Source organism: Columba livia, chromosome 1 (assembly GCF_036013475.1).
Source record: "Columba livia isolate bColLiv1 breed racing homer chromosome 1, bColLiv1.pat.W.v2, whole genome shotgun sequence".
Classification (NCBI taxonomy): Eukaryota; Metazoa; Chordata; class Aves; order Columbiformes; family Columbidae; genus Columba; species Columba livia.
In genome coordinates, this window is record NC_088602.1 from 92,042,630 (window position 1) to 92,289,160 (window position 246,531).

Consider the following 246,531-nt stretch of genomic DNA (forward strand, 5'->3'; position numbering starts at 1 on the left):
GAAATTGCCTTTTAAAAATATGAAGTATTAACTGCTGTGGTCTCTAGCTCTCCCAAACAAATCATAGTTGTGAAAATTCCCACATTTGGGCAGGTTAAATAAATCAATCTTACTGCTCTAAAGGTGTCTGGAATGGCAGCAGCATTTACTGAACATGCCTTTAGGTGGAAGGAGCAGCAGAGCATGTTGTGTAGTGCTGTGACTTTTATAGGGAAAGTTCATTGGAGCCAAGTGTGTGCCAAGAACAGCACTGAATCCCAGGGCTGCAAGAAACTGGAATATGCTGCTGAAATTACAGGCAACGCTGTGATTTCAACCCCACAGTTTGCAGTGCACAGGAGGAGTGACAGCTTGGGTAATGGTGCGAAGCATGCGATAAAGAATGTGGTGGTAACTATTTGAAATTACACAGTTGTAGACTACAAGAAATGTAGTTGCAATTCGAATTTTTTAAATGACTGCAAGCTATGAATTGGTGTTGGTGTCTCTCTATAACTCTCACATGCTGGACGTGAAAATACAAAGTGGAACTGAAAGTATTAGTAATTATTGTATTTCCTAGAAGCAGGCTCAAGTCCACATACCAGAATGGTTATTGGCTTGATTAAAATTTCGTTCCCGTAGAGGCACGTACAGAATTGCTCTCAGCACCTTGTTCCATGTGCTCACGTGCTGTGTAAGCCGGGCTGTTCCTGGAGCACATGCTCAGGGGGTGCTGTTTCCACACTGGAACTGTGGGTCCTGAGCTCAGGAGCAGCTTTGGGAAGGGCTCACCGGTGTGACGGGAGGGGAAGCTGCGCCCCGTTCGTGCATCAGTGTGCAGTGACTGTGAGAACCGCTGGGAAGGACGTGAAGGTTGGTTTACAGCAGACTGCAAAGCCCTGGGGCAGAGGCTGTGGCTGATGGAGGCACACAGGCCAGAAAAAAGGGCATTGAGTTAACCGCGACTCTTCAAAGTGATGGAAGTGTAGTGAACACACCAGCTGCTTTAGAAACCTAGTCTTCTATTCCCCATGATGCTGTTACTGCATTTTCACTCGTGGTGTCTGATACTAAGGGAAGGGGAAAACTTCCGTAATCTGCTTCTAGAGTAGTCATGGAAAAGTGTAAAGATGTATTAAGGTTGGATTGTACTGCCCTGAACTCCACCAGAAATTGAGTATTTGATATTATCAAAGTATTTAATATTCTAAGGTGCCTTTTTCTATCACAAGAGGGACTCTATCTAGGTTTTCTAGAGGTTGTCTTGTGCAGTCTACCGCTATGATGACAGCGTCATGGTAGTTACTGTGAAGAAACAAATGTAAACAAAGTATTCCTGTGTAATTCTACACATGCTCTATTACTGGGGTAGGTTTCTTGTGGTGGTGTCAGTGTAAAGTAACTGGAAGGCACAGGAAGCCTTTACCGTGCCTCAATCTGCGGAAACTTCTTTATGTGCCCACATTTTTAAGTTGACAGGCTGTTTCCTGAAGTACAACCTGGCTGCAGTCTAATGGTACTGCTTCAGGGTCACAGATCCTGACGTGGGGAGCAGGACCACGCTGTAGTAAGGGTGAGGTTAGCTGACCTTGGGGTGTGAGCACCACTTCATTTTTTGTGTGTAGTTGCAATAGAAATCTTCCCGGAGTGCACAAGCATGACAGTAGTCTACGTATTGCTTCAGTATTCTCTGCTCCAGGAGTCTGATCACCCAAGGGATGTGTAGAAAAGTGACATACATATGCCTCCAAACAACAGCTTTGACTACCTGCAGTCAAACAGCCTGTGTTAAATCTGTTAATAGACCCTGCTATTGCTATGAACATTCAGAGTTGGATCAGCACCCCCTGCTGCCTCTGATTTTTCTGTTCTTGATCGGGGGGTGCAACTTACTGCTCCAACTTGTTCTGGTTCAGGTTATAATTTGTACAAATTGCTTTTTAAAAGTCTAGCTCATTTTAACATAAGTGGGTATGGGAATACGAGACAGCTGGGCTGAGCAGTTCTGAGGAAGTTTAACCTTTTAATCTGAGCTGCAGCCAGAACTCTGTGCTTCTGTCCATCTGACTTGCGTCTGGGTGGAGTTCAGAGCCAACTCTAAACCAAAATGTGCAACATAGCAAGGTGTAGCTACCAAGCTTTTGGCAAGGTGCTGCAAGCAGGCTTGGAAGGGGTTTTGCCAAGAGTTCCACCTGTCCAAAATGGTTATAAGTTGCTGCACAGAAAAACAAAGCAACTTCGTTGCACAGAAGCGATTCAGGCAAATAAAATGCATAATCCTGTTTTATTTAAAAAAAAAAAAAAGCTTTCCAAAACAGAAAAGGAGATGTTGAAGGCCTTTTCCTTAATTGCATTCAGAAGTTCTCTGAAGTGTTTTATGATGGGTGATGTGCAATAGTTATCGTCTGTGATGTTCATCTAGATTGTATCCCTCCTGGTACCGTGTAGGGGTTGCCTGTGCAGACCAGAATGACATACAGTGGCAGCACACCAGAGAGCATTCTTTTCCACCCGATGGAACCAGCATACCTAGGACTTCCAGCTGTAGCCATAATCTTTCAGTTCCAGAAATCGGATGGAAGATTTTCCCAGTGTTGGACACTGAGTCAGTTGATCCAAAGTCTTTGGGTGCAATCCACACGCAGGAAGATCTTTGCATACAGTTTCCTGTGGAAATTCACATGAAGAAGAGAGACGTGGAATAGGTAATTCTGTTTGAAATACCTGTAGTTTTCAGTGTTTACTTGTGTACCTCTGGGGAACCCTAGCAAAGCTAGTTTTCCCAATTATTCAATTTCCGAGGGAATGACAAGCCACAAGAACTGCCCAGTAGTGATCACAAGTCATTGGGTCATATAAGGGGAAAGCTTTGTGTCACTCAGTATTCCGTGTTTTGTAATAAAGATATTATTCCCAACAGGAAAGACTGTCTCTGCTAGTTTCCTTACCTTATTTAAGGCAGGGCTTGTGTCATCAAGGTGAGTGTTAAACACAGCAGTTGGCTCGTGGGTGTATAATACAGCGGAGAACGCTCCCCTCTGCGCAGATTTGAGCAGCATGGTCAGTGAATGCAGAGCATGAGGCATGACAGGGCCTACGATCTCCAGACTGAATATCTCCTCATACGCCAAGTGAACTCGGGCTTTGGCATTTATACTTCGAGCCTGAAGACAAGAGCAGACAGGATTAATGACACACCAAATCAAGCCCTCATTTTCATTTACTTTAAAACTGCAGTGCCACAGTCCTATTGAAAGTTGTCAACTTACTGTTCAATTATGATGGTCTTACTGTCTTTGTAGCAACTCCTAAGGTGTACCAACTATGGTAATGCAGGAATGCTGCACACTGTTAGGAAAGTTAACTACAGAAGAACAGTGTGAGCGACTGGGATGGAAGAGGGCTGGGAGTAGCACATCCTTTTGTATCCACCACCTCCTTACAGTTAGCAGATGGTGAGCCATGGTTCAGAGGTGCCCTCGTTGCAAGCAGCTGTGATACTCTGAGAGCTCACAGTATCTCAGGAGAATCTTTTAAGAACCATTTTAGTATCTGGGAAGTCTGCTTAAGCTCTTCTGTATCAGGATGTGAAGAATGGAAATGCTGGGGTGTCGTTGTAGCAGCACAGATGGCTGCGGATAGAGATGATTTAGGACATGGTCTGTATTGCAGTCACAGTGTTAACCCGGGCTGCAGCAACAAAAATTACTCTGCTGTATCTGAGGAAAACTATACAAAGTCATTTTACGGAATGCAGAAACAACATTCCTTTCTTTGCTGGAAAACAGCGATGGTTGCGTTACTTACTTTGAGCGTTTGCATTGTTCCACCTCGGAAAGCAACAGGGGACAGCAAAGTTGGTGGAAGCCCTGCTTGTGGACCTGCAGCAGCCACCAGGCTCTTACAGTTTATCAAGAAGTTCAGCAAAGTGAACGTGTTTGTTCCTTTCACTAATGCAAGGGATTCAGGTCTGTGATCCACCTGCACCTCTTGCTTCTCCTTACGACTGTATTGACTGGAGTCAAAGGAAAACCATGAGGAAGCGAAAAGCACCGATGCACCAAAGGAAGAATCAGAGCAGTGCAACTCCAGAAGAAATGTTCTGTTCCGCCCCCCCCGCCACCTCTGAACAATCAGGTCATTTAAACAAGCAAAACAAAAAAACCCCACCGATTCAGATTTCATCTTCAAATATTAAGCAGCATCTTAAACCTGACTTCTGATTTAATTATTAAAGTTGTGAGATAAAAAGCATTTTCCAGGCCCAAGTCAAGCTTACTGAGTATCTATGAATTTCACAACTCCTGGTTTTAATATGAATTTTGCTTCAAAGCAAACATAAAACCATAAGCATTCAGAGTTTGGACTAGGAGTCGCGTCCCCCGGCTGTCCCCAGTTCCGGTGTGCTGCTGCAGGGCAGCCTCAGGAAGCCAAAACGAGATTCCTCTGGGGTGAAAGCCAATGGGAGCTGCGCTGGACAGTGCAAATGCAAATGGAACCAGAGGAAGACCTGAGTTAATCAGTCCCTCTGAAACACGTACAGGTGCACAGAATAGCTGTTCTGGTCTACAGCTGTGTCCCTGCTATGCCACACTACTTCCAAGTGTAAACTGAGCCTACCTGAACGCACCCCCTTTTCTTGGAAAAACATTAAATATCTAATGTCTTTCCAGTGAACCTATATGTGAGGTGACACGATCAGTTTGTGACTGAACAGACTGATCTTACAAAGTTACATTAGCAATTCACAATAGCTTTTCCTTCAAAAGAAGCATTGAGAAATACTTAAAAAAACATCAAAAAGACATACAGAGTCTCTTAATACGCAGTAATGTGAGGATTAATATTTGGAAATAAGTCCTCAAAAGCTTTTATAAAACTTAAATCTATACCACAAAAAGATAACATCTGCAGGGCTTTCCAGCATCATGATGTGCAAGGAAAGGATACAGTTTAATAGAAATAGTATCTGGTTTCTTAACCTTGTCTTGGACTCCCATCTCCTCAAGCCAAGAGAAACTTTCATGCTCATCATCACTTGGATCCAGTTCCCTGGGAAACAGAATCAGTGTTAAGAAGGCAACAGTTCCTAAGATTTTCTAAATCGAATGTGCAGGAGTCTGTAGGTACCCTTGAATTCTAGCATTGTAGAAGACTTATTACATACTCTCCATCTTCCCCGCTGCTTTCTACTTCAAGGCTGTTAGCAACCTCAGTTTCCGAATTCACTTCAGAGTTTTTCTGTTTTCTGGTTCTACCTTCTTCTACCAAAGGTAAAGAAAACTCTATGCCTTGAACAGAGGAGGAAAGAAAGCAATGAATGGTTTTGTAACATGGCTAATGGCACTGCATCACTTATTCAAATCCTAGCAGGACTGGTTTCACCTTACCTTCATTTCTCATGGCTTCCCTTAAACCTCGAGTAGTGGGAGAAATTACCGCTGTGATAACATCACTTCCCGCAAAACCAGCTGCACGGAACAGGACAGTAAACTGGTAGGTACATACATAGAAGTAAGGACACAGTTTGGCTTTGAGCAGATTGTAGAGGGAAGTAAAGCTGACAGACCTGCAAAACAGAATAAAACAATTCCGTAATTAACTGAAGTTAATTCTTTGCTTTTGACACATCACACTGGATTTGGCTGGGTGGTAGTGACGTGTACACTGCAGAGGCTTGAGAGCACAGCAAAGGATTACTCCGGTCTTCAGACATGCTCCACGTCTAGGAAGCTGCACTCCTCTGAAACGTGGCCTGTCTGTAGGTGCTGTGCTCTACCAGCATCCTCACTTTCCAGTATGTGATTTTACATGAAGCATCAAAGGTAACTAGCTAACAGGATTTATGGAATTCTACCCAAAACAATAACTAGGGTTGGAAAGAGGCATTTAATGTGAGAATGTAGCCTTAGCCTTAGACTTATTTCCTTAGCCTGGTCTTCAAAATAACAAGCATTCTAGCTGGAAAAAAAACCAGCTTTCTCATAAAAACGAAAAGAACTTGTGCATTAATTAAAATCCCGTTGTCTTAATCATAATAAATACATCAGTTATTTGGTTCCACTTACCAGTCACTCATTAGCACTTGTTGCAAGGCTTCGTCCTGTGACCAAGGACTGGCCTTCCCAGCTATTCTTCTGTCTGCGCCAATCCGAGGGAAGAGCTGCAGCCACGGCACTGAAGGGTGAAGCCAGTAAACGAGGCTTTGCTGAAAGGCACAACGCAGTTCTGTGGACAGTTTTGGTTCCTAGATGTCAAAAAGTATTTTATGAGGACAGTAGTACTTAACTTCAGGCAGCACTGCAAGTGATGGATTAAAAAAATATTACACTAGATACTAAAAAGAACCCTGGGTTTGTGAATAAGCCAGACTGAAGAAAGATGACCAGCAACTGGCAGCTGCTCTGTGGTTGAAGTTAAATGACCACTCACCACTGTTTGCCACTGTGGGTACAAGCCACAGATGGAATTAGATTAGTAGTCTAAATGAGCCTTATTCTTAAGGCAAATAAGATCAAAACAAGACACAATCAAACTTTCACTGCCAGCACGTTTAAGGAAAAATACAAAGACACATTCTCCTTTTGGAAGCTGGAGCTTTGAGCTGCCCTCTGAAGCGTTACCTGGATGCTCTGTGGCAAATTTGTTTCTGTAGCTCTACAATGCTGAGCAAACCCTTGAGCTTCCTCTTGTGCTTTTAAATGCTCTGCCCAGGTAAACGGTTGGGAAGACATAAATAGAAGCCGTGTTTTAATACTCCAGTCTGCAGGAAATTCATGTCTTGGTGAAGAGGGAACTTCGGGTACAGCAACAGGTAAATGGAGGTCCTGAAGAAAACAGAAATAGCACCAGTTAACCCATGGAAAAAGAAAAAACAACAAACCCACAACTATGTAGCTACCTATTTATGTTTTAGCATGGTTAGGTCTCCTCTCATGTTGATGTAATACACCCTTCCTGGCAGGCAGACTAAACACAGGACTAAACAGGACTATGGCTAATATATCAAACGTCTTGAGTTTAGTAGCCTATAAAAAGACAAGATGAACCTGTCCTCTCCTGCAATTTTTTGTCCAATTCAGTGAGTGCAACAGCAAAAATGCTGAGCTCACTTTGATCCTAAGGAAGTACTGACATTAAGTTAAGGGACGTACTTAAACCCTTTGCAGACAGATTTTCTGCATTCCAAGTTACACAGTTTGACTGTTCATTGCTAACCAAAGTTTATAATGAACTGATTATTTTAGTCACTAACAGATTCTAATAAAAATATGGCATTATATTGTCTATAAAAATGCATGAGAGGGTTTTCCTTCTCAGGGGTCTTTCCAATAGTCATAAACTAGGTATAAAAGAATGAATAATTAAAAAAATAAAAGAGAAAACTTAGCCTGAAGTTTATGAAGACAAGAATTTCCATGCTAAAACAGTTATTTCATTTTATCCTCTCTTGGTGATTGTAATGTCAGAAGCTTCCCAGAGGTCATTTTTCTCCTCTGCTAAGTTAGTTTGAGCTTAAGTTTCTGAAACCATAACAACATTAGACATTATCTGCTTGAAATGCTCTTTCAAGGGCTGTTTTTCAGGTATTGTCTCTATCCTATGTGCCTGGTCAAGTTGTTTCTTCCCTTTCTGCAGCTGAATGAATGACTGCAGGAGATACGTCACTTTGAGAAACATCTCAACAAAACACAAAACTAAAAAAAATAAGAATTACAGTTAACATGATAATAAAACTGGAAGAAGACAAAAACCTCTATCAACTAGAACTACAACAGCAGCGAAGGCAGGCAAAAGGCTGGCATTTAAAAGACTGTCACCATAACAGTAAACATCAAGGCAATTTAAGACATTTTCTTGAACGCTGTACATCATTTTATAGAGAAATGGGCCACCAAATATTAAACAGTTTCAGCTTTTTTTGTGAACTGAGAACAGCTAAAAACGTTTCAGGAGCACTATGTGCCGTTCCGTACATCGGTTAAGGCGAGGAGGTCGGTTCTTCCAGAGGGCTCTGCTCTCCTGGCGGGCTTGTCTTCACAAACAGGCTCTAAAAGCTGAAGAGAAAGGGAGCGTAAGATGGGGCACAAAATAAGAACCAGGTTGATAATTAAAAAACCAAGCCAACACAACCTCGCAGTGAAATTCCAGCAGCGGTACTAAGCACCGCACGCTGCAGGCAGGGAAGCGGGACGGCTTGGGTTCGGTGTCAGCAGGATGCCAGGGCCAGCGCCAGGCCCGGTTGCCCCGGGGCAGCGGGCTCCGAGCCGGGGCTGAGGCCGATGGCCGCCAGCGCCGGCACCGCTTCTCTGCCCCGCTTCTCCCCTCGCCTCTCCGGCCCCACTTCGTTGCGGGGAGCCGGGACTCACCCCTACCTGCCAGAAGGGCGCTGCCGAGGGGGACCCGTGGGGCGGTGGCCGCTCCCGCGGCTGGGGGGTGCCGGCGGCCCGCGGCGCGTTGTCCAGGCTGGAGAAGGGGTTGCGGCGGGCGGGAGCGGAGGCGGCCCGCGGGGCCGCGCAGCAGGGCGGGGGAGCGGCGGCAGCGGGTTCGCTCCTCCGCAGCCTTTTTCGCTTCAGCCGCAGCATCGCTGGCGGCTTCTTGAAGCCGGGCGAGTACCCAGGGACGACAGGGGCGGCCATGGCTGCCTGGCGGGAGCCGCTGTCCCCGCTTGGCGCGCAAAGGAGCGAGCTCCGCCCCTGGGCGGTGCTGAGGAACCGCGGCCGCCATTTCCCCCGAGCCTCGGGAGGGCGCGCCGGAGCCCATCGGAGCCCAGAGGACACCCCATGGGTGCGGCTTCGGCTGGTAAACAAAGAAAAGCGTTACTGCTAAAAAAAACTTACTGATTTCTGAATCCATTCTGAAACCAGCCTTTCTCCAGTCACGTGTCAAGGAAATTGCCACATGGCTGCACCAGGACAAAAATCACCTGCGACGATACTAGAACAGGGTTGCAGTTGTGTGAGATGTGGGTCTAAACACACACTGTGCGTATTCAGGTTAGAAAACTAGTTTTGACTGTGATCTGTGGCCCACACTGCAGTATTTTACTTAGGACTGTATTGCAGAAAGACACCCATCCCCTTGCCACCAAAAAGGGGGCAGATGCGTAGACAGATGATCCTTTCCAACATACAGCTCTGAAGGCCATTAAATAAAACAACGGTGGATTATAAAACTAATACAGACACAAAACTGGCTTTGAAGACACACAGCTGCCCTTAACCACAATCTATGCATTATCCATATCTCCCTGGCTGCACAGGGCTCGAGCTCCCTAGAGCAAGAGCATCCTCACACAACCTGGGCAAGAGCTGGAGCTGGTGACAGGAGAGCCTGGCAGCCTTTGTAGGGCTGCCAGGTCAGTGCATGGGGAACAGTGAAGCACATTATACTTCCCCGTTAGAGCTACAAAGGAACAGAGGAGTGCGTGGCAGCCCTTCCCTGTGGAGGTGGGGAGCCTGAGCCTCGCTCCTGCACTCAAAACTTTCTGCTTGCTTCTGTCAGGGGATGTGCAAAAGAGGAGGCAACTCTTCATGAGACTCCAAAGCATTATTAAAGAGCATTTGAAGTTGCAGACACACCTCCATCAACTAAATGTGCCAAAAGGCAGCTTCACACTCTCAGTACAAAGAGATATTTGCTTCATAACCTGATCCAGCAACAGCTGAACTTAGAGTATTGTGCAAGGGGTTCAAAAGGCATTTACATATGTAGTTACGAGCAACACATCTATTGACAAAAGATCTACTAAAATTAAAACTATAATATTAAAATCTGTCTTCTGCAGTTTTGTCAGTGGTTGTTCCTGTTTTATTAAACCCTATTTTAAAACTCTTATTTTGTTTCCTCTGGTCTACTTTATTTTGCAAACATTTAAGCTAAAATGAACAATATCGGGAAAAAAAGCAGCTAGGTACACAGCTTCAGAATAAATGTCTAACAGATTATTTACATGCTTTAGATGTGTGTGTACACACATGTGTGTAAAAGCATTACTTGTTTTCAAGGCTGCATTGCATCACTTTAGTAATAAAATAAGATTTACTCATGCTTCTATGTGCTCCCCTTGCATTGCTTATCAAGAATCCACTACAGGTCTGGTGAATGCTAGAAGACAGATTAATCATGGCTCCAGCTAATGTGTTTTATCTACTTAAATGTTTCAACTTCTTACATGGCTTCAAAAAGCTAATGTCCACTGTTTGAACCATCCACACAGTGAAAAAATGAATAGCACAGCTGAAAAATATTTTTGTGCTGAAATAAGAGCAAGCAGGAAGCCACACACTTTCAAGAACAAAAAACAGAAGCTCTGTCCCTGCTGCTGATTTGCAGAGGGTGCATGGTAATGGAAGATGTTGGATAAACACATTTGAGCTGTGCCAGGCGTAGGACTGAGGTTAAATGAGAGGAAGTGAAAGTTCACAGCATAGGAAGGCCTTACTGGAAAGATATCAAAGATAACCATTACAGTAATGAGATATATAAAGTGCCTCAAACATCTGAATGACATGATTGTATCAGCTTGTGAACTCTAGATTTACTAGGTTTACTGCCCGATTGCCGGAATTAACAAGAACAAAACCAAAAATAAACAAAAAAAAAATCAGCTGTGGGGGGAACTCTTACTGTCAGTTTATCATCCTTCTCCTCTAGCATCCTTGCCAATTCTGATGGGTTTAGCTTTCAATTAAATATCAATTTAAAATGTGGATTAAAGGCTTTAAGTGTACCTCAAAGAGTGCTCAGTCTCAGTTGCTGTCAAAAACAAAAGATAAATATAGAGGTGACTACTGGTAGGGACTGTAGAATGGAGGACTAATAAAAACCACCCTTTTCTTTTTTCTTCTCCCTTTAATTTCTTATGGTTGAAAAACCATGGCAACTGAGTTTGTCTGTAGATGTTACTGACAATTGTGACTGTGGTAGGGCAGGCAAGAGATGTGTGTCAAGGCGGCCTCTTTAGAAGCTGCTGATGGGAACATTCTGCTCTCAACTGAATAAAAAAACCCCTGAAGTCACAGGAGCTTCACAGGCCATTTCTGCTGGAGTACAAAAGATGTTTAAATTCTGGTTACAGCATTATGTGAAAGTGTCCACTAATTTACTTCTCAAATACATTACATTTCTTTATCTTCCACAGACTTTGAAATCAGGAAATTGTGTGTCAGAACTGGATGACTTGTCTTTTTCTTGCTTGATTCTTCTGAACTATTTCCATAGTAACTTTTGCTTCATACAATGGGATTGGTTCATCCAGCTGAGGCCTAAAATGAAAGAATCTGTCAGAAATGTCTGGTGAGCATGCTCAGATCAACAGAACTATTGCAGGACTACTGCTATAGACTTTACTTTCACTATGTAAACTTTGCTCCTTATACAAAATAAAAGTTTATAGCTTTGCTGGGATTCACAGAAGAAGGGAAGAACCCCAAAGCAAACAGGAAAGAGAAGTTAATTAAAAGGTATTTATCTTATGGGGTGGGGAAATGGTGGTGGTAGTAAGGCTTTTGCTCAACAGCAACACTGTTACCCTGCATTAAGAGAAAGAATCTTCCATTCCCACCTCATTACGGGAGTCTTTATAACTAGTGAAGCTGTCACTCTTCTCAGAAGAGTATTAGACAGACCTACTATCTTTTAAAGCCAACATATGGTCCTTCTAGATCAAGAAAAGCACATATTGCCTGTGTTAAATTCTGACATAGTACATGCCACAGCAAAATCAAGGGATTTACCAAGTTCTTGTGTTTAGCCTGCTATAGTACAAACAGAAATCGACCATAAACTGCTCCGTATAAATGATGTGAGGCATCTTTTCCTGAGCATCCCAACATAAATTTGCAGTACAGTGCTGGCAAAAGTTTTCTAGTTCAAATGCTGAATTTAAAAAATAATAATAATTAAAAAAATAAATCACATCTGTCTTACCTGAAAATGTTCCTTGATAATTTCTCCATTATATCTTCTAAGATGGGTATCTAAGAGGACTGTCAAGGTAACGACATACCTACAGATAAACGTTTCCATAATCACGTTTGCTGGCAAGAGCTCTCTATCGATACAAAACCAGCAGGATCAAGGCAAAATGAAAATTAACCTTAATTCCAATCTTTAGGTCAGATCTATGCACTTGTTTATATACCAGAAACCTCCTTTCCTGAAATAGCATGCAGAAATGAAATATGGAAAGCAGAATTCTAAAAAATAAAGCAAAAGGGTTACTACCGAAAAATGCAGCCCACACTAGTACAACATGAATCAATCAGAATGGCAATTGCATTTTTTTGTGCAGAATGACAATGACAGACTTTGGTACCAGTTAGCGGTCACAGAAAATCACAGCTGGAAGAGACCCTCAAGATCATCAGGTCCAAACATAACCTAACTCTGTCACTAAACCATGTCCCTAAGAACCTCATATATCTGTCTTTTAAACACCTCCAGGGATGGTGACTCCACCACTTCCCTGGGCAGCCTGTTCCAGTGCTGGACAACCCTTTCCATGAACAATTTTTTCCTAATATCCAATCTAAACCTCCCCTGGCACAACTTGAGGCCATTTCCTCTTGTCCTGTCACTTGCTACTTGGGAGAAGAGACCAACACCCTCCATGCTACAACCTCCTTTCAGATAGTTGTGGAGAGTGATAAGGTTTTCCCTCAGCCTCCTTTTCTCCAGGCTGAACAGCCCCAGTTCCTTCAGCTGCTCCTCATCAGACTTGTGCTCCAGGCCCCTCACCAGCTTCATCGCCCTCCTCTGCACTCTCTCCAGCACCTCAATGTCTTTCTTATGATGAGGGGCCCAAAAATGAACACAGTAATCAAGGTGAGGCCTCACCAGCACCAAATACAAGCGGACGATCACTGCCCTGGTCCTGCTGGCCACACTACTGCTGAAACAAGCCAGGTTGCTGTTGGCCTTTTTGGCCACCTGGGCACACTGCTGGCACCCCAAGGTCCTTTTCCAGCCACTCTTCCCCGAGCCTGTAGCGCTGCCTGGGATGGTTGTGACCCAAGTGCAGGACCCAGCACTTGGCCTTGTTAAACCTCATACAATTGGCCTCAGCCCAATGATCCAGCTGGTCCAGATCCCTCTGTATGGCCTTCCTGCCCTCCAGGAGATTAACACTCCCACCAAATTTGGTGTTGTCTGCAAACTTACTAAGGGCGCACTCAATCCCCTCATCCAAATAATTCATGAAGAGATTAAACAGAACTGGCCCCAATACTGAGCTCTGGGGAACACCACTCGTGACCAGCTGCCAACTGGATTTGACTCCATTCTCCATAATTGTTTGAGCCTGGCCAGACATCTCAGGTAAAAATAAAGTTGGGGACATAGCAGAGCCTGTAAATTCTTAAAGCACCACTGCACATCCATAAAGGATCTTTCAGTTGATGACTAACATTCATGACAGTGCAACAGATGAGGCTGCATTTAGTCTTCCTAGGAAACTAAAAAAAAAAAAATATTTTTCCTTCATTCATTTTAAGAGCAATCTAGTTAATATTTGAAGCTCAAGACACTTTAAAAAGCAATCACTAGGCAGTTTCTCCAGATGATATTAATTTCATATGGTCAAGAATTGCGCAAGATCTACAGATTAAAAAAAAAAAGCACGTTTTTCCTTTCAACTTCTTAAACCTGTTGTGATAAAACGTTCTGTTGTTATTAAAGATTCCTCAGGAGACAAGAGAAGAAATCTTACTGTTTCGTCACCTTACTTTTTATATGTGGTAACTATTCAGTAAGCATTCAACAAGAATATCAGACTATAAAACGATTCAAGATATCCATCCCATAAATATTTCCTTAGTGTGCCTGACCTTGCCTAATCTACTTTGCAGTTCAGTGGGGGAGGGGAGGACTTCCTTGCAGCGTAGTTAGTTGTTTCACAAATGTAATGACTTAATCCTCACCCACCTCTGCCGTTCTGCTGAACTGCAAAAGTGATTCAGCATATCTCATAATCTGCAGTGCAGTACGGAACAGGGAGGGTCCTTAAAGCCATAAACAGACAAACCTTCCACTACAAACCTTCCAAGCGATCCACTGACAACTGCCATGCTCATAGGAAGCTCAGTGTCCGACTGCTGAAGACCAAATGTACGTAATGCAAATGAAGGAGGCACTCCTCTTCCCACACCCACATCTTTGCTTGATAAAATTTATGTATGTAATGTTGCAAATAAAGAAAAGTTTATGAAGCAAAAATATTTAAACTTTTACATCTAAAATTGCGTTAAGATTTACAGATCATGGATCTACTGCCCAAAAGAACAAAAAAAAAGAATCCAAAATGTCATAGGCATAATATAAAAACTTAGAGAATCAAATCTTCAATTAATAGGTTCAATCCTGAACCAAAAGGTTGCATTTTCTCCAGGTCTGCTTTCTATTTCAGGACTGCTTTTAATGAAGCATATAGAAATATGTATTTAGAAAGAACGCAGAACCTAGTTTAAAACATGAATGTATGTTATATTTTAGTTACCCTGTACACTTAACTGTGCTGACCTTTAAGCCTATGGTTCCATGACTGAGTAGAAGAAAATCTGTTAGTTGGTTTCTCAGTTATATTTCCATCCACTCATATTACCAGGCAGTATTCAAAATGACCATTGAAAGGATATAGAGATACTTCCCTTGCTGTATATTGGACAAGTTCCATATCTCATCATTCAGAAAGGAGACTGTGGCTCCTTTAAGAAACAAGGAATGGCAGTCTGGAGGATCCAGCTTAAACAAAATGAAGAAAAATGTTATTTAGTTTATTTTCCATTAGAAAAAAATATTAAAGTTAAGTGGTTATTTTATATTGATGGTTAAAAGAACCAAACCAAACAAAAAAACACCCCTTGCCCATTTTTAAGACTTAGCACACTTGTAATATTTACAGCTTTAAATTATATTTTTCTGTCTTGTCAGTTTCATACCCTGAGCCAAACAAAATAGGCCCTTTAAAATTTGTCAGTATACACAAGCTATTATTATAACCTACTATCATCTCAGAAAAGACAGCCCCAAAATTGTGCCAAAGGAAAATACAAACATTTATTAACACTGTATGCTTCCCATTTTCTGGATGTAAAAGTTTTCTTAAGTGAAAACTGATGTTATTTAACAGTGGGGAACCATTTGGCCATGACAGAAGCTCACAGATACATCCATATATAAACTCTAGTACAAACTAACTTACTGATACAGTAGCTTTACCTGAAGATTTTTTTCTGTTGTTATCCAGTGTCCCCCAACACCAAGAAGAGTAATGATATCATGCTTATGAGGCAGCAACTGTGATTTTAATGTTGATTCATCTTCAGCTTTAAATTGTTTTACTGGGGGGAAGAACAAATTCATTCAAGCTCAGCAGAAAATTCTGTTGAGAATGAAATGCCCATCTCCTCCTGTACTGAAAACCCTATATCTTGGGATTCTTTACAGTCCTATGTCTTCAGATACAAACGAGTCGCAATATAAGCACATGAATATACACAACGGAAGATGGCTGTCTGGAACAGCACTATGATTACGTTATGCTGTTAGTCACATGAGAATATCTGAGAAAGTAGAAGATTTAGGAAATTCAACATTTTTTAAAAATACATTTTAGTGGAACTCTAAGTTGTTCTTAAATTATTTCAGGTAAAACAGTAATTTCAGAGTTTTCAACTATTATGATTGTTTTAAAATAGAAGTTGACAGTACTGCAATAATGGCGCAATTTTTGTATTAGAATAAGGCAGCATAAACAATGATGACAATGATGCTACAGCTCTACTCTTTGAACATTTTTTTTCAGTTTTAAGTAAGAGGAAAATTTCAGACTAATTTAGCAGATGACTATTAGATGCTTCCACTAGAGGGCGATATGAGCAGATCCTAGAGATCTTGCTTAAAGCACTCTATTGAGTAGATACATAAAATCGCATGGCAACTAGCAACTAAATGCAATTGTTCGAGGTAATACAGCCTCCACCTATATACTTGTTAATAATAATAAAAAGCCCCCACTAATGGTGCTCTGAAGACCAGATTTTCATTAGTTACATACCTCCAGCATCTAGAACAATATCCACTCCCAGGCCACCCGTTTCTTCCAAGCAGCTTTCTGCCACATCTATCTTTCCATTTGACACATCTATCACTCGAGCTAGAAGAGCAAGACATTTGGTCAATTACAATAAAAATGTAGAGTTTAGATTGAGAACAGAATAAAACATTTCTAGTTTCTGCAAGTGTTACAAGCAAGTTTGCAGCTAAGTTTAAAAAAAAAAAAAGCCAATAGTTTTTTCATTTACAATACAGTGCAAGACCAACACCAAAAATATACATTAGCCTAATGTAGAATGAAAACTCACAAGTCTCTTTAGGCCAAAAAGTATAAGGTACACTACTAGAAGAATACGAAATCCTTCTGTATATTAATTCTTTGCTATTTTTCTTTTCCAAAAGCGCCTTCAAAAATACTGAGATCTGGAGTGACCAGTCATGTTATTGAAGCAAAAGAGAGTGGTCAAAGACAAGGAGGCATATTATTTCACATCTCCCAATTTTCAAGTTACCCATCAAATAACTACAGCAGTAATGCTTTGGGAGAGTTTTCCAAGCCTTGCTTTCTCCCCTTCCTCTACATAAAACCCACCACCTCCTGCCAGTCCCTTGCATGGCCCTTCTCTTGCTTTCACATCATAGTGGGAAACAAAACCCTCTTCTCCCTGGCATGGAGCCCTGTCTCCCAGTGCAAGTCAGAAGTAAACACGTAAAAATGCAATAAATTCAGTCACTTACAAGGCACTGACTTGACATTTCTTATGATTCCAGCAAGTCTTTTAATCTTATTATATCCATCTTTTCTTTAAAACAATGCTTACTAATAATAATGCTTAGTAACATCACTCCTTATCTCACAGGATGGATAAACTTGTTAATACCTTACTTTCTGCATGATGTTGTTAACCTCTAAATGGCTTTCTAGGTCACAAAATAAATATTTAGACGGAAGTATTTACATCTTCTCTTGAAATATTTCTGAACTGAAAGTCACTAATACCTTTTCTTCTCATACATCTGTGATACCATATGAATAGATGGTTATAAAGATAAACCACAGCATCAGGAATACTGAAGACAGAGAAGTAGCAGCTAAGGTTTTTAGTTTTGTTTCACAATTATGAGGTAAACTAACATTTAGAAACTAAACAGGCCAAAGACTTCTTAGCAAAATGACAATTGATATAATAGCAAATAAATTCGGAGGCATATTTCCAAAGTGTAATTGATTAAACTTAAATTTGCAATGTGTACTTACCTACCAAAAGCTGCCGCATACCTTCTTCAATTTAATGACGGGGGTGAGAAGGAAGGAGAGAAAAAGTTGCAAGAAACTGGTTACTAAGAAGGCAAATACTCAGTTAAATGCCTTTTCCCACTCCTTCCAATCAAATCTTAAGATGCATTCAAATTCTTATGTCAATCATTCAATTTTTTACTGAAGTCAAATGATATGGCTACAGAGAACACACATGGTCCTAATTTAATAAAAGTGTCACATTAATTTAATCATGATAGTCATATTCCCCATATGCAAATAACACCCCATAATATCCTTTTCTTACAAGTTTCTTCAGTCAAGAAGCTTTTTCTTAACACAGCAGTTTCACATGGTATGAAGCTTCTACAAATCGTTTCACTTTTTGAGAATAGTTCTGGTTCAATAGACCCAAAGCCTGACTATCAAAAAGAAATGCAATAGTTTAGTTAGTTTGACTATTTTCTGATTTCCATTTAGCAAAAATTTCCAGTTTTGCTACTTATAATACAATAGTTCAAACAGTACTCATCAAAATCTTGTTCAATTTTCTTCCTAGCAAAATGCTATAACAATTTCTCTCCACTGTGGAAAAGGCTGAGCAACAAATTACAGTATCATTTTCTATAATCCTTTGTCATTCCACAAAATTTCCTCACAAAACAATTGTAAATCAGTTCAGTTTCTTCTTCTGTGACTTGCCCAGCTTCTAAAGTAACATTACTCTGGCAATAAGGCTTCAGTTTCTCTTTCACTGTTGGTTAGAAGTAGAAATGCCAATACTTCCACAACCTGCTACCAGAGTTTACTCTCACCCAGTAAGTTGAGCTACAGAGTCACACAAAAGATCTGCTACTTGGTCTATTGAACATGCTCAAGAGAGCCATGAAATCACTGGTGAGTTCTTACCAGAAATGTACCCTCTGAAATCTCAAAATTGGTTTTAAGGAAGAAACCCAAACCCAAGCAAACCAAAAACCAAAACACACCACCACCACCACCACATCACACACAGAAAAATGGGGTGACCTATAGAACAGAAAAACGTGTATATATTTTTTTTCTTCCATTCTCTAACACAAAGTCATTCTGTCTCTACTGTGAAACATGGGCATTGAAATGTCAAAATTAATTACAGTCCCCTTCTTCATGATATTACTGTATTTACTCCAAAGATTACTGAAGACATGCAAAAACCCTGTCCTGTTAGTCTAAATATGAATCCTTAAACATTAACAGGAACTTTTACTAAAGGTACTGGAATAAAACCAAACCCACCAGAACAGAGGATTTTTGCTTTCACACTCAAAATCCTTTATCTTTTTAATGCTTTAACCAGGTTCTCTCTCTTTATTTGAAGCAAACTTGCAGTTAAAATCCACCCCCCTAATGTTTACATTCCACAAACATTTATTTGCAAACCTGCTAAACTGAACTCCTGTTGTTGAAATCCTTTTGTTGTAAAACAAGCACATACATGAGTAATATAAGCGATGGCCTTTTCACTGCAAGAAATGGTTATTTCACCCCTTTGATGAAGCAGCTAGTTATGCTACACACTGGTAACATAAATCGCTGCTTGTTGATAAGTGATAGACTTGCTAAAATCTATAGAAAAAAAGCCCTACACAAGCACAAATCTGAAGAAGCCTCCACCCACAGACATTTGAGGTCAGGTTAGATATAGGTAGCTACGCTTGTGTTACTTAAGGCATTTATTTTATATTAACATTCATATAACTTAAATATACCAGTGAAAAGTAAATATGCCAAGCAACCTGAAGTCATATTCATATATGCTGACAGGACTATGATAATAAAATTAATTACCAAGTACCTTCTTAGCTGATAAAGTTCTCATATCATTAGTAAAATATACCCATAAAACATTAGAAACTGAAGTTTCAGGTTTTTTGCATTTACTCTTCTGCCCTGTAACAGGTGGCATAACAAACCTCTGCATATCAACAGCATTCACAAAAATGCTTTACGTTCTGATGTCTGTCACGTCTATTGTTACGTTAAAAAAGACTTCTGAAATAAGAAAAGCAAAAAATAGATTTTTTTTTTTTTTGTGAAGTTTCAAAAAAAACCAGAGACAACATATACATACAGAGACATAAGTATGTGAGGTCTCAGACGAAATTATTACATTCCCAACACAAAATGTTGTTTCCTGTTGAAGGTCAGACAGCAAAAACGTCTTTCTGCCTGCTCTTGTGCAATAACCTCTGCACAGCTGGCCGCTTCCTGCTGCACGCTCAGTGCTCCAAAGCCACTCCAGGCAGAGCTGAAGACTCACTTGGTAGGCTGGAAGTGAATCACTCCCCAAGACTGCAGATGTGTGTGAACGTGCAGCCCCAGAATGCACATGCACAATGTGTTGTCTCTGTGTTTCCACTGGCAGTTCTGTTCTTGGGAGCCAGAAAGGAATTAAAATTGACAAGAACTCCGTTCTCTCTGTGTCTAAAGAGCAGCTCTCTGGCTTATTTCATCTCTCTACTAGCTTACTATTCTTGAGCCAACAGGGAGAACACAAGGACAATACTATATGCACCTGCAAAACAGCAATGACTGTTTTTAGTAAGTCACTAGGAACAAGAAAGTAGATTTGAAAACTGCTCTAATTCTCCATTTGGAAAGCCAAGATTGCTAACGATATTACTATGCAAAACAACAAGGGAGAAAGGAGTCTGAGTCAGGGACAGTTAGCCTTGATGTTATCTTTTAATCAGATCTCATCTTAACCCATATACACTGTGATCGATGCGACTCTAATGTTTGTAGACATGATAACTGACCACACAATGCTTTCCCCACAAAGATATTCTTCCAAGAGACACAGTTACTCTCACTTCTTTGAATGACAACAACAGTTGTACAGTGAAAAATAAACTTGATGATTATACTGGGGCAAATCTTTGCATTTTGAGAAGGAAGTATTAAACATTAGTTTTTCAACCTTTTGGTCACTGTACAGCAAAGTTCACAGATTGCAATCACATTGGACTTTGCACTGCCATTTTCAGACTGTCTGAATAAAGAAATATTCTGCTTTCTTCCATTCTGCAGCATTGAAATAAGAAAAAGTTTGATCAGGAAAGATGCTAGTAGCTTTTATCTGGAGTCTTTTTCTCATGGTCCAAATAGCACTGTTATTTTGAGGGGAAAACTCCCAAAAACTTAAGTATCAAAGAAAAGAAATGGAAGAAGTCATAGATGAATGCAAGTGTTATGTCTAATGCAAAGCTTATTTGGAATATAGGAAAACGCAGAGTCATTGAGAGTCCATCTACAGTTCAGACAGTACTTGAAAGAGAGATGCCACACAGCCTGATAAAATAGCATTAGAAGTAATTTGAATCTGATGAATACTGTATCTCAAGTATATGATTACATCTGAACTCTAGCTCAGGTAACTAGATTACATACTGTGATACTGGTGATTTAGTAATGCCGCCTTCTTGTTCACAAGCAACAATTTTATAAAATGAAAAGACTTCTTGAGTAGTTAGGCCAAAAGCCAGCACTCGAGCGCTATTGTGCAAGATGGAAAATACTGACAGTCATCATAACTTAAATGAAGAATTAAAAATGCCATTAAATATACCTAAAATATAAATTAAATACCTATGGAGTACAGAATAAATTTTCAAAGTATTTAATTAGACTATTTATAAATCTGTATTTCAGTTTTCAGCTACTGAAATAAGTCCCTATACAAAAAAAACCCCAACCCCCCCCCAAAAAAACACAACAAAAAACCAAACCAAAGCCAGCCCACACAAAACCAAAAAAACAAACATAAAAAATTCGAGACATCCTTTAGCATAAACTTTAGCACTGAAGAATATAACTTACCCACAGGAGGTCTAAGCCTCTCCAGGTACTGCTTATCTTCAAGACTGTTTGCAGTAGAGATTACTTTAGCTCCTCTGTGTTGTGCTAACTGAATAGCTATTGTACCAAATGGCTGCAGAAGAAAAAAGGTAGATTTATTTATTTCCAGCAACAATTTGATGCAGTTTAGGGAAGATTATCTTGCAAAGGACATTCAGGAGAATGTATCAAGTATCCAGAAATGAACTTACTCCTTCAGTAAAACACATTTGAACCAAGAATTTGAATATTCACAGATCTGTTTCTGTTCCAAATGAGGCCAAAAAAGTATTTTAGTTGACTGGAGAGCTTGGAACAGACTTTCAGGAGTTAACTAGTTCCCCCCTTCAATAAAACTGCTCAGGTTCTACTATAAGTAACAGAAGTACCATAACTGCACTTGCAGTTTGTACCTTTGGGGTTGCTTGCTTGTTTAAGAAAGAAGTACTACCAAAGAAAAAGAACCAGCCACATTTACATTAATGAATGTTGGCCAAGGCAAGCTCCACATCTTCATTAGCAATAAAGATTGCAGTAATGCAAATGAAATTATTTATATCTAAGAGAAGTTAAAAAGCAGTGGTGGGAAGGAATAAAAAATTAAGGCACTTTCCTCCAGTTATACCTGAGGGCTTAAGGTAAAACTATGTCAATGTAAAAGACCACAAAAGAACTACCTCTCTTCATTACCCACACAACGCATAAAGGACTGTATTCTTGGCTCAGTATCTTATGTGGGAGGGACTTTCCTATTAATCCATTCAGTTAAGGGTACTGCCAGGAGTAAAATACAAGGCTTGATAAAGTCAGTATGTTGTAAGAAATCCAACTGTTCTGGTGATTAGACATTTATAGCAGAGGTAATCCTTCTGTTCTGAAATTGTTACTATTTGACAGTTGTTACCTACACTCGCTCCATCCATTACGAGAACAGTTTTTCCAGCAGAGGCTTGGGAAAGGTAGTGTAAAGCTGTGTATGCTCGGAGACCATCACGAACAGTCCCAGCTGCTTCAGCCCAACAAACTTTTTCTGGTTTATGAACTGATTTTGGAGAAAATAAACAAACAAACAAAACCAGATGGAAAAAAAAAAGCAGCAAGTCCCTAACATTTTATTCAGAATTATTTTTCTGTAACATGAATGAAAATTATGCAAGTCAAATCATCTACAGGTATAATTATGACCTATTTCACAAAGGCAATACTCCTATATTGTGACTCATAGCAGGGTTAGGTCAGCTACATGGAGAAGGTAATTGTTATTCCAAGAATAATCAGTTTGCTTCTGCAGCACTCTCGTGAGCAAGTTCAAAGACAAATACAGTACTTAAATGGGAAAAAAGAAAGAGAGACCCACTTCCGGACAGAAATGATCTGAGGCAGTCTCTTCTCCTTTTCACAAAGATAATTCCGACACAGAAAATACACAATGCAAGCTCCAGTCCATGAGTTCCCAATTTTTTTTCCATATAGATTAAAATATTTTACTTCGTAATCCATTGATATAAACAGTTTCTGGAGGTTATAACGCATTTTAAGAGACATAAAGATCAATATAACATTATTTGTCATCTGTGTTTTCTGTTGTTTCTACCTACAAGACGCTTAAGATTTTTCCCATTCTATCTACATGCTTAAAAGCCTGGGGAAACTCTGTTAACTAGAAATCACAAGTTCAAACACAATTTTTAATGTAAGCCATTTACATGATTTAAGGAAGACCTTGATACTACGCTAGAAAATCATCATAACCCAGCTGAGAGTCTAGCATAGAATTAAGCGCAAGCCTCTTGAAGCATGCTAGAAAGAAAAAAAGACTGCAAAAGTTTAGTCTGCCCCTTTAAACATACAAATTGATAGTTTAGCCTGAATTGGGGAAGCTGTAAAACAACATAAGCAATGTGATCACCTGGGATCATTTACAAGTGTGCTGGAAAAGAATTCTAGGAATCATCAACAGCATCACTTTGTATGCCAGTTAATATTACTTACCACAAAATAAGCTACTGGAGGTAATATAAAGTCAGAAATATCTTCTGCCTGTAGTTAATGTAAATAGTGATAAGGCAATGGCAGACCTCTAGATTTCATTTCTGTTGATTTGTACTTTGAAGTGTTAGAAAGAATAAACCTTATTTTTTCATCTCCATGAGTCCATGACTTATTTTGCAAAAACTGTCATAGCTAGCCAGGAAGATTTCATCTTCAAACAAATCACCATAAATAATACTTGTTTACCTCTCACATATTTTAAAAAACACGGAGAGGATATTTTACCATATCTTATGCAATAAAAGTAGGGACTTAGTTTTGGTATAAACAAATTTAAAGGAGTCACCTCATAACTACACAGGTTGAATTCACGGACAGTCACAGAAACACAATACAAACTAATTTGAGCTAAAGAGTAGCTTGTTCAAAGTTACACAACAAACTGTTAGGAAATTTGGTATTCTACACATGAAAGCACTCCACGCCCAGAAAGGGGAAACTGGGAACTCACAATCATTGAAAAGAATGCTCCAATACTAGGTTTCCCCTAATCCTCATTCCCCGAACATTCCTTTCTCCAGCTTCTAGTTTGCTATTCCATCACTTAGTCTGGTCGCAAGTTATATTCCTGGATTAAGTCAAAGCGAGGAAAAAGGCAAATTTCTCCTCATTTAATTTTGTGGCAGACGCAGTGAGGAAAAAGTAGAAAGACAATGAAGTGACAAAACGGGAAGTCAGAAGGGAAAAAAAAAAAGAAAAAAAACTGAGTCAGCTTGTGTGGTTTAGGCAAAACATTAACTCATTAAATGATAATAGCATAAAAAAAAAAGCCCTTGAGAGTACATACTATTCAAAGCTTCCATGAACAGGTGGAGTAGACAGAATGTCTGAATGTTCCTATACAGAACAAGTTTGCCCAGAGGTCCAAGTTAATTAGCTTCCTACCAGAAAAGCTAAACTGAATTCTAAAGATACAGTAAATGTAAATATTGGCAAAATATATGTACTACGTACCCAAATAATGCTCATGAACTAGAATAACTTCACAAAGACCAGACTCTTCAGAATCAAGAGGCAAAATTCCTGAAAAAAATTGAACATAGACTTTTAATTTCAAACAAGCAAGCGCTATAACCAAACAAGCTCCTAATGAAATTGCTAGTCCCACTTGGTCTGTGGCTCTGTTGCCCTCTTGTCAGGTTTATGACACCTTAAGAAAACTTGGCAAGGTAACAGTCTGTAATTTCTGTGGGCACAGTGCACAAGATGGCTCCAAAGGTGCTCCAAACATTGTCTTGGGTTATGGGAGAGGAAGAATGGGGGCATTAGTGAGTGCTTTTTGCTACTGGCACACTTAATTTTTGTCAGGTCATGTCTCAATTCATTTCATACTGCTCTCCGAGTGCTCCTGTTTCTACTCTGTCTGGGCCATGGCTAACAAAGAAGAAAGTTGAGCTCTCATATTGCAGACAGGCACAGACCAAGCCATACTACAGATACCTCTACTCTTCCATCCTGACGCCTGTACATGTGTTGTTAGGAAAGGCAGCAAAAAAGGGACAGAAAGAAGCTGAGGAATAACAAGCAAGAATGCATGAGTGTAAGTTTTAAAGAGTTGGAATGGAGAAAAAAAACTGAAGGAAAAAAAACCAACCCACCGATTGAAGACAGAGAAAGCAAACACAGAACAGGCAGAAGAGGAAAAAAAAAATCCATGCTGGTCATAACGGTGTTTTTTTCTTCCACTGGCCAAAGAAGGAGATTGATGAACAGTAGGTTCTGGCATCCATTCAGGCTTCTGAATACATGTATCCTCTATGATTGGTAAAACAATATTTTCTCCCCTCTTCCATCCAAACTTATTATCCATTTAGACCGAAGCAAGGGCTTTGGCTTAAAATCCTCAGTAAATTTGGCTGCTATTTCCAGTCTTTTACAATTCCCATTAAAAACTGGTTACCCTACAACGCTTGTATACATCTGTGGATCTCTGAAGGGTTTATCTGCGGAATAATAAGTCTAAAGTAGCTATCTACAGCAGCTATTGTGCAATTATGAAATAATGCAAGAAGGGCAAGAATCTCAGAACAGAACACACTGTCTTACAACATCACTCTAAGTTCTGTCTTACTTTTATAACTTCAGTCATCCTCTAATCCTTTAATTTAGCATACAAAATATAAACACATATGAAAGAATGTCCCTAAGAAATATCACTTCTATCTTAAAGCATCATTCAGATTTTGATGATTGATACATTATCATATTTCAAATGCTAAGAAAAACGTTCTTATAGTACGCTGAAGTAGCCTTGGCCCTTAAACCCATTTGCACTCTAACATCTTACTATAGAAAAAGCAAAGCACAGAATGAATAATACATAAAGACATTCCTTTTCTTGACAGACACAAAAGTTCAGGAATGAGTCACATAATCTCCTAACACTCAAGACAGCCTCTGAGGAGTCATTACACATTGCCATCAACTCACATTGATTTCAGAGTCTCTAAAACCATTCACAAAACCATGACCCTTATACTGGGGGAAAGACATATGGCATCTTAAATAACTGTGCCCCCTAGTATACCTCATAATGCTTACAGAAGCTCCAACATGAAATACAGACCTTTATTTTATGTATGCCATACACGTAAAGTATTTGACACGAGTACAAAATTACATTTTTCATGTTACTTGTCAGAAATACTCCACATAGTGCAGGACTTTCGTGCATTGATTATTTATATATTCAGTAACAGGACATACGGAAGAACTGACACGCAAACTGGCTAACTGCAGGTACGTTTATATTTAGGTTCATGTCTCTGAGTATTTGTGGCCAATTTAACTCTCAGAATAAATTTCCCTGCACTTATTTTAATGAGGAACATGGCATAATTGATTGCTAAAAGATTCTGGGAGCAACAAATAAAATGGAGTTAAATTTTGAAAGGAAATCAAGAACGTATGTCACAATAAAAGATTTTTGGCTGGTCTGAGGTTCTACTACTATATTTTTGTTAACCAAACAAATGATTATGTTTAAGAGAGCACATTATACAGACAAAGAAATTTCTTCTGGAAGATTAAAGAAGGATCAGAAAAACTTCAAAAGTGAGAAATAACTCTTGGTATGATTTTAGAAATAGATTAATGATTTAACACACCAAGTACTTCCAGTGAGCACAGTACTATTCTTACAGTTAAAAATAATAGATTCATAAATAAGGACTGTATTACTGTATTATTACTGTTAAACCCAGTAAGAAGTATATACCAGGACTATACTTTTCAACAGAAGGACAGGCTCTTTTGTAAAATTCAAGTGGAAATAGTCTTCTGGCAATTGTACATTCTGGGACAGTTTGATATTATTAAACACACAGGTAACCGAACCATTTGGCAATAGCCCATTTTCTTTTAAATCACGCCTAACTATGTATAAAGTCACAACAATAGAAAGTAACTGGGAAGTGTGCTTGTTAGGAAAGATTTACCGTAAGAGAAATATTTCACTTCTATATTTTGTATTTATAGCATCGATATTGGATGGATAAGGTTAAACAGCTGTTTGAAAGAGAATGCTGTAAGGTTTCAGCATTTAAAGAAGTGAGTCTTCTTTTAGGGCTAAAAATATTTAATGCTGTTTTCTTCATCTTCCTCTTTCCATATGTGTAATTCTGACTTTTCTCTACCTGCATTCACAAACATTCAGTATTCAAGAATAAAGACACAGACAATAGAAGTCTCTGACAAAACAAACCTGCTTCTTCCATGACCCAAGCACACATTCTATTCCCTTAATGTCAGAATTACTCTGAAGTAGCTCAGCTGATTCAAACTACCCATTCTATATCTGGATTAACAAGAATGGAACAAAGTCCAAATTCACAGAACTGCAACCCTCCTACAGCCATTTAGAACACCACTTAGACCACTCAGGTCCACTGAGATTATTTCAGAGGTTTTTTTTTTTCTGAACTACTTACTGAAACTGTACTCCTTCAACTACAACAGAAGGTGATTGAAACAAAAATAGTATTGTAGAATATTCAACAGTGGTAGCATGTATCAGTGATATATTTAACCAAATGAACAATACTGTTCACAATAATATTATTCATAGTTCAAAGTTATTTCATATACAAGACCAGAAAATGCTTGGCCATAACATACTTTCTCAAACAAAGCAAAGCCACGTCTGTACCCTACAAAATGGAGTATTATTTCCCAACTGTAAGGATTACAGCTTCTGTGGTGAATAAATAATCACACATCTTATTCCATTAGATTTAAGCTAATGATATAAAAGGTCTGCCAAAGTTTTACCAGGAAAAGAAAAGCCCCAAACACTTTCCAAGTGATTTTTGACCTGGAATTCTGTTTTAAATGACAAACAAAAAAAAGTAAAGTGATTACTGCTTGCCTTTCCAATGGGCTACTCTGACAATAATGTCATAGCAAGATCAGAAGGCATGGACTCCCTGTGGCTCAGTAAGGGGGCAAACAAGTCCACTTTCAAGAATATGCAGTAAAAATGAAGATTCTGGAAAACAAGCAGCTTGAATCAGTGTTTCTTTTGAAATGTGGCCTTGTATTCAGCAGAATGTCTGAGTATGTGCACTGCTTTTGGCAACTCAGAAATCCAGGAGAACTGGTGAACCTACTTGCACGTTTAAGTTAAGACCACTCTTGATTTCTTTATTTAAACAGGCATTCACATGACTTAGAAGAAACTGAATAGTCTTCAGTATGCTAGAAGAAGAGATTCATCACTATCAGCTAAAAGTATATTTTATATCATCCTCAAGAAGGCACGAAATATAAGCCTAGACTTTATATCATCCACAGAAATCAAGATGTATTAGGCTCATCTAGATAATGTTATAAATACAAATAATTGACTATGTATTCAGATGGTTGCCTTCAGAACACTCACTCCACATGCCTAACTTGACCCAGGTGTATATTTTTAAAGATTCAGTGAATGCAGTAGGACTATGGCAGATTACATCAGATGGGGACCTGAACTCCCATACTTAAAATCAAAAAACTTCCTTAAGAGAAAACATTCAGAATAGAATTCTCATAAATAAGAGTTCATTCAAAAGACATTAGTTGAATCTTTGAAAATATGTGTCTAATTGTAGCTTTAGCAATTATTATAGAATCAGCCACTCACTATAAAAGATTACTAATTGTGTTAGTTGATAAGACAAACAATCATTAACTTACCCACCACTTCATCATCTGGCTGAAAAAAGGTTACCTTTCTTCCAACTCATGAAGAGCATACAAAAAGGAGGAAAAAAGGTATGAGGATTAATGTTTATAGCTGAAATTGAACATGCATTTGAAAGCACTGTTTAGTTCACAAAACTAAAAATACACCCTAGTAGTGGAAAAAAAAAATAAATCCCATTTAATATGCACAGACCAAACCCAAAGGTTTAATTCACTAAACTTTGGCACCCCATCCACAGTTACATGCAAGTACACACACGTGTATGCATTTGAAAGATCTAGGCTTTAAACTATGTATCAAAGGTGGACATGCCAGTGAAACACTGCCGAAATTCCAGAGTGTTATTTTTTCTTATTATTCCAACAAATGATTTTCACAAATAAAGTAAATATTGTTATAAGCCTGTGCAGGTAATGTCTTAAGATCTCAATGTATTTTATTTATGCCTTTGCATTTTTTTTCTTAAGTCTGTACAGATATGCAGGAATTACAGTTCGGATCCTTTTTTTACCTTCATCTTGGTATCATTACTGACTTAGGGGAAGCCTCATTAAGAAAGCAAATAGTTCCTACTATTAGAGGCGTACCCTGCAAACAGTATTTATTTGTTCTGGACTAGCAGACCTTAATTCTTGCTCCACACACTCACAAGACAATTACACTAACTTACCTTCCAATACGACTCCAGAAATTTCTCGACCAACAGGTAGAAGCTCCTTCTCCAGTTTAATTTCTGACAGAAGCTAAATGAAAATAATGGTTACAACATTCTTGCTAGGGCTAAAAATTTCCATATTTATTATCATGTTACAGTGTTTGATATTCACAGTAAGAAAGTTGAGCATTACCAAAATGCTATCTGTACATACATTCCTCATCTAATATTAAAAACTTTGCACTGGTTTCTGTATTTAAATTTAGAAGCATATTAAAAAAAAAAAAAAACAAACACCAAATAACTGAGTTATTAACAGGCAAACCAAAGTGTGACTTAAAGTCAGTACGCAGAGGATGATAAAAGGGATTTACTGTAAGAGAACTCACAAAAGACAACTGATCTTTCTCCCTAAATTAGGAACCAAATTACAGGTGTTTTTTTATTTAAAGAGATATGCAAGAATACCACATCAATCCCATGCCCTCTTTCTCAGCAGTAAAGCCATATCCTCAGATGCCATAAATGGAATTGTGCCAATTGCCAGCTAAGGCCCAGGCTTAGATCTTCAATGGAAACTGTAAACAACTCTAGCTTTTATAAAAAAAAAAAATAAGCAAATACCTTTGTATCTATCCAGCTCAGTGCACAGGCTCTAACTTGTACTTTCACATCGTTGTCTCTTGTAGGAGGAAGGTTTTCCTAGGACAAATTTGCAGACGTTACATTATACAATGCAACATGAATGTGCCAGTCGGATCTTCTCAAGCTCTTGAAAGCACTTTTCCAGAGTCTCTGTTTTAGATTCTTTTGTAGTCAGAACAAGCACTTTTTTTTTTTCAACGAAAAGGGAACGGATATCACAATGGATTTACAACACCATTTTGAGTACATGTATATTACTATTACAAACTGACCACTAGACCTAAGCAAACCTCAACACACAGTGATTTTTTTTTTCTCTGCAAGGTAAACATCACGTCGTTATCTGCAACAATTTTAGTATGTGATCGCCCACCTAGTGTCTGTCTAACAAACAGAAGGAAGCAGATCTTTTAATATTAAAACTATATTGCAAGAGTGATGGAGACTTTTACATGAATGTCTGACATACTCTACTGACAAACTTACTGAAGCAAACATTCATGTAGTCCAGACAATGCCAAAGAAACAGCACCAATAAGAATTGGTGTTAAGGCCCAGGAATGATGGTTATTCCACATACAAAAGTGTTCTACTAATGAAGCTTCCCCTTACCATTTCAACTTTTGGGATTGGGGCTGATATCTGAAATGATTTTAAGTAGTTGAGTACTGCTACTTTAAAGTATTTAATTAGCCAGGCTGAGCTCTGGACTGCTGATTTCCACCCAGCTGTTGAAAAGCTGCCTCAAGGACTGGAGGCAAAATCATGTATTTCCATGTTATACTGTAGTCTGCAGTGGAGATGTCTGTTAGAACTGAAACACCAGAAAGTCATAATTTCAGAAGTAGAAGCAAAGCTTTTAAGATACATTCTTAAGTGTTTAAGCTTTCTTTGAGGCTTTTTTAGACTCTTCCCAAGACACAGCTGTTGCTTTTCTCCTAGGCTAAGCAACATGAAGAGTAACCTCTGTCCAAAGAATATTGAGCTGAACTTTTTCTCACCCCAGCTGAGTTAAACACATGCTGTTCCTTTAAAATTGCAAGGCGTGTTGCCAGTCAGACTGACCTCCTGCTCTGCAAACAAACCAAAGTGGGGTCTCATTCTTTGTTCCACAAAACTGAAAAGCCATTAAACTGTTTAACTATATGAATACTGCATCTCTAGGTTTTTTTTCTTTTCTCTTCTTTTTTTTTTTTTTTTTCAGAAGTTTGAATCTAAGAGAGGTGTGTAATTTATGTAAGTTTAAGATTATACTGTCTTTTGGAACTACCCTTTTGGTATGCATAGCTCAATGAACCTAAGTATTGCTGCAATGCACGTCATAAAATTGTTTTTCTTTATACAAGAATACAAGTCTTAAGAACAAAAAGAGACAATGAAATGTTTGTGTTGTTAACTAGCTCCTGCCTTCATAATTGAAATATGTCATTATTAGGAACTAACCAAGCACCATATAAGGAAGGTTTGCTATGGAAATTCTTCATCCAAGCTACTGACTTTTCATTATCCACCTTCTGTTCTAGTAAGATGTCCTCAGCCAATTAGCTTTTCTTTTCCTGACATTTTTCAATATTTATTTCCATTTAAGATAAGGATCCCATAGTGCTGGTCATTACACAGACACCTGCAGAATCAGTTCCTGTCTAAAGAGATGTAAATCAGCAAGTAGGCAGACAAAGTCTTTGCACAGGAGTACATTTCAAGATCTGCACCAGAGCTGTCTGGCTTACTTGTTGCCGCCACCTACATATTCCTATCCCCTCCTTTGTGTTAGACTTAGTAATCATGGAGCCATCACAATGATGTAAACTAACTTGTAACAATTTACTAGTTTTCACCTGACAAATAAGCTGATCCATCTTACCTTATAGGTGCATGACTCCTAAACCATGACAAAAAAGAGAACAAAAATGTGCTGCTGAAAGGTGAGCAAACCTTTTCAGCAAAAGCACCACTTCACAATTAGTTTAAGTAGATCTAAGACTGCTCCATGAATATGCATCTTGGCGTTATCAAAATCACCGATCTCATTGCATCCTTCTCGTCAGGCAGTTAATTAGATGTGCTTCACTACTTGGACTTGGCAGCTGCTCAAGCAAGATTCTTACCAGTACTACATTGTTTCATTTTGATTTATGACTCATAGGTATATTTAGGTATCTATATTACACCAGTATACATAGGTATCTATAGTAATTTATTTTGCACCTATAAGAGGTTTAACAACACAGGTTCACATACCCAAAACCACATAAGCATTTTTCTACTGTTCAGATATTCATACTACATTGATATATACTCATTGACATCCTATTTTAGTCTTATGCCACATACTCATATGTACACACTTATTCAATTAATGTTTGCATCAAACTGACAAAAATTCTTCAGCACAACAGTTTCAGCTAAATTTGACAGAAAAAACAGCTGTCTTCTTGTTGTTCCTTTATGTTGTAGGGAAATAGGTAGCTAGACAAAGGAGACTTAGCAATGCCTCTTATAAAAAGGCTGCACTATGATCTCAATCCTCACTGAGAGCAATGAACTCACAGAAGGAAAGAAAATAACAGTAGAACACTTGAAACAGAATACATTTTTCAAGACATTTTTCTACTTTTTCAGTGACCAGCAAATCCAACCAGAGATATGAATCTACGTGAAGCTAGGGTTCATTTGTTATGCCTGCAAAACCTGTTTTTCAGTATGGACCCCAAAACTGCACAGAGAAATCTAGCACTGTTTTTGCCAAGTGCTGCATGATGATGGTAAAGTACACCTCCCCTACTTTCCTTTACCTGGCTCTATTTACAAGGATTACACCAGTTCTTCTCTAAGTCTACAGAAGAGTTAGCTGTTTCAATTCCCTTGTGGCTTTCAGCCACACCCTCTTCTTCCAGTGAATGATTAATAATGCTGTTATAACTGTAACTCACTCTTTCCTGGAAGACAAATGTAATTTCCTCTCCAGGAGAATTCTGCTGACAATACAAGACCTTCATAGTGATCTGAAAAAGAAAACAAAGAAAACAAACTGTAATACGTATAGTATCTATAGAGCAAACAAGTAACTAAAGCTACACATCTCTTTATAAGCAGAATAACAATTGTTTGCAGGCAACATACAGCCTATGAGTCCTTCCAACACATAAGTTCTGAAACAGATCAACAAATAAGACAAGATATGGTGTTACCTGCAACGGGTAACAGTTTCATTGACCACCATATAGCAAATACTAGGGACTGAAGATGTACAGCAAAAGGAAGTGAACGATACACAGGATTTACCAATTGCTGGTCCAATGCAGTAGATGGGTTTTTTTGCCACCCAGGCTAGAAGGCACACAATTTGACTAGCTCAGTCAGCCCAAAGGGCCACAAAAACAGTGCAGGAATGTAAGGAACCTTACGTGACTTCACTAAAAATCACAACTTGGCTTTTTGGTCTCCTCTCCCAACTTGGCATATGTTGGCCTCAACAACCAAGGGCCTTTTAGAAAGAAAAGAAAAATAAATTAAGAAAAGCACGGAGCAGAGAGGCAGAAAACCATGCGGCCATTAGATTGCTTCGGTCAGCCAGCGCTGACACCCCAAGGGACGCCCGAGGCCGAAGGGACCGCCCTGAAGCACCTCTCTCTTCAGAAACGCAGAGCAGCGCGGCGCCCGGCACCCGGCACACCCCCGACCGGCCCAGCAGGGAGCCCCGAGCTCGGCGCCGCCCAGCCGCTTCCCCCAGTCCTGGGCGCGCTGCGGCCCCAGCACCCTCATGTTCCCTGAGGGCAGTTGTCAAGCAGTACCCCACTCCCTTTAGCCATTAGCGACACCGGCCACGCCGTTGCTTTTACTCCAGTACTCTATCGCACCGGAGAGCAGCTCAGCACCCAGGCGTCTTCACTCCCGGGGCCCCCAGCGGGAAGAGCCCCCGCCAGGAGCCGACACAGCGCACCGGCGGCCCCCGGTAAGTACCGTCACCCTGCGACCGGCGGTTGCCATGACAAACCGTTACTTCCGCCGCTCTCCCACCTCGACGCCCGCCGGCAAGCGCGGGCACCGCCCCCACGCCGCACTCCCAGCCCCGACGTCAAGGGAGGTCCCTTGTGAGCTCGTGATTGGCCACGGCGGCCGCCGCTCTGCATAGAAGCAGAGGTGAGATTGGCTAGGGCGGCCGTCGCTCGCTACGGGCGAGGAGGAGGGAGCAAGCGGCTCCCCTCTCTCCCCCAGCGGCACTCGAGGACTACGCGGCCCAGCAGGCTGCGCGGCGCCGCCCGTCGCATTACAGCGTCCGGGGCGCAGCGCAGTGCCCGGCGGCTGCCCTGTGTGACCTCCCGGGAGCAGGGCTGGCAGCCTGCGTGGGAGGAGGGAAGGAGGAGAAACCGGCTTGAATTACCCTTATGTAAAATAAAGGGGCCACCCACCCCCACAGGCGCGTCCCCCTGGAGGTGAGGAGGCATCCCGGCCGCCCCCTCCCCCCAGCTCCGGTCACTGCGCGCTGACCCCCTTGGCGCGAGAGCGGGCTTGGCAGACCCGGGATTGGCCGAGGGAGACCGGGTCCCTGGGGCGCTCCGGGTTTCTGATTGGCGACTCCCGCCTGCCCGTCGCGTCGTGGGGGCGGGAGGAAAGCTGCGGCGCGCGTCAGTACGGCTGTGAGGCCGAGCGCGAGCCAGGGCTCCTCCCCCCCGCCGCCCGCCAGACGGTGGCTGAGGAGGCAGCGGCAGGGGATGGTGCGTCTGGCGGAGGCGGTGGCGGACGCCGCTCCGGCTCCTCCATCCCCCCCGCCTTCGCCATGGGTGTGAGTGGGGCCCCCCGGCCCTCGCAGATATGAGGTACTGCCCAGTGGCGGCGAAAGGGGACGGGAAGGAGGGGGGTGGGGAGGGGACCCTGACTGGGAGGGGCGACGGTTCACCCCAGGCCAACGGCGCCCGGCGGGCACCCGCGCGGGGGCAGCGGCGCCTTTGCCCCGCGTTGCCTGTGCCGCCCCCCACCTCCGCACAGTACCGGCGGCCGGGCGTATCCCGGTGCCCGGACCCGCTGACAGGCGCCGGGTGCCCGGTACGGAGCGATACGCTCCGCTCCTCCTCGTCTCCCTCAGTGCCGTGGTCGTCGCCGGTGTGGGCGGCCGGAGGGGGGGCACGGAGCGGTGAGGTGGGCGCCTGCGGGATGCGCGCTGGAGCGAACGCCGCCGCTTGCCTTCCTCGGCGCTTTTTTTTTTTTTTTTTCACTATTATGATTTTAATTTTTATCGGTACCTCACTGGGGCGGGTTTCGCGGGTGCCGTTTTCGCAGCTGCGGTTTTGTGGGTAGAGGGCGAAGCGGGGCAATGCGGCGGGGGGAGCGCCCCGCTTCGTGCGCGCTGGCTCGGGGAGAGCGCAGCTCCCCCCCTCCCCGTCACAAGACAGCCATCGCTTCTGGGGGGAACCGAGTCCCTGCCACCCGTGTCCCCCGGGGGGCATCTCGGACGTGGAATGCAAAGGGTGGGCTGTGTGCGGGTTTCCCTTTGCCGCGTTAAATAACGATTATTCCTGCTGCCTCCGTCCTCTTTGCTCCCTGCCCCTTCGACACGTACGGTCCGCCCCGGTGCGAAGGGAAGGAAGAATGCCATCCCTTACGACTTGAAAAGGGCACACGACCAATTGAACGAGGGAATGTTGTCAGGGTGTCAGGGAAAAGGAAATGGGTATACGGTCGGCTTTTTGTCCCTTCGTTTCTGTTTGCCTCGGATTAGCAGACAACTTTGTGGATAATATTTCCTGTGGACGTCTTTTGTTCTGATTCAGCTACTTCTTTATTTTGAAAGAAATGTGGGTTTTGCTTTTAGAAAACAATATTTTCTGTGAACTCCACCTTTCTGTGGGGTGTGGATGTCATGATAGGGAGGACACTTCCATAGATCATTAAAGAGAGCATTGTTTAGTAAATAATTCTTGCTGGTAAATGACTAGCATTCCAGATATGATGCTCATTAAAGCAAGAAACACTGTTTTCCTTTACCTCTTCCCACCCCCTAGTGCTAAGGTATGTGTTTTGTTTAGAACTTGTATGGTAATGATATATTTAAGGTAATAGCTATGTACTTCAACAAAATATTTGAAGTCAACTTCCAATGTGTGCATTTTTTCCTAAATCAAAAAGGCAAACACTGTATTTAGTTACTGATGACTCTGGAGAGTGTTAGACTGTGTGCAGTGTTATTGCACACTTAGACGACCTCTCTTTCTTTTGCCTTTTTGTTCTGTCCATCAGTAACTTCCTTTGATGACCAGGTGATGTTTTTATACAGTATGCTTTTTAAAATACCAGTGAATAGATTACAAAATTCTTCTTGTTTTAAAATGTTCACACTGCATCTCCAAACGCTGCTTGAGGGGATGAGGTATGGAAGGAGCCTTGTATGTCAGCTATATTCAGATTTCCAAGTACAGGAGTCGGGGGTGTACTGATTGCATACAGAAGTACAGGTAAATAAAACAGTTGCATTCTCCTTGGTAACTTATAATTTAGGATATGCAGTCATTTATGTTCAGGCGTGCATGTAAGTAAAAGCAGCTTGAGCCATTTTAGCTCACGTGATTAGCACTTGTATGCTCTCACTGATTTTGGCAGCTTTACAGGGGTCATGTTTCGTACAGATGAACTGTTTCTGAACAGTTTCTCCAGTGTATTAGGCTCAAACTTCATTTGAGCTGAGTGAGCTGCTCTTTGCGCTTGCTGCTTTACAAATAGTGCTTAATTCTTTCAGTTCTAGTGTTCCCTCTATAATATCCCACTGTCTTTTGTTCCAGATAAGATCCTTTTCAGAGTAGCTGTGTTTTCCTGATAATTTTCCTTCATGTCCTGGTTCAGTGGAATAACTACTTAGATACAGTAAAATAAGAATTGGTATCTCAAAATAAACCAGTGACCTGCAGTGCCTGTTCTGTCTCGTGCTGCTGTTTGCTGGAAAGTCTGCATGCCCTTTCCTTAATACCTCTAATCATGCAATTAAGATAGATTTGGATTCAGGAAAGCATGGGAATCTAGCATTAAATAATTTGAAATTATGATGTTGAATAGCCTTTTCTGGTTGATCTTGGTACTGTAATTGTGGATTGTAATATTACTTTTTAGTAGGATAGCACTAGAAAAGGTAGGAATATGAGAGTTCTCTTTGTATAGAATAAAAACAAGTTAAGGAAAGTGTAAGCTATGGCTTGAGGAATGTGGAGAACATCATTATGGAGAGTGATGATCAACTATGAACATTTCTTTATGCTGTCCTTCGTAGTGGAGCATAATAAATGACAAGCAGAAATATTTATTTGTAATACATATTTCAGGTGGGGGTGACTGTAGTTAACCTGCATGGAACCAAAGAAATCAGATATTTTTTGGTTGTTTTTTTTAAAGAAAATAAACCAAGGGTTGCTTCTGCTGCTGTTGTCTGCTAGAAACTTTGAAGGCTCATTGCTATAGTATTTAATACAGCTGCTGAACTTGAAATGCCCCCTACACAGTAGCTTGGTTTTGTTTTTACTTGCATAGCATGAAATTGGGTGGTATTGTAGAGTATTAGAAATCTGGTCCAGTCTGAGATCTGATGATAATTCACTTGTGCACATAAAACCTTACTGTGAGGTGCTAAAATTTCTGTATGATATGTAGCAAAAGTAGTTACCTTTTTTTTTTTTAGAGTACACTTTCTAAAATTAAAAAAACAACAACAACAACAACAACAAAAACAAACCACCAAAAAACAAACAAAAACCCAAACAGATTCCACTGATTATTTTGGGGTGGCATTGTTGTTGTATGTCTTGATATTTTGATTGCAGTATTTGTAACTGTATTTGCCAATCCTTCACACAACAAAACAAAAATTGTATAGTTTTAGAATGTGCGTGTAGATGTCCAGTTAATCTGCCTGTCTAGAATGAATCTACATAGCGCTGTGTGTGTGTGTGTAAGGGGTAGAGGTGGTCAAGTTCTTGACAGACCACACACCGTTTGTATAGGAGAGATTAGTTTCTAATTACTGATCCTAAATGCTTTCTACAACTGAAACTGGAAATTGTCTGTCTACTTCAGAGTGTCAGAGGATTAACTTCTTGACCAGAATAAAAAACAAATGGAAATGAAATAATTTGGTGTGGGGAGTGGTGCAGAGGTAGCTTCTATGTTCCCCAGGAAGAAATGGCTTTTTTTCTTTCTATTTCTGATGTGAAAGATACATTTATACAACATTCCCTTCGTTGCAATCAGTCAAAATGCATAAACATTAAATGACATAGTACATACTTGGTTTGGTTTTCTATTATTATAAATGTATTGAAGTTACATATGTTGGATATTATATTTTCCTTTTTCCTGTGTTGTTTCTGAGGTAATTGAATGAATTAGTGCTACTTTCATTTCAGTAGTTGTAAAGTCAACTTTTCATAAGTATTGTGTGCATAAAATCTGTGTCTGGGATTTTGAAATAATGATATTATTAATTGCCTGAAACCTAAATCTCTGCTGTATATTTCTATTTCACCATAGTTCTCAATCTCCCTTCCCTGCTCTGTCTCTTGTGGTTGCGCGTGCCCACAGGATATTTGTGGTGAATGGAGTTTTGACAACTGAAATTTAAATACTGTGGATTTATAATAAAAAGTTTTTGTGTTATGGCAGTCCTTGAAAATCATAGGCTTGATGATATGTTCTAGTGCTATAGATAAATATTAGCAAGCCCTAGTAATACTATTAAAATAATTTCACCGAAGACCTGTTGTCTCTAGAGTTCAGGTTTTCCCTTATGTTTTGATGGGTAGCGCCTCCTGATTTCCATAGGGATTCTCTACCTAAATGTCTTATAAGGATCTGGACATGAGGGTGACTTATCTACGATAAATGACTGGACAGTGGTTTATCTTTGCATCGTTTCAAGATGCAGTTTTACTTGCTTCATATAAATGCAGGATTTGTAGATATTAGTTATTAATATACTTCCAAAATACACAGAAGACCTGTGTTTCAATCTTGGTTTCTGAAAGAGGGTTCATGCAGAGCCACCTGAAATGGTTGGGACTTCTCTGGAGGACTCATAATGGAACTCCTTTGTAGCACATTGCTTTCTTTACTTTCATACATAATTGTAAATATTTACAACAATTAAATATACCCCTGAGTAATTTGTGATCTATATATGAGGAATTATGTACAGTATTCAGAAAATTTCTAACTCAAACCACACAAAGTAGTAGTATCTTTGGACCAGTTTACTAGTTACCTGCTCTACTTGTCTTTTAGCCATACTTTCTAAAGATGTTTTCCAAAAGTAATTCCCAAACTTTACAACTGAGAATAAAGCCATGGAAAGTGAAGTTTTTAATGGAATATATACTTCATAGTAGAAACTTCCAGCTAGAATCACATGTGCTGTGTGCAGGTAGTCTGAGTTTCCAACATCCTTGACAGTTAATGTCATTTTTTATCATGTCATATAACATCATGTTTTGTATCCATGTACTAGTTTATATTAATTTATGTGAATGGTTTGTATGTGTTTTTACTGAACAGTGTGTTAGGCATAACTAAATCACCTTCATTAACTGCCCACAGATGTCTTCAACAGAATTTTTGAGACTTAAAGGGCTAAAATAAACAACTCATTAAAATCAAAGTTGTATGTTTGAGCACTTACTGAAGATACTGAGTGGCAAGTAAGGCAAAACGTAGTTTTATGGTTTCTAAAATCCGACAGCCAGAGTTTCTGTAGTGGTAATGTTGTTAGGGTTTGAAGACCACCACTATAATAGCTTACCAGCAGGCAGCTTTCCTTGACTTTGTCCTTGCTTTGTGATCAGAAACATCTGTAGAACTGTATTAGGATTTTGAGGTAAACCACTAACTCTTAACTGAGACAGTAATTGTTTTAAGCAATCAGTTACAGTTTTGCAACATGTTACAAAGTTATTGGTTTGTTAATGAATTTAACAGATATGCAAATCAAATTGTTGTATTCTTCCTGTGATTCTGCAGGCCTGCTAAGATCCAAAGGTACCCATGTCAGTGTTGCACTGGAGAAACAAGAACTTTTATTCATTTCTGATGGTACTTTTAATCTGTCAGTGTGAGTGCCTAGAAACAGTATATGAGAAAAATGCAAAAATGATGTCTAGTTGTGTATTTTAGAAAGAGCAACCACTGGTTTTGGGGGAGAAAGAAAAAAGTTATCTTTTGTTTTCTGAATAATGCTTATCCTGCAAAGTATACATCAGCTTTTTGTTAGTTGCCCTACCAGTTGAACAGTAAAGGAGAAATCCAGTATTGACTGCTAGGAAGGTAATTCAACTGTGTGTCTCCATAGAATAGAACACTCTTGGGTGCCCATTTAGCTGAAGAAGTGGTGTAAAATCAGCTGCACATCTAACTTTCAAAGGTCAAGGTGAGTTTATGTAAGAACACTGGGATGCTTATCAATTGTGGCTATCTTCGTATTATGTTACAGTTTAATACCTATAGTTGCGTTTTAGGAACTTGGTACTTGTTTATTAAGTGTTCATATGACCGATCTGTACACTGAAGATACTATTGAGCTGATTTTGTGTTTTGAGGTCACCACCTCTTTATTTTAAAAAAAGCCTCTTATTGGTAACGCTTTTCATGTACTCTAGCTTTATATTACAATTTCAAATTTACAAGCACAGGACTATGGACTGCCCTGGAAACTGTGAGGTACAATATTTAGTGCTTTATAAGTAAGTTTTTTAATAGGTCATTGCAGGATTCATTACAATTTCAGTGTTATCTTTTCTGCCAGTCTTATAACCAAAGAAGATAAAAGCTGAACAGATCCTAGTTCCAGTTATATTACACTATGTTTAGACGTTAGCTTCACATTGTTAAGCCCTCATCCTACAGGCTGTTTTGTATTAACACGTGCTTGTACGCACACAAAGCTGACAGCTGAAGAGAATCTTTTACAATGTATAGATACACCTATGAAGAGTTGCCTGCAGGTATGTGGCCTTTAATTGTATGGAGAGTGTATGGATACCTGTTTCTGTTAGACAGAAGCTCAGTTACCCAGTGTAAGATTTTAGTAGCTTCCAGAAATCTTCAGGATATGTCGAGGAAGTAAGATTCTTTCTTTCTTGCAGAGAATCATAAACAAAAGCTGACAGCTTCAGAGTTCTGTTTTGTAATAAAATGCCAGTAATCTGATAAGGTACCAAAAAGGATGGTGTAATAGTTAAATTTCTTGAACAAAAATACTGTTGTTTTTTTTCTCTTTGAATCACATGTGAGTCCCTATTGAATAAACTTTGTTCTCTCTTTTTCTCAGGCAGACAGACTCTTGTGATATTCAGATTTGTTATTTGTTGGTTTTTGCGTGGGCATCCAATGTAATTGGCTTTTCTAGACAGCAATTTTCTGAGCTGGTCCTAAGGTGTATCTCTTGCCTGTGCTGCTGCGATGTTTGCTGTCCTAGCTCCTTACCTTCACCAGTTATCATTCTTATCTGTTATGTTTTTGTCTTTTTTTCTTATATCTGTATTTCTTTATTTTAATGGTCATGTATATTTCAGTGTTATCCAAAGGCTGGCACTTCAACTAACATGGAAATACAAAGTTTATTTTGTTCTGTTGATGTTTGTAAGAGCTAATCCCAACAAGAAAAGACTGTGTGAATTATGTTACTATAAGTAGTTTGTAGAGCTACATGAACTACTTTAAAAATTTTCTCACAAAGGAGCGTTCAATATTAATACCTCTGTTCTTCAGTGTGTGCTGAAATTGCAAACCAGCATAATAACAAAGAGAAGAAGGAAGAATTTTTTCTTAGAATAATGTGGAATTAAGTTGCTGAAGGTATTAGGGCAAATACTGAATTTAAAACCTAGACATGTTACAAAGTTTTTCTCCATTCTTTTACAACTATTCCTTATAGTTGTTTCTTTTTAAACTCTGTTTTGTAAAACTTAAATTCAGTGGAAAAGTTAGGAACATAAAAGTGTTAAAATATGTTTGCACGTGCTAAGGTCACATGTGCTTAAATTCATGGCAGGAGATGTTTAATGACTGATTGTGGTCAGGAGTCAGTGGCTTAGTTGGTATCAATAACTCTGTCTTAGTGTTGAAAATTCCTGTTTGCCAAGAGCCTTGCAGATGACGTTAGTGGTACAAAGAGTAGACTTCTGAAGTAGAGATCTTTAGTTGACATGGAACTAAAATAGTTGGATTGTGCCACTTCGATAGTAGGTTCCTCCTGTTATTATGCTTTTATGATCTCTGAGCCAGGCTTGCTGGTAGAAAGCTGCTAAGGGTGTTTTCTGTGCTCAGAACATGCTCCATTACCACACTTCCAAGAACAAAATAATATGAATGGAGTTGAAGCTTGTGCAGCATTTTCACTTTAACGGTTTTATGCTTTTTTCATTATTTAGTCATCCTTTTTGCACAATCAGAAGTTATGCACAAACCGTAAGTCACGTAGTTCTGCACAGTAAATGGAATCCACTCTTGTGAAACAGAAGTACGAAATAATCCAGATGCAGTGCTGACTTTAATGTGTCAAATGCAGCAATGGATTGATTCCTTAAATGTGTCGCAAATGTACATTTGATGCTGCTATTTAAACTCAACGTCTAAATATGTGAGGGTTGCTTAAAACTTGTGCTGTCAATGATGCAAGCAAACCAATTTTGCTTTGTGTTTTTTTTTTTTTTGGGGGGGGGGAGGAAGGAAAAAGATGCATTCTTTTGAGTCATGTACTTTTAATGTTATTCTGAACTGCTGACAAATTTTCTTGTATCAGCTTATTGTAATTATTGTAATCAGCTTATTTTTATTAAGTAGTTGGGTGAATTTAAGTCAAAGTGTTTCATCTGCTATTATTTTAGAACTTATAAACAAAACCATGAGTACTTATCTAATAACCTAGAAGCATCCCTAAGTAAAGCTGTCATCTAAGTAAAAAAAAAACGAACAAAACAAAAACCAACAAAACAAACACACACACAAAACCAAAAAAACCCAAACCAATCAACAAACAGACCCCACAAAAACACCAAACCCTGCATTAACTTAGCTGATGTGTTCTACAAACTTTTATATAAGACCTTGATGCTTTGTACCCGTTCCTATTCTTCCTCTATCTCTGTGTTATCTAAGACTTTTCAGGTGATGTTATGGTAAATATCCTCATGAAGACTGTGGACTATTTAGTGATAGCATTTGTATGGGTGGTTAAATGGAATTTAAAATCTAAATTTGCATTGAAAGCCTGTTGTCTAGAACCAAGTGGTAGTGTTTAGCATGCTGTGTGAATAAGAAAGAAATAAAGGAATATTCGAGTAACAAAAGCAGCATAGTGGTTTGTGTGTGTGTCTGAGACTAGACATTTTAGTGTCAGATCATCTTAGTGCCCCCAGATTAGAGCTACTGGTATTGTGGGAGAAAAATAGAAAAGTTTGAAAATGTTTGATAAAGCCTTTCTTTAAAAGAAATAAGACCAAAACAAAGCAAGCTGAAGGCAAGCCTTTTCAATGTGAACTTCGTCTGATCCTATGGAGTCTAACTCTCGATTCGAATACAGTATTTGTACAGCAAAGGCTACATTTGATGCCATGTGGTATCTCTGAGTATTTAGGCATCACCATTTTTTTATGCTGTTGCTTGTTCTTTGTCAAACTGCAGCAGAAATTTTTAGGCTTTAATATTAGAATTCAGAATTTCATGGGTAGGTGACAAAGTGGTAGGGTCTGAGCTAGTTTCTCCCTGCTCCTGTCTTGATACAGACTTCGAAGTTCTTACTGACAAGGGAGAACTGTAGGACTAAATAGAGTAGGAATATATAGAATTGTTTTTCTTTTTTCCTTCCTGGTCTCACCACTTGCTTGGAGGCAGGGATAAGAGAAATGGAGCCTTGACCTTTTGGCATCTTGGCTCTTATTAGTTGTTGGCTTGAGGAATTGAATGTATTCCAGGGATGACATGTTAGCTGAAACTTCAGCAGACTGAAAGACTGTAGTCTTTTCAGCTCCTAGTTGTTTCTAGATACTTGGTAGGCTCCATTAATAGCTGAATAATAAACCTTCTGCCTATTGTGTGTTGTAGGCTTTTTTGTGGAGTTTTAAGGACTTTTGTATAAGTAAGGAGGAGGATTCTTTCTTTGATGGTTTTGATACAGTTTCTGTAATTAGAAAATGCATGAAGCTTCAGAAATAATTTTGCATTTTTTTTCCTGCTGTATGTGCTTCCAGTAGGAAAATGTTACACTGTAGCTGCAAGGAAAATGGGATTCCCTGCTGAAGTTGCTTAATTCCTAGAGTTTCGGCAATTTGTTATGGCAATGCTAAGTTCCTGGTTTTCCTGGATTACCTTGATGCAATCCTAAATTAAACTACCTGGGGTTTGTTAGGAAAAGGAAGGGCTAGTTGGCGCAGGGCAACAACTACATTAAAATACCTTTCCTGAATTTATGTACGGAATATAATCATGCTGAATCTCTTAAACAATCATCTTCAAAATCAAAATTAGGCATTCTGCTTGGAAAGTTTAAGACAGCAACAGAAATTTAGTCCTCTTATTTAAAACAAAACAGGTAAACCCTCAAACTTGCAAGCATTGTGAATCAAGAATGCTGACTCACCCAAACTTTGTGCACTGAAATGGAACCTAGGAACCCTGCATATTGAAATTCTCGTGAAATTTCATTTCCTTTTGTGTGGAGGTTTATTGTGTTTTATTATCCTTACTCAGATTCAAAAAGGAAAAAAGGGTGGATGGGAGAAATAAATTTAAAAAAAAAAAAATCTTCCAGAGAGAACAATGCATGCAGTTACTCCCCACTTGAGATACTTTGTAGCTAAGAGAGGTTTAAAAAGACAGTAACCATAAAGGGCAAGAAGAGGACAGAAGGCTAGAAATAGCACAGATAAAGCAGTTCACAGATTTGCAAACTTAATTTGCTCTGACTATTGTTTTTAAGGTGGCAGCAGCAGTTTCTGGTTCTGTACCAGGCCATATTCAAGAGGAAACGCTTGACTTTTCTGACACCCCTCAGGTACTTTTCTGAAGTAGCTTAGATACTTAGAATGAACCATGCTCTACAGCTGTGGAAGAGAGATGGAAAAACACCAGTTTAACAAAACTAGCCAAAAAGGAAAAATAGGAGCCTGTTTCAACTGAGGTATTTTAAACATCTACCTATTGAGTTCAGTTGTTATGCCTGTACTATATTATGGAACCGAATGAATATAGTCAACCAATAAATTCCATCTTGTATTAGCTTAGCTTTGTCTTTCATTAAAGATTAAAGACTTTATTCTGTGAAGATTTAAATAGAAACAAAGTGTTATTGTGATAAAAGGAAACAGACAGAGGTTACCTAGTTAGGTGGCTTCCACCTTTATTTTGATTTGTAGACTTCTAAAATATATCTTCTGAGAACATGTATTTGGGGCAAGGTATGGAAATGTGCTTTAAGTTTGATTCTTCTTAGTTGGTTTTGCAAGTTACCTAGAGGTTTCCTTTGTCTTGCATATCAGCTAAGGAGAACTATGCTTTTGAATTCTCGTGGCCTCTTATTCTTGTTTTACTGAGAAAAATGCTTTAGCTGATATATTTGTAGGCATATAGTAGGGAGTTTGAACATTTTTACAGACACGCACTTCAGGAGACTTATAGCAGGAGTGGTTGCATCTAAACGCAGAGACAAGCAAACTACTGCTTTGTTTTGAGAAACCAAATGACACATATGTGGAGCTACCACTGTGGAGCTGACATGTTCATGTGAGTGTTGGTTTTAAATCTCTGGAAGATTCCCTAAGAGACTATTAGAGGTGACGTGGAAGTATTATTAAAGTTGACCCATTGGTGATGTGGTGATGGGAGTAACGAGTATGGAAAAAAGCCTCATGGAAGTGCTACTTCAGTGGAGAGGCTTCTTGAGTGATATGTCTGTCCTTGTGGAGTAATAGCAACTTGCATACATACAATTTGTGTGTCTGTTTATTTACCTATTCCTGATAATCTAATTTGTTTTAAATTGCTCTGTTTTTGTGATGACCTCAGATTTGCACTGTATCTTGCATCACAGCAGTGAACATACTTTTCTCCTCCCACTAGGAATAGGCTAAATTTGTTGGGAAAGTATTTGGCAGTTGTACTGAGTTCATTATGTTTGAAAAATATCTCAGCAGCTGGTTGCTATAGAATCACTATATCTCTTCCAGATTTTAATGTTTAGTGGATTGGATACAGTGGGGAGGTTATTGGCAAGGTAACGGAAAAAATGTGTCAAGGTCTTTCTCTCTTGGGGTGATGCTGGCTTGGTGCCCCTTTGTGGGACTTCTTTATTACTGTTTTTCAATGGCTTGCATGAGCAGTACTGTTGGTGGATGCTGTGACCTCTGGCACTGTTTATCTGGTTACTCATATTTTTGGCCAGGCTGTAGCATTTTAATGTTATGGCTCATTTTTTCTTTTGCATCTTTGTTTATCTGTTCAGTTGGTATGCCAATCTAGAGATAAGCATTGAAAAAAGTTAGGTTTAGCTGAATTTCTCTTACAGGTCTGCAATGCTTACTTTGCACTAAAACCAATAACAAAATTAGATCTCTCTTGCAACTGTTAGATACCACTTGGAACAACTATGATCCCCTACTCCAGACTTTTTTTTTTTTTTTTTTTTTTTTGTAGTGTATAATTCACAAATGATTTAGGTATATTGTTAGGGATTGATACTCTGAAATTCCTGCTTTCCAAAGCAGACCAATTTTCCTGTCACAGATAGGATCTTTTCCAGGATTCAATTATATTGGCATACGCAGCCCTCTAGGAGGTCATATCTCAAGGATTTGTCTACGTAATCAAAGCTTTTTTATTACTCAGAAATAAATCAACATAGGCTCTGGTCAGGATGGCCCATGCACTTCATCTTGTATCCCTTCAGATTTTTTGAGAATGGCCTCCTCTCAAGCCATTTGTATTGTTCTAATGCCTGTACATTGCTTGCATGTTCAGGCAGGTCTGTGTTTACTTCTGTTTTAATATTCTAAATGCTTTAGATCAGAAGCAGTCTGATAGTTTTCTTTATTGTCAGTAATGAGACTGATTTCCCAGAAACACCTATGGAAGACTACCCAAATTCAAAGTAGGTTAATACAGGGAAACAGGTGAGTAAAACAGAAAACTTACTAAGTTTGTGTAGCCTGATGTTGTCTACCAGCTGTAATTTGTAGCTTTACACCTGACATAGAGATCCCTGTTTTTCTGAGATATTACATTTTCTTGTTGGTCTTCAATGTCTGGACTGTTACCCAGATACTTTGACTCTGTTTCAGCCTGGATCTTCCATTTGGTATCTTCAGTTCTCTGAGGACTTTAACACTGCATGCTTTGACAACATACCGGCTGTTGGCAGTCAGATTTCTTGAGGCTTCCATTAAGACTTCATTTTTGGGCTGTTAAACAAACAGGAACTTTTCAAAAGGCTAAAGTAATGATTGCGGGATTGGAAGAGGTTGATTTTTTCTTCTGGGCCTAATTCAAAATTCTTTCTCTTTTGTTAGTAACTCAAGGGAACTGGAGGTGCTGTTTATTTTTTCTTTCTCCTCAAGCATTCCAATTCTCAGCTATACAAGCAGTGACTAAATGAGCCATAGACAAATGTATATCAGGGATACTTGTGTTATTATCTCAATTGTCATAATGTATTTAGCCTCTAAGAACTGGTAGTCAAAATAATTAGTGAGATTTTTTCAGCAGGTTTTAAGAACATGAACTGTTGCCATATAGTATAGAATTACTGTAGCTTGAAACAGTTGTCATGGATGTTGTTTGTTGAAGAATTAAAAATAAAAAGGAGTAAGAAAAGACGTGTGTGAGTAAATGGCCAGTCATTGTAGAATGTCAGTGCATCTCTTGGCTGTGCTTGCTGACAGGTTCTGTTGAAAATTACTTGCTGCTGCTTTTCTCTCCTCTGAGCATATCAACTGGCATTTTTTTACTGGAATTTTTCTTGCATAATTTGGGGTTTCTTGCTTGAAAGTTGTGCTAAAACAGATGTATGCTTGGAGAAGTACTTTCAGTACTTGGGTTCTGAAACTGCAGCAGTATTTAAGCAGATGAAAATGGAGGCATGTTAGTGTAATTTTATCTCTGTGAGTACCTTATTACTCATTTATGTGAGAAAGTTGATTTGACTTATGAATGAGATTTATGTTAGCATTGCTCTGGAAGCCTTAAAAAGTGATAGAAAATAGTACAGTAGCTTTAGGAAGATCAGTTACTGTCACTAGGTTTTTAGAGGAAATTAATTTAACTATCTCACTGTGTCTCACACATTATAATTTACTGCTTCATGAGACCTGTTATGACTGTTTACAGCTTTGGAACTGAATATATCTAATAGAAAATGCTGTATATTGTACTTGGTATATTTAGTGCCTCCGGTGGTTCTTGATTAGACACATAGTCATTATTCTGTTGTCAAGTGGTGGTTGAGTATTACTACATTTTTCTCCCCAAATGGGGACAAGTTAATTTTGAAGCAAAAGTTCAGATTCTTTCTCCTGCAAGTAGCCAAATTTTAAATAAGTTCATTTTGGCTTTTGCCTTGCATTTCAAACCCCAGTAAATGCCATGTGTATTTTTCAGGAGAGTTGAAAACTAGGCTGTTGAATTTTCGGGAAAGGCTTTTCTGTCTAAAGGTTTGATTGTAAGTGCTTCAGTATAAGGGAATTTTGAATAGCTGAAATATTGACAACTTAATTTTTAACATGAAATACCTTTAGCTTACACTTTTACAGACAAGTGACTACAAGAAAATCTTGCTTATTTTAGAAGGTAACTCATTAGCTGTAATATCAGTGGAGTGGATGCTTCATTATAATGCCAGTTTTCTTTTCGAGGTCTTAAGTCAGAAGGTAAATAATCAGAAATGTATTTTTATAATCCAAAGTTTATTTTTAAAATCTTGTCAGTTGCCAGCTCTTAGAGTATGCTCTGCTGTACTGAAGCCAGCCACTGTGAGTTGAAAAATCAGTGCTGAATGTACTGCCAATTATGCTAGCCTCTGCTCTTTCAAGCTTCCTTCACAGCTGTCCCTAAGCCTCTTCTGATGATGTCTGTGCTGTGGAAAATGGCCCTCAAGCTATCTTCTGTTGAAGTCATAAGACTCAGTTTTCAAGGTAAACTTGCCCCTGTTTTTGACAAGCCAGATTGAGAAATAAAGTAATCCTCATCCTGATTCAAGAGTGAAAGCACCTTAAAAGTTGTGATAGCTTCTCGAGTAGATTGACTGAATAGGAACCATAATAATTTTCTCTGTTGGATTTTAATTCACTACTGCAAGTGTGAGCTATAAATGGTGCAAACATGTATTCCTCATGTGCTATAAATAGTACAAAGTTTTCGTATCTGTCATTCTCTCATGAAGTTATGTTAACATGCTTGTAATGGAAAGCAAATGTAATTTGGAATCTTAAAGTACGAATCTCTGTTCTTTCTTCTACTTGTCTATAAATATATATGCATAAACCTGATTCATGACCTACAGATGTGATGGAGTTAGTGAAGTGAGTTAGTTTCCTGTTCTTCCAATAAAAAGAGGTTCCCCTTTCCCTGAGCAATTTTTGGTTCCTAGCAATGTTATTTTATTGCTGTATTGATACTAAGTGCCTGTTTGAATGACCAAAGAATGGAGGATCTTGAAAAGCTAACGTTACTTTCTTAATACATTTTTTAGAAGAAATCTTACTAGAGTACTGTTTTCAATTTGTGAAAAGTGATAACTGAATTTGGTATGTTGTGTGCCTGCCATGGATACTGTGCTCTCCGGGCTGGAAACTGAGTAATTTTATGAGAACTACTTAGTCAAATCAGATTGGTAGATTACAGTCATCTAAACAGCTAGAAAAAAATTGAGAATCCTTTATGTAAAGTCTATTTTAAGATGAGATCAGAAGCGGTCAACCAGCGAAAAACTACATCACAAAGAGGCAGAAAAATTTATTAAATTCACTTTTAAAAATTTGAGAAAGATTAAAACATCTGCAAGTGAGAAATGTCCTTTGCACCAGAAGAACTATAGTCACTAAAATATCTCCACTATGGTAGCGTACATTTAACATCCCTTCTGTTACATGTAGTCAAATGTTTTTTCAATCTCATTATATATGTGTACACATATATTTTATGTGAGCTGTTTATTTCAGTCATTCTGAGCTGCGGCTGCATGCTTTATCTTGAACTTGATATCAGCATAGAAAGGAAGGAGCTGTCTTCAGGATAAGCCTGAACACCAGACTTTTTTCTTTTTCTGGTTTGGGAGGCATACCAGTATGGTGGTCACTATCAATGTATGTGTTTCATCCTATAACTCTTGAAACCGTAAGAGAAAATAATATGCTAAAGATGTGCAAGTTTAAGCAGCTTTTCAACAGCTTGAGCTGTAATTGTTAACAAAGCATGGGAAATAACACTGTAATTTCTCTTAAGTTGCTAGTGATGGCAAGACTGAAAATGGCAAGAAGGTAGGCAGCTTCATGGCCTTTGTAATGGTGTAACCTAAACATTACAGATTCCTTGTGTTAATGTGATTATTTCCTCTTTCTACAGAATGTGATTTTTAGGCATGGAGGTACCATTTTAGTGAAGATGATGTAAATGTCTTGATTCGGTCTCAGGATTTCACTTGATAACTGGTTACGTTTGTACTAGATATGGCATCTCTGGTTCCCTGCAAATTGTGGCTTTGTCTTGACAGACACTAAATTTCAGCAGACACTAAATTTCAGCAGACACTGAATTTCAGCAAACAAAGTAAAGCTCATGGCAACAAACATATCAAGAGAAAACTTCCTGGGTGAGATGTAGTGCTGATGATTCTGTAGGAATTTACAGTTTGCTCATTTAGCAAAATGGCTGGAGTCTTTCACTTCTTTAACATCTATGTCCTATCGGAACCTTGTTCAGGGCTTGTATTGCAAGGGAAGATGGAAAAGAAGAGGTCTTACAATCCTACTGACTACTTTAAAAAAGAAATACACTATTCTCTAGGCAAGTCAGATCCTAAAATGAAGTTCTGTCTTCAGTTCATTGATTTTTGTCATTACTGAGTGATGACTGTATTTAATGTCTTCCCAGAAATGTGACACTTGGAAAGCTTGATCTTTGTGAAGATTTTACCTGAGTGCTGTAAGAGCTATGGGAATTTGATGGAGAAAGGGCATGAGTTGTATTTGAACTATGAGGTGGATGAACTGCAAAGTCTACTGTAGCATCATGCCCTTCCTGTTCATTTATCAGGCTTGTCTTGCTTCATTCTTTGTTGACCCTCCTCTCCATGACCTTTCTTTACTACTCCCCATATAAATGTTTCATCTCCCCCTTTTTTCTGTCCCTGCCTTTGTTGAGGAAACAAGTTGCTTGAGGACGCAGAGTTCAGGGTGTCTCTTCATAGTAATCAACCTTCTGCCGCCACACAGCTTCAGTGAATAAGGATCGTATTGTTACATACCAGCAGAACTGTATTTATGTGTGTAATTGGGCACTGATTAATAGTTAAGATGTTAAAAACTTGCAAATGTGAGGGTTTTTGAGGAGTTCAGTAGGCTTGTTTTCATAGCTGTCTTTCTGCTTGAATCAAATTTGTAATTTTTTTAGATCTATTGTGTTGGGAAATCAGAGAATTGTATTACAATTTTGCAATTTGATTTTTTTTCCTAGTTGAAGACAGCCACACAACCATAATGTGACTTGTAAGAAATTTTTCTGATTACTAGGTACTGAAAAACAGCTGACTTTTGAAGTACTCACAGGGGAGAAATGTGTAAGCTACAATAAATAAACCTCACCATACTGCAGATTTGTAGCTCACAGTAAATACACCATTAGCACTAACAATAATGCTAATGTTCTTATCCTCTTTAAGGAAAGGAATTTTTATCCTGTAAAGAGGTATTAAAACATTTCAGTACAGGGAAGTGACTCTTTTTAGTTTTATTAGCTGTACAAATGTATTTGGTCATTTACAGAAGGACTATAACAATGTAACTTGCTTTCCAGATCAAGTATGAAAGAATGCCAGTGCATATGGTGCCCTCCCCCCGTAACCTGCATTCTTAAGAGAAACCATGTTATCAACTATTTGTATGCTGACAATGAGCACCTCTTTTCTAACTGCTTGATATGTGTCTCTTAAAAAAAAAAAAATTAGATCTTCCATAGCTAGTTTTTTTTTCTTAGAGTTGGTTTGTTTGTGTGTATGTCCTGGTTCTGTCTTGGCTCGAAATAAATCCCAACCCATGGCAGAAATGCAGTGTTTGTAGCCTGGAACTTGGTGGCACTGTGTGTGAGTGATCCTGTTGCTCCCTCAGCTGCTCAGCAGTTAGAAAATGCTGCTGTGGAATAGTGTTTGCAACATCCAGCTTGTTATGACTAAAGTGGGAATCTGTCATTTCTTCCAATAAACCCCTGCTTCTACCTATCTCTTCGTGTAGTGGGGGAAATCTTAACTTCACTGTATCCGTGGTTTGAAGGAGGCTGTGTTCCAGAAATACTCGCAGTTCAACTCTAGTGAAATATATGGAAAGCCTTCCCCTTTTGTGTGCCTGTTTTTATCATTTATTTGCTGTCTCTGAACTTGTTATTACCACTGGTAATATATTCAGCAGGATTATTCCTGTCCTTGTATCTGAGCTTTTGAAGATTCTTTTACCCCAACCAAGGATTGAAACTTTTCTGATTGTTGTTGAGTTGCAGGAGACTGACTTATGTGGCACACTTGTCATCTGAAAAAAAAACTTGTCGTGTGCCCTCATACTTTTTTTTTTTTTGTATTGTTCAACTTCACTTGCAGTCAGTCCTCTTTAGAAAGAGGATTTATAAGTTGGAATATGCTTTTAAATTTTTTTTGTATATGTATCTACCATTTACTGTTCATCTTTCAAAACATTTTTCTTTCCCTTATCCCATTAAATATATTGGTTGCCTACCCTTGTGGACACACCTGAAATGATTTTGCTCTTTTGTGAAAATTGCTTCTAGGCATTTTGGAGGGGAATTGGTTTCCTGATGGAGAAAGGAACCAGAAAAACCTTACTTTGGGTTATACCCTGCCCTACGCAGTGGAGCCCCTTTACTTCAGTTCATTAGTGTGTTCTTAAGCATTATTTTAAATAGGAGACATTATCTGTATGGATTGAGCTTTAGCATACTTAATTCCTTGTTTAAACTTTATAGAACTTCCTTTATCCTCCATGTGCAGTGTTGTCTCATAAGCAACCTTTCTGGCATAAGGAAATACCTTAATTTTACAAGTGCCCAAGGGTCTGTCCTTAGCACTATGTGAAAAATAGCACAGGAAGTTTTGGAATCTGTTATCCAACATTTGCATTTCTTCCCCAAAAAGCTGCTATTTAAGGTGCTGTTCTGTCTTTTCATTGTTTGCTGGAAGCATATTTGTGTTAAATGGTATACTAATATCCTTAGGTAACATCAGGTATGTGTTTGGAATATTTTTTTTTCCAAAAGTGTCTTTTCCTTTATCAAACTACATGCCATTGCTTTAATTTGGTTGGTTTTAAAAGAAGTATTTCATTTTCTGTAAAGCGGTGGGTCTGCTTGAGCCTCAGAGAGGCTGCCCCTGCAGCCCCCCTGCTGCTGGCATCCGGACAGCTGTGGTCCACATAACTCTTCAAACTCGTTTTTGTAACGAACAGGATTTAACCTTACTGTTTGATGCGAAGTGACATGGCACTCTGTGTAGATACCTACACACAAGGAGCTTGTGCTAGGTATATATTTTATAGCTGTGTACTTTTTATTACATGTAAGTTATATGTGTTGCTTGTGATGAAGTCAAAAGGTCAGGTAACTGGGTTGAGTGCAGTACTTAGGTCACTGCATTGTACACAAATGTATTCAGTCGCTTACAGCACTGGGGCCAGAACTCTGTGTGTTAGTGCCACAGAGCGGAGAATTTCCTGGTGGGTGGGTGCTGCATCAGAAGCTTTATAGATCAAGAAGACATTTTTAGCTCAATATGAGAATCCTTATAATTAAATCTTGAGAATTTTGTTAAATGCTTGCTAAATCTGTATGAATCTGACAACTGGAACTATAATTTTTGCAGAGCATTTGTGTGACCCCTTTCTCTGGGAAGCTCTGTTGTGGAAGAAAAAAGTAATTCCCCAAAAAGTTAAGAAAGTGTCCATATTTTCAGGATTTTTTTTAAAGCCTGTTTTATTCTTGCTGTAAAGAAGAAATTGCAACATGGTGCTCAGTGGTGTTAAGCAATTCACTGATAAGTGATCTCTTTTTGAAATGATTTTGTTTTTTTTTCTATTTGAAAACAAAAGCAATGAGCAAGTCTTTGCCATTCACCTTCATTGCTTTGGGATTTTTTTTGGTGAAGTGCAGGGAGGTTAGGGATGCTACTCATGTTCAGGGCAGGTTCATGGAATGCTTATGTATTTTCTGAGTTGTCCTTCAGAGAGTTTTGCCCCAAGATCAAAATTAGAAGAAAAAAAAGTAGAGGAGCAAGCTGCAGAGAATGACTGCTATCAACCTGTGTCTGAACAACAGGGTAAAGTGTGACCAGAAGGAAGGCAAATAACAGGAACACTTTTCTAAATGACATAATATACCTGTTCTTGGATCTGAAAGAGCTCTTCCTGTCATGCAGAAGGGTTTGGAAGACAAAGCTTTGAAGAGATTCAGAGCAGAAGATACATGGGTGGGAGATGTTGACTACTTCAGTTAATAGTGATGTGGTCTGACACAACTTCTGAGATGCTGATAAGGCTTGGTAGACGCTAAATAATTCCTCCTATTAAAGCACTGTTTTGAAAATCTGCTTTACAAATCTGCTATAGCAAAGTGCTTTTGCCATACCACTGCATTTATGTAACTGATGATCCCATTTTCTCTAAGAGCTCAGAAGAGCAGATGTTTATGGAGGACAAACTGACCTACACTGGAGTAGTTCAAAGGACAGAGCCATCTGCACCTTCTCCTATATCACTATCTTTATCCTGCCTCTGCACTATTAGACCTTTTTATGTTACAGCTTTGCCTAGGAGAGGGGAAGGGGACTGGAGACACAGATCCTGAACTTTCTCAACTTATGCTTTTGCTGACTCTAGACTTTTTCTTCCTCCTTACCCTTCCTTCAGCATAACTGTTGCGTGAAGTGAAAACTTGGAACATCTGCTATTTTATTTCTTTTCCTTTTTTCATGAACCTCATATGAAATGATCAGCTATCAAGTTCAGACAAGAATGGAGATTTGCACAGCAGGGCCACATGGGATTAGGTTAGGCCTATAACTAATGAAATCTTGGGACAGAAGACCATCACTGCTGTCCAAGAAAGACTTGATGGTTCTGACCTATTCCTTTGGCTGTCCTCATTCCTCTAAGAACATCAAGCTGTCCTTTGATTCCAATCTGTTGAATGTTAGAGGCAGTTAGTTGGCCTACTCAGAAAGAGGGAGCACAAATCTAAACCGTGTCCATAATTTCTTTGCTTTTCAGTCCTGTGACTGAAAACATAGCTCATACGTCCACCATCTCCTTTCCTCTATCACTACTGAGCTCATTCAGGGATATGAAAAAAGAATCCTCGCGGTTAGGGTAGCTTTAGCTGCAGTGAAGGTAAGCAGCAATGATTGATTAAAATGATGCACTGAGAGGGCAGAAACACTGGAGTAATGCTGGACCAATATGGTGAAACAGGAGAGTTCATGCAGAGTTGTATAGTGGGAATCTGTAGGAAAGTGGGGAAGAAATTTGTCAACTACCCTCTGGTATATTTACGTGACCTTCTTGGCTTACAAGTAATATCACAGTGTCCACCTCACTATAGGAGGTCACAGAAGCAGTTGTGCTGCGATAGTTGGTGGAGGATTGAGGAAAGAGTTAATCTGAAAAAAAAAAAAGTGTAATCATATTATTCTGTAGTTGGGCTGTTTCTTGCCGAGTCAGAAATAAGGATAATTGTTATATTGGTGGGAGAGATTAGAAATCTGAGAAGGGAAAAGTGCCGAGTGAAACAGAAGTGATCCAGTGCTACACTGGGCTTTCAAAACAACTGTGTTATACTCGAAAAACTAGAGTTAAAAGTTAAGGGTGATCAAGTTGAAGGTGTGACATGACTACCAGCCTCATCTTAGAATAATACGCCGAGGTACAAGTAACATGAAACTAACACTTAGGTATTACAGAGCTCTCAGGCTTTGCTTTCCTTTGGCTGAGGCTGGACTCCAGGCTTTGGCCACTTTTCTCTTTTGTACTCACTGTATCTTCTAAGTGCTACTGCTTAGAGATCCTTGTATCAGTTGAAACAGCCAGGTTAACAGTCCTGAAATAAAGCATGTCTTCATTTTATGTAATGTAAATAGTAGAACCCATCTGCTTTATCAAATTCTATTAGCATTTGGTATAACTATGAACCATTACTTACTGGCAGTTGAGATCACTGCTCAAGTTCATGTTTGCTAAACAAAATAGACTTTGAGGGTCTAAGAAAACACAATGCTTTCTAGCAGTGATATTATGCATTTCCTTGTCCTCCTTACTGAATAATTCTTGAACTTAATGCTGGGGGACTGTAAGGCCATCTTGTAGCTGCAGCATGTATTCCTTATTCCATAATTATTGTTTCAGATTTTAAGTTTTAGAACTTGTTTTGTAAGCGAAGGTGTCAGGACTTGCCAACTGCAAGTGTGTTAATGAAGTTTTTTAACAAAAAAACCCCAAACAAAATACCAACTCAAAAACAAACAAAAAAGAAAGCAGCTTATTACTTCACCTCTATAAGTAAAGACAACTAAAAAGAAAAAATGGAAGTTGTGAGTACTAAGAAACAACTAAAATCTCATTCTAAAAAAAAAAAAGAAAATAATTTATACTTTACAAGCTCTGGTGTTTCAGAATGAAGTCAACAAATATTAAAGTAAAAATAAAACAAGATATTTATTTTATTTCTTAATAAGTGTTTTAGAAACAGATGAGTGATGTAGTGGATTTTCCATCATGTTAAATCTTTAATGAAAGCCAGTCATCTCTTTAAAAAGAGACTGTAATTCAGTAACAGTTCACTCAGTAGTGGAATTACTGGGTGAAATGCTGTCAAGATTAAAACCAGCCCATGTATGTACAAGATTAGAAACAGCCATTCAAATTGTGCTAGTTAGACTATACAAGAAATGATCTTATCACTGCAGCCTTTGCTTGCTTTCCTCCTAATGTTAATTCCATTTGATTAAACTGGGAACTCCTTAAGGGAAAGACTTTTGCTTTGGTTATATAGCCCATACTACCCTGAAGTATTTTAACTGTAGTGCTTGGGAGCTGTTTGAGTACTGCTGATAATAAATATGTAGTCATCAGCAACATTTCTTATGTGGATGAAGATGCAGAATGTAAAGACACTAGAAGATGTCTGGTTCTTCAACTTCTCATTTCCAACCTTATAATTTAGTTTCTCTGCTGCTTATAATACCAATGTGCAAAATATGTTCTTGTGGTTTATGATCAGACTGAATTATGTTTCTGCTCCAAGTTACACTGTTAACTTTTACTATGAATTAGAACACTTTCCTGCCATAGTTTTCCCAGCTTTGAAATTGGATTTGACATTGTAATTTGCTTTGGAAGGGATTATATTAATGCAAATAACCAGTATCTAATTGCTTCTCAGGTATTGGAAGAAGAAAAGGACCAAATATTCAAAGAATTAATCTCTGAACTCTCTCTGAAGAAATAATTTGTATGTTTGTTAAAGACGAATTCTGATCACCTTGCTCAGGTTAAATTTATAATTATTGATATTAATATTTAGTTGTCAGTTAAAGAAATTATAAACACCTTCACCCAAAAGGGTATGAATTAATATAGCAAGAAAACTAGTATTGTTTTAATGAAAGACAACTTGTGAAAAGCGGCAAATCAGCTTTAACCTGTATGGCAAAAAAAAAAGTCTGTTGTCCGGATCTTAAACTAGTCTGAGAATTTTGAGCGATATAGATCTGATTTCACCAAGAATGTTCATCATAGCCATCCTCTTGAACTTTGGCCTGAAGGTCTTGAGGAATTAAAATGTGTTTTGGACAGTGTGTCCTTTAGGCAGTATTTTGGCAAGAACAGACAAAAACCTGGAAGTTCCTATGGGAGTAGCTGTGGAGGGCTTTCCTGCAACAACACTTAAAGCTTATGTAACTGAAGAAGATAAAGTGATATTGCCATGGTAAGAAAATAAACCACGTCTGTAACTGCAAGTTTCTTGTACACAGAAATACCATTTTTGTTGTTAGCCTGGAGTGTCCACCACAGTTGTTGATAAATGTCAACATTACATTGATAAGTGTCTCAATTTTTCCTGTTTTCAGAAAGTGAGGAGTTCTTTATTTGTTAGAAAAGAGCAGTGTGCCTTGCTGCTACACCTGTTGCCTGCTTGGTGGGTTGTGATTTTAATTCTTTTGTGGTCAGGTTATCCTTTCCCCAGAGTAGAAGATAGGTACCAGGAATACAGAAGTGGCCTTCTCAGCAGTTTGTTTATTGGCACAGGTACGGAAAAGCATTTTCAATGATGACTAGCTTTGTTAATCTTATTTGAGTGCTTGGCAGAAAAATATAATAAACAGTAGAACTTAACATTTGTGAAGGTTTTTATAGTTAAAAGTCATACGTGTAAAAAGCAGAGACTCTGAAAAGTTTGTCTGAAAGTGGTAATTATATTAATGACCAGATCTCCAAAAAGCAAGAATCAAACTTACATTAATTTCTCAAACAGTTTTGGTTTTCCAACACCTATATAAAATTACCGAGCTTTGCTGAAAATTATCAGAGTCCTTTTGTTAATACTGGTCTAAATGCTTTCCCATGTAACATGGGAAAACAACAAAACCTGCTGTTAGTCTGTGATACTCTCATATGACATCCTGCTTGGGCGTATTTTGTCATAATTTGGAATACTTGAGAAGGATGTGGGGTTTTTATCTGGTTGGTTTTGTTTGTTTTTGTTTTTTTCTTCCTGTAGGAGGAGGAAGGTGACTGATAAGTTGTCTCAGGAATTACTTCTTGAATGGTATGCCCAAATTATCTTTTGAATGGTTGTTTAGGAATAGAAATGCTGTGCTGCATTTTAAGGAAAACAAAAATATGATGTTATTTAGTGTTAAACTTGTCCATATAAAGACACATAGCACTGAAACAGCTAAATTGCTCTTAATTTTTACCTCCCATGGCTTTATTGCAGTTTTCTATGTAAACACATCCTTAGAAGAGCACAGATAACCTTAAACAGAAACTATAATAACATTTTGAGCCACATTGTTAAAGACCATATGTAATATGCAGTTGAAAGAATTTTCATACATGTCTGACTTGTATGCGTAAGTGCTGTTACTGTAGTTGTTTTCAACCTGATTTTTTTCAAGGTAAACACTCAGATAAGACATCAGTGCTTAAATTTAGATATGATCTGGACTTATGTACATATGAAGTTAGTATCTGTATATGTTTAAATTTTACCTTTATATTAATAACTTTTAGTCTAGAAAGCCCTTCTTTGGAGGAATGGAATGTTAAAAGAGGACTTCTTTTATATATAAAGAGAATACTACTTTGTATATAGATTATTGGTTTATGAGGAGAGAGTTAATTATTTGGAGTGACAGATGGGAAAGAAAATAGTTCTGGGCTCATCTACAGTAGTGTAAGATGAAAGAGGGAACACAAATAGCTGAGGTGGCTGGGCAGCTCAGAGCTGGGGTAAGCACACTCCTCATAAACTAACCTCTGTGTGTTAAACGTATGTTTTAACACTCTCTGTCTGTATAAAAATAATTGTGTAGATTTTGAAAGTTCTAATTGTACAGAATATAAAAGTTATACCTGTCTGAATGCCTTGGTCCTCAGGTTTGTTCTACACTTCATGTCTGTGTGCCAGTATGACATTTCATCATCCCCCTTGCTCAGGAATGAGGGAAGCCTCATTGTGCTCTGAAGGCTACAGGACACCATGGATGGGAGGGCTGTATTTATCCCAGTAGGATTGCCACAGTGGAAGACAATCAGGGCTGAGAACCTACCTCCAAGTATTGTCCATCTCCTTACCTCTGAGAAATAACATTGGTCCTCAGGCTGAAAAATGAAGGCTCATCTGGTCTTATCAGCCCCATTATTGCTGAGAGATAATACTTTCCTCTTTTCTCACTTTCCTGGCTGGAGGACTTCACTCCCAGAATTTATGAGCTTTCCACCTCCCAAGTGACAGAGGGGTAAAACCCTTGAACACAGTAGATGTTGAATGAAACTGGAACAGTGCTCACAACCAGCATCCTTTCTGCCTGCTCATAACAACACAGTGCAATAACCTGAACAGAAAAGAATTGCAGAGAGCAGATGTGTGTAATGGGTCTGGTGTGCATTTGCAAATTATTGATCTCCTGAAACATCATTTGTTCATTACGTTGCTTTCACTGACCTGAGACCACGGACATGTTCTGGTGCTGCACAGACCTTTGTGGGTAGGAGGGTGTGCAGTATGGTTGATGAGGGTATGAGGCTGTGAACTTAGAAGCTGATGTGTATGCTTTTCTGGAGAGTGGGAAAGTACAGATCTTGGGTGTTAATCGTAGTAATGATCATAGTGTTTAGTGGTTTATATGTTGCTTATAGCATAAGTGGTGTATGTTAGAAGGAAGTGTTTAATGTTGGATCTCTTTGTGAAGTCTCAGTGCAATGATGGCTTAAGCTCTTTTGTGAGCAAGTGAAGGTGAGTAGCTCACTGTTCTTTATTCTTTCTAAAAGCAGTATAAAATATTGGTTGCAGATTCTTGAGGAAAATAAAACTACTTGATGAACTGTTATTTAACAATTTGTTACTATAATGATTTTGCTTATGGTGAGAGTTTTGGGATGGCTTTCTAAGGAAACAGTGCATACAATTGACTGACAGTGCAATTGTAGTTCCTCTTATTGTCTCTCCTTCTTGCTTGAATAATTTCTGAACTCATTGTTTAATGTCAGTTGAATTTTTTAGAGTTCAAAAAATTGCTGAGATAAATAAGTTCCTACAAATATCAGTAGTTAGAGAGAAACTGCTGCTTTCCTGAAGGGAATGACACAGAGTTCAGTTTACTCATTCTGTATTTCTGTCAGCTTTCTGGTCAGTTGGTTCCTATGTCATTTTTGTTTGTCCCACTATATGTTTTTTCTTGTTGAGGGGGTTGGGAGGAAAACAGAAGGCAGAGGGGTTAACACTGTTGGGGAACTGGTAGAGATTAGGGTACAAGAAATGCAGATCCAACCGACTTGTTACTATTTCAAAATAATGTTGCAAATTGAAATGCCAGTGCTTGTATTTCCATTCCAATAATTTACAAATATATGATAAATTTATAATATAATGAGTATGGCAGATACTTTTCCAATAAATAGTAGCTGGTCTTCAACCCAAAAACGAGAATCATAGAACTGCCTGGGTTGGAACAGACCTTGAAAGACTATCTGGTCCAATCTTTTGTGTGAAGGGGAGCTTAGATGAGATTATCTAGCGCCTTGTCCAACCTCATATTGAAAACCTCTAGTGATGAGGATTCTACCACATCCTTGGGGAGATTGTACTAGTGACTGATTGTTCCCACTGTATAAAATTTCTTCTGTCAAGATGAAACCGCTCATGGTGCAACTTGTACCCATTGCCCACATGTGGCTCCTTGTAAAGAGAAAGTCTTGTCCTCTTTGTAGCCTGACTTTAAGTACTGGACTACTGTGATGAGGCCCCTCTGAGACTTCTCTGTGGAGCAAAGACCAAACTCCTTCAGGCGTTCCTCACAGGGCAGGTTCTCCAGCCCTTAGATACTTACACAAAAAAACCTGTGAAGTCCCTGAGTCTTGGCACGTTGTGGAATTCCTGATCTCTTTTAACCTTAATTTTCATACTGAACAAACGCGTGAGCTGTTGGAATCAGCTGTCCACAGTTGCAAAGTCTAATTCCTGCAGAGTAGGGGCCCCTGGCATTACCTCGAGCACGTAGAACGAAACCTCTGGTTGTGGAATTTGGGTGTTACATTTGTAATAAACAGGAAAATTAAATTAGTCTCTTGCTGGACAATGTTGATCTTTCTTTCTGTTTGCTTTCTATTGTATGTCTGTCTGCAGTCTAATTTATTTTGTTCCTCAGTCTCTTAAGTTTAAACATAGCTTTCTGTTCCTTTTCTCCATTTTACCCATCACTGTTTAATCTGCTTACTGCAAACACCTTTTTAAAAAATTTTATTTTATTTTTTCTTTCTTCTTCTCTCCAGAAGCTCTTAGGAATGTTTTTATGCTTTCTTTGACACAGGGCTAGACTTGAGACTTTTCACACCCTCTCCCCTCTTTCTGATGTGTTCAAGGTAAATGAGGAATAAACTACCAATTCCTTTGGAGTACTGGTGGAGGAATATCTTCTCTTAAGTGGCTAAACACTGTCCATCCTTTTAGGTACTCGTCTGTCCCAGTATTTACAATATTTAAGTTTTCTTAACTTGCAAAAGAACCCTAATACAGAACAAAGACCACCACCACTCCTCCTCAACCCACCCTCTCATTCTCCCTTTCAAGCCTCTTGTCTTCCCGTGGCTGCCCCAAGTGCTTTTCCTGTCCTTCTGCATACTCTAGGAAACTGAAGCAGGACGATAATTTGTGCTCTGCTGATCTCCCTCATTTTATCTTTATAATGCCCGACTTTAAAAGCTGCCTGTGCTGTAAGATTCAATAGTACATATGTGGAACTTCAGAGAACTCTCTTTCCCCTCAACCCCCTCCAGAATTTGCTTGCATTTGTAAAAAATAAAAGAATAATAATAGAGGAATTGCGTGCAACTGAGTACAATAAAAAAAAAATAAGCAAAGATTGAAGTGCTGATCTTCTAGCACTTAAGAAATGCTTTTGAAAAAGCTGTACTACTAAGATTGCCTATTCTGAAAACACTGTATCAGTATTATGTGATTTAAAACTTTTGAGGTAGTCCTTGCTATGCATGAAATTAGTATTGGCTGTGTTACCTGGCATTTGGAAGGTTTCTGACTCATGTACCACACTTGGTTGCTCTGCGAAATTATGAGAAGAAAAAAAAAAATCAGTATTTTTTCACAGTTCTCTAAATTACAACTGATGGGGAAACTGGCTTACAAAAGTGCTGTGGGTTTTTCTGCAGTGACATCTGTGGTGTGTATATATAGTAGGTTCCCAAGTTGGAAGCCAGAAGAGTACGTGGGAAGTGTGAAAAGGGGGATGGGAGGGGAGCAAACAAGAAGTTCAGACAAAAGGAAATTGTTGATGCAAGTTAATGCCTTTTCTTAGTGATATTGATAAATTTCTGCTGCTGTTCAAGCAGTCTAAATTATTCTCCTGATTCTGTTTCCTTTTTCTTTTCTCCTGTTGCCTGGAAAACATGAGTGGAATCTAGTTGGACAAGAGGCTACTTTTTCATTGTTTTGTGGCTCTGTTGCTAGCTATTGTCCTCTTGGCTCAAGCAGTTCATGTCAGTCTTTGTGTGGAGTAAGAAAAATGTTTTTCCTTTTTTCTTTAAAGATTAAGTTCTAAACTGTGTAGATAGCACTGCTTTCTTTTCAAATAAAAGCTGACTTAAGAGTATCAACTATCAGCTAATGTATTTTTGCTTGTGATGTCACCTTTAGCACTTTTTCCATTCAGATATGCTTATTAAATTTGTGGGCTAGTTTTGGGGGTAAAGCAGTCTTGAAATCTAGTTTCGCTTTTTAATATACTTTGTTTGAAATTAAGGAACTCTAAGCAAGACAGCTCATTTAATGAATTTTTCTGTCAGGTATAAAAAACAGATCACTGACAATGTTGTGTGATTTCAGCAGTTGGAAATAGAGCCAATATTGCTCTTAAGTAGGAGCAGAGGCCTAACACCCAGTAAAGTAGTACAGCCTTAAGCAGTGTCACAGAGATCTTGTTTGTTGTGGCTTACTTAACCCTCTTCTTTACTACATCACTGATTATTTGTAAATGAAGATTGTTTTGGGGGGACACTCTTGAAACAGAACTGAAATGTAGCTGTTTGCTAGTATGAAAATGCACTTGTGGATGCATAGGATAGTGCAAAAATGAGACATTTAGTTCTCTTGTAAGTAACAGTTCTTGCAGGTAGTATTTATATGATCGTACTTCTTCATTGCCTTTATTTTGCTGTACTAATTGACTATATGATGGTAAGAAAATATGTTGAAAAAGGAAGATGCTGTACCTGTTTGATTATCTGTTGTGTTATTTTTTTTTTCTTTTTCAGGCATCTATTAACAAGCTAAAAGTGACAGAACCATGGCTCAGTTTCCAACACCTTTTGGGGGTAGGTGGTTTATAGTGTATTCTGAAGTATTCTTATACGCAAAAATTCTGCATAAATGTGTTGCTTTCTAAATATGTTCTGTATGGATAGAGTTTGTGGATAGCGTGTCTTTCTGAGATTATAGTTTATCTGATTCGTGATGCTTTTGCAGACCCATTAGAGAACAAACATGAAATTTTGCAGAGGCATCTCAAAAGAGTCAAACAGAAAAGCTGTGCTGGATCCCTTTTTGTGCATTGATCCATTACAGTCCTATAGTTTGTAACCGTAGGGCAGATCCAGGCCACTCAGCCACTGACAGTAGGGCATAGCCTCATTCTGCAGTTAGCCGGTTTTGTTTGCCTGTCTTAAGCTTCCCCATTCAGTCCTGCCTGCGTTTTTTTTTTAATATACTTTTATATACTTTTTTTCAGAGGAAAGTCTAAAATGCTATTTAAATGTTATAAATCCTAACTTTATAAGTACTACTTGTGGCTGAGAAATGGATATGCTTTTTCTTTGAGGATTCTTGGACTTTTTAATTGCTAAAAAGTACAGCAGATGCCTTTAGATGCTATCATTTTAAATATATGTTCCTTATTGTCCCATAACCCATGTTTATATTAGAACAAAGGTGCTGTATTTTTTTAGCTCTCCATTTATGACAAGGGAAGGTGTAGCAACTTGAACTTCAGTCTTTTTGAAAGATCCAGGAAGGGCCCTGGTAATGCAACAGAGACATTACTTTTTGCTATTCCCATCAAACATGTTTTTGAGCCCAGTTTTGCAACCAATCTGCAGTAAGATTACAAAGATAAATTTTGCTCCTGACACGCAGTAACTAGTTTGGTTCCGCTTAAATGTTGCATCTGTTAAGGGCTTTTCTCTGGAGATGCAGATATGATTCTTTTGTGTATGTTTGTCTGTGTGTGTGTATATATATATATATATACACATATAAATATGCATACATACACCAAAAAAAAGTGTGTCTGTATATAAATATATCTGGAAATCTTTGGGATTGGATATAGCTAGGAACTAAATTTGTACTTGGTGTTTCAGTGGGAGACTTCAATCAACACGTGTTGTTCAGAGTATGTTGTTAGAGGAACACCAGTTCTTGTTAAACACAACTGATTGCACCCAGTCTCTGCCAGTCTGAAAAATTTTGAAGCACAACAGAAAGAGCAACTCTTTGCATGTGGTAGCTAGAACAAATGTATCATGGGAAGCTGCCATTCATTGTCTCGTTTATCTTTAGCTCCAGCCCCTGGAATTAAATCTTGTTTGGTGACAGACTTCAGGAGTAAAGCTGGCTACCAAAAACCTTGATCAAATGAACTCGCGGGACAGTTTAATGTAGGAGACACTTTCAGATCATGTAAAAAGTTGTGAATAGCTTCATTTCACGAAGATCTTTCCAGTCTAAGAGAAATCATGATGTGAATGAAATCTGCTTGTTCAGACTGAAGTATTTCCTTTCCTTTAGAGTTTGTGCTTTGCATGCACCCACATTTAAACATGTACATGCATTCTTAATGGAAATCTTGTCTTCAAAGCATTCTCCTCTGCTGTCTTCAGAGAGTTTTCATTGCATTACAGATGGATAGCAGCTTTCTTTTTTCAACTTTATACATTACCATTTGATCTTGCATCTGTTGTCCAGAATCCTGTTAATTCTAGTAGATGGCTTTAGGAAGGAATTCACTATTTCTTCTCAAACAACTTTTCTCATCTGACTGCTCTGCAAAGAGGCAGTTTAAATAAGCATGTGGCTAATGTAGTTTCTGGACTATCTTTAATTCATAATGTGGTGTGAGGGAAGTTTGTTATTACATTAATACTTGAACCAAGTCTACCAAGTAACATCATATCTCCTCTTAGAAGAGTGACAGCAAAAGTCTAAGGTTGTTGTTAGAGGAAACCAATGGTGGAGAGAAAATCTCAGATTTTATGAGGAAATCTGTCATCTTTTTGAGAATGCAACATTTTGTTACCTGTAGTCGCCAATCAAATGCAGAGGAGAAAATTTATGCAGTCTCCATGTTTGGAGAGCCCTCACTCCAAATGTGCAGTATCTAGTGTCCCTCTGCTTGTGAATACCAATAATGATGTTTATGTTTTTATTTCACGTCCTTTCTTTTTGAAGAATCTTTCAAGTCAGTTTGGGAAATGGGTATGGAAAGAGGACCGCACCTGCTATTTAAATTGGGGTGACTCATTGATACTTCAGAACGCAGCTTACTTTAAGGATGACTACTGAAAAAAAAATAAGCATGGTAGGATTTTTGTAATTGTTAGGAAGAATGCCGTCTGCTCGACCTTCTGTTGATTTGTCCAGGAGAAGAAAATGTCCATTTCATATATGAGAGCCCACTGCTTTGCTTTTAATGATGAGGTGATTACTAAGCCATGTAAAAGAAAAGGTGGTCAGAGGGCTTGCTGCTGCATTCAATAATAGCTTGCTTATGAGTCAATTTTGTGGTTTGGTGGTATGTATCCAAATATATTGAAAAGCCCCGCAACTTCTGTGTTAGCATCCAGGATCTGAAGACATGAATGATGTCTTGGTGTTGGGTAAGATCCTGCTTCATGCCCTCACTTATATCTTCTAGTTTTCTCAAATAAAAAAGGTTGGAAACAAGTCAATGCCATCCATACTTTTCTGACTGAAAAGGCTGCTAAGCTTGCTTGGTTTAGCATTGGCTCTTTTGATGTTCATATCCCACAAAGGAGATCTACTGTTTCAATACCAACCAGATCTCCATCTGGAAGAGTAAATGTTGACAATCATTTGTACCAGTTCCAGGGACTCCAGAGAAGAAATCAACAAATTTTGTTTCAAAATAGTTAATAGAATACTTTTTTAGTTACCTTATGCCATAAGAGTTTTTAGTTCTGGGTTTTTATTGCCTTCTTTGTGGAAGGTTAGGAAGAGCTGGGGGTATGTTATGTTTTTGGGGCTTTGGTGTGTTTTGTTGTGTGTGGGAGGGGGTTTTGTTTGGTTTTCTTTTTTGTTTCATTTTATTTTGTTTTGGTGTGTGTTTTTTTTTTTTTTTCCTGTTTGGTACTATAGTCATGCATACCTCAAAATCAGAGAGAGCAAGCCAGCAAATTATCGCAAATTCAATGTTTGGTTGGTTTGTTTGTTTTTCTCTGCCCACATTACGTTAAAGAAATTCTCCCTCTTTGTGTAAGCCACCGCATCTAGCCGTAGGATCTTAGGCTGGAGTAGTCGTTTCCAAAACAGGGATATGTTCATCTGTCCCTAGTTGGCCAAGACTAGTTGGTCTAGTCTGCATATTGGTCATAAAGTTTTAACAGTGTTCATTTCATCCTGTCAAGAGTTCTTGAGAAGATGGGGGAGATTATTGGATATGTGAACTATTGTGTTTTGGGATGTTCGTGCCCAAAGAGGAGTCCTTTTTCAGCCCCACAGGGAGCACAGCTATGAAATCTGTTTGTGGTGCCTCTGTGAGCTGAATCACTAAAATTCTGGGATTTTTGAACTAACTTGAAAATGTCCTGTCTTTGAATCAGATACTATTAGTGTGTCTACTTTTAGAAATACACGGGCTACCTAAAACTGAGGTCATAATTTTTTACCAAGAATGTCTCTCTTCTTTCATTAACCAAGTCTGCCATTTAAAGGAATGTTTTTCTTCTCTTGTCCATTTCCTTTTCTCTCCAAAGTATATCTTGCCACATGAAAGTAGATTTTTAAATAGAAGTAGTTCAGGAGACAGGAAATTCTCATGTTCTTTATAATTGCTGAGTCTGATTCTGCCTCACCCTGCAAGCAGCTTGAAAGACTTGCTGTAAATATTTGTGTACCGTATTACTTGAAGTTTCATCTCTAAGACATTAGTACTGAGACAGAGTGAATGCTAGATCTTCTCTTTATTTTTCTACAAGTCTACATTTTATCTTCTAATATTACTTTGATAAAATAGTGATTGTGTTAACTTGGATACCTTCATGTCATTATGTTCCTATACAAATAGGAGTTACAATAAGTTGCACCAGTGTAATGTACTTCTATGGATGTTGAAATAATTATGTTTTACTGGTTAGAAATTATTGAGACAAACCTGAAACACAGTATTAGGGTGTTTATTTGAGGTCTTGAGTGGAAGCTGATACATGTTTGCTCTAAATATAAGTTATTTGGTGGATGAAAGTGAAATGTCTGCAAGGGAAGTGCTGCAAAAATGGAGGTAAAACTGGAGAAAGCATTGTGGAAGGACAGCGCTGTCGAAGGGTAGTAAATCTCAATATAAGCTAAATATTTGCCTCCAATTCATGAGTATGGTGTGAAGAATCTGGTCTGTGTAACACATTCTTACTCAGATTTCTCATTTTCAGAAGAATGAGGAGCACACTTTGCTGTGCTATTGTTGCCTGTGAGAAATGTTTACTATCTGGTTGAGTCACGCTTCTCCTAGACACGTAAGGAGAAGAGTTCTCTTACAGTAGTACAAAGCTACATAGTATTTGAGGTACCTTTTCAATTAAAAGAACTTGAATTGCATTTCAGCTATATGTGCTCTGAGAGGCAAATGACTTCCTACCCCCTAAATATCTAGTGCTATGAACCTACTGCACTCTATCCTCTAGTATGCTGATATTGTCTTTTAATAGAGCATTTGTAAATTCGATTGCACTTTGAGTAGCCTGGTTGTAACTGAAGATTTGTATGAGCCAGATAATTGAATCGGTGCTCAGCAGTCATCTTAATGAGGTAACACAGTCCTGGTAAGTTCATACATCCTAAATGACTATTTAAGGATTAATGGAGCTTTCAACTATAGGCTTTGGATGAATGGCTTCTGTGTATATGTTGTTTTTAGACATCCAGTATGATATGGTAAAATTATACTCAGAAATAAAAATAGTGCAGTTTTTAGGTAATATTTCTTAATTTTATTTCTCAATTTTTTTTGAACTAGGCAATCTGGATGTCTGGGCTATTACTGTGGAGGAGAGAGCTAAACATGATCAACAGTTCCATAGTCTGAAACCAATATCTGGATTTATCACTGGTAATGAAATAGTTTTGACTTCTAATTTCATTTAATTAAATCTTAACTAATGAGCCTAAATATGTATAGAGTTCCCTATGAGACATTTGGGCATAAGAATTTTAAAAATGGAACAGATATTACTCATTTTATATTCCATTTTTCATATGCTTTACCACATCAACCCATCTTTTCTGTTATTTTCTGATATTTTTCTGATATTTACCAGCTATACAACTGGTTTATGCCACTTGATTTTTCTATAAGTAGGAATAAAATAACTGTGCTAAAATAAAATAAAACAGTTCTATTGTGTAGAGCCGGCTGATAATTAGAAACTGTAGAGTTAGAATTCAGGATGTGGAATCACTCCAATACCTGGTAATATTTATAATGCTTTTAATGTGCTCAGTAAATTAGCTCACTGTACTGAGTCTGTCTGAGATGGAGTTAACTTTCTTCACAGCAGCCTGTATGACACTGTGACTAGATTTGTGACTAAAGTGGTGTTGATAACACATCAACTTTTGTCTGTGGATGAACACAATTTGCAAAGCCTCTCTCCCACACCACCGTGCTCAGCAAAAACTGGGCGGGTGGGAGCTGTTGTCTTCCAGGGTAGCCATTACTCAGAGACTGAGCTTGAGGACAGTGGTGAGTGATGAGCTTTGCATCACTTGTGGTTTTTTTTTTTTTCCTACTCTTTCACTAATTAAACTGTCTTTAGCTTGACCAATATGCTTTCTGAGTGTTCTAACTTCTGCTTTCCCTATTCTCTTCCCCATCCTGTTGGGAGTGGAGGGAAATGAGGAATTGGCAGAGTACTTAGTTTCTGCCTGGGGTCAACAACCATGCTAACACACTAACAGATTAAGAAGTTTATTTAAATAAAGATGTATCGATTTAACTGAAATCTGTTTCTGGAATGCATTCTTTAAACTATTAAAATTGGCGTGGATGACTACTTTTAGAAATGTATATGGAAATATTTATTTAAGTTGTGGGAAGCAAAGCTGCAAGTAAAGAAGTTGCACTACTAAATTTTCATTGAACACCACTAATTTGCTTTAATTTTACAGGCAATAGGGTGCCATTAATAGTTTGTTTTGTTGTATTTAATTTTCTTCAGTGCTGTCTACATTCTGATGCTCATTTGAAATGAAATGTATAGAAGTCTTGTACCTTTCTTGCTGTGTCTGATCCATCAAGGGGATTTCCAGAGTGTGAAATCGTAATCAGATTCTTAGTCTCATCACAGGCATACATGCCTCCAAGTATAAAACTTTTCTGCTACTGTTACATGACAGATATGGTACAAAATACTACTGTTTTTATTGACCTTCTTTGATATTTAGTGCTACTGTTTACAGCTTTCCTCTACAAGCCACAACATTTCCAAGTGCCTAATCCTTTTGTAATTGCTTTTCTACCCTTGCTTTTAATGGAGAGCAGGAAAATTACTTTGAAATATGCTGTTGCTTTCTTTAATGGTGTGTGGCTTATCAGATTCACATCAGGGTGAAGACCACTAGTTTGTGCTAGCTGACTAGCCTTGTACTTCCAAAAAAAATCTCAGAGTTTATATTGATACATAGTCTCTGTGGAAGAAGAAATTTTCTTCTTCTCACAAGGCCATTAACACAGATAAGGGACTGTGAACCATGGGTTTCCCGTTGCCCTGAATGTTTATGCCCAGTTGACTTAGTGTGGTGCTGACTGTTGCAGATTTAAACAATATGTGCTTGTTGGAAATATCTGGTAGGTGTACAAGTGACAAAGTAAGTTTAAATCTCATACCTTGTTATTTATGTGTAGTATTAAGTATTCATGGATTTACTGTTGCTTGTGGTTTAGATATTTTTGAGTCACGATTTCCTCTTTCCTCTTACAGATATTTTTAGCATTTTCTGAAATGATGTCCTATTTATTTTATAGGTGATCAAGCTAGAAACTTTTTTTTTCAATCTGGGTTACCTCAACCGGTGTTAGCACAGATATGGTGAGTACATGGGAGGGATGGGAGAATCGCAGTTATATCATAGTTAAGTTTAGTTGTACAGACTTGGACAGTCACTGTCTTTCACAATATGGAGTTTAAAATCACCTGTTTAGTTCAGTGTGCTTTCCAAAAGTCTATAAGGCAAATGTGCTTTGTAATATGTTTTAGCTGAGTTTTTAAGTTACTAATTTAGTGATTGGAAGTAGCCATCCTTCTACAAATGACACTTGCAAAGTTGGCACTTTGCAACCCTAATTTCAAATTACTAAATGCTTTCAATTTTATTAAAACTGTACTTATACAGTCACTAAGCACAGTAATTACTATTAAAAATCTTCTAATGGGGTATCGTATGCAAGACTTGTCACAGAAAGACTTTGCTACAGAAATTAAGACTGGCATAGACTGTTTCCAGTGTAGTTGGAGATACAGCTTGAAAGCTTGAAATTTTTACCATTCCTTGGTGAGTTTAGACAGATCTCCATTGCTGTGTGTTACACATGACAAACTTTTCTACAGTCTCCCAGTTTTTTTGTGCAGAATTGCAATTGTTTCCGCTTAAAATTATGTGACTGTGCCAGACCCAGACATGCTAACTTGCATAGATTATTCATAATTTACATGTGTTATATTACTACTCAAACTTCTTTTTTGGTACTAGACAGAGTGAAGTAGTATTGTTTTTCATTGTAGACTGGAAAAAGCAGCAGAAGGATGGGTAATTTTCAAAAAATATGTTAACTTTTCCTCTGTTAACTGTTTGAAAGAGAGGGTAGTGTATTGCAGTTCTAAAACCTTTTTGTTGTATTAAGGACTTTTAAAGGGAGAATCTTGCTCTGAGTGGAGAAAGAAGATAATTATTTTCTTGCAAGAAAAACAATTGCTTTGGAAATATGCATGCCTAAAAGAGGGCCCGAATTTACATGACTTTTAAATAAATAGGTTATGTTCTTTTCAAATTATCTTCATCTTACAAACATCAAATCTAGTCTCTACTTATTTGTTGGAGACTCAGTGGAAGCTTAAATGTCCCTTTGGAACTTCCCTTGCCTCTTAATTAAACAAAGAAAGTTTTGTCTTAAACAAGACATCCTTTCTACAAAAATGTTCCGTAGGTATTAACTTTAAATAGGTGTTAACAAAACTAAACAGTTGTAAATAGTCTGACTAAAAATCTCTTCCTCTCCAAGTTATTCAGTTTTTCAGCCTCTTGAGAAGGGGAGAATCATTCCACTAGTTCTGTAGTTGTCATAGAGACAAGACCTGAACTTGTGCATTTTTTTTAAATAAAGCTGAACTAAAACTTATTCATGCTGCCTTTATAAATCATAAAAAGGCATACAGACATCCGTTTCTTGCTGTCTCTCTTCTCTTTTTCAATCACCTGTGAATTAAGCAAAGTAAATATTTAAGTGAAAATCTAGATCACTTGTATATATTCCCAGTTTGAATTAGAATAATAAAGTGGGAAAACAGTTGCGTAGTGGTAGTAAAACTCCTTAAAAAGAAGAAAAGAAAATTAAAAAGAGGAAAAAAAATCCCCCCCCTTATTTTCCCACAACTCGAATGATCTAACTCTTGATCTGTCAGTGAATGTTTATTTGTAACCCACCACAGATTACTGCTGTCCCACAGAAACAATAGAGGTTAGACTGTTTAGTGGCAAGAAGTCCTTTGCAGCCTCCAAGGGACGTCACAGTATTGCAAGACTATATTGAAAAATGTGAATCATTGTCTGCCTTAGCTCCCAGGGGTATGATCTCAAAGTGGCGTACTTGCTTTGTGGATTAATAGCAGCATTTTAATGTTGTCTGTCTAAATTTCTATTAACATTGATATAGATCCATGAGTACTTAAATGGAGGGTGGAGTTCTGGAGTAATAAACCTCAAATCTTCGTGAGAGATACAAGCTGCATAAAACTACTTTTTTTTATCAGTGTTCTTTATTTCCTGAATAGGTGGATTTTTCCTTTTAGATAGCATTTTATTATTAGAAATAGCGAAAAGAAGGTGCAGCAGTCTTTAAGGAAGGAAAGTTGTTATTCTGAGTTAGGGCAACTTGCGAAGCTCTTCTAAATTTCTGATCCTAGAAATATGGAAGTGTATATATGCTGTGGTTTTGTAGTGTTTTCCTATTCTCAATGTTCTACTTATTTTGAATACAATTCGTTACATTAATCTCTCTGCGAGACAGGAGCCTAGCATTTGTTTCATAAAGGGTTACCTACAGCTGTATGTAGACAATCTCATGCTAATACAAAGTTTCACCTGTTCTGTTTAACTATGGAACTTCTTGTATAGAAAAAAAGAATTGGGAAAGGAACTGCAGGGGGGATTGGCCTAATGAGTAACTGGCCAGACTGTTTTCAGAGTTCTGTGCAGAAAAAACAAGCGCTCTGTTAGTTTCCAAACATATTATGAGTGAGAGAATTTTGATTGCAGAAGTGAGCAGTATAAGTATTTTCGCTGTCTTATATTTTAGGTTTAATTAAAACTGAATTGCTGTTTTTATATTGTGAAAATATGGTTTTCACTAGAACATAAAGGAATGCTAGCTAGCTGAAGTACCAGTTAAATGTCTTCTGCCTCAAGAGCTGCTTTGAGAATATTCTGCAGTTAGTGTAATTGTTTTTTAAGATGAAACTCTAAGGAGTATGTCTTATTTTAATTTCTGCTATTAATCATAACTTCCCTAGAATTCATTTTCCTTAAAAATAGTAGCTACATGGTCTTCAGCTTTGAGAATTCCTGTGTCCCTTCTACTTGTCATTCCTTTAAGAAAAAAAAGAAGTCTCTGGAACCTCAGTAGAGCAAATTAGTAGAATTATTGTGGTCTGTCATGACAACTTCTTTACTGTTCTGCCCTTTAAAAGCTTTGGAATCTGCCAAACTGGTAATCTATTAAGAAGCCTCTATAAGTAGGGCTTGAATTGAGACTGCAATGGCTTGGAAGACAACTATTTTTAAGTAGGCAATAATCTGGCTTTCTTCTAAAGCCCTCATAAATGGTGGCCTCAAAAAGCATCTTCTCTGTAGCCAGTCTTTCTGGAATTAAATGAGAACTAAAATAATCAATGCCATCTGTTTTTTGTGCATTTAGAGTTATTTATTTTTTCAGGACAAAAGCCATTGGTTGACTTACCTAGTTCTGGCATATACTTCCCTCACAACCTTCTCAATCTTTCACTCCCACACTTGGACACATTCATGGGTGGCAGTTCCTTGGGCTGTAACTGTTACTATACATGCATTAATTAAATGGCTGATGCGAAAGACCCAATTTCTGCAATTATGGCTGGGTTTTATAACACAGTATGGGATTGTGTAATCTAATATGGGAATGTAACGCTAAATAAATACAGATTTTTGAACTGCAAGGAGGTTTCCTTGTTTTAACACTTGGTGCTATTTTCATGGGAATAGATGTTTTGTAGGATAATCACAAGCATATTTGACAGAAAAAACCTTAGTTTCTGTACTTTGTAAGTGCAGAAATAATCACATGGTGTTTGCATTCTGCAGAAAATAGCAGAGAAAAGATGAAGAGATTTGTAGGGAAAGAATTTTGTCAGCACCCGAAACCTAGCATTGTGATGAAGTCCACTGCGTTCTCTCCCTGTTATAAACACAGACCTGTTCTATAAAATATAATAAATATTTTGTCAATGTTTAATCTGTTTAGTGCTCTGCACTGGTTCCGGTCAGACCTTAAGTGAAACAAATTCAAGAACACTGCATTCTTCCAAATTTCATTAGAGGCGGAACAGTGAAATTAGGTGGTGTTTACTGTCAGCCACTCGCTGCATTTAAGCTGATGGTTATTCAAAAGTTGCACTCTAATCTAACAGCATGACACAGTAATTAGAAATGGAAATTTACTCTATTTTTGCACTGAAGATTTTATCAGACAAAAGCTGAATTTTGTTAACTTGCTTTAAAAATGTGTTTAAATTCTTTAGTGTCTAGATAATTTTTCTCACTGAAATTTGTGCTGTAAATTTAAATAACAAAGCCATTGATGTAGAGTAAATGAGTTGAACAGAAGGTCAGACGTTAAATTAAATGCTACTGCTGATTATGTGACTAGGAGTTCAATTATAAAGCAATGAGACTGAACATCAAAGTTTCTTCTTACTGGACAATTAATATTTTTCTCATGTAGAATGCAAAGACTTAGCATGTTCTAGCAGTACACTCTGTATAATATAGCGCCTGGAGAATCAAGGTTACCTACAGTGTGATATTTACTCTTATTGCATTTTCATGGCCATACAAATGACAGGATGAGGGACTCTGCCTGTGTTTTAGTACTGGAAAGGCTTGCATTTTCTAAATCGAAAGTGTTTGCAGGGGTAGAAGCCACTTAAGTTGAACAAGTAAGACTAATATAAACACAATTTGTGTAATTACTTTGCTTAAATGCAGAGATGTAAGGAACATTGTGACTATTTATTTGAGTTGCTGGTGCCAGTTCGTCACTATGTAGCTGACTGACTTCTCTGTACCTTGGGGAAGGAGTCATCTTTGGGAGGATCACTGTACTGCTTGGAGTGCAGTCAGAGATCTGATAGAATAGGTTTATCCGCACCAATTTCTCTAGCTTTGTTCCTCTGCACATCTTCAGCTTGCTATCTATATAAGCCTGGGTTTTACTGCTTGTTTCAACTGTGCATGTGACAGAAGAATGCCTAAGCGTGTGTTGAACTAAACTTGCATTTAAAACCCCACACGTTTTCCCTCTTGACTGTTTTTTGAATTTTTTTTTTTAGTTGCCTTCAGAAAGCTGTGGTGTCTGCTTGTAAGCACCAATTAAATGAAGCTAATTATCTCTCCTGGTTTTCATTGTTCTTAATACTCTGTAATTTTCTGATGAGGCTTTCTTACCCTTGGTATTCATTCACTGTATGTTAGTTTACTTTCTAGTGCAAAACCCACCCAAGGGAACACTTCAGGAAATACATTTAGCCATTAAGTTTCTGACATTCTAACACTCCAAATACCTTTTCTCTCTTAAATGTTTTGGGTCAGTAAGACTTGCAGCATGTCTTTCTCTCAAGTGAAACTTCTAGAAATCTAACATCACTGTTTTTAGGTGGTGACTAATGATGTTATATGGACTATTTTGGTTTTACAAAGTAAAGGTGTATGAAGAAGAAGATGAAAATATACTGACTGGTGCTGTTCCTTGTAGGCCTGAGTGATGGTTTTGGGCAGCGAAAATTCTACAGCAGGTTGTGGAACACTTCCATGCTATTGTTGAAAAACAGAATGGATCTTCTTAGTTGTCACAGTTAAATGATGAATTCCTTCAAAATGAATTTGGTCTTTTTACAGGAATTTTAAGTTTATATAGACATTTCTGATTTAGAGAAAATTTTAGAGAGATGCAAGCATGTCTTTTTGAGTTTTATACCTGTTTCTTTGTGTAGGAGGAAAATCACTACAAACTGCATATGTAGCAGTCTGTTTGCAGGTTTGCATATAGTGGCTTGTGGCATGTACATGCCACTGGACAGAAAGCCATGATGAAACCTAACGAACTCTTAGTATTTTTATGTCCAGAGAAAGCTATTGCACTTCAGAATAAACAGAACCTGGATAACCTCAATAAAAGAATGTGAGAAGCCTACTCTCTGTTTTAAACTATTTTCTAGAAGTAACTATACCTCTCATTTGAAATATAAATTTTTCATTAACAGCCATTGCAGTCTGTCTTTGTTGCTTAACACTCATAGGAGAGAGGCTTTTTTGCCTCCATTGGGGTTTTCCCACTCATCTCTGCAAGTTGTGTGATAATAAAAACATAACATCTTCCACTTCAGCTTAGCCTGATATAATATCAGGAGGTACCAGTGTGTTACTTGCTGTTCTTGGAAGAGTGATCACAAGCTGAGACTCTAGAGCAGTGATGTTTTGCAAAGAAAAGGAGATTCCCATGCCAAATTGGTATGTCTCTTGGTCTAGGTTTGCGATGCTGGCCTTCCCTCTCCCTTCTGCTGCTGGGACTGCCAGATATGCAGTCCAACTGCTACAGTAGATTTAGGCTTCCAAAGGCTGGTAGTGGGATTAGAGGAAGATTTAAAGTTACTGAAAAGTAGGCAGGTTTTATCTGTAAATTAAACTTCCCCGGGATACAAAGCTTCAAGAAGCAACACATAGAAGTTCTCACAGCCAAAACTTGTTCTTCAGGGAAATATATGTAGTAATTCAACATCTTTCAGGGAGTGGTGCAATGCATACTTTTCAACTGTAAGCCTCAAAGTCTACAGTTTCCTCACTAGACTTTCTTCTTTCATTACTGCTGCCATATTTTCAGTAGTATTATTTAGCCTCATCACATCAAAATTAATGGTTTGAGACAGATAACACTGCTGAAAATGCTGTCTTATAAGTATTGGAAAGGGCTGGAGTTGTCACCATTTTTGAAGTAATACTACTGGTGATCCAAACCAGGGGAAACTGTTATGAGGTATGATTGACCTGTGGTAGCCCTTACTGAGATCTACCTCTTCATTTAGTTTTCCTAGGGTTTTTTTGTTTGGAGTGGAAGGGGTGTCATTTTGTGAATGCTTTTTCACTGTATTTACTTGGCAGTCTACTTACTGAAGTTTCAATTATAAATAACTGTCAATTTATTTCAGTACCTTTTTGATAACTATTCACGTACTTGCATGAAATCTTTCCTTGACAGGGATTTGATCAGAAATAAAGCTCTAGTTTAACTAGACTGCCTGGATCCTTTGTGTTGTCATGACTGTGACATGTAAATGTACGCATGAACTTAGAACTATATATTATTCCAATACTGAAATGTGTACTTAATTCTTCAAATGAATGCAAAGAAATAAGCATAATGTTTTAAACTAAGTTTACAACTGATTACATTATTAATACATGTTTGCTGTTTTATGGTTTGCAATTGCAGGAACTAACATTCTTCTTCCTGCTGCTCTCCCCCCAACCTCCCAACCCTATTCCCTGCTGGGCATGGTTTTCTTAACCATCAAATGAAGAAACAAAAAGAAGACTGTTTAAGTCAGACTACTTTACATGAAAGCCTATTCAGGTCTAGGCTCGATATTTTATCTTGAATACTATTGTTTAACTGAAAACACATTTGTACACTTGAGATGTAATGGTGTTTAGTGAGCTGCACAGATTTAAATAACATTTTATTTAAATTGTAGCTAAAGTACGAATTTGCAGACTAAGTCACTTTGTTCCCTGTGGTGCTGGTTGTAGTACCATGTAGTTTCGTTTGTGTGATTTTTGAAAAGTTTTTGTAGAATTACATTAATTCTTCTGTAGATGTTTCACTGTAATTCCTCTAAGAGTTGAAAAGTGACTTTAAAGATATTTATCACTCCAAGAAAGAAATTGAGAAGCTCTCCGTAAACAGTGGCTTATTTCGTGGCCGTATTTAGCCTGATGTTATTGAGTGGAGATTAGGCTTGAATATACATGCCTGTGAATGCTCCTAGGTCGGTTCTTGAAGTTCCTAATTTAAGAATCTAACTGTGAAAATCATGTATTTTGTAGGGCTCTAGCTGACATGAACAATGATGGGAGGATGGATCAGTTGGAGTTTTCAATAGCTATGAAACTTATCAAATTAAAACTACAAGGCTATCAACTCCCATCTGCACTGCCTCCTGTTATGAAGCAGCCACCTCTTCCTCTGCCTAGTGCACCAGGATTTGGTAAGCTCTTTGTTTTCTTCCTAGTTAGCTTGTATTGTTGCAACCTCAGTTGAATTTGATAGTTGTTTTGCAGCTTTCAAAAGGCACTTTCAGGAAAAACTACTTCTAAAAGTACGTGGATAAAACCAAATGCTTCCACATGCATGAACATGCTCCAGAAAAAAATCTCAATGAGCTTTTAGCACCCAACCATACTGAATTATGTAATTTGAGGTCCCAATTGCTTCAGGTCTTATACTGTTCCCCATAAGTGCAAACGAAAATGTTTGCAGGGAAAAAAAGGTGAATCAGATGGCAGGGCTAGTGCATTCCAAACTGGCGGAGTTTTTATTTAAACCGTTGTTATTTATCACTATTTTTCATTATGGGATCTCTAGCTGTGGCAAGATTAGCTGTTTTTCTTTATTTTTTACAAGTTGTGGTAGTAATATGCCCCTTTGCTTTCATTTTATGAACAGTGCTACACTGGTATTAGCTAGAACAGCTGCTGATTCAGTTCTTATGGTTAGTACTGCCAAGGCTGCCATCATTTCAAAGAAGATGGTAGTGAAAATGGAATAGTGAGAGGAAAATAAGAAATGAAACAGAACCCCTCGTATTTGACACCTTAATGTTCTGCTGTATTCTGTAGTAAGAGATCCTAATACCTTTCTTAGTCCTTGCTGTGACTCAAGTTGGTTGGTGCTTTAGAATCATGGCTGTCCTAAGAAAAAGGAACAGTGCATTTGATAAACTACATGCAATTGAGTTTGATCAGTTGTTGCCTCTACAAGTTTTACAAACAGTTTTATTTTTGACTGTAAGAAGTCAGTGAAATTGAAGAGAACAAATACTGGTTTAAGTGAGAAAAGTCATAATAAAGTCAAACCCCCAAGAAAACTAGCAGATTCTTTTTTTTTCTCATTCACTGTAGACTTGATCTCAGCTGTTTGCACACAGCCTCATTCTTTCCATTGGCATGACCGGACCTCCTTAACCTCCCTGTTGTCCATGCAACTGTGCTCACACCTAAAATACCTCATTACTGTGCTTCACCCTATTAGCTTTGCACTGTTTCATCTTGACAATAGGCTGCAAGCAGTTATCCTGAAGCTTGCTCTTTTCAGCTGTGGTTAAATGTAGGCTTTGGATTCATTACTCACTGCAAGTTGACAGTGCTGCTCTTCATATAGTTCAAGGCAACCAATTCTTTTCTTCAGCAAATGCTAATAGGCTTTTTTGGTCAGCGTTGCATCCAGTGTTATCTTATATACACACATTATAAAGTGGTATGTTGTTCCCTCTGCATTGTTTTATGTTCCCCTGCCATGCTAATGATGCAGTGGGGTGTGTGGAAGTTTCCATTTCAATTTGCTCTTTAATTCTGCATTTACTGCTGACTTGCAGGCTGCAGTTAAATTATGTCATATTAGGAGTCTCTCAATTAGAAAAAATATCTCCTTTTCTTGCCCATAGGTATTGGGGGCATTGCCAGCATGCCATCTCTTACAACTGTTGCCCCAGTGCCGATGGCACCTATGCCAGTAGTAGGAATGTCTCCACCATTAGTATCCTCTGTTCCTGCAGCAGCAGTACCTCCCCTGGCCAATGGAACTCCTGCTGTTATACAGCCTCTGCCTGCTTTTGCTCATCCTGGTATGCTACATACTGAGACGCTGTATTCTCTTGCTATTAATAAAATATTTTGCCATTTTCTTTGGATCCAGAGAACAGTAGACATGGAATTAGTCATTTTAACTTACTTTGGGTAAGGACTGTGCTTTGTTTTAGCCCAATGTAATTGGTAAGCATCTTCGCATACAATTGAAAAGAAGAAACATGGACATACGATAGTCATAACAGTCAGTCATATTGAGCAAAATATTAACCCTGTTATAACAGCAGTATGATAAATTTAGCTTGGCAATAAGCTGTTGCCTCGAAATTGGTCCTCTCCTATATATTTATAACTACTGAAGTGCTGCTATTTGTTAGGATTACTTGAAAACGCTGGAATAAATATGATTTCTAACATTAATCACAATATAATTTGAAATCAACAGTGTTTGCATAAAACTGCAAAAGTAGGAAAGACATGAGAGAAATGCCTTTGTTTTCATCTATTTTTTTATACCCTGTTAACTTATCTTAACGTTTTTAAAGGGATGCCATCAAAAATACCATAGTGTTTGTATTTGGTGTTAGGAACTAGATTAAAGTAATTGAATTTCTAGATTTTAAAATATTAACACTAATAAATACATGTATTCTCTTATTTACAGCCACATTGCCAAAGAGTTCTTCCTTTAGTAGATCTGGTCCAGGATCGCAGCTAAATGCGAAACTGCAAAAGGCACAATCGTTTGATGTGGCGAGGTAAGTTGGTATGGAATGAGTGTAAGTGTGTATCTGGTTCCCCAGAGTTAGAAAAACTACGTCTTTTTCACAAAGTTGTTCTCAGAAATAATATTTACTTGCAGAAATCAGTTCCTGCTGAGATACTACTTCAGGATTTCACAGGATGCTGTGGTTTTACAAGGAATGCTCCATGAGAAGTAAATCATTGAAGTATAGTAATTAGCTATTACAGTATGTGTTGAGACTATTTTCAAGCTCTTGGAAACTTAATTTTTAGAAAAGCTTTTGCTTCTGTAAACATAATCTGTATTGTGTAATCCTGCAGAGGCAGGCCTTCTGTTAATGTGAAAACATAGCAAGTAATATTTTTTAAAAAATTAGAGACTCTAGCATTATTTTTGAAAGCAAAATATTTAATAGTTTTCCTATTTTTAATGCATTCCATATAACTATTTCTTATATATTCTACAAGTTCAGCACAAAAAAAATCACCTAAAAGGCTTTTAGATTATTTCAAGACGTAGGAAGATGTATGGTTAGGCAGAATGTATTTTATTATGGTCTAAAGAAATGTATCTAACAAAACTTCCCAAGAGGAGGTAAGATAGTCATTTCACGTTCATAAATCAAAACTTTCTCAGAGGCCTATACTACAGATTTTTTTTTTTTTTTTTTTTTGCAAGAAGAAAATGGGTTGGATGTGATTTAATTTTCTATTTTTATTTTAATTTTTCTTCTGCAAGTTTTTCTTGTGCCCTGGTATTAGATCAGTGACACTACTGATTATTGGCAAATAGGATTAAAAATCTTCCAAAACAAACAATTATTTTTCTCTTTGAAATCTAGTCCTGTCTGGAACACAGTGGCTATTCTCTGATAAAATTTCCAGAGGTACAAGGAGTTATCTGCTTTGTCTGAAACAACACTTAATATTTATAATGAACAAAGTTCAAGAAACTTCGGCCGAATTGCTTCTAGATGTTCAGTAAAAGGGCTGTCATAGTTTTGGGGTTAACTGTATCTGGATCTTGCTGGTCACTTTTGTTGCCAACAGAGGCCTGAAACTCAGGTGAGATTGCTTCTTTTCTGAGGTGAGATTGCAGGGTTGTCTGAATCTGTTTGATTGCTGGAGCTTCCTTAGCTCAATCACAGTTACTTCATTAACTCTGAAACATCTGCCAGGACTAAAGGGGTGGTCTTTCTTCAAAGACTGCTGCTTATGCTGAGTGATGAGTGTGTCTTCAAGTTTTCTTTTGGAGAAAACAGATAGCAAGGTAATTGATTTGCAGAGCTTATGGAAAGGGAGGAAGAAGAGCTAAGTTCATTAAATTGGAATGTAAAGTTGAAGATTTTCTTTTTTCCTAGCTGATAATTATCTTGGGAAGGGTGAAATTCAAAATTCCACTTGTGGTGCTATTATTGCTCCCTCTGCCAAGTCACCAGCAGTGAATTCTTGGCATATGTGGTGTTTGACATACATGAGTCAACTGTTATGTCCTCCAGCATTTTTTCTTCCAAAACCACCATTTCAGTATCCATGAAGGAGAGTTTCATTACGTAATAGTACAGCAACCTTACCCCACAGATCAGGGTACCTGTATATGTAAGACAAAAGTAGACTTAATTTGTGGAAACACCAAATATACCAAAACTGGTGAGGGAGGAATGCACATTGATAAAACTAAAATTGTCAGCTTTTTTTTTTCCTTAAAATTTCACTTATTTTCATTATTTAAGATGTAGCTTGTTTTTGCTTTGCTCCCTTGAAGGAGAAGTATTAAAGCACAATAGTTTGGAAATAGAAAATAGAAATAGAGATATTAGCTGGTTTGGGTTTTGTTATGTAAGAGTAGAATATGAGGTCAATTAGTAGAGTACTCATAGGATCCTTTTCTGCTCAACTTTGAATGATCTTAACCTGCTATCTGCTCAGTGGACCAGAGAAAAAATATTTGGTGGTTTTGGTTATTTTTTTTGTACCATGATTTGATATCTAATAAATGCTTATTTAATCTGGTTGCCTTTTATTTTTTTTCAACCTAAACAAAAAAGGACAATGTTTGAATGTGTCTAAGGACAGAAAAACTGTGCTCATTGTTTTTCAGTATGAAGACTTGTCAGCCCTCAAGCATAGGAAATTATAGCTACAAATAACAGCACTCAGTCTATGATGTGAATGAATTAGAACTTGAAATATTAAATTTATTAGTTGAGTTCGATTACAAGAAACTTTGATTGCTTTCAGGTGTAGCTTTTTCACATTCCTTTCCATGTTTCCAGCACATTTTACATTTGTTTTCCTTAATCAACTTATGAATTATTTGGCTAAGACAACCAGTAAAGACAGGTCTACTGACTGTGGTAAGGCCTTTCCTATTATATGTTTCGTTAAAAGCTTTTAGCTCTTCTAAACTGTTCAGTTTGCTGAATTCTCTGCTAGTAAAGAAAAAAGCAAAAGTCTTAGCCCTTTCATGCCAAAAAACATCTAAGACACTGAATTATACTAAATATTTTCAAACAAGAAGTCAAAGCTGTTGTGGTTTCAGGAACAGAAGGGAGTATTTGTGAAAAGAACCATTTCAGGCATAAAACTGGATTTCTCTGTGGTACTTCATGCTGTTGTATATGTTAGCTTCCTGTGATTAAGTTTAAAATTGTATTTCCCTCCCTCATTATCATTTTTCTAATTCTAGTGTGCCTCCAGTGGCGGAGTGGGCTGTACCTCAGTCATCAAGACTGAAGTACAGACAGCTGTTCAATAGCCATGATAAAACAATGAGTGGACACTTAACAGGTATTCAAGCAGTTTTTGTTGTCTCCTTTTTTTGAACTGTAAAAGGCCAATTATAGTAGCATTTAGAATGCTCTTCAGATAGTAAGAGACTCTTATTTCTCTCTTGTCACTGTCAATATTTTTCTGTTCAAATCTCCCAACTGCTTAATAATCTTATTTAGGAGCTAATATTCATTGTAGCTGGGATAATTTTATCACCTTCTTTCCTTTATTTTCTGCAAAGTAAGTTGGCGCTGGGAAATGATTATTGGAAAGGGTATAATGGGAATGTAAAAACTTCTGTACCCATGTACAGTGTTCGATTCATCTACTGCCGATGGTGCCTGTCCAGTTTCAGAAAGAAACTAGAATAGTATACTGGCATAGTTTTACTATTTCTTGAAGCATATCTTAATCTCTCATCACGTTTTTATTTTTCTTTCTGAGTGTTGTAGAGAAGGGAAGGGTTATGTATTTTGTAATTTTTTCCTTTGGGAAACATTTGGGGGTGCCTAGGGATATTTTACGTGTAGCCTGTTTGTGCTGATAATACCTCTTCAGTGTCACCATTTCAAAATTAAGCTCTGTTTGTGCAGTAGGTACTTGGTAATGCAAGAAAATGAGAAAGTTGCTTGTTTTTTAATCCTTGTTTCACTTTGTTAGGTCCACAAGCAAGAACTATTCTTATGCAGTCGAGTTTACCCCAGGCACAGCTGGCTACAATATGGTAAAAATCTATTCATTTCTATCAAACTGGCAACTACTTAAACCTCTATACCCTATATGTGGGTTTATTCTCCCTTTTCAATCTCCCTCCACTGACAGATCATTATAAGTTGCTCTTTATAATGTATAACTTTATAAAGTAAAACCTGCACTGCTGTGCTTATATTAATATTAATTTGCAAAAGTAAAAAGAGTGTCTTTTATGCTGCACATATAGATGTTTCAAAAGCTGGGTTTCAATTAATGGGTTTTTTAGGCAGACCAGATTTTCAGCCTCGTATGTCTTCCTCATCCCCAGCCATACATGATAGAGCACCAGTGAAATTTATACATTTGCACACATACCTTGCACACAGGTACTACAAAAGGAAGCTTAATCCAATACTTTCTTTGGGGCTAGTCTGCTTTTAATGTGAGTTTCTAAAGACTTTTTTACGAGGGACTGGAGTTACATAATTTTTAAACAATAGATTTTAAAAGGATTTGTCTTGGCTTCTCATTTTCCTTTCAACAACTTGTTTGCTGAAGTTTATTATGTTCTCCTTGCCCTATGGATTAGCCTCTCTCATCCCTTGTACTTTGGAAGATAGTGCTTTCCTACGTACTGTGTAATGTTTCTACTCTATTACTTGAGTAGTACATGGTTATTGGTTGATTTATTATTATCTTTGGTGCCTTCTCAAATGGCCTTCATTCTGTTTCTGTGTATTTTAATTTCCAGTTTTCCTCTACAAGTTATTTCTAATTAACTTCTAAACTTTAGAAGTCTTTACATGAAAACCATGGTCAGCTCACTAACCCATCTGACTTCTGCATGAGGTGCACTGTGGTGTCACTCTAACCTAGTCATTCAATTGTGCTTGCTTTTTCTGCCACACACTGATGTTTTTGTTATATTTTAAAAAGCACTCTGTTTCCTAACAAAGCTACTATAAGGAAAAAATATCAACCAAATCATCCAGCAGATGATTAGTCAAAAAATACTCTGCTTGTTGCCAGCACTTAAGTAGGTTGTGTGGGCAGGGGAATTACGTCAGCCTACACCAGGAGTTCTAAACATAACTCTTTTAATTTTTGACATTTAAAACTACCAAGTCTATTGAGGTAAGGAATGGATTTTACAGCTTTTGTTGTCCTAAGTATTGCTCCCTTTCCTGAAACTTGCTTTCTGGCAGTGAACTGCTGTCACTGTTTTCTGGGGCAAGATTTGTCAGTCTATATGGGGGGTGGATTCACTGACTCACACACACACTCGTGTGCAGCCTGTCAGCTATTCTGTAGCAGCTGGTGTGGTATTTCCGTAATAAAGATGCAGACCCAGACTGTTACGATTAGGTGATTGATTGTATCCTTGGATGCTAGTTTTTCCTTCCACTGGCTTGTTCTTATGCCCCAGCCTGAGTTCAGTAGCACAAGCATAGATCAAATGGGGCTATAATTGTCTTCCGAATTTAAGTCCTATAAGCAAAGTCCTGTATCTGTTGTTTACCTTTGATTTTTACAATATCACGGGATATTTTCTCGCGTGATTAGAGTGCAGCATGCTAGCGAAACAAAGCTGATGTTTAGGCTCTTAAATTTTGCCCACTACCATCTTACTATGAGTAAGTACTATGAGTTACTTGTGCATCTGTTGAAACATTGGTTTTAAGCCATCCAGAGATGTTACTCCATAATTTTTAATATGTACATAATGCTAAAATGTTTTTGTGCTTGTCAGGACTAGAATGTTAATGGCTTTGATTTTAATGCAAATGTGTGCTCTGGAATGTGAGATAGGAACTTCCAGGGAAGAAGGAGACCAAACCAAAAAGTTCTACTGAACATCTGAGCTGATTCCTTTCCAAATGATTTTGTGTAATGGATGTTCACAAGGTGTTCAAGAAAACTCAATTAATGTTGCTTATATGGTGTATGGTACAGGCAGCACTCAAAGAGCAAGTGAAGTAGAAGCCATGGCTGTAAGGATAGTTTCAAGGCAGACATGTGTGAGAAATGTGGGAAATAATGACACTCTTGGTTTTTGCTTTTTATTTGTTTTAAAGAAACAAAGTAGAGTGAAAACAAAATAGTGAAAAATTGAATTAATTTGAAACTAAATACATTAAAACTATGTTTTCTTAAGAGCGATTATTTTATCTTTAAGAAATTGCTTACTTTGTGCCTTCCCTTTAAAAAGGAATCTTTCAGATATCGATCAAGATGGAAAGCTTACAGCTGAAGAGTTTATTCTGGCAATGCACTTAATTGATGTAGCTATGTCTGGTCAGCCGCTGCCACCTGTACTGCCTCCAGAGTTTATTCCACCTTCATTTAGGTAACTGATTATAATTATGGAGTCTCACTCCTAAATTTTTATGTCATATAGGAAAGCTGTCCTGTGAGTGTAAAGGACAAGAGATTGGAAAGTACTCCCCCTCGTTTTTGTGCTACATCTGTGGCTCAGAGTGCCTTCTCAATGGGAAATGCTTGTCTGGCTTTTTGGTTTTATTACAAGTACTGGATGCTGGAAGTAGCAAGAATTCCTTGTAAGAATACAGTTTTGTCAATGTTTTATGCTAGCATATATTTCAAAACTTACTCCATTTGACCATATGAATTTAAAGTGCTGTAGTTCAAACTAACACTTTCGTAGAGCAAATAGGTGGTACTGGAATTCAAAACATGCCATTAATTGACACTGTAGCAAATTCAGACCTGTTTTGATACAGTTGTATCTGTGAATAGTAGTTGAGTCATTACTTCTGTTTCTCTGTTTCAGTCTTTGTGCAGAAATGGGTGGGAAGAGGGTAACAGTAACGGAAAGAAACGTTTGCATGCAGTCATAGCTTCGTGTTTTTTAAGGACCTTCCTGCAGATTACAATTGTTTTGATTTATTCTGTGTGGAGTCTTGTTTTCGGCTTGACTCTAGTGAGCTCTTCCTCTGTCTTTGTAACTTTTACTGTAGTCTGAGTCAACATTTCCCCAACTTGGGACTGATCACAAGTGAGAGATCTTGGGGACAGGGCTGAATGTAAGTTCCATGGTGCTGTGAACTTTGAACTAGGTTTCTCAGGTCACCGGTGTGTGATGTTGGTACTCGGGAGGATACAGTTATCTTAATGGGAATGAGTAAGTAAAATCCTCTGGGCAATGCAGAGGAAGCATTAAATGTCATTAAACATCACATCACTGCATTTAATTCATGATTTATTGATGAAATCATAAATAAATTTGGTATGCATAGGTTCTTTTAAACAACTTGGAATTATCGTTTTATTGACAGAAGAGTACGCTCTGGTAGTGGCATATCTGCTGTAAGTTCAGTATCTGTAGACCAAAGGTTACCAGAAGAACCAGCATTAGAAGAAGAACAGCAGCAACTGGAAAAGAAATTACCAGGTGAGGAAGCAAAAATAGAGATTTATTGTGTGCTGTTATCAGAGAGGTGTTATCATCAGATTACATGCTGTGGAATTAAAAAGATTTATTAAGTTTTCTTTCCAGATCAAGTTGAGACATGCCAGAGGCATAACCAAGGCATTACTTGGTCCCAGCCAGTTCCTGACTGTTGCATGATCCTTTGTGTTACTGACAATGTGGATATGAACAGCATTCAGGCTGCTTATCTTATGTATTCTCAATAGAGGCAGCGCTTTGCAGCCCTGTTATAGGACTGCAATGAAAACTTTTTATTGTCTCCATCTTCTACGTTTGGCTTACGTACCCTTTAAAAGATCATAATAGATCATTGCAGTCAGTGTAACAATATGCTTTTTCTTATACAAGCTTTAGCAGCTCTGCCTTTGGGAAAGTAAATTACATATTTTTTTAAAAAATGGTAGAAAGCATCCTAGAGGCTGAATGTTAGGAAACAGTTTAACACTTCTGATCATCCCCTCGCTCTTCTTTGTACGTCCTTTATTTTTGCTCTGCTTTATTCTAAGATGGCCAGAATATCACACAGTTGCAGATGTATCAACATGACACATTTATACAGTGCCACAATAATGCTTTTCTGGTTTGTTCTAAATTATTTTTCAACTATTTAAATTGATTCCTGGCACTGTATTGCATCTTTGATCATAGTTTAGCTCTGAGTTGATGTTTTAGAAGACTTTGCACAGTAATGCCAACATCTTCCTGCAAATTTATTAACCATTTTAGAGCTCATGACTGTGTGTGTTTAATTAGGATTATTTTTATTTCCCATTTGCACTACTCCGTATTCATTAACATTTGCATTTTCTGTGTTTCTTCATTGCCAGATCACTCAGTTTTGTGAGATTCTTCTAAAGCTCTTTACCATCAGGTTTTGATTTCAATTCTGTGACTGTCTGGCATCATCTCCTGAAGCTCTTGTTACTTTTCAGTCTCTTCCAGGTCACTTTTGCACACTGAACAGCACAATTGCTGGTAGAGATCTTTGAAGGAGGCTACTGAGAATCTTTCTGTCATGGTAGTTGGTAGTTTATTTCACCCCTGAATTCTAATCTTGTAACTGTTTGTTAGTTCCCAAGATCCTTCTGTCTCTTTCCATACCAGGTTAGTTCAGAGATCTGCATGTGAGCAGTTCAGATACAACTCTTGTCTTTGCTTTGTATTATAAAATCCAAACTGCTGCTGGCAGTCTGATGGGTGATTCCTGGCTGTAGGAGGATGAAGGGAGTTAGCAGGGGTTGCTGCAGCAGACCTCACTGAGGCCTCACAATGAAACGCTTGGTCACAGGTGAGATTTGACTCTCCTGTATTGGCTCTTTGGGGCCTAAGTCTTCTGTCTCTGGAATCAAAGGACTTTGGTATTTGGTTTGTACAGTCAGGAAGGTCAACCACTACTTTGGATTAGTTTCTTTATTAGACTTCAAAATCACACAGTATTCTGTTGACTTGATCTTCTTTTTCAACTTGTTTATTGATGCAATTGCGTCTATTCAGTGTGACAGGCAGCTTTCTCCTGCATTCTTTCTTCCACGGTATCATGTTTAGTTGTGTATAGTAATTAATTCGCTTTCTGTTGTAGCCCCTGCTACTTTGCCTGTCATGGGAGTAGACTGACTTGTTTGTAGCTTTCAGGATCATTATAGTGTCTCTTCTTGAAGACTGGTATTTCACTTGTCATCTTCTAGTCTTACAGCACTGATGTTGATTAAAGGATGGATTGCACACCACAGCTAGTAGTTCATGAATTTTGTATTTGAACTATGGATTAGCATCGTCTGGGTTTGGCAACCTGTTACTCTTCATTTTCTGGTTTTATTTTTGTTCTAAATTTCAGTTCAAGAGGAACTAGAATATAATCCTTCTACTGTATTTGATGTACAGATTTTCCATTTTAAAGATCACTTATAATAGTGAATGTCATCTTGCTTCTTCACTGGCCTTGCTAAATCTGACTAGGTGGTGATTTTTCTTTTGAGACATTTGAAAGAGGTTTTCGTGTTGGCTTTTATAGCCTTTTAGAAACTTTCTCTTAAGCAAGGTAACAGAAGATAGCTGCGTATTTAATTTGCTAGAAGTTGCACTCTTCTATTTTCATACTTTAGATATGCTTTGTTTTGTTATCTCTGGTAGCTACCTTGGTTTTGCTGAATAACCATACTAGCATATTACATCTTAGAACCTGGTGTTTCTTCTTGGTGGTGTGTGTTTTCTGAGCCTTGAACATGGTTTCTTAATGGCCATGCTGCTTGCAAGCATTTTGCCCTTCTACCTACTGCTTTTAACTGACTTTCTTGACACATTTTTTTTTTCTTTTTGCTTGGCTTCCTAAATCACATTCTCTATCAGTCTGTATCATAAATATTCTTTGAACCCAGTCGCTAATTTCGAACAAACTTGACAGAGTCAAAGACATCAAAGTGGTAAATTTTTTTCAGGTTTTAGAAGATTGGTGATTGGCAATAGGAAAGGGGGCCAAACTTAGAAAAAAGACAAAAATTCAAATGGTTCAGCAGGTATTGGACCAATGTGTCAAACAGTTAGTGCATGCACACTCTGAAGTAAATATGTGCTATTTCTTGACTTGCATGCTAAAATGTACATGTTGGGGATGTGGGGAGAGAAATATAGAATATGGCCTATGGGACTGGGACACACACGGTATGAAAAGAAACAGAAGGTGAATTGGAAGGAATTACTTGGAAGAACTATGAGAGAGGGGACTGGGAACGTGAAAGAGGGGAAGGACAATCTCTGGTATTGTGAAGGAATGTCACGGAACCTGTGCTGGAACCGAGGTCATTCTTTTAAGATACAGAGTGATGAGGATGTGAATCTGCAGGAATCCAGTATTCCTGAGTTCAGCTGCTCAAGGACTTAAGCAAGACGTTTCTTTTCCTAACAGTAATGACTAATCTTATGAGAATATAAAGTTTAAGTAACATTCTAGTCGTTTGCATAATGGCTTTTTTGGTAGTATCATCAGCTGAATTCTTTGCCTTACTTGTAGTAATTGGGGTGTTGGTTCTTGTGCTGCTTCTATTATCAAATATGTAGAGGAGCTCCAGATCCTGTGTTCACACAAAGGATTAGATGGCATAGGGGTTGTCTAAATTACACATACTTTCTGGAGAAATATAGAAGCCTGAGGAATGGGAACTGAAATTCACACTTTGGTTTCCTAAGGGTATGAGTTCAAAGGACATCTACAACATTGGTGGTAATGGTAAAACTCAGAGTTACCTGTAGAGTTATATTATTAGTAGTTGAGAGCTGCATCTAGTACCATTGAAAGCTGTTTCACTTTGATTCAGTGTACGCTGTTTTGTATGTTTGTGTGTGGTTCTTTTTTTCTTTTTAAGTCAGTAGCGAGTTTAATTCTCATTTTTTTCCCATGTTTCCACACATTAAAGTTACATTTGAAGATAAAAAACGAGAGAACTTTGAACGTGGCAATTTAGAACTTGAAAAACGGAGGCAGGCTCTCCTGGAACAGCAACGCAAAGAACAAGAGCGTCTGGCACAACTGGAACGGGCGGAGCAGGAAAGGAAAGAACGTGAGCGGCAGGAGCAAGAACGTAAAAGACAGCTGGAGCTAGAGAAACAGTTGGAAAAACAACGGGAATTGGAACGGCAGAGAGAAGAGGAAAGGAGGAAAGAAATAGAAAGAAGAGAGGTAACCAACTGGGTAAAAGGAAGGCGGTTATGTCACCGGCAGCTGTGTTTGATTAGAACAAAATGTAGTGTGTACACTACGTATTTTGCCATCATTCTTAGTAAGGAAACATTTAAAAAATTAACTTAAATTTCTAGGTTTTCGAAGGTGAGGCAAGAGTTGGCTCTCTGTTTTTCATGTGAAATAAATGGATGAGACATTTAGGTGTAGGACAAAGTACTCCTAACCTCTGACTTCTCTAAAAAATAATAATTATTATTTTCTTTGATATAAATAGATGCTAGAATGAACAAATAAAAACTTGGGGGTACTGGTGGCATTTGTGGTTTTCCTCTGATTAGTTAATTTGTTAAAGAAAACACATACTGGTTAACTTGAAAAAACTATTGTTTTTTCACGTTACCAATTAATGACGTATTCAGTGCTGCAGCATTTGATTATTCTTTGCAAAGCTGCAGAATGTCTAATGTTGGAGGTTGGAGGGAGATTTGATGCTATCCTGGAGAGTTCTTGAAGTGTTAATGTGAAAAAACTTGTTAAATAATTTCTGATTGGATCTTGGGAAACTGATTAAAATGGAGAGATGTTGTTTAAGCACCTGTCTGCTATACAGTGAAACCCCATTGCACCAGTGCTTTCAAGTGAGCATTTAAACAAGTCATTTTTGTGCTTAAACAGAGGCACATATTTAGTCCACAGTTTAGCGGTGTATTTATATTAATGTTTTAAATGTACTTCAGCAGAGGAATATCAGCCATTAGAATTATTTCTCAAAATAGTTACTTCATATATTATTTATTTATCTATGTTAATACTACAGGCTGCAAAACGGGAACTTGAGAGGCAACGGCAACTTGAATGGGAGCGTAATCGTCGGCAGGAACTACTAAATCAAAGAAACAAAGAGCAAGAGGACATAGTTGTTCTGAAGGCAAAGAAGAAGACCTTAGAATTTGAGCTGGAAGCTCTAGTAAGTGGTTGCAATGCAGGTAAAACACATAAGCACAGTAGTGATTGTGATATGGTTGTGTATGTTTTGTGAAGTTTTGAATTTTAAATATGGATTAAAAGCACTCTTTAAATCTTGACCTGCGTAACAAACCATTCTAGAAAAAAGATGTATTTTTCCTTCTTTTTTAAAGAATGATAAAAAAAATCAGTTGGAGGGAAAGCTTCAGGATATCAGAAGTCGGCTGTCTACCCAAAGACAAGATATTGAAAGTACAAATAAATCTAGAGAACTGAGAATTGCAGAAATTACCCATTTGCAACAGCAGCTACAGGTGAGAAAACATTCTCTAATTTTGTTCTTAGCCCTGCATTTTTACGTGTTCAGCTGCATCAATATCCCAAGGAAACTTACCTCAATATATGTGTTGTTTGTTGTACGTGAGGAATTACTGTAGATAATTTGTCATTCATTTCAATGAATGTTCTTCAGGAATTGCTTTCTATAGTTGAAGATGTGTTATATGATGATCACTTCATCCTCATGGAATCCTGTTGTGGGGAATAGTAAATAAATTGCTTGGTTGAAGATGTTAAAGGTTTTGAGGGAGTGAAGAGAATGAAGTTTCACAGCATGTATTTTTGTTGGCAGTGATTGCTGTTTGTGTGCTGAAAGAAGGAATTGACTTCAGTGAAATGGCTTGCTCTTTATGCTTTTTTTAAAAATTATGAAATAACTAGGAAAGATGAATGCCAGCATTAAACCAAGAACTAGCCAGTTTAACCAATAACTTCACTTTTGAAAGTTATCTAAATTTCTAAAATTCTCTGTCTAAAGTTCTCTGTCAGACTAAAGATGGGATTGAAGTGTCTGCTTTGAGTGAAAGAACATTCTTTGCAATTTATTAAGGTTTCTAGATGAGTTGTAGTATTTGATTTGGGGATTTTTTTTCTTTATTAAATGTTTTATATTGCTTGAAATTATTCTTGGCCAGTAATGGAGGCTCTCAGTGCTTTTCTACCACTACAAAGTGGATCTCTCATTTATATTATGAGGGCTTAGGTGTAAAACCTATCTTAAAACCTAATCCTACTTTTCCATTTAAACTTTCTAAGCATAATTAGGATAGTACATTCATTTGAGGAAAACCAGAACTTGAAAGTTTGGGCTTTTTGTTTTATGCCTTGGTATTTCTTTGACTTTTTTTTCCTTTTTTCTTAACATATCTTACATTTCTGCTGAAGTTTTATGTACACCATTACACCTCTCACAAACATCTTCCTTTTAGCAGCAGCTTGCTGTAAAGAGTATCATTTAGGAGCCACGTTCTTGCACAGTGTTTGTGTCCACTTGATACAAACAAGAAATGCTACTAAGAGAAGCTTGTGATGTAAACGACTGCCATAGTTTGACTTGAAAATGCTCTTTTCTCTTTAATGAAATGCTCCTATATAACTGAAAATGGTGTCAAACAGTGTTGAATCAAGTGTGGTAAATTGTTACACTTAGCAGTACTGGCTCAAAAAAGACAAAAAGCCGACTGTGCTTGATAAAATGCATGCAAAAGCTCCCATTTACTTGAAGAAGTTAAAGACCACTGATCAAATGTGCACAGCCAACGCTCATGTGAAAGCAACAACCACCTGAATTTCCCTCTAACCCTTCTATTCCAAAAGCTTTCCACAGAAATTATCTAAGTCCCTGCAGAAGAAGCTGGGCAGCTACATAGCCATTGATAGAGAAATGCTATTTCAACAAATTGAATGGAATTCATATCCTATTTTCAGATGTCATTTCTGTTAACTTGGTAATTTTTGTTCAGTTAGCCTCTGTAGTCAGAAAAGCTAAAGTATCTCTTTTGTCATAATATAAAGATTAAGAAGAAAAAAATGATATGTTACAATAGAAACCTTTAAGTTATTTATTTTATAGTAGAGACCAATTGGGACAGGGTCCCATTATAACAGACACAGTAAAAAAAATATGAGAAAATATCATTATTGTCTAGAACTGGAATGAGCTTCCACAGCTGGGTATAATAAAAGGAAGGTGCAGAGGGAAGAAAAAAAAAGCAATGAAACCAACACTGTTGGGAAACAAGCAATGAGAAGGATAATCTATTTACAACTACATGTAGTTAAGTAGCTTATTAAAAGTACTAGATAAAAAAGGAGTATTGTTCTCTGTAGACTCATTAAAAATATTTTGAATTATTAATCATACCCTTGGCTGATGACAGATACACTTCCCTTACCTCCAGCTTTTGTGTATTGGTTTTAGCTACGTCACCATGAGAGGTTAAGAAGGGCAGAGCAGTTCTTCAACTGCCTGACATTTAGTTTGTGCTACTTATTATCCAATTGCAATGGTCAAAAAGCAGATTGTTTTTCTTTTTTGTCTTCAGCATTTTGACACCACTCTGAATTTTTTTTATGGAAACATCCTGGTGAAACAGAATGAATTTTGCACATCTGTTTACATTTTCCTTTTTTTTTTTTTTTTAATCACTACTATGTTCATTGTCATTGGTAGTAGATGGTATGTACCCAGCAGCTTAGTTAATGCCTATTTGCTTCTAAATTGCTTTGTTCATGAAGACTGTAAGAGCACTCCTGTAATGAAAATCTTTTCTTTCTTGGTGGTTGTTTTGCTTGATTTTTGGTTTTGAGATGGTAGTGTTTTGTTTGCTTTATTTTGTTTTTCGTTTGATGGCAATAGCTTTGGCTTTGTATTATTGTCTCTCAGGTGATCATCGATCTCTACCACTAAAATTTCAGTTAGAGTCACTTGAGGGGTTTTTCATAATTGTGATTCCAGAAAGAAGTGTCACTAGTTAGCAGAAAAGGAGAAATTTTGTCTAGGGAAAACCTGGAAGAGTAGATAGCTTTTTCCTTTAAAAAGATGAGTTTCTCAAATATCCTATACATTTTACTATCTAATTTGTAGAGAGAAGACTAAAGCAATAAGCGACATTTTAAAGGGAGATTTTGATCCTCTAAACTTTCAAATAGGTTAAAAAGTCAATATTGTTGGATATCTTTGTAGGATATTGTATCTTCATCTAGAAATATTTTAGTTGATAACACATCTGACAATTGCTGTGGAAAGATGAGTTAATTCAAAGGAGTAATTATTCATCAGCCTGTTAATTAGTTTCAAGATGGAGTGTGATTAAACCTGTGAAAGAAATTGTATAACAGTCCCGGGTGATGAAAATTTGTGCTAGTTAGATGAATGTGGCGTTTCCGGGGGTGTTCAGAAGGATCCCACCTTCCAAACACCTAACTGTATGTGTTTGAATAATTTCTATGTTATCTGCAGGGCTTCTGCTAGTTACCTGCAGGGATTATTTGCCTCAGAATCACAGAGAATGGTTGGGGTTGGAAGCGACCTCCGTAGATCATCCAGTCCAACCCACCTGCTAAAGCAGGTTCACCCAGAGCAGATCACACAGGAATGTGTCCAGCTGGGTCTTGAATGTCTCCAGAGAAGGAGACTCTATAACCTTGTTGATGAACACTTGGCTTCCAAGTAATATGGCTTTCCTCTGAAGCACCAGAAGCAGAGTATGTGGCAGAGATTTAAGATGTATAGTGGTGTCGCAGTTTCTTATATGCCCTCTTGCTCAGGGTGTAGGATCAGAAGAGAACTTTAATTAGATTGACAGGAACTGTTTTTTCATTGTTTTGTTTGTCTTCTGCTGCTATGTGGGACATTATGCAATTCTTGGAGATTTCTTGTTGCATGAAACTTCAGTGTTAGTGATGCCTGAATTTCTTTCATCTGTTTCTTCAGTACAAGTGAACTGAAGGTTGTGGAAAAGCTTGTTGAGAATGCTTTTGGAATAGATACTCATTACAAGATTGCCTGTGATTTCAGGAAACTGAACTTGACCCTCATGGTCCCTTGGCATTCTTTGTTCTTAAGTACTCTCAAACTATTCTGTGTATAAGGTTCAGTAGTCTGGAGTTTAGAAGTAATCTGCCCTTTAAAAATAAACAATTTAGGGTAGAAATACATTCCACCCTTAAGTATTGTCCTATGTTACTTTTTGTACTTGAAGAATGATAATTTTAAAATCCTGTCTCATTTAGACATCCGTTCTATTTGGCTTATCTAAATGGTTCTTGAATTGGAATGAGGTTTATCTGTCAATACATTTAGTGTACTAGATGACACCTTTCTTGGATTTTACTACTTCAAATTTCATTTCATTTCTGTGATGCCTGTGTGCTATACTAATTTAATAATATTGTTTAAATTTTCCATCCCAAACTATGGCATGAGGCATGCAGGTATTTGTATGGGAAGGCTTGGTTGAAGGGAAAGTTTGAACACAAAGGACAGTGTTTTGTGTGTATTTTAAGAACATGGTAATGGTTGTTGACTGGAAAGAGGCGGGTCCCCTCTGGCAGATGGTTTGGAAAATACTGCATTATATATTGCTGTTTCTCATTTGGTTCTAGGTAGGGAATAATAGTCCCATTACAGGAGTATCTGGCGTTCATGGTATCCTTTAAGGGCTGAAAAAGATCTGCTGATGCTATAGGGAATGCAGCTGAGCACTGAGGGATGTCTGTTAACCCCTAATAGTCAAATGCATAGTTTGTCTCAATTTTTATGCTTTGTGAATTGATGAAGTCTTTGACTGTGCTGTGCTATCTAAGTATATTTTCTGGAACAGAAAGAGATTGCAGTAGTCCGTGGTCATCAGCTAATCATAGCATCAGAGCTGTACACTGCAGGGGCCTGATCAAAGACTGCCATGAGTAAAGTGGGACAACTACAAAGTCATGGCAGTACAGTCAACCTTGTGTTCTGGTAACAAAACCTAAAACTTTTCATGGCACTCATCCTCGTATTGAGCAATCTGGTGACATTTATTCTTAGGATTGTGTTATGTCATTTGCAGTCCTTCTTGACAAATTGGAATTGTCAGATGGCTGATTCCTCAAAAGCCTACAATTCAAGGCAACTGCTGAAGTAAATTACTTAGTTTGTCTGAAAGATGGCATGTTGATACTCAGGCAGCTTTTATAAAATAAGCTGTTTCACACCATGCTGCTATAATATGTTTTGACAACTTGAAGCTGGAGGTCAAGGCTTCTGAAAGGTGTATGGAAGCAGGACTTAATCCTTCAGAAAAAACAAGGATTATATAGGAGATATCTATGATCCACTGAAGGAGAAATTTCTCATCTGCAGGGTCTCTTGTAATATATTGGTGTACAATCTTATGACCATGTGTTGAAATTGAGAGAGATCGTAATCCTCTTTCAAGAGTGCTAAATCAAGAGATCTAGGACTCAAATATTCTCATCTGACAGAGCTTGTGTTGTATAGCTTTTGGTGAAAGCCTTTATTTTCTCTTCTTTAAATAGACTGTAAAAATTTGTCTTTCTATTCCTGATCAACATTAATATTAGTTTATTAAAACGAAAATTTAAATGTAAGTCCTTGTTTTAACATTTCCTGTCTTTTTGCCCTGAAATTCAAGTAATTCCTAGCCAAGTTATGTATTCAATTAGAAGAAATTCTCAAGTAATACACTTCAATTTCATATGTTCACTTTTTTTGTATTGGCCAACAACTATGTCTGAGTGGTAGTACCACAGAGATCATGTTTGGATAATAGCAATAATATGTAATTTAATGAAAGAAAAAGTAAAGAGTCATTTCAGAAGAAATGGAAATGAGAGGTCTTAGGGCTAAGGTCATCCTTCACTCACCTTTTTGTCTGTTTCTCTTCTTGTTTTCTTTCGCTTTGTTGTCCTCTATCCAGGAATCTCAGCAGATGCTTGGAAGGTTGATTCCAGAAAAGCAATTGCTAAATGACCAGCTAAAGCAAGTTCAACAGAATAGTTTGCACAGTAAGTATCTATTAATATTTGTATGTGTCCAAGTTCATACAGGATGTGATGCTGCATCGCACAGTGTACTCTGTAATTACTTTGTTGTTGTTGTTGTTGCAAGATACATGTTGAAAAAGTTGCTTTCTATGACCTAAATTTCTCCATGTAAGAAAATACTTATTCTGACAATATGTTTAAAAACAGGAGATTCTCTTCTTACTATCAAAAGAGCCTTAGAAGCCAAGGAACTAGCACGTCAACAGCTTCGAGACCAACTAGATGAAGTAGAAAAAGAAACTAGATCTAAACTTCAGGAAATCGATATTTTCAATAATCAACTGAAGGTAATCTTAAACTTTTTAACCTTTTCTTCTAAATGTTCAGTTAATTATTTTTAATTTGATTATGGAAAAAAATATGAAACTAGAATGACTGATTTAGAGTGTTAGAGTGTCAGTTTTGGGAACATTCTCAAATCTATCCCCCCCCCCCCCCTTTTTTTTTTTTAAGAAAACACTGCTTGGCGTCCAGACTGAGAGTTTGAAACAACTTAATCTGCAGGATCTATTTAAGAATAAATTTGAGCTCTGATTCCAGATCTGTGATTGCAAACAGGAAATTGCCCGTTTCTGTCCTTTTGCGTAAAAGAAATGCCAGGCTGTAGCAGGTCAGCAAATCTGCTGGAATCAGTACTTCAAATTGAAATCTGTAATCAAGAGACCTGATTTTCTACTGACATGCAGAATTTTTATCTGCTGTTCATAAGCTCATACTTGTTCCTGAATGTAGTTGTTTGTTGTTTGTGGTTTCATGCTTTATTGATCAGTCTTTTGTTAAAACTGTGTGATTTTTGTTTATTTTTGCACAAGAAAACTACAGAAATGGCAAAAGTCAGTAGAGGAAGTGTTCTTCAGAGAGGAGTTATAAATCAGCCTTTAGTTACAAACTTTTAATAACGTTTGTTTTTTCATAAAATATGCTAATGTTAAAGTACTTGATCAGCTTATTCAACTGATGGTTTCTCCTGAAATCTGACTAGAAAAATACTCAGTTTCCCACAAGGTATAATAAATTGTGCAACAAGTATTTAGAAGGAATATTGCTATGATAGATAAATTAATCCTTCTGTAGTTGTTTTGAAATTAGATTAACCATGATTACTTTGTATGCTTTAGGGTGGAAGGTGTGTTTGAAGTTAAGTAACAAATTATTTTAATATTAAAGTTATTCATTGTTATAGGAAAAATTAAAAGCAGTAGACCACACTGCTACCTGTTTCAATATCAATTCAAAGACAACTCTCATAGTCTTAGGCAGGGAAGTAGAAAGGGGACAGTCTCTGCAGTCATAAGACACACAGGACAAACAAAATATTCACAGTTAATTTTAAAAGAAAGCAGAATGGTTTGCTCACCTTTTATATACATACTTATGCTTTTGGGACATATCGTAACATATTGTGCTTTTTGGGTGATTTTTTTTTTTCTTTTAAAACGGAGTCCTTTTGAAGTGTTTTACAGATAAATATGATTAAAGAATATTAATTCTAAAATTTGTCTCAGCATTCAATTTGATGATAAATGACCTAAACAGCTTATAAATGGACAGAGGGGTGAATAATATTAGTACTGTGACAGTAGCAAAAAAATCCCTCCAAAACAAACAAACTTCAATATTTTAAATCGTGAAGGGCTCAACAAGTAACAAGCTTATAGTAACTAGAAATTGAAAATACACATTAAATAAAGACACTGATTTATCAGAATTTCTGCCATATGTCCAAGAATACCATGTCTAATTGTAAACTGTTTGTAGTTTAATAGGAAGATTGATTTCTGTGTTCAGGTCTTAAGAGTTATCACTTTAAATGCTGAAAATTAGTTATGTAGACAGTTATTTGGAAGACTTCAGCAAGCTTTCTCTGGCTTGAGGTTCTTCATTTCTTCATTGAGGTTTTGTTCTTCATTTCATAATGTGTAGAAGCAGTGCTTAATAGAGTACTTTTTGATGCTGTATGTTGGTATTTTTGCCTTCTGACAGCTTTCTTTGCTTTCTTGGAAGAGATGAGTTTGAGGCAAAAACAAGGTAGTTCTACTATTGAAACTGAGAGGCAGGAGCTTAATTCAGAGAGGCTTGTTGTCTTCTCCCTTCTGTAGTTTCACTAGATGTGTAAGATGTATTCTGGGGGGTCTTGGTGATTTTATTGTTATACTAGATGTAAATATTTACAAAGGCATATGTGGCTTTTCCTGGACTTGGCATTGAATGGTTGTAGTATTCCCGTTGCCAGAGAAACTACTTAGAGCAGGGGTGTCAAACTCATTTTCACCGGGGACCACATCAGGACTGGATAAATGTAGGAGTATTTACATTGATATGGTCTTAAAATTGCATTCGGCCCTTTGAAGGCAACCGCAAGGCTGATGTGGCCCCCAGTGAAAATGAGTTTGACAGCCCTGGCTTAGAAGATGCACTGTGTGGAGCAGTGATTTAATGGCTGTTGCTCTTGTGGAAAGATCACTCAAAATGCCTCACCTGTGAGACTTCATGCACAAAGCAAGTTCAAGCTTTCTTGAGACTCCTAGTTTTATTAGGGTTTGTGTGAAGTGGGAATTATGCTCTTAAACCAAGGCAGAACATGACTATCTCTTGGTTAATAGTATTGCTCAAAACAAAGTAGCCTAGGAACTTGCATAGTTCTCAGATACTTTTACCTAATCGATCAAAAATCCGTGACAACTTTTAGGAACTGCCATTGGAAAGATGACTGTTACATTTGGATTTGGTAGAAAATTGCTTATAAATACTCACCAAATTAAGATTTTCCCCAATTATAAGAGAACTTTTTGTTTACTTATTGTATTAGTAACTGGGTGTAAAAATACAGCAGGCTCATTTGCTGCTAAAATACCTAGCAGTTTGTATAATTTTCAGTCAAACAGATAATGCTTACATTTAAATATAAACCTTTTCAAATAACGTATCAAAAATTCTACCACAGATGAGCTTTAAATGTAATAAAGACTTCTTATCTTGTAAATTAAGGGAAGATATGTAAAGATGTGAAATACAGAAATATTTATTTTAAAAATGTATTTTCCTTAAAAAACACTTAAACTCCATTTTTAATAAAGGCATTTTTTAGTTGAGGTTGTTCCTAAATGGTCTCATCTTTGCTTATGTCTTTACTTAATCAAAATGCTTAATTTAATATGAAAGGTATATGCCAAACTAGTTTTGATGAAATGCCTAAGATACAGTGAAGTTGACAGCAACATTAAATTAGAACCTCTTTTTGTAATTGTAGAGACTTATTCCTTAAGTCATTGGCTATGAATATCAATTACATTATCTCCTTCATGAATATATTCTTAAATTTTGCAAAACTCCCTTTCTAATTCATTCTCTTGAAGTAGGCTACACTTGATAATACATGTGATAATATAAGATAAAATGAACAATTTAACTAGCATCTAGTGTTTCTTTTCATTCATGAGACCATAAGATTCATTTGGTGTTCCAATATATTTTAGGTTAAAGGTAAACTTGTTAACATCACAGTAGTATACGGTTAATTGCACTGCATTTGCTGCTGCATTGTAGTTTTTATGTTCTGCGGTGAATACTAAAAACTGATCTTAAGTTACCTTATATTTGTGTCTTAATATCGTTTATGACATAGGGACAAAAATGAATTATATTTTTTTTTTTGCTTAGATCTTTTTTATCCTTCCAAAACAACAGATGTAAATTCCTTCTGATTTGTCTCAAGTTAACATCTCAGCAGTTGAAAATGTTCACAGAATTTGTTTCTTTTTCAAAAACTTCTTGGAGTGCAAAATATTATTAATATTCTAAAACAGGTAGTTTCAAGTATCTTATTTAGGTAGAACTGTATGGTTTCAGAAAACTGTTGGTACTTAGAATTACTTGACCTTTAGGGCATCATTTTAGCCTGAAGCCACAACGTTGAAAAAGTGTACTTGTATGACAAGAGATACCTAAGCCTGTAGCTGGTCAGGTATCCTTTTAAACCAAATTTGGGGCATTTTAGCAGACAAGATAATAATAATAATAATAATAATAATAATAATAATAATAATAATAATAATAATAATATTAGTCCTGTGGATTGTGCTGTATTTGGCTTAGAGAGTGACTGAGTTTGTAGCACGGTTGAAAGTCAGGTCACTTATTTATGTACTTAATTGTGGTTCAAGGAGTCTAACTTCTGTTACTCATTAAAAATCTTAGCCTAGAAATCCAATAATCAAAATTGATACACACATTAATAAACTGTAACTAGGAACTCATTTATTTCTTCTCCTTTATAAAATAATTCTGTAGAGTAGAAGACTTTATATTAGATTTCCTGTTTGTATATGTATAGTTCTACTATAATTTACCTTTACAAATTCTTTCTACCTTCATCATGAAATTACATTTCAATTTTACAAAGGTCAGTCATTACACACTGTCAAACAAAGCAATTAAAATGGTTCTTAATACCGTTCTTGTCTTCAAAGGCTAAATAAACATTTCATATAGCATAGAGGAATCAAGTATTTAGAACTTATCTGAGTTATTGCACAGGAGAAGACAACTAAAGTAGTGCTTCTGAAACACATTAGTCTTGCTGAGAAACTGTTCTCAGTGCCTGGAGAAAGTGGTGAACAGGTAGAACCGAGTTCTTAAAAATGTTTTACATTTTGTGTCATGTTCCAGTTGTTGTCAGTCCCTGTCTAGTTGGTGTGCACTGGACAAGTTGTGCCTATGAATGCCTGTTTACATTTGAGCATTTCTTTCTTCCAGTCAGTGGCAATGGAAGACGCAATGCTGCAGTGCCTGGCAGTTCTCCTGGGCTGCGTCAACTACTTAGACTCCTTTCTAAAGGTCTCCATGCCATACTCAGGCAGTACACAACTATCTCAATCTGAGGGATGAACCTCCTCCAGTTATGTGCTTCACTTTACCATAATCAGATGAGTGTGCAGTGTTTAACTAAGTTAGTATTTAATAAGAGGTGCTAGCACTAAAACATAACCAAAGAGAAGAATTTGTAATTTGATTCTTTATCTAATCCTTACTGCCTAGATGAGGAGTGTGCCTTGAATTGTGGCCTGGGCAAGGTACTAGTTAGTTTATTTTGTCTTTTGCTTATCTGAAATTTCATTATTTTAAGTTAATTGCTGATTTTGGTCATGATGTTCAGAATTTCTAAAAAGAAAACACTTTTATGTGAAGTATTCCTGCGCAGCACTGTAACTTGTGATTCCAGGTATGAGAGAGATGGCAATACGTTCCCTTTATTGAATCCCCCATAGCTATAATATGGGGTGAAAAGAGGAACTGTCTCTGTCAAGGACAAATCAGCCGCTTTGAGAGCTGGGGAATGGGGTGGAAGAGTATTGCTGTGGGAAAGGCTCAGTGAGCACAGAACTGCAGGGTTCTTTCCTCTGGGATCAAATGCTCTGGTTTGTCTCAAGGGGAGAAGATTTGGTGGAAACCTTGTATTGTAATCCCTTAAGTATCCTAAGTTCTGTTGTCTTTCTGTAAAAAGGCAAAATTTGGGTTTAAACAACTACATTTCTAATGTTAAGGTTTTCATAGCAATATGACTTGTCTGCATATAGTGAATACTACTCTGCTGTATGAAACTCATATTTTAATTCATATTTTATATTATGTGGGTACCTAAATGTGGCTATTGTAACATCTCAAAATTATACTTGCTAGTCTGTTTGTGAATTAAGTGCGAAGGTAACAATTTATTTCTGCATATGAGGTAAGACATGCTTTGTCCTGCACACCAGTAACAAACAGAGCATTGTTATGTCTTTGGAGTTACAATATACAGTTTGTAAATGTGCAGCTTTTAAGTTGCTTTTGTCTGTAAAAGATGAGTGGAGGACTGTGCTGAACATTCAGTTGGCAAATGTTTCATTCTGTTGACTGTTGAAGTGTTACTATAATTTTGTTCAACTGGTGTCCTGTAGCACTATGGGAGATGTTGATTCTTTCTCCCTTATCCTCCCACTGGTACTTGGCAAAGCAACAGAGCATTTATCTGTTGCATGAGATACCAATCAAATTTTTCTTTCCTCCTAGCTAGTGCAAAGAAGGAGATATGTTGCATTTTTTTTAATCTCCAAAAATATTCCATCCAGTGCTAGGAGTATAAACTAGGTTAGCTTATCTTAACTGCTACAGGTATGTCACAGAAAGATCTCTTCACAAAATACTGAACAAACACATTGGCTTAGCTGGGCAGCAATAATGTGTTAAAATGTCTGTGGAAAACTTATATAATTCTAAAAATGTCCCTTGAGATCCTGATGTAGCTGAGCATATAGGTAAAATGACAAAATAAGCAAACAAAATAATTTAATTATTTGGACCAGAGTTGGCAGCAGCATTTAACTGCTATAATGCAGCAGTTAATGACCCTGCTATATGTACTCAGTATGTGGAACTACTTGCTTTGGACAGACGTGGAGTTATGGCTCATAGCTCCAAGTTCCTAGTTTTCTATTTGGCAGTAAAAGTGGTGTACTAGGGTTAGTGGTAAGGTAAGCTTACATGTCTAAACTATAATTAAAATATAAAGTTTGGGCTAGCCTTACAGTTGGACATCTAGTGGAAGTAAATAATGTTTAGTGCACAGATTTCTTGCAAGTTGTGACCAGTTTTTGTGTATTTGTGAATTCGGGAATTTTTTCTGAAGGGGAAAAATACCAATATTCTGAGTAAGAGATAGTTCTCTCCTGATTCTGCAGATATAGATGACCTGAATCATTCTTTCTAGTTTGCAAATTTCTTGTTGAAAGAAGCAAACTGAACTCAGATACTTGCATCTGGGTTGTCTCACTTAAAGGTTTTGAGATTTTTGGGGGGGGTTTAACTAGGACAGCCTTCATACTCATCAAGAATTTTAGTTCCTCTTTCTTTGCCTAGAGATTATATCTATTTTATCTCTCAAACACCAGGTTTTGGGATAAAGACGAAAAGAAGGGAGGGATGCCAAACCTAGAAAGCACTGTTGTCTAAATGGCTTAAAATTTTGCAAGTAACAACAGGTTGTCTTCAGTGTTGCCTTATTAGAAATGTGTGGCTCTGATGATGCTCTCTGTTGAATAGCAAGATGAGTTCTCATCAGCAAGGACTCAGAATCTTGAGCTTCTTCACATACGAAGTTAAGTGACAGGAAGGGACATGAATGTGAAGGAAAGCTAGAGCAAGTAGAGCAACAAAGGATTTCTAAATGGAAACCTGGGCTACAGCCTAACTAAACATAAGACTCAGAAACTTGTGTTTGTTTTCTCTTACCCAGAAAAGAGAAACAGCTTGTTAAAAATCATGAGTACTAATCAAGATACTTGCTGCTTCACAGCAACATTTTAAGCTACAAGTGCTTTGTAGATATTTAATTTTATGGATTTCTGCAATCTACAAAAATTAGTAATACTGTTGGCCAGGTGGAAAACTACTTTCAACTGTGCCATTTTCTGATCTATGTTCCTTCAGATTAATGATTATAAATCACACTCTCACTAGTGTTCTTATGGTTGCGTATTTGTCCTTTGCACTTGTACATATTTTTTAATACGAATAAGGGTTCAGGTCATCATGTTGGGAAGACAGAGACTATGTTTCCCCCAGAGAAGTTAATTTTGAAGCAAGGGTCAAATAATTTGTACCTCAATATATTACAAGTGTAGCAACATTAAAGAAGCTGAATTAATAAAATACAGTGATTGGAAATGACTGTTCACTCTAGTTAGCACTTCAGAAATGTACGGTCTCGTCAGAGTCCACCTCTAGTTCCAGGTGCAGTTGACCAAGTGTGTGTTCCCTGCCATCTCCTGATCCTTTTATTTTCTCATTGTTCTTTATGGGCTAACTACTAAAAAAATTATGTTCAATATTGCTAATGTATTTCCTTTTTAGTAGCCCTTTTCCTTAGTCTAAAATAAAGCTATGCATGAATGTTTTAAACTCTGAATGCCCATGGGTATAAAATTTTCCTAAAGGCAATATCCTACCTCAGTAATTCTGGTGATTTTGCAAGAGGAGTTTAGTTTTACATACTGTAATGTCTATTCTAGATCCTAACTATCTACTAAGCTTTAATGTGAAATAACGATGATCATAAAATATAGTGTTGCCCAAATTATCATCTCTGTATTTCAGTGAGTTTCGTGGCCTTAGCGGAGTTTTAATTAAAACTTGTGTAAGAACTTATTATCCCTTTAATGATGCTGAATTCTATTTCCATTGAATTTGAAACTAAGGATCCATTTATGAAATGAGGTGGAGAGGTAGGACATGAGGTTCATCTTACCTTTTTATTTGAATTTCCATCCATATATCAGAACTGTACTTAATACCTTGCAAAGGTCATGTGCTACTCCTCTTCGTAATGTAATCCTGACATCTTAAAATGTAATGTTGCACAGTGTGCAGTTGTGCAGCACTAATGCATGTATTACTTTCACTAACTGAAATTTTTAGACACGGTGCAAGCATAGTCAGTAAATAAACAAGTATTAATTTTCAACTTCTATGAAACTGTAGCCAAGAAGTTACTAATAATGTGGTGAAATTCACTTACTGAAGCTTTTCTCATTTTGGCCCTTTTATTCACTTGATTTTTTGAATTTTTTTTTTCCTCCTCTTACGCAATTTTCTACATTTTGGTCAATGCATGAGGATAGTTATACGAAGTCTTCACCTGGCTAATTTGTAGATTGTGAATTTCTGAAAAATTATCCAAATACTTTCAAGATTAGTGAATTAAGATCATCCTTTTAAGGATGTAAGAACTAAACAAACCTGCATGATGTAAGTCATATTTTAATAAAAGAAGACATTATTAAGATACAGATTTAGAAACAATTTTGTGCTACAGACCTTTTCTGCATATTTTTGTCTGTGCTATATGTTCATTAAAACACCTTTTTTTTAAAGTTAATTATTTTTGATGACATTTCAGTTGTCATATTTTTCAGTTGTCAGTTTTTCCTTCTAATTCGAGGATCCAGATGCAAAATTCTAGGTTATGCAAAGAGATTCACGATAAAATTTGTATTTGTGTTAATAGATGTTAATGCAGAAAACAAATAATGAGGGAAAATATGATATTTTTATTATTATTTATATTCTAAACGTGTCATGCAATGTCTTTCCAGTTAATTAGAGGAAAACCGACTTGTATATGGATGAATACTCTCTGTGCCACAGTTCATCCCAAAGTCATTGCTTAAGGAATTTGATCTGGGTATAAAAACAATCCTGAAGATTCTTTACTAAATCAACACTAATTTAAAAATAAAATCAACTGTCTGAAACAGTTGCTATTCTGAGTAGCTTTTTGTATGGAATTTAAGAAATGAATTCAGCAAAGCAGCAGACAAGACATAAGTGACTCTTTAGATTAAGTTTTGTCAAACTTTGGTCAACTTTTTAGAGTTCTGTTTAAAAAAGGCTTTCTTGTTTCCTAACCCTTTGACATCTCAGGTAATATGGATAAAAATAGGAAAACAGTAAGTGGTTTCTATACCTTTAAATCTGCCTTATATATCTGCCAATGCATTTGGCAATACTGTACGTTTGAACAGAGAGATCCAACCATTTGCAAGTTTTGTTAGTTCACAATGAAATCAATGGGACCATTAGTTATTATTCACGTAGTATATATTTACACATATCGGACCCTTTTCTCTAGGAGCTGAGAGAAATACATAACAAACAGCAACTACAGAAGCAGAAGAACTTGGAAGCTGATAGGCTGAAGCAGAAGGAACAAGAAAGGAAGACAGTAGAACTGGAAAAGCAGAAAGAAGCTCAAAGGTAAAATACTGCTCTAAATGAAGCCCTTCCTGTAGAGGCGTTACAGTGCAAAACATTTTGCAAATAAGTATAATAAACTTTGCATTTTCAGGAGCATAATCTGATCTCAAATAATATTAAGATCACTAAATGGTGAGAATACCCAAAACCTAGACCAAATTTCATTTCTGTGCAGATGATCCCTTTTAAAGTTAGGAGAATCTCTTGATTTATTCTTGAATGAGAAGTGGGTTGTGGAGTGAGAGCTGGTCGATGCCCCAAGCCTGTCAGTGTTCAAGAGCCATTTGGACAGTGCCCTTAACAACATGCTTTGTCTTTTGGTCAGCCCTGAATTGGTCAGGCAGTTGGACTAGATGATCTTTGTGAGTCCCTTCCAACTGAAATATTCCATTCTTTTCTGTTTTATTCTATTCTACATATGTCTGTGACTTAATTGTCAGTGATACATACACAGATTTCAGCAGTGTTACTTAATTGTGTAGTGCTCTACACCTAGAGTGATTCTTGAACAGTATAACCAACTAGCTCTGTCTTTTGTACTAACTTACAATACACAGTGAACGTTATTTTTGCTATATGCTTGCAAAGTTGTTTTTCTACATGTGTTTATACTATATTTACATAAAATGAATGGCATATAGCCTAGCAACCAATTCTGACGTCATTTATCAGTAGCTGCTTGAGTTAATTTTTAGCAGTTTTGGGCTTTTAATACTCTTAATGTAGAAAGATGTTGGTCAAGAGATGAAAACAAAGTCCTGGGAACAAGGAGTTTTAAATTATTGATCGTAGTATTATGTGGACTATGACCTAAAGCAAATTGATAACCTGTGTTACTACTTGCTGAGTTAATTTTTACATTTTTGGGGGAAAAAAACCAAAACAACCAAAAAAAACACAAAACCACCACAACCCCAAGTTCTCAGTGAAAACTGTATCTTCAAACAGAAATCTTGTACATAGAAGCAGTTAAGTTCAACTGATTCTTAAATCATTTGCATAAAACCTATGCCTTTAAAAAATTTAAAGATCAGCTTCAGAAACAGCAAACTTTCTGAGGAAAGAGCTTTCTCTCATGAAGAAATCACGACTACGATAATGGTAAGTATGTTGGAACTTCCCTTGAAAACAAGGCTGAAGTACTGGGAGTATAGTCCCACTAAAAATATACTGTTTCAGAATATTAAATAAAATACTTAATTTCCTACCAGAAAAATGGAAATTTAAAAAACAGATTTTAAAAAGGAAAACATTCTGCTATGGAAAACTTCATTCTGACTTTTCGTGGTAGTTGAGCATTGGAGTGTTATTGGTAATTCAAGACTTCCTGCTGCCCAAATATTCCAGCTTCTAAATAGTCATAATTGGTACATTTGATAATGAGCAATCTGCCAGTCTTACTGATTTCCAACAGACACTAAAATGAAAAAGGTTGAGTGATTAATACTTAAAATCTGGATACTGCCCCATAATGGCCTTTTAATCCCTTTGTAAATCCAAAGCAAGAAACAATAATCTAAGGTAATTATGTGCATTTCAGCCTTTGGCCTAATAGATAACCACAATTACTTTATACTGAGAACCATCTGAACAATTTTTGTTGATAATTGTGCACTGAATTGTGCACATAACTTATTTAGTTGAGCAGACAGAGGTACAGATATACATATTTGGGGACTGTAGAGGTCTTTTTGAAGACCTCTTAAGGCTGATTAGTCTTAATTATCTTAAGGCTAATTCCATGCAGACTTGTATGATTATGGGGGTCCCACATTTGAGTAAAATGAATAGAGCTTACTTTTGGTGTTCGGTATAAGAACTGCCTGAGTGGTATGATGCAGTTGGTAAGAGAAAAAAGGAAATTAAGAGTATAGGTAAACCCCAGATTACAGGTCATATTCCACAATAATTAGCACATCAGGAGATGTGAAGTAAGGAGAAAAGCAGAATTTCAAGTTTTTTGTTCCTAACTCCAAGCTGCGGAGCTCACACCTGGGCTTGTTTTTCTTCAGCTTCTCTCTCTTCTTAGTCCCTTCCTTGTCTTCAACATGTGATATTAGCTTCAGAAACAATACAAGAAAATTCTGCAGCTTCTATGGAAGGAAAAAAGAAAAAACACGTACCCCATACTCCCCCAAGATATATTTTCATCTGCTCTTATTGCTCCAGCAGTTAGAACAAACTTGGTTTGTAAGTATGAGCAGGCTTAATCACTCTACTAGAAACACAGTGAAAAACTCCATTTCCCACCTTAGCCCATTGGACTAAACTCACCAGGTAAGACATCACTCCAGTCAAAAGAAAACTGAGCTCTTTGTGTCTGTGTGGTGCAGCTTCAGTGTTACAACAAAACTACTGTGTAATTGGCTCTGAATACTTTGCAAAAGAACGTCCGAAGGACAAATTCAGTGATGAAAACAGGAGGTTATCACAACAGTGAATTCATTAACTTGTTAGATCACTTAACACTGAAGATTTCTTTGAGCTTGTAAGTTAGTAGCTGCCATCTTAAATAGATACTGGATACTTTGACATCTCTCAGAAAACGCTCTTGTCAACTCGAAACTCGCATTGACAGAGATGAGATATTTGCCCTCTGGTGCCAACCTGCTGTCTGGAAAGCGGATTTTTCTCCTTAAGGATTTTTTTTTTCACACACAGTTTTTGGCCAGGAGTTCATGTTGCTCTTGGACAAAATCTGTTCTATGTAGTAGACCAAGTTTTTAATGACCAGCTTGCTGTCATGTGTTCGTCACTATTTTTGTAAGCATGAAGAAACTATAGAAGCAGGATAAGTCATGGAACAAAATAAAGTGCACTGTGCATCTGTTATAGCCCTTTAACGTTGATCTTTACTCGTGTAAATTGTTTCTAGCAGAGAATATTTATTATTCTGTTGTCTTGGCCTCTGTTGTGGGGAGAGGACTTGTTGGCTTTAGAAGTGGGGAATGTGAAATTTTCTGAATAATTCTCCAAGAATGCTGTGTGAAGCTTGCAGATATTTTTATTCCTTGTCCCTCAACAGGATTGTCAAGACTGCTGTATCTTCTGATTACTGCATTGTTTTGTTTTTTCTTTTTTTTGCTCTGATTTGGTTATTTTGACTCTTACCTAGATATGTTTGGCTTTGAGATAATAAGGAGAACCAAGTTGTTTGATCGGTATTCCTGACTACTCCCTGCATTTTAGAGCTGAACTGAGTGCTGAGCAGATAAAAACTGAAGTGTATAATTTGCTGCTTATTGGCTTCAGGGAAAACTTCATGGTAATAATTCATTATTGAAAATGTCTGGTGATAGCTGTAGCTGATATCTACAGGCTTAGATTAAATAAAAGGAATTGTGGGGCAAATGAAAATGGAAACTTGCAATGCTGATATAATGGGATGCTCAGATTGCTTGAATTAGGCTGCTTGGGAAGAGATTTTGAAAAGCAGCCTTACAGTTACATGGAACTGAAGGGCTTATGTTCTTGAATGCCAAGGAGTTTTGTTTCTTCAGCCACGGGAGATTGTTTTTCATTTTCTTCCTCCTTTTTCCATGTGGTTCATCACTTAAAATATCTGTGTAGGATTTATGAATCCCATGGAAAACTATGAAAAGAGAATTCCCAAGTTAAGACTCAGATGTTGTTGAGTTGAAGTGGTGAGACTGAAAGTGTAAGATACTGGAAGATTATAATTTTCAAAGCATCGTGATCTGAAGACTGTTTTAAGATACTCGTTTAAAGTTTAATCCAATAATTAGAAAACCACAGGTAAATATGTTTATTTTCATGTCATTGTAGAGGAGAAGAAAGCACAGCCTCAATAAAGAAGATAAAGTTTAATATCTTCAAATCTCCGAAGAACTCTGTGAAGAAAAAATAGTGTTACATGTTTTTCCTATCTTGCATTCAGCTCGGAAACATAAGTAGTTTATAGTTTCTGTATGCTCAGGTTGCTCTGTATCCCCCTTACAGTGCTATGGAATCATATTTTGAAGAAACACTATTGATACATTAAAATTATGTTAGAGGTAGTTTTTCAAACGCTAAGACAAAGCAACTCAAGGTAATGGAGGCCTGCAGTGAGTAGTGGGTTACATGAAATAATGTTCTCTCACTTGTGTAAGAGTCACAGCTCTTTGGCTGTGAATACATATGGATTCGTAGCAAAATCTTTCTGAATATTTCTCCTTTGCTCTCTAGGAGACATTCTGTAAAATGATGCTGTGGAGTGGTTGATAACTCACTAAAATGAAGTTAACAGCTCTTAGAGGGTACATAAAAGCCATAAAGAATACACTTTATATGATAGATCATGCACAGGGACAACTCGCTTTTATGGTCTTTTGTTTGACTGGCTTAAGAAGACATCTTAATTGGTCCAACAGGCGAATCCAAGAACGGGATAAACAGAGGCTTGATCGAGTGCAACCAGAAGAACAACTTCAGTGGCCAAAAAATATTCAGGAAGATGAAAAGCAAAAAAGGGAAGAAATAACCAAGAAGAATGAAAGCGAGGAGAAGGGGAAACAGGAAATGCAAGAGAAACTGAGCAAGCTTTTCCAGCCACATCAAGAGCCAATCAAGCCAGCTGTCCAGGCTCCTTGGTCAAATGCAGGTAGAGGAAAAAAATGGAGAAATGCTGTTGCACATGCCTCTTGAACAATTATTTTCTGTTTTGTCTTTCCATTTAATACAGAAGAATAATACGTTTCAAGATTGGATTGCTAGTCTTATTAAAGTAAGTCATGTGGATGGAGCTCTAGACTTCAGAAAGTTGTTCTTTTAGGTGTCGCTATTCTTCCTAGAAGTATTGTGTTTAGCAGAGTGTAAAGCACAGTTGATGAGACTCACAGTGCCAGCTGCAGAGAGAATGTTAGCTGTAAGTTGTTGGAAGATCTTGATGTAAGATGTCAAAAATTATTCCTGGACTTTTCTTTACAGTTCTTACTTCGGTGTGGAATATATGCCTTGGGATTTTCTAGAGTTGTAGCAATGTATCATTTAGGTATCCTTTTTCCTCTTCCTCCTTTCCCATGCTTGTTGTTTACTGAGCGAATGACCTGAAGTCTAAGATTTAATCCCCTTTTTTTCTGCTACACACACAATTGCTTTCAGTTGAGAGCTTTTTCTCTGTATTATAAACTGGTGTTTACTCATGCTGGCAATCACGGTTCCACCTTAAGTGGCTTTGATACATACATAAGAGAACTGATTGGTAATATAATATTTGTTTAAATATTTGATGAAAGGATTACAAAAAGGATAAATTACCTTGTACTTTTTAGCCCAAATCTAGAATGGACTTAGTCTAATATGTCCTCTCGCTAGGTTTTACTTGTGCAGAGTAGCAGAGGGCACTTTTATGACCAAATAGGCAAAAAAGCAAGTGCATTGTACAAAAGTAATTTAGCTTCTATCTTTGGGGCTTTTCTTCTTTTTCTAATAATACATCTTTAGTGTGTAATTTTAAAAAACAAGATCTGTAAGTGACCTCTTTTCAGGCAATCTGTACATACTAGGACATTCTGAAACGTTTTTTGGAAGTACAGTCAGGCTGCAAATGAAGCTGCTATACAACTGGCTCTAAAAGTATTTGGGATACCAATGATATATGCAAGAACATCCCTGTTTGAATTGAACCCATGGCTAATGAGATTTAACCTATAACATCATTCAAGTATTTGACAAGTTGAATATGTTGCTTCAGAAATACATGGTTCTTTCTATGAAAACAGTTGTATATATCATAAAAGTTAAAATGTAGTAATATTTTACCTGATATTTAAAAAAGAGTAAGAATTCATTTTCTTATTTCCCCCTTGTGTAAAAGGAAGATAATATACTTCCTACAGATAATGTAAGGTTTGTTAATTTTTGTCTCCACTTTTACCTCAGTTTTCAAATATTTAAAAATAGTATTTCATTTTTTTAAAAAAAAAAAATGTATTTGTGTGTTTCTTTCCTTTGCTCAGAAAAAGCTCCCCTAACCATTTCTGCTCAAGAGGATGTAAAAATAGTTTATTATAGAGCACTGTATCCTTTTGAATCAAGAAGCCACGATGAAATCACTATTCAGCCTGGTGACATAGTCATGGTAAGAAGGAATTGTGATATTACTTGAAAAACTTACTTAAACTTTTGCACTTGTGTGATTGAAATTATTTACGGCAAGATTTTTTTATAGACTTTAGAAAAATATTTCAGTGAATAGCAATATGATGTGATAAGACATACTAGCCCTATTATAATAATGGGTAGCTTCTTACAGCTCATTGTAAGTGAAAAGTTTAAACATAGATTATATGAGTAGATTGTATCAGTTTTAGTATGCTGAGCCGTATGTGTCTGTCAGTGTGTTTGGAAAGGTTCCTATACAGAAGTTATTTCAGTGAGAGGTTTATTGTCCTCCAAGGGACCTGGGGAACAGAGTTACTGTTATTTTCTGTTGTGAGAGTGGCTGTTATGTGTGGAATGAAAAACTAGGTTTGATAAATGAAGTATGTTTCTAATAAGAAATTTACCTCTTTACAGGAATAGTACAAGAGCAGTGTAAAATTTTTAATTTGGAAAATTGCCTTTATTAAGAGAACATGATGTCCAGTGTAATACTATGTGAAACAATTACACTAAGCTACAAGATGGCTACACTTTTGTCATGATCACATAAACATTAATATGGTCTTTATATGGTGGTGATACTTCTTTAGTAATACTGGAAATTTTTTATACAGCTCTTTTGGTGACAGTTTTTGACGTCATGGTCTAATACAATTATAAATTGGAAATGTTTGTATGATGATTTACTTTGTTTTTAATCTACTTAACTCTTTTGTGGGATACTTTTACATTTACTTTTAAAAGGATATACAGTAGATAAAATGTCGTTTCTAAAAAATGGAAACTTCAAAACCTAACAATTCGATTGCAGATGTGTTGATACAGAACATAATTTCCTTTTTTTTTAAAGCAGATGATGGGATATGGAAATATGGTCAGCCTATAACTGTTGTGCTAAACTCTAAAGTGATATTCTGCTTTTGTCTCTGTCTCTAAAATTATACTTCTGTTAATAACTGCAGTGATTAAATGTCTATATTAATATTAATAAATTGCAAGTATGATCTTAACATGCATATGTCTATTCATAATGAAAATGCCCATTGTAACTGTTAAATGATACCTTGTCCACTGTAGTAAGATATATTAAATATAGTATTCTACCAAAAAAGATAGACTTTTAAGAGCTGTTGCATTTTGGCACAGTTTAGTAAGATTGGATTTTGGAAAAAATACACTTAGTAGACTCATAAGTTGTAATGATAACTATTTTTTTTAAAAAAACGTGTTCTGGGGAGATGAGCCTTCATCTCTCAGCATTTTTTTTTAATTGATTGAGCTGTGTCACACTGAAGTCTTTGTGACATTAGAATCTGCTTTTGGAAAATAAAAGGTGAATCCTGGATAAGCAGCACAACTGAATGACTCAGGAAGAGGGCCAATGCTATTGTGATTAACAGTGCAATGTGTTGTTATTCTGGAGCGAGAAATACTACTAGTCAGTCAGCTGTTAAATGAGAGAGGATACAGGTACATGGGTCTCCTTAGGCTATTGAAAAATGCTGTGTCTTGCATTTGTGGGAAATAGATCGAAGCCTGGGCCTGTAAGTACACTGTTTTTTTGCCTTGAGGGAGAGTGATCACTATTAGGTAGACTTGCAGGCAAATAACATTTTTGCCAAAAATATGTGATTTAAAGGAGCACTTCACACATTTTAAACGGAGATATTGAGGTAATCTGAGTCTTTTCTATATGTTACTTTTAGACTTACGTTACTGTACGAAAGTGGAGTAGCTACTCTCAATTTTCTTTATTTAACTTACTTTTGACAATAATTAAACTTGATGACTGATTCTTGTGGTATTTATCTCCTGCTCTGTAGTAATTGCTTAAATGGGCTACTCTCAGAAAAGTTAATGTAAGACACTTTTGTGAAATATGTTATAATTCTGCCTTGCTTTAAATCATTGCTTTCCTGATGGAGGTTAAAAGGGAATGGGTAAGTGTGCTATATGAGTGTTAGGAAGTCTATGCAGTCTGTTGATTTCTTTTTTTTTTTTTTTTTTTTTTAAGACAGATTTTGTTACCGTGTAGTTTACTTGTTTTTCAATTCACCTTGGGTAAAGTTAACAAACTTGCTCACATTGTCAAAAGTAATTTAAGTGCAATGGACCAGAACTTACTTTTGATAATGGGCATTGGGACTTTTAGATTCTTCTCTGTCCTTAAGTGTTTGTCCTGTCCTGTGGTTCTAAAAGATTCAAGTCAGTTACGTTTTTTTGGAAAGTAATAATTTACAAGCTTACATGTTAAAGAGTATCTAATCAATGACATAAATGAAACTCTGTAGTTAAGCTGACCTATACAGTTAGGTGTTTACTGTGTGCAACAAAATAAGTATTGCTTAGAATAACTGTGTTGTAACATAGGCAAATTCAGCACTTCACCATTTTAACACTGTAAATGGTTTTGTGTGTGCGGGCTTGTGCAATCATGTCCTGTATTCATCTGGCTGTATGGAAGATCCCACCCAAACTGTAACTGCCGTGAGCAAAGAATCCAGCTGAAGCCCAAATCCATTGACTGCGCACATGGGAACCAGGCCTAAATCCTGGCTGCGAATAGGACTGCAGAATTCATTATGTCAGAATGACTTGTGGCTTTAATAGATGTATGGCTTGTAAATAGTTTTTACAACAGTGTAATGCACTTTTACACTGGGCATGAGTCTTGAGACCTGTCTTGGTGGACGTGAGGGTGAAGGATGAGGGTTTATTCTGAAAAGAAATGTATTTGAAAATTTGCTTGCTTCTGCCTCACTTTCTAGTACACGTTAGTTACCTGTAGCACTGATGTGTCTTGTGTAATGGTTTAGAGAATGTGTGGGGTGTGAACTGCTTTTTTTTTAACTTTTCCACTTTTTAGTTACAGGATTTTTATATTTTCTCTTAACTCTGATTTCTGCTTTCTCTGCTTCTTACCTTTCCATGTACTTGCAATTTCTTTCACTGTAAACTATATTGATTTATAATCCTAACTATAATTTAACTAAGCTTTTGTCTGAGAACAAATATTCTGAGCCAAGAAAGCCATGCCTCTTTCAGGGCTCTGTCAGTTCAAGAAGTGAAGTTTCTATTATGTCTGTGAATATATGTACACAATGTATGGAAGTGTTTTATTTTGGATAGCTCTCTTACAAACTAAGTCCCACTGGCATTTGCTGCTGTTGGGCTCCAGCTTGAAGTAAATGAATGGATTCTGTTGTTGCTGATAATACATGACATAATACAGCTTATTTAAATAAACAAGCATAATTCAAGGAAACACAGGTGAATTATTGAATTGCTGAACTGTATTAGCTCTGATAGGAGGAAAAAAAAAAGTTAAATGGGAAGTTCATAAAGAAGCTTCCATGAAAGTCTAAACCAATTTCATAACGATAGTTTGTCATCAGTTTTGTTAGTAATTGATTGTGAGAGTTAGAATGAATGTTCTTTGTATTAGACACATAGACAGCCTCCTTGTGTTAGATCCTGTGTAGGCGTAATCAGCGTATGGCCTCTGGCCTGCAGAACTTGTGGTCAACATTATAAGAGGAATTCCAGTAGTCTCAAAATATCTAGATCAAAGGCCTAGAAGTTGAATAGAATTAAAATGGTCTTTTATTCGAGAGATGGTTGAACAAAACAAACGATGGTACTCTGTTTAGCTTTGATGAAATACTTTTTGTGGGATTATTAGCATTTTGCTTTGTATGTAGAGTGAATGTCTACTGTAAAACAGGGTGTTTCTTCGTAGAATCATAGAACCATTTTTGTTGGAAAAAACCCTCAAGATCATAAATTCAAACCATAACCTAACTCTGTCACTAACCCATGTCCCTAAGAGCCTCATATATATCTGTCTTTTAAACACTTCCAAGGATGGTGACTCCAGCACTTCCCTGGGCAGCCTGTTCCAATGCCTGACAACCCTTTCTGTGAAGAATTTTTTCCTAATATCCAATCTAAACCTCCTCTGATACAACTTGAGGCCATTTTCTCTCATCCTATCACTTGTTACTTGGGAGACGAGACCAACACCCTCCATGCTACAGCCTCTTTCAGGCAGTCGTAGAGAGCAATAAGGTCTCCCCTCAGCCTCCTCTTCTCCAGGCTGAACAGCCTCCGCTCCCTTAGCTGCTCCTCCTCAGGCTTGTGTTCCAGGCCCCTCTCCAGCTTCATTGCCCTCCTCTGAGCTCTCTCCAGCACCTCAGTGTCTTTCCTGTAGTGAGGCCTCTGTGTGTACTGCTGGTGACACACAAGCCAGGCCAAAGTGGAGCAGGGCACTGCAGAGCCAGCCCTTCTGTTGACAGAGGCACTAACTGGACCTGTTGCTTTCACTGCTAAGAGTTGTGTTGCTGTTACTCCTGTCACTTGTGTTCAGTTGCTGGAAAGAAGTAGTTGTAAGCCATGGCTTTAAAGTACAGCTGAATAAATAAAAAATAAAATCACACACACTGTAATTAACTGTTCAGATGTACGTTTGAAATCTAGGTGTATTTTGGAAGAAAGTAATCTGGGGTAGCGTGTTATAGGGACTTGTGGATGGTGGGTGTAAAAATGTGAGGAAGCTAGAACAAATGAACTTTAAAAAAGGTTCAGATGAATTTATTTTAAGTTCCATTACTGTACTACAAAACCAGATGCAAATTATATTTTATATGAATAACTGAGAAACCAGATTTTTAATGAATTATAGAGTTAAAATTATCCTTCGAAGTGCCTTTTCATGAGTATACATAGAAAACTTAATTGGATTAAATAAGCATAAATTTGACTATTCTAGTAGACTTTTATTAATTATTTTAGCTAAACTGTCTTCTAAAGAGACATTAAATCTATTGTATTTAAAACCCTTTGGTAGTTTATTTTTTTTCCTTTACTTGCATGAAACATTTCTGTCTCAAAAATCACAGTGGTTTCTGCATGACTGTGATTCATTTCAAAGATGCCCATTTTTAGAACATCGCTCTGAAAGATTTTCGGCTTTTCAGTTCCAATTCTTTTGTATGGTAGTGATTCTGGTTCATACCTGACCGACTGAATGAGAGCACAAACTATGTGACTATTATTATTGTTTAGATTACTCAGCTTGGCATCAGGTGCTGATAATCCATTTCTCCTTCTCTCTCCAAGATTTACCCTCTGCTGTGACCTTCCATCACTCATACTGCTGCTTTAACAATCCTTTTCAGTGCTGCAGTGGAAATTTTGCTCTGCACTGCAGTAAAACCACATTGAACCGGTCAAGCATGTAGTCCATTTATTTCTGGGTTTGCTTGGAGTTAATAGGGATTGAGACAGAAGATGGACCCGACAAAAAGCATAAATAATGGATTGTCTTGCACAAAAAGAGGGGTGTGGGATACAAATTACAATAGGAGGCAGTCACAGAGTCGATAACTGGCTGAAGGCAGTGTGATCTATCAGCAGCTCAAATGAGTAGTCCAGGGACAACCAGAGGCAGAAGTTTTGCTTGGGTTTGTGACTTCCGTGCAAAAGAATGGTCGCACTTCTAGTCCAGAGCAACTAGTTTGCACCATTGCCACAAACAGATTTCTTTGGCCTCTAATGGTTGTGGTGTTTTGGTGGTGGTGTGGGGTGTTATTTTGGGGTTGGTTTTTTTTTGTTTTGGGGGGTTTCTTTTTGTGTGTGTGTGTGTGTTGTTTTTTTTTTTTTTTTTCTCCAAACAAGCAGCTGATTGGGTTATGTTTTGTTAAAATTGATGAGGTGAATTCCTAGGTGTGTTTCCAACTGTAGAAGCATCTAGCTGAAGACACTGATACATGCTATTTTTGTATAATGTCATATACTGAAAAGTCCTTTGACTGAACAGGATGCTATTTATTATTCCTTAGCTCATGAAGCATTCTGTTATCAACAAATACCTCACACTGATAATGAATTTTTAGGAAATCATGTCAGGTGATTTAGAAGTGCAAATGTAAGCATCTCTGACTACTGCGATGTTACCTGCCACAGTCAACTCTCGAGTTACACTGTTGTTTGAAACTGTTATGTAGTTTGAAAAACTGATTGCTACTGGCTTTAAACAGATGAGAGAAAATCTTGCCAAAAAACAGCCAATGTGTAGGGTTGGCCATCTGACTTTTGATTACTGGCCTGGTTTTACTGCTGACTTGACCATTGCTGGGGAATCTGTAGCTGTGCACAGCAGATCCTTTTACAAAGTAGGTGTTTATTTACATGTCAAAGATGCAAGCTCTATTCATATGTAAAAGGTTGCTTGAAAACTGAGATTCTGTTGACCTATCAAACAGATTAAATAGCTGGAACACCAAATTTAACAAGATTATTACCAAATGCAATTATTGTATTTTTTTCTTCCAAAAAGTTTGTGCAAGTGACATTGCCTTGGAGGTATTTAGCCACCATAGCAATTCACCAGGGGTAGCAACAGAGAGTTGCTTTTCTTCTGCAATTCTTGTTGAATGTCATTAGTTGCAGCTCACAGAATTTGAACTGAGCACTTTTGTTGAAATAGCAGATCAAAACAGTAGTCTATCAGTAGAGCTTGGAGAGCAAATGTGCAAAATGTTTAAGAAAAGTTAACAGAAAAGTGTGACATTTGCAAAATCATAGCTTAATGTGATTATAATAATCAATAAGTAAGAATTAAAATACAGCTGCAAATAGCCCTGTTTCATCCAGTCCTTTATGGCTTGGCAAAGATACCAGAGTGAGGGGAAAGAACAGAGGCCTGCAAATTTATGTATGAAACTTTACCATTAAATTGTTTTGTATAAATACATTAGCAAATCTGTGGATTTGTTTTGAATTGTTCGGTGGATGTTGTTTTCAATATGATGTGATTTTTTGGTTGTATTTTCTGCAAGAGAAAATCTAGGAAAACTTGTTAAAAACTGCACTTGGTATTAGTTAAACCAGAAATATCAATATTTAAGGGATTTCTCTAGGACTGACTTCTCCTAAGTGTGCTGTATTATGAGAGACTTTCAAGCGAATGCTTAAAACCCCATGCTTGGCTTATGCACTGGGGCTGAAACAAAACCTTTTTACCTCATCACCAATAAATCCTTTTGGTTTTGGCTTGGGGAGGGGAAAAAAAACCAAAGCACCAAGAATTGCAAAGCGGTATTGCCTTGCAAAATGTTCCCTTATCTGTTAATACACCACAGAAGAAATAGCTGTGAACACAATCCTCCAAAGGTAAATTAACAGCAACAAAATTCTACATATGTGGAAATTGTCTTTGTAATGAAGTTGTCATGTCTCTGTAACTCAAGAAAGTTTATTACAGTGGATGAGATGGATTGTTTTAAGTAAAAATTCTGTTTGTATGTTATGTTTCTTAACTTTCTAACTTAACGCATCTACAGGTGGATGAAAGCCAGACTGGAGAACCAGGGTGGCTTGGTGGAGAACTGAAGGGGAAAACTGGATGGTTCCCTGCAAACTATGCGGAGAAAATACCTGAAAATGAAGTTCCAGCTTCTATAAAGCCAACAGTTGAGGCGACTGCCGCACCTAAAGTTTCTGTGCATGAAACCACTACATCGCTAGGAACTTCTGCTTCTACAGAGTGCACTACAACTGCCAATAACTGGGCAGACTTCAGTTCAACGTATGTTTGGATAGTCGTTATCACCTTAAATGTGGTGGAGTCCTTTTCAATCTATTTGACTGTGGTGGCAGTTAACACAGAATATCAGGACTGCAAAATAAAAATAGCTTGTTTGAAGTAAAATATTTCTTCCATAGTAAACAGTTAAAATTGCAGCACTGTGGAACTTTAACCATGTTCCCATCATATCTGCCTGAGCAATGTAGGAAGACGCATCAGGTGGAAATCCCATGGTGTTCACCTTCCTTCTCTTAAATTAGTTAACACCAAACCTCACTGAAGGTTTCCAACTTGGATTATGTAAAATATGGTAATATGACAGAGTTAACAGGAGAAGATTTTTTAATTCCTTACCACAACATTAATAAGGCTGATAAAAGTAGAACATGTGCCCTTGCTTAGATATCTTGTTAGATCAACTGAATGCTCTGTGCAGTATTATCAACCCTATGTAAATGGGATTGGGTGATTGTCTTATCTTTTGCTCATGTAACATGTTTCTATAAATTAAAATCTAAATATCTTAGTACAATATTACGGTGCATAAGATGTTCTACTTCAAAATTTTCATCAAATAGGTCACAGTAGCTTTTCCAGTTATTTAAACTCTTCCTGTTTCATTACAGTCATTTTTCTGAGTGGGGAGGGTAAGACTAAATCTTGAGGTTCCTGGAGATGTCTGGCACATAGTGGATTTTACTGCTTTGAATAAATCATACTTTTGGCAAGGCTGCTTCTATTATACTTTAGCTGGATAATGCATGCTTTCATGCTTTTCATAAAATTTAATATTTGGTTTCAATACAAAGCGAGTCCTAGAGCATTTATACTATAATACCGTCCTTGCCATGATGTAGTGCTTAGGGATGGTCGTGGCCTTCGGACACTATTACAATCTATAATAAGTGGACAACAATTGATTACTGCAACTAATAGCACAAGCAAGAGGCAAAGGAAACTTAGGTTTAAGAGATGTGCTTTGTTTACGCTCCTAGAATTCAGGGGATTTTGTTCATTTAAGTGGGTGTTTGGAGGGAGAGATGTGGATTATGAGATTTAGGAGGCATTTTAAAGGACAAGAGATAACATAAAATGATGTTGCCCAAAACTCTGAAGAGCTGAAAGAAGTCAGTAGGAAAGTCAGAAATAATTTTAAGTGAAGGGAAAAAGGTAAAGGTTCGAGTGACTAGCAGCAACATTATGTATAAGGGAAAGGGATGTGAAAGGTCAGTGACATGCAAGTGTGAAGATTTCAAACCAGTTTTGAAGAGAATGATTGGGTTTTGTTGTGGTTTTTTTTGTTTTGTTTTGTTTTTTGTGTGTTTTTTTTGTTTGTTTTTTTTTTTTTTTTAAGTTACCTCTTTCCACTGTGTATAATACAGACTGCACTACTTGAACTTCTCTTGTATTTGGGTACAGATAAGAAGATGAAACTAAATTACAGGGAAAGCTGGCCTTAAGTAACAATGGCAATCAACTGTATTTAGAGATGGAATTTTAAAGATAAATTTATTGTTAGCCTATATTTGATTGTAGTACTTCCACCTGAGAGTTATGATGCTCATGGATTAGTCCATTAAAAGAAGTTAACCTAGCATGTAGGAATTTTTTCTTCACAGTCTTCCTGCATTGATTTCTTTATTCAGTTGAAAGCAGTAGGAATTATGTTATTTTCTTTTTTTTTTTTAATTTTTATCAGATGGCCAGCAAACAGTAGTGAGAAACCAGAGACTGATAACTGGGATGCCTGGGCAGCTCAGCCGTCTTTGACTGTTCCTAGTGCAGGGCAGCTGCGGCAGCGATCAGCCTTCACTCCTGCCGCCGTTACAGGGTCATCTCCCTCTCCTGTGTTGGGTCAGGTGAGCACCTATATTTGTTAAAAGTGTTCTAACTCAGCACGAATGTTTGGAAAGCAAAGTATGAACATTGACCATCCATTAAAACTGTCCCCTGAGATAGGTAAACTATTTCAGTTCAGAGTCGACATCCATTTGCAAAATGTGTAGCAGAATTTAACATGAGGCAGTTTCTGTTCTGCTATCCTGTGCTGTTTTTTTTTTTAGACTTTAGTGGTCCGGTCTTAATGTTTTGGCAGGATGCCAGTTTGGGGTCACTTCCGTGGGGCTTTCCTGAATCATATGGTGGTAACCTTCATTCCAAAGTGGATTATGTAGTTAAGTGGAATAGCAACGTCAAAGCTTCACATGAGATGAATTCCGTCCATCTGTTAAAGCATTTGCTTTTCCTCAACTGAGCAACATACTGTTCTTGTAAGCTAATGTGTTCTGAAAAATGCTAAATATCTTCCAGAAAAAAAAAAAAAAAAAGAATTTACGAGGAATAATTTGCAGCAAAGCATCATCTTCCATAAAGTTTCAGTCCTGCCAAAATAGCTTCATGAAGGTTTATTATATGTATGTCTTAATTGTAAAACTTAAACTTGTTAAGCAAAACCCCTGATAATCTGGCATTGTATTGATTATGTGCTAACAGAGAGACATTTAGGAAGACTGTAAATGTTTCTGCTATTCCTTTGTAAGTTTAATTGACTTATTTTGCTTTATACAGTTGAGGGAGAGTCTTATGTGTTTTGGTGCTATAAGAATATAATTCCTTAAGCAGCTTTCTTTATGAAGGTGGTGCATGACTGACTTCTCTCTCTTTTTTCAAATTGCATTAGGGTGAAAAAGTGGAGGGGCTTCAAGCACAGGCTTTATATCCTTGGAGAGCAAAAAAAGACAACCACCTGAATTTCAACAAAAATGATATCATCACAGTTTTGGAGCAGCAAGATATGTGGTGGTTTGGAGAAGTTCAAGGACAAAAGGGGTGGTTTCCTAAATCATATGTGAAGCTTATTTCAGGCCCCATTAGGAAGTCAACGAGGTATTTTATTTGCTTTTACTGTACTTTACTTCTATATTGTAATAGTTAAATATGAAGAGTTACACACTTAAATTGTAAAGTTTAGGATCTACTCTATAAAAATGCCTTTTTTTTTATTACTCTCTTGTGGGGGGATTGACTTGCAATCCTTGTAATTTGTATGAGGAATAAGAAAAGTGACCTCAGTTCTACTTGGGTCATGCATCACCAAAAAAAGACCTAATGCTTAATGAACAGTTTTAATTTTATGTGATTGCATCTAAAAAATGAGTGTATCGAATTTTATGAATAACAGCTATGTAAGTCGTAGCTTATCTTTCTGCAAAATATAAAGGTCTACCTCAAAACTTAATCACTTGGAGAATGAAACAGTCAAAATCTGGTTCTGTGTAACATGAAGGTAACATTAACATTAGTAATACAAATGGGAATTATTTTAGGTTTGCTTTTTTTTTTTGTGCTGTAGAAGAGGAAGTGCAGAAACTTTTGTATTTCAGGTAGTTAACTAAATGTAGCCGTGACTGGCCATTGTACTTAAAAGCTTTAATTTGCACATTTACTGTCACTTCTTTTAAAATGCAGGGAATTGTTTATGGATACATATGCACTGTTTTTCAAAATAACAATATTTTTTCTGAACATATTTAATTTCTTAAATAACCGTTCTTTTCTTCTAAAGCATGGATTCTGGTTCCTCAGAAAGTCCCGCTAGTCTGAAAAGAGTAGCATCACCAGCAACAAAAGCAACTATGTCAGGTGAAGGTAAGCATTTAAAACTGAATGGCATTAATAGTATTTAACTATGTAAGTAAATAGAATAAGTATGCTTATTGCCAGAAACAAGCTTAGGATTAGATCTTAGTATTTTAAGATAGGCCCTGTTAAAATTGAAGTGCAAATCAATTTATCGCTAGAATGATTTAAAATTACTATAGTAAGAATTTATATACATTGTGTATATAGAAGAAATAATTTCACATGCCATTATAACATCTTCTGTAGTTTGTGCTGTTTCTTGTGTAAATATTTTGGTAACAATTCCTGAACTTTTTGCAGAGGCCCAAATAAGCACATCTGTACATGTACTTCGTGATGTCAGGAATTATTGATAAATATCTCAGTGTCACCCAAAGTTCATTTCCAATGTTTCATAAACATTGGTTAAAGAAATTGCAGTCAGTTATAGAATGCTGTGATCGTTATGGTCAAGGCTACCCCTCATTTTTAAAGATGGAGCCTGGGGCACAGACAGGTAGTTGTCAGGCCTCTGAAGGATTTTAAACCACTTGTGTTCCTGAGTGCTGCCACCCTTCAGCTGGAGGTTCACCGACTCTGTGGGTGCTCTTAATACACTTCAGTGCAGCATAAGCTGGGTTAATTAAAATCCCAGTCAAAGTAAATCAGTGAATCTAAATATAGGTTACAAATGATCATTTGTATACAATCTCCACAGCACACCTTAAGTTTTTTAACTATGGTTCTACATACAATTTTAAGTGAAAGAGTCTCTTCGGTTACCAATGTATTTAATTTGCCAATGGCATGAGCACTACAGAAATTAAAAGGAGGGAATGGTAAAGATCCGTGTAACAGTGGAAGTGAGATAATCAGTTATTTCAAAATACAACTTGTCTTGCTCACTATATATTTGAGAAAAAGCAATTGTATGAATGCTAAGGTTTTTTTTGTGAAGTATGAGATATCTCAGGTTATATGGTTGTATTGTAAAGCAACACAACTTTTTAATAAAGCATTTCAAAAAGCTCTATCTTTAAGAAATAATAAAGCATGGATTTAGCATCTTATGGTTACATTTAAAGGATTAAAGAAAAATTCCATGTGTATAGCATGCATTATGGAATTTAATGTGTGCGTTTGTGTGTACATACATGCAAATAGGTGGTTTATGTTCTTCATCTGGAGTTGTCAGACAAACCATGTCCTGGCTTTCATTAAGGGTAGTAATTGTGGTTTGGATGCTTACTAAACTTCCCTGAGCTAAGCTTTTTGGTCAGATTTGGTGTTCAAGCAAAGAGAACAATTGCCAGATGCAGTAGAATACTTGAACATTTTTGTTATGTATGTATGAAATTATTCCTGAAATATTGTCAGCTGCTCTTAGGTCCAGAGTTGGTCCTAGAAGCAGGGGATATAATCTTCAGAAATCGGTTTTGTGCCCATATAAAGTGTGATAATGCTCAGTTAAATAAGAATGTATCAAGTTGTTTAGACAATATTACTGAATTGTCTGAAATTCTTCTTTGTAATCTGTTATGTGAAACTTTTTTCTGTAGTTCTGTGATTGAATTATGCATTACATTTCTCAATATCAGTCTACTTTAGTGTTTTTTCACTTGAATACTAAGTAGTTGGCTGTGTTTTGACAAAGCAGAACGCATTCAGGCTTTGTCTTAACATTTCCCAGCCATCTGTTGCATAAGATGCAATGAGATGTGCGCCCTTCATGCAAAGCTTCAAGTAATGAAAGAATTCATTGTAAAGGAGAGCCAAACAGCATATGTAAAATAAAGACTGTATCTACAGATATTTGGATACTAAGACTTTCCATCACCAAGACTGAAAATTCTAGTCATCAGAACAAACCAGAAACCATTGGGAAACATGTTTTCACAGTGTTTTCTGATATAAATTAGTAATTTTAATTCTACTAGCAAATTATTTTACCAAAAAAAAAAAATCCCCCAGAAGCAACATTTTGATAGGTTGTATTCAGTTCTGATAGATATAATTTTATGCATTAAATACTGAATTTTCTATTAATAGCAATTAAAAAATTGTCTTTTATCTAACCCATGGATAGACTACATTACATTAGTTAGGTTTTGCAAAAGATAATTGAGCAATTTTTCAAGTGTTCTCCCATGTTCTGTATTTATTTCCCTCTTACAGAGTATATTGCTATGTATACTTATGAGAGTTCTGAACAAGGAGACCTAACTTTTCAACAAGGTGATATGATTCTTGTGACAAAAAAAGACGGCGACTGGTGGACAGGAACACTGGGTGATAAATCAGGAGTTTTCCCGTCTAATTATGTGAGACTCAAAGATTCTGAGGTAGAGATGTATTGAAATGTAAAATTGAGCTTGGGGGGGTATGTTTTATTTGCTGTTGTAGTGATCGTTGCAAGTCAGTGGTTCATAAGGGAATTAAAAAAACAAAAAACGTTTTGCAATTCTACTGAATGTGAGATTAGAAGGGGAAAACAATAGTTGCATTTTACAACATAATGTCATGAGTAACTTAGTGGAACATATATTAAAATGAATCTTGCCTATGTTAACTATTAACTTAGCAGTTTTGTAGAGACAAATCAGAATAACTATGACTACTTTGTTCCCCAGGTAAGTTTTTAATGACTGACTTCTATCTTACTGCCATTATTTTAAACAAAGATATAGAGAGTAATATTTCAGTCTATTATCTTTTTTTCCCCATTATCATTTTCTTGCAACTAGGGAGAACAAGTTTTGCAACAAAACAGCTGACTACTATATTTATTAGAAAGTTCTTGACTGAATAATAGAGGTTCTGTTTCATCTGAATTTTATCCTGGAATAATCTGTTATAACGTATCTGCATTACATTTTTTTTTCTTTCATTTTAGGCATTCTAAAGAAAGGTGTTTTCTCATTTACATTGCTCATCTGTTTGAGAGGTTAATTCAGCTACTAGTAGGAATTAGCTTACAGTCATAGTGGAATACTATACTAATATTTTGATGAGAAAGAGTTCTTGTTTTTGTCTCTAACAGTAATAGGGGTTTTAAAAGTAAATAAATAAGTAACCATTACTGGATTTTTTAGAAATCCAGGTGATAAGGCTTTCTCCAAAAATCTTGAATTCTGTCTGTGACACAACTCGAAAGAGTGTGTCTACAATGCAGAGCTTGAGACGAAAAATAAAACCTGCAGTGAAGTACGTAGCTGTTGAAAGCCTTTATAATAATAATTTTCTGGACAGTAGAGAAATTTAAATAATATAATTTGAGACAGGATTTAAAAAAAATGTAATTGATATTTAGTATTGCAGTCTTTGGAAGAAATAGTTCTGTAATATTGCTTTCAGAAACATTTTAGAAACTTTTCTCATCTGTATCTTGTATCGTGTAACCATTTTCCTAGCACTACTAGTTTGAAAACTTATCAGCTTTATATTGGAGAAGTCCTGTCTCAGTTTTGATTAGCAGTTCTGTTGTGAGGTACACTTTTCTATGCACATTAAGAATATAGTTTCATAGAACAGAATAATAGAATCGATTAGGTTGGAAGAGACCCTTCATATCATCAAGTCCAACCATAAACCTGACACTGCCACGTCCACCACTAAACCATGTCCCTAAGAACCTCATCTACATGTCTGAAGTACCTCCAGCAATGGTGACTCCAGCGCTTCCCTGGGCAGCTTGTTCTAGTGCCTGACAACCTTTTCCATGAAGAAATTTTTCCTTGTATCCAATCTACACTGATTTATCCTGGCACAACTTGAGGCCATTTCCTCTCATCCTAACACTTGTTACTTGGGAGAAGAGACCAACACCCTGCATGCTACAACCTCCTTTCAGGTAGCTGTGGAGAGTGATAAGGTTTCCCCTCAGCCTGCTTTTCTCCAGGCTGTTTGCCCCAGTTCCCTCAGCTGCTCCTCATCAGACTTGTGCTCCAGACCCCTCACCAGCTTCGTTGCCCTCCTCTGAACTCTCTCCAGCACCTCAATGTCTGTCTTGTAGTGAGGGGCCAAAAACTGAACACAGGATTCAAGGTGGGGCCTCATCAGTGCTCAGTACAGGGGGACGATCACTTCTCTAGTCCTGCTGGCCACACTATTCATGGTACAAAATGAACATATGTAACTCAAAGTGAGTACAAATATTGTCCTACCTGCCACACTTTTGCTACACTGTCTTTCATCTACCCTGTTAATAAGCCATTTCAGGACACTAAGGAGAGCAGAAATCTAGTCTAGCAGAAGTAAATACATACTTCTAAGAAGCTACTCTAAATCAGCTCAGCAAGGGTTAGAAAAATGGTAGTACCAGAATCGGTATGGGAGGAATATAGTGAAGGAGGCAAGGTTGCCTCAGTATGGGCTTAGATTAACTTTAGCTGGTTTTGAACTGCATTCTTAGCTGGCTTTTTTTGTTAAATGCTTCATTGTAGATCCAAAGCATACCTTATGCTTAGTATATTATTTTAGATATGTCTATGCTCATTCCTACCTTTCCGCTGTGTCAAATCTAGTGACTGTGGAGCAGCAGATACAGCTAGATCAGGTCCCAGACTAGAAGAGAAGTACTCAATAGTTTAATTGGTAGAAGCATTGTAGCTGTAGCTCTATAGAACCCATCACAGCTGGCTAGCTTGTCTTTTTGGCAATTAGAGTAAATTTTGTACAGTATTAAGTTGTGTTGTTGGACAAGGCATAGGTTTACCCTGACAACAGAGCTCAATGAAAGTCCCGACAAGAAATTCTAAACTGTATGTCCTCAAGTCCAGCAGTTTGATTCTTGGCTGAGTAGTACAACATTCCTTTGGTTGTGGCAGTGGAGATGTTTGTAGGTTTGTATGAGGGAATTTACTTGGTTGAGAAAAAGCATGCTCCTTTTTGCTGTCTTGGATGCGGATTATAGTTTGACCCTGCCAGTAATTCTTCACATAAATTAAAAGAATGGCTACTTGTCCTATGCAGGTATAGAAGCAAGTGTATGGATAATTGCCTAACCTGTGGAATATCTTGTGATCATGAAACTGTGCCCTAAGTATTTGTATATTACCTGTAAGTTCGTATTGTAGTTGATGAGAGGGAACTTGCCCTGTCAGCCTCCTAAAACCATGTGAGGCCTGTTTCACAGGCAGATAGTAATAGTTGCTCATTAGTTAATCTTACCTACATTATTGTTAATGTTAAGTTTCCTTTGAACTTTTGTGAAGGAACTGATTTTGTTTTCTCTTAAGATATTCTTAACAGAATTTGTATTTGGATGTACAGCGCTGCCTTTTGTGTGCCTTTAAGGACTGGATGGTTATCATGCCTAATGAGTTATAGGCACACATATAGGTAATTGTTCTTTGTAGGGAACTCAGAAATAGACATTTAAAACTGAAAACTACTTTTTTTATCAATAGATAGGTCAAAAGAAGTGCTCCAACTGCCCTTTTTGCTCGTGAAAATCACATCTTCAGATAAAATCTTGGTGAGAGAGGGAGAAAAGAGCACAGCTCGTGGAGATCTTGATATCCGGGATACTTATTTTCATAAAGTGATTCATAAAGCCCACAGGACATATTTCTTGTTCCAAGTGGATAATTGCCATTACATGTACAGTGTGTTGCTCTTCAGCTTGTTCACAGAGCCAATTTTTACAAAGGATTTCACAATAGCGGCTGGCTGTTAACTTTCAAATGTGCTGCTGTGCTTGGACAGCTGGCTTATTGTGGAAAACATTACTAAAAGAGTGAATTAATTTAATGCATTCTGCACTATTGACATAGGCCCAAAGAAAAAATTAGGCAGTGCTGATCTTTCAACAGCAGGCACAGAGTTTTAAGAAGTGGCTGAAAGCCTCAGAATATCAATGGTTTATGTATCACAAGAAATTTTTTTGAATCTGTCCTTCTTTACCTAGTCCCACTATACCCATTGATCTAGAGTTGCTAAATCAAATATTTCCTATTCCTTAAAGTTTCAACTTATTGACAGGGTGAAAGTCTATGTTCTTCAAATAAACAATGACACAGGTTCATGGTCCGTTCTCAGAGTTTTCATTAGATTGAGGTAGATGGATACAGATCTGTAGCAGGTTTTTATTCTACTCTGGCTTTCTTGAGACTGGTGATAATTACCTCTGCATAAGGTATAGAGGTCATACGGTGGACTTGAAAACAAAAATTTAGATGCTTTTAGTTACGAAACCTTGCATAAATGTTCTGAAAATAACAACAGTCTGAATGTATTTAATCTGGATTCTAAGGATCTTACTGTACAACGCAATTGGCAAGTCTACCGCTGTGTCTTATTGAATTAACACAGCAAGTTCTGCTCTCCTGTTTCAAGACACTTTATGACTTATCACAAAATGTCCTCAAACGCGGTTTGTGTGTAAGGTATACAAAATGGTTACAGAAAGGGGGCAAAGATTCAGTGACACAACCTGTTTTATCTGTCACTATGCTCCTAATCTGGCAACATGAATGTTGACCAAGTGATATGTTGAAGGAATGTGTTCTCTGAAGGTCCGAACACTTGTTCTTTATAGAGAGGGGGGAGAGTGTTTCCGTTTCAGAAATGCTTTCCAAAGCAGAATTAATTCCTGATATTACCATATCAGTGTAAGTTGTCACCTTTGGTTCCACACTTTTTAATCTTCCTTACTTCAGACTGTTCATGAATTTGCAGTCACTTTGTCTGGACCATCTTCTTCTTGTTCCCAGACCTGAGCTTAGTCTTTGTAGCTGATCTCAGCGTGACGCTTTCCTGGTTCACTTCTTTTTGTTAATATAGGTCATAGTGGTTGTAGAGAAAGGTGCAGCACTGCAGAGAAATAAAGGAACGTAGGGAAGAAAAGAAGATTTCCTGGCCTTGTAGATAATAACTATAATCAGTCTTTTACAACGACAAGAAAGTAGGACTGAGACAGCAGTATCCAAATATTTAGCTTAAAGCATTCACTTTCCACAGTCCTTCGCATAATTTTAATCTGCAAAATGTAAAGGAGAAGCATGTTATACTAGGTGTGTGTAAGGTGCTGTAGTGACAAATTAAAAAACAAAACAAATTCTTCCCATCCCCGTTCTTATGTTCTGATACCAGTTAGAGCTGGTGAGGTGGGCAATGCCAACTCTGCTGGGTTTTCTGCTGTTATTAGATGGGGTTGCCTTGACTAATACAGCGTTGTGAGGTGCTGCAGTTCAGTCTGAAAGATCAGGCTTCTTTAGTAGCTTTTCTGAAAGATGTTCAGAATGTTGATGTCTTAGAGCAGCTATGTAATCTTCAAGACAGATTGAAGATCTAGCTAATAATGTATTTTATAGAAGCATTCAAAACCAATACACATTTTTTAAATGACCCTTTTCTCTCAGTAATTTAACTATTTTTTTAGTTACTCCTTATCTTAGTTTCTGCTAGAATCTCCAGGTTTTCAAAGCATCAAGTTAAGTGGAGAATACTGAGAATGAAACATAGAGGAATTAGGATTCTGTGGAAAACTTCAGGTCATTTGATATAGGCTTCAGGTTTGTAAGGAGGATCCTAAAGGAGAAGGTGAGGGGACTTGAGAGGAAGTGGTGTGACCCTTGCTTGAAGGCAAGAGGCTATTTATGGTCATTTAACATTTCTGACCAAAGTACAGTTCAGGTTTGTTACGTTGCTCTTATCCATATCAAACCTTTTTATTGCAGAAGACAAGACTAGCACCATACTGGAAGCAACTAAATAATTATTTAGTGGGCAGGGGGAAGCTGTCCTAGACAGGGATGGTGAATTAAAGGGTTGGAAGGTGACTGAGGAAGTGGGGCATGTAAGACGCAGAGTTGAGACCACACACTGTTTTGAATATATACTAGTAGACTTGTGAGTGCATTAAAATAAATAAAGATAACTCTTCCCAAATTACCAGTGGTCTCAAGGGAAAATAGGGTTTTTTTCCCCCCTAAGAAGACAACTTTGAATTTGTAAATTATGAAGGCTTTTTATGTTAAATTTCATCTTTCGGTATCGCTGTTTTCCTGTATGTAACTGAACTAATTTCGCTGCTTGCTGGATTTCCTGTGTCTGTTCAAAGGCTTTTCTTGCAAATCTCCTTGGCCTGGATGATGATGATGATGATGTTCATCCCTTATCTCACCCCGTCTAGGTTCAGAGGAAATAGCTACAGATAGATATCGCCTTGCTAACCAGCATCCTATGCTCTCACTTGGACACAAAAATGGTGGTGGGACTTTTAATACTGCAACACACAGCAGCTACAAAGTTCAGATGACTCATCTGCAGTGACTACACTCATATGAGAAATTTTAGAACCTTAATATGCACAGTATTGAAATAATTATGTCCACTTAGTTTTTAGGCATATTTGCAATCCAACTTTTTGTAGAGTTGAAAACTACTACTGTTGTTTTAACTTGACAGAATTCACATTCTGTAGATGTGCAGATTTACAATTCAAAAGTTATGTAATTTGGAATTACATTGGTATTTGCTGTCTGTGAAAGGAAGAAAAGTTCAGGAAAGAAGTCTATACATGTATATAGCTAGTCATCCACTTCCATACACTGCTGGGTATTTATTCCTATATATTAATTGTTATCTAAAATATTAAGGGTTTCTGCAAGAAAATAATCTGTCTGTGAAAGTTTTTTACTTGCACCGTTTTCAGTGTGTTAAGCTGAAGCATAGTATATAATTTTCATATATTGGAGAAATAAATATTAATGCTAAACTTCATCTTACTTTCTGTTTCAAGGCTCCTGGAGCAGCTGGAAAAACAGGAAGCTTAGGGAAGAAACCTGGTAAGTCATATATTATGGCAGTACCTTATATTGGTTCTTAAGTTCAGTGGCAGCAACATCTCCATGAAAATAAATTGGTCATTTTGTAGTAATTTGCACTGATGAAAACTGTTGTCTGTAATAAAACAATGCGTAATATGTCAATCATTCTATCTAGCATGTATCAACCACTAAATAGCATGGAGCTAGAAAATAAAAATATGCTTGCTCAAAAATGTATGTAAACTTCATGATAGCTTGCTGAACAGAACAGTGAAAGCCTACAAAAAGCCCAAGTTTGCCATTGCATCTGAAAATGAAAGTGCACATTCTTACCCTGTGGTTTTACAGCATTTTGCCCGGAATGCTGCACAGTATGGTGTACACGGACTCTGTGAGCTCCTGTGCCTGCTTCTCATTTTCAAGAGCACATACCTTGTATCCATCTGATGTATTAGTAGATTATGGCATGTCAAGCCTGGCCATGGTGCAGATTACTTTTTGCCTAGAGAGAAGTCCCCTGGCTCTTGAGGTGGAGGGGGTTGTATTTCCAAACAGCCATTTTATTTTCAAAGATCATTAGAAAAGTGTATTTTCTGCTACTATCAGGCATTTGTGAACTTTGCAGAAGACACCTCTATTTTCCTTCAGTGTGTTTATTTGTTTTTGTGACAAAGAGATGACTTTGCATTGAGCTGAACCAAACTGAATAGGGGATGCTCCATGCTTCTATTCTGTCTCTTTCTCTGAGGCTTGTTCAGTGCACAGTGAGGTGGTTCAGGGATGTGATTTACCAAATCTTGCCTTATTTCTCTACACATACATATGCATGTGCATATTTTGTTTTGTGGGGAGGTTTTGCTTTGTCTCCCTGAACTGCTTCACTGTGCGTGTAAAAGAAGAGGGAGAGAGTAGATTGCAGCACCCCCAATTTCATTTGTCTTGTTTTACTTTGACACACAAATGATGGGCTCCTCTTGTCAAATCTTACTGATCCATATATGGAGAGAAAGGCTTAGAAGTAAACTACTCCTGCCTTTTCTAACTTTCATTTGCATGATTAAAAACAGTTGTGTTAATAGATACAAAGCTTGAGAGAGGCAGACAAGAATAGAGATCTGGAAGTGATAGCTGGTAGGAATAGCGTGAAGATACTGGTAGGTCTGGCTGCTTTTTCCATGCGTGGGACAACAGTGGATGGCGAGACTTCAGCCTGCAGTATCAGCCTTATAATCACCCCTCTCCTGTATTTGAACTTTCAGTGGACACTGGGGGGATGTTGACAAAAGGTGTGTTCAGAATCTTTGGGAGTTTAAGAACAGTTTGGGAACAATCCTGCCTGGTTTTCAGCAAGGAGATTCATCGATGTTTGTTCTATAAATCTGCTGCAAGTGCTCAGCCAGTATAAGTGAAGTGCTAATGAATAAGGTGAAATATTCCTGTTTATTCTAAAAGCAGCAGCATGAGTTGGTAACTGTGTGTTGAAGGGCAAAGGAAAAGAAACTGCTCTCTACAAATTTAAGCAGCTATATGATGACAATTATATCTGTGAGAAGGCATTTATTTCTTTTTCTAAATCTACCTATTTTAATAGAGGCCACATTTTTTGGCCTGGACTGTAATTGAATTGGATCTCTTCTCAGTAATTCAATACTTAAATAAAAATTAAAAAGTTTTTCCTGGAAGGAAAGCTGTTACAGTTTTTCTAACATTTTTGCTGAGTTGTTTTCTGTAACTTTTTTCTTCTCTGTGACATGCAAGAGCTGAATTTTAAACTTGTAATTTGTATCATAACTTATTTAACACACAGTCCACAGTAAAAAGTCTTTAAACTGCTAGTTGGTAAAAGAGGATAGCTGATGCTTGGAGCCTTGTAAATCACCTTTTTGTAGAGAAAAATGAGAAATTTCTTGTTCTGAGAGAGATGCAAAGTGTAAGATTTTGGCACTCTTGGAATAGTTTACTTAATATTGTAATTACCATGGTAGTGAGAGAGGTTTATGCCTGATTTAAAAAAAAAAAAATTGACAAACTCACACTGTTAATTTGTTTGCTTGTGTCCATTTTGTCTTCCTGAGCAGCTCCAGGATGGGGGAATTAATGTAATTCTGTGAAAAAACCGGCAAATGCAGAGAGCTTGCAGACTTTCTAGCAGTATAACTGTGTTTCCTGACAAATATTTTCATTGCTTTGCCTTTGTATGGGGCAGCCTGTGCTGCTGCTGGCTTTTGTCTTCGTGAACCTTGCTGCTCTCCTGTTGTCACTTAGCGTATTTTACTTAGAAATTCTGTCTTCTGCTTTCACACTTCTTGTGTTGAGTTCCAGATCCAGGTTTAAAGCATCTCTCTAATGCTCAGCTACTGGCTTTTTTATCACCTGTTTGATTCTACCCCTTCCTGCCTGTGCACCTCTGTGTGCCTCTTCCCTCTCTGAGTTATCGAGAGAGAGGTTAATCCTGCATGTGTCATCATTTGCAGTGACTTCAGATTGCTTTGCATCTCACTGCTTCTTCATCATCCTTATGTTGTTCATTTACATCTTGAATGTTTCTCTGGCCATTTTAAATTTTCCTAATCATCCTTGTCTTCTAAATTTTAAGTAAACCTTCTGATGGTTTTCCTGGCAGTCTTCACATCACTTTGTTGTTTCTTCCCTGCAACAAAACCTCCCTCTGTTTCAAGGGAGTTGGCTTTGTGGCTTCCTCTGCCTACCACTGCCTTTGCAATGATTGCTCTCTTTCTCTTCTTTACCAGCAGATCCCCCCTCCTTTCCCAGCCCGTGGGTGATGTGTTGTCACTGAGTGCCTTTGCTGTTTCTCTTGGCCAGAGGAACCATAGAATCGTAGAATAGTTTGGGTTGGAAGAGACTTTCAAAGCTCATCTAGTCCAGCCCCCCTGCCATGAGGGACATTTTTAACTAGATCAGGTTGCTCAGAGCCCCATCCAGCCTGGCCTGGAATGTCTCCAGGGATGGGGCATCCACCACCTCTCTGGGCAACCTGTGCCACCCTCATTGTAAAATATTTCTTCCTCATGTTTGGCCTGAATCTCCCCTCCTTTACTTTAAAACCATTACCCCTTGTCCTGTCATAACACACCCTTCTAAAAAGTCTGTCTCCATCTTTCTTATAGGCCCTTTTTAAGAACTGAAAGGCCACGATAAGGTCTCCCTGGAGCCTTCTCTTCTCCAGGCTGAACAACCCCAACTCTCTCAGTCTGTTCTTATAGGAGAGGTGTTCTAGTCCTCTGATCATCTTGGTGGTCTCCTCTGGCCCCTCTCCAACAGGTCCGTTTCTTTCCTGTGCTGAGGGCTCCAGAGCTGGACACAGGATTCCAGGTGGGGTCTCACCAGAGTGGAGCAGAGGGGCAGAATCACCTCCCTCGACCTGTTGGCCACGCTCCTTCTGATGCAGCCCAAGATACAGTTGGCCTCTGGGCTATAAGCACACATTGCCAACTTATGTCCAATCTTTCATGCATCAGTACCCCCAAGTCCTTCTCCTCAGGGCTGCTTTCAATCCCTTCATCCCCCAGCCTGTATTGAAACTGGGTGTTGCCCCAGCCCAGGTGCAGGACCTTGCAATTGGCATTGTTGAACCTCATGAGATTTGCGTGGGCCTGCTTCTTGAGCTTGCCCAGGTTCCTCTGGATGGCATCCTGTCCCTCAGGCATGTCAGCTGCACCACTCAGTTCGGTGTCATCGGTGAACTTGCTGAGGGTGCACTCAATCCCACTGTCTGTCATTGATGAGATATTAAACAGTACTGACTACTGTTCCCTGTACAGACCCCTGAGGGACGACGTTTGGTGCTTGTTGACAGAGCGGGGCAAGTAGAGCCGTGCCCAGCACTGTGTTACTCACTCAGTGCAGCTGCCCCTGAGAAAGCTGGAGACCATTTATCTGTATTTGCTCCCTTCAGCCTCCCTCAGTCCCTTTTGCTGTTGCTGTGTTTGCTGCTAGTTTACCGCACACTCCCTGTTGCGTTGCTTTCTGATGCTTTGTCAAGGAACAAACTGATGGCAGGACTGACCTTTTTCTGCTTAGTCTTCCAGTGCCAAGTTTTTAGTTTGAAAATGTGATGAGTGAAAATAACTGATACACGTAACTTTTTAATCAAGATTTTCAAGTGAAAGTTGAAATCTCAAGCAGTATATCGATCTGTGATCAGGTAATTGCTGAGATGCAGTTGAGACACATTTCTGTGACCTCATGCTACTGGCTCTGCTGTGGGCTTTTTCTAGGATGGTCTTAGGCCACAACCATAACTAGTCAAAGTCAGTGCCCACATCAGCTCTTTGATGGTCCCAAATTTTATTTGTTGCATTGCCAAAGAAAAACTTCATTTGTCTTAAACACAGGATCAGAATTTACTATTCCAGGAAAGATTTTCTTCATTAAAAAAAAAAAAAAAAAAAATTCCCTATCCCTCTTCAAAAAACAATCCCTAGATCGTTCTGTGTAAGAAGAATACTTAAGTGATGAATGACTGTGTACTGGTATATTAAAGTGGAGTTTTCAGCAGTAACAGCACTACTTTTGTGCTGCTTTGGATGTCTGAGACCCTTTCAACTAAATGAAAACTAACAAAAAAAAAATTGCCCCTAGATTCCCCTGAACTCTTGACTAAGAAGAGGCTATGTAAATGTAGCAGCCGAAAAAGCTTAGCTTACCAAAAGCTAAAAAATTCCCAAATCTACAGTCTTTTGTTTACAAAAAGTTCCCAATAATAATAATAGTATTAAATATATTCTCCATCACTCTAAATGTGATTTAATGACATGTTAAACCTGACTTAAAAGTTTTAAGGAGGACATCAAAATACCCATGCAGCTTATAAGCTCCTGTCAGTTCAAATTGGTTCAAAAATGCGTTAACCCTGCCAGACTTTGGGGTGACTGTAAAATTGACTAAAAGTGCATTGTCTGCTTTGGCTTATTTGATGGAGAGAGCTCACAGTTACTCTGCATCAGATTCATGCCTGGTAGGTGATCAAATAAGGCACCGGTTTTGTATTAATGTTCATGTAATTAAGATTTCAAAAGAAATCCTATTTATTATGTTTCTAAAACTTTTTTTTTTTGGTCTAGTCTAGTGGTGAAAATTTTTCTGCAGGCTTTCATTACTTTGCGATTCTATTACTGTAACGACTTCATTGTATTGTCAGCGACATGTATCTCTTTTTAGGGAGCTTAGTCTAAACTGAGGCTACAAAAATGTATTTTTTGGAAAATAGTATTAACGACACTTTGTTTCAAGAGCTATATAGCTCTAATGATGGTCATTATTCTTCTCTATTCCAAATATTTTTATATACTCGCCTTAGACCTGCTGCACCTCTGTTTTATTCCTGTAGGACTGGGAACTTCTGATTTGTTTTATAATCAGCATGTTTTCATGAAAATACATAAATAGATAAAAATTTTATAGAAAGAAATTCAAAATGGTTATGCTATGGCAATGATAATAGCAGAGACTATGTTGTATAGAATGTGTTCAGGTGTTTCCAAATTAACCTCTTTTTTCCCCCCCTCTTCAACAGAAATTGCCCAAGTTATTGCCTCTTACACAGCAACGGGTCCAGAACAGCTTACTCTTGCTCCTGGTCAGTTGATTCTTATCAGAAAGAAGAATCCAGGTGGCTGGTGGGAAGGAGAGCTCCAAGTTAGTTACTGTTTTTTTTTAAAATGTCACGTTTTAAAAAGTAATTTTTTAATAGTTCAAAATTATTAATGCATCAATAATAAATCATTTTGAAAATGTTCTTCAGTTAAGCATTTATGAATGAAATGCCTTTACAAAAATACACATACATTCCAGTTGTCTGAAACAACTTTGGAGAACAGCGGGAAGAAGCCGTTTTGCTTCATTGTAAGTAGGGGACGCCTGTCTCACGGATCAGACTCAGCCTGCTGTCCACTCCATTGTATCTTCTCCTGGAGAGGCACTTCATGTATAAGAAAGGAGTGTATTTCAGGGTGTATTGTTTTGGTTGCTTTTGAATCCTCCCGGCCTTGTGTCCAGTAGTCATCCTCGTGTGAGCACCAAAGCAGTTGGTGGGTGGTGAGGAGGACAGCCCTGCAACAGGAGCACACGGGGCTGCTGAGTTGAGCAGCAGCGTCTGCTCCTATGTCCCGTTCCAACTGCGACCGTGTGTATCACGCACATGTAGATCATCTGATACAGGTGCGCATTGTCACAGTGGAAGAAATACTGGGGTGTGCAGTCCTGAATATCTTCCTAAGAAGCTTTCTGAACTGCTTCAGCCAAAGGTTTGGCTATCCATTTTGTTGAAAGAAGTATTTTACAGCGGTGTTTTTGTAAGGTGGTGGCTGCTTTTTTCAGGTTGCTTAATGAATGTGAGTGTAGAATACCAGTCTGATGGCCCCACCTCTGCAGTAGCTGAATTTAATGTAGAAGAGTGAAAAGACTGGTGTCTGTTGCAGGCATTGAATAGGAGAGAGCTTTAATGTTGTTTTGGAAGATGATAGATAATAAAATATTTCAACAATTTTTAAGAGTAGAACTTGACAATTCAGAAGTTTTGATTTTTGATTCTCAATGAGTTTCAGTAGCAAAGCTTTTTTCTGTCTGGTTTTTTTTTGGTTTTTCTAGTCATGCTCTCTACCGTTGAATGAGGGTTGGGGTTTGGGGTTTTGTTTTTGTTTTTTTTTTAAACAGGGAACGTTACATGAAGAATGTAATTGATTTGATTTTGCTATGCAGGTGTTTCAACTAACTCACATGTTTTTCCCACATTACTACCTAGCCTTTTTGCCTTTCCTGGTGATGACTTTTCGTGTCTTTTGTTGAGAAATCATCTTCCAGGATTGCTTTGGTTTTTCACTCTCACTAACCTTTATGTTGTTGTTAACTTGTAACTTTAAAGAGTCTCACATTAAATGTATTTCAAAATAGAAAATGAGCTTCACTGGGCAAGAGCTGTCACTATTACCACTTAGCAGCTAATGTGAGGTTTTTTAAAACTTAATTTTTGGTTGTGTAAATACTCATTGAATATCTCATTTGAATATCTTATTATCTTGTGTATGGTTTTACAAGTCATTTTTTTTCTTTATTAGCAGTCCCCTACTTATTCATTTAGTTCTTCTGTTAATACTAGTTCTTGTTCCTTTGTTGTGGGAGCTCAAAGGCTAATGCAACAGTATGGTGAAATGGATTGAGGAATTGATTAAAAGTAAAAGCAGCAATGCCCAAACCTACCCCTTCCCCACCCCACCACCCTAAAAAAAAACCAAACCAAAACAAAAAAAAACAACGAAACCAACCAAAACAAAGAAATGAAACCACACAAACAAACAAACAGAAAAAGAAAATGAAGTAGTGAAATTATGACAAGATTTGGGAGAAGGTCACTAACATTAACTTTTCTTTATACATTTAATTTCAAAGTGGTAGATTTTTTTTAAAGTATATGTACAGTTCAGTTTCAACCTTAAGTCAATTTTGATTATACTTTTCTTACGGATCAGAGGGAAGACAGACGTGTTAAGCCTTATACATTTATAATGTTTCATGCAGTCTTCCAAAATACCTTAAAATGAATGATCTAGATACACTTTAGATCAAATACTTTTATTTTCAGCAAAGAAAAAGAGAGAGAGGAAGAAAGAGTAGTTAAAGAATAGTTTATATCTTAGGTGTCCTTTTTTTCACTAAAATGAACATTTATTTTGTTTTTAAAGGCAAAATTCTATATACCCAAAGTTCCAACCTTATCCTAGCAACACAAAAAGAGAATAAGTAATTCTAACATAGATTTAATAGATGTAGAGGCTTAGATTTGATTCAAAGTTTTAGAATAACTTTTCTTAAGTACAGATTTTTCTTCTGCTTCTATTTGCAATGATCATTGCAGTTGGCAAAACAACAGGATGCGATTTCTGTCGAATTCCTGCCCTACTTGGGTGACAGAAGCTTTATCACACTGGATGGGACCTGCATTTCCAAAATCCTGTCTCTGACCGTGACTAATTGCAGCTGCGTTATAAACCGCAGGGCTCTCAGGTGTACAGTGACCACCTGCTCTCCCAGCACATCCACATGGACCACACACACACTGAGACATGTGTGCACCACCTTTTCATACTATGTTCTCCGGTTAGATAAGCATGAGAACATCTAGTATATTTTCCAAAGCTTTAACATCTGTTAATTACGATCATTTGGACAGTACATATGCACATGGATTTGTAGTTGCCAAAGCTTAATTTTTTATTGGAATCTGGCTTTGGCATTTTGTATTCAAATCCAAGCTTTGCCAGTTTTTCTTCTTGCCATAATGTTTTGCTGTTCTTCTAGCACCTGGTTAATGTGACATATGTTTATACTGTTTGAGCAGGAGAGACTATAAAAAAAAAAAAAGTAGATTCTGTTCCTTTAGAAGAAAAGATGTCATTTGAACTCTTAATCTCTACTTAAACTATCACAATCTATTTAAATGTAATTCTTTGCATAATGAAAATGCATTTAAATGCTGCCACTCAATGCAGTAGCTAGCTTAATTTTCTGGAATCAGGAGAAATCTTTCAGAAGGATCAGGGTTGTAGTATTAATGATAAAGCGCACAAAGTAGGAACAATATTATGTGACAAATCACTCAAACTAGTAGTAGAATAACTACTGTTTAGATATATTAAGCTATTATGAAAGCTTACTTCACGTAACGTTATTATTATCATAATAATAACCTATTACCATAAAAAGCTGACTTTTTCCTTATGAAATGCATTTTTCTTATTCTAAAATAGTGTGAGTGCACGTAGTTAAAATAAATATTCACAGATTTACCTTGTCCTAGTATCTGTTGATGTGCTTAATCCTCTTAAAAGAATTGTTTCTTTTACTAGGCACGAGGAAAAAAGCGGCAGATAGGATGGTTTCCTGCTAATTACGTAAAACTTTTGAGCCCTGGTACCAGTAAAACTACACCAACCGACCTACCTAAATCCACAGCATTACCTTCAGGTAAGTGATGTAGATGCATTAATGAAGTTGCTTTTGTAATGCGTGTCATTTACAATAGGACAATGGACATTCAGTAGAACATTTAGTATCTGTTATACTAGTCACTTTTGTTAAACTCTTAGTTTGCGGTGGGGGGAGGCGGGGGGGACGGAGCTTAAGAAGAAAAAGCATACAATTGGTCTATACATTTATGTTGGTCGTCCCTCAGATATGAACTGTTGAATGTTAAAAAGCCATCTGTGACATTACACCTTGCAGAGTAAAACATTTAAATCAGCAGTCCTATTTGTTTCCACTAACTGCAATAAAGGAGTTTGTAGAGGTTGAGGCACCTCTCACTCAGACAACCTTTTATTTTTCCTAAGGTGAAGTGTGAGAAAACCACTCAAGTGAAGAGGTAGCATTTTCTCCTGAATAGCTACTTATTTTAAGGTTTATGAAAGAATACAAGAGCAACAGACCAATATATTTTTAAAGCTATTTGTTACAGCTCCACCACAGGCAATATCAAACAGTTCTGTCAAGGCATAAAGCCAGACAGAATACTGAGAACAAAAAGTTCGTTCATTGCGACTGTTTCAGTCTTAAACCATTTGGGGCTTGTGAGTTGATGTAGTACTAATTAGAGGGGATTCTTGTCAATCAAAAACACGTAGAATTGATGTATTTTATTCCATAAGCCACACGAAGACTTGATATGGTTGTCTATCATCTGTTTACATTTAGTTGGGGCTGACAGGGAACAAAAACTTGATGCTTTCCTCGACCATTTTTTTGACTATCTATCATGAAAATGAAATAAATGTTTCGAAATGAAAACTGTCAATGAGCATAGTTTCTCCTTTAAATATGTATGAAGCATTATCATGCAGTTTATGGAACTAGAATAAAATATTGAGGTATTAGTTTCATGTGTCATAAATATAATAAAAGTACCGAATCAGAGAACACAAATGTTAAAAAATCGTGCTAATTGGCTCCTTTGGTAGTCATAAAGATGCAGAAAATCAGACTTCTATAAAGACTCATGAGTTTGGGTCCTGCAGTTAAAACGGTATCTCAGCATTGAGACACACTTTTAAAAGGTGATATGATGGGATTTTTTTTTAATTATTTCAGGTTTGACAGTCTGAGACTTTTTGCACATGCTAATAAACTTTTGAGCACTTTTTTCATTGTCTAGAGAACATAAAAATCTTAACAGCATTAGTTTTTATCAAATTCGACTTTGTTGTAGACCTTTCATTTTGGAGGGTGAGAAGAAGAGTCTTGTCTTTCCATTATGACAGATGGCCTCACTAACCACATGTTTAACCTAAGAGGTTAAGAGATTAATGCTTGAGAAGCCTCCTCGTGGCAGAAGTATGTTAGTGGGGGGCTTACTATATCAAAAAACATGGAAAGCCTGAAGAAAACCATCTACAAGAGTTGAGTAATGCCCAGGGTGGTACATTAAAAAGGTTCTGAGAATGAGCCATTACTGTTTGGGTTTTGAAGGTAGGGGATCCATCAGAAACCGAGATCGTCAGCACCTCTGTTTCTTTTGTCATTTTGTTTTGATGCTCTCATATGCTCTCCATCTGCTATACTGTAATGCAAACTGCATGACTTCAACAACTTTTAAGTTCTGTTGCATGGACACTTTTGCTTTATAATTTGAGGTTTTCTTAATTTCTGACTGCTTTGTGTGTATTCCCTTCAAAACTTGTGTCACGAATGTGTCCTTACTGGTGTTGAGAAATGAAAAGAACTATTGCTGCTACTTGGAGCTAGTCAGGCATAAGGAACTTCGCAATACAGGAATAATGGGAAACATGTTTCAACCGTTCCGCTTGTTTAAAGAAAGGTGACGTTATAGATTGTACTGATCATGGGTGTTGCATGAGACTCTATTCCCTCTGCTGTTGCAGTAAGACCAGTATATATCGATAGACAATCTTTCTAAAAGGAAACAAATAGCTGAAAAGCACTGGAGCTCAGGGAAGGTAGGATATAGCTTGCTATTGTAGTTAACAATGGCTTTTGGAAATTAAAATAAGTTAATGACTTTCTTGCTGGGACTATTTTATAAGAGCTGCTTATATAGGACTAAGATGTATTCTAAGCTTTGTGGCCAACTGTAAATAAGATAAAGATGAGGTCATTGGTTTGGATTCAGTTGAAGAGTCCTGTTTCTTCCAGAAATCTTTTAAATAACCTCCCCAAGTTTAAGATGATTCTTGAGATCCAATAGGACTATTTAGATATTCTGATGATACTACTGGACAGCACCAAATTCCATAAAAGTCTTTGAAGTAGAAGAGAAAGATCCAAATGAAAAATTCTTGAAAGAAATGAGAATGGGTTACAAATGTGTTAATGTACCTATTCAGGTATGGTCTAGTTTCCACTTTTTATCATTCTTAATGTTAGTAATAATCTGTAAAAAGAATGCTGCAAAACAGATTCACAGGTCTTTAAAGTGAAATGTGAAGCATCAGTGGTGTTCACACATTTAAACTTCTGTTTTAGGTAGTTTTGTGCTAACATGAATACACCATAATACACATCCCTTTAGAAATACTGGTTTATCTCCGGTATGCCAAGGAAAAATACTCTTTGGTTAGATAATGGATTCAGTGTTAGGTGTGACAAATGACAGCGAATGCCCCTTTTTAGAATTCCTTTTCTGTTTGGTTTTTGTTTTTTACCCTTTTTCAAGTAACAAAGCTAAATATTGAGATGTATGCAGAGTGCTGTTAATTGTGGAGTTTGATTATGATCTTTATGAACAGGCACAATGTATTAACTAAAAGGAGTTGAATAATTTCTGAAATACAAAACACAAAATAGGAGCTATTTGACAAATTTAAATAAGTTGCTGGCTGAGTACAAGCATGAAAATAAATTTTACAATTAATATAATGGAAAGAACCTGACAGCAAGGCTAATTAGGTAGAAGTCTTGGGTCTAAAGGCATAATACCAAATGGCTGTATACTGAGAACCAGTCAGATTTGATGAGTTTCACATTAAGAAAATAGAAAATAGGCTGCTGGAAGCAGTCCTGTGGTGCAAGAAGGGCAGCCTAAGTGGCCTAGGATGCTTTTTGTTTTTTCTCATTCTTTCCAAGATCTTTGTGTTCTTACTGTCTCAGTGGCAGCACAAGGATATCACCGTTGCCTTTCTCTTGAATTATAAAGGTGTGTTGGGCCTGTCTGATGCTGAAAGTGCCTTTTTCAAGCTTCAGGTAGTGGAACTTAAAGTTTCCCAGACTTTTCTGTCCATTGCCCGTTTCTGTTGGAAAGGATACTAAATCCTATTTTTATAAATATACAACAAATTTGGTGTTTTCTGGGAAAAAAAGTGAAAGAGAAGCATCACTAGAAAGCTAACATCCTTGAAGTGTTTGACTTTCTGCTAGAATTTCAAAGTTTTCCAGTGTGCTCCTACTCTTGAGCACTTCCAAACAAAAATACTTTGAGTACAATTCCAGGCAGATTACACCGTTCAGTTCACACCACTGTGCTCTGTCCTCCCGAGGGTGCTTTTGACCCCTCGCTAAGCTGACAGAGAGAGCACTGCTGCTAGGAAAACTTTGTTTTGTTTTGTTTTTAATTGTGGGGTTTTTTTTAAATCACCTTGAGCCAATTTGTTGAGGGCTGAGCTAAGTACCAGCAAGGGACACCAGAGGAAGGGGCAGTGTCTCGGAACTATGCTGTGCCATCTGTAGGGTTCATAGTTGGTTTATGCGCAGCTTCTGTTTTGCTGAAACATGCCCAGCGCGACAGACCTCTCCCTTTATCTTACAGTGTGCCAGGTCATTGGCATGTATGACTACACTGCACAGAATGACGATGAGCTGGCCTTCAATAAGGGCCAGATTATAAACGTCCTTAACAAGGAAGACCCAGACTGGTGGAAAGGGGAGGTGAATGGACAAGTGGGTCTCTTTCCGTCCAACTATGTGAAGCTGACAACAGACATGGACCCAAGCCAGCAATGTAAGTGACCCTCTCTGCTGCTGTGCTGTGACTCTGTGTGTAGTACTTTAAGATGCAACATGCAGCATTGCTGTGATTCTGCTGCGGTTTGCAGAACTCAAAGCCTTGCCACTGCTGCACTTGTCGAAGTCTCTTTGAAGACCTTCTGTAATGCAAACCTGATTTTATGTTTGTTTTATTTTTAGTTCCCATCCCCTTCGTAGCATGTTACCCTCTTATCATTTTTGCACCATGCTGTTTACATGCCTGACTCATTTTCCTAGCTTGAATTTGCTCATTGTTTTGTTTTGCTTATGTGTTGTTTTCCTCCTTTTTCTAGGAATCATATGTTGTCCATCCCCCACTCAGGCTTGAAAGTCCTCAAAGAGACCCACTATCCCATATCACTGCCCAGAGGGATGATGGGAGATGCAGCCTTGATCATGTGGCTTCCAGCATGATCATCTACTGCCTTCTGAGTAGAAGAACACACTGCAGAGCAGTTTACCTCATTTTACATTAGTTGCATGTAATCGCAATGTTTGAGTTAATTACCTACAGATATAGACGCAAAATTAAAATGAAACAAACAAAAAAACCACAAAAAAATCAGAGGATAGTGGGTCCTTTTGTGGCTTTCATAGTTACCAAACTAATTTTTTCACCTTTGCACAGGTGCTTTCAGTACTTTAAAAATTATTTTTAAATATGTATTTTAGCCTTTTAAAGGAAAAGTATAAGTTAAATTTCTTCATTGCAATTTTGTTTGTGCAAAAAGACCCACTATCAAGGAATGCTGCATGTGCTATTAAAATTGTTCCAAATGTCCATAAATTTGAGACTTTATGTATCTTTCTTTTTTATTGTTCACTTGTCCAGTGTTGTCAATATGTCTTCTTTTTTTATTTTATTTTTTTTTTTTAATTACAAAAGAACAGAAGGAGTTAAATCAGTGTAAGGAATTTTAAATGTGCCCAGTTACAGATAAGGTATTTTGTTGTAGTTATTGTACTGTATGTATCAGGTGTTCCTCATTGAGTGTGTAACACATTGTGGAGAGAAGAAATTAACTTCTTTCCAATGCAAGAGATATTAACCTTGCATAATGTTGTCCCAGTTATGTTCATTTTATTTTGCACATTTCTTGTAGCTGCATACAGTTAGAAAACACTCTGGTTTGTATTTGCCTCGGATGTTTCCTTTTTTGCATTTTCGTATCAGAAATCAATAGAATGCTACATTCATGTGGGATTTGAGCATTAACTTCTTTATTTTCATCTTGGTTACATGAAGTTTGATTTCTCATTTTTACTTTCTTATGACTATGGAACAACACATTTTGAACAAGTAATTCTCCTGACAAGAAAGAATGTATAGAAATATCTCCCTGCAATTAATTTCCAATGTTTACATTTTTTAAACTAGACTGTGGAATTTATACAAATTAATATTAAATGGAGCTTACAGTCAAGTTTATGCAGTAGGTGTGCTGTAGCTAAGCCATGTTTGTCTTTCCAGCATTAGTTACAAGCTCTTGATGAAATGCCTGGTGCTGTCAGTGCAGAAACCCTCCCTTCCCAATGCCTCAAGCACAATGTAGCCGTTCTACTAATTACTTTACATTTAGTTATGTTCTGGTTTATGTATTTCATATATTTCTAAATTTCATGCTGGCAGTGTTGTAGTGTTTCTAATCCTACCCCATCTCCCTCCTTCTGACCCGTCATGCGGTGCAAAGAACAAGTGAAGCTCCTTATTCAATTGCACTTCAGTATTTCATCAATATGAATGTAAATTATATAAATATATAAAAACCTGCAGCTTTAACAACTGTAATACAGCCTTTAAAATTAGTTACATGTATAGATAATTAAATTCTTCATATAAAAGATAGACTAAAATGTGTGTGTTTGTCTTGTTGCTGTGTACACACAGAATTCACCAAGTGGCATTAGTGCATGTAATGAATTTGCCACTAGAACAGCCTGACGCCACCTGTTTTATTTCAGAATGACACTTGTCTTGTTTCTTTGGATATTATTTCAATATCATTACTCAGCTTGATCGTGATTGTCTGCAACCTTTTGCACCTTTCTTTATTCAGTGCTTGCTACATGTTAGAAATCAGTTGATATTTTTTGACACTGTACTGGTACATGAATTAAGAATTTACTATGGGTTTACCTTGACTTAGGCTCTGTGTTTTAGGCCAGAAGCTCTAGTCTTAAAATGTGCACAGCTGCACAGATTTTCTTTCTTTTTAGTACAGTATTTAACACACAAAAATTTTTGATTTACCTCTGTGCCATTAAAAAAAAACCAAACTTCTCCACCATAGCCAGCTGCTGAAAAAAAAGCATGGTATGATAGAAATTGAACAGAACGTAGTACTTGTAATTTTCAGTGCCCATTGTTTTGCTTACTGAGAATGATGTAGCTAGATTTTTCTCCACTGTTTCATGCATCAAAATGTCATTTTAATGAAAGGGTATTTCTAATTTCCCATAATGAACTGTCGTGTTGGAAGATTTTTAACTTAACTAGAAGTGTTTGTCCTAAGGGACATTTTGTTTTTTATGACTTCAGGCCAGAAACATACTTTCTCTACGTATTGAAATACTGGCAATACTTTGGATATAGGAGATTCAGATGCTGCTTTTTTTTCATTACTTCAAACGAGAAGAAAAATAAAGCTATTATTATAATCTGCAGGCTACATGTTTCCTAATATGCTTTTAAAAAATGCTGGGAGTGGTGTCTCACAAAGGTTTTCAAAGTCACAGTGTTCTAAAAGTTCTTGGGGTGTTTTCCGCTGAAAGGAAAAGAACAGCCTGAAGTTGTCCCTCTATAGATACACATGTACAGACAGACACACATGCACATTGGTGTCTGTTGTGCCAGGGCTCCTCAGACAGATGAGTACTGTGTGTTACTCAACAGAGCAACAGCTTTATCTCTCAGTCTATTGTTGAGAAGAGTTAACTCACAAAATCCTCAAAACATGTTTAAAATGTCCTAGGCAGAGATACTCAAAGCATTTGGGCTTATATAGACTTGCATTGTTGAAATACCTATAATGTTTATTTACTCAATAATTAAGTCCTTAAGTGTATTACTATAGCTTGGCATGGTAGCGTTTAATTTTCCTCATAATCAGTTATTTCCCTTGAGTAGCAGGGAACAAGATACTGCACTTATTCTTTCTTACCTGTCTGGATTTTTGTTTATATATACATACATATATATATACATACATATATATATGAGAGAAAGAGGAGTATGAAAGTGATTCTTTAATAAAGAAAATGGATTATTTTCATCAAAACAGTAGTTTTTCAAGGTTGTGTCTCAATCCAGTTTTGACCCTCTCTACTCCTTCCTCGTTCATCTGAAAAGATGTTTAACCTCCTAAGGCACATGATCCCCTCTCAAAGCTGCAGATCTGGACTGGAACAGGCGAACCTATTTAAAAAAATAATGCACCTTGTGATGGAAACTTGCCCACACTCTTGCTCCTTCAGTCCTTGTATTTGTGGCTGCAAAGCCAGCAAGCACTAGCCACAGTCAAGGCTGAAACAAGATTTTCACAGACAAAACTGAGAAGCTGTTCAGATGGTTTTCAATTTTGTCTTCTAAGTCAACACTAAGAAAAAGAGCAGTCTGACTGCTGCCTAGTCAATCAAATGCATTCTTAATTTTCATTTGTGAGGTACCTTTTCCCTTTGCACAGGAGCTCAGGAAAAGGAGCTGTCACTTGAGGGATATAGAAGAGACTGGATTTAAAGACCACTCCAGGTGGTGATGGGTTTTTTTCTTCCCAGTTTTTCTGTTTACCTTGAGAGGAATTTCCTCTGTATTCAGCTGCTGAGGAAGAATTCCCATGGGTGTTCTTTCCAGGAATTTGTTAATATCAATTCCAATACCTTAACTGTGTCCAGGACAACTTGGAGTCTGAAATGCAGGTTTATAAAAAACACTTGGCTTTTTATTCAGAATCAGTTTTATTTAAATCTCAATTCTTCTGGAGCTTTGGTAGCATCTCTTTCAGTCTCTGTGGGCTCACTGAACACACTTTAAAATGACCTATTACCATAACCTTCCCGCATGGCAACAGAACTGCATGTTCTGGTTTTGTTCTCTGTTTTTAAAGCAGTTCTTTGTGATTATTGATTCCAGCTATTTATCTTCTTGTTAAATAGCTCCTTATATGGGATCCTCTTCTGTTTACAATAAATGGCTTATTTTAACTCTTTTTTTTTTAGGCAACTTCAATAAGTCCAGGAACAACCAATCTCAAATATTATTTGATCAGTTGAATTGTAAGCTAAGTGCATGCACACAGACAACTGAATAACAAGCTGGTAGTTACCTAAACCAGAGGGCTAAGGTGACCTTTTGATTCCAAACCCTGAGAGAATGTTTACAGAAGATTGCCCTGGATACAGTTAAAAATGTAAATTATTTTCACAAAGACTTAATTTCCTGCATGTAGACCTTATGGGCTTTTGTATTTGTTGTTTGATAGCTTGCAAGGGAGTACTTTGCCATCAATAAGGATTAATTTTGAATTATTGTCCATGTGGGTAGAAATTGTGAGAGTTAGCTTAACTATCTGGTGTAACCTAGTAAAATTAATAGCATCCATAAACATAATTCTGATACGTAAAACAGATTTCTATAGCTTCTTACAGCAAGTTTTGTAGCTGTTTCATTTCCCTCCCCTTTCCACACATCTTACTTTGGAAACTTCTTTTAAAAAAACTGAAGCCCAAGAAGTAACCCTGTAGCCCTGCAGTGCTCCTCCTCAGCAAAAAAAGTCAGAGTGCAGTGTCTGTGTAGAGCCAGAAACTAATTTAGATCAAACCTATAACTCTTCTTCTGTAACTTTTTATTAATGCTGTGGAGCAACACAGAGTAAGGAGTCAGATTTTAGAACAAGTTTAATCCTGTAGAATACTTATAATTAAGCATTTAATGGAAACGGTAGCTGTTAGTGCCTATAGGTGGAAATATGTTTATACTCAAGGTAGCTGTCCTACAGCAAGTGAGCGTTGAGCTTTTAGAAGGTGTCGGATTCCTTGCAGCCTTATGGTGCTCCTTGATCACAGGATCTGGCTGCACTTTCTAACATGAGCTCCTCATTTGTTTCTTCATGCCTTACCTACTTTTTTGAGGCTGACCCCTCAGCTGCAGCTGGCCCTGGCCACAGGAGGGCAGCTCCAGGCCTGTGTGTGCCTTTCAGTTTCTCACTTGTGTGCTTGGTCTGTCATGGTATGGGCTTGTACCAACAGAGTGATGACCTGGTGCTGCCAGCCCAGCTGGCACTCACCAGAGCTGGAAGGTGGTTCCAGTGCCAGCAAAGTGCCAGGCTGAACCTGACTCGGATCAGGGCCACAGATGATCGGAGGGCTGAAGCACCACTCCTGTGAGGACAGGCTGAGAGAGTTGGGTTTGCTCAGCCTGGAGAAGAGAAGGCTCTAGATGCAGCCTAGAAAGCCACTTAACCCTAGAAGGCTTTAGATGCGGCTATGCCCTCACATGTAGAATTTTACTCTCCCCAAGCAGATTCTGGAAAGTGAGTCATAAACATGTTCTGTTTTTTTCCTGAAAGGATTTATCAGGTTTCCTTCTCAGCTGTCTCACCTGTTGTCTTCCCCTTCTTCCCTTAGTTGAATACTAAAATATTTTCATAGAAAATAAGGTATTAACCTAAAACATTGAAGAAATACTTTGCTAGTGCAAAATGAAGATGCAGGTAGTGTATCACAAGTGTATGTTGTTGAGGACTGCAAAGCTTGCCTTTAACAATCAGGCATATTCTAGAATTAAAAAGAAAAAATGGAAAATTAAAGTTGTTACCCAAGGTCCTTAGGTCTCTTGCTTGTCCTGTGTGGACGGGCAATGGCAATTCCTCCATCTGATGATAGCTGACTGGTGTGAACAGGGGAAGGAGGCACATATATTGGTGGCGACTGGTCTTGGCAAAAACAAAATAATGCTTAATATTTTACAAGTGGGACTTTCCAGACTTGTTTCTAGATCCTACTTCCATCTGTCCCAGAGGGAAACACTCTGCTCTAACAAAAAAAAAAAGGACATACCGGTCCAGCTGAGAAATTCTAAACATGCTGAAATCGTTGAAAATGGCTGTGAGATGGAATTTTGCATTGCAGGAGCTTGAGATGGAGCGATGTGTTTGATCAGACTCTATGCTGTCCTCAGCAAAAGCCTGAAATAGTCTCTCAGTGGAGGGTCTGGCCCACAAGATATTTATGGGAATTTGGTGGTCGCATTTGAAGCTCGTTGATAAGGAGACTGAATGGTGAAATGCTATAATTTGAGTGAAGGAATGCTATCATAGTGCCAGGAGTGCTATTTCTTCCCCCATAAGGTTTGGGAATAAAAGTTGACATAAATTTTTACTGTTTCTGGTTCTGTATTAAAGAATGGACTTCTGTCTACTCTGATCATGTCATTATGGACTAGGCCAGCAAAAGGTTTACAGTGAAATCTGACAGTCACATTGGTAAGAAAATCTCCCAGAATTAGAAGAAATCAGAAGTTGCACCCGTGTACATAGAACAATGAGATCCACAGCAAAACCTTCTTTCTGAAAAAGCAGCATTTCTTGCACGTTGCTTTCAAGCTTAGAGGTTAGCTTGTAAGACCCATGTTTTAAGGGCTGACTTTGGAAGGAAAAGGAACACCAAGTTTTCCCCTTGGAATGATATTTGTTTTGTTTTGTTTTTTGCATTTCTACAATCCCTTAGCACTACAGGTCCTGTGGTGACAGGAGGTCAAAGCACGGATTTCTAATTATAGCTTGGGTATGTTGGTTCTGTAAGTCCAGACAGAGTAAACAGTCTGGTGAGCGTGTGCAAATGCTGCTGCTCGGGGTCATACTGGTTATTCAATTAAAGGGCAGAAATTAGCATATTCACAGTAATATAAACATATATGCATACTATATATACATATGCAACATATAAAGTTATGTACAGTAATATAACATATAAAGTTTGCTGTTGCAATTTCCCCATTCTTTTCTGAGTTTACTGGGTTGTTCGTAGCTTGGGATTCAAATGTGGCACCTTCCAGATGGAATCCAACACTCTAATTTCTCAGAGCAGGAGAGAAAACACGAAAGGATGGGGCACTCAGTAACTGAAAAGACCAGCGCCAGTGCTTTATTTTTAAATGCCCAGATCCCTGTATGCACAAGGGACTATCCGTGTGCTTTAAGTTAGAACCATTAACCAATTCTACACTGAGGTAAGGTCCCGTGCTTTACCCACAGCAGAGCTTTTCCATCTGTTGGTGGAAATGTCTGATATCAAAGGCAGTTTCTAGCCCCTAGCAGGAGTCCCTTAGTGAAATGAATTAATGAATGATGTTATTACAGCTGCGAGTGGAATTTAGGTGTTCATAAAAGTACTTTGCACAGTACTTTGACGTCCATGAAAAACTAGCTAGAGCCCCATGGCCTGACATTTCCACTTGGAAAGGAACCCAGTTCTTTTTTGGTGTTTTTAATACAAAGACAAGAAACATCTTTGTACTTGTGCTCCTCATGAAGAAAATCCTTTATCAGAAAAGTGCCCCATGCGTGTTCTGCTCAGATTGAAGCAGGCTGTTTTCCCAAATATTGAGCATTCAAAAGTAGACCATTTGTTGAAGTTCAGAGTAGCCCATTTACATCCAAGCTGGCTGGCTGGCAAGCTGGCCACTAAAATACATTGATTCGAAATGTTAAATGCTTCCTCTAAAAGGCTGGTGGTTGGAAACCGCACTTCAAACCAAGGTCATCTGCATCTTTGAAAAGTAAACTTCCCCCAGTCCTTGGAGAAAAATAATTAAACACTTTTTTCGCTTTTAATGAAGCTGACAGTGCGTGGGGAGAACTAGTTCTGCTTATTAGACCTCTGATTTACATGGCAACTAAGAAAAAGCCCTGAAAGCAGCCCTTTATTAAAGAGAAGTTAAACTTCTGGCTTTTGAAATATGCCTAGTGCTTTGATTATTTTGGCATAACATTGACAATTCTCAAATCCTATTTATTATTTCAAGCAAAGTTTCAACTACATCTTCTAAAGGATTCCAATGTAGTGTTTCAAAGGAGTGTTATCAATACGTTTATGCTTCCAATCTGATCTGTTCTTAGCTTCTTAATTGTAGAGAAAACTACCTTGACTGTCTGTACCTTCCTTCCCTCCCTCCCTCCTTCCCTCCCTCCTTCCCTCCCTCCTTCCCTCCCTCCTTCCCTCCCTCCTTCCCTCCCTCCTTCCCTCCCTCCTTCCTCCCTCCCTTCCTTCCTTTCCACCTCCTTCCCTCCCTCCCTTCCTTCCCTCCCTCCCTTCCCTCCCTCCCTCCCTTCCTTCCCTCCCTCCCTTCCTCACTCCTCCCCTCCCCTCCCCTCCCCTCCCCTCCCCTCCCCTCCCCTCCCCTCCCCTCCCTTTTGCTCTCTCTCTCTTCTTCTCTCTAATTACCTTTTCAGGGGCACAGATTAGTTGAAGCAGCAGTTGAAGGCAGTAAATGCAGTAAATACTAAGTATTAACTTGTTATGCAAAGAGCTGAAAGAGTTATCCGGGCTATGCTGTGATTAGGAGCAGCAGCGGTTCCCTTTGTGAAAGCGTATGCGAACATCTGATCTAAAAACATTCCTCTCAGATCTCAGTAGGTTGGTGTTATTGTTGATGCTGGCGAACAACATAAAACAAAGCCTTGACCATTTTAAACACCATAAAGTGAAGGTCCCCTCGAATATTTTTCAGGCAGAACTTTTTCCATAAGGAAAGTTTGTTTCAGTGGGCAATATACTGAATTTGTCCATACTTCACTAAAGGGTGAGGGAAAGAATTAAACTGAAGAATTTTGATTGTTTAGAAATAGTTGTAAATAGTACATTTTTAAAGCAAAATGTTTTCAACCTGTTTGAAATCACCTTGGCTTTTTGAAATGCATTTTATTTTATGCAGAAAAGTAAAAAACTAATTTTAAAAGTGAAACTGGAAGAAGACATTCTGCTTGACAGTCTCAGAAGAATTTACTTAAGCTAAACTCAAAAATACTGGCTTACAGAAAAAATTGTAATTAAGTGTTCAGTTCTGATTCAGAATAGAAAATAAAATTTGAGATTCTAGAATTTATACAAAATTTCTTGCATCTATACAGGATAAACACAAGGGAGGTGGGTTGCAAAAATTCAAGAACAAAACTGATGAAAGATGAGTTCTTAGTTACAAACTTTCCCTATGCTTTTAAAATAAAGGAGAACAATAATCAACTGCTTTGGCTTTGAATATAAGTTAGTGAAATCTGCAGAGTAATCTCCACTGAGCTTCATGTGTTCTGGCTCAAGCCCTTCGATATTTAGAAGCGCTTTTTAATTGAAGTGTGAAGAAGTAATTAGGCTCTGCAGTACCTTATTGATTAGGATGTCTACTTTGACTAGAAGGATAAAGGCCAACCTTGAATTTAGAGTATCAATAAGCTGGGGGCTTATATAGAATTCCTAACTGCCCATCAGAGGATTAAGGTCACTATAGCACTCTTTCCTAATTCTGTTCCCTTTTAGGATATCTCTAAATTTTCTTCTGCAGTAATACCAGATGAAGTCTTATCCCCGTTTTTTATTGATAGTGATCCATCTAGGGATTTGGTTTTCTGTGTGGCTGCAGTTGAATGACACAACTAAAGGTGACAGTGAACTTCATGGTGAGGTTGGAAATGGGCAGGTGGTGATGAGGAGGACTTTTAAGCTTTGCCACCAGAGAAGAGTTAGCACTTAGAAATGGCCTTGAGTTTTTAAAAAATCAAAGGCATTAAATACAATGTTTTGAGTCACTTAGAGATTAGGCATTGTCGGTGTGTGCCATGGCATGAATAATGATTAAGTGAACTGAACAGGCAGTAGTTACTGTTCAGTTACCTGAACTACAGATCTGAATCAATTTGCAAATGACTGTAAGTAAAATCTAGGATCCTTTTGTGTTTTCCAGGGTGTGCAGACTTGCATCTTCTGGATATGCTGACACCTACTGAAAGAAAAAGGCAGGGATACATCCATGAGCTCATTGTCACAGAAGAGAACTATGTCAATGACCTGCAGTTGGTCACAGAGGTAAGACAACACAGCAGTTTTAGGGGCAGGTTTTAGTCACTCATCTTTTCAAAGTGAATCATTAATTTCACTGTGCAAACTAGTTTTTTGTCACTGCCATGTTTGCCTTCCTAGGAATAATCTGTATTAAATTTTCATATCTATATAGGCATATAGATATATATGCATGTTTACATGGGTGTGGGTGCAACTAACGTTAAACCCTTGTGTTACTATCCCCAAAACATTGATGTTTAAACTTTCATTCTACTAAACCGTTTTTGCTCCTGATTTTGAATGTTATTTCTCATGTACAAGTTCTTAAAACTTGAAGCACATTTTCCACATTCACACAGTGGCATTCAGTTATCACTTACTTTGATTTTCTTTATATGTTACAAGGTAAATGTATTATGTGGAAAAAAAAAAGGGAATGAGTACAGGCAACTGACTTTGGCAATTCTTTTGACAGAGAGGGAAAGCTCTCTTTTGGAAAAGAGGTCAGGATATGCAAACCCGAGACACTATGAGACAAATCAGAACTTCCATAATTGAATCCAAAGTAAAATATATTTTCAGCTGTATTATCGAAGTAAATCCTGGGATATTTTGCAGGAGACCTCTGGCCAGAATTCCCAAGTTTCAAACAGATTATCCAGATGGTAGTTAACACCACCAACACAAATTGAGAGTATTCTCTTTTAAAACCATTTGCTGCTTACAAACATATTATTAGAGAACCCTGTGGATCTCTAGAGCACAGCACATGTTTGAAGGCTGTTCCGCTGAGTGTCAAGTGCTACTCTGGTGTGTGGTTTTCTCACCTTCAGACTAAAGAAGTGAGCATCATCACTCTTAGTCACTTCAGTTATATTTACATATACTTTCTGTATTGCTTAATTTTCTGAATCCATAGATCTTCCAGAAACCACTAATGGAATCTGAGCTGCTAACAGAAAAAGAAGTTGGTATGATTTTTGTTAATTGGAAGGAGCTGATTATGTGCAATATAAAACTACTGAAGTAAGTTTTTTTTCCCTGTACTTGGCAATAACAAAATCATGGGCCTCTCCCCCACCTCTCCTTTTAGCTGCATGAAAATATTTGCCACTTACGCAAGTAGTAACCAAAAGGGCCATGTGTTTTTCCTTGTTGGAAAAAGCAAAATATTAACAACGTTTGCTGTGACTTGTTGTTGTTGTTGAGAAAAATCCAGCAGTTCTTTGCTGAGTAAGTATTTGCACTTGCTTTGCTCTTGCTGCGCACGCACTCCAGAAGGCAAGATCAACCTCTCCTGGAGAGCAGTGCCCGCCAGGGCTGCCCAGGGTCCTTTTGCAGACTAACTTCCTTGGTCACAGTGCATACCCAGTTCCAGTCTTATTGTCCATGAATGCAAAACAAGGCACAGCAGACTCTGCTTCCCTCACGCTGAATTAGGTGCCGTATTCTTGTAGTTATTGTTGGCTTATAGCGCCTGAATGAGCTGTTCTGTGAGAAGCGGCCCTGACAAAGCTTGGTTTCCTATGGATTTGTGTCCTGTGTACCTTGCACCCTTCCTTCCAAAGTCTCCAACTACTGCAAGCCCAACTCTCTACCATGAAACTCCAGACAGTGCAAATATCCATATTTATCTCTTCGTTCTCTGTAGCCTCTGATGGATCCAATCTTTCCTACTTGTATCCTTCTCAGCCACCCCTGCTGCTTCAACAAGGCACAATAAATGCTGCGGCTGGTTTGGAAGCAAATTGCTCATCTGGCCATTGCCAGAGGAAAAGAGCAAGGATTGAATTAAACCTGTATCATCATCAGCAAGAAGATTAATAAATAAAACTAGAAAGTTATTTTTCTCCTTACTGAGCTGCTAATTTTCGTTGAACTTACAGGGATTTTATATCTCCTCTTTCGTGAAATGTGTTTGAAAGCGGCCCCCAAGTTGATAACTTATGACAGTGATAGGACAAAGGCAGACAGCTCGATGCTGATAAGCCTCTTTTCCTTAGGAAACCAGGCTAAAAACTAGAAGTAGCTCTAGGCTTCAAGTAGTGGTAAGGGTTTTATCCCTCATTCAAAAGCATATATGTTACTCTCTTTCTAAACTAATAAAAAAGGAAATAACATTCCTTTTTATGTTGTGTCTAATCTGGGATTGCATTAAGTTAAAGCCTAATAACAATTTGATGGCTACAACAGGGAAAAGTGTTGTTGGCTGAGGGCGCAATCTTGGTTATTGTATTCTTACAATACGCAATAAATCTTAAGGCTGACCTTTTTATTATTCAGGGGTCCCTTTGTGTCAATAATGGATAAGAATCAAACCATTTATTTCATGAATGAGGAATCATTCCTTAGTGGTCTGCTTATAAAACACACGTGACCTTTTCATGTTTAGGGCTTTGCGTGTGCGTAAGAAGATGTCTGGAGAGAAGATGCCGGTGAAAATGATTGGTGACATACTGACAGCTCAGCTGCCACACATGCAGCCTTACATTCGGTTCTGTAGCTGCCAGCTCAACGGGGCAGCACTCATCCAGCAGAAGACAGATGAAGTCCCTGAGTTCAAGGAGTTTGTTAAAGTAAGGAAACACACAATCACCATAAACTTTGTACACAGTAAATTTAGCACATCGTTTTGCTGCTTTGCGAAACAGTCTCAAATAGTGCTCTGTGTTGGGCTAGAATGAAGAATCTTCAGAGTCAAGCATTCATTGAAGGACTATAAGTTTTCACTGAAGAAACACATTTTTTCAAGCTATTATAGAGACATTAAATACTTTGTTTAATGATGGTTTTGCTGTAAAATGCTGGGACAGTACAAACAATGAGTACTGGATAAGTAAGAGGCCCTTCTCTTGTACAGGCAAGTCAGGTAAAAACATGTTGTAAAAAGACAAGAAATTCTACTGCACTGGCATTGTTTGTGATCCAAGAACAGATTTAGTTGAGGTATGGTGTTGATATGTTACCTTACCTCTTCCTTTCTTGGAGGAGCTCATTTTGCAGGGTATTAAACAAACTGACTAACACCGTTTTACCTCTCTAATGTTTCAGAGGTTAGCAATGGATCCTCGCTGTAAAGGAATGCCACTATCAAGTTTTCTACTAAAGCCTATGCAACGGGTAACAAGATACCCACTAATAATTAAAAATGTACGTTCTTTTGCAAAGGTGTTGTTTTTGATGCTGCTTTGCTTATAGCTTAATTACAGGGTAATTTTCCTATTTGGTCAAGCCCGGTCACTGTTAGATATCTCATGTACTAGGGAATGTGGGGTATCCTTTTATATTTGATCACACTAGAGCAAATGCGGTAACTCATTTGGCTTCAGCAGAATGGCTTGATATTTCCATGAGAAACAGAGGTGAAACTTGCACACAAAGAACCAGAAGGCAGCAAATGCTGAATGAAGACTTTAAAATTCAGATGACAGGAGTAACAGGTCAATTTATGCTCGTCTTTGCCTTTTTCCACAACATCATTCCCTCCCCATAGTCTTGTAAATGACATTCTGTGTGCAAGCCTGAGTGCCAAATTTTTGCAAGTTACCTTCCTGCGCAGCTTATGATGCTGGATGATTTACAACCCCTTCCTAACTTTCATTTGTTGCCTAATGCTTACCATCCTGAATAATGCTATTGAACTTGGCTCAAGGCTTTCACCCGAAAAAATGATAAATCGGATGTTGGCGTTTAAGAGATTGCTTAAACAGTCATGGTTATATTTCTTTATGTGGCTGGAATTTGCATACTTATGTCAGAAGAGTGAGCAGTGTACCGATGTAAAGGCTCTCCAGGCAAGCATTCGTTTCAGGTGTTCACAAGCAGACTGTGAGTTTGTCTCCTATTTTTCATGTTTGTCAAGGAGGAAAAAAATTTGAAACCTACTGTCCAGCTCTGATGAAAATAAAGAAATAAAACAGAAGTGTAGGGCTGATAATATAAATACATTTTAACTGCAGATAACAGAAAAGGCTAATGTATGTTATTTATCTGTAGATAATAGAAAACACTCCTGAAAACCACCCAGACCACAGTCACTTGAAGCACGCTCTTGAGAAAGCAGAAGAATTATGTTCTCAAGTAAATGAAGGAGTGCGGGAGAAGGAAAATTCAGATAGGCTGGAGTGGATCCAGGCTCATGTTCAGTGTGAAGGCCTGTCGGAGGTAAAAGAAATGTCCTATCTAGAGTAATGCAAATGTGGGTGCACTTCTTCACCGGTCGGGAAGAAACCATGGCTCACTTACGGCACTGCATCAGGGGACGAACGGTGTAATTAATCAAACCATATAATCTTCAATCCTTTGTTTTCATCTTTCTTTGGCTCCCTTTCACCCCTGCACGTAATCTTTTTTGCTGCTTGTGTTATCACCTTCTTTATGATAAATGCTGCGTTTGTTGCCTGCCTCTGGGCTAGTGCCAGGTTCAGTGCTGCATTTTGCAACCGCAGCTTTCCGGTTTCATAGCTCTTTATAATACAGTGGTTATTGTACTGCTGTATCTCATCCTGAAGCTATGTCTGACCATCCTGGAGTCCTTTATCACAGAAAATATTTTTTGAGATAAAACCTTGTATGCATTTGGGAAATTCAAGAGTATTGATCAAGTCTCTGTCAAGACTTTCCAGAAAGAATCACTGCCTATCATTGCATATTACTTTTTAAGGTAACAAGCTACACTTCTCTACTGAAACTGTAAAGAAAATACTGTGTTGGTATGTCCTACAAAAGGATGGAGGATGTTTTGGTAGCTTCCCTGTTACTGGTGAAGATACTAGGGGCAGACAGATCACAACTTGATTTTCAAAGTGTGCGTTGAGGTTCAGTTCTAGATTTAGGAAAATAAATAAAATAAAATAAGATAAAATAAAATAAAATAGCACTGGTTGGTTTATAAACCGGAAACTATTGCATTTCATCTTATGAAATGTGTTTCAGAAAGACAGGTATGACAGTTTTAGAAAAGTGAAAGCCATGTTCAGCTGCCTGAAGGAAGATGGCTGCTTTTATCTTCTGTACATGATGTCTAGAACACAAAAAATATTACCTGAAAGACCAGCTGGATACTTGCAGACACAGTCGTGCCAGGAGCAGCCTTGAATCTGTGGCACAGAGGGGTCTGGCCTTCCCCCAGTTTTCTGGCTGAGATGTTTCTAATCTGTAAAAGGAGCCACTCCAGATCTAGCTGCCTGGGCAGCTAGGATGGCAAGAACCATATCATCACCTAGTGAAAATAAACCAGAAAACTCTAAGAGAGGCGAATCCTCTGCTCCTCTGGTAACAACCTCCGAACGAGTCTTAAATTCTGCCAGTTCCAGCAGCTGTCCTCTTACTCCAGGAATCGTGGGTGCACGAAGTCAGGCTGTCTGGAGTTCTTTTGATATGTTTCAATGGGTGAAATTCAAACACAGTTCAGAAACCCAGGCCTTGTTTAGAAAGCTCAGCGTTTGGAGAGGCCATTTGCGTAGTTACTGCTGATCCAGGACAAGTCATCATCAGCTCAGTTCCGCTCCCAGAGATGCATGTGCGTGGCCGAGCAACTCCAAAGGAGGCACAAATGCTTTTGGCTTTTCTCTGACTGTCCAAGGCTGTGCCCTGTGCAACTGAGGGGCCGATGGGCTGCCTTAAAGTTAATTTTCGTGTAGCCCCTGTATGACTTGCACTGCTTTTCATCATGCGCAAGGCAGAGGCATTGCTCTTCATCCCCGTGACACAAATTAAAAGCAATGTCAGGACTCAAAACTATATTTGATCTCTTTCAGGGGAACCTCGATTGTTTTACTTTATACAGTGCGTTGTTGTTCTTCTTCTACTTTTCGCAGCAACTCGTATTTAATTCTGTTACAAACTGCTTGGGACCACGCAAGTTTCTGCACAGTGGGAAACTCTATAAAGCCAAGAGTAACAAGGAACTGTACGGCTTTCTGTTCAACGATTTCCTCCTCCTGACTCAGATCATAAAACCTCTTGGCTCTTCTGGCACAGACAAGGTCTTCAGCCCCAAGTCTAATCTGCAATACAAAATGTACAAAACTGTAAGTACCACTCTTAAATAGCAACTAAGATGGCTATATGCTAGCAGGCAGGAGCTCCCGTACTGGATGTGCAAGCAATATGCTTTATATAGAACAGGTTTGAAAGCTTTGGCCTATGCTGGGGATTCCAGGGACTGGTGGTGAGAAAGCTGGTTGTTTGCTTTAGCGAGATAAGAAAAGATGCTTTTGGAGTTTTGCCAAAACACAACAAAAGTCACGTTTATCAGAGTGATGGAGAGAGTAGTGTTTGCTACTCTTTGTGGGAAAGGAGGGGTTGCTATGCTTCATGAGGCTGCTTTCTTACTTCAGACATGTTCCCAGACTCTGGAGACACCTATATCTTTGATAATAAGAAAATACCAAAAATGACATATCTGAAGGAAGATGGGAGGCAGGCAGAAGGGGAAAGATACTGCAGGCACAAGATAAACCTGTTATAAATTGCTCTGTGTTTAATGCATCTGTTCAGATATTGTACAGTAGAACTCTAGCTTTGCCTCATGTTTTACAGCCAATTTTTCTAAATGAAGTACTAGTAAAATTACCCACAGACCCTTCTGGAGACGAGCCCATCTTCCATATCTCCCACATTGACAGAGTCTATACACTCCGGGCTGAAAGCATTAATGAAAGGTAAGTACCTGCACAGGCCATGTTCATACTGAATTTGAAAAGTCTAGTGCGGATGTATATGATGTACACACCCATAGCAGTCTCCAAGCAGCTTTTGTTACAAGACTGGAGAATTCTCTCTGCTTGAGAATATGGTGTTACTCAATATGTGAAAAGGAGGGAGAAATAATGTTTCCTGAATTCCAGTAAGACCAACAGTGAAATGCAAGAAGGGCTGATATACGGGCCGTATTTCACAGCATGTCATGTTAGCAGAAGGAAGCCAAAAGATGCAATCCTGGCTTCTTCTATTAACATCCATTTGTTTGTGCCAGTGCAAACATTTGTATGGCTGTATGTTGAATGAAGTTCAGGAAGAGGTCAGAACTTGAAGCAAAAACCTACCAAACAAAACCCAGTTAGTTATAACCTAGTTCAGTTCAGACTGAAGCAGTGAAAAGAATGGCAACCTCAAAAATCTCAGCTAGTGATTTTCATCTCTGGCAAGCTTAACTTTTGTCAAAAAGAGAAAGCTGAAAGTCTAACAAAAAAGCCCCCATAGTATAGACATGGCATTATGCCCACTTGCAAATGTATGGCCCCTAAACATTCTGATGCATAAAAATGTATAAAACATCTTTGCTCCTTGGCTGCCTGACAGTGTTATTAATCATTATTTATACACATAGTTTTTCTTGTAGAAGATCATACTTTTACAGGTCACACTTGTCCTGTGGGTTGCTGTCTGTACCTGTATGCCACAGAAGGAACGAGCATCGTGGTTAGACCCTTGGTGATGAAAACTGGCACAGCCTTTTCAACTTAGGATCTGTTGCATAAATCAGAGTGCAGCAATAATCATCTGTTCTGCATCAGAGCACTCACCATGTTGGTCAGAACCATCTATAAACTCTGCACCACATTCATCCTACCTAGGTCGAGAAACTTCAGTGAGATGGTTAGGCACGCTCTGCTGAACCATCAGGGGAAGGAACCAGATCTTCACATGCTGGACGCCTTTTCTCCGTTCACTGCAGAGAAAACCCACAGGAGCTGCAACCCAAATTTGGGTGCTGTAGTCAACTGCCTTTACTTACATGGGATAAAGGCATTGACTTTCTTTTATGCCAGAACCGCTTACTAAATAAATGCAGCATTTTAGGTGATGTACCTTCTGGTTTTCATCATTCACTTGCTTTTAATTAAGAGCAACAGAAATAAAACATTAGTATTGATGAGTGATTAATTTACCCATTCAGTCCTAAAAGACCTTTATGATCAAAGGCTTGCTATACTTCTGAAGCTGCCATTTACCACTTAGGGCTGAGCTGGAAGACAGAATTGTTCTTAAGTGTTTTATTTTCCTGAACAGCTCTCTGTGCAGAATACAGGCGAGTGTTTAGACCCAAATCCAGGCCAGTGTAAGCAGCTGCAGTGCCCTCTAGAGCAGCAGCTCTTCAGAAGTGGATCCACAACTTTTAGATTCTCTCATTTTGCCTTGAATCAGGTCTCAGGCTCCCTCATATGTCACAACAATTCTTCTAACACTTTGAGGTCCCTTGGTGCCCCTTCTTTCATGCTTTTTTCCTGTCGATCTTTCCACTCAGTCTCTTAATATGACATGAATTCCCAGAAGAACCCATGGGGAACCACAGTCATTCATCACCTGTGTACCCCCTGAGTACTCTGTGTGTCCCGAGGCTCAGAAGGATTTTGGTATGCAACTTCAGGGATTAAGAAAAGTGGCCACCTCTGCAGCATGGTTGTATCTACTAGCTACGAGAAGTTAGTTTATTACAATAAAGTGACAGGCCATTATCTACACCTTTTGGTTTCTCACCAGGTCCCTCCCGCTCATGATTCTTTCGAACTTTCCTTGTCTGGTGGGATCTGCTAGCCTGGGACACCTAAATTATTCTGCAGGTGCTGTGATTTCCAGTAAAGTCTCTTCCAGGCAGACAGCTTCAGTGTAGCAGAGCCTGTGATGGGCCCGAGCCCTAGACTGCAAGTGATTGGGAAGGAGAGACAGCTTTACTTTTGTCTGCTGTGCTCCAGGGAGGAAAAATGGAAATGGTATTTTGCAACTTTTTTTCCTTTCCTTCTGAAGGACTGCCTGGGTTCAGAAGATCAAAGCTGCTTCGGAACTTTACATAGAGACCGAAAAGAAGAAGAGGGAAAAAGCCTACTTAGGTACAGCATGGGATGTGGGGGTCTCATCTTTTGTGTTAAAGTCCATGGGCAAGAAAAGACATTAATGGCTTTTCTCTCTCCTCTTTGGTTTCACCACAGTTCGCTCACAAAGGGCAACAGGCATTGGGAGGTTGATGGTGAATATTGTTGAAGGCATTGAACTAAAACCTTGCAGGTCCCATGGTAAGTGCCTTGGGTTTGTCATAATATGCTCTGTGACGAAGACATTCCTATTTGTCAGACTAACTTTAGAGGAAATTCTGTCCAAAACCTGGTTTTGTTTAACGAGGACATTTTAATGGACTTCAAATATATGAAAGTGATTTTGTGCAGTTCAGTAGCACTCATGCAGTTATCCTGCATGTAAGCATTTGTTTCAGACCAGCTTAGTTTCCACCACTTAAGCCATATCATTAAGCCATGAAGTCCTGAAATAAAGAGTGGAAGGTGCACCCTGCCTTGCAGAATTGTGTCCCTGTTCATTATAATGGCAGTGAGGCCACAGTCTTTCCCCAGTCCATTGGCTTTAGGAGTTAAAAGGACATTTAGGAGGAAGGTCACATACCTAAAAATGCAATTTACTCCTTTCTGTTTGTTTCCATTTTCCCAGGAAAGAGTAACCCATACTGTGAGGTGACGATGGGCTCCCAGTGCCACATTACCAAGACGATACAGGACACCCTCAACCCGAAGTGGAACTCCAACTGCCAGTTCTTCATCAAAGACCTCGAGCAGGACGTGCTCTGCATCACGGTGTTCGAGAGGGACCAGTTCTCCCCAGATGGTATGTAGGGGGCTGCTGCCCTTCCAAGGGTATTTTCAAATCTCCTGTTTTGAAGAGGCGCATGCCTGCCAAGGTAAATCATAGAATCAGGGAATGACTGGAGTTGGAAGGGGCCTTTAAAGATCATCCAGTTCCAACCCCAATATTGAACCCCTTTGCATACTGAGAACCTACTCTCCCTTGCTCCGCAGTGGAGTCGTGCTAGTATCAGTGCAAAAAAATAAATATATCAAGCTGTCTCTGGGGTGTTTTGGGGTTTCCTTTCTTGTGCAACTTGACAACGACTGAGGTGTGGTTTGCAATTCTTGGAAGTCTTTAAAAAAACTCTGGATGCTGTTCGCATATGGACAGATTAATCCAGGAGGAAATGTCTTCATGTTACTGTGATATGTGACAACAGTGGCAAAAACGAACCCAAGATTCATAGCCCATTCTTATTTAAGAACATGGGATAGACATATGGAGCATTGAAGAGTATATTTTGGAGTCATAATCTCTCAGGAAGTATTTGAATAGGACTGTCGTTCATCTGGCCAGCACCAGTTGGCCCATTGACCTTGTCACTAGTGTGTTGCACTTCTTAACTCTATCATCTCCAGAGAGCTTCACGCTCAGCTTGGACTGTGCAGCAGCCTTTGGCCTTTTTTCTAACATCTCATAAAATAAATAAGCTACTTAAGCAAGGCAGCTGTAAATTACATTGTAGATTTTTCTGCTTATGGGACCATTTGTTGTTAATGTCTCTGCTGACTAATACAGTCCAGCTAAAATCCTATTCTGTGCAGACTGGCAGACTTTGGCCTTCTCTGACTGCAAAAATATAGTTGGCTTGAAGACTTGTTTTCGCCTTTTGTTGTGTGTAGATGGAAGCTTAGTTCCTTCTGCAAATTAACATTTTATTGCAACATAAAACAGTTCTGTCATTTCTGAGTGTGCTGTCTTTTCATTTCAGACTTTTTGGGCAGAACAGAGATCCGTGTGGCAGACATTAAGAAGGATCAGGGTTCAAAGGGACCAGTTACAAAGTGTCTCCTTCTGCATGAAGTCCCAACAGGAGAGATAGTCGTCCGACTAGACCTGCAATTGTTCGATGAGCCTTAGAAGGAAAGGGACCAATGTTTTATTTGTCTGAGTTCCCTGCAATAGGTGTCTGCAGAAGCTGTCACAAAACCCTTATTGGTGTGGTATGAAACTACTGCTTGCCCTTCACACGTAAGAGGGTTATCAAAGCAAACAGGAGCATCTTTGTGCCTTGATAATTCTCACTGAAAAATTAATCCCAGTTTAGTGAGGAGATGTCCCTCAATTTCTCTATGTGGAACTTGACGTTAGTTTCCTGGGTTTATAAAATAACCTGGTTGTTCGTTGTGCTCCAGTCTGAAAGGCTGGCAAACCACATAGGTTGCTGTACTTGCTCCAGTTACCCTACTCTTTAATTTACATGAAGAAGGCAATGTTGGTATGTTTTTGAGGCTTTCTGCAGGGTTTTCCCCCTTAAGGAATTCTGTGCCTATTGCTCAGCAAAGTGGTGTCTAAATGTAATGTGAATGGAAGGAGCAGTTACACGGTAAGAAGATCTTTGAAGATCTTCATGGTGGTACTGAAAAGACTTAGAAAATAAATAGTCTATATCTATAAACAGAGAAGATTCTATTAACATACCACTTCATGACTCATGTTGCCCCTGAAAATGAAAAATGTACAAGCCTTCTGCACAGAGACGAATTGCACTCCAGAAGAGTTCACCCATTCGGTACCTTTGGAAGCTGCTGTTTTCTGTAGGACTGTAAATGCTCGGACAGTAAGTGAAGGATTAAACATAGAGCCCTGCTGAATGTTGTGCTAATACCACATCAATACTACTTTACTACTGCTGCCTGATTGCGTGACCACAGATGGGTGATTTGTCGCTTGCAGCGGGGAAGAAAAAAAATCACAGCTCTAGCTCAGGAAGCTCATTTCCGCCCTGCAGAGTCCAGTTTGCAAAGCAATCAGTGGTGATCGGTTATTAAATTGCACCATGCCTGCATTTGCCATCGTGTTGCTGAATTCAGGGCAGCAGCGCAGTGCAGCTCACGAAGGTGTTGGTGGCTCAGCCGGGGTGGTGGCAGGTTTGGTGGCAGCGATACCGCGTGTGACCAGAAACAGAGCGCTCGTGATGGTGCAGAGTGGGTAACCCCAAAGGAAAAGCCTTGTCATCTGGGGGAATGCCAGGGCTTGTGTATCCACTTAACTCTACGAACACACACGTACAGGCCCACAGCCAGCAAACTTTCCCCGTTTGGCAAAGCGCCCAGCTGTAAGCGCGCACTTATGTCTTGTCTCCCCTAAGCACAATGCGTAAGTGCTTTGCTGAGTCTGGACTCGAGCAAGAACAGACCCCTAAGAGTAAAATTCCTCTTTGTTCTGCTTGGATTCGTTTTGTTCATGACCTGTCATGCATACACTGGTATTTTTGTAAGGACTTTATTTCTGGATGGAAGGTGTCAGCCTGTTTCATTAGCATGTGAACGTTCTTGTGGAGCCTGTTGTTAGGTTTTGGTGTTCCTTGCATGTCCATTCAGTACTGGTTTCCACCTTTCCTGTATAGGCGGTGTTCTCTAGCACTACAAGTCTTATTGATTTCCATTAGGAAATTAGGATATATTCATAACGGATAGGTAGATACAGTATGGTAATAAGTGTAAACTGTGCTGGGAAGTGTCTGTGTATTATAATTTCCTATGAGACCACTGTAATGTTTCAAGCAATGGGGAAAAAAAAATGTATGTTGGAGGGACAACAAAGTTTACATTTCATACTTTTCAGAATCGCTTTATTATTTATTTATTGAAGATAGTGTAGAATTTTGTATCAGAAATGACAGACATACTTATGTATTTTTTGAAACAAAACAGAGATACACACTTTAGTTAGAAACTTTCAACTGACCACATTTTAGAGGGAGTGTAACTTCCTAGGCATGCGTTTGTTTACCACTAACTGGCTGAAAACACAATTAAGAGAACTTTAAGTTTCTATTTTTCAATGTTGTTAAGAAAATGGTTTCAATTAAAATATGTAAATAGTACTAAACCCATGCTTTCCTAATTCCATATCAATACATTTTATTAAATATAACGTATATGAAAATACACATTGTTGTGGTAGGATAAAAAAAGTGCTAAAATCTATTAATGGAGTAACATTAAATGTCATTGTCTAACCTTTTACCGCTGTCCTAATTTTACTCGGTAGCTGTAACTACGATGAACGTTCATTTCAGCATTTAAAAAGTAGCATCACTTTTTTAACGGTATCATTTCACCAGCATGAATTACAATAATGACTGAATAGACAAGCGGGACCAAAAAGACGGTGGGTGCAATGCAGAAGTCCTGGCCGGGTTTTTGAAGGGAGCCTCAAGGAGCTGCACGTTCCTCTGAGGCTCAGCGGGTGTTGGAAGCAGAGGACCCGTAGCCGCACGGGCTCCTCTCAGACTGCGGTGTCACCAAGGGCATGTTCGACTGCACCGTTTGGGGAACTGTAGCAGAACTGAGCATCTTCTCAACAACCGTCACCTGTGGTTCCCCACTTACCCTCCGCGCACAGCAAGGTTTAACTCCCCTTAACGTCAATAGGAGTTACGCAAACATGACGATGATGAAAGGCTGGGGTTTGGCTCATTAACAGCTAATGCATCTCTCATAATTAGTCTAATCCTAAAAGGGAAGCTTTTCCTAATCCCTGTGCATCGAGGACAGAATGTCTATATACCCTTAGAGCTACCTGACTGGGCATTGGGATGTCACTGTTGTCTCACTTGCTCGCCCTCAGTGCTCTGTAGTAGATTGGCACCGTTGGCTTCCCAGATGGAACTGCTTGTCACCAGGGTCAGGCAAAGCTGCTTAGAAACCCACTGCCTCCTGCCTGGGTTTCTGTCTTCAGGAAGGCTGCAGTTTTGCACAATGCTTTGCTTTAACTCTGTCGTTGTGCAGGCTGCGTGTTTCTGCTTCTTTACCCAGCACAGCTGCATACACCTCCCACTCATGCAGGACTTTGTACTGTACAAGTTCAGGCCTTTTACTGAAAAAAAGAAACTAATCAGCTGCATTCCTACCAGTACTTTCATAGAGAAAACTGCAAGCTCTCACAGACTTGTTTAAATGCCACCTGTGTTTTGAAGAGTTTGGGGATGGGAGAGGCACGCAGCAACACCTAGGAAGTCAGGGATCTCTTCGTGTATTTAGAAAGTCAGCTGGCATTACCACGGCATGTGAAGGTTGAGCCGTCCTCTTACAAGGGCCACGTGCTGGCTGCCAGTCCAAACTCTGCTAGTCTGTGCTACTGGTGTCGAATACCTATATTTATGTAGACCCTAGTTTTCAGACACTGCTTATTGATCTCACTGCTTATTGAGCACACCTTAGCTCACAGGTTCCTTTCCAGCCCCATCAAGATGTGTGTAATTTTTTTTTCCTATTGTTACGCAAAACAACCACAAGAACAAAATTGAAGCCCAGGTGATAACACTTGGTCACATTTTGGACTGAGAGAGCAGATTCATGCGGATAAGCATCCTCGCTAAAATGCAGAGGTTGTACACGTGTGTGTTGTGGAGTTCTTGGATTTGCTGTCTGAATTTACTTTGGTAAAATTCATCCTTGGAAGAGAAGCTGAGTACAAGGTCTCTCCATCACTCATCCTTAAAATGAGGCACTGGTGAGACTGAACTGGTGCATGGGCCACTGGGACTGGCCCTTAAGACGGGGTTTCATTTTCATCTTCTTGCAGAATCTATTTTGGAGAAGACATTTTGCTTAGAAGTTGTTCTTCAGCATCAAGCTCCTTGGCTGGCAATGAAGCATTTCTAAAAATGATGCTGTGCATTTACTGTGCATTTGCTGTACATTTACTTTTCAGTGCATTCACTGCCTTCATTGAAACTGTGCTCTTGCTTTGGATAAACTGGGAGAAAAAAACACCAAGAGAAGAAAGATCAAAATGTGCAGCTGTGAGGAAACTTGCAATGGAAAGAGTTGCCCTGGTGGTTTGGTTTCCAAGCTGTAATTGTGGGAATGGCATTTTTCTGTTAGGTACATTAACTTTAGCAAGGAGAATAGGGTTTCTCTCTCATGCTTCCTTGGGTTTATGTCTTGCAGTAGAACTGAGTTAACGGGTCAGAAACTGGCAAGGAACACCACCTCTTTTGGAAATTATTAAAATGACTTTTGCCAGATGCTGGTAGCTGGGGACAGGCAGAATGTCAACGTTGTTCTGGCTGCAGACAGCAAAGGATACTAAAGGAAGCTTTTTTTCTTTTTTATTTTGAGAGAGGAGTTTACAATCAGAGCCACAGTCTCACAGCAGAACTTCTATCATCCAGGACCCCAAGCACCCATAATATAATAACAGTGATTAATAACAAACCATGTGTTTGTCCTCACCCTGGGAGAGCCACACTGAATTTAATGCAGTTCTGTATGGAGTCTGCATGGACTTTTTTATAGAAGTGAAGCTTTTTGGTGTAACAGCCCTTACACTCCTCTTTCCAGGAGCTAGCTTCTGAGATAGACCTCTGAGGTGCTTGGGCACTGTGTGGTTTTAAGATGCTTTCACAAGGACTCCATAGGTTTGTCAACATTGCTGTCAGGCTCTTCACTTCCCTGATGCCAGCCAGGCAGCGCTCACCACCACCCAGGAGGCAGATGGGTACAGCCCCTTTCCATGAAGGCAATGGGCTGTGCCAGCATCCATGTGCCGGTTTTCTGTCTCTCAAAAGACTTGTTTTCCCAGCCTATAGTTTTATGAGGGGTTTGCCAGCAATGCCATTATACCTCGGCAGGGTGGATATCTGTCCTTTCACCCGTATCCCCATTTAGGACCACTCCATCATCACTCTGATTGCAGTAACAATCAGTCCGGTCTTGCTGATCTGCCTCTCCCAGCATTTTCCTCCCCACAGAAGGAGTTAGTTAGCCTTTCAGAGGTGCCTCTCGGGGAAATCACCTCAGCTCATTTTCCTCTGCGCTTGGTCAGATGTAGCTGGAATGATGTCATTATGTCCAGGGCAGGTTCAGCTCCCTTGCCACCTGAGGTCGCAGCCATGATGCCCTTCCCAGCAGTGCCAAGCTGTGAGCTCCCGCTGCCCACACTGCAGCCTCTGCTTCATGGCCATTAGGATTGAGGCTCACGTTTGAGATCACCCAGGTCCCCTCCCAGCCATGATTTTCCCCACCTGCTGAGCCTCTTGGCTTCCTCCAAGCCAAACACCAGCTGCATTGCATGGACGAATGCTGCGGGTGACTGGAAAACACATCTCACTGCCTTGCTCTGCTGTGGTCCCACTAGGTTTTTCTCCTGTGTGTACCTTGTGCGTAAACTGGTGCTTCTGTTCTGTAATTAATTAAATCCTTTGGAAAGCATCACTCTTTCCTTCCCTTTGAACCCCAACTCCCAAAGCTCAGCTGTGTGAAACAGTGCTGTTTTAGGGACTCCTTTCCAGGTTTCTCCCTTGCCACCTCTGCCTCAGCCCCTGGCACAACCAAGCGCTTCAGCAGATCCTTGACTTTAATTCGTGCCCCGGTTCAGTGCAAAGGCATACGTAAAGCCAGCCGGGTGCCTATGTGCTTTGCTGGGGATGCAGGGAGAAATTCAAAAGGCTTTGATAATATAAGGCCGACATGATGACGTTGGTTCAAGCTCTGTAAGGACTGGAAGATTGCAATAGAGCAGCAAACAAAGAGTCAAGATTAAGATGAAATACAGAAGTATCTTGTAGTCTTTGCAGCTGGGTCTGTTTTCTTGCTCATCTTTTGAAAGTGGTTTTAGCCACTGAACTCACCAGAATTATATTTACATGGCAAATCAGAATTCTCACACTTACAGATTGCAACACACTTGGAAACCCTGTAAGATAAAAAAAGACCAGGCTGGCCTTGGCCTCCGTAATACCCAGTACCTTGCCAAGCGTAGTGCTGGCAGAAAGCCAGTCTGTAAAACCCTGAGAGGTTGCACAAAGCCGGTGAGTCGCCTTGGGCATCTTGAAAGACAGAGTATATTGCTGAGCTGACACCAAGCCAAATAGCTGACAAATTACAGAACTTTTTTCTACATGCACTTAATTATTATATATTTTTCTCAACATGAGGTTTTATGAGGGAACTTTTTAAACGTTCATTTTACAATTTTTTTACCCTTTAAAAATAAATAAATCACTTTTTGTTACATGTGAGTAGGGTTGGGGGAACATTGTGGATAATGCAGGTTTTGTAATATTATTAAATACATTTTCAAAACTAAGATGTGACAAATCCAGCCTTTTACTGCAACAGTGGTATCTATCTTGTTTCATTCTGCTACTGTGATATTTCAGTTTATTCAAATCCAGCAGTCAGAACCCTTGAAACACAGAAAAGCTGGGAATTAGGTTGAATCACCTTAGCTTCGAAGGGTTTGCTCTGTGTGTACATTCCGTATGTATTCTGGCATTTGTTTAGCCCTAATATTATTGTCCTACATACATATCAATGTATCTGTAGTTAAATACATGCATATATGTATATATATGTGATTATTTGTATATATAATATACAAATGCAGCTATGTTATTGTTGTCAAATACTAGGTAAATCTAACAGGAAAGTGTTTATAGACACCCAGTTTTGTTTGTTCACTTAAATTTTAAAATAAGGACTGTCCTTGGAAAATTATTTTTCTGTACATAGGAGGATATATTTAGGACTTAATGTAAAAGAACAAAGAACTGCAGTAACAGTGTGTTAAACTAGCCTAGTTGCTTGATAAATTTGTCAAAGGCTCTGCAGCAGCGGTAGGTGAATTCCCTGTGCTGCTTGTAAAGCTGCCGGAGCATCACTAACCCTGGATTTAGCGGTCGATTCTGGGATCTTAACGTATTCTGCAAGCAAAGGGAGCTGGTGCTTCCTCTGAGACCCCTGTCAGACCCCCAGGCAGCAGCTCCTGCCCACTGCAGTGAGGGCAGGTGAAATGGGAGGGCCGGCCTGCAGCGGAGGAGGGGAAAAAGGGAAGAAGTAGAGGCAGAGCTAAAAAGTAAGAGCTTTGTGAGCAGGAAGATCTCTGCTCCCCTCAAAAAATGTGGGTGGGTGACCATCAGGTGATGGATTGGAAGGGAAATCCCTCCCAGCTGTGGTGGCTGCTCCATGCGAAGAGCCTCATTGTTGTGACCTGTTCTTGCCAGGAGGAAGAGGGAAGGTTGGTTGCGAGACTGTAGCACTGGTCCAGGTGCTTGACCAACTCACTGCCTCTCCTCTTGCTCCCTCTTGCCTCTTCTCGCCACATTTTTCAGGCTCTCCGAGGTTGCACCACCACACTCACCCCACAACGGGCTACTTTTGGGGTGACCAGGCAGCGTCCCCTAAAAGGTCACACCAGTGTGCAGGGACCAGCACCAACCCCCCTTGCACTGTGTCTATCTGTCCCACCCAGGCGAGGCCCATCACAAGCCCCCACTGCAGGTACTCGATCCCCCCATGGTGAGACAACCCTTAACACAGGGGGAAAAGGCAAAGCCGCCCCTCATGGGGCAGGTTTTCCTGGAAGGCTTTGGGTTTGTTAACTGCTTGTGAAGAATTACCCTATTTCAGTCCTTGAGCTGCCAAAAACTGATTCAGATTCCGGCAGCCTTTGCAGGCTGCCTAATGGGTACTTTGTACTTCATGTTGGTAAGAAGTTGTCGGGAAAAAAAAGACAGCTGTAGGATTTTTTTCCTATTGGTAATACTTAGAATTGTGGAATCCTCTGCTGGTGGTGGTGTTACTTTGTAGTGCACTATTTGGTGCCAAAAAAATTGTATCAATTAGTTTCCTTCTTTTATTTTCTCCTTAAAAAAAGGAAGTATTGTACTGTCTGTAGTACGTATGAGATCCTAAATATTACAAAGGCATTATAAAATGTTATGTGTATGTCTTAAGACCTGGCTGAATAGGAGAAAAAGTTACTTTTTTTTTTTCAGAGAAAATGGAATGAATTTGTATTGTTCATTTACATCACATCTAACTATTCTACAATAAAATGTTCATACCGTGAAGTTGGTTCTTTTTTCACAGCATTTGTAATAGGTATAATGAATAATTATGACTCAGACACCACTGTTTCTCATAAGACAATTTCAACTGCACTTGCGTTGCCCTCAGTGTGTTGTTTCCTCAGCCACTCTTTGTTAAGTAACTCGATTTACAGACATGGTCCAATTAAGCAAAAGTCCTTAAAACATGTTCCCCCGTTTGAGGAATTGTGCCGCTTCCCAGACTGCAGTCACCGAGGTGGAAACTGCCCATGAGGTTTTAGACTGTGTGATTTGTTTGACACAGACAAGACTGTGGTTGTGCAAGTGAAATTATGCAAGAATAAATTCATTTTTTAAAAAAAAAGTTTACCTGTGTACTGTTGCATTCTTGAGAAGTCCTCAAGAAGAGTGATACGGTATCAGACACATGCTGTAAGTCTTCAGAAGAGTATTTTTGACATGGGGACTACATAGGTATAAGCAAAGTGATAGTCCCAGAAGCAGGGGGAGAACTCCCCAGCATTTCATGCCTGACACATGCCACTTTTCATCTCTGCAACGTGTTGTATGCGCTTTTTTCAGATTTGAAAATCAAGAGTTGACCCAACGTGTAGTAAGACAACAAAGATAAATTACAAAAAAACCCAGCCCAAACCAAACCAACAAAACCAACCAACCAACAAAACCCACCACCCCAAAAAAAAAAACACCACCCCAACCAAAGACGGTTGCTGAACAGGCAGGTGCCATTACTTTGTGCATGTTGTAATGTCACACAGGCCCTGCTCTGTGGCCCGCAGCAATGTTTACGCAGCTTGTCAGCGACCGCCTGTGGCTCTGTTGCCTGAGAATATAAGCAATGCTCATCTCTCCCCTAATTTTTGTTAATGATCACCAACTCTTTGGCCAGCTGCCCTGAGGGCAATACCCTCGGTATCTTGGTAAGCAGTGGGTCCCTTTGCCTAGCTCAGTATCTGCTCACATATTTTTTTTTACAGCTGGTTTGGGGCTGGGTTGGCAGAAGGGGCGAGCACCAGTTCACAGACCAGAGTTGTGGCAGTGATGAGACAGGGGGCATCAGGAAGCTCACCAGATGTTTGGGGCTGCTTTATCCACATTAATCCAGCTGTGCAGGGGCCAGCATTCCCACTGCACAGCACTGAGCTCTGGAAAACATTGCCTCAGGTACAGCTTGATGCACCCCACTGCTCTTAGACAGCAGCACCAGGAGTGGAAAGTGGGGTGCAGGAGGCCCCTCTGGGCCACCTGCTGCCCCATGGCCCACACAGCCTACCCCTCTGTCCTGCCTCTGAGCCTCCTGGGAGTCCCAAGTGTCACCCACCCTCATCATTGACCCCTTAAACTTCAGCACTCCCTTCCCTTTCCCAGCACAATCCCACTCCACTCCTCCTACTGCCACCAGAACAAGCAGAACTTCACTCTGCCTCAGGGGTTCCTGGGCCATTTCCATCCACCACCCCCTGCCCCAGGAGGGCTGGCGAGAAGCTGAGCACAGTGACGGCTTCTCTATGTCCCCTCCAGGCAGGATGCAGGGGCAGCAGCTCTGGGGGCAAGTGAACTTCCAGTACCAAGGAAAGCAGAGGATAAATGGTCTCTAATGGTCTCTCTAATAAAAATAAAAACGTGGCTGTTTAACAGGTTTCAATAATGCAACTGAAATGAGCTCTTGCTACTGGCTCAACGCCTCACCCCTGCAAGAATGGTATCCATCAAAATTAAGTCAAATGTCAGTTCTTGATCAAGGACCAACAGGGAGAGACAGACACTTTACACCCATTCATAGGCCTGTCAAAGATCATCAAAGTAGAAAGCAGAGACGTAACACTTCAAGACATAAAACAGACACTTATAAACATGTGCCCTAATGCTAACCAAGAAGCACGTACAGCCACTCACAACAACACTCCCATAATACTTGCTAGTTTTGAGTCCCCGTCCTGTTCCATTTTTGTATGTTCTTTAATGTCACAAACACCTCAGCCCCTCACTAGTAAGCTTTTAGAGGGTGACTTTAGTTTAACACATAAACAAAACTCTCTCTCATGACACAGATGTGAAAGTAAACTGGGCCTGCTAAAGCGTTCACTGCTGAATGTACCGATGACACAGTTTTAACAGCCACTGTTGTGTTTCTGAAAGTATCTACTGTTCCAGCGTTCCAGCGTTCACACCTTCCACACACAGGGACAGCACACGTGGCAGCAGGACTGTTGCTCCACAGTCCTGATCACATCCTGAGCAAAAGCTTTCTCTGGAGACTGACAGAACCTCAGCAGCAGTGACCCCATTTATCTGCTCCTAGGGAATTACTCTCCACTTCCTTCAGAGTTCACCTGCATTTGGGACAAGCTAGATTTTCAAGCTGCATCAGGAACTGTTCAGTGAGGAGTAAGTGAAACTCATGGCAGCTTCACCACCTTCCTGCCTCAGTGCTGTTTCCCAATCAAAATACTTCACACCATCTATTCAATAAGCAATTTTATTGTTTCCATCTGACAGATTTCACTGCGAATGATGAGGACAGCTTGCTAGACAGTCTCTCTCATGATTTTGGTGAGTTTCTGGATCTTTGACCTTGTTGACATGTCCACATATTTCTCCCCAATATTGACAATCATGCCACCGAGGATTGATGGATCAGTCTAAAGAAGAAATATGGAGCAGAAATTCTATTAGAAAAATTTGTTAGCCTACTATAGTTTTTACACTAGTAAAAAAAACCTGCTTTTAAGAGAGACTTTTTTTAAGATAGCTTTGCAGTCACTGTATTCCAAAGTTCAGATTTTAGTAATTAAAGCATCATCAGGTCTACAAGAAAACACAGAACGATGTAATATGGCAACTGGATTCAGTCATTTTTTTTTTAAAGATCAGAGAGACAGATGCCCAGCTTAATGATAACTTGATGAAATTTATTTACAAATCAAAAATTCAGACCTTGGTCTCCAACTTCAAGATCTCTCCCTTAGCCAAGAATCCGTTCAGAGCACTTTTTAGCTCAGTGAGGCTGGCGTCATCCAAGGGCTGAAAAATACCAACAGAAGACAAGAAAAACAAAGGACTTGAAAATATTAAAATAATATAACAAGAACCTAAATTTTCCATCCAGATTCTTCTAAAGACAGATGCTTTCACCAGGAAGGCAGATTAAGAAGCCTTCTTGAAGAGGAATAACCAAAGGACAATAGAGAAACAGCAGTCACTTTGTGCCCTCCTGATTTCGTGAGACTTTGTTATTTGTGCACATATTTCCAGCAAAAGTTTGATGCTGACACCTTCAGATGCAAAGCATCAGGAACCCATACTTGCCAAAGGAAGCACTTGATGGAAAACCTTGAGATCAACTTCACAGCAGTGTTCAAGCTGTACAATGAAAGGTTAATTTTTCTGCTTTTAACAATTAAGATCAGGTTGAGAACGGACATGGTTTCATGTAAGGCCCTGGGCAGTGACTGAAGCCACTGGCAGTGAGCTCCCAGCCCTGCTGCCGGCTTGCAGAACTGCTCCTGGCTACGTACACCTCGCTCTGTCACCATGAAAAACCCTGCATTCCTGTGGGAGAAACACTGGGAATGTGTCCTTGCTTCCCCTACAAGTTGCTCAGACACCACTGAGATAGCAACAAAAGGCACTTTACCAAGGAGTAGCACCTTTGTGTTACTGGCAATTTAAATAATTTCTATTTAATAGCTAACAGTTTGACAGCCAAAAGAAACTAAAAACAACAAAAGAAAAGCAGCAGGAAAGTAACTTTACGTATGAAATATTTAGGAAAACTTATGGCAAGTTCACAATGGGAGTCCACATGACCCTGAAGGCTATCAACCACACTGACAATCTGTGCTCATGGCCTACAGGGAACCAGTGAATCTGAAGCGGATCAGTCTATTCATTCATTCCAGGCAGGCAGTTCACTGTAGCCCTACCCCAGGGCTATAGATTTACACCACGTACCTGGCTGGCCAGCTTGCTGCTCTAACAGACCCAGGCGTGGATCCATTAACAAATAAGTTACTGAAGAGGCAGAGCCAACGTGCCTCCAGCCTGATGTTTACAGCTCATGGAGACAACACTTTCCCTCTTACCTTCCTGAGCACCAGCCAGACCTGCCTGCCTGCTGCTTTTGAAAAAGTCTCCCTAGAGTTTTGTACTTAGCCATTGTCCCCACTACTGCAGGTGCTGAATCAGGCAACTGCTCCCTGTGAAGCACAGCACCACACACCACAGGCATTCCCAGTCCTGTCAGGTGTCTGCCTTGCTCTAGCTAATAGCTCATCTGTTAGTTCTGACTTCATCTGTATGATCCTGACAACAGAAATAAAAACAGGGGCAGTTTTATCTGCAGACCAGTATGACTTTTATCAGTCACTGGGTTCACACACAGGAAAGATGTTGCCTGTTAAGCTGAGATGCGAAGAATTGGTTTAATTTTTGACCAATAATTGTAGCATATAAAAAACCTATTTGCAGAAAGACTTTCATTTTGGTAGACGTGAGATATTTCCTTACTACTCGTATAGCAAATACTTAAACTACAGAGAGCAAAATTAAGCTAAAGAAGTTTGTTTTTTATATTGCTACCTGTTAAGCTTGATCTAGAGGTTCCTAACTCACCTGTGCGGTGGTGACTGAGCACAGCACTTCTCCGCGGTATGCACTCATGATCTTCCCAAAGGCAGAAACAATGTCTGGAGTGTGACGCAAGCGACCATTTTCAGCAAGCAAATCTAGAGGAGGTAGATATATTGAAAGGGTTTAAAGGACCCACTAGACACAGATTTGTTTATCTACCAGTAAAAACAAGTAGCCTCAGATGTTTTTCAGAATTCAAATGGTTACTCACTCATCAAGTTGACAGTAATAGGGGACATCTTCTCTTTTGCTAAGGCATCATTCACAGCTTTTTGTTTAACTGTGCCCTTGGTATGAGGGTTCAAAACAACACTGGATAGCTTGGGGTCCTTCAAAAGAGTCTAAGAACATACACAAACAACATGACAAAGACCAGGAGTTTTCCAGGCATCACAAGGCCTAAGTGGCCTACCCAAAGCAGGCAACATGGTCATCCATTGAGCAAAAATCACAGAATCACAGAATGGTTGGGTTGGAAGGGACCTCTGTAGATCATCCAGTCCAACCCACCTGCCAAAGCAGGTTCACCAGAGCAGATTGCACAGGAATGTGTCCAGGCGGGTTTTGAATGTCTCCAGAGAAGGAGACTCCACAGCCTCTCTAGGCAGCCTGTTCCAGGGCTCTGGCACCCTCAAAGTAAAGAATTTTCTCCTCATATTCAGATGGAACCTCCTGTGCTTCAGTCTGTGCCCATTGCCCCTCATCCTATCACTAGGGACCACTGAAAGGAGTCTGGTCCATCCTGCTGACACCCACCCTTGAGAGAATAAAGGGGTCGGAAGGAGATGGGAAGTGAAATGGCAAATCCAGGTACAGCTCGTTTACAATATGTTTCTTTTAGAGCTGATGCTCCTCCTGCATCACTTCCAAGCAGCTTAACACCGGGGGCGCAGTGCAGATGACAAGCATTCCAGGCCAGCTGTCAGTGGGAGCCCCACAGCGTGCAAAAGCTTCGCCCACCTCCCTCCTGACAACAGACAGCAGGCAAACCCCACCGCCCCCACCACCCTGCGCGAGCTTAGAGAACACTTTACCGCTACTCGGCTCAGCTCCTTCTCGATCTGGTCCAGCTTCTTCTGCTTGCTGGCGGCAGAGTACAGAGCCGTCGCATAGCGTCCTTCCAGCCCGTACACCTGGATGGGGGGCTGGGGGCGAGAGAGCGGGCGGGCGCTGAGAGCGGCCCGGAGCCAGCGGCTGCTGGCCAGACCGGCGGCCCTCGTCGGTGACCGGCCCCCCCGCAACCCAGGTGACTTCCCTCCTGCCCCCCTCACCTTGACCAGCTTGGACACCGGCCTGGCCGCCGACGTGCTCAGCTGCCGCACCTGCGGGGCGAAAAACGGTCGCCGATCAGCACGCGCCTCGTGCCACCAACCGCCGCGCCCCAACCGCCGCGCCCCAACCGCCTCGCGGAAGGGGGGGCGCGCGCCAGGGAGTCGCGGTTAGGGGGCCTGGGTCAAAGGCTCGAGACCCCGCGCGGGCGCGAGAGGTGGGCGAGGGCGCCCGCGGGACACAGCATTTCCCGCTGCCCTCTCCCCGCTCCCACCCAATACCTCGCAGGAGACAACTTTCCTCCCCCCGCCCCAACTTCACCTTGAGGGACAGCCCCACCACCGCCGCCATCTTCCCCGGCCGCCGCTCGAGGTCACAGCTGCGCCCGGCCCCCGAGGCGGGGCAGCGCGCAGGCGCGGGGCAGCCCCCGCCCCCAGCCCCGCACCACCCACCGCCCTTCTGTGCCGCGGGGCGCGCTGGGAAAGGTAGTTCTTCGGGGCCGCCCCTTCCCCGCCGCGCTGCCTGCTGGGCGCTGCAGTTCCTGAGAGCCGGCGGGATACGCGGCCCCCGCCTCCCCTCACACCCGCCCCCCTCCCGCACCGCCCGGGGTGCCTCACCCCAGCGTCCGCCGAGCAGCTGGGGCGAAAGCCAAGCGCACTGGAACAGGCTCCCCAGAGAGGCAGCCATGGCCCCACGCCTGGCAGTGTTCAAGAAGTGATTGGAAAATGTCCTCAGACACACGGTGTGAATTTTGGACCTGTCCTGTGCAGGGACAGGAACTTGACTCTTATGATCCCTGTGGGTCCCTTCCAACTCAGGACATTCCACGATTCTGCAAGGAACGTTTAAGGAAGAACTGTTGTTTTCACAAACTGGGGACCTGGCGCCTGACCCCAGCAGGGGGAAAGGGCTGTAAGACATCGGACTATGAATCCTTAGTGTAAAACACAGTCTCTTTCTGAAATATATACTAATACCTGTATACATACTGATACCTGTATTTACAAGTTAATTTAGGTGGGAGGACCGAGAGACATCGGACTATGAATCGTTAATGTAAAACACAATCTATTCCAAGGAATATATACTGATACCTGTATACTTACTGGTGCTTGTATTTACAAGTTAATTCAGGGGGAAGGGTAGCCAAAGTACCAGGAATCCATATCTTAAATAGATTGATAAGAGGAAGGGTATTGTATGCGTCGGGGTAGTTTGTAAACCCTGAAGTACCCAACCAGTGGGGGACAGGGGAGGGAAATTGCGGCTGGGATTTTGGAGGGATAAAAGCAGGGCTTTTTGCCCTATTCTGTGTGCCTACCTCTAGGCAGAACACCCGGTCTTGCAATGTCGTTGTTAAAAAAAATTGCTTTACTGAGAGATCCTGCCTGAGCCTATTATATTTGCAAAATAATTGTTTCCTAGAATTCTAAGGCACCCCTATTGCCCAGCAAGCCCACGGGGTGAGGCTGAGCTCCACAAGGGCTGCTGCACACCTGTGCTCGTCCCACTGTTATAGTTGGCTGTATTTTGCTTTTGTAAACCGTATCCAAGATTCTCACCTTATCTTGAAATTTCACAGGTGGTATACAAGTTTTATCTCTTAGTTTGAGAGTAGAGAACTGAAAATTAGTTCTGTTAGTTCTCAGTAAGTCCTTATCTTATCTTGAACGGATAGAATGTGCTGAGGATGCGCATCTAAGAAACCTGAGTATTTTACATGATTTTATAATGAGTATAGGAATAGTGCGCATGTGCAGTGACAAAAGGTGAAAAGTTCACAAGTGAAGAAGACTCCTTAATTCATCCTGAAGACCCCAAAACGACCACCAGAGGACACTGCGCATGCTTAGAGTAGTTCCAAGGGGTTGCCACTGATATTGTGAAATAATGATGTAATCTGATGAATATGCAATACATACATTGTAACCCTAATGAATATGTATGTAACCAAATTGTATAAATGTAGTGGAGTTCGAATCAGTGGTCGAAGCCAGCTTTGGGTGAGAACCCCTGGTTTCCCAGCGCTGAAATAAAAGCACCGCATATAACTACGCCCGTGGTTATGTGTCCTGATTGCTAACACCACAGCAAACTGGTGCTTGGCGTGGGCTGCTCTGCCATAGGTGAAAGAAACAGGAGTGGGGTGCCTGTGGCATACCTCCCCTGCAGGGGCTGAAGCTCTGGGTGAAATGACCCCCTCGCTGCCCCTTCCCACACCCTGGTGCTGACGGAGGCCTTCCTCACGCAAAGAGAGCCTGGCAGCGCGGGGCTCTGAAGAGGAGCGGAGTGATCAGGGCAATGGCGCCCTTGCAGGCCTCACCCCAGCCTTTGGCTGCCCTGCACATGCAGAGTTACACCCGGCTCCTCAGCTGGCCGTGCAGCTGTTTGTGGCTTTGCAGACAAGAGGCCGTGGGATGGGAAGAGTGGCCTGGGCCACAGGGGCTGCTTAGGGGCTTTGCAGTTGTAACAGGGTGCAGCAACCCACCACCCTTTCCCATGTTCCTGTAAGGGTCCTGTAACTCACACACCCACACGCGTCCCTCTGTTCAGATGCACCAGGAGGGCAAGCGTTGCACAAGCTCTTCAGCAGGGAAAACGCCAGCTGTGCTTTCCTCACAGTCGTTTCTGCTGCCCTCTAACACAGTGAAACTACCTCTGAAACGCAATGAGCCATTTCCCCGCCCTTGGATAAACTAGATCCAAACGTCCCTGGGGCAAACACACAGTCTTCCAGGTAAAGAATAACATAGGCAGCTCTGACTTTGTCAGTCTCTCAGTATGACCTTGAGCAACCAACTCCCTCAGGTCCTGCCTACTACTGAAGTGCCTTGAATAGTTAAACTCTTTTCCTAAGTCTTCCATTTTTTTTTTTTTTCCGTAAGAGAAGGTAAAACGCTTGCCTGCTCCGCAGAGCTGTAACCACATTGGAATAATGATTTTTGGTGGTGTGAGTAGCTGTGATGGGCGGTGTTGTTGACACAGAAAGCATGGCGTTAACGGAAAGCATGCTGCATGAATTGTGCAGGGCAGACTTTAAACACTAGATGTTGCTGTTGCCACAAATTGAAAGCGAAGTGACCGCTTAAGCTACGTCAAAACCAGAGAATTGGAATAATGGTCTTTCACAGGATCACAGAATGGTTTGGGTTGGAAGGGACCTTAAAGATCATCTAGTTCCAACCCCCCTGTCATGGGACACCTTCCACTAGACCAGGTTGCCCACAGCCCCATCCAGCCTGGCCACGAACACTTCAGGAATGGAGAAATACAGTCTGAATAAAAGAGCTGGTCTCTTGTCCCACCAGAAATAAGACAGTATCACCAAGAGGCTTTATTCTGGATATCAGAATTTAGTTCCCTCTTCTACCCCGGCTCTATTTGCTGTGGTGACATTCAAAGGCACAAGTACAGTCTGCAACAGGTTTAAGCCTGACAGAACGTGCTTCTTGATAATTTTAATAACTACAGTAGTAAGAAAGGCATATCTAAAATATACAAAAATATTTGTTTTTCTTTAGAAACAATAGTATTTTGCCTATTTTTCTGTAATACTATGCATGCACTGAAGTTTTGGAATGGTGTAGGGAACGGATTTATTTGAAGTGGGCTCCTGTATCCCAAATTTTATTACTGTAATTCTGAAACACTCCATGATCCTGTAGCATTTTAATACACAGAAAGTCTGGCTTATTGAGGCCAGTCAAATCACTGAGAGCTGAAGGCACTTTAATGAACTAGGGGTTGGGTCAAATCCTGACAGTGCTTTCAAGAATTAAAATCAGAGTACCTCTCACAGGTTAATTTAGACAAGTCCCACAGGTGATAAACAGTTTGTACCTTTGTGCCTTATACTGGAAGGAATATTTAAATCCTGACAAAGCCTGTTCTTGTATTTGGATATCTGTTATCATAATAGATTCCTCCATCATCATTATGTGGGAGTTCTTAGGAGTTTTTTTTTTCTCCTACAAAGCAATTAAGCTCCCCATACTGCCAGTCCCTCAACATTTGACATTTACCTCTATTCCCAACTTCAATTTGATCACTTAGCGAGCACTCAAACATTTACAAACTCTTCCATGAGAAACAGCTGGAAGAACATTCACTTGTGGGTCTGCCGCTTTACTGCTTGTAGGATTGTAACCCTAAAGTACTCTTAGTAAATATGGTGATTTTTAAACATCACTTTTTTTCCTCATGTTGAGACAGACTACAACGGAAATAATGCAAAATATGTTTTATTTTCATTTTATTTGTGAAACCTTGAAAACAGTTGGTCTTAGTTTAGATACATTTAGATACATTCGTGCTTATATTGGAGACACATGGGCTTCACACAGGTGTGACAGTCATAGAGTACACTATAATCAGAACTTTTATGTCTCTAGAAAGAATGTGATGATTCGTCAACTGTGGTAGTGGTGGGGATGTGTTTCAATCATGGCTTATCTGCATGAGGTGTCATAAAACTTGCAGCAAAACTTAGACCATGCCATGAAGAACCTGAAGCATGTAGAAGTAACAAGGGGATGAGGTTTGCAGCAACACATCTGGGGTCCTTACAGTGATGAGAGCATATCAGGTCAGTGCCACAGAATGTGTCAGACTTACCCCCTGTCAGACTATGACCAGCTCCTTTAAAAAAACCCAACCAAACAAAAAACCTCTACCACTCATAAAAAACTCTAGTAATTATACTAGTGACCTCAAATTTTTAAGCAAGGCTAAAAAGACTGAATACTTCTTTTCCCTCTCCTTGCAATTCACCTGAAACGTGAGCTTTCGGCCTGTTTTGAATGCTGTTCTGCACCTGCTAGTCAGTAATTGCAACCTGCTGTTTCCCTTTGGCTGAGCCTGGGATTCCCAGACTCGGCATGGGAGACTCCCAGAGGAGCCAGGGCATGGCTGCAAACAACTTCATGACCGCTGTAAAAAGTTTATGTTATTTACAAGAGGTGGAGGAGTTTTCCCCTTACGGTGCTTGAGTTAAGCTCAGAGAATGTGGCACAGAGAAGCCATGACCCATCTCACCTCCCCCTTGCTACAGTGTTTTTGTTCCTGCAGCTGCTGAAGAAAGGTTTTGGTTTGTTGGTGGTGGTTTTTGTGTTTGGCTTAGTTTTTTTTTTTTTTTCCTTCTCTCCCAGAGGCTGCCCTTTATCTTTCACAGGAACAGTTGGTACTCTCACTGAATCTAATCCGCCTGGTTGTTTTCCATACTTCTGCTTCATGAGCAGTTCCGCTCGGGCAGGTAAGTTCAAGTGCTCTGTCACGCTGACTCCCTGGGGACTAAGCCTTTAAGGCAGAGTGACCCACCCACTGAAATCTTGCTGCCAGGGGAAGACCTGGCACATTTTCCCCTTAAGAAAAGGGTTTTTCACTCAGTGACAGGAAACATATTTTTTTTTTCTTTCTTCTCCAAACTGTAAAGAATGATTGTAAAACCACAAAAATGATTAGGGGAATTCAGAATAGGAGCGGGAACAATAGTTAGTTGACTGAACTCACTGACCTTAGCATCAGAATGCTGCTCTGCTAAAAGCTCTTCATAGGGATATTTGCAAAACCAAGCACCTATGCCTACGTTTTCCTGCCCTCCAAGGGAGGTTTCACTCTAGCATTGTTATATGGTAAAATGATTAATCATTATGATTTTATTGTGCATATGATACTTCTGGGGTGCGCATGTGTTCTAGTTTGTTTTCCATGCTATCACAGTAATCTGTTGTAAAAGGGGAATAAAACCACAACTGGGTGCTTGTAGTTTCTTTGGCAAAATACCTACACTTTTTAAGAGCAGACTTATAAAAATCTGCACACTTTTAAGATATCCCAAGAAGCCTTAAAAATTAATTTTATGGTGAACTATGGTACAATTTTTATAGGTTGGTGAAATAAGCACTAATCTGCAAGGCTTTATACTAGAAAAGGTGATGTAGGTTCGCTTGGACATTTGACTGTTTTAGAGATTGTTCATGAAATATCAATGGTAAAAAGAACTGAATTGGGAAAATACGTGAATAATAGACATGCTTTAGTGTAGGTAGTACAAATAGCTGAGATTTACCATTTCACACATTAGCACAGGAGCAGTTAGAACATTGCACTGAGACTCAGGAGATCAGGGACCTATTTTCAGCTCTGTGTTAGGCCTACTGATTTGCTTCTAATTATTCTGCACCCCAGTTCCCCCATCTGTAAAAAAAAGCAAGAATGAGACTAAAATCCTTTAGAAACAGCTTTACATTCTGTTGATGAAACACACTTTATTAATAGCAATGATACCCTCTCACACACGCTGCTGTTAAAAAAAAAATAAATCTGTAAATTCATAAATGTCAGTTAAATTATGGTAAAGTGCAAGTGACTATGGAGAAAATAAATAAGAGAACCATTACTCCTGCTCCATTAGCGCCTTGGAAAATGAAACATTAACCTAGACTCACCTCTGAAGGCTGAATGGCAACAAACACAGCGAATTAGAGGTGTTGGTCTATATTCTTGAGGTCTGTCCCGGAAATGCCCACTAAACAGGCAGAATCAGCAGAGATCATTGACTGAACAGATCTAGAACGTGAACCATCCTCTCAGGCAGGACTGAAAGCACACCTTGAAGCAGAAGACCTCTCTTCAATTTAAACTTGGACCAGACGCTGGCCTGAGTCACAGTTGGGTAGATCCCCCATATACTCAAGTCTGAGGTATTTCTGCAGAGCTAGAGACCCCAGCCTACCACCCACTCACCACAGGTGGGTCTTCATATCTGCCTTGAAATGAAATTAGCTGTCTTGTGCAGAGATGCATGGGTCTTGCCCAATGAGCATATTTCAGCATTTTGTGTTAGACAGATGCCTCAGCAGATTCTGGTTACATATTAGGGCTACAGCTTACTCATTACCACAAGAGGGAAGCCAATACTAATAATAGAAATTTATTTGTATTAACTATGGTTAATTGTGGCAAGGTAAAAAACATTGAAATCCATTTCAAGGCTGTTGCATGTCTCCTCTTTACTTGTAGCAAACTTGCATTTGATCATATGTCAGAAAATAAAGAACATTATTCCACATTCCATTTGCTCAATGTCCTGTGAAATGAATTTCATGGAGTTGCCTGTCTCGTTTGAATGGCAAATACATAAACCCAAAAAAGAAGGTTGGGGCAAAAATAAACTGGTTGCTTTCTTAGCAAACTTAAACAGTCCACATGCAAGTAAGGGGAAGTTTGGTGAGCATGGCATTTGAAAAAATAAAGAGGGTGTTTTCCCTCATTTGGATGAGCAAGAGAAATTAAATACTATTCTAGGAGTCATAACTATTTCCAGTAGTTCTTACCCCACAGTAGTGACAAATTAATTCAGCAGGTCTTCTGACTCTTGTTAACCTGTTTTGCAATGCATGTGAGCACCTTCTCTATGGGCTCATTATGGCAAACCTGATCTCATTTACTCTGCTGCAAACCAGTGTAACTCAGCTGATTTCAGAAACTTCATTGAATCACTTATCTTGAGGTATGGTATCTGTGAAAGTCACCCTTGTTCAGATCACATGCTGAAGGCTTAAACCTGGTAGGTCAAGATTTGTCGTTACTTTTAATTTTGTACCATTATGCGTGTGGCTTTTTGAAACAGGTCTTTGTGAAGTGATGAAAGCAATGTTTTTGCAAATGGGAATTTTTTAAAACAGTCTGGTTGCAAGACAGAAACTAAATGGGGATTCATCAACCAAGTTTCCTTAGTTGGTGTTTTCCTGTTCTGTCTTCTGGATTGCTGCAAGATGTATGTGTGTATATATATATATATACGTGAGTGTCACTGTTCAGAAGATTTCTTTAGAGCATTGCTGACATATGACACTGGTTAGAGGTCATAATTCTTGGTGTTTGGAAGCAATGATTTTTGAGGAACAGCAGAAATGTGAAGCCAGAAGCAATGCAGAAAAACACGTGTTGAGGCTTCCTATGAAGACCCCTAGGGTGTTCCCTGCAAGTGCAGGGGAAGGAATCAGGGCAAGGTTGTGACAGTCACAGACATAGATTGCAGTCCCCAAAGGACATTTGCATAACTAGCTTCTTTGTTATTTTTTTAAAAAATACTTTAGGAGCATTTTCAGTATCTTGTTCTCCATAGCACATCCTCCCATTTACAGCAGTCATACCTTAAAATGCTTTCCTAAAGATGCTGCTTGTCTCAGAGAAATTGTCAAGCTTAGAAGGGGAAACACAGCTGGAAATATTACTGTTTCTGAAGTGGGCAGACACCTTTCACAGACCCTCGTGGTACCTTGTTGTTCAGGTGTTCCCATACTACTTTTCTTTCTTCTTTCCCTCCAATGCTATTTTAGGCCCCAGTCCCACATGTATCTATGCATGCATTTGACTCTAAATACAAGAGCAGTCACACTGCCTCCAGTGAGAATATTCACATGACTAAAATCATGCACATGCATAGGGATTTCCTGAACGAAGGGCATAAAAGGAAATGGCGAGGTTAAAAATAATGGGTTGGTTTTATCCCTGATGTAATGCCTTTGACACTAGTGGAATTATACAGGGTTGAAATGGATCCAGTATGTCCAAACAAAGAACTATCTCCTGCTCCCTCACCTGCCAGATTCTGTATCTCTGTTCATAGCACAATCAAAGTCAGTCCTCCATTCCCTGTGCTTGGGTGGCTGAGGTTTGGGGGGAGTTCAGATGGCTTTGCACCAGCAGGAGCTGCTCTGCTTCAGCACAGTATCTCCTCAGGTCCTAGCTGTGTTTGCCCTGCAGAGCTGTTATGCCCAGGGAGCTTTGCCAGAGCTTGTCCCTGTTGCCTGGTCACTGCCACATGGGGTGGCTGACAACAGAGCAGGTGGCTGACAACAGAGCAGTAGCCTGTCCTGCTACTTACCTGCCCTTCTCCAATGCTGAACCATTCTGTGGCCTAAAAAAGAGCTGCTGGTCTTGAGGAGAGAGCCCCTCTTGTCTCAGTTGGCATCTCTTTGTCTCCTGCACCAGTGCTGCTTTGTTCTGTGTGGGTATTAAATGCTCCACATGAATGCTCACACTTGAAAACAAATGGTGTGTAAATATTAAAAAAAAAAAAAAAAAAAAGGGTGTTAGCCTTAGAAGAAACCTCTCTTAAAAATGTTTTTCTCTCCTTCCTATGGCAGTCCTGCCTTGTGCCCACATGGTGTTAGGGAGACCCCAGCCCATGCCACCATGAAGCCCTGACCTGGGACCTGTGTGAGGCTGAACTTGCACCTGCAGCTCGACGTCTCTGCAGCCCATCTATGGTTTCCTTCAGATCACCAAAAGCATTTGCCATACCTTCCTGCTCACCCAAATGCTCACTATCATGGGACAGACCTCTGAATGTCAAAAGTTAGGGAGTCAGGGGAGAGAGGAAAAAAAACTCCACCCCAAAACACAACGCTGAATAAACAACCTCTAGCACCCGGGGCTTATGACTGCTTTTGACAAGATCTATCTTTAGTTATAATAGTGAGTCACATCATTGTGATCTGACTTTACGGTTAGTTTGAGGTATGAGCAAGGCCATGGGATTGAGAGCGAGAGCATCATGGGATGTAGCTGTAAAATTCCACTACTTGCTACTCTCTAAATCAGGTTTGAAGAGCATTAAGAAACAGGAAGCGTGGGGGGTGGGGTGGGGGGAGGTATTTTTTTAGTGGAAAATTATTGTGGTGCATGGTTCATCGTATTGTAGTTCATCAGTGCAGGGAGAATAATAGAGGAGACGTATCAGCAATCAGGGATGGCTGTAATAGTCTTGAGCAAAGCACACCTCTCTCCACACAGCTCTGTGTGCAAAGTGTCACGTCTAACCCACCCCACCAGCCACTACAAGCTAATGCAGGATTTTCTTGGATGGTGCTGCGTTGCTTAGCAACATTGCTAGGCAGCGTGCTATACATCATGCACAGCACTGGCTACTACGGTGTAGCAGGGCTGCTTCCAGTTATTTTCCCCCTGCTATAAAATATTAATTTTCTGCTCGCTAGCAGATGTGACACCAGGAGGTTGAGGGATGCTCCCTCCCGGGTGGACATGTGCAGCTCCTGTTGACTGTAATGGGAATCACAAGCAGCCCAAGGCTGAGCTGAGCTCCTGGTATGTAAAACGTGGGTGTGAATCCTGAGATATAAACACTTGCCATGCCTGAGATGGAATACAGGTTGGCTTTGACATAAATAAATAACGAAGCAGTGAAGGTGATGTGACAGACAGAATAATACATGTAACATATACCCCCCTGCACTTTTTTCTTTGACTGACAGAAGCAAATCCTCTTGTGTGGACCGCACACTTGTGTACACAAAGACAGGGGCATTTACTCAACATTCTGAGATATTTTGGAGGCTCCTTTATACCACACCGTTGTTGGATGAGAGCTCATATCACAAACACCAGTGGTGGGTTTTTAGACTGAGGAGTGTGTGATTTCGTGAAGTCTGCCTGCCAAGCCCCCTCCCCAAAATGATTGTATAACCAGCTGTTGCATGCACATGCACACACAAAGAGAAAACCAATCCTGCCCTGTAAGAAGCTGAGGTGTTATTACAGAAGGCAAACAAAAGAGCACCTGGTACCCGGAGCTACAGAGAAGATGGGATCTGCAGCTCACTTCAGGTGTGCGGACCCAGAACCAGGAGCTGTCTTGTCTGATGGCAAAAGAGGCCTCTGCAAAGAGTCTACACAGGATTGGATTTGAATAGTTGTGAAATTTCCACACCTAAAATGTTAATTTTTTGGACATACTGTTACTGAGACTGTTAGCAGGTCACAAAAAGGGATGGATGAAAAAGAGCTGAAAAAAGGCATCTGAAAACCGTGTTTTTCTTCTACACGTCAGTGGACAGACTCATTGTTTGAACCGAGCAAAGAGGGAAGCAAGACGGGAAAACCACACTGTCAAAATACACAACGGTTTGTGAGATGAACAGCTGCATTACCCTTCGTTTTCACTTGCAGACATGGCAGCACTGATGGAGTCAGCAAAACTGCGTTTTGTCCAACAATTATATTTCAAGAGAGTAGGAATTTACTTCTAGCTTAACCCATCTTCTTGTAGGCAAACCTTACTGCATCTTAGGATGTATGGTGGAACCAGATAAATCAGACTTTTCTACAATAGAGCAGTATGTCCTTGCACTACAGATCCTGGAGGAGCAGGACTGCAGTTTGATACAGAAACCGTTCCTGTGGCATTCAATGGCATTAGTCCAACAGCAGAACAAAGACAGCGACAGAGCTTCCATTTCACGTTTTTCACCAAATCGTGGCAGACTGAAGCAAATTCAGTGCCCAAGGCTCAGCTCCCGTGTCAGGCTCCTCAATCTTGGTTTGTACATAAGGCAAATTTAATCCTAGAAGATGTTCCAAATTTGCACTGAGAGTGGTATGTACCTAACACTTTGGACTGAAAAGTACTGCTACAGACAAGGAAAATATCATCCCTCCTGTACCTGTGCTTCAGGCACAAGTGTTATCTACAAGCCTGTCCTGGTTTTGCAGCCATTTTTGTTGGTGAGATAAAAAAGAATATTTATCATCTATCTATTTTATTTTAACCTGAAGGACTTCATTTTGAATGATTGCCCAGTTTTATTGCTAGATTTTTATCAAGATACTTCTTCCATTAAATGCTTCAACAAATATTGGCAGCAGTCACAGTAAAATTTAAGATGTATGAAAAATTTGTAAATCTTTCTGTTACTTCACAAAACTTCTCAGCACTGATCACTTGCCAAGGACAGAGCTGCTGTACTTTTGGTGAATGAAGACCAAGCGAAAAAATGCAAGGCTGGTAACTGCGTGCATTCACTAATGTCTCAAGGAATGCCCCAAGGCTTCCCCTTGTTGTTCAAGCAAAGATGTGAATTACTTCAGAAAGACCTCCTTGAGTGGTAGAGGAATGCCAGACCCAGCTCATGTCTAGGACAGCCAAGGCGCCGTGCCTGGTTCCTGCCAACGTGAGGACTTCGGTAGCAGAAAGGTACTTTGCTGTCAGTATAAATGTCTTTTACACCTGCTGCAAGACCTCTGTGGAGTCTTAATACAAATGACAATCTATCTCAGCCCTTCCCGAGGGCTGAAAGTCATCACAGCAAAATTTAAGAGATAAATTACACCTTCCCACAAAGTGGTGCCAAGTACAGCACATGCAAGTGTTTAAGTCTGTGCGGAAAGCAGAATAGTGTTATGTTGGGCGGGAGTAAAAAAAGAAACAAGTTAATTGCTAATGAAATGGGAAATGAAAATAGCCAAAGGACTTTTTCTCTCTCTGAGTTTCATGGTAAATACCACTCAGTTTTCAGTATCATTAACAACTTATTATGACTACTATTAAGCAGTAGCCCCACCTACTTTTCTCTGTATTTTGTGGGCACATCTCGGCATTTTACAAGTTGGAGGTTGTTCTAGGAGCTGGAAATATTGTATCATCATTTCATTAGCACCTGGCTTGAAGAGAGGATCCATTAATCCTATTTTGTAGGCATCTTCTGTGAGAAAGTAAGGGAGGAGGCTGCTACAAACTCTCCTATAGTTACTGTGAAACTGCGATTATTTTTTTAAAGAAGAGACAACATTTATCTTCTGCTTCCTTAAACTGATCATCACAGCTTCACTTTTTCCTTTCCATTTATTTGCAAGAAATAAGATTTGTTTCTTTTTTTGATGCTACAAGAGATGTCACAGTTTTCTTTCTCTCTGTATGACTCAGGGTCAACAAATCTAACAGAACAAACTCTTTACAGATAAACATATAAGAAGCGAATCCAGTGCTGCTCTCCTCCAAAAACTATTTGCATGTTTTCCTTTTCACCATATCTGTCTTGTTTGCGTGGGTGAGGGACAACACGTAGCAATGTTCAGAAGCAGAAGAGCTCTTCTGTAAAAATGTGGACAAAAATTTGACGTGTCAGAGAGGTCGCAGGTCACCCAGTTTACCTAGAAGAACTCTTGAAATTAATATAATTGGGAGGAAAAATGGTGAAAAAGAGCACTTCATAAAAATTAAGTTCAATCAGATAGGATGTGTATGTGTTTGTAGGGGTATCAGTCTCCATGTCTCTCTCTGATCCGTAAAAAAACAGTATTGAAGTTCCTAGCCAAACCCCTGAGAATGGATAAATGAAAGAAGGGGACTAGCCTGATCATTTTTCCCCCACATGTGTTTTAGGACAAGCTTTTAATTAAAGTCATCTCTTATTTGTTCATAGAATACCCGCCTCATTGACTCAAAGCAGGTGGCAACCAGTGAATAGTGTGTGTCTGAGATGCCTGTCTGTCCGGGTGACAGCGTGATGGAAATGCCTTTGGGACACCTCCCAGTGCAGGACTGGAAGTTTACGTGCAGAGGGTAATGCCGCAGTCACAAGGTAACTGATGAAGGCAAAAAGGAAAAAGCCAAGTTGTTCTTTCAACTCGGTACTGTTGGTCCTGACCACTGAATGTGATAGGTGTTCTGTGATAAGGGAATATCTGATCTTGTAATGAAAAGATATAATAACAGGAATGCACTAAAAGGCCAGTTAGACCTTGATCATGAACCATCATGAGAGTCTCATCAAACTTCCTGCAAAATTCAGGCCATCAATCCTCAAACTCCAGTTCCTCTCTTCACCCTCTGACCACTGTTAGAATTATAATATATGTGACTTAGCTGTGGTCATATTCTTTGGATGTTAATTTTAAATGTGTTACTAGCACTTTGCCTTGCACTTTTGATTTCATGTTGCAGAGTAGCCAGCCCAGGTTTGCTTACAAAAACAGGCACACAGGCTTTGTATGAAAGTTAAATTTTAAATATCGCTAGAAGCAGTCTCACATTCATGACATTTTCATGTTTAAAAATATATTTACTTTTCTTTATATTTATTTTTAATTTTATTTAAACATTAACATTTGTATTTCAAATTGAAGTGAACTGAAAAATTAACAAAAAATTCTGTGTTTTTTTTGTTTTGCTTTTTGTTTGTTTTGTTTTTTTGTTTTTTTTTAAGAAACACTCCTCCTAAGCAGAGAAGAAAAATATAAATCAGAATTTTTGTAGATGTAGATATTTCAAGACATTTTTCCTTTTTCAAATGAAGGGAAAATTAAAATAAAAATAGTATCACTGCTTCCTTTATTCAGTCATTTTTTAATACCAGAGTCCTAAAAGCTGGTTTGGAAGATGAGCGTGCATTACAGAAATATCTAAGCATGCATTTTTTTGCCATGGTCCTGGATCAGTGACAGTAACACCCTCCTGGATATTTTTCCGATACACAGGAGGCTGCTGATTGCTGGTTTATAGATGTTGGGGCCATTTTGTTTGTTCCTTAAAATCGTGTTAATGTTGCTGCCATCTCACAGTATAAAACCATGCTGTTGCTATGAACTAAGAATTCACTGAAAAACTCAGCTACTGAAAAACAGCTACAGAAATCTTTCTGATTCATGAATGTAGCTGTACTGATTAGGGGTAATATCAGCACTACCATAGCCAGCTTATTCTCTGTCAATAAATCTGTTGTTTCAGTCTGGGTGAGTAATGCGATCTCGCTTTTGGTATTACACCGTTGTTCTGCGTTAGTAACGTTTGTGCTCAGGTGTAACGTGAACCCATCGTTGACAGCGTGTCAATGAAAGTGATGCCAACCTGTGCTTTAGTCATCATGTCATTGTGCTCCTTACTCCAGGAAATTGTACATCCCTGTAATATACGTTATGTAGTCAATGCTTTTTTTTTTCCTTTGTTTTTTGGAAAAATAGAGTTTGATTCTGATCTCTTGGGACTCATGGGGCTGAGATGCCCCATGGAGATTCCAGGTAATTTAGTTATAACTATTGGAACTGCATTGTTCTAAAATTGGTGAAGGTCTTGAAGGATTAACCCGTGGTTTAATTTCTAAAGCAATTGTTCTCCTGCAACTACATTCACTTTGTTGATGTGAGGAGGACAGAAAGAGGACAAACAAGAGGGTAGAAGTTTCCAAATCCTTGCAAAGGCTCTGCGTCACACAGCCTAAAATTTGTTGCTGGCTCTTGTCCCGCTGAATTCCCTGTTCTCTAAATTTGTCCTTGATGACTTTTGTGGTCCTGTTTCTAGCCTTGACAGTTCACTAAAATTCATCTTAAATTCTAATCGCAGGTTGGAGGGCCTCCCGCTCATATTCAGGTTTGAAGAGCTATTCATTGCATCTGATTGTCACAGTCAGTCCTTCCTTCCAGGTGTTTTCATCTTCTCCTGCAGCTTCAGTTCATATTTGATGGGCAGTGACCTACCTCTTCAGAAGAATCTCATTTAATTTATCTTTAAAATATCTTTCAAACCACTGCAGCGTTATAAACCCCGAGTAAAAATTAACATTTATGAGTTGCATATTGTAATCCCCTAAACAGTTCCGAAGAGCAAGTCACAGGAAATGGTTGGGAAAATCTACTTGCTCATCAGCCCTTGTCAGTGCTTAGCTGCTTCTCCACAGGATATTGTCAAGTGCTTTTTCCAGCTGATGTTTAACTGGCCTGTTCTGACTGGCCAGATTAAACATTCCCATGTGGGTTCCTGTTGAGGGGGATGTCTATTGCAATAAATGCTGTGAATGCCCTTGTGCTCAGCAAGTCTTCTCTGGGCTTTGCTGCCTTGTTGGAAGGTGCCAGCAAAGGAAAATCAATACAGAACACGTAAAATTGCTGGCCAGAGGTTTGGAATAACTTCTGGTGCAGAGAAGGAAGATAAAGACTCCATTTCTGGGAGAAATTTTTCCAGTATTTAAATTTAAACAGGGTTAATTTAGGAAGAGAAAGTTCTAGAATGGGTGTATCTGTTTCCAGGAAAATTAAAAAAAAAAAAAGAGGCATGTATTTCTCAATCAGCTAAAATGTCCCTGGCCATATGTATTGGCATTCTGACACCTCTTTCCACAGAAAACTATCCCTGGATTTAAGAATGCAAGTAATTATTTGCTTAAAGTTAAGTTTAGAAATAAATCTTTTCAGGATCCAAATCTTGTTAAATATTTTGTGGTGCTGGTGCTTGATGGCCTGGACAGAAGAAAGCTTGCAAATTTCAGATTTGTAGTTATAATTAACTATTAGGAGGGAAAAAATATTCCCTGAATTTCCTTCTTCTTTTTCTTTAATCATTCAAAGAATTTGGATGGACAAATTCTAGAGCTGCAGAATTGTAGAAAATATTGGAACAGCGATGATGATTAACAACTGGAAGGGTTCAAGTGCTAATTAGATGTAAAGTGATATAGAGAAAAAGGTCTTAATAATGGCTGTTAACATGTGATCAAAACAAGGAAATATAGGTCAGATTTTTAAAGATTTAAACAGGATTTTAAGAGAATATGTTTATTTTCAACAGAAGCATAGCAGCTGAAATCTGCCACTGTTTCTGTGTGCGCAACATCTCATCCAAAAGCAGGACTGTCATACATCCAGATATACCTTCTTCCACCCGGAAACTTGGTGCTGTCACAAAAGGAAGAAAGTAAGCATCTGCCTTGACCTTCCAGCTGCTGGGCAGATGTCCCACATCCCACAGAGGTGGCTACTGTGGAATAACCGTTCAAAGGACGTGCGACCAGTTCAGAGTGTTGGGGCTGTGCTGAACACCCTTCTCTGAGGCTGCAGGGTTGATCTGTGAGCCCACGGTAGGTGCAGAGCTGTGTCAGCACTGCCTGATGTCCTTATAGTGAGATTTTCCAGATGGAAGAGTGGGAGCCTGACGTGGATGTGCAAGTAGAAAAAAGGTTGTATGGGTCTTTTCACAAGCCTGAGTGACAAACAGGTGAAAAAATCACCACTGAATATCCATGTACACAGTATCCATGCACACAGCAACTCTCAGCCTGGAGTTTGTGAGGTTCTTGTTGGTCTGGGGCTCTTCCTATGCGGTCATTGAAAGGTGTTTAAAGGAAGAGAGCCCACTGGCATGGGAAACAGGTCACTACAGAGGGATCTGCAGCTCCTCTGGAAATTTTCTAGGAATGCAAACTGGAAAATCTTGAAAACATGGGTTAGGTAGAATGGGGTTTAAGTGTAAAGTGCTGGAGTGAACCAAGGTGGCAGAATTTGCAGTGCCTGTTTGTATAATTTGGATTTTGGCACAATTTGTTGTTTGATGTGGTTTTCTGTTTACTCTGAAAAGAGTTACATATATATGTATGTATGCCATTGATACTTCATAGACCTACATACACATATATATACTTCAGAGTATGTATATACACACATATATACCCATACATATACTTATGTATGTTTATTTATTTATTTACATACATATGCATACACACACCTCAAAATGCACCTCTGTTACTTTCCTGCCATTTTACTCTTTTTGTGAAACATGGACTAAACAGTGAGCAATGGTTCAAGGGATTCAAATGGTTTCAGGTCACTGCTTGTCAAGAGATGGCTAAGGAGACATCAACTGAAGTAGCATCACCTCAAATTCTGCTGCGCATCTTTCTTACTCATTTATTTCTTTATTCTCCTCACTTTCAGACTGCAATAACAATAGCAGCCCCTGTTTAAGATATTTTCTGTAAGTAATGGCTAACTGGGGTTAATGGTTTTCCACTGTTTCTCAGTTCATCAGCTCCTCCCAGCTGGTCTGTAGTCCCCACAAATGCCTTGCACCTCAACTGTTCCCTTGTTTCCTGGAAGACGATGTGACAGACCTTTGGTATTTCAAAATGGATGAGCCACTTTGAATCACACTGAAATCAACTATCCAATTTTAACCTAGTCAACCTTTTAATCATGACATGAGTGCTTCACTTTCATTCTGTCTCCTTCTTATAGGTGGTGACATGACTTTCATAAATGCCAAGAGAAATGGGATAATTGCTTTTAGTTCCTTTGCCAAGGTCAGCAAATCACAACTTGCTCAATGTATCTGGTTCGTGTCCTCCCTGAAAATAGTTATACCTGTGTGAGAACGTAGCTGTTTAAATTATTCAGATTACTAGTTGACTAAGACAGTTCTCATATCAAGGCTTTCTTTTGTAGCTCTCAAAACACTTGTCAGGGGATGTTTTACAGAAGATCAGAACTGAGACAAAGGTCTTGCGCTAAATCCTCAGTAGAGCTAAGAGCTTGATCTGAGGAATGGACTGTGATGTCCCAGTCACACTGGGTAGGATGTCAGAGAAGCAGAAAAGGGTTGTTGAGGAGCCTGGCAGTGTATCTCCTAACACTGGTGTATGCTTCAGAAGAGTTGTGACTAGCTTTTACACATCCACTATTGAATGAGTATCAACGTGTATCTTTACATGGCCTCAGGTTGCACTAGGGAAGGTTGATTGGATATTAGGAAATATTTCTTCATGGAAAGGGTTTTGAAGCATTGGAACAGGCTTCCCAGGGAATTGGTGGAGTCACCACCCCTGGAGGTATTTAAAAGACATGTAGATGAGGCTCTTAGGGATGTGGTTTAGTGCCAGAGTTAGGTTATGGTTGGTCTCTTCCAATCAAAATGATTCTATGGTTCTATGATTCTAGGTAGGGATTTACTGCTCTCTGACATTTCTGCCAATGTAAATACAGGATAGGTTTTACTACAACCACCACAAAACTGGTAAGAGACAGCACAATCCAGCCCACACTGCTTTTCAAGTGAAAATAAGGGAATGTTTTGTTGAGAAGCACCAAAGATAAAAGTGGCCATTTGTATCATCAAACTACAAAAATTAAAGAGGAAACAATTGGTTGATTTAATTAGTATTCATATTCCCATTATTCATGCTGGCTGTTCCAAGCAAATGTCAGGTCTTTACTCTGCCTTCACTGAAACTGGCCTCTTTCCTGCTCCCACTCTCTGCTTTTTTGTTATTATTTTTATTTTCTTAGTAGTACACTGGCCAGAGTTCATTGGCAAGTATGTAGCACAGATCATAGGCATTCCTAGTGTTGTTTTATTGAAATGAGTAAAATGACATTGGGAGGAAAGTTGACCTAACTTGTTTTGTTTTGGTTTTAATCACAAAATCTTGCTGGGCACTGATCAATTATTTTTTAAACAAGATTGCTCCAGATTAAACAAGAATAGTACAAACCAAGCCATGCAGGGTTTGCTTGTTTTGGACACTGTTATTGAAGAGGTGTAGCTTATAAGCATTCTGCTAATTTGATCAGTTTAACAGTGCACAGGAAAAAGCATATAGTGAGCTAAGTGTTTATTATGCCAGCTGCCCATGCTATTATTTGCAGCTCCTTAATTCATCTGACCTTTAAAACTTACTTTAAAACACAATCACTTTTGATCAAGTGGGGCATTAAGGTCCGTTCTTCCTCTCATAGCGAAGTAAAGCCAGCCACTGTTGTGCAAGCAGAACTGGGCCTTTTAGAGGTTTATAATTGGTTTACAACTGCAAGAGAAGATTGCTTAAAAATTTAAAGACTAAAGGTGATGTGGATTTAAACTATGTTTTAACAGTGCCAAAATAGGTCCAAATATAAAACACTGTCATTTGGCCAGATCATCGTATGTCTCTTAAACTCAATCCTGACTGTTTTGGGATACTTCTGAGCAAAATTAAACATGTATAAAAATATGTGCAGAACTTGGCAGAATTGTCTGTGTTCACAGAAGTGGACTACTGTCAAGAAGAGCACATTTCAGCCTTACAGACCACCTGAAGTGCTGTTCAGACATAAAATAAGACTGAAACAAGATCTACATGGCCAGGGGTAAATATTTCCCTTGTTCCACTCCCCACTTCGCCTTTCAGATTAAACTCCCACTGACTTCATTGACAGTTTCTCTTAATGGAGTAATAACTGAATAAATCTCAAGGTCTGACTCACACAATATCTGTGTGATCCACCCAGATACAGTGTCTTGTTAGTCTATTTTTTTTAAAAAAAGCAGTCCTGTTTTGAGTGATGTTATCTTTAAGGAGGAAGACTTTGCCCTTGGCAGCTGTTGCTGTGAGAACATTCACCCCATGTCGATACTGTGATATCAGATGGGGGCCTCGTGATGCCCTTTATTTGAAGATGTGGAAACTCAAAATTTAGCAGAGTGGCATGGCATGTGCCTTTATCTTGGCTTTAGGTTGTCTGATGACAGCAGAGATGGGCCCTGGCCCCATTGGTTTTGACCAGAGAGGAAGCCTACAATCTGAGCTGTGTTTCTTACTAGGTCCTCAGTGGACTTTGAAGGTTGGACCAATTTTAAATCTCACAAATCATCCTTACTCAATTGACTGAGTTAAGAACAATTGTCAAGGGAATAAAATACTTTGCACTTGTTTCCACTCCATATCCCATGACATCATTAACACCTTGGCTTAAGTCCTCTAGCCCGTTTTTAGCACAGAAGCTTCCTCTTTTGCACACCTTTATAGAGTTAGTGTCAATGCCTCCCTCACCTGGTACCACACACACACGTTCCTCCAGAGCAGCAGTGCACCTGTGTTACGGTTACAGCATAGTTTTCCAAGGTCGTGTGTTAGATGCAGCATGTATTAGAGGTACCAGACTTTAGTGAGACTCTAAAAGGGCCTAATTTTTACCTTGACAGCACAGAAAATACACTTACCTACTCACCCTCCTCTCACCCAATAAAGCACAAAATGCTAAATGTTTTTCTTACCTCAGTTTTATGAAGGAGTTTTTTACTTGTGTGTGCCTGTGGTTCTTCTGGTGCAGCTTTGTGCTGCTTCTCAGCACTGTCCAGATCATCTTGGTCAGCTTTTTCCTAACTTTGGATGGTCTGAAGTAGCCTGGACCCCAACAGTGAGAGCATTGACTATCTGTGTCTTCTTCCAGTGGACCTGGGAGTCTCCCCATTTACCTCCTGTGGAGGTCTGAAGGCTAATGTCAGTATCTTGCTTCCTTTGCCATGTCTTAGGGTATTTGCCAATCTGGAACAGGGAAAAAAAAAACAAAAACGTTTTACATAGCCCTTGTCTGAGAAACAAAGACAGGTAGATTGAAAACTGGCTGAAGGGCTGGGCTTAGAGGGTGGTGATCAGGGGCACAAAGTCCAGTTGGAGGCCAATGACTAGCGGTGTACCCCAAAGGTCGATACTATATCCAGTCCTCTTGAACGTCTTCATTAATGATCTGGATTATGGGGAAGAATGTATCCTCAGCAAGTCTGCAGATGACACAAAACTGGGAGGAGTGATTGATATGCCAAAGAGTCCTGCTACCGTCCAGAGGGACCTTGACAGGCTGGAGAAATGGGCTGACAGGAACATCTTGCAGTTCAAAAAGGGGAAGTGCAAAGCCCTGCACCCAGAAGGGAATAACATCATGCACCAGTATGTGCTGGCGAATGACTGGCTGGAAAGCAGCTTGGCAGAAAAGGACTTGAGGGTCCTGGTGGACAACAAGCTGAGCATGAGCCAGCAATGTGCCCTTGTATTATAGCAAAGAAGGGGAATGGTGCCCTGGACTGCTGTAAGAGGAGTGTTGCCAGCAGGTGAAGGGAGGTGATCCTGCCCCTCTGCTCAGCACTGGTGAGGCCACAGTGGGAGTGCTATGTCAGTTCTGGGCTACCCAGTGCAAGAGAGATGTGGACATACTGGAGAGAGTCCAAAAAGGGCCATGGAGATGATGGAAGGACTGGAGCATCTCTCCTATGAGGAAAGGCTGGGAGAGCTGGGACTGTTCAGCCTGGAGAAGGCTCAGGGAGATCTCATCAGTGTACATAAATGCCTGAAGGGAGGATGCAAAGAGGATGGAGCCAGGCTCTTCTCAGTGGTGCCCACTGAAAGGACTAGAGGCAATGGGCACCAACTGAAACACAGAAGGCTCCACCTGAACGTTAGGGAAACACTTTCTCACTGGGAGGGTGACCAAGCACTGGCACAGGCTGCTCAGAGAGGCTGCGAATTCTCCATCATTGGAGATATTCAAAAGCCATATAGACAGAGTCCTGGGCAATCTGCTGTAGGTGGCCCTACTTGAGCAGGGGGTTTGGACCAGATGTCTTCCAGAGGTACCTTCCAACCTTAACCCTTTAGGATTTATTTACCAGCCTTGCTCCCGTGTCTTGCAGTAAGTGCTATAGTCCTTGTCAGCAAATGGTAAATTCCACAGCCGCACAACCGTATCTTACAACTTGATATTTCACAAGTTTCATATAGATAAATGCCACAGGTTATCTCACATATATAAAAATTAATATGTATGTAGTAGAAGATGGGTATAGATACAATGAAACACTGTATGTGAGTGAATTTATATCTCAGAATGAATGAGGAGAGGTTACTCACTTAATGAACTAATCCATAATGAGTCATAAGGTAAATTTAAGTAATTACTTACTGTTTTGTGTAATAAAAGTTGTAACCAAAGATTTATGGATAACAGAAGATCTATTGTTTAATAGCAGAGAGCAATCCAATACCATTTGATGATACAGTCTGTATATACTGGGGAAGATCTTCCCTAACAAGGCAGCGAGTGCAGATACATGGTGATGTCACATGCTAAGGGAAACAAAGGACTGTGCTAGGAAGGGAAAGGTGAGGGTGAAGAACCCTTGTCCCACTCTGGTAAAGCCAAAGCCTCTGTGAGTTGGGAGTGATACTGGTCCTTAATAGCTTGGTTTCTTAAGGAATTGAGGTTTGTGTAGCCACAGTCAATCTCCTCTTCCCTCCCTGCCACTTTGAATGTTTTTGGCTAATTTCATCTACATGGGATAGAGGGGCTGGGTTTTCAAAGATATTAAATTCCTACCAGTTTCATTAAAATTAGAATCTGGAGAGAGAAGGTCAGCTCAACATCATGAGTGAGGGGCATGCAGACAGAATTCAGGCATTAGTATTTCTGTTTGGTAGTGAGTGTTTTGCAGGCTGATCAGCCCATATGTAGCCCTGGACTAGCTGCATTGCATGGTGTTTCTTGTTTGATAGGAATCTCATAGGGAAAAGGGCAGGGAATTGGTTTGTGTAAGGGATAAAGGGCAACAAATGGCAGAAAACCTGGCTTTATTCATACTACTGGTTATACAGTAGTGTGTGGGGTTTTCCCATGTGATGTTTTCCTTCTCTGTGTTTAATTGTTCTAATGCAGCAATTTAAGTAAGGGCTTCAAGAAGATGATCTTACGATACTTTCCTGAATCTGTATTCAATCCTTAGGTATATTCAGTACAGTAGAGGGACCTGTGACTAGCATTTGGAGCCTTTAAGAAGGGCTCCAAATGAGTGCTTTGGTGATGGGTTCTATTTTTCTCAAAACTGGAGTGTTTTCAGATCCAGAATTCTGATTCTGACCTCTCTTGGATGGTAATTTTTTCCTACTGTACCAATAGCGAATGTTTTCCTTACAGGCTGTGTGTTGGGGCTTGATGGACAAGCTCCCTCATCTGTTATGGCAGAGCTTATGTTTCTGCTAGCATCTTCTCACATAAATATTCCATGCATCAAATATGTACGACATGCAACATAATTGCGTAAAAAAGATGACGTATGAAGAAAAATACACAGTGCCTGTGGCTAAGAATGTCTTAATCAGATGTTCAAAATGCACATCTACGCACCAAGAAAATATTTTGAGGTATATTATCTAAGCCTGCTGCAAATAAAGATTTTTTTTTTTCATGTTAAACGTAATAGCTACCATTGGAGAACATATCATTTGGATGTATTTGCAGTCCTCTTTTTCTGGGGCAGTGGAAATTTTCTTTCTTTTTTCCTTGCACTAATTCAAACAAATCTGCTCTTTGGTCTTTCCGGACAGATTACTTCAATAGCTGCCCTCAGGACAGCTTGTTTAAGCATAAACTTATGTAGGGCTCATGCTTTTTGTAAATTCCAAGGGCTTTTATACTGGTTTCCCCCTTAAAACTGAAGAAGGAAAGATTGACTTTCACATTATGGCTGTTCCCAGAGAAGATGAGATGTTGTTTGATCCCAGACTGTGGAATTCCCCTCACTTAAGATCTATAATTTGTTAAGATTGGTAACTTTTAAGGCTTGAATTTAAGAAACGTGGGATACTGTAAGAACCAGCCAGAGACAGAGAGCTTTGGGTGCTTAAGTGCGATGTGGACTTGTAGGACTGGGGATCAAAAATCAAAGCAGGGGAGCTGAGAAAGAGAGAAGAGACTTTGGTGTTGTATTGTGGCCATGTATCCTTAGCGAATTGGTGGTGGTGAATTTATGACTCTCACTGAGGACAAATTGCTTTTGCCATAGCCTGTTAATTTCTAACAGGAATGAATGAATAGCTGAGTGGGTGAAAGCATCAAAGAACAGCAAACAAATAATACAAACTTAAAGCAAGCAATATTAAATAAATTAAATGTTACAGTACGTAACTATGCAAGAGAACCTGAGGGGACTGAAAAGAAGGAGGATTGAAAGGGAACGAGAGTCTGTAATAGAGTAAATACAAATTAATGCTAAACTACAGTGAAATTCCCAAGGAATTATATTTTGCATCCACATGAATACTAGGGTAATTCATCATGATTAATGATGTTACAATGAATTCTGGTATGTGTTGAAATACTTTCCTGTTCTGAAAGTAGGAGAAGAATGTTTACTATGAACAGCTAAATATGGACATTAATCATTATGTCTTTAATGCCAGGTCAAAACTATTTTCCTATTGTGAATATTCTCCTCATTATTATAATATTTAGAGTTAATAGACTGACTGGAACAAGTGTAAAATTCCTAAAGAAACTGTTCAATTGAAGCTAGATTTGCACAGAAAGCTTCAGATCTCTCAAAATGTTTGGGTAGTCTCCATTGCTACTTACTTTTCATGAGGCACAGGTGCAAAATGGCCAGAGAAGCAACAAACACAAGGTGTGTTGACACTGATTTCACAATATCTGTCGTGGACAAGGTGCAGAATTGAATTCTCAGAGTCATACTTGCTCTGTGAAGGACAATATGGACTCTGGGTGAATGGGTGCAACCCTGGTGACTGCAGTGGCACATCCTCCAGCAAGTGTTTAGTTGCCATACTGACTTGGAGCCTGGACTGCTGGCTTCTCTGCCTGGAGCTATTCAGTCCTGCACATGTCCTTGGACAACCCCTCTCTGAAGCCCATCCCATTGCTCTTGCAGTTACTGCCACAACCAGTCTCACCAGGAGCAGGATCAAATTCCTAATTTCCCTCTGATTTTGTTCCCTGTCTGAGGGATGCACTTTGAGTCCAGCTGTAGAAAACCTATGCCATCCTCAGCCTCCTGACTTCTCCTCTCCTTGCATTTGAAAGGGCAATACCACTACCCTTGATCATACCTTCTGCTCCAGGCCCTGACCCTGGCTGGTTTGCGCTGCCTTTCACCATGCTGGCACCAATATTTGTGTGATCAGGGGCTGTCTCAGCTGCTTTGCAGGGCTGATTTTCAGCCATTTCAGTTCCCTGATTTGCCTCTTGCTTGGCCTTGTGAAAGTGAGACCTAGCTCAAAGGAAACAGCAGGACATATTACAATGTTCTCCAGCAGCAGCCTGCACTTCAGGGCTGCGCTTTTGGCCACTCTTATGGCTTGGAGGGAACTGGAAACTGCAGCCTGATCCTGGTATTCCCCTTACATCCACCCTTTTCCTGTCTGTGATCCATCTGCACCAGCCTCCTCTGATTAAACAGTTCATGTTACAAAGTCCTCATCCTTTCAGGGTACCTTGTGATAACCTGGAGCCAAGCCAGGTCATCTATTGAGCTTCCCCTCTGCTTGGCTCAAGGCTGTGCTGGTGTTCAGCAGGGTAACTGCTCAGTGGTAGCAGCCAGGAGGAAGGCCACACAGGAGAATCACAGAATAGTTTGTGTTGGAAGGGACCTTCAAAGGTCACCTAATCCAACCCCTGACAATGGGCAGGGACATCTTCAACTAGGTCATGTTGCTCAGAGCCCCGTCCAGCCTGGCCTGGAATGTCTCCAGGGATGAGGCATCTATCACCTCTCTGGGCAACCCGTGCCAGTGTTTCACCATCCTCATTTTAAAAAATTTCTTCCCCATGTCTGCCCTGAATCTCCCCTCTTTCAGTTTAAAACCATTACCCCTTGTCCTGTTATAACATACCCTTCTAAAAAGACTGTCCCCACCCTTCTTATAGACCCCCCTTAAGTACTGAAAGGTGGCAGTAAGGTCTCCCTGGATCCTTCTCTTCTCCAGGCTGAACAACCCCAACTCTCTCAGCCTGTCCTCACAGGAGAGGTGCTCCTGCTGGCTACAGCCAGGTGGTACCTGCCTCCCGGAGAGCCAGACCCCTCTGGGGAGTGCATGACAGCTCCAGCAGCATAGGGGAGCCAAGGCCGTGGCACCCTTGAGTACCAATGTCTCTGTTCAGAGCTGGGGGACCCAGGCTCTATGGCCATCCTTCATTACCAACATGTGGCAGCAGGCTGGTGTGCTTTTCTTCCCCAAGCTCGCCTCCCACAAACATGTGTTCAAGGGGCTCTTCTCATGCTGGACTGGTTTTATTTATGGGAAATTACACTGGCAGGCACATACCCACATCTGTCTGTTTACATTTTGAAGTTTCTGGGGCTGTGTTCAAAGTCCACTGAAATCAGTGGGAGTCTTTCCATTTGTAACAATGAACTCTGATCAGGCTGTGTACCAACACAGAAAGGAGACTTACACTTTGCCACCTCTCTACTCCCTCCCTGCTTTCCCTGCCCTGGCTTCTCATTTCCCTTCTCCTCTCCCCACCGACATCATCACCACATAAACCAGAAAGGTTTAACAAAGATTTGCATTATCAATGACATTTAAAGCTTCCAGAAATCACAAGTCTTTGTAATCACGGTCACAGGCTTTGTAATCCTGCTGTGCCAGTACTGATTATACAGGTAATGGGGTTCTGTAGCAAATGTTATCACTCCCTATTCAGAGTACTAATCCAGTGACTGGAAAATTAATGATGGCATTACATTTACACATATTTCTATCTGTCTAAGGTATTGGAATATCGTGCTTTCTTTATTGGATTTACTTTCTCAGTTTATGTTCTCTTTCCCCAGAGGAAATGCAGCCACCTCCCTTATGTTGCCACACGTAGAGAAAATGATGTGGACAAGGCGATGTTGACAATCTGTGGCAGAACAGGGAATTGAACATGTGTCTCCAAGCAGCAGGCTAGAGCAGGGAGGGTAGATCTCATGATTTTGAACAAACCAATTATTATTAAAAAAAAAAAAAGGCAAAATATGTGACTTTTTTGCAACACAAATGCCTGAAGTAATCATTACCAAGCAAACAAATAGAGGTAAGAAAAGGGCAGGGACAAGAAACCACGTATTTGAATGTTTTTTAATGTTTCAAGTTCTTTGAGAGAACAAGTCTTCTAGTTTAACCCAAGCTACACTTGGAGGTGATGCTGGAGCAACCAAGTGGCTTACATATGGGGACCAGTGAGACTGACGGTGCTTCTCTTATCTCACCCTGGTGATTCCTCCACTTCATTAGCCCTGGAAATAATTTTGCAATACTGTGTGTCCTGTTTACAAGTGCTGTTAAGGGACGGTGATGTTTTATGTCATGGAAACAGGACTTTTATCTGCTGCTGATGAGTATTTAGAGGAAAATTTCTCTGGAAAATGAAGCTTACTACCTTCTTCTGTCCCTTCCTCTTCCCAGGTACACAGTGCCTGCAGCCTTTGCTGGGACCTGGCCCCTCTGCCTTCTGCAGGTGAGCAGAGGAGCAGGGAACCCGGCTGCTCTCAGCCTTTGGGGTGAGAGCACCAGTAGGGATGTTTCCTGGGCTGACGGGGGGATTTGCTACCACCCCCTGCTGCAGCCCCTGGCACGGGAGTGGAGCCAAGGGGAGCTGGCAGGAAGGAACCCGAATGTGTTGCAACCAGTTGCTCTGGGCTGACATCAGGGTCCCTGGGGGGACGGCCTGCAAGCCAGCACAGCGTAAGCAGGGCTGGCACAGGGTATGAGACACGAAAGTGGCTTGGAGCCACCTTTGTTCCTCCCCCTGTAGCCCTTCTGCTGTGCCCGGCTGTGGAGGATGTCAGGGAACTGGGATGGAAGCAGCAACCAGCCAAGAACCCATGGGGAAGAGAGAGACATTTTAGACAGTGATAATTTTGATTGGCTCTGCATTGTTTTAATCGCATGCTCCTTACAAGGAGCTGCAAAGACTAATGGCTTATGTGGTATGATACTGAGAAGAGGATTTTGTTTAACATAGTGGGGAGTGTATAAAGTAGCAGATGAGAGCTTTGGAAAGATTGGACTAAATTCAACAGATCTGCAGGAACTCTGTGTATGTGTGTGTGTAAATCATGGGATCCTTAGCTTTGTCTTGGGCTGAGCACAGGCTGATGGGGGGCTGCAAAGTCTACATAAACTGTAGATTATCCTAATCTTCTACTGTCAGTTTTTATCCTAAGAGTAGCCTATTTCTGAATAATTTCTAAATATTATCTAGAAGGCTAGTACAAATATATTCAAATGGTTTTACTATGCAGTAATCTTCACACCGTGGCTTCAATCCTGGAAACAGCAGTAGCTTTCTGGAGTTAGTAACCTGAGTCATGTGAATGCTCCTGTGTCATCTTTGGAATTTATTTGCTCACATTAAGATAACCAGATATGCAGGAATGGGCCCAGCAGAGCTCATGTGAAGGGTTAATTAGATCCTTCCTGTCATAAGGATATAAAACCATAAGAAACAGGCTTTAGAATGAAAGAGGAATTAGCTTTTCCTAATTTAAAGCAAGAGGTAGTGACTTAGCACAGCTCATTGTTTCAAAAAGACTTGGTAAGTTAACTCAGTCAATGAAATGGTGATGTTTCTCAACAGTATATAGCATTGCCTCAAAGAAGCATTTATGTTTTTCATAAGCAGCTCCGTTAAATTTTTAATTATGTTTGGCAGATGCTTTTATGGTTCTAAGCATTTCATTAATGTTTCAGCAAATGTGTCATATCTCCCAAAGCAAAGCTTTTGCTACACGTGTGAGTGCCCCAGAATCCTCTACCACAGACAAGAGTAATGGCTGGGAGGAGCCCATGGTCTTGTGTGGGCTTGAATGCCCCAGTGGGAACATGACATGGTGTGAGGAATGTAGAGACTCAGGGAGAGCCAGCTTTGGGCCACCTGAAGGAGATGAAACACTTAAGAGCTGCTGAACCACAGGCAGCATTGGTCGAGGCATTGTTCCTTGACAGAGGGTGAAAAAGGAAGGAGTTTTCTGGGAGAGCATGCATATACCGGTGGTATCAGTGACGAGCATGCAGGCAAAAAGAGCACTGGTAAGAGAACAGTGGAGACTTGAGGAGAAGGTAATGGGTATGATGGGAAGTGGAGGAGCAGCAGGTTGAACAGCACATCTCCCAAGAACCGGAAGGTACTGAAAGACATAGCTGTGGTCTAAGATAGAGCGGTTCATGCATGGGCATGAGTGACTGAGATAATGAGGTGGGAGTGAGTGATGAAGGATTATATTCAGCAGAAGGGAAGCACTTTGGTTCCTTCATTGCTCATTCCCAAGCACTCTAATGTTTGGGTGGTATTTCAGTGGCAGGATTTTTATAAGGGAAGTGTGATGTTGTTTTATAGGGTGCTAGCCAGATCCCACTGAGCCATACTCTCAGTCTTCAGTCTTCTTAGTCAAGTTTTTTTCAACAGAGCATTCATAAAGTTACCAGTGTTTCAACATTACCAGTGCTAGGGACTGGCCTACATTTACTTTTTTTTTTCCTCCCAATATAACTGTTTCAGTTAGAAGTGTGTGTTTTTATAGTTTTGTATTGTTATTATGATAAAGGTATAGTCCTTAGTTGGAGTGCAGTTATATCAGGACAAAAATCACTTGTTGTGGCGAAAGTATCCCACTTAATGCCTGGGAATATCTGCATTACCATAAACAGCTCTTAATATGGCGGTGTAAAGGATGTATTAGCATGAAGTTTAACAATATTGGAATGATAATGCACTACAGAATTGTAATATAGAAAAAAAGCTTGGAAAACAATATTTCAAAGGTGCTGCCGGAGTTTTCAGAGTGCTTTTTTCTTGGATTTGAGTTTGAGGGATCTTTCTGATGCTCTAGAACTTTTGTCTTCTTCAAGAAGATACAAATTTTGTAAGTATTCCATGCATTTAATCTAGACTCATTCCTGAGCACTTCAGTTATTTTCATGACATATCAACAAGGCATTTAGAAAAGTTTTTGTGTACTTTTCTTCAGCTGCACATTGCAGCAGTGCAATGAGTTGAATTTGAAGCAAACATATCGTTTTCCCCTTTCCTGTGATACTCCTCCACTAGCTCAAGATCGCATTATACTGTTGAGTTACATGTCAGTAAGGTCTTCTGGTTATTGGTTTCCCTTGAGAAAAAAATGAGATCTGACTCCTAAGAAAGACCTTTTCCCTTAGTGGACTAGCTTTTAATCTGTGATTTTGGGCTCCAGTGGTCAACATAAGCCATCCTAAAAAACACTTGGAACAAGATTGTGAAGTTGAAGGTTACTGAAATTGAACCAATATGATTCAAAGTCAAAGTATCTGTTCAGGGCAGAGGCCTTTAGAGCAGCGACAACGCACGTGTGAGCAGGAAAAGTGCTTCAGGCAGTGGACGTGTCACCCTCTGCAGCAGCATTTTGCCTGACATACTGTGACGAAGGATGCTTAAAGGCTTCTAAGCACATGCCATGCTAGCTCTATGGATGCCCACTGTGGCACAGTCATCCTTATCCAGGAAGGTGCACAGGCAGTGATCTTTTCATGATCAGCTGGAAACTCATCACCATAAAAAACTGCATAAATAAAGCTGCTTGTTGCAAAGCCTGCCCATGCCACAATGCTGGAACTGAGCTGTAGATATTAGTGGTGCATTGCTGACTTGTTCTAGTTGAAGGTCTTATGTATAGGTTGCTTATGCATTTTACCTTTTCTCATTTTTCATGTTTCATCCCTTGTTCAGAGGGATTTGAGTTGTACTCTGCATCATGCTCTTAGCTTTAGTGGTCAGTCAGGAACAGTGTTATCTCTTGGGAACATCGATATCCAAGGAGTTAGTTTACATTCATTGCTATTCCTGCCTGCAGAAAAGAAATAGGTTGGATTCTATACCTGGAGACACTGCTTCTGTTAGAGTAAACATTAGGGTTGCTAGAGTAATTGGACACGTGTAACTTACCTATATCGACACTATGGCCCTGCCCAGATTTCCTTCAGTAGCTACAGTCAGATTCTGCATTGGCAAGGTCCAAAACCCGTTCAGATATCAAATATCTCATTGTCAATTATTTGTAAAAGGGCACAGTGTGTTATAGCCTTTCACCAGTCAAGCTCTAAGCAGACTCATCTGGGGAGGGATTTGGAAAATTTGGAAGGGGCTTTGCCAGCATTCTAGAGGCTCAAGACATAGTGATTCCTCTGCTGCTCTGCAGCTGAATTTTAAGCCAAAGAATTCAACAGCTTCTATTACTTTGGGACTAAACTGAATGAAGTTAAAAGGGTAGCTGCTTGTCAGTATCAAAGTGGCTTTGCGTTCCTTCTAACTGCAGTCATCACTTGAAGAATCTTCATGTAATACAATTAACAAATTGAGGAATAGATACTAACCTGGTTTTGGGGGTGAGCAGTAAGGCAGGGAGGAGGGGGAGGCTGAGGTTGGGTAGCAATGCAAGTCATCCAGTGAGTCAGTGGCAGGCAGGAGGGGACCAGTGCCCCCAGAAATTTACTGCCAACTCTAAATGTAGGAGCAAAATGTAACAACAGTATAAAACCACTAGTTCCCTAGAGAGACCTAGTCAGATGAAAACCTGGTCTCCATAGCAGGCCCTGTAATATTCTGGACCTGTGTTACATACTGAAATAAAAGTGAGTCAGTGGCAGCTTTGATTTTAGAAATGCTATTAAAATGCTTTTTAAAAGCAAAATAAAACCAAGAGACACATGATCAGTATGAAGCAATTATTAGTAAAACTACACTGATCCAGGATTAAAATGCTCTATTAAATAAAAAGCAAATCAATCTTAATACTGAGTAAGAATTAAGTCACCAAATTAATACAAACCCTAAGCGATCCTAAGCTCAACTCTAGAAGGTGGAATACGAAGTTTTGTTATGAATCTCACCTACGTTATTGCATTGAACACTTAAATTAATGCTCTGAATCTGTTGCTTGTTTCATGCTCTGTTCAAAGTGCTATTTTGGGTGCTCCTTTGTTTTGATGAAGATGGTATTTTAAAAATCTACATTATAGTTGCACACAGGACAAGCACACTGCCACATTTGCACTTTTGCACCTTAAAAATTAAGAAAGAGATCAGGTTGCCCGCACAAAAAGACAAGAGAAGTTGTCCCATGAGGAAGAAGCTTTGCTTCCTGTGGGTTTGTGCCCTCTCTCTCTTTCAGCCCTCGGTTTCCTAAATTCTGTTTGCCTGATCAGGCGGCTGCCCGTAGGTGCACTGACCATCCTACTGCGTGCTGCCTGCGCGTTGCCCCATGTATACTGCGTGGCATACACATGGTGCTGGTTTCTACCTGCTCCATTCCTCCACACCTCTCCCTTGTCATGTTAAAAGGAAAGCACAGAAACCTCACCTCTCACCAAACCACCCCTTCTCGACCAGTTTCAGCAGAAATAGATGGCTAGTTCGCAATGCTATTGTGGGAACTAATAGTTGGGTGAACAAGGTAATTGCTGTAGCGTTGTGCCCTTGGGAACCCAGACTAAGGAATTGAAAACTGAGAAAGAAGAGGCTGAAAATATGAGGGCAGTGCAAGCTCTTCAGTTCTCAGAGTCTTCTGAAGGCTTCTGTAGCAGGGGCTGGAAGTGCAGAGCAGATGTGGCACTGTTTTGCTGGCATGCTGCTTTCCACTAGGAGGGATTTTTTTAGTCTGGAGAAGGAAGATGATTGATTAGTCAGCTGCTGAAGGAGCTTTTAAAATGTTGATGCAATGACTTGCTTTTCCCCAAATGATAGTTGTTGATATTCTGAAGCAGCAATATTCCCTCAGGTTGCTTGCTGACCCATAAGACAAGGCTTTTCTGCCTCACCCTTGAATTTTGTGGGTTGCCTTGCACTGTTTCCCTTAGGGCCAGGCATCTTTGTCCAATCAAGCTTGAATTAGGTCACTGTTAACTAGTGTCAAGTTGGAGGAGTCTTGCTGAAGCTGGCAGTCTAAAAAAAAATTAAATATTTTCCATGCCACAGAGACTATTGGTCTGTGACCCACCAAAATATCAAAAATCCAGATGCATAAGACCAATTCTGATGAAGTTGGCATAGTCTTATCTGGGTCAATTGTCTTAACAAGACATTATGTCACCAGTTAGGGGAAAATACAACCTAACCCCCCTAAAAATAACTAATGGGAAAAACCTTGCACAACAAAGCCAGTCGCACAGCATTTGATCATCAGAAAAATAAAAATAAATTCAGACCCATGATATATTTAATCATCTGTATTTATTCCTCTGGTAATCTAAAAACAGGCAAATGTTCTTTTTCTTCTTGGAAGCAAGGCAATTCCGGAAAACTTCATATTTTAGGCAGCTCTTCAAACAGCTTTTCTCCTAAAACTTAAATGTCATTGTTTGTTAGGAGGAAAGCCATTGGAATGAAGAAAATTTGAATTGTATATAAGCACCTTAACCATACCAGCTATGTTGTGGAGAACTCTTTTCTAGGTTCTCAGAATAGGCACCAGAGGATTATACTTTTAGTGTTTTGTCACAGTAAGAGAACTTGGATTTCATGACAATCACTCTGCCCTGCCCTGAAGAAGACAAAACTGAAGGCACCTGGAGGAAGCTAGACCAAGAATGAAAAGGTGTCAGATGGAACATGTATACATAATTCCCCATTTTTTCCCAGAAGAGGAGTGGCATCTCTGTAACAGCAAAAAGACCCCAAGGAAGAAAGGGAAATGCAAGGGAATCTCCAGATAGGTTATGTGTATACACGGAGCACCTGCACATGAAAATATTTTGCAGTGGTGACTTCTGAAGCCTTCAAAAACAATGCTCCTTTAGGACAGAAGTTATCTAGGCATTCTCAGCCACCAACTTCCAGGTCTTTTGTATGGAAAAGCCATGGAGGGAAAAAAAATTAGGCAGGAATACTCCAAAATATGGTGTTGTATTCAGCCACTTATGGAGCTTTTCAAGACCAACCTGGATTTGAGAGGGAAAGAAAAAAGCAATGCAGTAAGCAGGCTGCAAAGAGGGTCTCTCAGTCTGTGATGCTGTGAGAACTCAAAAAGGTCCTGTGGCCTTTCGTCACAGCACTATCCAGAAAGCCCACAAAGTTTTCCTTGAGGGGATACCTTTGAGGAAGGAGATAAAGTAAAGCATTTCAGATGCCTTGGAGTTCTTGAGAATCTTGAAAATGGTTGTTTGAAGCTTTTTTCTTTTGCTAAGTGGATTACAGATTTGGTTGGATTAGGGCCTTAATAAATACCTACACTGTTTGTCTTTCATCTGTGAAATGTTTGCCTGCTTTTAAATAGACTGTTCTTGTTTGCTCCAGTGTTGTCATGTTGATGTGAAACTCTGGAAACAGGAATTCTGCCCTTAATTCAATAAAAGGATTTGGAAACCTGAGGCTAAAACTCAAATATAACTGGTATAAATCCAGAGTAGCAGGACCTTATTTCAGTGCTGGAGAAGCAGCAGGAGACTAGCTCCTTGACAGTTTTTGATGTCTGAGTGACTTCTTTGTTTGCCTCATGGCAGTTTGCGGTAGTGTAGCTATTATTTTTGAAGCTCAGCCCTGGCCAGAGGGCAGCTGTTCTGTTCCATGCAATGGGGAAACCCAGTGGTGCTTCCCTGGGCAGGAGACAGTTCCTTTGCCTGGGGAGCAGAGGACCACTGGCTACAGCAGTGACGAATGGAGAGGTGAGGCCTAGCCATTTTCACTAGTTAGGTGGCCATGCGATTCTCAAACAAGAGCAGGTCTCATGGAACGAGAGCAGATCTCATGAAATCTGTAGGTGGCACTGAGTGAATGGGGGTGCAAGGAAAGGTGCAGTATGGCTGTTTCCCTCTGCTGTGCTGCACTGCTGCCCCTATTGCCTCTGGTTTTCCTCTGTGGAGCCACTTGGGTGGCCCAGTGTGTAGATACACCTGTGTTTGCGGTGGAGGAGACGCTGCCTGCTCTATAGCCACTAACAGAGGATTCATAAAAGCTGCTCCCTGTCACTCTGGCTATCCTTTGGATGCTGTTAACTGACAAACAATTCAAAGGTGATAACTTGATGATGACAGTTTATTGCAGCGATTTATAACTTCAGTCATGTACAATTAACAGCCTGCAGGCAATAGGAGGGTAATGATGAAAATTTACTGCAGCCATTTGTCATTTATATTGGTGGCCAGAACAAAGTATGTCAAGGCACAAAGACAGGCCACAGACCAGGCAGTAGGAGCCAGCTGCCTGCTTTGTGGAGGAGGAGGCCCCCAGCTCCAAGTGCTGATTTGTGGCATGCCAACCTCTTTTCATGCCCTCTCCCCTGAGGGCACAGCCACACATGTTCTATGAGCCTGATTGTGTCCTGGCATGATGGGAAGGGCTTCTCACTGCCTGTGAGGCCAAGGTGGAAGCTGCTGGTGGGACTGTCAGGGTCTGAGTCATAGAATCGCAGAATCATAGAATAGTTTGGGTGGAAGGGATCTTCTAAGGTCATCTAGTCCAACCCACTGCAATGAGCAGGGACATCTTCAACTAGATGGGGTTGTTCAGAGCCCCGTCCAGCCTGGCCTTGAGTGTCTCCAGGGATGGGGCATCTACCACCTCTCTGGGCAAAAGGCTATTGCAAGATGGGGTGCAAGGTTGGGTAAGAGGCTGGGGAGGTGTGATAGTTGCAGTTGTACAAAGAGGTTGTCATGGCAGGCCTGATCCACAGTCTGAGGGTGGTTTTCAGCAAGGTGGGCTGATCTGGCTGACTGTCCCCAGGCTGGCACAGCAGTTGTGCCTGCCCCTTCCCTCTGCCCTGCTCCCACCGCCCAGTCTGCAGGGCAGGGCTGCTCAACCATCCTTACCAAGAGGCAGTAGCAAAGGACAGATCCAGCATGATGGTGTAGTGGGCCATGCCAGTTTGCCGAGGGCTCAGGTGAACACTAAGGCGGGGTTGAGAACTGAGAAGGAAGAGAGGGAGAAGACCCTTTTGGTGTCAGTGAAACAGAGGGACTGTCTGTGATGACCAGAGGTGATACAGTCTCAATCCTGCTTCACAGCTCTTCAGGCAGAGGTCTGTTTCCATGGGCATTATTGACAGTCCCTTTGTAGGGCAGAGATTAGCTCAATAATGAATGCCTCAGAATAAATCAATGGTGGGACAGCTTCTGGAGCTGGTGATTTTCCACCCTTTGCAGCTCCTAGGTAGCAGACTAGCACAGGCTGCAGCCCAGCAGTGATAGCAAGGCATACTTCAGTTCCCCCGTGGAAAGCGCTTAAGGAGCACACTTGCTTTCACTTCAGTTCGGGAGTGTGGCCTTTTTTCTCCAAGGTATGTCTTGACAGCATTTTAAACATTGGCATTTTGCTCCAAGGAGCTGCGAAGGTCACCGACAGGGCTGTTCATAAGCCATTACTCTCTTTCAAATGCTAATCCAGCCTTTGCCATTTGATCTTTTAGTATTTGTGATGATGGGACTGGTTTTCATTCTGCCTGATGAAGACAGTTGGTAGCTTGCAGTGTTTATTTCTGCTATCATAAAATCTTTAAAAATAACTGTATTGATCTTTAGAAAAGAGAATTACAAGGTTGTAAGACAATTATGGTATGCTGAATTGTGCGGTATACATCGGTACTGGAGAGGTCAAGTCCTATTAGTGAAAGTGAATCTTAGATCTGGAGTATAATGATAATTGACCTGCATGTAACATCTCACAGGGTGAAGTAAATTAGTGTGATTTATTGCTTACCTTTTAAGAATCCTGTTTCTCTGGCCACCACAGCCACAAATAATAAAAAGAGTTCCCTTCACAAAGACCTTATGGTGGCCATGTTCTCATGTGACAAAAAAGCAGGTGGCAAAGAGCAATAAGAAAGGAGGGAGGCAAAGGATGTGAAAGGACATTGATCAACCCCACAATTATAGATGTCGGCGTACTGTCTGTCTACCCCATGTCAGGTGATCTGTAGATATAAACAGTTGTTCAGCCTCCTGTTTTTCCACAGAAATCTCTATTGATATGGCCTTCAGTTGTTTTCCTTCATTTTTTTTTCCACCAGAGCAGGACAGCAGTAGACAAGTTGGTATTAGACACACAGAGAAAGGAAGAAGCAAAAAAGGAAGCAGAAGGTCCATGCCAGAGTGGTGAGTAAACAGGGAAACTGTTTTGTGATTGTGAGATAAAGATGTCAAATGACAGGCTGAACAGTCTGGGCAAATGGAGGTGTTATTCTCCATGTTATTTTAATAGCTGATGATTAAATAAGAAGAAAGGGAGGGCAGGCAAGAGTACTTTACTATTAAAAGGGATAAGAAGGAAAAACTGTGTGATATCCTAGCACATATCACACACCCAGAGCTAAACTTGTCACAACAGAATCAGGTTGATTCATGAGTCTGCGTGCTGTGTGTAATTGTACCTTATTTAAAGATTTTTAAAAAAGGAAAAAAAATTATAAAAAGAATGGTCTTAAGGTTCATCCACACTGTGCTTGCAGAGCTAAATCCTGCCCAAATTAGGGAGGATAAAATGCTGCTGAAAGGCCCTGAGTTGCAGGGCTCCTCCTGGCCAAACCAAGATTCCTTGGGATGGTTGAGGCAGTACGTTCTAGAATCGGAAACACACCCGGGCCTTTCTCCAAAGGCAGCTGTTGTGCTAGCAAGCCTAATAAACTAGCCACCCCCTAAAACCACAGGCCGCGGTAAGTTCTTGCGTGAGCTTGCCCACATGGTGAGCTGGTCCTCTGTGCTAGTGCTTTCTTGAGTGTGGAGAACCTGATCAGCTACATGGGCCGGAAAAAGAGGCCCCCTACATCTGCTGAACAGCACATGATATAATTTAGCCAAGAAATGACTTAATTTCTGTAGAAATAGCCTGATTTTTTCCGAAGTGGCTGAGCACCACACACATCCTACTGAGATGAGGGGAGGGGGAAGATGCAGATGCTCAGCCTTGCTGAAGACCGCTGTGGTGTGATGAGGAGATGGGAAGGGCTGTCAGGTCCCGCATGTCTTGCAGATGTATTTTTGGTTCTTGCAATATTCATCCATGGCTGAAAGAATCCAATGACAACTTTTCTGATGCAGAGACAAAGCAGGGAAACTTCAGCCTGAGCAGAGAATTGCTCAGAAGTGTAGGAATGGGTGATAATGGGATGCAGAAAAACAACATTGCAGCTCAAAGTGAAACCATTGCTACCCCAGAGGCTTGTGTATTCTGATCAAGAGTGGAAGGCAAACTAGGCTGGCAATACCTCTGCCTAGTCACCCCACCTGCAGAGTTTCCAAGCATAGTATTTCTGAGCTTTCTCTATTAAACAGCTCAAGTCGAGCCCCTTCCGCACTGCTAAAACCCTTTCTGCCTGTCTCTCTCTCTTCCTTATGTCCTTGATTAAGTGATGGCTACTGATAATGTTAATCCTCCTCTGCCAGCTCCCCTTCATCTAAATAGCCACTCTTAGCAAGGACTTCCAGTCCAGCTGTCTGACTTACTGCCTTCAAAGCTTTTGTTTTTCCCGACTCCCTCTGTTCGGGAAAGTAGTGGGGAAAGGAAGGCAGCACTGCACGGAGGGCACACACGGGGAAAGGACACAGACAGCCCGGGCTGCCAGCAGGCGTGTGCCAGGAAGTGTTGGGAAACATCCCGATCCTTCTCCGTGCTCACAGATGCTGGCGTTGGACAGCCTCGCTGTATCCCACCAATGGCACTACTGAGAGTCTGGAGTTAGGTCTTAGTTAAAAACGTGCAAGCTAGAGCTACTCTCTGCCCCCACACAAGTTAATCGCACCATTAAATATCAAATGGCTTTTGCTACCACTTTCTGCCAATTGAGTGACTGGTCTGAAAGTGTGTTTTGCCCACCTACTCCGCAAATTGTCACCATTTTAATCTTTCACAACGATTTCTCATTCGCTCTTGCCTGACTTGTTTGTCTTTGCTGGTGTCATGGTTGCAGCCCTGGAAGCTCCTCGGTCTGGGGCACATGTATTTCTGAGGTGAGATTTATTTTCTGCAGACATTGTTCTCCAGCGCCCTGTTGACTTAGTGGAGGTACCACCTCTATACTGAATAGCAGAGCATTGCTCTGTATGTGAAACACGCTAATAAATAATAACCTAATTGATCAAATGCCAGATGATTTTGTAAGCCTAGAACGGATAAACCTGCAATAGCTTGGTATTTGCTTGTCTGGTATGAGTTTCTCCATTCTGCGGGCTTAGTCTGGGGTAGGCACAGAGGAGAAGTGAATGTCAGGCTTTTCTTTAACTCTGTCTTTAGGGCTGGTTGGGTAAGTCAAAGCACTCATGATACCCTGTGAACAGTTTTATGCTGATCTTAGTCCATGCAACCACCATTCTCCATGCGTACTCCCCGTTGACATTCCCCTCTGCCTTGATATCCTCGTGTACGGTCACTAGAGTGACCACAAGATTGTCAAGGAGAAGGGGAACATCAACAGGGAATATACATGTGGGGAAAGAGGAGGAGGAGGCTTGAATGTGCACCAGAGGGAAAAGATTGACTCAGTGGCAATCACAGAGACATTTGAACATACAGCTGATGGTGCATGAATCTATATGTCTTCTTGGAAGTCATAAAAACCAAGGGGCCCTGGCTCAATCACCTCTACTTCTTGCCATATCAGGGTTTCAGAGGTGGAGTAAAGACATCTCAAAGGTTTGGTATCGGGGACAAGATATTTGTAAACACGGCAAGGCTCTTCCACAAGGTAGATAGGATGTTTTTTCAGTCACTTTGCATCACACAAATGGGGTGTCTGGAGTGAGCCCAGGTTGTATGTGCATGCTCAGGCTGCCCAGCACTTTGAAGTATTGATGTTTAGACACCAAAAGAAATATTGAATTGAATCTTGCTTTCTCCTTAGCATAGTATTGATCTTTAAACAGGAAAAGACCAAACCGAAAACCGGAAACTCTATATCCATGGAAACATGGAGCTTAGATCCTACAACTCAACAAGCACAACAGTAATTATTTTGCTGTCATTTCTACAACTTCATAGCTTAATGGTATTAAGAGACCCTCAGCTCCTCCAGTTGATTATTATCTGCCATTTGTGGTTAAATAAATAACACCTATCACATACTGCTGTATTGAGTAGTATTTGAGGTTTTAGAATTAGATAGATAGACAGACAGAAAAATAGTTAGATATTTTGTCTCTTTTGTCACTCTCATTCATTCTTTACATGGCGATACAAACATGTCCTGTAGTTTTATTGTAACCCTGATAGAGCCTTTTAAATTTCTTCTTTCCCTGGTTGTCAGAGTCGTCTTTCACTTAACGGTGAAGGAAGTTTTTTGTAAATTGGAAACAAAAGCATTGTTTCAAAACTGAAAAGGCAACAAGAATACCTCTGGCAGGACCAATTTATGCATAAAGAGTTATTTTTTTACTGCAGCATCAATACTGATGGAGCTGGTTTTAGCAGAGAGCAGAGTTGCTCCTGTTAATGATAGGTTTTTTTTGCTTACCTCAGAGCCTTGGGGAACAAATCGGGGACCATATAAACAGGACAGTGCTGGGCTAAGTAATTCTCAGCTGAACATGACCAAGCTTTGGGTGACAGGAAGATTCATTTCAGTATTCATATTTAAATAAAAGGTGGTTTAGAGTATTGGATCCCATGGTATAGTTTACTTCATTAATATACACTTATTCATATTAAGGAAGACTGATTCATGCCATGTGTGGAACAAACTAGCTTTAGATAGAGTATTTTTCACCAGCTTTGTAATAACGTGATGGCAGGCTAAAGACAGTGTTGGAAAACCCATACCGAATCCTGGGGAGAAGGAATGAGGTCTGATTTCCTGACCAGAGCCTGCAGGATGCTCTCTAAGTGCAACAAGTGGCACTGCAACTTGCAACACAAAGGGCTCATAAACAAGGGAACCTTTATTGCAGAAAAGTTTCCACTGCAGCGAGTTCTCAAATGGTCCATAAAAGGGCATAAATTGGCTCTTTCATTTCAGAAAAATAAAATGCCTCCCAACTTGATAGCACAAATAGTAGCACTCGAAGCCAGTTCTCATTTAAGGTGTTTACAGGATTAGGCATGCACCAGAAAAGAGGAGTGGAGCAGGGCAAGGGAGGAGCCCTCGCCTCCCTGGATTGCTGTGTCTTGTACCTGGACCCAGAAGATTCATTCAGAATTCATGTTGAAAAAAGCAAACAAACAACACCTTAACCATTTAAAAAGCATTGGCGAAAGGGAAGCACCAGGCAATGTGCTGGTTTTGTTGCAGCCTGACAAAAAGAGAGAAGGCCTTTAATTTTAAGAGTTCCAGGGCACTTTTTTTTCTTTTTCTTTGTTGTTTTTTTTTTTTTCCTTTTTTTTTTTTCAGTTATTCGCATGAGAAAATAACTAGGCATTCCAACGACATCATTTGGCAGAAATTAAATCTAAGTGCTCCAATTTAAGTTTCAATAAATCAGTAGTAGAATTGGCTCTGTCACTCTATAAACTCTTGGGCATTGGCTTTTATACCCTTTTGGAACTGGCTGGCTGCACTCTTAAGCACGCTGATCATGACGCAGTGATTGTTTCATCATGACATACTCTAATCCAAAAAAAAAGCAGGAGAATGTTTGTATTGCCTCCCCTACTCTAGAGACGAGTAGCATTTTTAATGGTTTTGTTACAGCCTAATGAAAATAGAAAAATAGAATAGTTTGTTTAACATTTCCAGGATTTCCTTTTTTTTTTTTTTTTTTTTTTTTAATTATTTGGAAAAATAAAAAGGCAATACAATACTGTGCAGCAGACTCTGCTGTTAACAAGATCTTTCTGTAATGGTGTATGGAAAGAATGCACAACAAAGGAGCTAGAAAACCTTTGTAAATATACATTGCCTATTTTGGCAGTGAATAAACCTGTCTGATTATCTTTATGCTACTGCTGTAAATGATATTGCCCTTTAATTGAACAGATACAAGCCCTTCTGAATCCCAGTAACAGCTTCTCAGGTGTGCCTATATGAACAAATTCTGGATGCTGAGATTCATGTGCATTGGTGCAGCAGGTATTTCTTTTGTAAAAGCTACCAAGGTCGGGGTATAAATGCACGTACATTAGGGGGACCGTGTGTTTTCTGGAGTAGACACGCTGTCAGAGGCTCTTGGTATCAGTGAATATGAAAAGCATTGTTGTTTCTCTAAATGTTATGGCAAAAGCATGAATGGAATTACAGCATTTCTAAATATTTTGCCTAATTAGTCCGTTGGGAAGAATTTGAACTCCACTTGTCCTGGATGTGAATGCGAAGTATTGACTAAACCCCAAACACCCTTGCTGGCCATCAGCAAGGCTCAGGGTCGGTATCATCAAGCAGCTGCAAATCTCAAAGGACGCTTTTCACGAAACCCTCCTCTGTAGCCTTTGCATCTTTGAGGTTTTTTGACTCTGAAGTGTCTCAGACTACAAGTTCAGGTCTTCCTCCCCTGGCTTAGAAGCATGTCATACAAACAAAAATGTAGGCATAAACCATTTAAATAGAAAGTAATCCCTGAAAGGATTATATCTCTATAAAGCAGCTACACCCTGCCCCAAGGGCTGTGTTCCCTCCTCCTGTATATGCTGGAGGGGGACCTTCTAATACATTATTCCCTAGGTTACTCACAAACAAAGCCAACTTTCTGTGGTAGATCAAGTAGCTGTTTTCCCACGGTAGAGCTCTGCCTGCCTTTTCATAGCCATTACTGGAAGGGCTGGAAATGGTGGAGAAATGAGAGCTCAAATGGTTCTATTGTGACATAGCTTTAAAAAGAAAAGAAAAGGTCCTTAAATGCTCTATCTGCCTTTAGTCCACTCTACTATGGCTACCAACACAGCCACAATAGCAGTGAGTGGTGATGGTTAGGTATACCAACAGAGACATGGCCCTCTTCACAGGGAGGTCTCCCTGGGATCTTCCAGCTCTTGGGAAGATCTGGAGGGTGATATGAGCCCTCCTCACTGACTCTCTTCCAACAGTAGACATCTCTGTAGAAAATGGGTGCACTGGGGAGTAGCCAAGCAGGTCCCTGTACCTTTTCAGGCTAAATGTCATTTAAATCCTGCATCCAATTGGTAGGGCACATCCTTCCCATATGCTTCATCACATCATGTCTGCAAGAATCAGGAGCCAGCAACAGGAGACCTGCAAGATGATGGGGGAGCCCAGAGGTTGGGAGAGGACATAGCAACAACATTAACGACACTGTTGAAGCGGAGGCAGATCAGTTTGGCCTCATTCTTCCTAGGTGGGTAGATGACAAACCTCATGCTGCCCACTTCTCTTCCATCAGGAAAGCCACTCACCGTCCTTTCCAGAGTTTGTCCTGGTCAGTTGAGACAAGGTCTTCTGCTATATGTGATACTCAGAGAGACCCAGATGCCAAAAGCTTTCTCAGCTACCTCATTCTGGGTGACACCCTGGTTGTCCCTCAGGTGTCTGCCTGTTGCAAAACACTTGGCTCATGGTTATCTGGAGATGAATCTCACTCTTTCATCTTGGACAGCCAATATAGGCGCTGATCCCTTTCAAAGCAGGGAAGGCCCAGAACTCACTATAGAAAGAAAAAATGTCCCACTACTTCTTGTTCATGAGCTGAGCCTACCGGTGCAAGTGAAAAAAACATGTGCTGTTGTGTGTGGTGTGCAAGTCTGTGTGTGCTTAACTGCACTGAACATGGGCTAACCCGCCATCACCTGCTGAACAAATTAACAGTCTCCTCCTAAATTCTATTCCCACTAGGTTGACTTCTACCTCCCACTGTTGTTCTCCTCCTCTCCCTCTTGGCCAGCCTAAATCCCCCCTGACTTCTTTGTTTCAACCAACCCTTTACCATGCCAGTGAACAGAAAGTCCCAGCCTCCCACCTCCTGCTTTTGCACTTTCACCTTACACCTCACCCTGATTCTGCACAGACTGTTCCCCCTCTCCTGCAGCGGGGTCCCGATCTTGCTCCCTGCCAGCCTCTCTGCTGTGGGGTCTGTGCTCCTGCCTCTTCAGTCGGAGGGTCCTGCTAACCAACACCAGAGGCAGGAGGTGTGAGCAGGGCCTGCTGCCACCCAACTGTCCCCTTGCAGAAGCTGGGACAAGGTAGCGCTATCCCACCGGTAGTGTACAGCAAGATTACTGGGACATCATCGATTCAAGATGCAGAGAAAGCAAAATAGTCTCATTGAGTTCAGGGGAAGTTTTACCGCTTGCTGTGAAGGAGCTGGCTTGTTTCTGCTCACATTTTCATGCCATCATGCAAATGGGCCTGCAGGGCAGTGATGATTCTTCCAAGTCACTTTTTTATTAGTCTCTGAAAACACAGGGGGTGAAGTCTTGGCTGTATAGAAGGCACACCTTGCATCAAGGTGGCACCTAAAGTCATTTTACATAGTAGCCAGTGACTTCCCAGGTAGAGTCCTCTAGTTCTAATGTCTTCAGAGAGGTAATCCATGCTGAGTATATTAAGAATCATGTATACTGTGAAGATGGATTTATTACACTCAAATAAATAAATACCTAGGAAATTAGCATGTTGAAAAATTCAGAAAAATGAGTGTGAGGAATCCAAATTAGTGAGGAACTAAAACTGGCAAAAATGCTTACTTAAGGTGGAAGCCGCCAAGAAATCCTGTATTAGTGAAGCTTGTTAAATTAGCAACCTGTTGTGTCTGATATTTTGTAAGGTTATTAGTGAGCTTTCCAGTTCACTTTGGTACACCAGGTTTGCTAACGTATGCTTCAGCCCTGTGATTACTTTTTCAAGCAATTTTAATGTGTGAATTTATTATTTTTTACTTTCCTGTGGACAGGGTTAATTTTCTGAAAAGAGAGGAGAGGGTGTTGCCGGGAAAGGTGTTTAGTATTTAAAAACCATCTTTTGGACACGGCTATTGGGTAATGTTATCAGTAAAATGTCAGTGTTTTTAATGTTTAGAGTAGGAAACCATCATGAGATCTTAGATGCCTCAGTGAGATTACGCTCACTAAATGTAGGCACTTTAGGAGAGGTTTTGACTTCAGAACCTCTTCTTGAATCAAGTAAACCACTGATCTGTCTCATTTCTACATGCAGCCCACATTTGTGGTAAATTATTTTTTGGTTATATTCTCATGTACCTGAAAGCTTCTACCTAGGAGCTGAAATTTGTTCTTTTATTTCAGGAAGTTGTCTAGATAGGGTTACAGCAAATGGCCCATGGAAATCCTTAATGCTAATCTTTCACACGCTTCAGAACATTAGGTTAAAGGGAGGACAAATACCGTACTTGCTCATGTAATGGATGTGTTCCTCCTTCCACTTTCCAAGATTTTATCCATAAAAGTGAGGATATGGCCATTATGTACGTATTTTCTACAGCTGCTGGTAAACTTGCTCATGATCAGGCAGCACAAGCGTGTGTTATGCCATTAGCTCTGCATGCAAGTCCTGTCCTTCAGGATAGGACCTGAAGGTGAAATTTCTGCTCCTCATGTTTCTCAGACTTCCCAAGTACACACTGACTTTGGGTGATCTTTTCAAGAGTGCACCGTGGTTTAGTGTGCCTGAAGTCTGAGCTATGGAGTTCAGATACTTGGGATTTTATTTTTGGACAAACGAGTCCCCTGAGTGTCACCTTCTATTGGTGGTTGCCCAGCAGAGATTCAGGCTCAAGTGAACTCTGTTTGAAGATATGCAGAATGGATGCTGCTTTTGAAAATGCTGGCTTGTGTCTTGCTTTTCTTCTTGGACAAGACTGCAAATATTAATATCCCTCATCAGGATATCACAGAATCACAGAATGTTAGGGATTGGAAGGGACCTCAAAAGATCATCTAGTCCAATCCCCCTGCTGGAGCAGGAACACCTAGATGAGGTTACACAGGAAGTTGTCCAGGCGGGTTTTGAATGTCTCCAGAGTACGAGACTCTACAACCCAACTGGGCAGCCTGTTCCAGTGCTCTGTCATGCTCACTGAGAAGTTTCTTTTCATATTTAAGTGGAACCTCTTGTGTTCCAGTTTGAACCCATTACCCCTTGTCTTACCATTGGTTGTCACCGAGAAGAGCCTGGCTCCATCCTCGTGACACTCACCCTTTACATACTGAGGTCACCCCTCAGAGTCCTCTTCTCCAAACTAGAGACCCAGCTGCCTCAGCCTTTCCTCATAAGGGAGACGCTCCACTCCCTTAACCTTCTTTGTGTCTCTGTGCTGGACCCTCTCCAGCAGTTCCCTGTCCTTCTTGAAATGAGGGGCCCAGAACTGGACACAATATTTCAGATGTGGTCTCACCAGGGCAGAGTAGAGGGGAAGGAGAACCTCTCTTGACCTACTAACCACCCCCCTCCTAATACACCCCAAGATGCCGTTGGCCTCCCTGGCCACAAGGGCACAGTGCTGGCTCATGGTCATCCTGTTGTCCACCAGGACCCTCAGGCCCCTTTCCCCTGCGCTACTCTCTAATAGGTCGTTCCCCAACTTATACTGGAACCTGGGGTTGTTCCTGCCCAGGTGTAAGACTCTACACTTGCCCTTGTTATATTTCATTAAACTTTTTATTTGATGATAGTCTTTATAGTCTCTTTGGGCTGTTTTTTTTTCTGACATGCAAGGTGACAGAAAGTGTCAAAATTGAGCAAATTTAAATTAAGCACAAACTGCATTTTCTTCCTTGGTAACATAGCCTGTTAGTTAAATTCAAAGGGGCTCTTCTGATTCCTTGGATGAGTTATTAAGTGATTATATGTCTAGAAGCAGGGAATAGAAAACACAAATAGATAACATGGGGAGGTATTAATTCATCTTCACTTGTAAAATTGACTGTTCAACAAGTCTTTTGTAAGAGTGACTTCTGAGACCAAGCACGTCTGGGATGAATAACTTTTATATAACATTTGGGGGTCTAAATTAAGAGCTGGATTCTGCCTTTGGGTGCTCTCTCTAAGCAAGAGAGCAGGGAAGCACAGATGGTAGAAAAGCTCAGAGTAAAGTAGTGACCTTAGATGCAGTAAGACTGCCCAGCCAACTAATCTGCTCTCTGCACTAGAAGATATTGCTCATGTAGCAGACTGCACACTGAGACAGCTCTTAGTAGCTAGAAAATAGCTAGTGGGCTATTTCTTGTGTTAGCATATGCATGCGTCGTCCTCAGTGGCAAAAACAGCTGCTGATACAATGTGCAATCAGTTGGTACTGGAAAGAGGAGCAAGGAGCATCCCACAGCACCAGGCTGCCTGGTACAAACTGGCCTTCAGTGACTGTGCTCTTTATGAATTGGAGTTGCCAGTATCTCTGCTCTATGTCAACTGGGACAGGATGGTCCCTAATACATTAATGACAACAATTAATTGTTTTAAAGATTTCTGTGCAGGATTGGGCTCATCTTCTTTTTGCTGGTTGGGTTTCATTTTGAAGACTGGGGAGTGAGTGTACCTCCTACTGGGAAAGAGGCGTTTCAGTCACAGAACCACAGAATGGTCCCAGCCATTGGAAGGGATCTCTGGAGATCAGCTAGTCCAACCCACCTGCTAAAGCAGGTTCACCTAGAGCGCATCGCACAGGAACGTGTCCAGGTGGGTCTTGAGTGTCTCCAGAGAAGGAGACTCCACAACCTCTCTGGGCAGCCTGTTCCAGTGCTCTGGTACCCTCAAAGTAAAGACGTTTTTCCTCATATTTAGATGGAACCTCCTGTGCTTCAGTCTGTGCCCGTTGCCCCTCATCCTGTCATTGGGCACCACTGAAAGGAGCCTAGTCCAAACAGCTCGGGCAACTGAGTGCCCTTCCATGGTCGGTCTTCACCAAAGGGGGAATAAAAACAGAGGGAAGGAATATGTGACCTTCCAACCTTAAGCTCTGCATACCATGTGGCTGGTGGGAGGCATTAGCAAGGCTCCACTGTTCATTGTTGTGGGTGTTTTTATGAATATTAGTGACAGAGAGCCAGCAGGGTAGCAATAAATACAGATAAGTACCAAAATCCATATTAACACGTCTCCACTCCACTGACAACAGAAAGGGTATTGAAAGTGTCACCGTTTTTCAAAAGTTATGTGTTGCATTTGTTCTGCAAAGCAGAGGTATTTAGGGCCATGGTGACATAACATATTGCATCGAGTAAGCACTGTTTGCAGGGGACTGTGTACGAGCCAGCTATATGTGTGCTCTAGCCCTACTTAAAATAAACCTACACATACTATCACTTTCTTATTCTGGGAACCAGCTAAAGGGAACAAGGGCTGCAGCAGCTATGTATCAGTATATACTGCACATACGCTGATTACTCCCACTCTTGTCATGGTCGTTTCTACTCACTAGCTGCCAGTGTTGTGGAGCAGTATGACTCCTGATATTTTGGAGAATGCGGGAAGAGAGTAGTCAGCGTTTGCTTCCCCACTGTTCTCAACCCAGATGAGGGGTTTCCAGCTGCGTGTGTGCACACAGAAGCAATACGTGTGCACACAGGCACACAGGGTTAGAATTCCTTGCTGCTGTGGATGAGCAGGGTGTATTTATTGACTGAGAGGCGCCTGAGCCCTGATCCAAGCTTCACTGAAGTCCAGTGGGAATCTCTCTGATGGTGCTACAGTTGTAATGTTACAACCTGAGAGAAGGCAAAGCAGCAGTGGAAAATATGCATGATGCTGACTCAGCAAAGGCTACAAACTTTAATGCCTACCTCCCCTCTCCCAGTCCCCCCACATTCTTTTCCACACAAGTGTGCTGGGCAAGCTGGTAGAGATGAAAAAATAAATACTTTGGGATAATGATGCTGAGTCATTAACCATGTGATGGAAACAATTTGTCCAGTTATCACCAGCCAGCTCCACCTCCAGCCTCCCAGTAGCTGGGGGCTGCTAAAGTGCTGTTCCTCCTCCTCGGAGCCTTTTGTGTTCCAAGTCCCTCTGTCCACAGGCAGGAGCGGGCATTCTGGCATATGACTCATACCCTGGGCACTGCATTAGCTATGATAATACTTTCTTCTTAGACCCTTTCATATCTAACACAGTTGGGAAAGTCTGAAATAAGTAGAGTGGGGAGGGAAGAAAGATTAGCTCCCAGTTTCTTCCCTTTTACGTATTTAAATTAGTACCTGAAAACTAACTTTAAAAGGGACCCCAGCTTCGCCTCTACAATTGTAAGTCTCAATTTTCACATCTTTTTTTGTGTATGCACCATCCTGGGTATAGGTGCCTATGTACTGCAGATGCTCGTTTGCATGTAGAAAAGCTATTTGTGCAGTTTAGGAGGTGCAAGAAAAGCTTTTCTATATGCAAGCCAACATCTTGATTTTGAAAATGTGTCATTAAGTGGTAGTTTATTACAGATTTTTTGCCTTCCTTCCTTTCAAAATACTGTATGCATACGATTGAAATACTGTGTGAGCTGCTAGTTGGAACAGGATTTTCTGATTCTTCAGTAATTTATATTTACTTCCCTCTAACAATGAAAATTGCTTATAGTGCACAACTTTCAGCCTACTATGGATTAAAATGCATTTTGGAAATCTCTCCCTGGCACATTTATTACAACAACTCAAAAATATAGAGCATTTGGGATCTTTAATCTTCACATTCCTGCAATAAAAAAAGTTGTATAATCCACCTCTGAAGGACGAATCTTCATGAAAATACTGTGGCAATATACTGACAGTAGGCTTTCTTTTTATTAAATTTCGTATCCATACTCAGTGAGGAAGAGCCTCTTGTATTCTCATAACATTTTTTTGTTGAAAAGCACCCATGAAACCTCAGCAGCCTGTTTCTGAAGGTCCACTTCCCCCTTTCCCCACCCCTGCTTTCGTCCCCCCTGACACAGATGGGTCTCTGCCCCGGTGCAGCTTGTGGGTGGGCAGTGAGGGGACCAGAGCAGCACCCGCTGGAACGGCGTCCCACCTGGGAGAGGGGCAAAGCCCAGGGTGTGGGCAAGCGGGAGGAAAGGCAGGGTTAAAGTATGGCGCCTGTGCTTCCCACTCTTCCCTGTTTGGTGTGCTTATCGCGGTCCTGGAAGGAGCAATCCCTCTCTGGCAGAAGTCTTACGGGTCATTTCCATCCCTCGCTTCTAAAGTGCTGAAGTTAATGACATTTTACTGCTTCTTTTCCAGTTCACCTCTAATAACTTGGCCTCCGTACATTGCAGCTGCAGATAAAATATATACATGAAGGAAAATTCCACTGAACACATTGTTTTTCACTTTCTCCTTGTTTCCAAACACCAGTCTCAAAGCATGCAATGCCAAGTTACATATTATACATTAGTCCTCCTTGTTCTGTTCCTGGGTCCTGTACAGAAACGTGTTTGTTGTCTGTAAGGGCAGCTGAAAAGCAAGAAAAAAATGGATCATTCTCTCACGTGCAGTCCAGATAGCAAAACAAATGAGCTGCTCTGTTGACAAAGACCTTGTATTAGAAAGCATACAGCTTTCTGGAAAGGTGCATTATTCAGAGATCAGGTATCTAAGGAGTGATCTTTGGATGTGACACAACATGTAAAAGTCTAGCTATTAACTTGGATCTTTTCAGGGTACGGGCATTGTGCACACAGCCTGCCAAATTTGAGAAACCAAAGAGAATCTGTTTAAACTAGAACACCCTGCTCTGGATAATAAACAGTGGTTGTTGGTGACATTATGGAAAAACATGGGATAGGGCCTATCAGAACTTAAACAGATTCAGCCCAAAACTTTGACAGTCATTTGCTGTGTGATAACTAGATTTATACTTTTATGTATAGATACAGCTAGACCTATTGCTGTCTTTGCCAAATGAAAGGAAAAATTGTCTACATAAAAGTGAGATATGGGACCATTGTTCATATGATATGGAACAATTTAATCATTGTCAATTATTCATTTTGCTTTAACTACAAAGTAGTAAAAGCTTTTTTTTTTTTTTTTTTTTGAGAAAGGAAAGAAAACAAACTTAGAACATTCCAGTTTCTTTGGCATTTTCATACTGATAATGGGCTTGTTCAGCTTCAAGACTTAGAAATGCTTAGAGCCCAGGAAGTCAAGGTTAAAAAAAGCAAATTTTGTTTTACCACTCTGCTAAAGGACATTTGTCACTTTCTATGTATTTCTAAGTGCAATTTTTACTCCTCTTTCCAGTGCGACTGTCTAAAACTCCACCACAAATGTTACACAGGGCAGAGTTGCTGTTTCTGATAGGCAGGTGAACTTCTATTTCTTTTGTGTGTGTGTGTGTGTGCGTGTGTGTGTGCGTGTTCCTTTCTTCATTGTTATTGTAATGTATGTTATTGTATTGTGTGTTTGTCCCCTGGTTCTGCAACTTGACTCACCTGCAGTAATGCTTGCATGAGTGTCCTACTCGCATCTTTGCAGCAGATGTAACACAGTTGCATAGCAGTTCAAGCCACCAAAAAGACAAGATTACAGTGATGCTGGTATTGCAGTTCCACAGTTTCTGCTAATGCTGCCACAAAAAAACGTGGTCTCATCTTGCCTCTTTCTTCTCCACATGCTCATTCCTCCCATCTCTACTTGCCAATGCAAGTAGAAAATTAAGTGAGCCTCACCACTCCTCCATGAACATGTATGTATGTGTGTGTACACACACATGCATGCCTTCAGAATTACTGCAGAAGTGCTACCACAGGCTGCAGACACAGGTCATCAAACTGTAAACAGTTTGGGCTTTTGTCTTGTTTCCTCTTCACAGAGTGCCTGGCACACACAAAGCACTAGACAATAACAGCATTGCCATGGAAATGATCATAGCCAGCAAAGATGATTGCAAGTATTCGTATCTTCTGAAGTTGAAGGAACCACTGGAAGATCATTGTATTGGTACATTAGGTAACTGAAAACATCCTGTCACTTAGTCATTGGCTACAGCTAAGACTTAAACCCCTATAGTACATATTCTATGAGCAGAGAAATGACGGCAATGTCACAGGGGGCTTTCTGTCAGCGAAGAAAATCCCTAGCGTGCATGCTGCCCGGAGCACCACCAGTGTCTGCAGTGTCTGTGACCACTGCGGAGAGGTTGATCTCTCCCCTGGTCTCCATCTGTGTTATCGCAGCGCGGTGTGGGAGTGCTGGGCAGCACGGCTCCTTTGTGCGCGCTTTTCCCTCTGTGTGCAGAGGAGTGGACGGCTCAGGCTCGGCTGAAACCGCTGCCTAAATAGGTGAGCAAACAAAGGAAGGCAGGATGTGGTCTTACTGTTCTAATTTTACACCAGGGGATGTTGGCACAGCGCTGAGCACGAGTAGCTGGTGGTGCCAACGGAAACATGCCAATATTGTCAGCTTCTGCATTGCCAATATTGGAGAGGATGTAAAGCACTGGGTATAATTATGTGTATTACTGCCCTATTAGCATGAGGTAGGTGTTTGGTACCTCCTATCTTATAATCTAGGTTTTCCATAAGAACTGGGAATATGACACATTAAAGCAGCGCCAGCTGAAAGAAGTGATCTTGAGAATTACTGATTTTATCATGTCCTCCGCACAATTTTGTGCAGGGAGGGAACTACACGGGCTCCACTGCTAAAAACGAAGCAAAGGAGTTGCTGTTATGCCCTGAGTGATTCTGCTGAGAGTAGCACAAGTTGTTCTGCCTCGCTAACTTGTAACATCTTATTATACAATACAAACAATTCTACATCCCATAAAGCAATGATACAGTTCATTGTTTCATAGTGTCCATTTTTTGTATCCAATTTCACCAGTGGAAATGGGAATTGCTACAGTATTTTTTTGTGTGTCCTAGCATTCATAACATCTCTGCAAGGGGGCTATTTGACTTCTTACTTTCCTGCAGCTGCCATCAGTTTTGCTGTATCTTCTGCATATTGTTTTTCACATGTTTGCTGTAGAAATTGTTCTGTGACTTACCTAATCCTAACTTCTGTACATACATCCTCTTATTTTGCTGATATAATACACAGTTCTGAGAGCAAAGTTCTGGTCCGAGTCACCTCATTTTTGGTAGCACTGTCAATACCACAAATGCCCTGCACACATTGCAAGTCTCAGTAAATGTCACAGATAGATCACCTTCCACTAAAAAAAAAAGTGACTCTTTCCCAGACACTTGTAGCTCCTGAAGCAAGCTTGAAAATGCCTGTTTTAATGGGATGCATTGTTGAGGATCACTGTGGCACCTCATAAAGAGAGTCCCATTTCATTCTCACTTGCTGGACACTAATGTGTGCACACACACGTGTGTGTACACACACACAAACGCTCTTGGGAGGGCTCTGGGCATTGCTGCCAGACGTCGTGCTTGCCTGAACTTGCTGTGCTTAGTAACTCAGGTTCAACATACTCTTGCTCCTATCGAGCTTGCTGTGTTGCTAAATTGTGTGTTAAATTGCAGAACAGACCCAGCAGGGTTGTAAATAGAAAGTATATCCTACTGATTTTCTCGAAAGCTAAGAAGTTACAAGATTTTGGACACAGATTGGTATCTATAAGAAATGATGCTGCAAACTGGTTTCATCTATTGGTTGTATAATTTTTGTCTCTTTTTTTTTTTTTTTTTTGAGGCAGCAATCCTGAGAGATGTTTCTGAGTTTTTATTCAGAGTACAGAATTGTTTTGCACATTCAGAGATTCTTGCTTTCAGTATTTTCTTCCAAGGCTTTTGCTTTGTTACTTCACCATGAATAATAATAATAATTATAAAAAAAAAACTAAACAAGCTGGAGCTTTTTCTCTCTTAGAGATGAGATAGAGCTTTTTACTGTACTACACTAGAGTTAACTCTGCAAATTCACTGAAGGCAACAGGATAGCTAAGATGCCATTAAGGGCATAAAAAGGCCAACAAGCGTTAGGACTTGAAATGATGTTATACTATAAAAATACTCCTGGGGTCCTGGTCCTCAGAGCCCATGCTTTTTTTCAGGTCTGGAGGTTAGCATACACTTTCATTTCTAGGCGGAGCACCTTCCCTGCAAAAATCATTGAGGCAAAATATGGGAGCCCTGATTCCTATTTCAGGCCTTCTTTTATGGTAGAATCCCATTTTAAAGTTCAAACTAATTGAAATTTACATGCTCATGAATGCAGAACTGGCCTGTAATTGTCACTAAGACAGACTTTTACTGTTCTGCCACTTCATTCACTAAGGAACTTGCAGTGTATTATGCTGAAGATTTGTTACAAGCTTCATTAGCTTTTCAAAAGCCACTAAGTTCTTAGTGTAGATTGATTCGAATATACCCATCATGTAAATACACTAGATCCATGCACTGATTTTATTTGCTGGGAATTAGATATATAGCTGATTATATTTACCATGCATTTTGTATTAAGAGAACTTGTGGTTGAATTGGACAGGTAAAAACAAAGTGATAACAAAACCAGAGGTACTATCATTGTGTTATATACTCATTGATTATCTAGAAAGTTTCATTGGGGTGATTTACTATGACATTTATTTTTTTTTTTATAATTTTTTTAAAATAAAGAAATGGATCTCTGTGAGCAGGACAGGCCATTCCAAATCAATCTATGCCATTGGCAGAAAGAACATTGGCTTACTCTCCTTTTTTGTATCAGTACTTTTGTATTGTGAAGATATTCCATACTGCGGATTTCCCCAATGTGGTTTTCCCCAATATCCACTGAGATGATTTAGCACTTGTAATACTTTAATTTCTGGTGATCATTTTTTTCCATTGGCACATTTTTTCCTAGGTCATTTGCAGTGTTTTCTCTTCTTGATTAATGTGACAGATGAAAACAAAAACCTGAACAATTTTGGTTTTGTAAGATCTGTGTGAGTTGTCTTGGCAGAGCTGAATCTGCAAGGAGGAGAAGGGAAGAGCAAGTGGTTTAGAAAACTGCTGGGAGTCTTAGTTCTTAAAGGTAATGGATGATCCTGGTCTACCATCAGATAGCATCCCTGTGGTTTGCACCTTTTATTAGGCACCTACAACTGCAAGACCTTAGGACGAAACACTAGTTTTATACTCAGAAATACCTTTCATGTTGGAGATGATCTTCAGCTAAGTGTTTTCACCAAGGTTATACTTTTTTCTTGTATAACTTGAGGAGTGTAGAAAGATCAAAGTTAGACAAGGACGCAGCCCCACTCTCTGCTCTTGATTCTGCTAGGTGAGATTGATCTAATGATGCAGAGGTAAGTGGGTGAGTCAACAACTTCATATTTACATTAGGAGGAAGTGGAACGGTTTTTGAGCTGAAGCTTGGAGAAAGCATTTCTTGCACTTTGTGGAATCTCGAGTGATTCTTTCATACTTCCTTGCTAAATTAAGCGGCAGTGCTCTAAACAGTGGCTGAAGCTGGTGTGCTTGCCAGCTTCTTACAACGTTTTTCCTGTCCCACCATGACTGATTGGTACTGCCTGATATCAGACTGAGCTGCCCAATGCTTCCTTAGCCCACTGCTAACTTTCTATAAGCAATCTATCATTTTTCTGCAACAAAATTGACTGTGTTTGTTGAGAAGATCCAAGTGAATCTCAAAGTAATTCCAGTGCAGTGTATACCAGGCTGTCTCATAACTCTTCCAAGACTTGGGTTTTTCTCTTGTGAAAAATAAAGGTAGACTCAGACATTATAACTATAATTTTATTCCAAACCTCCAAATCTTCCAGATCTTGTGGGAGTTCAGACAAATGTTCTGGCTTTTACATTCAGTTTGGAAGTCTTGTCATTGTGTGGGGTTTTGAAGCGTTATCAAAAAGACATTTTGCTACTGAATTCCCATCCAGACAGAAATACAAATTACCAGAAATTTCATAATAGTTTTAGAAAAAAACTGTGTCTTAGTTTAACCCAAGCTAGCAATATAACCACGGCAGCCGCTTGCTCACTACCCCCCTCCCACACCCGAACAGGGAAGAGAATCAAAAGGGGAAGGGAGAAACTTGGATTGAGATAAACACAGTTTAATACAATAACAAAATACTAATACACTATGAGTGTGTGTATATATATACACACATATAAGATTCAATATAAAACAAAAGATACTTAATGCAATTCCTCACGAGCTCCATCCATACCAAACAGCCAATCCCAGGTAGCAGCAACTGGTCCCAACAGCTGATCCTGGGGACAGAAGAGAGAAAAAGGCAGAAAGGCCCAGAGGCCTCCGCAGAATGGCAGGATGGGAAAAGGCTGAACTATAGAAATTCCTTCCCAGAAGTTCCCCCAACAGGTCTCTGTCCTGGCTCCAACTGAATGAGGAAAAGAACTAACTGGAAGATCCTGACTCTCCTTAAATAAGAAGCATGACACTAATGGTATGGAATATTCTTGTTGTTCAGTCTGGATGTCAGTCAAGCTCTGCCCCATCTATGTCCCCCTTACTACCTCACACCTGTGGGAAGAGCTCAGAATTGTCCTTGGCTCCCAGACCGGAGCAATTAAAAACATTAGCTCTGTGCTGGCGTTTTATCTTCTTGTTCTCAAACTAAGTCCAAACAACGACCGTGCTGGCTACGAAAAAGAAAGGTTTCTAACTGCATGAAGGAAAATTAACTAGATTTCAGTCAAACCAGCACAAACCCTTCCTATTAAATTCTTAAAACATACATGATCCCCAGGTGATCTCATTTCTCAGGTAGATGATATCAGTAACATTAAACACCTGTAAGCAGTCTGACCTTTGTAAAAGACATTACATTTGCACAAGTATTAATTGTAGAAATTGAGTAACAACTGCATTAGTCATCTGTAAAAACTGAACTTGAAGCTTCCGGTTGTAACAGTATAGGCATTTACTGCAAGTTCCACATGCACAGGTAACTGCATTATCCAAAAGATTTAAAATTCTCTAATTGAAATAATTCACATTGCACTGAACGGCTTTTTTAATATAATACTGCTAGGACTAAATTCCTTTGTAGTATAACTCCAGTGAGCTCTGTTCACTGGAGTTAATACCAGGAAAAACATGGGATCCTGTTTGTTATGGGCAATTACAAATTGTCACTCCATAATGAAGAAACCAAGACCTATAGCAAGGCCTTTTTTCCCCACAACAATCTTTCTCTGGCTGGCAGCATGAGAGGGGAACAGAGAAGGTGCCTGATGAATCCTCTTTATGTCATGCCAAGAGAGAATTCCTTAATCTTGTGGAATGAATGATGTGGGATATCTAACACTTTTCAAAGTGGGAGTAAAGCGTGTCACAACTGGCTTACTTGCCAGGCAGGCAGCCTGGGAAGGGGTAGATTTGCCTCCTCGCCTGCTAAGCATGCTTGGCATAAGCTTACTGCTTCTCCCAAATATTCTTCACCTCTCTCCTCAAAAGATTCTCGCCTGCTCTTTCCCCTGCATCTTTGGAAAAGCATAGTGTGAGCTAGGTTTTAGCCTTAACTATTTCTTGTTTATTAAGTATTTCTAATACTCCCACAGAGACCTTCAGAGGCTATTTTTTTCATGGTGATTTCTCAGACTAAAATACTTGTGCATGTTCTGGATAACACGTGTGCACCAAATCTGAGCCTTTTGAAATCATTAGACTTGCTCTGCAAGGTGGCATCGTTGGTCTGCAAATGCATAGTAAAACCAAAACATTCCTGTGGCATCTGAAGTCCTGCACAGGTGGTAATCAGCTCTACAACATAAGCATGATAGTGCTCACACTTCTTAGAAGCATCAGCCTCACTGTATATGAAGCATCTGCAGGTGTGAAATAGGTGCATCAATGATAGTCAGACATCTGTCAACCATGCTTAAAGTCACCATTCCAGTCAGACTGTCTGACAGCTGAAAATTCTGAAGAAATTTACAAAATCTGCTTTCTCTGCCCAGACACAATTTTTTAATGGAGAAAGAATAAATGCCTGGGGAAACCTGGATATATGGTAACATGGCACAGAAGTTACTGTCTCCCTAAGAAAAGCAGAGACAAAGGCTGGCTGAACATTCTTTGCTTTAATAAACCAGAATTTGGGAACAGGATAATCTGAAGCCATGATGCAGGGCTTCCCTTGGGAAGCAGATGACAAGTGGGCTCCACTGAAAAAAGGGAGGATTGTATTTACTGATTTATTTTTTTGCTTTTCTCATATTTTTACAAGATTATGAGCATACATATACATGTCACCACTATTAATAGCAGCATAACAGCAGGGGGTTTGCATGTGTGCTTTGTAAGAGTGATGAAATCAAACCTCATCACTTCTCTAAATTAATCTGGGTTAGGGATTCCTCTGAGCAAATGTAGGTTTAAACTAGATTAAACAATTGGATCAGTTTAGATTTCCTTGTTCACATTATTATATTTCCACAACACAATTTATTATCGGCAAATGCCCTCACAGAGAGCATGGCAAACAGCTGTAAAGCTGGAGAGAGGCATTAGGCAGGGAGGAGGCGTCATTTTAATTGCATAGAATTACATTATCACTTTCATAGCACTAGAAAGATGACTCAGCAATATACACAGTCTGTGGGTATTGCCAACATAAAATGCAACCTTTGCATGAGTTCTCTGTATACGAAACGCAACTGTTGAAACCAGTACTGTTAAAGTATGACAGCAGTGCAAGAAGAGGGATGGTTCTGGTGTAAAGACCAGAAAGACCTGGGTTTTACTCCCACTCATATCATACACGTTTTGTGCCGCCTGATGCATGTTATTTCCCCCTCTTTGTACCTTTGCTGCTTCTCACACCATTTTCTTGGCTTGGTTATTCAGAACAGCAGGGCGCCAGGACACGAACAAGGACTGTTGCCTCCCAAATATTTGCAAAGCAACGCAACAAAAACAGTCTTCCAGGTTCATGACAAAACCTTTCAGTCCTCTCATAAAGGAAAAATGCTAGTACTTGGTTGTCTCCCAGGTGATGGGATTTCAAGCTCCTTTTTGCCAGAAATGCACATGATGTAGCTAGATTTTATTTTTTTTTTTTTTCTGCATAAGTTACCAATGAAGGCTTAGTATCTGTTTTTTTCACCTGTAAACAGGAAACTACTGCAGCAGCAATTTGGCCATTCTGGCACAGCCCGTGTCTATTTACAGCTGTAGAAAGTGGGAAGAGACCTCAAGAAATTATCTAGGGGTCAGAAAACTTCCAAAGTTTGCATATTAGATCTGATTTCTTTTTTCCCTGCGTTGACGTTACATGCGCTGGAAAGAACCTACTGGGAGCTGAGAGACGTTTTATCCAATGACGACAATCTCATGACGCCATGACTCCCAGCTCCAGATGCTACGTACGCCTTTCAAATATGCGTCTGCAAGCTATTATGTGCGTTTGCCTCACAAGCTGTTGCCCTTGGGTCTTGTACCCCCCTTCCCAAACACACTCAACAATACCTAAATGATGCCTTTTCCAGCTGTGTTTAAACCCATCAGCGCTAAAGACTCAACGACCTTCACTGGCACCAGAGCTTTCTTAGCCTCCCAGCTAGGAAATTTTCCCTTATACATAGCAGAAATTGTAACTCCAAATACTATTTAAGCTCCCTGCTTCTCTCTAAGCATTGAGAGTTACCCACTGCCTTCCACTGAGCAGCCACCTTTTACATATTTGAAGACTGTTATCATGTTTCTTCTCAGTCCTCTTTTCTCTAGACTAAACAAATCTAGCTCTTTGAGATTTCCCTCCAGGGTCAGTTCTTTAAGACTTTCAGTATTTCTTGATGCTCTCAGGACTTTCCCGGATTGCCCATTCCTCTCTTGAGTTCAGTGACCAAAGTGAATCAGCTCATTTTCCAGTTCGAGACCTCACCTGTGCTGTAATAGGAATGGAGAAGTTGTTTCATGTATCTAGTCAGTTTATACACTTTAGCACAATACTTGTTTTTCCACACCAGTACGGCATTGTTAATTCTTAGCTTGAACTCTTTCAAAATCCCCAAGGGATTTTTCTGCAGGTCTTTTGCCTTGCTGTCTGCTCTCCATTTGGGGGTTTATTCCTACCTAAGTGTAATAGTTGACACCTGTCCTTATTGCACTGAATCCTATTGTTTTCAGACCATTTCTTCAATTGATCAAGATGCTAATCCTGCCAAGGTGCTTGTAGAACTTTCTCTACAAATTTGGTAGCCATATTCGCTATGCTATCTTCCAAAACACAATGAAAATGTGAGTGGTCTGAGTCCCAGGAAGGGCATCTGTGGAACTGCCTTCCAAAATCCTTCCACTTCAACAATGAACTGACGATGATTCCTCTTCTGGTATTTTTTTTTTCAAGCAGCTATGAGTTTACCTTGCAACACTTTCATTTTAGCTCGCTTACAAGAAATCACAAGAGACTGTTTTGAAAGCCTTGTTCAAGTCAAGATATGTAATATCTATTTTCCATATGACCTGCTACTTGTCAGAGAAGGAAATTAGCTTGGTTCGGCATGATTTGTTCCTGGCAAATATTTCTTGGCCTCTACTTATCATTTTATTATTTCCCATACACAAAAGAAAACTTTGTTTAGTTATTTGTTTCAATATATTTCCAGCAATTCAAGTTAGGCTGTTTGCCTATATTCCTCAAGCTTTTTTTTTTTTCTTTAAAAAAAAAACAAAAAACAACCAACAAACCAATCCAAAACAAAAATGCAAAACAAAAAAACCCCAAACACCTGGGTGCTGCAATCACCTGTCTCCAGTCTTCCATTCCCCAGGTGCTGAGAGAAAGGATCACTCGTGGCTCTCGAATTGCTTCAGCTGGTTTCCTATGTACTCTCAGTCGGTTTCTGTGAGGTCCGGCTGACTGGAAAATAACTGACTTACTGAAGCAGTCTATTCTTTCTATCACTAAACCTTAGACATTAATGGTTAGTCAACTGGTCACAGTTAATTCTTTTTGCCAAAGGGTGAGGGGAAAAAGACATTAATCACTTCAGCTTTTTCTGTGTCAACTTTTTCTAGCTTTTCATCCTTATGGAAGGGTAGGTCATTTTTTTTGCTATTGTCTTGCTTTAACTTCTAATGCATAGAAGTGCTTTCTTGCTACCCTCTATTTCCTTTACTAATTATATTGACTTCTTGTGCCTTGGCCTTTCTGATTTTATTCTTACAGGCTCCTTTAACGCTTTTATTCTTGCCCTTAGTTTGCTGTAGTGTATGGTCACATTGGAGGGCTAATTAGCCACTTACTGAGATTTAAAGTTACTGGTGTAAGCTGGGGCACAGAAATTAATGGTGTGGCTGCTGTGGCTCTGTAGCTTTCTTCCCAGGCTCTTCCTCTACATGCTCATGAATTTATAAATGTTTCCTTGTCATGTTGTATACCCCGTAAACTACCATTTGTTTCAATTACCTTTGGACTCGTGCCACTGACCTGCCTACATGCTAGTTTAGAGCCTTCCTTACACAGTTTAGCCCTCTCTTCCCACTTTTAAAAATTTTTTTTTTTTTTTTTTTTTTGTAGGCCCCATTGGCAGTCATCACACCTTGAAAACTCACCCAAGCCCTCCTGGTGACTCCACCTTCCCAACCACACAACAATTTTCAGAGACTCAGTGCCTTTGCCTGGGAGAACTGGGCACTGTCAGAGCCCCTGAGCCCTCCACTGTCACTCCCATGACCATGCCGCTGAATCTGACTTGCTTATGGTCCTGCCTGGCAGAACCATGAACACACATGAAAAGGATCAGCAGATAGTATCTGTGAGAGGGCCAGGTGAGGGGCAGCAACTTTACTGCACTGTCTTCGATTTGGTGTTTTGGTGGCTGGGATACCTCCTTGAGTACCAGGCTGAAAGTCAGAAGGATGCCTCTTCCACCCCTTCCCGTATGAAAGGATCACCAGCCATAAATACACTTTGTTACCTCTTGGGTTCAGCGGTTTTGGGATGGGCTTGGGTTGGAATTCTCTGTCGTTTAAGGCTTGTAGATTCTGGTTACTCAGTCTGAGACAGTTAATATTTCAAATGAACATTTCAAGAAGTGGTTATGTTCTTCATTCGGAACAGTTTATATCTCTAGCACCAATTGAATTCTGTTTCATCTGGGATCATTCAGCACTTCTGCAAATTAGACCACAAAATGCCAATTCAGATACCCAGAAACTAGGAGCATGAAATTCATGGCCACCTGCAAGAAGTGTGGTTTAACTGACTTATCCAGCATCATAAAAGAACTATGTGGCAAAGGGGGGACTGAATCCATTCCTATGGCAAAATTCAGCTGTTTTAATCAAGAGCTCATCCTTTCTCACATGATCCTGTACTGTCATTTACTGCATATCTTCCATTTGCTGAAACAAATATGGAAAAACTCCTGTAGACTGTGGCCTCCTCCACTATGAAGTCCTGACACAGCTCCAGAGCAGCTCCACCCTGAAAAATAAATGTGGCAGAGATCCCATGGAAAGAAAAGTATGCAATTATAGACTTTGCATATGCATATGCAAAGGAGATGAAGGAGAAAATAACACTCCTCGTTATGTAGTATTGATTTTGCAACCTAGTCCTCATTTAAAGTGAATTTTATGTGTGCAATTATCTAGCTTTTAAAAAAGCAAACAGTAAAAAAAAAAAAAATATAAAAATCAAAACTCCTTCCATCATGCAGCATCATATTGTTGTAATGCCATTAGGGATGAAGCCTTTAGCTTTGCTGCAGAGCTCCCTGCCACTCTGAGCTAACAGGGAAAGTGATAAAAGCCCTGAGTTTTCATCCGTGCATGGACAGGAGGAATATTAGACAAATCTACCTTGTTGGAGGATTCACAGGTATTTGCTGACAGAAGAGGACTGGTGGCAGGGGTGAGTGGGGGTAGGGAATCCAGAGATCTTCGGTTTTATTAGAAGCTCTGAAACACATGATTATTCCTAGCACAGCTCATTCAGCTTCCAACCACCTCATCTTTCCCTGTCCTAGTCTTCTTCAAGACTGCCCTGTCTCCATCCTAGTCGTCTTCCATCCACTCTTACTCCTCTCTTTCCCCTCACCCTCTCTTTTACATCCTCTCATTAGATCCTAGTTCCAATTTGAGAGCACCACATCACAATCTCCTCCATATTCCTTCCCACTTGTCCCTGCTGTGGTCTCTTTGGCCCTCACAGTCTCACTTTTTTATTTCTCAGCTGTTTCCTTTCAGTTTTCTCTACAGAGGCAACCCTGCCCATTTGTCTAAGAGCCACATTCCCAGCCAGATACTTCAGGAGCCCTATGCACAAACTTACAACAGCCCCATCTATTCATATTATTTCCTTCACTTCGGCTTTGCTCACTCATCTGCTCCCTTAGGACTGGATGACTTCTGATATTTCACTGTTCTGATCCGGCTCCACCTGTCACCTCTTTAGAGTACGTCTGGACCACAATCACTGCCACGCAGGTATTCCCACGCTGGCTTTGTACTAGGTACTTCACCTGCTGTTACCTCAAATGTGTAGAGCTCAGCTACAAACCTTACCAAGGTGATGAGTAAATACTAGGGAGAATAAGCGTGTATCTGTATCTGTATCTGTGTCCATGGTCTATAGACAAACACTGGTGCAAGCAAAGAAAAACACACTTGGCAGTGTAATTACTCTTTCCACAGGCTATTCTTGTTTTCTACTGACACCTCTAAAAATCTGTCCGGATTTAAAGTTCAAGACAGCCAACATCCTAAGCCTAAACCTGTGATAAATTTTGATTTTTGTTTGATATTGTGAAATGTATCACAGCTAGAAATTGAAGCTTTGATTAAGAGGAGAGAATTGGCTTTTCTGTGGTGCAGAGTACTTGTTTCAAGACTAGATATATTCCATCATAAGACAGAAGTGCAATACAGTTGGGCTTAGAGACTATTAATGGTAATTTTGATGTTTTAAAAGGGCAGTATTTTTTCTTGCATTTTTTCCCTTAATCCTGCCATGCTGGACAAGCTGTTTTGTCAGGAGTCTATGAGATATTGCTTGACATTTTTTAATTCCCTAAAACATTTCCAAAAGCATTTTTGTGGAATAGGTTATGTATTTGCATATGCATATAGAAAGCACAAGTATATATTTTTATCTTGTGCTTTATTAGAAAGAGTGACATTATTCATTAGCATGCTCAGCACTGCTCTCTGGCATAGGGATGGATGTAAAAACACTACGATGTAGAGAGGATGGCTTGCCTTTGTAGCATGCCCAACCTCCAGCATGAAAGAGTCATGACTTGACCCTCTCAAAAGTCAAAAGTTACACTTGTTACTTTAAAAATATATATATCTGTATTAGGGAGGTTAATATTCCCTTACTGTGTATTTAGGGCATGGCCACTAAATGTTTTTTAGACCTTCCTCTATTACAGTGTGCTTTCAAATATTAAATGAGAGTTTCCTACAGTCTTTGGATACTTGTGGTTAGTGCTTTGAAGGAAAAACAAACTTGTGAGATTCAAGATAGCTCATACCTGGTGGACATAATACATGAGTAGCAAGAAGGTCAGAAAGCATTAGGAACTCCCATAAAGATACGGCACATGGCAGAAGCATGCAGTGACAATCAGACAGTCACTGTATCTGTGTTGCTAATTTGCATGAGAGACCCTCAGGCACACAGATCTCATTCAGCAGATATATATATATATACAT

The 246,531-nt window shown here is 39.5% G+C and overlaps 4 protein-coding genes and 1 long non-coding RNA gene across 30 annotated transcripts; 2 read left to right on the plus strand and 3 right to left on the minus strand.

The window, feature by feature from the left end:
* Positions 1-2,277: 2,277 nt before the first annotated feature.
* DONSON (DNA replication fork stabilization factor DONSON) lies at positions 2,278-8,768 on the minus strand. The gene is made up of 10 exons (XM_065067024.1): positions 8,358-8,768; positions 7,959-8,039; positions 6,606-6,809; positions 6,051-6,229; positions 5,373-5,551; positions 5,150-5,273; positions 4,933-5,034; positions 3,790-3,988; positions 2,931-3,146; positions 2,278-2,649 (listed from the first exon to the last, which is right to left on the minus strand). The coding sequence occupies exons 1-10, from the start codon at positions 8,619-8,621 to the stop codon at positions 2,512-2,514; spliced, it is 1,686 nt and encodes a 561-aa protein (XP_064923096.1). The 5' UTR covers positions 8,622-8,768; the 3' UTR covers positions 2,278-2,511.
* Positions 8,769-8,822: 54 nt separating this feature from the next.
* CRYZL1 (crystallin zeta like 1) lies at positions 8,823-33,928 on the minus strand. 11 transcript variants are annotated; one of them, XR_010473460.1, is made up of 15 exons: positions 33,676-33,752; positions 32,646-32,717; positions 29,692-29,769; positions 29,083-29,155; positions 28,403-28,447; positions 24,182-24,250; positions 22,084-22,217; positions 21,158-21,269; positions 17,297-17,320; positions 16,040-16,138; positions 15,202-15,323; positions 14,616-14,724; positions 11,914-11,960; positions 11,107-11,249; positions 8,823-8,919 (listed from the first exon to the last, which is right to left on the minus strand). XR_010473460.1 is itself a non-coding variant. In XM_065067091.1 (15 exons), exons 3-15 carry the CDS (start codon positions 32,709-32,711, stop codon positions 11,150-11,152), a joined length of 1,071 nt encoding a protein of 356 aa, XP_064923163.1. In that variant the 5' UTR covers positions 32,712-32,717; positions 33,120-33,199; positions 33,710-33,928; the 3' UTR covers positions 9,770-11,149. The 11 variants fall into 11 exon arrangements, 10 of the variants coding, with proteins under 10 accessions (XP_064923163.1, XP_064923117.1, XP_064923147.1 ...); XM_065067091.1 differs by lacking the exon at positions 8,823-8,919 and adding an exon at positions 33,120-33,199 and having other exon boundaries at positions 9,770-11,249; positions 11,914-11,959; positions 14,619-14,724; positions 17,297-17,317; positions 33,710-33,928; XM_065067045.1 differs by lacking the exon at positions 8,823-8,919 and adding an exon at positions 33,120-33,199 and having other exon boundaries at positions 9,770-11,249; positions 11,914-11,959; positions 14,619-14,724; positions 33,710-33,928.
* Positions 33,929-33,957: 29 nt separating this feature from the next.
* Positions 33,958-170,282, plus strand: ITSN1 (intersectin 1). 16 transcript variants are annotated; one of them, XM_065066825.1, is made up of 40 exons: positions 33,958-34,148; positions 63,987-64,046; positions 68,978-69,070; positions 70,985-71,048; positions 78,589-78,749; positions 80,205-80,384; positions 81,011-81,104; positions 83,780-83,880; positions 84,523-84,586; positions 86,765-86,902; positions 87,852-87,967; positions 91,417-91,679; positions 92,500-92,649; positions 92,822-92,962; positions 98,411-98,498; positions 98,685-98,824; positions 108,205-108,329; positions 112,703-112,932; positions 114,290-114,411; positions 116,360-116,374; positions 121,778-122,022; positions 123,722-123,881; positions 124,703-124,908; positions 125,588-125,670; positions 127,819-127,985; positions 134,387-134,432; positions 139,951-140,072; positions 143,279-143,396; positions 147,187-147,378; positions 157,357-157,478; positions 158,374-158,480; positions 159,847-160,030; positions 160,506-160,604; positions 161,451-161,618; positions 163,214-163,486; positions 163,998-164,119; positions 166,206-166,288; positions 166,388-166,471; positions 166,899-167,072; positions 168,025-170,147. In XM_065066825.1, the coding sequence occupies exons 2-40, from the start codon at positions 64,019-64,021 to the stop codon at positions 168,171-168,173; spliced, it is 5,217 nt and encodes a 1,738-aa protein (XP_064922897.1). In that variant the 5' UTR covers positions 33,958-34,148; positions 63,987-64,018; the 3' UTR covers positions 168,174-170,147. The 16 variants fall into 16 exon arrangements, with proteins under 16 accessions (XP_064922897.1, XP_064922956.1, XP_064922914.1 ...); XM_065066842.1 differs by lacking the exon at positions 33,958-34,148 and adding an exon at positions 34,319-34,532 and having other exon boundaries at positions 163,274-163,486; positions 168,025-170,282; XM_065066815.1 differs by lacking the exon at positions 33,958-34,148 and adding an exon at positions 34,319-34,532.
* An 8,301-nt stretch (positions 170,283-178,583) lies between these two features.
* On the minus strand, positions 178,584-182,489 carry ATP5PO (ATP synthase peripheral stalk subunit OSCP). The gene is made up of 7 exons (XM_065067116.1): positions 182,341-182,489; positions 182,022-182,072; positions 181,785-181,895; positions 180,962-181,091; positions 180,733-180,845; positions 179,056-179,142; positions 178,584-178,760 (listed from the first exon to the last, which is right to left on the minus strand). The coding sequence occupies exons 1-7, from the start codon at positions 182,368-182,370 to the stop codon at positions 178,647-178,649; spliced, it is 636 nt and encodes a 211-aa protein (XP_064923188.1). The 5' UTR covers positions 182,371-182,489; the 3' UTR covers positions 178,584-178,646.
* A 60,204-nt stretch (positions 182,490-242,693) lies between these two features.
* Positions 242,694-243,727, plus strand: LOC110365442 (uncharacterized). The gene is made up of 2 exons (XR_002424940.2): positions 242,694-242,906; positions 243,389-243,727. It is a non-coding gene; the product is annotated as an uncharacterized LOC110365442 (long non-coding RNA).
* The last annotated feature ends 2,804 nt before the right edge of the window (positions 243,728-246,531 follow it).

Bases quoted from the DNA above. Each gene is read 5' to 3' on its own strand.
- DONSON (XM_065067024.1), bottom strand. From the start codon at position 8,621: ATGGCCGCCCCTGTCGTCCCTGGGTACTCGCCCGGCTTCAAGAAGCCG. The intron at 6,810-7,958 runs GTACGGAACGGC...TGTTTTCTTCAG, and splicing joins ACCTCCTCGCCTTAACCGAT to GACCTCCATTTACCTGTTGC. The intron at 3,147-3,789 runs GTAAGTAACGCA...TCTTGTCTTCAG, and splicing joins GAACAATGCAAACGCTCAAA to GCTCGAAGTATAAATGCCAA.
- ITSN1 (XM_065066825.1), top strand. From the start codon at position 64,019: ATGGCTCAGTTTCCAACACCTTTTGGGG. The intron at 69,071-70,984 runs GTAATGAAATAG...TTTATTTTATAG, and splicing joins AATATCTGGATTTATCACTG to GTGATCAAGCTAGAAACTTT. The intron at 160,031-160,505 runs GTAAGGAAACAC...CTAATGTTTCAG, and splicing joins AGTTCAAGGAGTTTGTTAAA to AGGTTAGCAATGGATCCTCG.
- ATP5PO (XM_065067116.1), bottom strand. From the start codon at position 182,370: ATGGCGGCGGTGGTGGGGCTGTCCCTCAAG. The intron at 179,143-180,732 runs GTGAGTTAGGAA...GGTATTTTTCAG, and splicing joins GCTCAGTCACCACCGCACAG to CCCTTGGATGACGCCAGCCT. The intron at 178,761-179,055 runs GTCTGAATTTTT...TTTCTTCTTTAG, and splicing joins TCTTGAAGTTGGAGACCAAG to ACTGATCCATCAATCCTCGG.
- CRYZL1 (XM_065067028.1), bottom strand. From the start codon at position 33,702: ATGGCAACCGCCGGTCGCAGGGTGACG. The intron at 22,218-24,181 runs GTACGTAGTACA...CTCCAAAATCAG, and splicing joins AGTTCATGAGCATTATTTGG to TTCATAAACCAGAAAAAGTT. The intron at 21,270-22,083 runs GTAGGTAACAAC...TTTCTTCTGCAG, and splicing joins TCGTAATGGATGGAGCGAGT to CCATTTGGTACAATAGCTAT.